At 53.0% G+C, this 248,039-nt stretch overlaps 14 protein-coding genes, 1 long non-coding RNA gene and 1 other non-coding gene across 41 annotated transcripts; 5 read left to right on the top strand and 11 right to left on the bottom strand.

Annotated features, from left to right (window-relative positions):
- The first annotated feature begins 1,858 nt into the window (after nucleotides 1-1,858).
- Nucleotides 1,859-31,739, top strand: ITGB4 (integrin subunit beta 4). 3 transcript variants are annotated; one of them, XM_061176515.1, is made up of 41 exons: nucleotides 1,859-2,021; nucleotides 5,284-5,372; nucleotides 6,404-6,486; nucleotides 6,709-6,810; nucleotides 6,962-7,166; nucleotides 7,853-7,949; nucleotides 8,135-8,306; nucleotides 9,450-9,713; nucleotides 10,034-10,123; nucleotides 10,410-10,532; nucleotides 10,947-11,111; nucleotides 11,286-11,362; nucleotides 12,082-12,284; nucleotides 14,256-14,359; nucleotides 14,480-14,578; nucleotides 14,753-14,882; nucleotides 15,631-15,753; nucleotides 15,853-15,959; nucleotides 16,362-16,395; nucleotides 16,572-16,763; nucleotides 17,026-17,129; nucleotides 17,445-17,503; nucleotides 17,635-17,658; nucleotides 18,655-18,803; nucleotides 18,898-19,077; nucleotides 19,909-20,057; nucleotides 22,533-22,737; nucleotides 23,540-23,697; nucleotides 24,042-24,222; nucleotides 24,368-24,505; nucleotides 26,372-26,554; nucleotides 26,642-26,773; nucleotides 27,916-28,113; nucleotides 28,653-28,889; nucleotides 29,040-29,198; nucleotides 29,626-29,775; nucleotides 30,337-30,525; nucleotides 30,620-30,775; nucleotides 30,858-31,022; nucleotides 31,116-31,223; nucleotides 31,331-31,739. In XM_061176515.1, exons 2-41 carry the CDS (start codon nucleotides 5,294-5,296, stop codon nucleotides 31,468-31,470), a joined length of 5,613 nt encoding a protein of 1,870 aa, XP_061032498.1. In that variant the 5' UTR covers nucleotides 1,859-2,021; nucleotides 5,284-5,293; the 3' UTR covers nucleotides 31,471-31,739. The 3 variants fall into 3 exon arrangements, with proteins under 3 accessions (XP_061032498.1, XP_061032496.1, XP_061032497.1); XM_061176513.1 differs by lacking the exons at nucleotides 27,916-28,113; nucleotides 29,040-29,198 and having other exon boundaries at nucleotides 1,861-2,021; XM_061176514.1 differs by lacking the exons at nucleotides 5,284-5,372; nucleotides 6,404-6,486; nucleotides 6,709-6,810; ... (1 more) ...; nucleotides 27,916-28,113; nucleotides 29,040-29,198 and having other exon boundaries at nucleotides 1,862-2,021.
- A 115-nt stretch (nucleotides 31,740-31,854) lies between these two features.
- Nucleotides 31,855-39,363, bottom strand: GALK1 (galactokinase 1). The gene is made up of 8 exons (XM_061176516.1): nucleotides 38,899-39,363; nucleotides 38,020-38,209; nucleotides 37,461-37,580; nucleotides 37,122-37,257; nucleotides 36,831-37,012; nucleotides 32,362-32,512; nucleotides 32,097-32,259; nucleotides 31,855-32,004 (listed from the first exon to the last, which is right to left on the bottom strand). The coding sequence occupies exons 1-8, from the start codon at nucleotides 39,361-39,363 to the stop codon at nucleotides 31,933-31,935; spliced, it is 1,479 nt and encodes a 492-aa protein (XP_061032499.1). The 3' UTR covers nucleotides 31,855-31,932.
- Nucleotides 39,364-46,394: 7,031 nt separating this feature from the next.
- LOC133080470 (histone H3.3A) lies at nucleotides 46,395-49,978 on the bottom strand. Its single transcript, XM_061176378.1, has 4 exons — nucleotides 49,847-49,978; nucleotides 49,235-49,372; nucleotides 48,962-49,115; nucleotides 46,395-48,865 (listed from the first exon to the last, which is right to left on the bottom strand). The coding sequence occupies exons 2-4, from the start codon at nucleotides 49,360-49,362 to the stop codon at nucleotides 48,737-48,739; spliced, it is 411 nt and encodes a 136-aa protein (XP_061032361.1). The 5' UTR covers nucleotides 49,363-49,372; nucleotides 49,847-49,978; the 3' UTR covers nucleotides 46,395-48,736.
- Nucleotides 49,979-53,732: 3,754 nt separating this feature from the next.
- UNK (unk zinc finger) lies at nucleotides 53,733-87,135 on the top strand. 5 transcript variants are annotated; one of them, XM_061175284.1, is made up of 19 exons: nucleotides 53,771-53,858; nucleotides 57,856-58,112; nucleotides 58,402-58,567; nucleotides 58,693-58,795; nucleotides 72,869-73,078; nucleotides 74,108-74,284; nucleotides 74,425-74,555; nucleotides 75,129-75,264; nucleotides 75,815-75,932; nucleotides 76,924-77,008; nucleotides 78,197-78,339; nucleotides 78,750-78,950; nucleotides 79,526-79,591; nucleotides 80,059-80,233; nucleotides 81,134-81,235; nucleotides 81,387-81,575; nucleotides 83,737-83,918; nucleotides 84,540-84,797; nucleotides 85,655-87,135. In XM_061175284.1, the coding sequence occupies exons 4-19, from the start codon at nucleotides 58,737-58,739 to the stop codon at nucleotides 85,808-85,810; spliced, it is 2,388 nt and encodes a 795-aa protein (XP_061031267.1). In that variant the 5' UTR covers nucleotides 53,771-53,858; nucleotides 57,856-58,112; nucleotides 58,402-58,567; nucleotides 58,693-58,736; the 3' UTR covers nucleotides 85,811-87,135. The 5 variants fall into 5 exon arrangements, with proteins under 5 accessions (XP_061031266.1, XP_061031269.1, XP_061031265.1 ...); XM_061175285.1 differs by lacking the exon at nucleotides 58,693-58,795; XM_061175283.1 differs by lacking the exons at nucleotides 57,856-58,112; nucleotides 58,402-58,567; nucleotides 58,693-58,795 and having other exon boundaries at nucleotides 53,733-53,858; nucleotides 72,869-73,039.
- Nucleotides 87,136-88,193: 1,058 nt separating this feature from the next.
- Nucleotides 88,194-103,428, bottom strand: UNC13D (unc-13 homolog D). Of its 4 annotated transcripts, XM_061175370.1 has the most exons (33): nucleotides 103,357-103,426; nucleotides 103,089-103,239; nucleotides 102,300-102,335; nucleotides 101,955-102,062; nucleotides 101,801-101,860; nucleotides 101,646-101,712; nucleotides 101,239-101,419; nucleotides 100,777-100,821; nucleotides 100,576-100,644; nucleotides 100,323-100,392; nucleotides 100,030-100,134; nucleotides 99,854-99,946; nucleotides 99,676-99,779; nucleotides 98,334-98,451; nucleotides 98,103-98,227; nucleotides 97,873-97,963; nucleotides 97,743-97,799; nucleotides 97,559-97,656; nucleotides 97,402-97,453; nucleotides 97,174-97,304; nucleotides 96,966-97,086; nucleotides 96,464-96,607; nucleotides 96,193-96,291; nucleotides 95,878-96,084; nucleotides 95,629-95,697; nucleotides 94,513-94,592; nucleotides 91,577-91,682; nucleotides 91,428-91,499; nucleotides 90,791-90,874; nucleotides 90,575-90,695; nucleotides 90,256-90,379; nucleotides 89,599-89,795; nucleotides 88,194-88,896 (listed from the first exon to the last, which is right to left on the bottom strand). In XM_061175370.1, exons 2-33 carry the CDS (start codon nucleotides 103,203-103,205, stop codon nucleotides 88,787-88,789), a joined length of 3,261 nt encoding a protein of 1,086 aa, XP_061031353.1. In that variant the 5' UTR covers nucleotides 103,206-103,239; nucleotides 103,357-103,426; the 3' UTR covers nucleotides 88,194-88,786. The 4 variants fall into 4 exon arrangements, 2 of the variants coding, with proteins under 2 accessions (XP_061031353.1, XP_061031354.1); XR_009698285.1 differs by lacking the exon at nucleotides 90,256-90,379 and having other exon boundaries at nucleotides 88,809-88,896; nucleotides 103,357-103,427; XM_061175371.1 differs by lacking the exons at nucleotides 88,194-88,896; nucleotides 89,599-89,795 and having other exon boundaries at nucleotides 90,262-90,462; nucleotides 103,357-103,428.
- A 1,077-nt stretch (nucleotides 103,429-104,505) lies between these two features.
- Nucleotides 104,506-112,330, bottom strand: WBP2 (WW domain binding protein 2). Of its 2 annotated transcripts, XM_061175317.1 has the most exons (9): nucleotides 112,221-112,305; nucleotides 110,453-110,555; nucleotides 109,804-109,912; nucleotides 108,438-108,573; nucleotides 107,479-107,571; nucleotides 106,696-106,830; nucleotides 106,363-106,485; nucleotides 105,834-105,910; nucleotides 104,506-105,699 (listed from the first exon to the last, which is right to left on the bottom strand). In XM_061175317.1, exons 3-9 carry the CDS (start codon nucleotides 109,903-109,905, stop codon nucleotides 105,646-105,648), a joined length of 720 nt encoding a protein of 239 aa, XP_061031300.1. In that variant the 5' UTR covers nucleotides 109,906-109,912; nucleotides 110,453-110,555; nucleotides 112,221-112,305; the 3' UTR covers nucleotides 104,506-105,645. The 2 variants fall into 2 exon arrangements, with proteins under 2 accessions (XP_061031300.1, XP_061031299.1); XM_061175316.1 differs by lacking the exon at nucleotides 110,453-110,555 and having other exon boundaries at nucleotides 112,221-112,330.
- A 13,949-nt stretch (nucleotides 112,331-126,279) lies between these two features.
- TRIM47 (tripartite motif containing 47) lies at nucleotides 126,280-131,089 on the bottom strand. 2 transcript variants are annotated; one of them, XM_061174741.1, is made up of 6 exons: nucleotides 130,375-131,089; nucleotides 129,242-129,337; nucleotides 128,433-128,663; nucleotides 128,059-128,257; nucleotides 127,527-127,601; nucleotides 126,280-127,248 (listed from the first exon to the last, which is right to left on the bottom strand). In XM_061174741.1, exons 1-6 carry the CDS (start codon nucleotides 131,041-131,043, stop codon nucleotides 126,608-126,610), a joined length of 1,911 nt encoding a protein of 636 aa, XP_061030724.1. In that variant the 5' UTR covers nucleotides 131,044-131,089; the 3' UTR covers nucleotides 126,280-126,607. The 2 variants fall into 2 exon arrangements, with proteins under 2 accessions (XP_061030724.1, XP_061030725.1); XM_061174742.1 differs by having other exon boundaries at nucleotides 127,527-127,598.
- On the top strand, nucleotides 130,039-140,316 carry LOC133079371 (uncharacterized). Its single transcript, XR_009698173.1, has 2 exons — nucleotides 130,039-130,273; nucleotides 139,898-140,316. It is a non-coding gene; the product is annotated as an uncharacterized LOC133079371 (long non-coding RNA).
- A 260-nt stretch (nucleotides 140,317-140,576) lies between these two features.
- Nucleotides 140,577-145,105, bottom strand: TRIM65 (tripartite motif containing 65). 4 transcript variants are annotated; one of them, XM_061174746.1, is made up of 6 exons: nucleotides 144,558-145,105; nucleotides 143,202-143,297; nucleotides 142,722-142,955; nucleotides 142,462-142,636; nucleotides 142,259-142,324; nucleotides 140,577-141,705 (listed from the first exon to the last, which is right to left on the bottom strand). In XM_061174746.1, exons 1-6 carry the CDS (start codon nucleotides 144,951-144,953, stop codon nucleotides 141,131-141,133), a joined length of 1,542 nt encoding a protein of 513 aa, XP_061030729.1. In that variant the 5' UTR covers nucleotides 144,954-145,105; the 3' UTR covers nucleotides 140,577-141,130. The 4 variants fall into 4 exon arrangements, with proteins under 4 accessions (XP_061030729.1, XP_061030726.1, XP_061030727.1 ...); XM_061174743.1 differs by having other exon boundaries at nucleotides 142,259-142,321; nucleotides 144,558-145,025; XM_061174744.1 differs by having other exon boundaries at nucleotides 142,722-142,916; nucleotides 144,558-145,025.
- Nucleotides 145,106-146,515: 1,410 nt separating this feature from the next.
- Nucleotides 146,516-151,516, bottom strand: MRPL38 (mitochondrial ribosomal protein L38). Its single transcript, XM_061175037.1, has 9 exons — nucleotides 151,377-151,516; nucleotides 151,077-151,256; nucleotides 149,603-149,737; nucleotides 149,315-149,523; nucleotides 148,697-148,769; nucleotides 148,481-148,526; nucleotides 147,420-147,578; nucleotides 147,098-147,234; nucleotides 146,516-146,875 (listed from the first exon to the last, which is right to left on the bottom strand). The coding sequence occupies exons 1-9, from the start codon at nucleotides 151,441-151,443 to the stop codon at nucleotides 146,739-146,741; spliced, it is 1,143 nt and encodes a 380-aa protein (XP_061031020.1). The 5' UTR covers nucleotides 151,444-151,516; the 3' UTR covers nucleotides 146,516-146,738.
- Nucleotides 151,517-155,908: 4,392 nt separating this feature from the next.
- FBF1 (Fas binding factor 1) lies at nucleotides 155,909-178,345 on the bottom strand. 8 transcript variants are annotated; one of them, XM_061175046.1, is made up of 30 exons: nucleotides 178,181-178,202; nucleotides 176,584-176,667; nucleotides 175,849-175,876; nucleotides 175,007-175,048; nucleotides 172,876-172,969; nucleotides 172,178-172,238; nucleotides 171,218-171,268; nucleotides 169,204-169,345; nucleotides 168,597-168,674; nucleotides 167,936-168,055; nucleotides 167,456-167,594; nucleotides 167,199-167,332; nucleotides 166,495-166,594; nucleotides 165,801-166,226; nucleotides 164,385-164,483; nucleotides 163,941-164,029; nucleotides 163,715-163,773; nucleotides 162,744-162,899; nucleotides 162,487-162,587; nucleotides 162,154-162,360; nucleotides 161,342-161,449; nucleotides 161,121-161,260; nucleotides 160,918-161,036; nucleotides 159,466-159,588; nucleotides 159,195-159,380; nucleotides 158,571-158,747; nucleotides 158,353-158,490; nucleotides 158,134-158,251; nucleotides 157,641-157,750; nucleotides 155,909-157,054 (listed from the first exon to the last, which is right to left on the bottom strand). In XM_061175046.1, exons 2-30 carry the CDS (start codon nucleotides 176,584-176,586, stop codon nucleotides 156,971-156,973), a joined length of 3,432 nt encoding a protein of 1,143 aa, XP_061031029.1. In that variant the 5' UTR covers nucleotides 176,587-176,667; nucleotides 178,181-178,202; the 3' UTR covers nucleotides 155,909-156,970. The 8 variants fall into 8 exon arrangements, 7 of the variants coding, with proteins under 7 accessions (XP_061031029.1, XP_061031028.1, XP_061031032.1 ...); XM_061175045.1 differs by lacking the exon at nucleotides 178,181-178,202 and adding an exon at nucleotides 177,730-177,794; XM_061175049.1 differs by lacking the exon at nucleotides 178,181-178,202 and adding an exon at nucleotides 177,730-177,794 and having other exon boundaries at nucleotides 158,589-158,747.
- LOC133081044 (U6 spliceosomal RNA) lies at nucleotides 160,487-160,590 on the bottom strand. Its single transcript, XR_009698714.1, has one exon. It is a non-coding gene; the product is annotated as a U6 spliceosomal RNA (small nuclear RNA).
- A 631-nt stretch (nucleotides 178,346-178,976) lies between the features above and the next one.
- ACOX1 (acyl-CoA oxidase 1) lies at nucleotides 178,977-203,894 on the bottom strand. 3 transcript variants are annotated; one of them, XM_061176011.1, is made up of 14 exons: nucleotides 203,393-203,894; nucleotides 202,958-203,117; nucleotides 198,357-198,517; nucleotides 189,704-189,811; nucleotides 188,387-188,506; nucleotides 188,131-188,246; nucleotides 187,544-187,713; nucleotides 186,450-186,612; nucleotides 185,666-185,856; nucleotides 185,224-185,403; nucleotides 184,980-185,085; nucleotides 184,703-184,846; nucleotides 184,338-184,544; nucleotides 178,977-183,297 (listed from the first exon to the last, which is right to left on the bottom strand). In XM_061176011.1, exons 1-14 carry the CDS (start codon nucleotides 203,499-203,501, stop codon nucleotides 183,247-183,249), a joined length of 1,986 nt encoding a protein of 661 aa, XP_061031994.1. In that variant the 5' UTR covers nucleotides 203,502-203,894; the 3' UTR covers nucleotides 178,977-183,246. The 3 variants fall into 3 exon arrangements, with proteins under 3 accessions (XP_061031994.1, XP_061031993.1, XP_061031995.1); XM_061176010.1 differs by lacking the exon at nucleotides 198,357-198,517 and adding an exon at nucleotides 192,373-192,533; XM_061176012.1 differs by lacking the exon at nucleotides 203,393-203,894 and adding an exon at nucleotides 200,470-200,596 and having other exon boundaries at nucleotides 202,958-203,049.
- On the top strand, nucleotides 203,636-222,728 carry TEN1 (TEN1 subunit of CST complex). 2 transcript variants are annotated; one of them, XM_061176016.1, is made up of 4 exons: nucleotides 203,636-203,898; nucleotides 212,383-212,479; nucleotides 216,286-216,443; nucleotides 222,353-222,728. In XM_061176016.1, the coding sequence occupies exons 2-4, from the start codon at nucleotides 212,388-212,390 to the stop codon at nucleotides 222,472-222,474; spliced, it is 372 nt and encodes a 123-aa protein (XP_061031999.1). In that variant the 5' UTR covers nucleotides 203,636-203,898; nucleotides 212,383-212,387; the 3' UTR covers nucleotides 222,475-222,728. The 2 variants fall into 2 exon arrangements, with proteins under 2 accessions (XP_061031999.1, XP_061031998.1); XM_061176015.1 differs by lacking the exon at nucleotides 203,636-203,898 and adding an exon at nucleotides 203,949-204,178.
- Nucleotides 222,729-222,745: 17 nt separating this feature from the next.
- CDK3 (cyclin dependent kinase 3) lies at nucleotides 222,746-227,069 on the top strand. 2 transcript variants are annotated; one of them, XM_061176014.1, is made up of 8 exons: nucleotides 222,746-222,825; nucleotides 223,522-223,652; nucleotides 224,006-224,083; nucleotides 224,163-224,283; nucleotides 224,376-224,546; nucleotides 224,629-224,730; nucleotides 225,000-225,203; nucleotides 226,357-227,069. In XM_061176014.1, the coding sequence occupies exons 2-8, from the start codon at nucleotides 223,537-223,539 to the stop codon at nucleotides 226,480-226,482; spliced, it is 918 nt and encodes a 305-aa protein (XP_061031997.1). In that variant the 5' UTR covers nucleotides 222,746-222,825; nucleotides 223,522-223,536; the 3' UTR covers nucleotides 226,483-227,069. The 2 variants fall into 2 exon arrangements, with proteins under 2 accessions (XP_061031997.1, XP_061031996.1); XM_061176013.1 differs by lacking the exon at nucleotides 222,746-222,825 and having other exon boundaries at nucleotides 223,464-223,652.
- A 339-nt stretch (nucleotides 227,070-227,408) lies between these two features.
- On the bottom strand, nucleotides 227,409-243,943 carry EVPL (envoplakin). Its single transcript, XM_061175360.1, has 22 exons — nucleotides 243,764-243,943; nucleotides 241,371-241,470; nucleotides 240,863-241,017; nucleotides 240,626-240,752; nucleotides 239,740-239,865; nucleotides 239,494-239,532; nucleotides 239,221-239,382; nucleotides 239,033-239,140; nucleotides 238,741-238,836; nucleotides 237,643-237,765; nucleotides 237,045-237,191; nucleotides 236,572-236,726; nucleotides 236,312-236,409; nucleotides 235,843-236,015; nucleotides 234,332-234,510; nucleotides 234,106-234,244; nucleotides 233,781-233,974; nucleotides 233,080-233,230; nucleotides 232,263-232,346; nucleotides 232,025-232,135; nucleotides 231,827-231,919; nucleotides 227,409-231,098 (listed from the first exon to the last, which is right to left on the bottom strand). Exons 1-22 carry the CDS (start codon nucleotides 243,859-243,861, stop codon nucleotides 227,646-227,648), a joined length of 6,111 nt encoding a protein of 2,036 aa, XP_061031343.1. The 5' UTR covers nucleotides 243,862-243,943; the 3' UTR covers nucleotides 227,409-227,645.
- Between the last annotated feature and the right edge of the window lie 4,096 nt (nucleotides 243,944-248,039).

The following is a 248,039-nucleotide window of genomic DNA, read 5'->3' as shown; positions in this document are numbered from 1 at the left end:
ATAAAACAATCAGATGCATTGGGGGTTGATACAAGGTCTCTAGACGGGTCACCAAACTGTTCTAGTCACACATCCACTGTCTATTTATCATTTAAGTTGTTTATTTATAGAAATAGGTACCATTCTGCCAACAAGTGATGTACATTGTCAAGCAAAAAACAGTGGATCATGTGGCATATCCCTGGAGAATATGCAGCCCGCTTTGGAGGTCCATGGTTTAAACTGAGCTCCGTGAAGCAAGCAGGTGGTGCGTATCATTCCTCTGGGGATCCCCAGCACCTGGCATGAGTTCATTAAATGCTTGTTAAATGAATAAACGATTGAACTAATGAGGGAGCAAGTCTGGCCTGCCAGAGGCCACAGGATGAGTGCAGGCAGGTAGGAGCTGCAGTCTGAGGTTCTTGGGCTTCTCCATCCTGTTCCAGGGACCTCAGCTATTTGGCAAAGCCTGCAGAAGGAAACTCCACTACATACCGGGCTCACTCTGGCCCTAAGGCTGCAGAATGAGACACTGGGACACTTGGTGTCCACAGCTCGTCCACATCTAGTCCCAGCTGCTCCCATGGTCACTCAGAGTTTGGTGGTGTACGCGTCTGTTTACAGATGAGAATGCTGAGGCTCAGGGAGGCGATGTGGCAATCCCATTTGGGTCACACACATTTATTGAGCACCTGCTATGTGCTAGGCACTGAGGTAGGTGCTGGGGATCAAAAGATGTGCTAGACTATGTCCGTCCTTGGGGTTCACAGTCCAACGGGGAAGAGACCCCTAAACAGATTATTTCAAATCAATGTGGCAAATAACGTGAAAAAAACATGCCCCAGGGGCACGCATAACGTAATCCAGCATGCTAGGAGGTCAAGGAGGCTCCCTGGAGCATGCGACATCAGCACAATGCCTTCAAGGATAAGGAGGATAAACCAGGCTGGGGTGGGGGTGGGAGGAACCCAAGCAAAGGGACCAGCCTGGTGCAAAACAGCCCCGGGTTGCAAGAGCATGCTGGCTTGAAGCTGCTTGGTGGCTGGGGTGGGGGGGCTGCCAGCAATCGGGTTTTGTCCAGCATTGTTGGCAGGTGGGGCCAGAGAAATACACCCAGTTGAGGTCAGGGAGCAACTTGAGAGGGTCCAGCTCGAACACACTTAACCAGCAGCACTTGAAAGAGGATTGGAGGGGTCAGATTTGTGAACCAGCTTGTCAAGAGCAGCTGTAACGATTCGAGTGCCTACTCCACGTCAGGTGGGTGCTGCCTCTTGATGGGTATTATTGACACTTTAAGAAGGTTCAATTAGCTTGCCTGAAGACACTCAGGGAACCAGTCCTTGCTCAGATCTCCCTCTGGGCACACGTGTGTGCGTTGGAGAGTTGGGGGAAGGCTGCGAAGACCCGGTGAATGGCTGACCTGGCTTGGGGCAGCCCCGGGGCCCATCCTTCGCGCTGGCGCAGGGGGGAGCGAAGCGGTGCGCGCACTCGATCGCCGCCGGGCTGTGTGTCTGCGGCTCTATCTAGATGGCTCCCAAGGGCAGTGGGGATGGTTCACAGTCTGGAGGAGAGAGGGCGGCAGTCCGAGAAGGGTGCTAAGAGGCCACCCCCAGCCCGGGGCAGCCCGGCACCCGAGTCTGGAGCCTGGGGTGGGGAGGGGAGGCGCCGCTCCCGGCGCCGGATCGGAGAGAGGGGGTTGGCTCCTCCCCGCCCCCGCCGTTCTGGGTCGGGGCGCGGGACCGGGCTGCGCGGGAGCCGCAGCCTTTTCCGGGGGGCGGGTCCGGAGGCGGCAGCGCCCGGCTCCTGCCCCGACAGGTGCGCGCCGCGCGCAGGAATGCGGTCTGCCTGACTCATCAGCTCCTCCTTCCTACCTGCCTCCCAGCCCATAAAGCGGTCGCCTCCCAGCCCATAAAGCGGTCCCCTCCCCGCCGCCGCCCGCCCTCCCTGCAGCCCGCCCTCCGGACAGTCCCGGCTCGCCCGCGCGCCGCATCCGGAGCCGCCGAGCGGAGCCCAGCGCGGGGAGGGCGCGAGTCAGCCCCAAGGTAGGTCCATCCTCGGACCGCGGCAGGCGGCCGGGGCACAGGCGCGGGGCGGGAAGGCAGTCCCTCCGCACGCCGCACGCCCCTCCAGTGCCTCGGGCCGCCGGGGCTGGGCGCCCATTCAGGGACCTCCGAGGGGTGAAGAAGAAAGTGAGTGCGCACCCCAACTGGGCAGGCCCGCGGGGAGCTGATTGGTGGGCCGAGTGGCTTTTGTTTCCCCGGCTCTTCCCTTCCTAAAGGCTGGCCGCCCGGCCCTTGGGTGAATATGAGGGAGAAGTGGGCAGGGGCCAGGCAGTGGCTGGCAGGCCTACTGGGCTGGGCCCCTCTGGGGTTCAAAAAGAAGCAGCCACCTAGAGGCAGAGGCCCTCCCGGCTTGGCTGTGTGGTGCCACAGTCTGTCTGGGATCTGGGGAGTCCCTGACTCTCCTCTTCTCTTGGCCCTCCTCCCAAAGTCAGCTCAGGACACCCTTCCTCCAGGAAGCTCTCCTGACCTCATCCAACACCCCTGGAGGCTGTGCCCACCACTGTAACCTCCTCCAGAGCCAGCCCCCTTTCCCACCCCCTTAGCCCCGGGTGGGCCTCTGGTTGTAGGTGGGGGGCCTCTAGATGGCTCCCAGAGGGCAGCGGCTGGGCTCCTCCTTCTCCCCCATGGCCTTGCCACACCCTGAGCCCAAGGGTGGGCATGGTTGGTGCTGCCTCGGAAGGAGCTGGAAGTGAAGACCGAGGGGCTCCATCCTGGGGGCTGAGTGGGGAGAGGAGAGTGGGAGGGACAGCAGGGAAGGAGAGCCTATCTCCTTGGCCTTGATTTCTGTGGGCAATAGAGCAGCAGAAGGTCCAGGAAAGCAGGAAGGGAGAGAACCATGGAGGGCAGGTGCAGACACGCAACAGGGGTCCCATGGGTGGGAGGGAGGGCGGGTGTGGGGAGAGCGCCGAGCCTATGTTCATGTGGGTCACAGTGTGTGTCCAAGAATATGCATGTCCCTGTGCCTGCAAGGCCTGGGTGTGCCACTATGTGATAACACTGGGTGACAATCACATACTTCCAGGACCCAGGTGGTACATAAAAAGGCCCTGCAGCCTGGGGACCCAGAGTAGCCTGGGGACCCAGAGTAGCCTGGAGAGTATGTTTCCCGAGGGCTCTGCCCAGCCTGCCACGGCCAGCCACCTCTTCCAATAAGCCCACAATCCTAACTTCTTTGTGAAACCTTATTATTTTTAACACCAACAACTACTTTTAAAACTTTTTAGGGATTTTCCTTGGTGGTCCAGTGGTTAGGACTCGGCGCTTTCACTGCCAGGGTCCGGGTCCAGTCCCTGGTCGGGGAACTAAGATCCCACAAGCTGTGCAGGGAGGCCAAAAAAAAAAAAACCAAAAAACTTTTTAAACACAAGTTGAGTCAAACACAACACTCCTTAGTGCATAACTAGCCCCCAGCTGCCATTTTAGAGCCTCCGAGTATAAAGTGAAGGTTAAACGGGGGGTGTGTGCTGCCCGGGTCTCACCCGGGATATGGGGACAATGCGATCATCCCCACTGGTTCCTGTACAGATTAAATGGCAATTATGTACATGAAGTGCTGGGCACTTGCCCACTGTGTGCCCAGCCTGGGGGCACAGGAGGGTGAGTAAGAGCTGGGCTGGGCCCTCCAGTGTCTGTACCTGCGTGTGTAATGGTGCCCCCGGGAGGCCTGGGTAAGCAGCCTATATTGTGTAGTGTGTGGGTGTGGTGCCTATGCCCCAAGGTTGCAGGAAAGTCATTTCCCCCAAGAAGTGCCCGCTTGGCTGGCTCAGGGCTCCCTTACCCCAAGCCCCTCTTAGAGGGTGGCTTCTTCCCAGCAGGCTCTGCCTGCGATATGTTGGAGCTGCTAGTGCCTCCTGGAAGCCACCTGCCTTGGAGCAACGGAGGCAATGCCTTCCTGCAACGCCCCCCCACCCCGGCTCTCCCCAGCCATATGGGGGCCTCAGTCTCCCAGAGCCTGGGGCTGCCCCTGCCCCACAAGCCAAGGACTGAGCAAAGATCCAAGGAGGGAGGGCCAGTAGGCATGGCATAGTCTTGGGCTGCTGGGTGACTGGCTGTAGAGAAAGAGGAGGGGGTCCTAACGTCAACTCTGCAGGCCTGGTGGCTATGGCCAGCCCCTTCTCTTCAGCAGGCTACCCATCTTTTATTTATTTGTTTGCTTTTTATTAATTCTTATTGCAGTATAGTTGCTTTATAATGTTGTATTAGTTTCTTGCTGTACATACCCATCTCTTTTTTTTTTTTTTTTTTAATATTTATTTAGTTACACCCGGTCTTAGTTGCCACACGTGGGCTCCTTAGTTGAGGCATGCATGTGGGATCTAGTTCCCTGACCAGAGCTCGAACCCGGGCCCCCTGCCTTGGGAGCGCAGAGTCTTATCCACTGTGCCACCAGGGAAGTCCCCATACCCATCTTTTAAAAGGCCTCAGGGATGCCAGTGCCTGCCCCGAAGGTCACTAATGAGTTGAGATGGTTTAATGGTGAATCAAAGGCAGATGGGTCTCCTGGGGTGGCTGGCAATGTGTGTGTGTGTGAGTGGGCAGGAGGGGCTTGTAATCCAGCTCCAGGCTAATTTTTGAAAGGGTGATCTGCTCAGGGGCCGCCAAAACTCAACTCTGGGGCAGGCAGAGGTGGGGAGTAGGGTGGGGACCCCTCCTCTGATGGGACAGACAGCCATTGTAGAACTTAGCTGAGTGCAACAAGCCTCCTCCTTCCTTCCCCAGGCCCCAGATATTGGGAGGGGCCCCCTCCTCCCGGCTGCACCCTCTCACCAAGAGGCAAGTGGGCCAGGACAGAGAAGGGACAGGAAGGTGGAGCCAGGACCCTCTAGGGTGGCCCTGTCCCTGCCAAGCCTGACCCAGGCCACTGGGGTCTGAAAGGCAAAGGCGGAATAAGCCCTGTTCTGCCCTCAGGGAGATCAGCACAAGAGACCTGACATTGGGACAGGCTCAGAGCCCAGAGTCCTCAGTGGTGAGAGGGTGGGGGCCTCCCTATACAGGGCATAGGCCTGCAGGGCATCTGGCCACTCCAGAGACGACAAGGAAGGGGGCAGTGGAAAAGAGGAGTCAGGGACCCTGAGTCCTGCCACTTGCAGGCCAGGTGGCCTTGGAACATCACTAAAGTTCTGTAGAGCCTCAGTTTCTACATCTGTGCAATGGGAATGATGGAGCTTAGACAGGGACCCAGTGAGCTGACACATGGACCAGGGCTGTCAGGCATCGTATGTCGATTGTTGCTGTTACACAGGAGGAAGAGGATGGCAGGGCCGCACCCCAGCTGGTGGACCAGGCTGCTGCTGGCAGCCCTGCTGAGCGTCAGCTTCCCCGGGGACATGGGTGAGTCGGACACGCCCCTGCAACACCCCTCTCTGTGACGGGGGGCTCAACTTCCAAGGCACTGCCCTTAAGTGGGGGGGGGGGCCTTCTCATCGAGTGTCTTACCCTGACACTCACTTGGCCATTCAACAAACAACCACCACCCACTTTGAAGGCTGGGGAGCCATGAGCCTGAGCCGTATGGCCCAAGAACACCCAGGGGAGGAAGGAGACTTTGTCTAGAGGAGGGAGAAGACGTCCACTCAGAGAATGGAGGCGCTCGCAGGATGTACTGAGGCTTGGAAAGCTGAGTCGAAAAGTTGTAGAGGAATTTGGAGGAGGGAAAGGTGATCGTCACCTGCTCTGTGAGTGTCTGCAGTCGGCAAAGGGCTGGAGCCAGCTCCTACTGAGGAAATTTTGCCTGTCAGTGGAGGTCATGCTGATAGTTTGAAACAGACCACGGTGGGAACATTTACACCCTGGAAATTGGCGAATGCTGCAAGTCAGGGCTTCCCCGCCCTCACCCGAGCCCTTGCTAAACATTGACAGTGCACCGTTGCCTGGAGCCCAGGAGACCACCCACTAGTGCACATAATAGGTCCTTACTGTGATTTTAACTGAACAAAACCAAAGGGAATCCCAACCTTTGGAGAAACTGGAGTTTTACCTCATTCATTTACTAACAACTCACTGTGTGCGGGGCTTGGGCTAGGCACTGGGGACACAGTGATAAACAAGACAGAATCCCTTTAACCCTGGAGGAGCAGGTGAAGGGGGTGGTTAGGGTGTCCCCGCCAGCAAATGGGCCAGCGCCTCGGTCTCAGCCCCCACCATCCTTGCCTCCAGACTTGAGTGGAGAGTCCAGGTTTGAGACCTGGCTCTGCGGGTTTCTAGCTGTGCTGCCTGGGACTGACCACGTACCTGCTGGCCTCCACTTCCCCCTCTGTAAATCGGGGGAGAATCCCCACCTCTTTCGAATGAGGATGCACAAGGGAAGGGCTTGGCAGTGGGTGAGGCGCATCTCAGTGGGCACGCGCATCTCTGCTCCCCAGCGAACCGCTGCAAGAAGGCCCAGGTGAAGAGCTGCACCGAGTGCATCCGCGTGGCCAAGCACTGCGCCTACTGCACGGACGAGGTGCGAGGCCACCTTCCCCGCCTGCGTGCCCCCCCCCCGCTACGCCCCACCCCTGGGCTCTGGCCCACACTTGCCCCGCCCTCGGCCCAGCCTCAGGCCAGGCGGTCGTGGGAGAACAGGCAAGGGTCAGGAAAATCGGGGTGGTGGCGGGGAGGATAAATCCAGGGTTAGGACAGCCAGGGGAAGGGCACTGCCCTCCTGACTCCGTCTCCTTCCGGTCAGATGTTCAAGGAATGGCGCTGCAACACCCAGGCAGAGCTGCTGGCTGCGGGCTGCCGGCAGGAGAGCATGGTGGTCATGGAGAGCAGCTTCGAGATCACAGAGGTGCCCAGAGTGGGGGTCAAGGGGGCTGGGCCCTCCAAGCTCAAGGCTGGCTGTCTGTGGGAGGCTATCGTGTCCCCTGGCTGAGCTGAGAGGTATCTCCATCAGATCTGGAGAGACCCTCCAGCCAGGTGTCCCCCTCCCCTGGACACAGGAAACGGAGATCGACACCACCCTGCACCGCAGCCAGGTGTCCCCCCAGGGGCTGCGGGTGCGGCTGCGGCCGGGAGAGGAGTGGCACTTTGAGCTGCAGGTGTTTGAGCCCCTGGAGAGCCCCATGGACCTGTATATCCTCATGGACTTCTCCAACTCCATGTCTGACGATCTGGACAACCTCAAGAAGATGGGGCAGGATCTGGGTATGGCGCGGAAGACAGCAGGGCAGGGCATGGAGAGAGTGGCCTCCCCCAGCTGGCTGGGCACCTGCTCAGGAGGCCAGGGCTCAGGCTAGCTGCACCCACTCCTCAAGGAAGGACAGGACATCTGAGCACCCCAAGAACTCCTTCCCCCCATTCTCAGAGGCGGGTCCTGTCCAGACCCCAATAACCACTCGGGAGTGCAGAGAAGGCCCCAGCCGGGTGGGAACCAGAACCCTCTGGTCCTTTTTGTTTTTTTGAATGTGCTGTGCCTCGTGGCTTGCGGGATCTTAGTTCCCCGACCAGGGATTGAACCCGCGCCCCCTGCAGTGGAAGCTCAGAGTCCTAACTACTGGACTGCCAAGGAAGTCCCTCCTCTGGTGCTGACAAGGAGGGCACCAGCTGCCATGAGGCTGAGGTTAATTCCCAGCTCTGCAGACGGCTGGTCCAGCTCCCCGGCCGCACCCTCCAACTAGCTGCTTGCACGACTCTGGGTCCCCCGAGTCCCATTTCCCTCATCCGTAAATAAGGACAAGGGCTGTCATGTGTGTGAGCTGACGCCCAACATGCAAAGTGTTGACAATAAGTTATTCTTCCTCTTCCTCCTTCCCAAGCCAGCCCCCGGCCCCTGTGTTGATGTGGGGTTCTTGGGGCCCAGCTGCCCCCTCTTTTTTTTTGTTGATGCCCAGCCCAGGTCCTGAGGCAGCTCACCAGCGACTACACGATTGGATTTGGCAAGTTCGTGGACAAAGTCAGCGTCCCTCAGACAGACATGAGGCCCGAGAAGTGAGTGACCGAGTGGGCAGGGGTCCTGGCCAGGTGGCCCACGCCCTCTCCACCCAAGCACTTGGAAGTCTTCAGGTTGAAATGAGCCGAGGGGGCGGTCCCTAGAGAGGGTGGGCAGGGGGTTGGGGGCGTCTCCTCCCCTGACTTTCTCCCTCCCTGACTCTCTCCTTCCCACCTCCGCCCAGGCTGAAGGAGCCCTGGCCCAACAGTGACGCCCCCTTCTCCTTCAAAAATGTCATCAGCCTGACGGAAGACGTGGAGGAGTTCCGGAACAAGCTAAAGGGAGAGCGGATCTCAGGCAACCTGGACGCCCCCGAAGGAGGTTTCGATGCCATCCTGCAGACGGCCGTGTGCACCGTGAGTGCCGGGGCGGGTCCTGCCGGCCTAGACCCGGCTGTGCTTTTCAACAAGGACGTGAGCTGCCCACTGGCCTGCTCTGGTACCAGGCTGGGACCCCCATCCCCTAAGACAAGCTCAGACCCACTGGGGGGCCCTCAATTCCAATCCGAGTCTAGAGGTATCGGGGCCTGAGCAGTCACAGCCTGGTTTTGTATTGGCCAGTGAGGCGGACGTGAGTCTTGGGGTTCTGGAATCTTCAGTGCCCTGAGGCCAGCCTCCCACCCAATCTCCCTGTTAATACCCGTCTCCAACTGTGCTGGAAGAGGGCACTTCTTTTTATGTGCACATCAGTTTTTTCATTTAAAAAATAATGTATTCACAGACAAAAAAGAAAATTCCCTGGCAGTCCAGTGGTTAAGGATTCAGCACTTGCACTGCCGGGGTTCCATCCCTGGTCGGGGAACTAAGATCTCTCAAGCCACATGGCGTGGCCAAAAACTAAAACAAAATTAAAAAATAAGAAATAAAAATGAAAATAATGTATCCATATTACAGACAATTTGGAAAACAAAAAACAGAAATTGCCCATAATTTCACCACCATCAGACAGACAGCCACTGATACCCCACCAGCGTATTTTGTTCCCTTTTCCTTATTTTATATAGTTGGAATCAGTGTACGTATAGTTCTGAAACTTGCTTTTTTTTTTTCACCTAATGCTATCATAAACATTTTCTCTTGTAATACATGGTTTTCAAAATCATCCCATGTATTTCTCAAACAAATTGCTCCCTGCTGCTTGCTGTACCTATTTTAACTCTTCCATTGAATGCTGCACGGTGTTCATTTTTCTGTGCAGTTGAGATATTCTCGCAGAGTGGTTAAGACCTTGTGGGGACAGCTGGATGAACCTGGTTCACATCTTGCGTGGTGCCCACTGTGGGCACAGCCCCTGCTTCTGTTTCCCACTTCCCATCGCTGGTTTCTGTTTTTCCCCGTCATCACTCATGTGCTGTCTGTCACGTGCGTCATTCATGGGGGCATCAGGCTGTTAATCCTGTGTCCTCGCTGAGCCCCGTGTTGGGACGTGCTTTCTCTGTCACTGTGCACGACGCTGTGAGTGTCCCCTGCTCCACGGGCACCCCTCCTCGCTCTCCCCAGAGGGACATCGGCTGGCGCCCCGACAGCACCCACTTGCTGGTGTTCTCTACCGAGTCGGCCTTCCACTACGAGGCGGACGGTGCCAACGTGCTGGCTGGCATCATGAGGCGCAACGACGAGGAGTGCCACCTGGACACCACGGGCACCTACACCCAGTACAGGACACAGGACTACCCGTCGGTGCCCACCTTGGTGCGCCTGCTCGGCCAGCACAATATCATCCCCATCTTCGCAGTCACCAACTACTCCTATGGTTACTACGAGGTGCGGGGGCTGGGGCCTCACTGGGCAGGATGGGGGTGGGCGGGAGGGTCCGTGGAACTTCTCAGACACCCCCATCTGCCTTCCTCCCTTCCTTCCCAAAACTTGGGATGGGCCCCGGTGGGAAGAGGAGTCCACGTGCGCATTCCCCAGCCCCCCTCCCAAGCAGGTGGGGGCTGAGAGCACAGGCTCCGGAACGCACAGCAGGCGCCAGGCCTTAGCTTCCCCATCTGCAAAGTGAGTGAACCCCAAAGCTGTGGTCTAGATTCAAAGAGTTGACACTTGTCGGAGGCTGAGCCCCGGCCTGGCATTTTCTCCTGCAGAAGCTGTCCTCGTATTTTCCTGTCTCTGCGCTGGGGGTGCTACAGGAGGATTCTTCCAACATCGTGGATCTGCTGCAGGGTGCCTTCAACGTGAGGGCTCTGGAGGCTGAGCCTTTCTGGGGCGGGGCTGGAGAGAAGGCTGAAGGGCGGAGGACTGGGAAATAGGATAGGAGGGAGGCAGGGTCGTCTGCAGTCCTTGAGGAGCGCCCCCTGGGCCTGGCCCCAGGTTCCCGCAGGCTCTTCTCCCTTGACCCCCCCACCCCGCCTCGCCAGCACCCCAGGCCTCCGTGTAAGTGGGAGTGCAGCACAGACAGGCCAGGCCAGGGTGGGTGAGCCCGGGGTACCCCCAGGCCATTGATCGCCTGCTCTCTTTTAGCGCATCCGCTCCAACCTGGACATCCGGGCCCTGGAAAGCCCTCGAGGCCTGCGGACAGAGGTCACCTCCAGGATGTTCCAGAAGACGAACACTGGGTCCTTTCTCATCCGGCGGGGGGAAGTGGTACGCCTCCGTGGGGGTCCTGGGGCAGGGGAGGACGGGCACAGCGCCCTGCGGGGCGGGGGCTACCTGAACAGAGGTCCAGAGCATGGCCTCCGGAGTCAGATCTGGGTTTGAAACCCTCTGGATCAGCCCCTTGGCCTGTCCTCATCTGTAAAGTGGAGACCAATCAGCTCGGAGCTCAGGGCTGCTCAGATGAGTGAATGGGCCAAAAGCAACCCTGGTTACTGTTGGTGCTATTGTTACCGTGACTGTGCCTGGAAGAAGCAAGTTTGCAGCCCTGAGGAAGGGCGGGCAGGGAGCTGGGTGTCAGGGGCCAGACACATCCCTGGAGCTTGAGGGCCTAGAGACTTCAGGCACAACTGCCCCCTGGTGGTCTGTCCAGGCCTGCCTTGTCTGACAGTGGGGTCCCTGCAGGGCACATACCAAGTGCAGCTGCGGGCTATCGAGGACTTGGACGGGACTCACGTGTGCCAGTTGCCAGAAGCGGACCAGAAGGGCAACATCCATCTGAAGCCCTCCTTCTCCAATGGCCTCAAGATGGACGTGGACATCGTCTGTGACGTGTGCGCCTGTGAGCTGGTATGTTGCGGCCCCGGCAGGTCGCGGAGGGAGGGAGAGGCTAAGCCGACCACCCCAGGGCCCTGAGTAACACAGCAGAGCATCCTGTGGCCACAACTCCCTTTCGGGGTGCCCTAAGGGGCAGCGTCCAGCGTCCCTCACCCCCCCAGCCACCCCACCATGATTTCATTCCAGCAAAAAGAGGAACGGTCGCCTCACTGCAGCTTCAACGGGGATTTCATGTGCGGACACTGTGTGTGCAATGAGGGCTGGTGAGTGTGGGAGGGTGAAGCCAGCACCCAGGATGCCAGCAGCTCCCAGAGAAGGGGCTGGGCACACCATGTAGGCTGCTGAGGGTGGGTTGGCAGCTGGGCATAGAAAGGGCTAGGAAAGGGGTATGTCTAGTTGGCAGGTGGATTCAGTTCAAAGCACTTTGAAATTCATGTATATGGGAATTCCCTGGTAGTCCAGTGGTTAGGACTCAGCGGTCTCACTGCCGGGGCTCCGGGTTCGATCCCTGGTCGGGGAACTAAGATCCCGCAAGCTGCATGGCGTGGCCAAAATAAAAAAAGAAATATATGGATATATAGGATTACCTCTGGAAAGACATGTAAGAATCAGGGCAGTGGTGGCCATTAGGGTGTTGTGGGTTGGACACAGGAGGGAGACGTACTTTACCCTCCATCCCTTTTGGGCCTTTAGTATCTGAGCCATGGGCACCTATTACCTGAGCAGAAGGGAGTCATAAGAGAATGTTAGTAAGAGTAAGGGCTTTTCAAGCTTCAAGACATTGAATAAGTTTGTCATGACTTGAGGAAGGGACAGGGGGAGGGTCTCAGGGGACTGAGGTTTGAGTCTCAGCTCAGCCCCTGCTGTCTACGTAACTCAGACCCACAGGGGCCCACTTAAAGCCTCAGTTTCCTCATCTGTAAAATGGGATGGTGAAAGCCTTCCTGCTGCGCCGTGCGGAAGTGACTGGCTTCTCCCGCAGGAGCGGCAAGACCTGTAACTGCTCCACTGGCTCCCTGAGCGACCTGGCGCCCTGCCGGCGAGAGGGTGAGGACAAGCTGTGCTCGGGGCAGGGCGAGTGCCAGTGCGGCCACTGCGTGTGCTATGGTGAAGGCCGCTATGAGGGTCAATTCTGCGAATACGACAACTTCCAGTGCCCCCGCGCCTCCGGGTTCCTCTGCAACGGTGAGCTACTGGCCCAGGTGGGGTGGAGCCGAGAGGGTGGCCTGGGTGTCCAGCCCCTGCCCCCACCTCTGGCTCTGCCATCAGAACCCATGTTGAGAGAGCCTCTCTGGGAGTCGGGACCCCCATGTTCAGGCCCAGCCCTCCTCCAGATTCCCTGAGTGCCCCTCCCAAGTCCAGCCCCAACCTGGACCTCTCTCCTCCTCCACAAACTTGATGCCCAAGGCCCCTGCCAACATGAAATCCCCATTGTGGAATGTCCCCCTGAGGTCCTCCGGCCCGTGCCCACCCCCTTCTCCACTCTCCCGTCCCACTAGAGTGGGTACCACCCAGCTCAACCTCAGTGATCAGTGGTATATGGCATGGCGATCTTTCCTCTCTCGGAAGATGCTACATCTCTAGCAGACAGGGCCTGGAGTAATGCATCCTCTGTAGCCCCACAGGGCCTAACACGGTGTGGGCCCAGGCCATGGGCACATAGGCTGGCCAGGGCTTCCGGAGCTGGGCAGGGGTCACAGAACCCACAGGGGCCACATGGAAGTACTGAATGGGTAAATGGAGGAGAATGAATGAAAATCCACTCACCAAATACTTATTAAGCCCCAACTGTATACTTGCCACGGGGGGTCAAGACCCTGCTTTTCTACCCTTTCCTCCGTTCTTGCTTTTGTCTGCCATTTCTTCTCTTCACCTGCCCACCCCAGGGTGTGCTCAGAGAAATGAAGGGAGAACCCAGGACGTCTGGAGAAAGGCAGACATTTGGCACAGGCCAAGCTGAGATAGGAGGGGAGGGAGATGCAGCCAGGAAGGAGGCAGGGCCAGAGTGCGAGGGGCTTGTGTTCCAGTCCAGGATGGGTCCAGTTTTAGGCTAGTCCAAACTTTTTCTTAAAAGGCTATACATTAAATATTTTCAGCTTTGTAAGCTATGTGGTCTCCGTCACAACTACCCAGCTCTGCCGTTGTAGCAGAAAGCAGCTTATAGGCAATACAAAGGCAAATGAGTGTGGCTCTGTTCCAATGACACTTTTGCAAAAGCAGGTGGTGAGCTGAATTTGGCCCACAGGCTGTAGTTAATCAACGCCTATTCTAGTAAGGATATTGGACTTTACCCTTTGGGCAAAAGGGAGTCACCGGTGTGTTTCTTTTTTTTTAATAAATTTATTTATTTTTTATTTATTTTTGGCTGCATTGGGACTTCATTGCTGTGCGCGAGCTTTCTCTAGTTGCGGTGAGCGGGAACTACTCTTCATTGTGGTGCACCGGCTTATTGCAGTGGCTTCTCTTGTTGCGGAGCACGGGCTCTAGGCACGCGGGCTTCAGTAGTTGTGGCATGCAGGCTCAGTAGTTGTGGCTCGTGGGCTCTAGAGCGCAGGCTCAGTAGTTGTGGCTCACGGGCTTAGTTGCTCTGCAGCATGTGGGATCTTCCTGGACCAGGGCTCAAACCCGTGTCCCCTGCATTGGCAGGCGGATTCTTAACCACTGCGCCACCTGGGAAGTCCTCACTGGTGCTTTTAATTTCATTTTCTAACTCTTTATTTGTTAACCTTGTATCCAGCCACCTTGCTAAACTCACTTATAAAATCTAATAACTTATTTATAGATTCTTCTTGCTATTTTGTGACATGTTTCTGATACTTGCAAATGATGACAGTTTTTCATCTCTTACTTTCCAAAACTTATGTTTTATTTCTTTTTCTTACCTTATTGCATTGGCCAGGACTCATTAGAGGTTCTTAAACAGGGGAGACACATGATTGGGTTTGTGTTTTGGGGTGATCACCCCAGCTGCAGAGTGGAAGGTAGAAGGGCACAATAGAGCAGGAGAAATGGAGAGAAGGGAGTTCCAAGAAAGCGACGAAGAGATGGCTCTGCCCCTGGCTGGAGACAGCCTAGCTCCCAAGGCAGCTCCAGCCAGTGGGCAGCCTGGACTGCGGGTGCAAGTGTGCCTCTCCTCTCCCCTCCCCTTCTCTGCAGACCGGGGACGCTGCTCCATGGGCCAGTGTGTGTGTGAGCCTGGCTGGACAGGCTTGAGCTGTGACTGTCCTCTCAGCAATGCCACCTGCATCGACAGCAACGGGGTAGGCCTGGGCATGAGGCAGACAGTGGGGGGTGGCGGAGGGGGCCCCAATCAGGACCACCCTCCCTCTCAGGCAGGGATGGGGGCACAGCTGGCTCACTGGTGCCTCCTCTTGACTCAGGGTATCTGTAATGGGCGTGGCTACTGCGAGTGTGGCCGCTGCCACTGCAACGAACAGTCGCTCTACACAGACACCATCTGTGAAATCAACTACTCAGCGGTGAGGCCAGATTCACTGGGTATGGGCATGGGGACCCCAGGCACAGGGCAAGATGGACAAGAGGGGCTGAGCCTGGTGCCAGAGGAGCTGCCCAAGGGTGTGACGTGGTGGGAGCAGGCCTGGCAGGGGCCGCCGCCCAACACGGTGCCCATCTGGCCCTCTTCGCCCACCCAGATCCACCTGGGCCTCTGTGAGGACCTGCGCTCCTGTGTGCAGTGCCAGGCGTGGGGCACCGGTGAAAAGAAGGGGCACATGTGTAAGGAGTGCAGCTTCAAGGTCAAGATGGTGGATGAACTTAAGAAAGGTATGGGGCAGGGAAAGAGGACTAGGCAGGGGGGCTTCCGATGGGGTAGGTGGTGTCTCTCATCTGGGCAGGGCTGTAGAGCTGGGTAGGGGGCTCATAATCCAAACTGAGGAGATGCAGTCCAGAAAGAGGGGTTCCAGACCTGAGAGTGGTCACAGAACCCAGACAGGTCACACAGACCCAGGTAGGGGACACACAGTCTGGCCAGGGCACCCAGACCTGGGGAGATGGCTTCTGGCTTGGGCAGGGGGCAAAGAGCTGGGTAGGGCCATGAACACGGCAAAGGCACATAATTGGGCCGTGGGGGCACACAGCCTCCTTTCCTCTAGGTCAGAGAAATGTTCTAGAAGGGACTTCCCTGGCGGGCCAGTGGTTAAGACTACGCACTCCCGCTGCAGGGGGCATGGGTTCGATCCCTGGTCGGGGAACTATGATCCCACATGTGGCCAAAAAAAAAAAAAAAAAGAAAAGAAAAAAGAAAAATGTTGTAGAAGCCCAGCTCCTGAGTGATGCCCAGGACGGGCACAGATTTGCAGCCTTTGACGCTCCTGGAGGGCAGCCCCCGCCTTGCCCCATCTGTATGCACAGTTTGCCGGGAACTTGCATTCTTCCCCAGGGAGGTGCCTCCCACCCTGTGATGGGCGGGGTGGGCCCCAGAGTAGGGCCGTGGTGAGGAGCGGCCACCTCACCAGGCCCTAAGATGCTCCGGGGTGGGGTTGGGTGCCCTGCTGACCATCTGTGGGTGCAGCGGAGGAGGTGGTGGAGTACTGCTCCTTCCGGGACGAGGATGACGACTGTACGTACAGTTACACCGTGGAGGGGGATGGCGCCCCCGGGCCCAACAGCACCGTCCTGGTGCAGAGGAGCAAGGGTGAGCTGGAGGGCCGGCCGGGGGGATGTGGGTGGCCTGTCAGACCCCGGTGGGGGAAATGGCACCGACTCCCTCCTCTTCCTCCTCCTTCCTCCCTAGACTGCCCTCCCGGCACCTTCTGGTGGCTCATCCCGCTGCTCATCTTCCTCCTGTTGTTCCCGGCACTGCTGGGGCTGCTCTGCTGGAAGTACTGTGCCTGCTGCAAGGTGGGGGCTCCCCCAGGGTCTCCACCCGCCACCAGGGTCCCTGTGGGTGGCAGAGGCCAAGCGAACCCACATGTTCTGCCCAGCTCTGGTGCCCTCCCCACCCCAGCCTCTCACCTCTGCCAACCATCAGTGGTGATCACAGAACCTTTACTTTCCAGTGTATACAGCAGGACCAGGGTCCCCTGGCACAAATTTGGGGAACCCTCTGCCCCCATCACCCTCTGTACCCACCTTGTGTGCCACACACCTAGACCCCTGCAGCTGCCTGGATATCCTGGTGTCTGGGGAAGGCACCTTTGCCCCCTCTGGACCGTTGGCGTGGGTGGGAGGTGGTGGCAGAAGGGGCTTACCTAGGCTGGGGTGGCTGTCTCAGCTCTCATCCTCACCCACCTTGTCTCCTAGGCCTGCCTGGCCCTTCTCCCGTGCTGCAACCGAGGTACAGGCCAGCATCAGCAGGGGTGGTGGGTTTCTGCCCGCTCTTTCTTCCAGCTGGGGTGGAAGGGAAGTGGGGGCCGAGTCTGGAACAGAGGCGGGAGGCCCCGGGGTCCCACCTGCAGGGGTGTGGTGGGGAAGGTCTAGGGAGTGGCCCAGTGTGAGGATCCTGTCCCGCAGGTCACATGGTGGGCTTCAAGGAAGACCACTACATGCTGCGGGAGAACCTGATGGCCTCGGATCACCTGGACACGCCCATGCTGCGCAGCGGGAACCTCAAGGGGCGTGACATGGTCCGCTGGAAGATCACCAACAACGTGCAGCGGCCTGGCTTTGCCTCGCATGCTGCCGGCATCAACCCCGCGGAGCTGGGTGAGGGCCAGGGCTGGGCACCGCAGGTCTCGGGGCTGCCCTTGGGGCCCGGGGCATGGTCACCGCTGCTCCCGGGTCCGGGATCACACCATTCCTATTTTCTCTGGGTATTGGGTGCAGGCACAGGCCTGGCTGCCTTCTATCCTTCCTGATGGTGCTATAAGCCTCAGGTGCTCCCCTATCCAAGCATGGCTCCTGGACGGGGCTTCTTTGGTGCCCACTGTGCAGGGGACTGACGACACCCCTCCCTGCCTGCCCCTAGCGCCCTACGGGCTGTCCCTGCGCCTTGCCCGCCTTTGCACCGAGAACTTACTGAAGCCTGGCACCCGAGAATGTGACCAGCTGCGCCAGGAAGTGGAGGAGAACGTAAGGGCCAAAGAAGCCGATCCCAGGCAGCTGGCATCTCTGGGCTGGGTGTGAGCCAGGCGGTGGGAGAGCAGAGGGAAGCAGCTGGGGAACCTGGAGTTTTCCAGGCAGGAAAGAAGGGCTTCCTTGGGCATGTGCCTGGCCTGGGATCATCCTGGGATCTATTCCCTGTAAATGCTTCCAGAAGGGTAGAGGCAATGTGCGTGCCCATGGCGACGCCCCCAGCCAACCCCGAGAGGTCCTCTGGGCCGGGATGGCTCTGGGTGGAGAGGCTCCCCCAGGGCCCGAGCCTCACAGCCCTCCCTTTCCTGGCAGCTGAACGAGGTGTACAGGCATATCACAGGCGCGCAGAAGCTCCAGCAGACCAAGTTCCGGTGGGTCCTGGGTGCCCGGGGTTGGGTGAGGGTGCTGCCCGTATAGCCAACGCCAGGGGATTTCCCCCAGGCAGAGCGTGCCTCCACCCCAGGGACCACCTGGCTCACGTTCCCCACTTTGTCCTCCACAGGCAGCAGCCCAATGCCGGGAAAAAGTGAGTCGAAGACACACAGGTGGGGTAGTACCAGCCCCAAGTACCTGCCCCCTCCGCCCCCTCCCCCACCCCAATCTCCATCTCCATCTCCATCCCACTGGAAAGGAGGGCTGTCTGCGTCTGTCCTTGGGTAGGACCTTCATTGAACAAATACCAGTATGAAGCCCTCACCAAAAGCCAGCCCCGGTACTAGAACAGGAAAACCACAGGGAACCAAGCAAACCCAGTCCTTGCCCTCGTGCCGGCAATAGCCCCCTACCCAGTACCCGGGATAGCCCGGTGCCCAGCTGCAGCCCTCCTCCGACACCAAAGGCCTTGATCCTGGAGGCACCGCTGGCTGCCAAGAAGATGGTCCAGTGGGTGACACACCTCCTTCCCAGTTCCTACCCCGAGTCCCAGCCCCCGCAGGGGAAGAGTGGGGGTGGGAACAGCGTGCAGAGAGGACAGAACTGCGCAATAACAGAATACAGCGCTCACTGAGCACATCACCTTCAGTAAGAACCATTGAGACCAGCATTTGGAGCGCTTACAACGGGCCAGGCCTTGTTCTAAGCGCTTCATGTGTGTGGTTATCTTATCCAAGTAGGTACCATTGCTATTCCCATTTTATAGTTGAGGAAACCGAGAATCAGAGAGCTTAAGTAACTTGCCCAAGGTTACCTAGCTGTTAAGATATAGAGCCAGGATTTGAACCCAGGCAGTCTGGCTTCAGGGCCAATACCCTTCACATCTTTGCTGTCCTGACTCTACTTTTGCTTCACCAGCCGTTCTTGGTGAGGTGGGTGGGAGTAGTAGCCTCATTTCACAGATGAGGATGCCGAGGCTGCAGGGTGAGGTGGTGGGACCAGCGTGGGCCTCTAGGACTGTCTGTTTCTGATGACTGCTCTTTGCTGCCTGGAATCTTGTCCCCTGATGGAGAGAGGACAGGTAGGGGGGGCGGGACAAGTGCCAGCCTCCTGGCCAGCCTGACACCTCCCCACCCAACCCCGCCCCCAGGCAGGACCACACCATTGTGGACACGGTGCTGATGGCGCCCCGCTCGGCCAAGCAGGCCCTGCTGAAGCTGACGGAGAAGCACGTGGAGCAGGGGGCCTTCCATGAGCTCAAGGTGGCCCCTGGCTACTACACCCTCACTGCAGACCAGGGTAGGTGGGCAGGCTCTCTGTGCCCCTCCCTCTCACCTCCCACCCCTGTGCGGCCCCCTGACCCCCATCTGACGGCTCCCCACCGCCCGCCCAGATGCCCGGGGCATGGTGGAGTTCCAGGAAGGCGTGGAGCTGGTGGACGTGCGGGTGCCTCTCTTCATCCGGCCTGAAGACGATGACGAGAAGCAGCTGCTGGTGGAGGCCATCGACGTGCCCGTGGGCACTGCCACCCTCGGCCGCCGTCTGGTCAACATCACCATCATCAAGGAGCAAGGTCGGTCAGGGTGGGGGGAACAGGGGGGCCAGAAGGGAGGCTCTGGGGTCCCTTGTTCCTCCTTGAATCCAAGTGGAAGTGGGGCCTGGCCATGTGGCCTAGGCAAGTGACTTAACCTCTGAGCCTTGGTTTCTCCATCTGTAAAATGGGTATCAGGCTCTTGTGAGGAGTGTGTGGCTGTACATCTCTGCACAGTGCCTGGTAGTAAGCACTCAGTGTGGGAGCTTCTCTTATAATCACCAGAGGGTGCTACGTCCTCCTGGAGCCATTGCACATCCCTCTCCTTGTTCTTCCCCATGACCTTTGAACTTGGGAGACTGAATGGGGCCCCCCTAGGATGACAGGGCATCAGAGCAGGAAGGGGACTGGGGCCTCCCTCTGCCCAAGCCTATCTAGAGGGGTGAGCAAGGTGTCACACCACTGTCACCCACGGTGCTTTCCCTGCTAGTTCCTCGGGGAACCTGGACTTGTTGATAACCATCTTTCCGGTGCCCGGAGGGTCTGTTCTGGTCCCTGACCCCTCCTCCCCACCTGCTCCAGGACCCCACGACTTAGGCCTACTCTGCCCCAGCTCTCAGTCTCAGCTCTCATGTCTGGTCTTGCCCCTGCCCGGCCTCCTTTCTCTGCCCTGACCCTTCCAAGATGTTAGTTGGACACTGTTCCAGCCTTGTCAACTTCTCCTGGCAGACTTTTCCAGCCCCTTCCTCTGCCCTCCCCAGAGAGGGGTGACAAGCAGACTCCTGGAGTCTGGGCCGGGCTGGGCCAGAGGGAGGGCGGGGGCTGAGAAGGGACTGTGGCCAAGACCCCTGACCGGTGCCTGGCTCCTTGCAGCCAGCGGGATCGTGTCCTTTGAGCAGCCCGAGTACTTGGTCAGCCGTGGGGAGCACGTGGCCCGCATCCCCATCATCCGGCGTATCCTGGACAACGGCAAGTCCCAGGTCTCCTACTGCACGCAGGACAACACAGCGCAGGGCAACCAGGTGAGTCTCCACCACGAGGTCAAGGGCACATCCCAAGGGCCCAGTGGGAGCAGGACATGGCAGCTGCCGGAGTCTCCGGATGCTGGTGGTGCCGCTGGCTGGCCTCCCAAGGACATGTCCACCTGCCCGGCCACCCTGCAGCAGGGGTGTCTTGTGCACCAAAAGTGCCAGTGACGCCCTGAGTAAGGTCTCATCATGTCCAGACCATCCGTGTCCCGCTCCCAACATCCCAGGATCCACCAGGACAGCCAAACTCTCCACAGAGAAATAGACACCTCCGTCTGCCCCTGTGCAGGGACTCTGGGCTTCTTGACGTGGGATCACAGACCCCATGTCCCTGGGCTGTCATTGCCAGGCAGGCCCTCTCTGGGCCGTGCCACAGGAGCAGCCCTCAGGGCAGGGAGGGCCGTGTGGTAGGGCAGTGTCCCCTTTATCACTGGGCCCCAGTCTCAGGGAACTGCCAGATCCAGGTGGTGGATGTGCTTGGTTTGGCTTACAGGTCTGTTTGTTTTTCTAAATTTATTACCAACATTTTTTGTTTTGTTTTGTTTTGTTTTTGGCCACGCCGCATGGCTCGTGGGATCTTAGTTCCCCAACCCAGGGATCGAACCCGAACCCGGGCCCATGGCAGTGAAAGTTCAGAGTCCTAACCACTGGACTGTCAGAGAATTCCCTATTACCAACGGTTTTTTAAACTAATTTTTATTGGAGTATAGTTGATTTACAATGCTGTGTCAGTTTCTGCTGTACAGCAAAGTGAATCAGTTATACATATACATATATCCACTCTTTTTTAGATTCTATTCCCATATAGGTCATTACAGAGTAGTGAGTAGAGTTCCCTGTGCTATACCGTAGGTTCTTATTAGTTATCCAGTTTATACCTATTACCAACATTTTAAAACTAAAAATATTCACATCAAAACTTCACTCAAAAAGTAATAAAGTCTAGTCTCACTGGCCCACAGGCCCACTTGGCAATCCTGGGAGCAGGCGTGCACTCAGAAGATCCCGACACACACCCTATTCTTCTTTTTATCGGTAGGAACAGTTCTCATTACTGCTCCAGGGCTCCCCATAAAAATGCCAAAGAGGAATTTGTATGCCCATAACTTTTCACTGAATATGCCATATTATAGAGATTCTGGCTGTCCTGTTATGCTTTTATAAAGATCCTTTGGTATTGAACTATTTTAAAAAACATTTTATTTCTCAACTTTTTGTTTTGAAAAGCTTCAACCTACAGGAAAATGGAAAGACTAACAAAATTAGCACCCATTTACTCTTTATGTAGATTCACCTTGCTTTCTTTCTCTTCTTCTATATAGATGTATACATGCATGTGTGTGTGTGCATATATATATATATATATATATGTATCTATAGCTCTATAACTGTAGAGAGAAAGGGAGAGAGAGTGTGTTTGGTTTACTTTTGTTGGCTGAACTATTCAAGGTAAGTTGTAGACATCATATAGACCCTAAACCCTTCTGCAGGCGCCTGCTAAGAACAAGGTCACTCTACATAACTATGACAGAATTACCTAAGTTAAGAAATGTCACATTGTCCTCATAACTAATAATTAGTCCATATTCGGATCCCCCCATGTTCACATGTCCCAGTAATGTCCTCTATAACTTTTTCCCCCCAATCCAGGAACCAATCAAGGGTATGGCATTGCATTTTGTTGTCATGTGTCTTTAGTCTCCTTTAATCTAGAATAATTCCCCGGCTTTGTCTTTTGTCACCTGGACATTTTTGAAGCATCCCCCTCAGGTCAGTTGTCTTGCAGGCGACTCCTGCTTTTCTTTCTGGGTTTTTGTAGTGTTTGAGTTTGTCCCTCTCTGCACAGCGGGGCTGGCTAGCAGTGCCTGGAATTGAATGTTAGTTTGCAGTGCCACCTAGTGGCGTCATGTGACAGGCGCTCAGGAAAGCTCTGGGGCATTGGGGGGGAAAAAAAAAAAAAAAAAAAAGCTGGAGATGTTGGAAGCACCCCACCCAGGAGGCAGGGCCTAGGGGCTGGTGGGATCCAGACTTCAGAGCCCCAGTGCGGGGAACAGTTTCTCCCTCCCTGTCTGGGGCCTCCAAATCTCAGCTCCCCCGGCTGAGTGCCTGCCTGTATGGGACCCTCCATATCTGCATCCCTGTCTCTGTGCCTTGGTTCAAATCCTGGTTCCACCACAACTACCTGTGTGAACTTGGGCAAGTTTCTTCACCTCTGTGTGCCTCACTTTCCTCATCTGTAAAATGGGGACAATATCATCTCTACCTCACACTGCCCTGAGGAGTAAACGAGCTAATATTTGTAAAGTGCTTGATGCACAAGAGGTGTTGTAGAAACATGAGCCATTCCGTGTCCACGTGGGACAGTCTGTGTGTGAGGGTCTCTGCATTATCTGTGAGGTTGGGGTGGGGTGTGGGGCCGTTACTCATTCTCCCAGGCCTGGTCTGACCCTGACCCCTTCCCACTCCCAGGACTACATCCCCACAGAGGGCGAACTGCTATTCCAACCTGGGGAGACCTGGAAGGAGCTGCAGGTGAAGCTCCTGGAGCTGCAGGAGATGGACTCCCTCCTGCGGGGCTGCCAGACCCGCCGCTTCTACATCCAACTCAGCAACCCCAAGTTTGGGGCCCGCCTGGGCCAGCCCCAGTCTGCCACTGTCATCATTGGGGACCGAGGTAGGCAGAGTCTGGAGTCAGCTTAAGCAGGGCTGGGGGCTTCTTGACAGTCTTAGCAAGTAAAAATACAGGGCGCTCAGTTAAATTTGAATCTCAGATAAGTAACAACCACATTTGTAGTATAAGTATGTCCCATGCACTATTTGGGATGTACTTATCCTAAAAAAGTGTTTGTTGTTTATCTAAAATTCCAATTTAACTAGGTATCCTGCCTTTATCTGGCAACCCTCCTCTCAGAGAGGCTGGGGTCACGCGGCCACCGGCCTGCTGCTGGCTGTGAATCCCACCACTAAGGGCCTTAGCCCTTTGACTTCAGCCTTAATTCCAGCTAAAATGCAGGTGTTCCCAGAAGGGGTGAAACAGTTCTTATGGGTCCTGAGAACTGTATAGTGGGGTCTGTGAGCCCACCCGGAGAGGAGGCTTGCCGAGAAGATGGGGGAGGAGGAGGAATCTTGGGGTACGGAGTGATGGAGGGCGTTGGGAGGCGCCAAATGTTCACGTGGGACACACCCTTGGCTGCCAAAGGGAGAGAGAGAGTAAACTCCTTCCTCCTTCTCATCCCTCCAGAGACCCTCCTGGGCCCCCCCAAGTTTGGCAGGATGCCCTGTGCTTTACTAATGGGGGCACCAGCCCTCTAGAGACTCCCTTTGGCAGGTCTCAGTTGAGGGAGGGGGTGCAGGGAAGGAGCGTTGGTGTTTAACTGGGCTTCTGGCGCCCCCTGGTGGCGACGGTGGGTTCCTGTCCCCCTCAAAGCAGCAGGGGGTCTCAGCTGGCTGCCCTGACCTGGCTTGACCCACTACAGATGAACTGGACGGGAGCTTAATGGCCCAGACCCTGTCATCACCCCCACGCCCCCGGGGTGACCTGGGTGCCCCACAGAACCCCAATGCCAAGGCCGCCGGATCCCGGAAGATCCACTTCAACTGGCTGCCCCCTCCTGGCAAGCCAACAGGGTACCGGGTAAGGTTGGGGGGCGATGAGGGTGGTGGATGGGAAGGCTGGGCACATGGTGGGGAGGTGGGCCACCTGGGGGCAGAGGGCCCTTGAGGGAGAGGAGAGGGCATGCTTGGCCTCAGTGGACAGGGGAACCCCCATCTGTGCCCTGGGGGAGAGGCAAGTTCCTGGACGGTGGCCCCACCAGCCCAGAAACACCTCTGCTCTGCCCCAGCCCTGCTGTGTGAACCTGGCAGGTCACTCGGTCCCTCCGTGTCTGTGCGCAAAGCGGGTAACAAGGGCAGGGCTCAGTGGAGGGACGATCAGCTTTGCCAGCTGCTCCCCACTGACCAGCCCCGCCCCGGGAGCAGGTGAAGTACTGGATCCAGGGTGACTCTGAGTCCGACGCCCACCTCCTCGACAGCAAGGTGCCCTCGGTGGAGCTCACCAACCTGTACCCGTATTGCGACTATGAGATGAAGGTGTGCGCCTACGGGGCGCAGGGCGAGGGCCCCTACAGCTCCCTGGTGTCCTGTCGCACTCACCCGGAAGGTGAGGCCTCGCCTTTCCGTCCATCCACCTGTCTGCCCCCCAGCTACCCTGATGCCAGCGTGCCCAGCCCTGTCCCCCGACCCCCTAGAACTCTGCCCCCTCTCTGCGGCTGACAGCTCTCTTCCTGCATCCCCTCCCCCTCCAGTACCCAGCGAGCCGGGGCGTCTGGCCTTCAATGTCGTCTCCTCCACCGTGACCCAGCTGAGCTGGGCTGAGCCGGCCGAGACCAATGGCGAGATCACAGCCTATGAGGTCTGCTACGGCCTGGTCAACGAGGACAACCGTAAGGATGTGGACCTCTCCTTCTGCCCCCAGGGAGGGGGCAGAGAGTGGGAGGAGGTCACAGCGTCCTGGTCAGTGGATGAGCCCACATGTCTGATTGCCTGGGGCATCGTTAGCTTTGTGGTCAGGTTTGGGCTGAGTTGCATTCCAAAGCCAAGCCCAGAAGCTCCCGGGGCAGGTAGGGATGGAAGGCCTGAGATTATATATGTGCAGTGGGGTCACAGGTGTCCAGGGCTGCCTGCCCATGCAGGTAACTAGAATGGCTCAATTCTACACGGTTCTCTTAGGGCCAGAGTAGACAGATTTAGCAAATAAAAGCAGAGGACACCCTGAACTTCAAATAGACAATTTTTCTAGTACATTTCATGCAATATTTTATCTGGCAGCCCTAGGCCAAAGCACCTGGCAGAACTGTTATTTTTCTCCCAGTCCTGGGAAGGGGAGGGACGACCCCTGCCAGTTGTCAGGATGAGAAACTATTTGAGGGAACTTGGTCCCGCCTCTCTCCTGGTGCAGGGCCCTCCTCCTTGCGCTCTCACCTCTGTTTGGTCCATCTCAGGGATGGAGAGCTGACCACCCCCAAATAGGACCTGCGGACCCTAAAGTGAGTCAGGCTTAGCACCCCCAGGGTGGCCCAACAGGGCAGAGGGCAGCAGGATTGCTCTGGGTCTCAGGCTCCTTGCTGTTCACTAGCCTGGCTGACCAAGCACAAGCTTCTCAGCAGCTGCATCACATCCTTGGCGCAAGCTGAGTTTACAACACCTGGTCCACCCATGGACCACTGTCAGGAAGTGCCTTCTGACCCAGCCTTTAATCCCAGGAATGACTGATGGCTTCAGCCCACGGCCTTAGCCTGCTGAGGCCTCCGCTGTGTCACGAATGTGTGAGGCAGACCTCCTGGCCCAAGGGCATCAGCAACTTTGGGGTGGCCCCCTTCCCTTCTCCCCCTGGTGGACAGAGATGAGAGGGGGCAGTTAGAGACCTCCCCCGGCTGACAGCCCAACATCAGCCAATTCTTGGAGCACAGCTGTTTACTTATCAAACAGCATCAAGGGACTTCCCTGGTGGTCCAGTGGTTAAGAATCCATGCTTCCACTGCAGGGGGCATGAGTTCGATCCCTGGTTGGGGAATTAAGATCCCGCGTGCCACGTGGTGGGGCAAACAAACAGCATCAAGCTTAGCAGGTGGTGTTTTCCAGAGCCCTCCCTTGGACCCCTTGGAAACTGGGACATTTTCTGGTCTCCCAGACGTCTTCCAACATAGAGGGCCCCATCTTGTCACACGGGGGCCTAGGCACCGTAACTTGCTCAGAGCAGCCTGGGGTCTCTTCCTCCTCTCTCCCAGGGCTTGCGTCCACCCTTCTAGGTGTGGCGGAGGAGAGCTGCTTCCCCTCTGCTCTCGCCCTTAGCCCTCACAAGCCTCAGCCTGTCCTCAGGTGCAGGTTCAGGCCTGCCTCTCTCCTCCCGTCCTTGCCCAGGTGACCAGGGCAGCCATGCATTTGGGGTTTGGTTGTGGGCAGTGAGGCACAGGTGGTGAGGGCGCCCAAGCCTCGGGAGCCAGCGTCACACAGACGCACATGGACGCAGGACCCTTTACCAATTGGTAGAGGTGACAGTGGGGCCGACTTGAGTCCGGTCTGTCTCTGCCACTTAACTTAGCGATGAGCCGCATGGACCTTCTCTAAGCCAGTCACACCCAGGTTCTCAGGGCTTGGCATGCAGCTGGGGTTCAACAGTTGCTTGCTCCCTGACTCGTTCCCCAAACTCCTGGATGCACTTCAGGGGCTGTGCAACAGTCCTGGTGCGTCAGAGGCAGGGACCAGGCCAGAAGCTGGATGACCCCTCTGAAGCATTCTCCCTGTCCCAGGACCCATCGGGCCCATGAAGAAGGTGCTGGTGGACAGCCCCAAGAAGCGGACGCTGCTCATTGAGAACCTGCGGGAGTCCCAGCCGTACCGCTACACGGTCAAGGCTCGCAACGGGGCAGGCTGGGGGCCTGAGCGGGAGGCCATCATCAACCTGGCCACCCAGCCCAAGCGGCCCATGTCCAGTGAGTGGTGGGTGGGAGGCACAGGGCAGACAGGGGCGGGCAGGAGGCCGAGGCTGGGGCCCCGGCTCACCCGCTCCCACCCTGCAGTCCCCATCATCCCGGACATCCCCATCGTGGACGCCCAGAGTGGGGAAGACTACGAAAGCTTCCTCATGTACAGCGATGACGTGCTCCGCTCCCCGACTGGCAGCCAGAGGCCCAGCATCTCTGATGACACTGGTGAGTGGGCCTGGGATGCCTGCGAGGAAGGTGGGGGTCCTGGGTAGAGGGTGGGGCCGTCACTGGTGTCCAGAGAGAGCCAAGGGGCCTGTGAGCACTGGGCATGAAGGTCACGCCAGAAGTCCCCTCTCAGCCCCAGACGAGTATCTACAAAGCCGACGGTTTGGCAGGCACCACACTGGCTCTGGATACAGAGGGGACAAAGCCGACGTGGCCCAAGTGAATCGTGTGCACGTCTGTGTGTGAGGACAGGCAGACAGACCTGTGCTTGGGGCACATGCACACAGGCTCGTGCACCTGGGACTGGAAACACAGTTTTGAGACTGGAAGGCCCACCAGCAGTGCCATGGACTCAGGCCACCTCCCAGGGACAGGGCTATGTGGGAGGAGGCAGGCCTGGCTCTGGGGCCCACAAAGCAGTGTCCCCTCCCCACACTGGCCCTGTTCCTCCTCCTTCCTTGATTCCTGTACAGTGTGATGCAGAGAGCCCTCGACTGGGACCCTTGGGGACTCAGTTTTAGCTCTGGCTCCACTGCAGGAATTCAGATGAATCACCCTCTCTGTGCCTGTTTCCTGATCTGTGAAATGCGATGCCAATCACACACTACCATTAGTGGGAATCCTCCAGGATTTGTATTTTCTTCCATCCTTGCCTATGCCAGGCCTCCGTGGTGTCAAGCTTGGGTTTAAGGAACCCAAGCCCAAGGGTCTTGAGAGTTTTGAGGGTCTGAAGTAAAGAGCAGCTGGTACGAATCAGGTGCCCCAGCTCAGCTGCACTACTTGGCTGCCTGTGGCGCACTCTGGCTGCTGGAAGTGCCCCTGGGAGGCCGGCAGGGGAGAGCTCACTCCCTCCGTTATCCAGACGGGAAACTGAGGCTCAGAGCAGGGAGTCCTCACAGCTGGCGACAGAGCCCAGGCTCTGGTCCAGGGGTCTTCCCTCGCCAGCTGCAGCCCGGGCCACCCTCTTCCACCTCTCGGGCCAGGGCCTCGCCGGCCACCGGGCTCCCCGGCACACACACCCGGATCCCAGAGAGCCAGAAGATGGGCTCACGTCACAGCGCCGCCCGCCTCCTCCCCCAGCCCCTCCGCGCAGCCGCCCGCGCCCCCCGGCGGTGCCAACGCGGCCCTTCGTTGTTCCCAAGGCGGCAGCGGCTGGAAGTTCGAGCCCCTGCTGGGGGAGGAGCTGGACCTGCGGCGCGTCACGTGGCGGCTGCCCCCGGAGCTCATCCCGCGCCCGTCGGCCAGCAGCCGGCGCTCCTCCGACTCCGCCGAGCCGCCCCGCGGGCCCCTGGACGACGGCGCCGCCGATGGGGGCGCGCGGGGCACCGGCGGGGAGGGAGGTGACCGGCCTGCCCTGACCCGCACCCACCTAGGCTCGCTGGTCTGCTGCCTCTGGGCTCCAGCCAGAGCCCACCGCGGCCAGGCTGCCCGGGCTGCCACCCCAGAGCCAAGGGACCCCAGGGCAGGTGCTGGGGCTCTCCCCAAAGCTGGACTGCCCCCAAACTTCCAAGTCTGTTGTGTCCAGGGGGCAGGCCCTGGTGCCCAAGGAGACCCCTCAGAGGCCTCAGGGGACCCAAGGGCAGGCGTTTGGGCTCTCCCCAGGGCAGGGCCAACTGCAGGGGCAGTGAGTCCCCGGCTGAGGTCAGCGGCCGTCCATAGGGGCGTCCTGCCAGGCCACAGGACCTGAGTTGCAGACGCCTAGGGGGCCCTTGGACTCCTCCAAGGACCTCTGTCCCTGGCGGGCCAAGGGAAGCAGGTTGTTTTTATGCCAACGGCCCCCAGAGGGTAGGTAATCCAGGGAATTCCCAGGGCCGCAGCCTGCCCCGAGGGGCTCCAGGTCTGGTGCGGGCCGGTCCGGTGACCCTGCTCTACCCCACAGAGCACCTGGTGAACGGGCGGATGGACTTTGCCTTCCCGGGCAGTGCCAACTCCCTGCACAGGATGACTGTGAGCAACGCCGCCTACGGCACCCACCTGAGCCCACACCTGCCCCACCGCGTGCTGAGCACGTCCTCCACCCTCTCGCGGGACTACCACTCGCTGACCCGCACGGGACACTCGCACTCGGCCACGCTGCCCAGGGACTACTCAACCCTCACCTCCCTCTCCTCCCAGAGTGAGTGCCCGCCACCTCCCCTGCTCTCCCCCTAATCCTTCCTCTCTTCCAGCTCCTGGAGGCTCGGGCTGCTGGCCTGCCGTCGCCCTCCTGCCCATCCTCTGACATGCACACTTCCTGCCCTCTCACTCTTGTTTTGTCCTGCCCTAGGCCTCCCTCCCATCTGGGAACACGGGAGGAGCAGGCTTCCGCTGTCCTGGGCCCTGGGGTCCTGGAGTCGGGCTCAGATGAAGGGGGTCCCCCACTCCGGGGACTCAAGAGACTCTATAATCCTGGCTGGGCAGCCAGCAGCACCCTCTTGGGGCCCAGGTAGTACAGGGGTGGCCATCCTGTGCCTCCACAGCTGTCCTGCTCCATCTCTCACCCACCCACCCACCGCCGCCGCCGCCGCCGCCCGTGCCACCTTACCCTCCATTCCATCCACATCAGCGCTGGTGCCGAACGCGGCTTCTGTCCTCCGGGGGTGCTGGGCTGGGGCAGGAGAGGGGCCAGGCCAGCTGAGGAGGGTGGGGGCCGGCTGACTCACGGGCTCACCCCCTCTCGGCACAGGCAGGGCCCGCACCCACTCTGAGGATGTTCAGGAGGTGCTGGGTAGCCTGGATAGGGTGTTGCAGGGTGAGTGGGCCACCTGGCCAGCGGTCAGTGCAGGTGCCACAGCTGAGGGCGGGCAGGGCTAGAACTAGGACTCCTGCCCAGACACCCCCGACACCGGCTGACTGTGGCCTCCTGTCTCCAGGCTCCCGCTTGGCTGCAGGTGTGCCCAACACACCCACCCGCCTGGTGTTCTCAGCCCTGGGACCCACGTCTCTGAAAGTAAGCTGGCAGGAGCCACAGTGTGAGCGGGCGCTGCAGGGCTACAGCGTGGAGTACCAGCTGCTAAATGGCGGTGAGACACGGCTGCTGTCGGGCTGACACACGGGGACACCCGACTGTCAGGAATCCACCCAAGTCCCTTGAACACTAATGCTCCCCCCACCATCCCACCTTTCTGAGAGTCTCTCTCTTCCAAGACCCCCACTGCCCTTCACTGCCTCTTCTGATGAGTCCTCATCCATCTCCCTGGGCGTCTCTCCAGATCATTCCCACTGCTAGGTTTTGCCTAACAAGGCCTCACCGACCCAGGGCCTCTGCTGGCCTATGAGATGTCTTTTCAGGCGTCGGGAAGTGGCACTTCCGTGGGCAGACACACTCGTGGCAGCATGACCTGGGCCCATAAACAGCCAACATACGCAGATGGGATTTCAGGTTCCACTCATCCCTTGTATAACGTACGACCTGAACAACCAACCATACTATACAAGGCTGACCCCACCTGTACCCAAGCCACAACTAATGCTGGGTGGGTGGTGGCTAGGTCTTGACAGTAGCCTAGGGAAGGGCTGGGATCAGGCCGGGGATAGGTATAAGGAATAATGCTGCTCTGCTACCTGCCTCCATCCCCACCCAGGTGAGCTGCATCAGCTTAACATCCCCAACCCCAGCCAGACTTCGGTGGTGCTGGAAGACCTCCTGCCCAACCACTCCTACGTGTTCCGTGTGCGGGCCCAGAGCCAGGAAGGCTGGGGCCCAGAGCGCGAGGGTGTCATCACCATCGAGTCACAGGTGCACCCACAGAGCCCACTCTGCCCCCTGCCGGGTGAGTTGCCCCCCCACCCTGACAGTTGCCCCCCCATCTTGCACCCACAAACCCACCCACCCACCCACCGACACCCTTCCTCTGCTGTCCCCAGGCTCTGCCTTCACTCTGAGCACGCCCAGCGCCCCGGGCCCACTGGTGTTCACCGCCCTGAGCCCAGACTCGCTGCAGTTGAGCTGGGAGCGGCCGCGCAGGCCTGATGGCGACATCCTCGGCTACCTGGTGACTTGTGAGATGGCCCACGGAGGAGGTGCTGCCCGCCCCAGGGTCAGGGGGACCAGGGGAGGGGTGGAGAGGGAGCCACCGAGGCTAAAGGCATCTTCCCTGCCCAGAGCCAGCCACCACGTTCCTGGTGGATGGCGACAGCCCCGAGAGCCGGCTGACCGTGCCAGGCCTCAGCGAGAACGTGCCCTACAAGTTCAAGGTGCAGGCCAAGACCACCCAAGGTTTCGGGCCGGAGCGTGAGGGTATCATCACCATCGAGTCCCAGGATGGAGGTAGGCTGCTTCACCCCTTCTTCACCCGCATCCCTTCTCTGGACACGCCTTCTCCTGGCACCACCCTCTGACTGGCCCCTCTGCCCACTCCAGGCCCCTTCCCACAGCTGGGCAGCCACTCGGGGCTCTTCCAGCACCCAATGCCAGGAGAGTACAGCATCACCACCACCCACTCCAGCACCACTGAGCCCGTCCTACTGGGTGAGTTGCCCGGCGGGGGCTCCTGGCTCTCCCGGGGGAGCACAGCGCTAACAGAGGAGAGGGGGTTGGGGACCCAGGTAGACCCTTCAACACCTCTTCCCCTGCAGACGGATTGACCCTGGGGTCCCAGCACTTGGAAGCCCACGGCTCCCTCACCCGGCACGTGACCCAGGAGTTTGTGAGCCGGACGCTGACCACCAGTGGAACCCTCAGCACCCACGTGGACCAACAGTTCTTTCAGACCTGAGCCCCCGACCCCCACCTCCTCTCCCTGGCGCTGCCTCAGCTACTCCATCCTTGGACCCCTGGCAGCCAGCCCACCCGCATGCTGATCACAGGGCCGGTGCCTCTGGCCACAGAGCAGGGGGTAGGTGTCCTCTGGGAGGCATGAAGTGGTCCCGGAAGGCCCTTCGGCTGCCCTCCTACCCTGGGCCCAAGCCCATTTGTAACCAAAGAGCTAGGACCAGCATGACAAGGTCCCAGCTTTGTTCTGCACTCAATAAAAGATTTTGCTACTGCTTGGCTCTGCCCTGTCCATGTTTCTGGGGCCTGCCCAGGGCAGGGGAGCAGTTCTTATACCCACCTTTCTCTGATGCCCAAGCACACATCCACCTCTGGAGACAGGCAGGTGTCAGAGCCGGAGGTAATACAAGTTTATTGTGCACCCAGGCTGGAGGGCAGGCCTGCCGTGAGCCGGCCTGGGAGGGCCTCACAAGCGCAGCACCTGGGCGCCGTCGGCTGCCTGGGAGAGGTAGAAGGTGGCGGTCCCGCTGTACTGCCCCTGTAGGAGGGACGGGTGGGGTGGGGTCTGAGCACAGCACGGCCCTGGGAACCCATCTCTCCCGCTCCCCCCGGTCTCTGGCACCTGCCCACCTGGATGTGCTGCATCACTAGGGAAGCGGCGGAGGCCTCCAGCAGGGTCACCGTGCAGCCACCAAAGCCACCGCCTGTCATGCGGCTGCCATAAACCCCGGGCGCGGAGAGCGCGGCCTCCACCAGCTGATCCAGCTCGGGGCAGCTCACCTCGTAGTCATCCCTGCAGAGAGGACATGGGGGGAGGAGGGAGGCCGTGAACCAGCCCCATCCGGCACAGGGGACAGCCTGTGACCAGGAGGTGCTGGGCACCCGGGGATCTCACCTGAGCGAGTGGTGACTTTCCACCATGAGGCGGCCGAAGGCTCTGTAGTCGCCGCGGCTCAGGGCGGCTGCTGCCTGGGCCGTGCGCTGGATCTCGCCCACCACGTGCCGCGCCCGCCGGAAGGCCTCCCCGCTCATCAGCTCCCTGCCAGCTGGGGCGGAAAAGGAGTCAGCAGACCCACCATCCACCGCCTCTGGGCCCCTGTGGACGTGGAGGAGGGGCACGATGGCTCCAGGGCGCTGGCTGGGGGGGGGTGGGGGCATCTCCAGTCTGAGACCTGGTTCTGACCGAGCTGTGGGTAGAACCTCGGGTTGGTGACCAAGGTTTCAGAGCCTCCCCTCCTCGACTATAAAAGGGGACACCGCCTCATTTGGCGCGCAGGGAAGACTGAGTGAGCAGACACATGGAGTGGTCCCAGCAGGGTGCCTGGCACACAGTGGGTGCTCGATAAACAGCAGTTTGAGCCCCAGACTCTTGGTGCTTCCATGGTGAGTGGGACACAATGCTGCCTTCAAGAGGCCAAGACAGAACAGGAAGGAAAAGTCCTGCTGGTGTTTTTGCTGGAGTTAACAGCGAAGCCTCCGAGGGCCAGGGCTCCAGAGTTGGGGTACAGACCAGGTCTGCCCGGGGCACCCCGGGGAACCAGCAAGCTGTCCCACTGGCTAACGCTGAAGCGGACAGAGCAAGCTGAGTCGCTAATGGCAGCCCTGAGCACTTAGGACTTTACAACTTAATTCTGGGTGCCAGAGAGGTTTTTGGAGCAGGGGAGGGATGGAGCTGAGCTCTAGTTGACGAAAGTGACTGCCTTGCGCAGGGGGCCCTGCTGGGAGAAGCCAGCGCCAGGAGATGACAGCTGTTAAAACAGTCAGAGAGCAAGAGAGGCCGGGTGTGGGGAGGAAGGAAAGGAGGGCAGGGAGGACTCAGAGGTGGCTCTGAAGTTTCAGACAGCAGTGACAAGGGCGAGGAAATAACAGAAAAGGGGAAGTCAAAAGGAGAGGCGTCCAGGGCTTCCCTGGTGGCGCAGTGGTTGAGAATCTGCCTGCCAATGCAGGGGACACGGGTTCCAGCCCTGGTCTGGGAAGATCCCACATGCCGCGGAGCAACTGGGCCCGTGAGCCACAATTACGGAGCCTGCGCGTCTGGAGCCTGTGCTCCGCAACAAGAGAGGCCGCAATAGTGAGAGGCCCGCGCACCGCGATGAAGAGCGGCCCCCGCTTGCCACAACTAGAAGAAAGCCCTCGCACAGAAACGAAGACCCAACACAGCCATAAACAAATAAATAAATAAATAAAAATTAAAAAAAAAAAAAAGGAGAGGCGTCCAGGGGAAGGAGGAGGCGTTCTGTCAGGGTCAGGCGAAGGCTGCAGGACCCCAGTGGGGGGCTGCAGGCTCCCATCTGAGACCTCCGTGGAGCAGCCGTGGCTGGCGCTCTGTGCTGGGGACAAAGCCTGGGGCAGGCCTGGGCAGAGACACGGGGCTGTGGCCAAGCAGATCTGGCACTGAGAGGGCAGGGAGGGCAACCCCCAGGTTTCTGTGGGGAACCCCTGGGAGAGCTGTCATGGCGGGTGGCTTGGGAGACGGGCGGGCATATTCAGAGGATTTAGAAATGAAGAGAGAGGAGAAAACGGGGGCCGTGAGCAATGGGTACTCTTCCCAGAGGACTGGCATGGGAAGGAGACTATTTTAGGAGGTCAGAAAACTGGGCATGTTTCAAAGCAGAAGGGGAGGAGCCAGGAAGAGGGCAGAAAGGCAGGCAGAGGGGAGCACTGTTCCTGAGGTAGAGGGAGACCCCCGGGGGAGGCAGCGGATGGAAGGGCTGAGGTGGAGGGAAGAAATGGCAAAAGCACTCAAGTGTGAAAAGCTCGGCCACAGTCACCTGCAGAGAGCAGGTGGGGCAGGTCTGAAGGTGACAGTTCACCAAGGACAAGATGGTCTCTGAGATGGGCACCCCGACACTGCGAGGGAGGGCACAGCTCCCAACGCCAGCAGCCTGGCCCCTCAGTCAGGAGGATGGAGCTGATCAGCCTGGGTTCAAGTCTCAGCACTGCCACTTACTGTACATTCCCCAATCAAAAAAAAAAAAAGAGAGAGAATAATAACAATATCTGCTCTACAGAGTTGTGAGAGAATTAAATGAGTTAATGTTTATATGACCTTTAAACTGTTCAATAGACCTTCCTGGCCATGTGTATCAGGAAACTTAAAAATACACGTTATGGGAATTCCCCGGCGGTCCAGTGGTTAGGACTCCACGCTTTCACTGCCGAAGGCCCGGGTTCAATCCCTGGTTGGGGAACTAAGATCCCACAGGCGGGGCTTCCCTGGTGGCACAGTGGTTAAGAATCCGCCTGCCAATGCAGGGGACACAGGTTCGAGCCCTGGTCCTGGAAGATCCCACATGCTGCGGAGCAACTAAGCCCATGCGCCACAACTACCGAGCCTGCGCTCTAGAGCTTGTGAGCCACAACGACTGAGGCCCGCACTCCTAGAGACCGTGTTCCACAACAAGAGAAGCCACCGCAATGAGAGGCCAGCGCACCGCAACGAAGAGTAGCCCTTGCTCGCCACAACTAGAGAAAACCCGCACACAGCAACGGAGACCTAATGCAGCCAAAAATAAATTAAATTAAATTAAATTAAAAAAAAGATCCCACAAGCCATGCAGCATGGCCAAAAAAAAAAAAGAGTTATGTTTTGACTTTGTGATCCTACTCCTAATAATCTAATCCTAAGAAAACAGGAAGAAAATGCAGAGAAAGAATTATGTATAAAAATACCTATCCAAAAAAAAAAAAAAATACCCATCAAGGGGGCTTCCCTGGTGGCGCAGTGGTTAAGAATCCACCTGCCAATGCAGGGGACAAGGGTTTGAGCCCTGTTCCGGGAAGATCCCACATGCCATGGAGCAACTAAGCCCATGCGCCACAACTACTGAGCCTGCGCTCTAGAGCCCGCGAGCCACAACTACTGAGCCTGCACGCCACAACTACTGAAGCCCACGCACCTGGAGCCCGTGCTCCACAACAAGAGAAGCCACCGCAATGAGAAGTACGTGCACCGCAACAAAGAGTGGCCCCCGCTCGCCACAACTAGAGAAAGCCTGTGTGCAGCAACGAAGACCCAACGCAGCCAAAAATAAATAAATTTATATAAAAACAAAAATCCATCACGGTGTTAGGTATGATTACCAGAAAATGGTTAAGTAAATTACAGTGCACCTAGATGCTGAAATGCTATGTAGCTTTAAAAAGCCATGTTGATGACAGGCCTTTCATGACATAGAGAAGGGGTCTGAGATAATGTTATGTAAAAAAAAAAGGGCATGTGGCAACACTGCGTATACTCAACCTTGAAAATACAGATGTTGAAACTAACATAACATTGTAAGTCAAGGATATTTCAATTAAAAAATTTAAAATTGGGACTTCCCTGGTGGTACAGTGGTTAAGAATCCGCCTGCCAATGCAAGGGACACGGGTTCAAGCCCTGGTCCGGGAAGATCCCACATGCCGAGGAGCAACTAAGTCCGTGCGCCACAACTACTGAGCCTGCGCTCTAGAGCCTGCGAGCCACAACTACTGAAGTCCACGTGCCACAACTACTGAAGCCTGTGCACCTAGAGCCCACGCTCCGCAACAAGATAAGCCACCGCAATGAGAAGTACGCACACCACAACAAAGAGTAGCTCCCGCTCGCCACAACTACTGAAGCCCATGCACAGCAACGAAGACCCAACGCAGCCAAAAAGAAAAAAAAAATTAATTAATTTAAAAAAAGAAAATACAGATGTAGAAAAACACTGGAAGGAAATATACTAAAATGCTAATAGTGGCTATCTCTGGGTAGTGATCTTATAGCTTGTTATTTTCTTCTTTGTACTTTTTTTTTTTTTTTGGCTGTGTTGGGTCTTCGTTGCTGCGCACGGGCTTTCTCTAGTTGCGGCGAGCAGGGGCTACTCTTTGTTGTGGCGTACGGGCTTATTGTGGTGGCTTCTCTTGTTGCGGAGCACAGGCTCTGGGCACTCAGGCTTCAGTAGTTGCGGCTCGCGGGCTCTAGAGCACAGGCTCAGTAGTTGTGGCTCACAGGCTCTAGAGAGCAGGCTCAGTAGTTGTGGCGCATGGGCTTAGCTGCTCTGCGGCATGTGGGATCTTCCCGGACCGGGGCTCTAACCCGTGTCCCCTGCATTGGCAGGCGGATTCTTAACCACTGCGCCACCAGGGAAGTCCTCTTCTTTGTACTTTTCTGTATTTTCCACGGTGGATACTTAATCCTCACGTTAGACAAAACAATATGGAGATTTCAAGCAGTCCAAAGTCAGCAGTGTTGGGGGAGTGGGCAGAGCTTGGCAGAGGTCCCTGGAGGTGAGGGGATGTACATCCGGGTCAAAGCCACAGCGAGACCCCGGCAGCCCCCCTCACCCCAGGGTGCCCAGCCATCTCCAGGACACAGTACACCCAGCCAGCTCTCACCCTCCAGCTCCTCCAGCTGCACCTCACGAAGGCTCTCCTTGCCCAGCGCCCGGGCCACTTCTTCACACTGGCGCCGCCGCAGGGGATACTCGCTGGAGCCCAGTGAGTGGCGGACGTTGGAGTTGGTGATGAGCACAGCCACCTTGGGATCCAACAACGGCACCAGGCTTGTCTCCAGGGACCTGGCATGGAGATGGAGCCAGGAAGATGACAAGGCCAAGCGTCTGTTTGCCACGCATGTTTCATCCAGGAGGTCCTACAAGGTGGGAGGGGACAAGGGGAGCCCCTGACCTGCAGTCAATGAGCAGCGCGTGGCCTTTCTGCCCCAGCAGTGCGATGAGCTGGTCCATGATGCCACAGGGCACCCCTGCGAAGCTGTGCTCAGCCCGCTGACACACCTGGGCCCGGGCGGCTATTGTCCCCGAGTCTGCAGCACAGGGCAAGGTGGGAAGGCTGGGGCCCAGGAGGGGGCACTAGGGGTGGGAGGGTGGGAGCAGCCCCCAATGTGTCCAATGATACTCCAGGGAGATTCCCCACCCACTCCCCCAAAGCCACAATTGGGGTAGGAAGCTCTGATCACAGGACCTCAGGGAAGGAGGGCTGTGTTGGGAGCTGGGGTCTAGGAGGTACCTGGGCAGAGCTGCTGCAGGAAGGTATACGTGGCCACTTCCAGGGATGCTGAGCTGGACAGCCCACCCCCCAGGGGCACTGAGCTGACCACCACTGCACTGAAGCCAGGGAGGGGGGCAGCTGCAGGAGAAAGAATGGATGATGGTAAGACGGGCCATCTGGAAGGATGAGCACAAAAAGGGCATTTATTCTGGTACAAAGGAGGCAACTGCCTGGCAGCTGCTTCCAGGGAAATGTGTCTCAATTGTCAGAGGCCACCAACCTGTTCAGCCAAGGGGTCCGCCGCCCTCCATCCTCTTACCCTGAGGTTCCTAGGACACAGTCTCCTAGTTCTCCTGGTTTAGGGCTCTGGAGACCAACGGGCTGGGGTTTGAACCCTGGCTCCTCCAATCATGTCATGGGCAACCCAGGGCAAGTTCTAGAACCTCTCGGGGCATCAGTCTCCTCACCTGTACAATGGGGATGCTCCACCCTGCATGCCTACCCCACAGTGAATTAGATGAGCTAATGAGCTTTGTGGCTGAGAGACAGGAATTTGACCCAGGCCTGGGACCCATACCTGGGTAGTGCTGAATCACTCCCTTGACGTAGTTGGCCCAGTGGGGGGCCCCAGGCTCCAGTGGCCGCTGGGTTGTGGGCAGGGGAAACTGCAGCCGCCGGGGCTCGTCGGCATCCTCAGAGGTGGTAAGGAGGGAGATAAGCCCATCTGCCCGGGGGCTGCCCACCAGCACAGTCCCAAGCTCCAGCGCCTGGCAGAAGAAACAAATAGTGTGCAAAACTTCCAATACCAAGGGGCCAGGGACAGACAAGGAGGTGACCTCCAGGCTCAACATGAAGGGAATAGGGAGTGTCTCAGGGAAGAGCCTGCATGTTCATCTGGCCTTGGGGGGCTTGGGTCCCATCCCATAGGTCTTCAGGGGCAGGGCCAGTGCAGCGGGAGTGCAGACCTGTACTCTGCCCTAAGCGTGGGCTCCTGGCTGTGGGTCAATAGGAAAACAGAATCAGACGAGCTCTTTCTGACGCCTTCCCATTTTGGAAGATGCACAGTGGGATGGACATAGCCCCAGGCTAAGGCAGCTCCACCTCAGCTGTGTGACCCTGAGCAGATCACTAGCCTTCTCTGTGCCTCCATTCCCTCCTCTGCGAACTGAACGGGCTGGACCAGGAGGCTTAGGGCTACTTCGCCTCGGTTTACAGTTGGGCCCCCTTCCGCATTCCCCGACAATCTGAGGTGGCTCCCAAGGAGATGGCGAGGATCAGCGGTCCATAGCCTACTTCCTCGCGGATTCCCCGTTTCCTCCCTTCCAACGTGTGAAATGCCCCGTCCTAGGGTCTCTCCCACGTGCTCGTCCCCGACACTCGGCTGGAGTAAAAGTTCGGAGCTGCCCGCCCAACAGCGCGCGCGCGGGGAGATGGCGCCTCCCGCGCAGCCCCTCACCATGGGCAGCACCAGGCCCTCGTTGTAGTCCGTGTGCTCCCCGATGAGGTTGACGCGGCCCGGGGCCGACACGGCCAGCTCGGGCTCGGCCCCGAACTCCTCCAGGAAGGCTCTCCGGGCCTTGGCCAGCAGCTCCCCGGGCTGGCGCTGTTCGGAAGCGGCCATGACACTCACCCTGCGGCTCTGCCGGGCGCAGTCGGGTCGGCTCGGGATGCTCGGGGCGGAGCCGCGCGGCGTCGGCTCACATAGCTGCACGCACCGCCCCAAATCGGGCCGCGCTGGCCCCGCCCCGCCCGCGGTTCCGGCCCAATCCACCAGCTGGGCGCGCGGGGCGGGCCGCCGGCGGCCTTTCCAAAGGAGTGCTGGGCGCCCAGCGGAGCGGGTATTGGCCGGCCCGGGAGATCTGAGCTGCTCTTTCCTGGCCCTGGTGCCCCTCTCTGTGTCCACACCCATCCACCCAGCCATCTACCCCAGCCGGAGCAATAGAGCTGGCTTCCAACACCTGGGTTTCCCAAAAGGATCTCCTAGGTCCTAAAGTCCTGCAACTGTGAGAGGTCACCAGCCTCTGATCATAAATCTGTAAGAGGGCAGCCGGACAATCAGTGTAAATAGAAATAAGGAAAGCCAAGTTTGGTGGAGTCACTTTCTACAGGCTTCTCTTCCAGAGTGGACCTGCTGTCCCAGCTCCTAGCAATGGAGGAGTAGGGAGGGTGGAGATGGACAGCAGTGGGCCCAGCCCCTCCTGGAAGGACCCACCCAGCTGCCAAGGTAGGTTGGGCTGTTGGCCCCAGCAGGTGCTTTCTCAGCCTGGAACCTTGGTCCCAGGGTCTGGTGCCCAGAGTCTGACACTAGCCACCTCCTCTCTCACCAGCCTGCATCCTAAACCTTCAAGCTGTCCCCAGCTCCTGACTGGATGCCTGTCCACCGTTGGCCACCACATATGAAACCTTGGAGGGGAAAGGCTGAAATGTAAGCAGACTCTTCGGGATTAGAGTGGGGGTTTTGTGGAGGGTTGCAGCCAGGGTAGCTTGGGGTCTGCTCATGGGGTTGCCCCAAGAACATTCAAAAGTCAGCTCTGAAAACTCCTAGAAGTAAACATAAGGTTAAACCTTTGGGACCTTGGCTTAGTCAATGGTTTTTTAGATATGACACCAAAAGCACAAGCAACAAAAGAAAAATATGTAAATTGTACTTCATCAAAATAAAATACTTTTGTGCATCTAAGGACCACCCCATCAAGAAAGTGAAAAGACAACCCACAGAATGGAAGAAAATATTTGCAAATCATATTTAAGGGACTTGTATCAAGAATATATAAAGAGGGCTTCCCTGGTGGCGCAGTGGTTAAGAATCTGCCTGCCAATGCAGGGGACACGGGTTCGAGCCCTGGCCCGGGAAGATCCCACACGCCGCGGAGCAACTAAGCCCATGTGCCACAGCTGCTGAGCCTGTGCTCTAGAGCCCACGAGCCACAACTGCTGAGCCCACGTGCCACAACTACTGAAACCCACGCGCCTGGAGCCTGTGCTCCACAGCAAGAGAAGCCACTGCAATGAGAAGCCCATGCACCACAACGAAGAGTAGCCCCTGCTCGCTGCAACTAGAGAAAAGCAACGAAGCAGCAACAAAGACCCGACGCAGCCAGAAACAATAAATAAATTTTTTTAAAAAAGAATGTATAAAGAGGGACTTCCCTGGTGGTGCAGTGGTTAAGAATCCGCCCGCCAGTGCAGGGGACACGGGTTCGAGCCCTGGTCTGGGAAGATCCCACACGCCGCGGAGCAACTAAGCCCATGTGCCACAGCTGCTGAGCCTGTGCTCTAGAGCCCACGAGCCACAACTGCTGAGCCCACGTGCCACAACTACTGAAACCCACGCGCCTGGAGCCTGTGCTCCACAGCAAGAGAAGCCACTGCAATGAGAAGCCCATGAACCACAACGAAGAGTAGCCCCTGCTCGCCACAACTAGAGAAAGCCCGCGCGCAGCAAAGAAGACCCAACGCAGCCAAAAAAAATAATTAAATAAATAAATTTTTAAAAAAAGAAAGAAGAATGTATAAAGAGTTCTTACAACTCAACGGTAAAAAAGACAATTTAAAAATGGGCAAAAAGATTAAATATAAGGCTTGGGGATCAATAAAGAAAAGGTTTAAAAGCTTAAAAAAAATGGGCAAAAGATTTGAACATTTTTCCAGAGAAGATATGAAAAGATGCTCAACACCATTAGTCATTAGGAGAATGCGAATCAAAACCACAATGAGGGGACTTCCTGGTGGTACAGTGGTTAAGAATCCACCTGCCAATGCGGGGGACACAGGTTCGAGCCCTGGTCCAGGAAGATCCCACATGCCGCAGAGAAACTAAGCCTGTGCGCCACAACTACTGAGCCCATGTGCCACAACTACTGAAGCCCGTGTGCCTAGAGCCTGTGCTCCACAACAAGAGAAGCCACCACAATAAGCCCGCTCACTGCAACTAGAGAAAGCCGGCCAACGAAGACCCAACGCAGCCAAAAAATAAACAAATAAAAAAAAAAAAAAACCCACAATGAGATAGTACTTCACATCCATTAGGATGGCTTAAGTTAAAAAAAAAAAAAGACAGAAAATAGCAAGTGTTGGTGAGAATGTGGTGAAATCAAAACGCTCATACACTGCTGCTGGGGATGTAAAACAATTAAGCAGTTCCACAAAATGTTAACCATAGAGTTATCGTATGACTCAGCAATTCCACTCCTAAATGTACACTCAAGAGAAAAAAATATATCCACACAAAACCTTGTACATTAATGTTCATAGCAGCACTATTCACATTAGCCCAAAGGTGGAAGCAATCCAAAAGGGAAAATGAATAAACAAAATGTGGCCTATACAAGGGAATATTATTCAGCCATAAAAAGAACGAAGTTCTGATACCTGCTACAACACGGATGAGCCTTGAAAACATAGTAAATGAAGGAAGCCAGTCACAAAAGACTACAAATTGTATGATCCTATCCAGACGAAATGTCCAGAATAGGCAAATCTATAAAGACAGAAAGTACATTAGTGGTTGCTTGGGGCTGAGGGGAATGGGAGAATAAGAGGGTGTTAGGAAAGAGTACCAAGTTCCCTCTGTGGTGATGAAAATGTTCTAAAATTGACAGTGGTGATGGTTATCCATATCTGTGAATATACTGAAACCATTGAATTATACACTTTAAATGGGCCTTTTGAGCACTCCCCAGTAAAGCATTTTTTGGCATAGGCAAAATAAAACAAGACAAAACGGTGAATGGCCCTTGGGGCTGGTTGAAATGGAATTAAACTCACAAACCATGCCTCCCCACGAGGCAATGACTGGAGAAGCCTCCCCGACTCTGCGCATCATTTACCCACCTCAGCTTTGATGTCCAACAGCTCTGAGCCCAAATCTTTGCCCTTACTATTGTGTGATCTTGGTCAGATGACTTAACCCCTCTGAGCCTCAGTTTCTCATCTGTAAAGTGGGGCTAGTGTGTTTCCTTCCCAACAGACTGTTTCAAAAGGAAGTGAATGAGGTCATCTTCATAGAGTGCCCAGCCCAGCCCCTGGCACTTGGTAAGCACAGAATGTTTGCTATTATTATCAATCATCCATTAATACAACAGACATTGTTGGACTCTCCAGCAGGCAGTGGGCCAGATAAAAGCCTTGGTCTGATAGGGAGGCAGTCTCAAGCTGACCCTCGCCCCACCCTGACTGAGATAAATGCTCTGACAAAGGAATAAAGAGCTTTCTGGGAATTCTGATCACTAGGCAGCCCACACCTCTGTTTATTTCCATTGTTTCATTTTGATTGAAAACACTCCCTTTGACCCATCTTCATCCTTTATATGTTTCAGTTGTTCTTGGAAAACCTGATTTGACCCAAGGGCAGGTGCTCCTGATGGCTCACTCTGGACTCTGAAACACTGATTTCATTTGGGAGACCTGTTTACTCTCAGTGTTTGAATCCCATCTAGCATGTTACATAAAATTTGTTCAGAAGAAAGTCTGCCTCTGACCTTTAACCCTCCCTCCCATTTCCTGGCCAGATGTCACAAGAATGGGGGGAAGGTGGCACCTTAAAGGGGACACTGCCACCCAAAGTCTGTCCTCTGCTCTGCTGGCCAAAAAAACTTACTTGTATCAGAGCAACCAGAGCCAACTGTCACACAGGACTGAGGTGTCATGATAGAATTTTCAGTAATAGCCCCCATGGGGACAAATTATCCAGTGGTGGGAATACCACCCGTGCCAGCTGAGTACCCAGTGGCCTAGGCAAGCTGTCCAGCTCATGGCGAGACCGGGCCCACCCCTGAGGACAGGTGTTCCAGAGGCGGCTCTTCTCTCCCAGAGTCCGTGTTTGTCCCTGCGCTCAATTCTTAGCCCTTGGGCCCTCCCTGCTGGACCCAGTCTTTCTTCATGCAATGAAGGTCTGTGTGCTGCATGCAGCTCTGGCCTCTCCGCTGCAGTTAAAGACTGGTTTCCTGATGGGACTTGGATCCATATCTCCCAAGCTAATATCTACAGTCTCTGAAAATGTTTGCTCTCCGCAGATGGCTCACCCTTTCACCCATTCTGGGAGGTTCTTTTTGTTGTTCCCAGGGGGTTAACCTATCTCCTGATTTGGGCCCCCTTTGCCCTTCTGCTACATTAATGATAACAGCTTCTGTAATATTGATAATACTAATATCAAGCTTGCGGTAAACCCTGGTATCAGGGCTGAGATGCAGCCTGCAGGGCAGCACTGGTTGTTCACTACCAGTGCCTGTTCTGATTGGTCAGTGCTCTGGACTTCTGTTTTAAAGGCACCAGACTTTGCACACATTGTTTCATTAAATCCTTACAAGCCTATTGGGTAGACAGTGGTTTTATTCCCATTTTACAGATGAGGAAAAGAAGCACAAATGGGTTAAGGAACTCATCCGAGTAGGACAGCTGGGCCTTGAACCTGGGTCTGTCTGATACTGAGATTGTTCTCTCAGCAACCACCCTGTCTCCAGGAGCACTCTGACCTGCTGCAGCCTCTGCTCTGCCAGCCTCTGCTTACTGGAGTATTAAAATCCAAAGCTCAGCCTCATAGTAAGGAACAGGAGGGGCAGCTGCTCTCCTGGACCCCTGGAGCCCCAGTTCCTACATGGAACACTCCCAATTTGGAAGCCAGGCCAGTGACCAAAGCTCTTGGGAACCTGACTGATTCTTTGCCACCCATGCCAGAAGCAGATCCAGCCAGATGCGCTGTGGGGCTGCCAGGGCCTTGGGTCGGCCGGCAAACACGCCTGGAGTCTGTGCTGTGTGCCAGGCACGACTCCAGAGGCAGACAAGACTCAGGTCTTGCCTTCGGACCACCGGGAGCTTCTTGTCCGTCCCCGGCCTCAGGTGCCCCGCTAAGAGGCGCCAGCTGCAGGCCTCGTCTTTATTTGGTACCCCCACTGTGTCCCTGAAGTTCCTGCCCTCTAGGCTGACGACCACCCTGCTGATGGCCAGGCAGGGAGCAAATCCAGACTCACAGGATGCAGCTGCGGCTGTCTCTCCCTGCACCTCGCCCTACGCACAGCAGCTGGCTGGTCTCCAGGCCACTGTGGGTGGGCAGGAAGACTGAGACTGGTCAAAGGCAGGGCACTGAGGAGGGAGAGGCCCTCGGACTGTTGCAGGACCCTCAGGTTCATGAAGGCTGGGCCTTGGACCCAACCCCATGCTGATGCTCTTGGCTCAGTGCCAGGCAGTGAGGCGCTTATGGGAAAGGTCCTGGGGCCTAGTGTGTCTGACAGAGAGGGTGGGAAGGGAGTAGAGGTTAACGGAGCCCGGGCACCATCTCCCTGGGGACGTGTGCAGTCCCTCACACACCCCTCAGCCAAAGGCGGCCAGCCCGAAGCCTGCAGCCCACCAGCCTCCCTTCCCCAGAGCCCTTCTTGTCACTGGTACTGGTGAATTGGAGATGGCCTTCTCCCTTTCAGCCCACTCTCCCTTCCGCTGTGTATATTCCCAGAACTGCAGCTTCCTGAAGGGGGGCTGGTAGCTGCCAGAGAGAAGACCCCAGACCCTGACTGCCCAACCACGCCCCTCTGTGCCCCTTTCCAGATCACATGTGGCCTTTTAGCTCCTCCAAGAGTCACAGCCTCACTGAAGAGCCGCCCCGCCGCCCCCCCGCCTTGCTTCCCTAGGTGGGGTGGAGGGGGGGTGTCTGCAGAACCTCTTAGCTTCTTTCTCAGGAAGGGCAATGGGGTAGGTGGAATGGGGGTGGAGGGTCCCTGGCTGGACACTGGACACAGGGCTCAGGTGAGGACACCAGGACAGGCTGGGGACACATCACACCCAAGTCCCATGACTCTGCTTGGAACAACGGTGATTGTCGGGGTGGGATCCCTCACTGCCAGGGGCAGCTGGGCAGCAGGCAGGACCACAGGGAGCAGGCACCTCTCCACCCACCCCAGGAGGGAGGACAACAGCCTCTGGTCCCTGCTCACAGCACAGCCTCTGTGAATATACTCCAAGCTGTCCCAGCTGCACCCACCCACCTCGGCCCACAGCCTTGCTCACTCCCCAGACCTGCTGACAAAGGGGTCAGGGAGCCACAAGGCCGGCCACCTGGCCCAAGGACACTAGCCTTCTGAGCAGGCTGCAGGGATTTGGGTTAGCAACCTGGGCAAGGGTCAGTTCCTCCTTCCTGCCTTCCTCCAGCCTTGCCTTCAGGAAGGTAGGTGGAAGGCTGGCTGCTTGTGCTGGAGCTGCTGGCCAGAAGCCAGGCCCAGCTTGACGGAAGGGTCTGGGCTGGTGACATCCCCGAGGAACGCCTACAGAGGCAGGTGCGACGGCCAATGGGCTGAGGGAAGGAAGAGGCTGTGGAGCTCAGCTGTGTTCTCGTATCAGTGCCCGAGGTGGGGCCCAGGGAAACGCGCTGTGACTGCCGTGGTGAGGTGACTGTTCACGGATGGGGAGGTGGGGGTGAGGGCGGGATGCCCAGGGCGGAGGCTCAAGGCTCTTGGGCCTAGCGGGCCACGCTACCCACAGTGAGACGACCGCTACAGAAGGGTGGGCTGAAAACTAGCCCTCGTCCTTCTCCGTGGCAGGGCAGGTTGGCCACAGGCCTGAGGCACTGATCCCTGACCTTGTGCTGGTGCGTCCACAGGCAGGCTGGCCCTCGCCTGCAGAAACTTAAGGGCCAGCCCTGGAGTTTCCTGCTGGTCCAACGGCACACAGGTGACTAGACTGTGTTCACCCTCTGCTGCCCTACCTGAAAGTGTTCCAGAAGGGGCCTGCTTTCCTACTGAGGCAGACCCCCCCAGCCCCAACACCTGACACCAGGCAAGAAACAGTGCTTGCAAGGAACCAGGTAGGGGGTGCCCCAGGACACGACCATCGGGGAGAGCTGAGGAATGCACTCCCCCACCCGCCACCAGCTGAGTCAGAAGGCAAGGCTTTCTGGACATTTCCCCCACAAAACTTTGTGAAAGAAAAACATTATCATCCAAATGAAGACCATTAACAAGATGAGAAAGTCTAAACTTTAAAAACTTTATTTTTGTCTCATCCATCAACAGCACAGGATGCCTTCATCAGCTCCAATTTTTGCTTGCTTTTCTCTTCAGACTTTTCTACCACTTTAACCCATGGGTATTATAACATGTGGGCAGTTTCCTAGAACCAGAAAATATTTCTGCCTGTCGGCTTAAAAACTAAAAGTATGGAAGTGTAAGTTGCACTATTTTAGCAGATTCCAAACTGCCCCGTAAAATCCTACCTTGGGATGCAGACTTGGTGAAAGTTTGTCGCCTACTCTAGCTCGAGTGGTAACTCAAGGAGACGCATCACCATAGCTGTTTCTATACTTGTGTTTGGAACTGCCAGACACTCCACACCACATTCCACTGGCTAGGATTTCAACGTCCTTCACAAGAACAATGCAAGTAAATTGTCAGAATTGGTTCCAGAACTCGTTGATGCACCTTCTAGGAAACCAGTTCATTATACTGTATCAGATTTTGACACCTCATAAAAAGCTCACTAAATTACCAAGATTCCCAATCCTAATCTGACTTGCCTCTTTCCAATCCTAAACCCCTTAAACCCTAAATTTGAAACTAGCCCAAACTTAAAAAACAAACCCACCGAACTGTTTTATCAGAGCATAGAGACTTCCTACAGCTACTGACTTCAAGTTATACAGAATTCTTTTGTCTGATTGGTGTGGTTCTTGTGCCCATGTCTTGCTGACATACTATGCTTCACTGGTGGCCATCATTGGTCAAGAACACTAGTCTCATACTGAAAAGGCGGCTCAGACTAACTTAAGATTCTATACCTGTGGGCTTGTGTTAAAATAACTCGCTATATGAAGAGATCTATAAATGTGCTTCACAAACAGGTTCAGGAACAGACCCCAAATTTGAGTCCTGGAATTTCAAAGAAATTTACTTTCCTTCACAACAGAGGCATTTACTTTCCTTCACAACAGAGGAGCAGGGGGGAGAAGCATATTAATACAGTCTTAAGCCCACACTGCATATACAGCTGTCACGGCACTTTATAGAGCAGAGAGCTGTTTACATGCTTTGTAGAAATATTTCTGTAAATAAATATGCTTCCTTTGTCTACCAAGCAAAACCTGAAATAAACTTAAAGGACCTAAATAAAGGATGTATTAAGCTTTCAACATTCAATTTAGGTTTTTGACACTTAGTTGGATAAACAAGTTTATTTGTAAATTTAGTCAACATACATAATTGACCTAAAAACTTCAATAGAAGGATAAATTTTAAAACCACTTAGAAAGCCATCTCTATGAAGTGATTTTTCCCAGGACCTTATACCAGATGACACCATTTTAACTGGCAGAGGTTCCATGAGCTGAAGCTGTGTGTCCCTCCCCCACAGCAAGTTTAGCCTAAGGGTTATTATAATACAAACTCCACAAGAAAAAGAAGTTTGGTATTGTTCCCTCTTGGCAGAGAAAAACTCAACCTAGTTATGAGACCAACCACAACACAAAGAAAAGCTGCACTAACTACTATATTAGTAACAGATGATGCTGGTGTGAATAACTTGTATTATATTCTAGAGCCCTTATAAATAAATCCCCCCGTTAGTGTCTGCATTATCAGCTAGAGGGTTAGTTAACATGTGGTAGAATGAGGACTTATGCAAGGTATAATGCGCAAAGCATTTTACTACGTATGAAAAACAAGTGCAGTCTAGTTAGGAGAAAACCAACCGGACTCTATATTACACACACCTTAATGACAAGACTCCCCACCACATGTGAATGTAAAACATTTAATTTAAAAATGTTGACACTACAATATATAAAATAGCTATTATAAATGCACATAGTGTATTCTATAGCTGCCAGGTTTACTTTTTTTTTTTTAATAAGGAAACTGTAAGTTACACTGTGGTTAAGACTTGTATCTTCACCCTTGAAAAAGCCCACATTCTATCACAGTGATGTATGGTCAGACTTAACAGCCCCAATTGTTAAACACTTGGATCAAGTCATAACCAGTTTTATTGCAAAAGGACCCTGTACACATTTATCAATTCTAGTACCTTAATAGCTACCCAACAAGTCATTAACATACAGAAACATGCATCATGAGAAGCAAGAAATATCACCCATCCCTTCTGCATATTAGCAACTTGTCACTCCTGAGCAACAGTGCTCACATCGCTGAGGTCTGTGAACAGTCAGTCACTTTTCGCATTCATCCTGAGTGAAAGATGGAATGACTTAAGTACAAATGCAACATATTATAAACAATTTCTTACAAAAAAAGTCACAAATTAAACCAAAGTATTTTACAGAATTTACTACAAAACACCATAAAAACTGCCTTCACTTAAGCTCTCTCTCCCCGTATCCGGCGAGCCAACTGGATGTCTTTGGGCATGATGGTGACTCTCTTAGCGTGGATGGCACACAGATTAGTATCTTCAAATAAACCCACCAGGTACGCTTCACTAGCCTCCTGTTGAGGACAAGAGCCACACTATTAACGCTCTCCGAGGAGGAGAACCGCACACAAGCCCTCCGCCCCTGCTACACGCAGCCTCGGCCACCTCACCTGAAGCGCACCAATGGCGGCACTCTGGAACCTCAAGTCGGTTTTGAAATCCTGGGCGATCTCCCTCACCAACCTCTGGAAAGGCAGCTTCCGGATCAGAAGCTCGGTGGATTTCTGGTAACGACGGATTTCTCGAAGCGCAACGGTCCCGGGCCTGAAGCGAAGAGGAGGGCGTAAAGGGACACCGGTTAACCGAGAGCGCAGATCAAGCAGCAGGAAGCGTCCCGCTCGCGGCGCGCCGCCGAGTCATTGTTTTCCTGCCGCGCTGCCTACCTGTAGCGATGAGGTTTTTTCACCCCGCCGGTAGAGGGGGCGCTTTTCCTGGCCGCTTTAGTGGCCAGCTGTTTGCGGGGCGCTTTGCCACCCGTGGACTTACGAGCAGTCTGCTTGGTTCGGGCCATTTTCTTTCACCTGCGGAACAAATCCCTGACTCCGGGGCCGCGACGCTCGCCTCCCGGGATGCGGCGGCGGGAGTGCAGGGGGCGGGACGCCCGGCGCCCCTGCCCTCCCGCCTCCTCGCGCCCCAAGGCGGGCGGCAGATGGCCGAGGGCTGCCGCCTCCTCCCCCTCCCCTAATGACTCAGGCTGCAAGTAGCAACAGCCTCCCCCGGGAGGGGGGGCGCGGGGAGGAGTCACTTCCCCTCCTCGACGGGCGGAGGCCCGGCTGCCCGGAACCCGGCGTCGGGACCTCTGAATCACCAGCGGGAAAGAGGCGGAGACATGGTTCCGGAACGAAGCCCCAAGGGAAAACCAACCGTCCCCACGTCGGCACCAGCAAGCAGCCTGGGCAGCCCGCAGCAGCCGGCACTCGGCTCTCAACGGCCGCGGCCCGCGACACCAACGGCTGACAGGGCCTCATATCACGCGTAAACCCAAGAACACTTACCCAATGCCGAAATTTTACGCCGCTTCTCCGACAGCCGCGCCGATCCTGCTGCCCAATGAAGAGCCGCAGTCGCCGAACTAATAGAAGAAACTCCTCCGACTAACGACCAAACCGCTCTGCGTTCCAGGCCCCCCCTATGCCTCCGTTTTTATACCCACGCTTCACGCTGCGTCTCTGCGTCATAGGACCCTAATTTGCATACACCAACGACTTTTTCTATTGGCTGACGCTTTCGCCGACGCGCTGACATCCCCCGACACAAAGGCCGTGCTTCGGACCCGTTCGCTGATTGGCGGACATCTAGACCACTGATTGGCTGTTAAAGTGGCCTAATGATTGGATGAATGGAAAGCAGAATGGACGAATCAGAGTTTAGCACTAAGCGGCTCTTCTGATTGGATAAAATGGAGCTATGTTTGGATCCTTCCCTTGGTTCCAAAGCTCTACAATAGAAAGTCAATGCAAATGAATTGCACTGGTCCCTATCAGGACTTAAGAGTCGGGACGGGAAGGAGCCTAACCTTATTTGCATCAAGCTAATACGATGCAGGAGGAGGAGAGGTTTCTTTAACGAAAATTTTGTAAATATTTTCCAATATAAAAAAAAAATGTATTCCCTGTGATTACTTTTCATTAACATTTTGATAGGTACGTAGTGTAAATGAGAATTAGAATTCAGTAAATCATGTTATCTAACCAAGTATTTTATGTATCAGGCATATACATTTTAATCAAAAGGGAGTTCTTTTGTTTGGTGGGGTGGGGAGGGGTAAATAACAGATACAAAAAAACAAATGTCAATAAATTATTTTAGAAGTACAGTTTTGTATGTTCTTAGACCATCACAAAATACTTTGTGATTTCAAAATGCTTAAACAAGAAGTAACCCACTAAGCAACATATTTTTAAAATTATGTAATTCAACTGAACGAAATGACTACAGCCAGAATGGGAACAGTCAGTTCTAAAACAGTATTTGCATGTCCATAAAGAGTAAACAAAAGAAAACTAAATTAAATACGTTCACTTGTATTTAATGGTATATCCTGGAATGTGTTACTTCTGAAGAAACAGGACAAATGTATAAAAATGGTAATCCCTACCTTTGCCTAAATGTCTTGAGTTGATTTTAATGTTTAGTTTTTCAGGTGACTCAGTTATATAAAATATCAAAGCAGGCTTAAGGTTAAGACCCGCCGAACAAAGCTCAGAAAATTGAAACAGAGCCTTGGGCATTCTACTCCGCAGTTCTTACTCTGGGTTCACCGAACTTATTTATTTATTTGTTGGCCGTGCCGTGCGGCATGTGGGATCTCAGGCTCCCGGTCAGGGATGGAACCCGCGCCCCCTGCAGTGGAAGCGCGGAGCCCTAACCACTGGAGAGCCCGGGAAGTTCCTCACCGAATATTTTAATTAAAATAAAAAAGCAGCAAAACCAGGCACCTATAGATTTCAACTCAGAGAATTATTATACATAAATACAAATATCTCAAAAATTTACTCCTGACGCCAGAGTTCCCCCTCTCACCATCAATAGTGAGAGAAAAAAAATGCAGTTTGAAAAAGCAGCTATGGCAAAAAACACCTTTGACCCAACTTCTATTTCCAAATTCCTCTTGTTATTTCAGCCCTCTCAATCATAACACGCACAGTATGTATTTAATTACTATATATCTAAACTTTTATGTGATAATTCAATCAACTTTAGTTTTCTGCCTTCTGCTCAAAGTGTAGGGTAGGGGAAAAATTAAGCTGTTTCATTCATGCCAGACTGACAAGACAAACCAAGATGCCCTGTTCTCAGAACCTGGGTAAAGCCGAGAAACAGGGCACTGGTTACATCTCACATAAGAGGCTGTCAAATGTCCTGGGATGTAACCAGAAAAATACCCTGTCATCTCTTTTTGACTGCTCAGATGGCCTGGAGAAGGAATGGGCTCCTGAATTATCACCCATTTTGTGTTCCAAGGCTTTTCTAGGAGATCCAGAACCCTGTCTGTCCCACGCTTTCTACAGGAGAAATAGTCTAGTTATCCGCCGCGCCCCCCCATCCCCGTCCCCAGTTTTGCTAATTACTACAGAGGAACTAAAACTGCTCCAGGAGAAACTAGGTATGAATTTACATGCATCCATTTAAGGATGATTAGTGGAAACAGTTTGTCCCTCTTACTTGGCCGTCTTATCGCTATGTTTTTCTTTTTCCTAAGTGGATGCAGGGGAGGAAAAGCAACACAGGAAATAGGGAACAACTGAAAATGTTAATACACTCAAAACAATGCAAAACATGATGCAGCATGTAGGCTACTGTCCTAGTTCCTGTTCTGTCAGACTTGCTGAGTAACTTCGCACAGGTTACTTAACCTCTCTGAGTTGTGGTTTCCTCTTCTGTAAATTAAGCAGTTTGGATGATATCATCTCCCAGTTCTACCAGTACACTTATTCTGAAGCTCATGGTATACCCTTAATTAAAATCTAGCACTCTTAACTACATTTCTTCATTCAAATCACACTTGGGTATTTTGGGGATAACAAATATGCCAATTATTTGGATTTAATAATAGGAGTAAAGCAATACACAACTTTTTTGTCCTTTCGGAATTTTTCATCTTCAAATGTCCCTAGTGGTTAAACAACTGATTTGACATGTTTAAGAAATACCAGTTTCTCAACTTTGTAGGCTGACAATTTGGCTTCTGATGTGAAGTTACTCGTAACAAAATAAAATAGATATGTATCAGTCTTAAAACATTAACAATTCTCCATTCACCCCACCCTGTTTCACCCGTAAGGTTATTCGTTATTCGGAATGTGTTTCTTTAATGAGATTAACATTAGTTAACGTTATCTAATAAAATGTAAATTAGTCTGTAAAACAATGGTTTTAAATAGATTCAATATGGAAAACAAAGTTAAATAACAAATGTTAAAATATCTATGAAGAACTTCGCCCAACTGGCGGGAAGCGGGTAGGAGACATTTTCACCAGTAGAAACGCTGGCATCCGCAGCAGGAAACTGGAGGGGATTATAAATCGCACTCCCTACTCAAACCCAGGTCCTTCCTCTGTACACTGTGATGCTTCTCGACGCCCCTGCAACTTGCCAGTGTACCTGAGACTATGCTAGATGGAGATTAAATTCGTCCTTGGCCCTTAATGTACTGGAAACAAGTTGGTCAAGCCAGGTGTCGAGTTGAGAAGGGACCCAAGTCGTGGAGTTCCAGGTTTCAGGGCTGGTAAAGGTTTACGGAGCGCCTCAGCAAAGGCGCAGGAACAGAGTATTGTGTAGTGTAGCTCTTCGTTAGCAAAGGTTTCTTAAGCTGACTTCCAACGGGCAGACTTTCCTTCACGCCTCTCAGCTTGGTCCCACTGCAGGAATGAGGATGTTGGCGGACCCCAGGTGCCTGAAGCTCAAAGGCCCACTGCTCAGGGCCGGCATCAGAACCGAGCCCAGGGTGTGCTAAGTATGGAGGCGAGGTAATTGTTACACTGTTGGCAGTGCAATTACACTTGGAACCGTTTCCCAGCAGTCGTTAGGCCCTCCCTAGCTGTGGGCCTCTTATACTCCAGGGACTCCAATTTCAGGGAAAGGCTCCCCTACGAACCTGGAAACCCGCAGTTAAGAAGAAACGCAGCCGGACTGCAATCCCCAGAAACCGTCGCGGGCCCTCAGCATCCGGGACACCGTCTGCAAGGATCCCTGGGTATTGTGGTCCGTTCCTTCGGCAGCAACCCTCTGCTGACGGTAAAATTCCAGCCGAACCTGGGACCACAACTCCCAGCAACCCTTGCTGCCGTGCGGGGGGTCTTCACGTTCTCGTGGCGCGGCGCAGGCGCACTGGGGCCTCGGCGCGGACCGCGCAGACTGAATAATAAAAGGGGAGCGGCGAAGAGGCAGGAAGACAGGACCATGTCGAAGGGCCCAGGGCCCGGCGGCTCCGCAGCTTCGTCGGCGCCCCCGGCCGCTACCGCTCAGGTGCTGCAGGCACAGCCCGAGAAACCGCAGCACTACACGTACGTAGAGCCCCCCCCCCCCCGCCGCGCGCGCACGCCTGACGTCAGCGACCAGCGTGAGTCACGCGCGCAGGGAGAGCGCGAGGCGGCCTCTCCCTCCCCCCTTCTTCCTCCGGCCCGGCCCAGACCGGTTCCAACCTGCTGGGGCCGGTCCCAACTGCCTCCAACTGCCACCAACCTTTGGTCGGCCGAGGGGCGGGAAACCCGGTCCCCGCCGCCGAGTGGGGAAGGCGGGAGCTTGGGATGCGGAGTGCACACATCTTAGGCCGGGCCTTCGAGGCCTAACTGTTCCTCAGACCATAAAACCACAATCCCAGGCACTTCTGGGGCGATAAGAAGTCTAAGATGCGACCAGAATGAGTTCCTAAGGGGCCAGCCCTAGACCCGCTTATAAATGACTGTTAGCGTGAAGTCTTGTCAGGCGACCCATGTAGTGTGCATAGGAGGCCTTTTGTGTCCGTGAGGCCCGTGTGTTGTCCACAGAGGTCACTCTTGCTTGAATTCACTTAAACAGTTGACCCAGCCCTAGTCAGGGATCCCGAGGGTGATGGGGTCCGAATGTGTCCTCAGGCCCAAGCCAAATGTGGCATCAGAGGGAGCCCCGAATGCTGATGCTACGAGAGTCCAGTAAGATGGGAAGCCTCTTCCTGGGAATCTGCTTGTGTCTAAATGTAGGTCCCTGTCGTCTTTTTATAATATTGCCTCTCAAGGCACTTTAAGCAACTACCTAGTGCTAGATGCTTTGGGAGAAAGAAAGAGAAAAAGAGGCAGGCCCTCCTGTTAAGCACAATGTTGGTTTCCATTTTCCCTGATGCTCTTTGAGTGCCCCACATCCCCTTCGTCTCCCAAGTTGTGTGCAAGTTTAGAAGGATCCCCAAGTGTACCTCAGTCTTGCTGGAGATTTTGGAAGCTGGGGTTGAACAGCCCGTAAGGGGAACACAGTAATGTTGTCTGGTGAACCAAGAGCAAAAAACATGTGTTGGAGTAGAAAGAAGTAGACAACAGGAGCGCTTGTTTGTCACTGATGGAAGTGAGACCCATTGGGAGACTCTTCTGGGATTAGGGAACATCGATTTTAGGAAGTGTATTGGTTTCTTCATGAGATTCTCTGTTATTGGTTGAAATCATTTGAAACTTTTTGTGGACTTAAGTCTGACTCATGTTAACTATAACTTTTCTAATATGGCCATTTGCATTGCTTTCTTACTGGAGTTCTTTCTGCAGTCCTGCCGCTGGCTTTGGTGAGCTGGTCTTATCTCAGAGAATTCAGTGATGAGATGAATGGTGTGGTCAAGCAACAGTAGGGTCTTGATTTGGAAATCTGCAAACTTCACCTTATTGGAACTTATTTATAATCACTGGTTGCTCAGATCACGTTTTTTCAGAAAAATACCGATAACATTTTGAGTTATGTGAATCTTGGTTTCAGCAACCTCTGTTTCTGTGTTGTGTTGTCATTGAGTATACTGTGGAGTTTATATTAGAAAGGTTTTCTAATCATTTTGGAATTGAGAGATGAAACAAGTCAACAGCTGTGTAAATGTTAATATGAGTCTTTGTCCTCTTGATGCTCATTTGTTTAAAATCTGTCTTTCCATTCCTTGTGGGTAAGTACAGAGTACTCAGTCTGGGCTCTTAAAGTGGCTTAGCAGCAGATGAAAAGCCCAGGCCTGATTGGGTGGTTGGAGGTTGGAGGTGTTCCCATCTCTTTATTTTCTGTTATCTGTTCCTGTGTGTGTGTGTGTGTGTGTGTTTGTGTGTGTGTGTGTGTGTGTGTCCAAAAATCAGAGATAGAAGTCAGTTGTCTTTCGTGGTAGATTTATGGGCATTCAGAAACCTTGATGATTTGGAAAGCTTCATTCAGGTCTGAGGAGCAGGGAGCATGAGGACACTGATGATGGCACGAGTACACTTGTTGGCTCTGAATTTATTTATTTAAGGTGAACCCATTTGTTTTCCTTGGGGGTTAGGAGACAAGAACATTTTAATTTTGATTTCAGTATTTGCTATAAAATTTTGAGCTGCCGAGCATTTTTTTCATTCTCTTTTGTAGCATGAATTTCCAGAATTTGTTCCAACCTGAATATGACCTTATCTATTGCATTGATCCCATTGTTGAATACAGATATAGACTCCTTGTTTTTTTTTGAGTGTTTGTATTTTTTTACCTGTCAAATTTTTTTTACATTTTAAAACTTTCTTATACGTTAATTTTGTGTATTTTTTTGTACCTGATGTTATTTGAGATTATGTGACATGCATTAATTTTGCAATAATCTAGAAGAGATTTGCATTAAAATTGAATCCCACTCATCATAATGTCAGTCTTGGCAAACACAGTTGAATCCAGCAAAATCAAAAATTGTGTTCCTGTTGGCTTGCTTCTTGCCCTTTATTCTTATACCACAACTAAAGTCCTAGAGTTTGAGCCCTCCTTTTCCCAAACCAAGAGGATTATTCGTAACATAGTTTGAAGGATAATTATTTTGTTTGTTTTCTTTTTTTTAAGCTGTTGAATATTCTTACTTTAAGGGAAACTTAGAATTAATCCTTTCAGAAAATTGGTGTAGCGGGCACTTGTGCTAGACTTGAGGAATTCATCCCTTTTAGATAACGGTTATATCAGAATTTCCTCTGTTGTACAGTTCCAAGTATTTAATTAGCACTAAGTAAAATGATAATATTTATGTATTAGTACTTTTCAACACAAGAACCACGTGACCTCTTGCTAGGTAATTTGTCTATTTTTTTTTGACAAAGACTGAATTTAATGCAGCTTTATTTAGAACAAGTCCATCTTATATTTTAGAAGAGTTTTATAAAAACAGACTGAAGAATGGGAAATTTTGGAGCAATTTACATTCTGAAATGTATCTACAAATTTAGCTAACTTTGGGCTTTTTTACTACATAACAATTATATTGTTAAAAGTGTATAGCTGAAAGGTCACCAAAAAACCTGCCATCTTTAATAAAACATCCCAGTTTTGGGACTTCCCTGGCCGTCCAGTGGTTAAGATTCTGCGCTTCCACTGCAGGGGGCACGGGTCCAACCCCCAGTGGGAACTAAGATCCCGCGTGCTGCGTGGTGTGGTCAAAAAAATCCCAGTTTTGGGAATTTTCTGGCAGTCCAGTGGTTAAGACTTGGTGCTTTCACTGCCGTGGCCCAGGTTCAAGCCCTGGTCCGGGAACTGAGATTGCGCAAGCCGCGCAGCACGGCAAAAAATAAATAAATAAGTTTTTGACCTCATTATTTTGACCCTATAAGAGAATATAAACCTCAAAGACGTTAAATCATTTTTGGATTCTTTTACCTGCAGTTGATTCTCAGACTTCTTAATTCTCTTGTATTAAAGGAAAATGAAATTCTAGTTTATTGACGGTTACTTGGAGGTTTCTGGCCACTGGGTGATTTCTTATAGGTAGACAGAGGATAAGTGCTTTATACCCTCATCTAGCCAGGTGTCATTTTAATTTAGGACTGTTTCCTGGGCATCTTTAAAGAAGAATAATGTAGCAGTACTTCCATAGATAAGCTACTTTGAGGGAAATTTGTTAGTTTATACATTATGTAAATGTCATGAGCTTCACTTGATTGCATCTGATTGTGTTTTGGAAAATCCAGGCAATGAACAGTATTTAAATCATTATTGCAGATTGCAGTAACTTTGTAAATACATTACTAGAGCACAACTTGTTGCACAATGGAAGTCATTGGAAGCATTGCTTAGCAGCCTCAGCAAGAATGAGTTAAATTACCAATAAACATTTCTGGATCTTGTTTACTTGTTTATCAAGGAGAACTAATTTCTTGCAGGACAGAAATTGAGAGCTCTCTGTGGCCTTCAGGCAAGTCCACAAAATCCCCATTAATAAGTGTTACGTGCCCATGCTAAGGGTAGACTCAATTTTAGCACCTAGTTGATATTTGCTATAATCTAAATTAATGATTAAAGTGAAGATTTGCTTAATGGTTAAGTTTTTTTGTTTTAATCCAGCTATGTTAGATACTAAAGAAGGCTTCCCCACAATCCATATGCATCTGCTTTGACTGGTGGTTTCTATCAACCTACAAAGACTGTGGCTTATTGGTGAGGGCAGCTGGACAACTCTGAGAGCAACTTAGAGAAATCCATCTTGGGCACACTCTATAAAGGAGCTCCTTCTCTGCAAATAGCACCCCAGATAAGTGCACAAAAGCAAGACACCCTCGTGGACCTACTTCCTCCCGCTTTCAACACCCTGATGCCTGAAGGTGAGGTCTCCTTCCTGTGTGTCTTAGAAGCCGTGAGCTCACTTAGGTAATGAGAGGCCTGCAACAGCCTGAGCACCGCACATCTGCAGGCTTTCCTACCAGACCTTTGCCTAAAGGTTATTTTTCTCATTAGGAGAGACTCTAGGTTAGAAGACTGATAAAAGTAAGGTTGCATTTAAAGCTACATTACTTTAAATAGAGAACTGATCTAGGGATTATTTTCCCAAGTGGGGACAATATTTGCTTAATCATAAAGTTTTTCATTTTGTTTTTTGTTTTTTTGATCCAGCTGTGCTTGATACTAAAGGAGGTTTTCCCACATATGCATCTTCTATATTTTGAAATTACAACTATGGACAGTTATGGCTAATCATAGTAGATTGTCTTCCCTTCTTTTAACACCTTGGATGAATTTTGGGGCACACTAATGTGTTATGTGAAGATGGATGTTGAATGTAAGTTTCTCTGCCATTCTTAGCCAATATATAAAAATTACATTAGCCTAATTGCTAAAAATGCCAAGGATTTGCGTTCAGTATCCTTCTGGACAATGTAGTTTTCTTGTTTTCTTACCATATAGATACTCTATAGATTCACCCCAGCCAGCCATCTTAAAATACCTGCATGGGCAACAGAGAGATCTACGGAGAAAGTTTGGGTAAAATCATTGCATATGAAAATAGGTATGGGGTTTATTTTGGGGGGATGGAAATGTTCTGGAATCAGACCATGATGATGGTTACACAACATGATGAATATACTAAAAACTAATGAAATGTACACTTTAAAATGGTGAATTTTTATGTTGTATAAGTTACATCTCAATTTTTTTGGAAAAAAGGGTGGTTATAATCAGTGTATATGAGTCCCTCCTACCAGAGAGGCCTTAGACACATGGCCTGTCAGGGCTTGGCAGCATCATTCAGCATGGGAAAGCCTGCAGTTTGTGAAGAGCTCTTGGCACCCTTTCCCCAGCCTTCTCAATGGCTTCGTCTCCGTGTATCCGTTCTAGGCGAACGCCTCCATGGTGTAAGTCTGAGGAGATTCTTTGAAGAAGTGAATACTCAGCAAGTGTGAGACTCCTAGTTGTTGGTAGTTGTATTTTAAATTGTCTCTGAACTGATAACCATTATAAAGAACAAGCACACTTTTCCCAATACCTTCATAAAATGAATTGTGTTTACTTCCTAGGGTGGGTGGGAGGTAGAAGAGGTTGCTGTTCTGCTAAAATGAATTGTTTCTGTTCATGAGGTATTGTGATGATTGTTCTAATGTTCACATGGGCATTTCTGTAAGAATAGGCCATTTAGGCATTTAAAGTGATATCAATGGCTATAATATTTTCGTTCAAATAATCACAACAAACTTTTAATATTTTCTCTATAAAATCCCTCAACTTTCACCCCTTTTTTCTTTGCCAGTGTGTAGCATTTGACAGCAGTATCAAGAGCTGATGAGGAGGAGAAGATGGAAAGGAGTCTAGCAACTTAAAAATCTCATAGCGTTCTCTGTGAGGTGACCTTTTTCCTGTTGGTGGCTCAATTTATTTAGGAGACAAAGAAGATACTAAGGCCTGTGATAGTATTGTCATGTCATATCTGAGCTTATTTTCCTCCCTTTCCTTATTCTTTACATCACAGTTTGCTTTTTGTGTTCATAAGTTGACTCATTTGTTTCCTATTAGTATTTGAAACAACATATGGCCACCATAAGTCCTAACAAAGTGACTTCTAATGAGGAGGGGAAGACCCACGTTCCCACCTTCCTATGAAATTTTGGCCTGTTCACAAAACTACCCCATTGAAGAGAGATAGTTATGCTTAGGAAGGAAGAGGTTGATGAAAACATTTGGCATGGTGTTTTATGACTTAAAAATTTTAAGTAGTAGTTTTTATATCTAAGCTTTTATTAATTTTGGTAAGAACATTACTATATCTTTTTTATTTCACTTTTACTGCTAAGAGGTGCCAGGCATCTGGTAGCCTGCCAGTTTAGGATTTGTGTAAGTCAAACAACATAAATTAGAAACTTGTACTTATATTTTCTTATTTAAAACCAAACAGAACAGATTTTACTATTGAACTTTTATAATGAATATATAAAATGAATATTAAATATTCAGTAGAGTACATTGAAGTTAACATTTCTGTTTTTGTTTTTAGTAACTTATTTTATGGTATTGTAATTATGGCCTGTCAAAAACTCCTGGACATACTTTCAACAGCTTCTAGAGAGCCACTTATGCTTATTTGTTACTACTCTTGTTTTTCCTGTAGCTCATTTAAGAAAAGCGTAGTTAACAGCATGGTGTTTAAGACTAGTGACTCTAGGACCAGACTGTCTGGGTTTGAAGCCCAGCTCTGCTGCTTACTAGCTGTGGGACCTTGGGCAAGTGACTTCCCTCTTTGTGTGTCAGTTTCCTGATGATACCAATAATACCTGTGCCAAGGGGTAGTTATGAGGATTAAGCGAGTTAATGTATGTAAAGTGCTTAAAACCGTGCCTGGCACTTAGCACAGTGTAAGTACTATTCTTATCAGTATCTGAACAGTGCTCAGGTTACTGCTTTCAGTTGCACTGCTGCCTCCTTCAACAGCCTGTGGGTCCGTGTTGTCCTCAGAGCACACGCCTCTCTTCCGTATCCATTCGAATTTCACTTCATTCGCAGTTCTTATAGCCTCCATCAGCCGGGTTATATATCTCAGACAATGAATTTGTGTTCTCAACAAACTACTCTTTCAGGGATAAAGACTGTTGTACAGAAAACAGTGTTCAAAATAACACATCAGTTAAAACCTTTATACTAAAATGTTTGTCAAATTGGAAGCTTTTGAGGCCAGCTGTTTACAGGAAAACTTTGAATCAAAACAAGGTGTTATCTAATTTAGGGAATGAACCAGGGTTTTCAGCATCCCTCACATATTCTCCAAGATCAGTGATGTTGAGTCATTGATTACATGAACTTTCTTCAATTTTACCAGTTCCAGGATCCTTAGGGCAAGGAGAAAATTATAGACAGAAGGAACCAGGAACACCAGCGTTGTACCGTTCATGGTTCTTGTTAGTTCTTGGGGCCGGGACATGTCACAGGTATCAGCTCTTTCCCAGTGAGAATGGGCTGAGATCATTTGCCTGTGAGTGACTCCACCCCACCTTAAAGTGTTTGCTGGCTTAAGTGCCTGTGGCGCTTGTGCTGTGGGTTCCTGTGTATGTAACTGTGTGTTAAGATAGTTTCATTGTATCTAGGAGGTTGGTACTGGCCCCAAGGTCTTTGGCTAAAACCCAGTTATAGGATTAAAGCCTGTCTTAAAGATTTAGACACATGCAGAAATTCACTAGATGCTTATTTTGTTTGCCTGAATCATACTATCTGGCCTTGCTTTTTCTGCCGGAGTGTTCTAAACCAGGATCACTTCAGGAGATAGCACGTTATCTTATCTTAAATAAAGATTTGGACAAATAATTGTCCAAATATTTACCAATAACCAATTTTAGCTTTATTTGGCATTGTTTTTTCAAAAAGCCATTTTTTTTTGGTAACTCCTACTGGTATGGTTATTGTCATAAAGTTGTATGGTTTCTGGGTTATGTTTGGTGTCAAAACAGAATGTGTATGTATATCCTTACAAACATTGAATCCAGAACTAATAGTTTACCTAAAGCTCTTCAAAAATGAGGAAAGATTTTTCAGCAAATTGTAAGAAATATTTATTTTTACACACACACACACACACACACACACACACACACTTGGATAAGTAATTTAGGATTCTTAATCTACTGCTTATCTGCTCTTACAATATTCTCCTTGAAGTTAAAAAAGATTTTATTCTCAAACTTAAAAATGAAGAATCTTTGGTAAGTCATGAACTATGAGCTCTGTGACTAAATTTCTTTATAGGAGTTATGTATGGGGAAAAAAAAGTAGCCAGTAGGGTTAATATAAATAGGGAAAACAGTAGATTATAGATAAGTGTCATTTGAGCCTTTGGACACCACAATGTTGTCTTCGACAGTGACTGGAATTTTTTGGGTTTTTTTGTTTGTTTTGTTTTTTCTTTCCTTTGCTAGTTTCAGAATCCTATCACATTGTGGCTAGATTTCAATAAGGAATATTTAAGAACAGGACCGTTTCTCGCATTTTAAGATTCTGTTTCCATGATAAAGCTTGATTATTGCTTGAAATAGATGAAATTTGGATTTAATAAGACTAGCTGTAATAAAGATGAACAGCGGTGGCTTATTAGGGATATGGGTACATCTGTCACGTTGCCAGATCTCTGCTACCCCTGTGTGAGTCTCATGAGCGGTGACCACTGACTAGCCAGGAGAGCAGCTGGCTCCTCGGGAGCAGAGCCATGACCTTCAGTCTGCAGGGTGTCAGGGGTGGGTTTCTACTGTCAGCTCTGTCTGTTGCCCCCTTTTTGTTGGGCTCACAGATCAAGTCCCGAGCACATACCATCTCTTCCTGTTGCTTCTCCAGAGGCCATCATTGTCTTGCCTATGTGCCTTTTTACTCACATCTGACCATTTTACATATGTATCCAATCAGACTTTACAAATCATAAGCAGGATGAGAGTCTAATAGTCATTTGTTTTACAAAAAGATTTACCACAGTTCACTTTTAACTTAAAAGAACTCTTCTGACTTATTAGCATCGTACATCTTTCATTTAATTTTGGAAAAGCCATGATAACCACTAAAATCAATAATGATGTAGTTTTCCAGTTTTTCTTTCTGCATATAGTTTACCTAATTGTCCAGTTATATATAAATATATATATATTTTTTTTTTCTTTCACTTAATATATCTCTAGTTTGTACCCAGCTTTTGCCAAATAGTCATCATAATACCTTTTAGTTGTTTGAGGAAACAGAAAAAGGAATTTAATACATCTCTGTTTATCTCTGCACATTCTCAGCAGCAGTTACAGGGTGAGCCATCCCACTGGTTGCTTTTCTAGTCTGCATGTGAAGCTGAAGATCTTAAATTTAGTGTTGAGGGTGAGGAACAAGGCTGTGCAGACTTTGTGGGCAAGGTAGCTAGAGAAGTTACTGATTTCTTAATTGCCAGGAGAAGCATCTAAGTTGCTTGTCTGTGTTTTGCTGGGTTAGTACATAGCTGCTGTGGACCAGGCTTGTACCACTTGGGATGCTTTAACACTTTTGCTTTTTCTTGGACAAACATGTCCTGAACACCTGCTACAAGCTGGCTTTGTGCAGGGGTACAAAGATGAATAGACCTGGCTGTATACAAAGCAGTTGAAATCAACTGTGGTGGGGCCATACCTGCTGTATTCATACAGTGTGGTGGAAACATGGAAGAGAGGGCAATTAATACCACTGGGCAGGGCAAGAAACTCTTATGCAGAGAGAAGCCAGAAGGGTGATCCAGACACAGGAGCAACATGATTGAAAGTATGGAGGTCAAAAATGAGGGGAGGCTATGGTGTGTTGAGCAGAGATCAATAAACTATGGCTCGTATGACAAATCTAGCCTGCTACCTGCTTTTGTATGGCCCGTGTACTAAGAATAGTTTTTACATTTTTAATGGTTGAAAAAGAATATTTCATGGCACATGAAAATTATATGAAATTTAATTTTCGGGACTTCCCTGGCAGTCCGGTGGTTAAGGCTCTGTGCTTCAAATGCAGGAACTGTGGGTTCGATCCCTGGTTGGGGAACTAAGATATCCCACATGCTGTGTGGCCAAAAAAATAAATAAATAAATTTAATTTTCAGCATCCATAAATACAGCTTTATTGGAAGCCACGGTCATTGGTTTAGATATTGTCTATGGCTGCTTTTGCAGTTTAACCACAGAGTTCAGTAGTTCTGATGGAGACCAGACTGTTGCTCTGCATTGCTCGTCAGTGCGCTACAAATCATGGTGACACAGTTACAACTTGACAGTCTTTCCAGCGCCATGTGTGTCAGCATACCACAATGTTTTATTTATTCTTTATTACCAGTGCCTAAGTATCCCGTCAAAACGAGAAGAGAAGAATGGACTTGGAAAGTCGTGTTTTTAGGGCACAGGGGAGTGTGGATTTTCTTGTCACTGAATTAGTTGGCAAAGCTATCTGTAATTAAAAAGCTGTGCTGAAAGAATCCGTTAACATTACCAGACTACGTAGTTGTCACAATATTCCCAACTCATAGAAAGGCAACGTTCAGAAAAATTAGAAAATTCTAAAGAGACTGTTTCATTACAGCAGAATTTCTTCACAAAAATGAAAACGAGGCTACAACTGAAGTAAGTTTCTGAGTGGCTCATGTGTTAGCCAGGCAAGGAAAGCCATTTACGGATAGCAAATTAATTAAATTATGTTTGAGGGAAGAAGCTGAAAAAACATGTCCAGAGAAAACAAACTTGTTTAAGAGCATCAGCCTTTCAGCAAGAACAATTTCTCAAAATGTTGAGGTCAATGGGAAAAACATCAGTAGTCAATTAGAAAACAAGGCAAATGATTTTGTGTGGTTTTTCTTGGCTCTTGATGTGTCAACAGAAGCTACTGTTTAGTTTTATTCATGAAGTCAATGCCGCGTTTGAAGTGACTGAAGAAGTAGCTTCTATGAATAGTCTACTTAAAACAACTACAGCTGAGGATATTTTCTTTTCAAAAACATTAAGAAAACACTAATTCACTACGGCCTGAAGTATAATCTGCTAATATCTGTTACAACTGATGATGGTAGGAATATGTGTGGAGCAGAAAAAGATTTAATTGGACAAATTTACAAAGCTTATGAAAACATAAGGTGTTTAAAGCCTGTGGTTATTCATTGTATTATTCATCAGCAGGGACTCTGTGGAAAATACTCGAATCTGTCATGAGATCTTGAACTGCTAGGATCAGTGATGAGCTTCACTCTCTCTTGTGGACTTAACAATCCTCAATTCCATGAATTTTTATCAAAAATAGAAGCTGAATATTCTGGCATGCCCTACTACACAACTAGATAGCTTAGCAGTGGTGAAGTTTTCTTGTAATTTTTTGAGTTCAGGGCTGAGATTGAAATTTTTCTGAAAAAAGAATCATTCTCAACCACCATTACTGAGTGCTGAATGGCTTTGGAAATTAGCTTTTGCTGCAGGCTTGATAATGTTTCTTAATGAATTCACCCTAAAATTATAAGGCAAAACATCACTTATATGCAAACCTTATGTTGCAGTAAAGTCATTTTGACAACTAACGTTTGAAACATAAGTCATGTCAAACTGCCTTACACACTTCCTCTGCTGCCAGAAGTTAAAACAAAGGTGAGATCTCTATCCCTACACAAATTTACCATGGATATGGTTTCATTGATTGATTGATTGATGCGTCGGGTCTTAGTTGTGGCGCGCAGGCTCAGTGCCACACAGCATGTGGGATCTTAGTTCCCCGACCAGGGATCGAACCTGCGTACCCGCATTGGAAGGCAGATTCTTAACCACTGGACCACCAGGGAAGTCCCTACCATGGATATGATTTCTGAACACAAATTATAGTTTGAGCAGTGATTTTGCATCTTGATAGGAATACAAAGGAAATTTCCATATTTCAAAATCCATGTACCTTTGCAAATGAGTTTATGCCAAACCTTCAATCGGAAGTAGTTAAAAGAAAAGCATCATATGGGGGGATATATGTATACTTACAGCTGATTCACTTTGTTATACAACAGAAACTAACACAACATTGTAAAGCAATTATACTCCAATAAAGATATTAAAAAAAAAAGTATCAAGACACTAATAGAATTCTATAAATGTCTTCTAAGACCAATATGCTCAATTAAAATCGTGCTTGTAGAATGATAACAGCGTTTGTCAGTACCTATCTATGTGAAAAGACATTTTCAAAGGTGAAATAAGTAAAAGCTTATTACAGAATCAGCATTAACAGATGAACATTCGTAACCAATTTTGGTGAAAGGGAACCCCAACTTTGCAAATGTTATTCCTGCCACCCTAAATCCATTCTTATTAGTAGACCTGTGTTACCAGAAATTGTAGCCAATTATTATATTTTCACCAATAAAAAATTTGTGGAAATTTGTTTTTTCTCTTGTTATGTAAGTACGTACGTAATATCCTCAGTTTGGCCTTTTAACCCTCAAAGTCTGAAATACTTACTATATGGTCCTTTACAGAAAAAGGTTTGCTGACCCTGCTGTAGAGTTTAGCTTGCTGTTGGCGAGAGGAGCAGGTCAGTGGCAGCAGGGGAGGTAGAGTCAGAGTGAGGCCATGCTAAGCACGATTCTAGAAGCAAGGGGGAACTAGATAGGTACGGATTAAAACGTCAGCTACGTCCTCCTCATTGTCTCTAAATTTACGTGGTTTTGGGACTTCCCTGGTGGTCCAGTGGTTAAGACTTCGCCTTCCAACGCAGGGGGTGTGGGTTCAATCCCTGGCCAGGGAGCTAAGATCCCACATGCCTTGCAGCCAAAAAACCGAAACAGAAAACAGAAGCAATACTGTAACAAATTCAATAAAGACTTTTAAATTGGTCCATGTCAAAAAAAAAAATCTTGGAAAAAAATAAAAAGGAAAAATAGGACTTCCCTGGTGGCGCAGTGGTTAAGAATCTGCCTGCCAGTGCGGGGGACCCCGGTTCGATCCCTGGTCTGGGAAGATCCCACATGCTGAGGAGCAACTAAGCCCGTGTACCACAACTACTGAGCCTATGCGCCACAACTACTGAAGCCCGTGCACCTAGAGCCCGTGCTCCGCGATGAAGAGTAGCCCCGGCTCGCCGCAACTAGAGAAAGCCCGCGTGCAGCAACAAAGACCCAATGCAGCCAAAAATAAATAAAAATAATTAATTAAAAAAAATAAAAATAAATTTATGTAGTTTTTCTAAGTCATCTCTAATACTTTTCTGTTTGTTCAGTTTATTCAAATTCTTCTCACCCTCCTACCCAGAGGAGAGTGAAACACCCAAACAGATAAGCCATTAAGTGAGACAATTTAGAATAGGATTTAAAGTTTAGCTGGAGGGAATTCCCTGTGGTTAGGACTCTGTGCTTTCACTGCCAAGGGCGCCGGTTCGATCCCTGGTCCTCAGAGGACTAAGATCCTGCAAGCTGAGCGGTACAGCACAAAAAATAAAGTTTAGCTGGAAATTGAGCTGGTAGCAGTTAGCACTTGATTTAACACCTTAAGAGTGATGTAGGGACTTCTCTGATGGTCCAGTGGTTGAGACTTCACCTTCCAATGCAAGGGGTGTGGGTTCGATCCCTGGTCAATCCCTGGTTAGGGAGCTAAGATCCCACATGCCTCTTGCAGCCAAAAAACTAAAACATAGAACAGAAGCAACATTGTAACAAATTCAATAAAGACTTTAAATATGGTCCACATCACAAAAATCTTAAAAAAAGAGTGATGTAATTTACTGAATATATTGTTAATCCCTTATGTTATCACTGTTGGTTTAATGGGGCAAGTGATTGAATTTTGATTTCAAGTAGCCTGATTATTGCTGTTTTAGAATTTTGGAAAGTAAAGATAATCCAGTAAATATTGAAAGTATTTGATTTTTTTAAAAAAATGTTTGCATGTATTTGATTTTAAAAGTTTTTAGGGAAAGGTATTAGTTTTATAAAGCAGTTCAGTAATATGATACCTTATGATTATATTTGTAAAAATACTGGGAGAAAATTTACCAAAAGTCTAGCATTATTCGTGGTGGGATTAAGGGTGATTTTGCCCTTTTTTTAAAACATGTTTTTTTTAAAATTTATTTTTATTTGGCTGCATTGGGTCTTTATTGCTGCGCGCGGGCTTTCTCTAGTTGCGGTGAGCGGGGGCTACTCTTCGTCCCGGTGCGCGGGCTTCTCATTGCGGTGGCTTCTCTTGTTGAGGAGCACGGGCTCTAGGCGCGTGGGCTTCAGTAGTTGTGGCTCGTGGGCTCTAGAGCACAGGCTCAGTAGTTGTGGCTCACGGGCTTAGTTGCTCCGCGGCATGTGGGATCTTCCCGGACCAAGGCTTGAACCCGTGTCCCCTGCATTGACAGGCGGATTCTTAACCACTGCGCCACCAGGGAAGTCCCGCCTTTTCTACATTTAAAAGTTTTTTTGTAAGTGGGCCTGTTACTTGCACAATGATCCTTTACATTTACAAATAGACCATTAATAGGATAATTAATATGATGTCCAAAAAAGGAGTGAAAGATAGCTTTGATTGAAAGTCAGCCCCTGTTGGGACAAACATGCGGGCGCTGCTCCTTAGTCAAGGTGAGGCTCTGAGCAGCCTCAGTGTTCCTCCAACCTTCGTTGATCCTTCTGCTGGGAAGGACGAAGGTGTGGCTTTTTCCATCAGCTCTTACTGATTCAGGGCCTGCGTGGTTTCTTGACTCATCCTGGCCACAGTAGGTCACTGAGGCCTTGCAGTTTGAAGCTAGTCCACGTTTATTGTCTTTTATCCTTGAGTGCGGGTATTCCTGGGAGATGGAAATGTGAAGAATTGAGCTCTGTGGCCCTGTGCTCCCCCCAGATCTTGGAGTGGGGCAGGGGTGGTTGGTGAGTCTTCTCTCCTAACCAGGGATTCCAGGACTTCTTGGTTTTCCTGAGAGCTGGTTGAATTGAAACGAGTAAGTCTCAGCCTATTTTCTTAGATCTTATGCTTTCAAACCTTTAAAATGGAAAGATCGGTTGGAGCTTAATGGAGACAGTTGTTCATTTCCACTGAAAATTTGTTTCATTTCAATCCATGAAAGTGGAAAAGAGTGATTTCTAAGTGCGTTTCTCCTTGCTGTCTGGACAGTGCATTGCTGGTTAGCACAAGGTTGGAGGGGTACAGGGAGAGTGGGAAGTTCTGACTAAACATTTTGGTTCCCAGGTGGAGGATGGCACAGTTCTGTTAATGGCTTAAGCAGAAGGTTAGACATTTCTCTCATTGATTATTGTTGGTTGAAAGTGGGTATTCTGCCTGCCTAGATGCAGTCATTTGGCCCCTTCTCTCATGAGAGGCTTTTCTGCAGGACAGTCCGCCCTATCTGCAGAGTTACAAATTTCCTGCACTGTAGTGCTTTTCACAAGGGAATAGGATTAAGCTTCCAGCTCTCAATGTCTGCCTGTGGGCGACATCATAAAATTGTTGATATTGCTTTGTAGACTTTGCCTCTTGTGCGACTTCTTGTTACATTCATTCAGCAAACCTTGTCACTGTACTGGGTTATTACATGCTTGCTATCAAGGACTTTATAATCTAGTAATAGAGGAAAATGTACACATTATTAATATGCAGTGCAGGATAAGGACTATACGAAATGTCTAGAGAAAGTGCTGTAGAAGCTTAGAGATGATAACTTAGCTGGGGACAAGGGCAGGAGGGGGAGGATAGGTAGAGGTCAAGGAAAACTTCATGGAAGTGATGGCATCGGAAGATTAATTACCATTGAATTCAGCCTTGAAAGATTTCTACAGGTGAGGAAGGGGACATGAGCAAAGGCAGGGAAGTTAAAGATCTCTTTGCAAGACACCAAGGACTCCAGTGTTACTGGATTCAAGAGAAATGAGGCTGGAAGAGTACATTGGACCAGACGTGTAGGGCTTGAAATGCCATGCCGAATAGTTGGTCTTTATCAGTGGCTACTGGTGGAAGCTAAAGGCTTTTAAGAAAGTGAAAATTAAATTTGGGTTCTGGGAAGAATGACGAGTACTGTGCAACATAAACTAGACAGGGGAGAGGCCAGATACAAGGAGACCGGTTTATTAAAAGGTACCAAGTGCCTGACCCATGGCGGTGGGCATGGAGATGAAGAGGCTTAGAATGAGGTAATTTGTTGCCTCCATGTCTTTCCTCTGTGACACCTCTGCCAGCTGGAGCCCTTTGGAGTTGTAGCATCTGTAGGTAACACTGTGGACATGGCTGCCCCAGGGAAGCAGGCTCGCCAGGAACTCTCTTTCTCCGAGAGGACAGACTGTGCCCACAGTCACTTCTCTGGACTGCCTCCCTGGGTTTTCACTGAGGCACTGATACTAAGCAGGCAGACGCCACTCTTAGGGTTGCTAGATTTAGCAAACAAAAATACAGGATGCCAGGGACTTCCCTGGCGGTCCAGTGGTTAAGACTCTGCGCTCTCATTGCAGGGGGCCTGGGTTCAATTCCTGGTCAGGGAACTAGATCCCACACGCATGCCTCAACTAAAGATCCTGCACGTGGCAATGAAGATCCTGCACGGGGCAATGAAGATCCCGTGTGCCGCAACTAAGACCCAGCGCAGCCAAATAAATAAAAGAAGAAAAGAAACCCAAGCTACGCTTAAAAAAAAAAAACGAAAACAGGATGCCAGTTAGATTGAAATTTCAGATAATGGATAATTTTTTAGTATAAGCATGTCCCACAAAATATTTGATTTATCTGAAATTCCAGTTTAACTGGGTGTCCTGTATTTAATCTGTCAGTCCTAACTATCAATACTTTTCATTCTTCCCTGGCCTTGGGATCAGCTTCCTCTGCTCCCATTTCCCACCTGTTACCTCCTGAATTAGTCTCCTGTGGGTCAGGAGTCAGGTAGAGTATGTGCTGCGCAGGAGAGATCAGTCTAGCAGTTGGGGGGGTTGGTGTCCCAACTCAGTGCCAGGGTTTGATACTGCCCCATACTGTACCTGTGTACAGTATGCAGGGCAGATTTCTGTCTATAACCAGACAGAGAGGGAGACAGGAAGAAAGACCTTACGTTCCAATGTCAAAGGGGCTGTGAGAGGCTCTACAGAGCCTTCCAGGTTTCAACCCAGTGTCTCAGAATGTATCTGCAGCCTGGAGATGATATCCCTGAAATTTGGCTCCTCCCACACCTCACCTCATCCTCATTTCCCTTTTCCAGTTCTTCTCCTACCCCACTCACATTCCACAAAGGCGCTTGGAGCTCTTTGACTTACGCATACTGTTTCTAAGCTCATACAGTTGTTCCCTTTGCCTAAAACACCCTTCCCACATTCTTCACCCACAAGTACCTCTCCTTCCCTTCCCCCTTCCTCTGTGCCAGCCTGGGTCAAGGATCCTTCCTCTGGGTTCCCAAAGAGCCCTCTGCAAACCTTCTTCATAACCTTTTCCACAGTTGATTGATTCCACCTGCTACTGTTGTGTCTCCCATGAAAATATGGGCTTCCTAAGGATAAGGACCTGCTACGTCAGTGTCCTCAGTGCTCACCACCATGCCTGCACCTAGTAGGTGCTCAGTAAATAGGTGCTGAATGAATAGGATGCTGTTTGGAAGCTTCACTGCCCCTTAAACCCCCTATCTGTGTTCTTTAGGGAGCACCCAGCTCCAGCTTCCCCCTGCCCAGTACACATGCCTGGACACTTCTCCACACTTCAGGGCTGGGAGGATTTGGGTTTTTTTGGGCACGCCATATGGCTTGCAGGATCTTAGTTTCCCTGACCAGGGATTGAACCCGGGCCCTTGGCAATGAAAGCATGGAGTCCTAACCACTGGGCCACCAGGCAATTCCCCTTGGCTGGGAGGATTTTACAGCACTCTCGTTAGCGTTCAAGAAAACCTGTCTGGAAAGTCTCAGCCCTGGACCTACCTGTCCCCACACCTTCCATATGCCCAGACTGATAAGGCCCTGCATATCCTGGCATGAGCCAAAGACATGGGCTGGACCCTCTCACCTGTTTCCCAGGCATTCCGGCTCCAGGTGGCTGCTCCCTCCACACTCCCTTCTGCACACAACCTTCTGTGCCTTCTTGAACCATCCTCACTGGCATCAAATGCCTTCTATCAAGCCATTTGTTGCCTTCATTGCTAGGGCTTGAAGGAATGAATAAAGAGAACTGGGCTGCCTGCTTTTGCCCACTGTGTGTGTGTGTGTGTGCGTGTGTCGGGGGGGGGCAGTGGTGGTAAATCTAAGAAACCCTCCACCTGGACACAAAGTGAATGAAAACACGGATGGTATGGTTCTGTAAGGGGGTAAGTGGGTCAGGCCCTCCACTGGGTGGTGTGGGGGGAGGAGCTTCGGGTTGTCTTGGTTTTTAGATGCAGAGTAAAGGAGAGAGATGCAGGTAGGGAGGAGGCTGGGAGGACAGACAGAGCCCCCCAACCCCAGGTTAGTCAGGATGGAAATAGAATACCTCAGCTGCTGCAGGTACTCATTTGCAAGACTGTTGTGGGAGGCAAGGCTGAGAGGGAGTCTCTTCAGATGCTTCCAACATGAGCTTCACAAACATACTTGGGTAATGCTAGGAAATGTCTCTGGAAGGAGGTCAGCGGACAGGACAGTGATGACCTGTGTCAGTGGTCCAGAAGGACACCTTGTGACCTGGGCTCTCAGCTCTAAAGCAGCAGCTGTCCTGGCCCTCGGCCTGGTCCCCCAGCCCTGCTCCTGAGACAAGTGAGGCCCCCAGGAATTGGCAGGCAGATCTGGGCAGCAGAGACCCTTGCAGGAAGTTTAGGAGAGGCTCCTTGGGCTCTGGTTTGCAGCCTTTTCCCTGTGATCAGTGGTTTGGCCTGGGAAACCTCGGGGAGCGCTCAGAGAACAAGCCACTGATTAAGCCCTCCTCTGGTCACCATGGCAGGCAGCTGACCACTGAGGGCCCTTGTGGTCTATGGTTCCTGCCCTTCAGGCTGGCTGGGGACCTGCGTGTTAGGAAGGATCCTGATGCTGAGGGCCTGCCTTAGCTCTGGGTCTTTTCTGGTGTCTCAGTTGAACTAGTCCCCCAGAGTAGGGCCCTTGGGGGACTTGGTGGCCAACTTCTTGCTGGGAAACAAGGGACTTAACTCTCCGCTCCTGGCCCACCTTACTCGGGGGCTCTCCCTGCAGGTACCTGAAGGAATTCCGCACTGAGCAGTGCCCGCTCTTTGTGCAACACAAATGTACTCAGCATCGGCCCTACACCTGCTTCCACTGGCATTTCGTGAACCAGCGACGCCGCCGGTCCATCCGCCGTCGGGACGGCACCTTCAACTACAGCCCCGACGTCTATTGCACCAAGTACGACGAGGCCACAGGCCTCTGCCCGGAGGGCGACGAGTGAGTGCTACCCAGCCTGCCCTCAGAGGAGCCCCCTGTCTCCTGGATCAGATGCCCTCAGAATAGTCCAGGCAGAGTCCAAGAAGCCAGCCAGAGCCTGCCTTTGGGGACCTGCTGCAGCCTGGTCCACCTTCCTATGGTTTGAACCTGGGTTCAGACCCCGCCATCCTCTGGGGGAGACCCCTTCTCCTTTCCCCACTTTTGGGAAGCCCTACACCGGCCTTTCTTCTGCTAAGCCTAAGGGCCACATCTGAACCAAAGTGGCTTCCTGGGCCTTCTTTCCTGGTCCCGTGCAGGTCACAAGGACCCTCTCCCCAGCCCATACTACCCACTCCATCCCATGCAGTTCCCACCAAGGCTGGCTGTTTAGAGACATAGAGCCTCTCTAGTTCCCCTTTTTGCTGACCCTAAATACTTTGCCACAAAGCTCTGTGAAGAGACAGGGCATAACAAATGACAAACATGAGGTGGCAAACCTGGGAACGTCACTGAGAGGGAGCACTTCCTGACCCTGCCTAACAAGGGTTTCAGCCGTGCAGCGGTAGTGATGGAGGCACTGTGGGGGTTCTGTGGGCGCGCCTCACTGAACCATCCCACACCAGCTCTTCCATTTCTCCCAGGGGTCAAAGGCTTGCTCACCCCTCCTCCCAGCTTAATGAAGCACCCAGAGCCCGAGGGCGTTGGCTTCTCTGAAGACCCCTGACCTAGGCTGTGTTTGTTCTCCCAAGAGTGCCCCCCTCTGGAGCTTCTCTTCAGGACAGCCCAGGGCCCTGGCTGAGCAGTCTTTGAGAAGCTGAAGTAGGAATGCCAGGCCTTTCAGGCCTCACTTTGGGCTACAGCACCCACCGGCAGTGGGAGGGTGGCTCTGTTACCTCAGCAGGACTCGTCACTTGCTTGCCTCCTTGGCCCACCATCAGTACACCCGCCGGGTCATGAGAAAGCCTTCAACGGGCAGGGAAGGGCACGGCTGGTAGCCCAGGCTGCAGGGGGTGAAGGTGAGTGACCCCCACCCCCGCTGTTGTGTTTCAGGTGCCCATTCCTGCACAGGACCACAGGGGACACTGAGCGCAGGTACCACCTGCGCTACTATAAGACTGGAATCTGCATCCACGAGACAGACTCAAAAGGCAACTGCACCAAAAACGGCCTGCACTGCGCTTTTGCTCATGGGCCCCATGACCTCCGCTCCCCTGTCTACGACATCAGGTGGGCTGATGGCTGAGGGCCGGGGTGGGGGCCTGGCTGCGGACACGGTGAGTACCGCCGATGGAGTGCAGGGCTGGCACTCTGGTTCCTTCCTCCTCATGCCCCCTCCCCGCTCTCTCTGTCCTCTCCTCTCTTCCCAGGGAGCTCCAGGCAATGGAGGCCTTGCAGAACGGCCAGACCACAGTAGAGGGCAGCATAGAGGGCCAGTCGGCTGGGGCCGCAAGCCACGCCATGATAGAAAAAATCCTCAGTGAGGAGCCACGGTGGCAAGGTAAAGGTGGCCACGCAAATGGCCATGCCCCCTCCCACCAGCTGTCTGTCCTCCCCCCTCTCCTCCCCATGGCTGCTCTGAGGACATGGCTCACCACCACCTACTGCCTTCTCCGGCCCAAGCCACCACTTCTGCTGGGAGGCACTTGCCCCCTCATCCCACCTCACATCCCACCAACTGCAGCCCCGGCATCCGGGGGCACTTCTGGGGGAGTCTCCCCAGACACACGTTGCCCTGCTCCCGTCACCCCAGGTGCTCCCTAAATTCCGTCAGGGGGCTTTCACACATACACGGTCGTACACGTATATGAGTACACATAGGTGTATTCTCAATCCTCCTGCGGACGCCCTTTTAACTCTGTGAGCTGTGAGTATCTCCAGTGAGGGACGGCGGCATCCTCCTTACCTCTCTCCCGGGTCTCAGTCTTGGCATTGGCCCATGAGGAGGTGGCCCTGCTCATACCTCTCAAAAAAGCCTCGGCTCCTAGACTCCTTCCTAGTGGCTTCTCCTTCCCTTCCCCGCGCCCCGCCCCTGCCTCACCCACCTGACCCCTGCCTCTGGCCCCCTGTGCAGAGACCGCTTATGTGCTGGGGAACTATAAGACGGAGCCGTGCAAGAAGCCCCCACGGCTGTGCCGCCAGGGTTATGCCTGTCCCTACTACCACAACAGCAAGGACCGGCGGCGGAGTCCCCGGAAACACAAATACAGGTCCTTTGGCCCAAGCAGGCCAGCCGTGGGAGGGAGGGTGGCAGGGAAGGGATCACGGCAGGGGCTGCTTGCACTGTGCTCTCAGGGAGGCCAGCCCTGGGGATCACAGAATCACAGGACCCAGGTATGAGGGGAGAGAATGGTCAGGATAGCTGAACGATAGGGGGCCTTCCTGGATCCTCCTTTGGCATGAAATGAGGATCTTGGGTTAGAAGCTCCTCTAGTTCTGATCCTGAGGGGCGTCTGCCAGGGCCCAGCTGTGGTGTGGTTGTAGCCTGGCTCTCCTTGGGCTGCACAGTGCTCGGGGGGAGGACTTGGCTGAAGGGAGCAAAACAGTGTCCTTCTTGGTGATGCAGCCAGGTTGGGCCAGAGAAGCAAAGCCTGGCTTCTGGCCCCAGTAAGGCCCTCACTCTGCAGCTGATGTTTCCTACTTCTGAGCCTGGCTTTGCAAAGCCGGGAGACCAGAGAGGGGCCCTGAACAGCAGCGATCTCATTGGCATCCCCCAGATCCTCTCTGTGTCCACCTGACCCCACCCTCTTATTTAACCAGGTCATCTCCATGTCCGAACGTAAAACACGGGGACGAATGGGGTGACCCTGGCAAGTGTGAGAACGGAGACTCCTGCCAATACTGCCACACCCGCACGGAGCAGCAGTTCCACCCGGAGGTGGGCCTTGGAGCTGCGGCCCTTCGAGGGCTGGGGGCGGCGTGACATATCCTCTTTGGAAAGCAAGGAGAAAGGAAAGGAGGGTCTGGGCCGATGCTGGCAGAATCCATCCTGACACCATCCTGGGAGAGGGATTTGTAGCCACAGGCTCCCCCCCGGGCAGTACCTAAAGGAGCCCCACACCCTAATTTGGCAGCTTTCCTTGTCTGAGCCCACACTCACCAAGCAGCCCTTGGCTCCCGGTTTTGTTTCCCCGAGCCCCCTTGGTAGGGAGAGCATGCACTGGGCATGGTGACTTGGCCGTTCTGGGCTTTGCACCACTTGTGGTACTTAACGTGGCATCAGGATTTAAAAAATAAGAAATCCCCTTACCGTTGTCCTGTACCATATGAGGGCCTAGGGTACCAGCAACTTCCCTGATGCAGCCTCTAGCCCCACGGTGTGGCCTGGGCTCTGTCAGTGTGCCACGATCTCATGTATGGTATGTAGAGGCATGTGCTGTCGCTTCCCTTGGTTCCGTGGAGGTCAGGACACCCTGAGATGGGCACGTGGACAGAAACTGTGTGATGTGGGCTACGGACAGCAGGGTGGAAGGTTAGGCCCAGCGTAGATCCCAACCCAGAGTGCTCCAGGGTGGACGGGTGTTGCCTGTGAACTTGGCTCCCTTAATGCCCAGAGGCACATTGGAAGGTCACAGCCCTGGCCAAGATCATGAGTGAGAGTAGCATGGAGAAGATCCCTTTGTGAGAGCTGGGTCAGGGCTGGTTGGGCCTGTGACCGCAGGAGGGGGTGGTCCCTGGCGTGCGGGCGGCAGTGTCTGCTCGCTCTGGCTTGAGTAAGCAGTCGGCAGGGAGAGACTTAGGGAAGCGGCATCGGGTGGGGAGGAGAAAGGAGAGATTTCTAAGCTAACCCAGCCACGCTGAAGGCACCCCTGGCTGCCTTTCTCTCTCTGCCCAAGCCTGACCTGCCTCTGTTCTGCTCTGCCCTCCAGATCTATAAATCTACCAAGTGCAACGACATGCAGCAGTCGGGCAGCTGTCCCCGAGGACCCTTCTGCGCCTTCGCCCACGTAGACCGTATGCTGTTCCCATTGCCCTGGGGCAGTGCCCTCTCCACCCTCCCCTCCCGTCCCCCCTCCCCCTAAGTTCAGTGTCAGCCAGCAGTGGGCCCCTGTCCCCACTGGAAGTTCCATCCCCCCACCCCCCTGCCCCATCTCTCTGGAACTGGTCTCAAAACCCTGGAGCTTCCAAGGTCGCGAGACAGCAGGGACTGTGCCCCTGGTTGCGCACTCACAGCCCCAGGCAGGGTAAGGCACCCTCCCCGAGCCAACTAGGCAGATCCCAGCAGCCACCCCGTGCCACAGCCATGGCAGACATCACTAACTGAACACGGCACTCTGCCCTGCTGAGGGCAGAGCTGTCCAATCAAAATTTAATGCACCCCCCCCTTAGGTCATTTTAGACTTTTTAGTAACCACATCTAAAAAGAAGAAAAAGAAATAGGTCAATTTTTAATAATATATTTTTATTTAACCCAACATAAAATAATATCATTTAAAGTATAATCAATATAAAATCAAGATATTTTCCTTTTTTTTTTCAAACCAAGTCTTTGAAAGCTGGTGTGTACTTGAATAGCTGCAGCACATTCCGATCCAGACCAGCCACGTTCCGGGTGCTCAGCGGCTACGGTACCGCTCGGTGCAGGCCCAGACCACCACCGCCAGTCTCAGAGACGGGCTTGAGTTACAACCTGTGTCTACCCCAGGCCACTGCTCTGTTTGTCCTTAACCTCTTTCTAGCCTTAGGCCTTATCTCTGGGATTAGAGTGAAAAATAAACTGAGGGCCCAGGGAGGGGGAAGCACACCCGTGGCTCAGAGGTGGGCCCAGCCGAGGCAGCACAGAGAAGCAATGAATGGCCCAAGCTTTGGAGTCGTGTGGATTGGGGTTCAAATCCCAGCTCTTCAGAAGTTTCCTAGCTCAGCCCCCTTGGGAGATACACCTTACCTCTCTGAGCCTCAGTTTCCTTATCTGTAAAATGGAGACCATGGTATTACTTCTATCTTCCAGTCATTGTGAAGATTTACGATTAATACAAATTGCCTGGCACATAGTAAGTGCACAGCACGTGATATTAATAGAAACAGAAGCCTTCCCTTTATACACAGGGGGATGCATGCTCTCCTTTAAAAGAGACCCAGAGGCATTTTTGGAGGGACAGCTGGCTCAGGAGCCTGCTGACACCCTGCCCCTGTCTCTTGCAGAGCCACCCCTCAGTGACGACCTGCAACCTTCCTCAGCTGTGTCCAGCCCCACCCAGCCAGGTCCTGTCTTGTACATGCCATCTGCTGCCGGAGACTCGGTGCCCGTGAGCCCTTCCAGCCCGCATGCCCCTGACCTCAGCGCAGTACGTGCCTGTCCAGGGGATGGGTTGGGCACCTTGCCTGCCCAGAGCCAACACCTGCCTCTCGTGCCCTGTGCTTGGGGAGGAGGCCTCCGCCCAAGGGTTCTGCCCTTTCTGCCCCAGGGTTCTTCTCTCTGTCAAAAGCTGATAGTGGCTGTAGTGGTGTCCCCAGAGCCCTGCGATCAGCCTGGGTAGAGCTGATCACAGGTAGTACAAGGGACAAAGCCTGTCCGCCCCCCAACACACAGCTTCCTCATGAGGTTCTGGGTCCTGGGTGGTGGTTGCTGCCCCCTGGCCAATTAAAAAGGAACTGGGCCTCTTGATGAAGGATCTCCCTTCCACGCGGGGACGGAGAATGGGCCATGCCCCAGCCTGCATTTTGCCCACCAGCCTACTCTCTTCCTTCTCTGCAGCTCCTCTGTAGAAACAGCAGCCTCGGCAGCCCATCTAACCTCTGTGGCTCCCCACCGGGCTCCATCAGGAAGCCCCCGAATCTGGAAGGCATTGTCTTTCCTGGGGAGTCTGGCCTCGCCCCTGGCAGTTATAAGAAGGCTCCTGGCTTCGAGAGGGAAGACCAGGTGGGAGCTGAGTACCTGAAAACTTTGAAATGCCAGGTAAGGGATGAGGGGGCAGCCCAGTGAGGTTAGCATGGGCTAACCTGCATGCGGCAAGAGAAGCCCTGGAGGGTTGTCCTGGCCCAGCTATGGGGAATGTGACTGGGAGCTAGGAAGCCCCTGTTCCCAGCCTCTTCGAGACTGAGTAGAGTGGGTGAGGCTGTCCCATTTTACAGATGAAGACAGGCAGGTTAGAGGCTGAGCACCTCACCCAGTGTCAGAGCCAGTTAATAGAGGGGAAGGGGTTACTACCTCAGTCTTCTGACCCCACGTCTGGACTTTTCCCTGCCCTGTGCTGCCTTGATGGGACAGCAGGGCCTTGGGGAGCAGGACAAGAGGGGTCTGGAACTGGCTTATCTGTGACCTGGAGTCACAGGGAGGAGAGGAGCAGCTCCCCGGGTTCCCAGGGTAGGGAGGGAGGGTGCATGTGTGTGAAGGGGGACTGTACAACAGGTGTCTGATGCCTCCTTGCCCCCCTCAGTGAGCCATGGCAAGTTGATGCTTAGGAGGACTCATGGGCTCAGGGTCCCTCCCTAGCACCACATTCATCTCCTGCTCCCTGATTTTTCTCTCAGGCCAAGTTAAAACCCCACTCACTAGAGCCCAGGAGTCAAGAGCAGCCTCTGCTTCAACCCAAACAGGTATAGAGCCCTCAGCCCCCTTTCTCCCCTTCTGGCACCTGCTGTGGACAGGACAGGCCCAGAACCCCAGGAGGCTTCTTCGGGGAGCACGGGGCACCGCTTTCTCTACAAACTGAGGACAGGATTAAGGTGGGGCCTCAGCCCCAAATTCAGAGAGGGTGGGAGTCAGGCCCTTGAGCCCCTCACCTCCAGACTCACTCATTAGCCAGTCAAAAAAAATATTTATTAAACATCTGTCCTTGCACTGAACTTGCTTCTCCATTCCCCTACTGCAGAACTTTAGGGGTGAGTAGGCCCTGCAGCCTCCAAGCCACACCTGTCCAACTCCAGCCTCCCAACAAGGTGTTGAGGGCAACCAGGCGAGAGCTGGGATGCACCCTTCCCTTCTGCCCTAGCCAGCCCCCGCCTCCAGCCCCCATCCGTGGGCAGCCATCCCACTATGTCTCTTCTTCACTCTCTCGTTGCAGGACATGCTGGGCATCCTCCCTGTGGGCAGCCCTTTGACCTCAAGCATCTCTTCTAGTATCACCTCCAGCCTAGCAGCTACTCCCCCTAGCCCCGCCGGCACCAGCAGCGTTCCTGGCATGAATGCAAATGCTCTACCCTTCTACCCCACCAGCGACACAGTAGAGTCGGTCATAGGTAATTGGGCCATTTCTGTTGCTAAGTCTATCATTTAAAATAGGAGCAGGTCTGGAGTCAGAGATACTAGGTCTCTGGAGTGAGACTCAAACCAGCATACTGGTCACTTTAGACATCTGTCTTGGGAGAGTCAGAGGGTGGGCACTCTGAGCCCTTTGACCTAAATGGAACATGAGCCCAAGGTGTAGGGCCAAGACTAGCCTTTAAAGCAAATTAGCCCTCCAATTTGCTCTTTTGTGCAGATTAGAAAGAGATGCCTCTTCCCATGGGTATGTGCGGTCTCATTCCACGACATATGTCACGCAACCCCAACCAGGTGTCCTTGTGAACAACCTGCACAGCTGTCCTTAGGGTTCCTGGTCATGAGAAGCCACTGCCCTTCTCTTTCAGCAGTCATTTGTGGGTGCCACTTTGTGCTAGGTCCTATTGCAGGCCCTGGGGTGACAGAGATGAAGACATGCTGTTCTGCCCTCCCAGTCCAGTTCCTCAGAGCGCAGTGGACATTTGTTGGGCAACTACTGTGCACTAGCCACTGAGGGTCCAGAGACCTGCCTGCCCTCAGTGAGCTCAGGGGTGAGACATACAAGCTGTAACATCAGGGGACAAGACCTCTGTCAGCTGGATTAGAACTCATTTCCCCCGGGGGTATCGAAGAAGGCTTCCGAAAGGAGAGCCATTTGAGCGGGACTTGGCTAGGGGTCGGTGTTGGCAGAGGGGCAGCCCAGGCACAAGCAGAGGCTTCAGCGAGCACAGCTCCAGTGGGACTGAGCTCGAAGATGAGGCAGGGGCAGGAGTAGAGGCAGTAAAGGGCAGGTGGGTCCAGGAGGTGAGGCCTGGAACCTCGGGACTGTGGCCCCTCGGGAGGCTGGGAGGCTCATACTCCAATCACTCTGTCTCTAGAGTCTGCCCTGGATGACCTGGACCTGAACGAGTTTGGGGTAGCTGCCCTAGAGAAGACTTTCGATAACAGCACGGTGCCCCACCCAGGCAGCATCACAATCGGTACTGGGCATGGGTGGGCAGGATGGCTTGGGAGGGCCCCTGGGGTCCAGCCTGGCCCAGGGGGTGGGCAGACGAGCCATGCCCTGCTCAGTGTGGCCCCGCATGGCTTGCCCAGCCCTCACTCGGCCACGCTCCTGGGCCTCTCTTGCAGGCGGCAGTTTGCTGCAGAGCTCCGCACCCGTGAACATCCCTGGCTCCTTGAGCAGCTCTGCTTCCTTCCACTCAGCATCCCCATCCCCTCCTGTCAGCCTCTCCTCGCATTTCCTGCAGCAGCCCCAGGGCCACCTGAGCCAGTCAGAAAACACATTTTTGGGGACCTCAGCATCACATGGATCTTTGGGTAAGAGGGGGTATGGCTCTCTAAGGCCTGGGGCAGGAATCTGGGCTTTTGGAAAGTGCCTTTGGCCGTTTTGTCCACGGCTAGAGGTAGTGCAGAGTGGAGGTTAGAGTAGGGGCTCTGGGCACGGAGGCGAGTCAGGCCCCGGTTCCACGATTCTCTGAGCTGTGTGAACCTGGACAAGTGACTTAGCCTCTCTGCCTTAGTTTCCTCTGTGAAATGGGTATAATATAACGGCAGCACCCACCTCGTGTGGTGGTTGTGAGGCTTAAATGAAATAACATGAGTGAAGTGCTAGGCCCCGGGCCAGTGCACAGTGAGAAGCGTGGCCTCAGAGTGGCCAGGGCCTAGGTCTGCTCTCCGTGCCAGTGTGGCGGCTCTGCCTCGTCGCCCAGAGCTGCTGGGGGCCAAGGGAGAGGTCCTAACAGGCTCGGCCCTGGCGCAGGGCGGCCTCCCTGTCCAGCAGAAGCACCAGGCGGACCCAGCTGTAGCCCCAAAGGCCGTTTGCTGAACGCAGCGTTAGAACCGTGTGGGCCAGCGGCTCTGGGGGGCACGTCAGCGCAGAGGGTCCAGAAGCGCGGGTGGAGACCTGCGTGTGTGCGCGGGGCCAGTGCGAACGTCTGCTGAGGTAACAGACGTAAAGCAGCAGACGCCCAACCTGCTGCCTCTCATTCAGCAGCAGCTGCTACTCTCCCTTCCCCCTCCCCCAGCAGCTGTTCAAGGAGATCAGAAACACCCTCCCTGAGGGTGCTGGGCATCCTGGTCACACTGAGCCTGAGCCTCTGAGCTGCCCTTTGACATTCTGACTAGGTTTGGGTCCTTCCCTAATCTCTCTGAAGATCAGGGCAGCACCTTCACGGTTGATGTTGATGCTGTCAGCTTCAGACGCTTAGTGTCACGTTTGTCTGGCTTGCCCATGTTCTGGAGGCATCTTGACTGCAGCCCTACTTACTGGCCACGCATTCCTTCCTTCCGCACATAGTTACGGATACAAGGTGAGCTCAGCAGTCCCTGCTGGCATGGAGCCATGGTCTCTTGGGAGAGGCAGAGGCGCCCAGGCATTACATCATACTTAGAGACCATCACTGTCGTGTGGAGGCAACAGGCTGGGCGCTGCGATTCAGAATAATAGAGGGACCTGACCTGGGTGGGGCTCCCCGAGGAAGTGGCTCCTCTCCACGAGAGGAAATGCCACCCGAGCGGGAGGAGAAGCGCAGGTGGAGCTTGCTGCTGGCCAGGGTTGCCTCAGCAGGGATCCCGAGTTCTCGCCTCCAGGACAGGGCAGAGAGCCTCGTATCTCCACACAGGACGACGTTGGTCATGTAGGTGCACTTGTGTTGCTTGGGAGATAGACTCTCTTAAATCCGTTTGGTTCTAGAACATCTTGGCTGGATTAGTGGGAAAGGGAGCAAGAAAGAAGTCATTAGAATGATATGTGTGGGCAGAACGAGGCCAGAAGCGGATAGGGGTCTCCCTCAGAAGACAGGGGCCGTCCTGGGGGCCACAGAGCAGGGGCACGTGGTGTTAGTTAAACATCTGCTGAATGAGTGGGTGAGGGGGGCGGTGGATGAGCACACAGCTTAGCTGTTTGCAAAGAGTAGGCCTTTGGAGCCAGACGCCCTGGCTGTGTCCTGGCTCTACCCCTTAACTGTTTTTGTGATTCCTGGCAACATGTTTTATCTCAGTTTCCTCATTATAAAACAAGGGGGGTGGACCAAGGGCTCCCTGTGCTCTTCCCGCTCCAGCTCTGCCATCATCTGAGGCTCTTGACCCGTGTCTTTTTTCCTGAATCTCCTCCTGGGTCTCACATCAGGGTGCAAGAAGGCTCCCCTTTCTCTAGCCTGAAAGTGAAGTTGGGCTCACAAATTGCCACATTCACAGACTGCTCTCCCTACAGCACTTCCCAAGTCCCCTGAATCACCTCATGAGGCAAGTGATGGGAACCCCACTTTACAGATGGGGATGCTGAGACTCGGAAGTTAAATAGCAGCTGATGAGTAACAGGTGGCGCCTACACATCCCTGTGAAACTCCCCAACCTAACATTGCTGGAGCCTTGCACAGCCAGGCCCTGGAGGCACCCAGGCAGGGCTGGACAGGGCCGGGGCCCAGGCCCAAGCCCAAAGCTCTTCAGAGCTCTGATGTTCCTCCCCTTCCTGGGGCAGGTCTGAATGGGATGAATAGCAGCATCTGGGAGCATTTTGCCTCTGGAAGCTTCTCCCCGGGCACTTCCCCTGCCTTCCTGTCAGGGCCCGGGGCTGCTGAGCTGGCCCGGCTTCGGCAAGAGCTAGATGAAGCCAACGGCACCATCAAGCAGTGGGAGGAGTCCTGGAAGCAGGCAAAACAGGTACTGGGCCCCCACGCCCACCTGCCTTTCCCAGGGCCTGGTGGCATCTAGCCCAAGCCCATCTTACACAGTGGGTACAGGGGCTGGGGGAGGTCAGGGGTCCTGGGGAACAGAGCAGAAACTCCGTTTGGCTTATTCTCTCCCGCTGTGGAAAAACTTGCCTTGCCGGTCAGGACCCTGGGGTGGCTGGTATCCCAGGCCTGGAATTCCCTCTGTGAGCTGCTTATTTGGTCTGGGCCCATAGCACTGCTTGCTTCTACCCAGAAGCCCTGACTCTCCAGGGCTCTAGGTCCAGGGTTCTAGGTTCTGAGATGGGCCTTATGTCCAGCCACAGCATGGCTGCCCCTAGAGGTGCTGGCCAGCTCTGCCTAGTGCTCCCCTGCTATGCTGGCCTCAGCCCCTTTCCCTGCCCACAGAGGGTCTCTTGCAGGTCCTGAAACCTCTCCTCTCTGCAGGCAGCATCAGCCCTCCTCCCTGCCCCACTTCCCAGACACCTGAGCCAGCTCCCCAGCAGGCCCCGCAGCCACAGTGGCCCACACGGGCTCCCAGAGATGCACTCTCGGGGTGGGGGGCAAGGGCAGGGGGGCCATCATGACAAGGTGCTGCGTGTTGGGCCCATAGGCTTGTGATGCCTGGAAGAAGGAGGCAGAGGAGGCCGGGGAGCGGGCCAGCGCGGCAGGCGCTGAGTGCGAGCTGGCCCGGGGGCAGCGGGATGCACTGGAGGTGCAGGTGAAGAAACTACAGGAGGAGCTGGAGCGGCTGCACTCGGGCCCCGACCCGCAGGCCCTGCCCGCCTTCCCCGACCTGGAAGCCCTCTCACTCTCCACCCTCTACTCTCTCCAGAAGCAGCTGCGGGCTCACTTGGAGCAAGTGGACAAGGTCAGCTTAGGAGGCTGGGGAGCACAGGCTGGGGAGGTACAGTGGGCTCAGCCAGTGCCTGGACTTGGATGGGTCCTTGCTGCTGCAGGGATGGCCACCCTCCTAAGAGCCTCTGTCCCCGCTGAGCTCACACAAAATGCCAGCCCGCTGGAGAGGAGCTCGGGATAGAACGTCACTCACTGGGGAGGTGGGAAACCTGGAGGTAGATGGGCACCAGGGCCCACCCCTGGCACTTTTGAGGGCAGGCGCTGAGCTGAGCTGCATTAGTACGCCTGGGCCCTAAGTTTCCTCCTGACCACTTCTCTTCCTGTGAGCTCTGCACACACCAGCAGACATTCCAGAATGGTTAGGTCCCCAGGACTACTGTCTGCATTCCTCGGTGCCCTTCTGGGTCCCCAGGGGAGTGCGGCACAGTGGGAAGAGCATTCTTCCCTTCGTTGGGCATTTGGCAGCCAGGCCCCACGTGTAGCCGTGTCACCTCGGGCCCGTCACTACCCTCTCCAGACCCCACAGTTCTCATTGGGGACCTAGGGTCATTATAAGATCAAACGAGACAAGAGGCAGAAGCCTTTGTGCGAGAGAAAGCCCGTCCGGCTAGGCGCTGCAGAGCAGCCCTGGCCCTCCCCGCTCCCCCCGCACAGCTCCGACTCAGCCCCACTCGGCCTTGCAGCTGAAAGCAGAAATGAGGCGCCTTGAGGTGATCAGCCTGCCCCCTGACCCTGCCCTCTCCCTTATCAGCTGGGGCCTGTAAGCACACTGTCGAGTTTCCTCATCCCAAGGGGCTACAGTGAGAGTTGGGGGAGCTCTTTGTCCGACATGGGGCTGCGCCAGTGACCGTGATGTCCCTTTCCCCGCAGGCCGTGTTCCACATGCAGTCGGTGAAATGCCTTAAGTGTCAGGAGCAGAACCGAGCGGTGCTGCCGTGCCAACACGCTGTGCTGTGTGAGCTCTGTGCCGAGGGCAGTGAGTGCCCCGTCTGCCAGCCAGGCCGGGCCCATGCCCTCCAGTCGTGACCCTGCAGGCCTGGCCCCGGCCTGGCTCAGATCTTCTCCCCTAGGACTTTTTAAAGTATATATATATGTATGTATGTATGTATGTATGTATGTATGTATATGTATATGATTATGTATATGTATACATTTCTGTATGTGTGTAGGTGTGCGTGGGCGGCCAGTGTGTGAACAGTGTCTGTGTGTATATCTATACATAGATATAGACACACACTTTAAAACAGACTTACCAAGCACTTTTTAAAAGAAAAAACTATTTTGCAGTCCTTCCCCTGCCCGCTCCCTACCTTTCCCACTGCAGAGACAAAGTCCCCTCTTCTCCCACCAGCCTTTTGGCAGGGAATCTGTTTCAGCCTCTTTTTTATGTAGGAACTAACTATTTTTAACTTCTTCCTGGGGCCTGAGCAGGGAAGGGTGGAAAGCTAGAAGGGGCCGAGGGGAGGGGACAAGCCTTCAGGGCAGGCCCTGTTCACCCCACTTCCCCAGGCCAGGGCGAGAGCCAGGGGTGTGGAGGACCTCGGCCCAGACCTGGTTCCCAGCTGTGAGGCTTGAGAGCAGGGGATCCAAGCCCGCCTAGCTCTAGGGTTACCAAGCGTGTGTTTAGTCCAGGCTGGCGCGCCAAAGCCGTGGGGCCAGCCCCACTCCCAACCCTGGGCCCTTGCATCTCCTCGAGGGGCAAAGCCCAGGCCTTTTACCCCTCAGGTACCTGAGGCCGGGGGTCTACCCCAGTCCTCCCCCCACCCCCGGACTCCTAGAGCAGCCTCCCTGGCTCCAGGGCGACCTACCAGGCTGGCACTGCCCTCTCCATCACCCCCCAGCTGCCCTCAGCTGTCTCCCCTCGTGCACAGCCCTCCGTGCTGTCCATCCCTCCCTCTGGCAGCTAGCAGGGCAACAGGTGGGGAGGAGCTGCGGACTGTGAGGACCAAGGTGGGGCCCAGGCCCCGCCCTCCTCCCCAGGAGGGGCTCCGTATGCATTCCTTGGTGCTCTCTGAGTGCAGCTGACGTCCTGCCCGTTTGGAGCAGACGCCTGTGTGCATGTGTGTGCGTGCCTGTCCAATGTATATTGTGTCTTAGCTTCCATTTTTAAAATCGTCCTGTACAGAGAGATGCAGCAGGGGGTGGGAGGGCAGAGTGGGCAGAGGGAAGCCACCCCACTCCCAGCACTGGGGGTCTGGGGTGGGAGCAAGAGGGCTGCAAAGGGTCTGGCCCGGCCCGGGTGCCCCCTTGGGCTCAGCACGAAAGGGCTTTCAACGAATTAAGTGAAAACTTTTTTACAAAAACGCAAAAATCAAAGCTCCAAACGTATTGGAAATAAAATATGAACTTGCGGTGGTAGCTTGTTTATGTCGGGGTGAGGGAGAGTTGGGCCCCAAATGAGGGCCTCTGGCCCAGCTCAGCCAGCCCAGCCCAGCCCAGGTTTCAGCCATGGAAAAGGCTCGTGCCTGACCCCTGAGGTGTGGCTAGGTAGCTGAAGAGGCCTTGAGGCACCCTGGGCCCATCCAGGCCCAAAGCCTGCTCCAGGCTCCTAGACAGAGCTTGAGTGTTCTGACGCAGGCCTGCTGGGGTTGATGGGATGGGGACCTTTAGCCCTGGACCCAGAGACCTCCCAGGCCCTAGGGCTCTTCAGAGCTCTATCGTCAGATGCAATTGGTATACTTACTGTTTTCCAAAAGACAACAAGGCCCCTAGTAGCTTCTCAGAGGAACAGACAGTGCCTGCTCATGAAAGCATCGAAAGAAAGGTGGGCCTGCCCCCTGAGGGAGCCTTTGAGCCACCTCCCTCCCCCTGCTCTTAGCTGGCCTGTTAGGTGGGTGGGAAAACACATACCTTGTGGGCTTTCTGTATGGGTCTCAGAGGAGCAGAGCTGAAAGAAGCCTTGGACGTGGTCTTATCTGACCTCCCCCCATCCATCATACCTGTGCAGACTCGGAGAGGTTAGGTGACTCAACCACGGTCACACGAGAATGAGAAGTGAGCCTCAGGCTCTGACTCCCAGCATATGGGCCACTCCCCCAGGCAGGTCTGGGGCCCCATTCCTCTAAGCCCTCTGTTCAGAGCAGACCCTCGGCCTCAACCTGCACCCCTGGGAGGCCCCCCACTCATGGTGCCCCCATGAGTGCCAGGCTCCTGTGTTAGGCAGTGGCGACAGAACCCGATACGTCTGGTGGTGTTTTGTTCGAGGCCTTTGCTGCTGCGTCAGTTACCTCCACACCTACCCCGCTGCTCTGTAACATGGGGGAGTGAGCGGTGGGCCGGGGCCCGGGGTCGGGGGCAGCCCAGGCTCTCCTGAGGGCTGAGAAGGGGTTTGCAATGGCTTGGCTGTAACCTAGGCCCCGCTGCAGGCCAACAGTATGTTTAGTAAGAGGACGATGTATTGTTAATTTTTTTATTTTTGCTAAGAAAATTTCTAGGTACTGTCCCAAGGAGGAGCGGTCCTCAGCAGACACAGCTAGCCAAACTGTGCCAGCCCCACTGCCCACCAGTTCTCACCCCTTCAGAGCCAGAAGGTCCCTGGCTCTAGGCTCCTTAGCCTGGGTGCTAGCAGCTCCCTCAGGAGAGGACCCAGGCTCCCTTCATTATGGCTGCTTAAGAATAGGCCCAAGGCACCTGGCCCCCCACCTCAGTGGCTGGAACAGGCCTGCCAGGAGAGGAAGGGCTGAGCCCCTCCTCTGCCAGAGCAGCTTTGCCCTAAGAGGGGAGCAGGGGTAAGGGGTGCAGACAGCTGTCTCCGCTCCCCCAGGGGCTGGATTTGGCAGAGAATGCTGAGGCTGGGGCTGAGGGGAGGAAGGAGGGGGTATAAATACTGCGAATGGGGCCCCCATCACTGTGGGCCCCGGCTCTGGCAGCGGGAACCCCGCACACTGGGGCTCCCCTGACCTGCAGGGCCCTCCTGGAGTGTTAGGCCAGGCGGGAGGGCTGCGCTGTGGTGGGGAGAACTCAGGCCTCCCAGGGACCCAAGCCCCGCTGCTGCTGCCCTGGTCATGGGGCGTGCTGGGAGGCCTGCTTGGCTCGCTGCCGCCGCAGCCGCACGAACACCTGGGCCTCGCGGTCACCCTTCCGGCTCTCTAACAGCTGCAGGATTGGATCCCCTGCAAAGAGAGGCATTTGGGGGTCAGACTCGGGGAGTGGCAGGGCCTGCAGCACTGCCCCGTTCTCCAGAAACTAGCGATGGGCCCACACCAGCCAAGCTCGCAAGACAGCCTGACAGATGAGGCAGGAGACGCGTTTGCCACCCCTGGGCAGCGGGGTGCACCTGCGGTGCGAGAGGCTGAGGTGTGCCTCAGGTGGCGACTATTACCTTTTCATACAAGAACCTAGGGCCAGTCCACCAATTCGTGCCTCAGTTTACTCATTCGGAGAGTAGCGATAACACCTGCCTCACTGAGTGGTTGTAAGGACTGAGGGTTAACGTATGTCCAGTGCTTAGAACTGACCCATCGTGAGTGCTTAAACACAAGACCTACTCCTCTTACCAAGCTTGGGGACTGCTCTGCAAGAACGTGCCCCCTGGGCACAGAAATGGCCCTTCTCCCCAGGCAAACTTGTTGGTGACCTTATCGCACCAGAGAGAGTCGAACACACTTGGCCTAACTTAACCTTCACTGGTCCTTGATCAGGCGCGAGATCTCAGCAACACAAGCCACCACGCTGGCTCCACAGGCTTCCGCCTCCAAGGAGGCTTTCCTCTGACCCCAACTCGGCCTCTGGGGGCCCCTGAGCCTTTCACGGCTGCCCCTCCCCTGCATCCCCAGTGCTGGGCCAGGGCCCACACTCAGAGGGCTCAGGCCTACCGTTGGGTGCAGGGTAGGTGAGGGGCAGGCGGGTCTGAGGCACGTCGCCGGGCTCCTCAGTCCCCGTCAGGCCCGGCACCGAGCGCAGCGGCAGGAAGGCCTCCCCTTCAAGGTCGTCAGCCCCCAGCGTGTCGTGGTCCAGCACGGTGAGCAGGAGGCACGCCCCATCCCTCTGGCACGGCTCAGCAGGCACCAGGCTGGGCGGGGGACAGAGCCGGGCTCAGCCGCCTGCCCCACGTGCTGCCGCTGCCACCTCCCCCCTCCAAAGCGGGCTCGCCGGACGGGTGGGATTAGGGTTGAAAGCGCTCAGGCTGGTGTGCCTTGGGCCACACGCCATGATGCCTGCTCTGACTGTGGGCCGATGCTTTAAAGCAGGGGCCCCTGTGTACCCAGGCCCGCCTGACTTGGGGAACAGAGGACCTCAGGGGCAGCACCCTTCCCTGAAAGCAAGCCTCTGAGTCCAACACGTGGGAGGAGTCTCCCCAACAGCCCCACTCCACCTGCAGGGGAGCAGGTTTGAGGCCTGTGCCAGCAAACACTTGTCCCAAGTGCTCCCTCCCTGGGACTCAAACCCAGTCCTCTGAGGGGAGCCCCTCGGCCCGCCTCGGCTGGGAGGAGCAGGCCTGAGGCGGGTCCAGGGCTAGTGGGACCACTCACAATTCAAAGGTCTCATCGAACAGTGGGTGAAGGTCCTTCTTGTGCTTTTGGGTCTCTCGGGGGGCCAGCTCAGGGAACTCGTGCCTGGGCTCCAAGGTCAGCTGGACAAAGGGGTCGCTGGAGCCTGGCAAGTGGCCGGGGAGGGGACGTTGGCCGAGGATAGCCCAGCCCCGCTTCCGGTGCCCCGCTCGGCAGCACTGCCCCCTCCTGGTAATCCAGCAGAAATGCACCCAGTGACCCGGCTGGACGAGCAGAGCGCCCGGAGACTCGGGGGACCAGAGTGGGGACACGGAGAGTGGCTGGGGCAGCCTCCGCTCACCGTTGGCATCCAGGGGCAGCAGGCTGGAGGCGCTGAGCAGCTCCACGTGCAGCTTCTGTTCGGAGGCGCGGTAGGAGGCCTTGACCGTGACGGCCCCGAGCTCCTCGGAGGTGGTCTCTGCCTGGGGGCGGGGCGCAGAGGCAGCGTCAGCAGGGGCTGAGCGGGCGAGGCGGGGCTCCAGGTGCGCAGCGAGCGCGGCGGAGGAGGGAGACTCACCTGCTGCTGGATGCGGCTGCAAAAGTACTTCTGGATGAGCTCCCGGCTGGAGGCCGCCTGCAGCTCCAGGTCCCTCTGCAGAGCCTGGGGAGGGGGCACAGGTGAGGAGTCCCTTGAACTGTCACACTCAGCCGCAGCCCAGTGCTGCCGTTCAGAAGCTTGCAGCCAACGGGGAGACGACAACGTGGAGTGGAAAGCACTGGGCGCTGGGGGACCACAGGCAGGGTTGCCCCGGCGACAGCCAGAGGCACCCGACAGGGTGGGCTCCACAGGTGTGTCTCACAGCCGCCCCCGCCCCAACCGTGTTTAGAAGAACTTCACACGTGGAGGGGTTTTTTGTTGGTTTGGGGGGGGGGCGTTTGTTTGTTTGGTTTTGGTTTTGGTTTTGGTTTTTGCTGTGCCACGAAGCATGTAGGATCTTAGTTCCCGGACCAGGGATGGAACCTGCTCCCCCTGCATTGGAAGCGCCGAGTCTTAACCACTGGACTGTCAGGGAAGTCCCCTCAATTTTTTTTTTTTAAAGGGGCCCACATTTTCATTTTGTGCTGGGCCCTGTAAATCACATAGCTGGTCCTGGACACAGGTGAGCACAGGAAGGCAGGTTCCCCACGCCACCAGCTAACCAAAAGGCCCCTACCTGGAAGGTGGCCGTGTGCAGGGCCTCGGGCGGCAGGCCACAGCCCTCTGCATAGAAGCAGATCTCCAGGTTCTAGGGGGCGAGACATCAGAGGTGACCCCCAGGCACTCTCCCACCAGGGTTTCTATTGTTGTCACTGGTATTATTACCTGTAGTGCGATCTTCAGCCTGCTAGAAGCCAGAGGGCAGCTCCGCTGGGAAGCGGCCACCTCTGCCAGCACTGTGAGCGTGTGGGTCCAGAGCAGGGTCAGAAGGCTGGGGTGACGTGCAGAGGGATGCCGGACACAGGACAGGAGGACAGAGGAGGAGGAAGCGGAGATGCTCTTGAGAAAGAAGAGGCCTCGTGGGACCCAGGCCCACCCCCGTTCCCCAGTGCCTCCCCACCCCCACCCTCCACCTGCCTCACTGGTGGGACTGGGGCCCAGGCTGCAGGCAGGGGAGGGAGGGAGGGCTGGTCTGCGGAGGGAAGGAGGGCAGGGGGCGGGGCAGACAGGCCCAGTCCTATCCAGCATGTCTCGGAAGCTAGTGAAGGATCCTTCTCACTACGATTAGCAAACCCCAACAAAAAAGGGAGCAGGAGGGCGGCCCCCAATGACAGAATCATGAGTCAAGATGGGAGTGACCAAGATGAATAGGATCTCAGCACACAGCATGGATAAGCATGTACTACCTGTGGCGAGAAAAAAATAGCAACCAAGCCACAGTCCCTCCTAATAACAACCTGAAATAACTGAAATTTCACTTGTCAAAGTAGAGTCAGGCAGATAAGCACAAAAATGTATAATTAAGAATGGGGGGGGGGGCTTCCACGGTGGCGCAGTGGTTAAGAATCCGCCTGCCAATGCAGGACGTGGGTTCGAGCCCCGGTCCGGGAAGATCCCACATGCCACGGAGCAACTAAGCCTGTGTGCCACAACTACTGAGCCTGTGCTCTAGAGCCCGTGAGCCACAACTACTGAGCCCTCGTGCTGCAACTACTGAAGCCCATGCGCCTAGAGCCTGTGCTCCTCAACAAGAGAAACCACCACAATGAGAAGCCCGCGCACCACAACGAAGAGTAGCCCCCGCTGGCCGCAACTAGAGAAAGCCCGCGCACAGCAACGAATACCCAACACAACCATAAATAAATTAAAAAAAAAAAAAAAAAAAGAATGGGGGTGCGGGAGACTTCCCTGGTGGTGCAGTGGTTAAGAATCTGCCTGCCAATGCAGGGGACACGGGTTTGATCCCTGGTCCGGGAAGATACCACATGCCACGGAGCAACTAAGCCCGTGCATCACAACTACCGAGCCCACACGCCACAACTACTGAAGTCCGCATGCCTAGAGCCCATGCTCCGCAACAAGAGAAGCCACCGCAATGAGAAACCCACACACTGCAATGAAGAGTAGCCCCCGCTCGCCGCAACTAGAGAAAGCCTGTGCGCAGCAACGGAGACCCAACGCAGCCAAAAATAAATTAAAAAAAAAAAAAAATCAATGGGGGGATGGGACTTCCCTGGTGGTCCAGGTCCAGTGGGTAAGACTCCATGCTCCCAATGCAGGGGGCCCGGGTTCGATCCCTGGTGGGGGAACTAGATCCCTCACGCATGCTGCATCCAAGAGTCCGCATGCCACAACTAAGAAGTTCACATACCGCAACTAAGAAGCCCGCATGCTTCATGAAGACCCGGCACAGCCAAGATAAATAAATAAATAAATTAATTAATTAATAATAAATAAAAATAAATATTAAAAAAAAGAAAGAATGTGGGAGGTCTAGGGACTTCCCTGGTGGTCCAGTGGTTAAGACTCCACGCTTCCACTGCAAGGGGGTGTGGGTTCGATCCCTGGTTGGGGAACCAAGATCCTGTAAGCTGCGCGGCATGGCCAAAAAAAAAAGAATGGGGGAGGTCTAAAAATTTTTTAAAGTTTAGAAAAAAATTGGGCGGTCCATACTAAAAGTAGTTAATTTGGGGACTTCCCTGGTGACGCAGTGCTTAAGAATCCGCCTGCCAATGCAGGGGACATGGGTTCGAGCCCTGGTCCGGGAAGATCCCACATGCCACGGAGCAACTAAGCCCTTGTGCCACAACTACTGAGCCCGCATGCCACAACTACTGAAGCCCGGCGCCTAGAGCCCGTGCTCCGCAACAAGAGAAGCCACCGCAATGAGAAGCACGTGCACCGCAATGAAGAGCAGCCTCCCGCTCGCCTCAACTAGAGAAAGCCTCCGCGCAGCAACGAAGATCCAACGCAGCCAGAAATAAATAAAATAAATTAATTTAAAAAAATAAAATAAAATAAAAGTAGTTAATTTAGTCCCCATACTTAAGTGCTCATTATGCGCAGACACTGTTCTAAATGTTCTGAGGCAGTGAGTGGTAAGTCAAGCTCCTGTCTTAGTAGAGATTAAACTCTATTTTGTGTGAAGATCAGAGCTGAACAAATGGCATCCTCTGGCCTAGGAAATAAAGAAGGTGGGCTCCCGAGGCCCCGCTGCCCCACCGGGAGCAGAACTCTGGGGGCCAGCAGCCCCATGTGGAGGACCTGTCGCCGTCACCGTCACCGTCACCGTCGTCACAGCACCTCAGGCATCGACCACTTCCTTTGTTGCACGCGCTGCTCTCAGCACTTCACATGACTCGTTTAGTCCTCGGTAGAGGCCAGAACTATGATCATCTGCACAGAAAACTTGAGTAATCTGCTCAAGGCCACCCACCAAGCAGCAGTGAAGCTGGAGTATGAATCCAGGTCGTCCAGAGCCCATGCCCTTGACCTCTACCCACTGCTGCCCAGTGTGCTGGGCCCTGTTTTGAGAGAGACCCTAACGAGAAGTTCCCCTGGAATACCAGCTGCCTGTAATGTTAGGGAGGGCAGAGCTGCAGCCTCCCGAAGACGCAGCCCAGGGCTAAGGGAGAAAGGACAGGCAGGTTTCAGCTCAGCCTAAGGTGAAATGGACAGCCTTGTGCGGCCATGAGCGCCCTGACCCTTGGAGCAAGCATTTAAGAGAGGCTGGCTGCATCCTCCCCTGAGGATGGATGCTGAGGCCGGGAAGGAGGGGCGGGTGGGAGGAGAGGCGGAGGTGATGCGGCACTGCTGCAGACCTGCTGAAGTTCTCCTGCACCAGGTTGGTGTTCATGTAGCAGAGCTTCACCTCCAGGAACTTCATCAGGGGCAGAATGGCCTGGGGAGGGGCAGCAGCACGTCTGGTTCTGGCCCATTCTGGTCCCACCCCCCATTCCTTTGCCCTGACCCGGAGAGGAAACAGGGCTAGGAGCTTTCCTGCGCATCTGTGGAATGTGTGCAGAGCCAGCCCCTGACCACAGTCGGCTCCAGCCACACTGGAGACAGTATAGCCTTTGCTATAGCCCTGAACCTGCCAGACCTGGTCCTGCCTCAGGGCCTTTGCCCATGCTGTTCTCTCCCGTAGAAATCCTCGTGGCTCCTTCTCTTCCTTCCTTTAGGTCTTGACTCAGCTGTCACCCTCCAAGTAAGGCCTTCTCTGGCCACTATCTAAAAATACAGTCCTCTGACCCTTTCCACTCCCTTGTGTGCTTTATTTTTCTCTTGAGTGGTTATCATTAACTAACATATGATATGTGTGTGTATACATATATATATGTTTACACACACACACACATATATGTATAGTTCTAATAATAGCTATAGTTATAGTTATATACTTAGCTCTTTTTTCACCTCCTCTACTAGAATGAAAACTCTAGGAAGGCAGGGATTTTTGTCACACTGTTCATTGATATATATCCCCAGTGCCTAAACCAATACCTGGGACAAAGTGGGTGCTTAAATGGTTGATGAATTAATGAGTAGCACGCTCCCGAGCAATCACAGGTGTAACTATTATCCCCGCTGACAGAGGAGGAGCCTGAGGTCAGCTGACCTATATAACTAGGACAGCTACGCTAGTAGGCAGCTAAGAAGGAGGCATGCCCAGGGCTGTTTGGCTGCAAAGTCTAAAGCCTCCCCCACTGCAGCTCCCACATTGACTGTCAGTGCTGGGAGAGCCCACGGAATGACCCAACCCCACCCTCTTAGCATCTAAGGGGGAAACCGAGGCCAGGAGGGAACATTCCTTGCCCAAGTCTGGGGGACTTATCTCTGACACCCCATGGCCTTCAGCCCCCTGCCCACCCTAAGCCCCTTTGCAATCCCTGACCCACATTGCTGGCAAAGGTCAGCAAGCAGGGAGGGCCACTCACATCCTCAGGCGGGACGGATTCCTTGATGCCCACGAGTTTCTGGATGTGCTTGGCAATGCCCACCTCCAGCTGGAGACACAAAACGGTAGGAGGGAGGCCAGGGTGTGAGTCGGGGGTCAGGAGAGGTTGCTTGGGGCCTGAGTTTAGGTTCAGGAAGGGAAGGGGGCCGGACACTGGCCCAAGTCCTGCTGGAGGGTACTTCAGGCTGAGGATGGGTGGGGTGGGGTCACTGTGGGTCAAACAAATTACCTGCTCGGCCAAGGTGCGGACGCCAGTGCGGATCTCATGGCCCAGCCCAGCCAGGGCGCCCTGCAGCTGGGCATGCAGCGTGTTCTGCAGCTGCCCCTGCTCCAGCACAGCCCCTACCCGCTGCTCCAGTGCCTCCCATGCCAGCTGGGTGGGCAGCCTGCCGATCACCAGCCGCAGCTGCTCCATGTCATTCACCACCACACATAGCTGCAGGCAGGCATGGGCACAGGGATGCCGAGCTTCCTGAATAGTGCCAGGACCGGCAGGCTCCACCCCTACCCCGTCCCAGCCTCAGCTCCCAGCTCTGGCCCTTACCCTGTTGGCTGCCTGGCCTTGGTCCTTCTGGCCAGCAGAGAGCTCACGGGCCCGGGCCTTTATAAGGCTGCAGTACACCAGGGCCAGCCGACAGGTGTCCTGGGGTGAGGAGGGGATGATCCATGGGGGTGGGGAATGCCGAGGAGAGGCAGACGGGGGGCGGGGGGGAGGCACAGGAATTTCAGTGACTTGGGGGATTTAGGACATAGGCTTTTGGAGGCTGCTAGGATGAGAACTTGGGAGAAATCGTGGGGTGGGAAGGAGGCTGCACCTCCACGAACTTGACGGTGATCATGAAGGCCTCCTCTGGGTCAGGCCAGTCCAGCTGCTGGGCAGTGTGGCTGATCTGGGCAAAGCAGGTGGACAGATCCACAGCCGACGTGCTGTGCTTGGTCAGTTCACCCAGGGGCACCAGCTAGGAGATGGGGGAGTGTGTAGAAAGGAGGGCTCAAGGCTTGCCAAATCCATGCTCTCCCTCCCCACTTCCATTTGCAAGCGTCCAGAGCTCATACAGCCAGCAAGCACAGAGCTGGGCAGGGGGCGGCAAGGTGAACAAGCAGGGCTCTGCCCAGACCCCCCAGGCTGCAGGGATCAGCGTGTAAATGAAGCCCGGCCCCCCCAGTATAACAGGAGGCAGCATTTTGCACTCAGCTGGCCTCGAGAGCACCGCGCAAAGCTGGTTAACTGCTTCTGCACGTGCCACACGGTTGGCAGAGCTGCGCGCCACACCCCGAAATGTGGGACTCTGCCCCTAGCCCCGGCCCCAACCCCACCTCGTCCATCTGCACAGCACGCTGCACCCGCGCCAGGGCCACGCTGTACGTCTTCTGCAGCCAGGAGGGGATGGCCGGCTGGAACCACTGGTGGAAGCCTTCCAGGGCCAGGACGCCATCCCTGGGGAGAGCCAGGGTCAGCCTGGGGAAAGCCGGGGCCATTGCGGGCTTCGGGCCCTCCTCTCCCTGCAGCCAGCCTGCTGCCCACCTCTCCGAGGGGACCGGGCCCAGCTGGTAGAGCTCCTTGAGGCTGACGTAGAGCTGGAACAGACTTTCGCCCATCTCCGGGGTCACGGCACCGCTCGCCACCGCAACGTGGTCCTGCACCCTCTTGGCCACCTGTGAAGGGAAGGCGTGGTGAGCGGAGCTCCAGAGCCAGGGCAGAGGGCGTGGCCTTGGGACGCGGTGGGGTGAGGTGCGGGGGCGGGGCGCTCACCAGCCATTGCAGCTCCAGGAAAGCCATGGAGAAGAGGTCGATCTTGAGGACACTGGAGGAAAGGCAGCAGGTGTGACCTGGTGGCACACAGCGGGGTCCCTCTGGTCCCCATTCTGAACCCCTGCTGCACTGCCTCCCGACCCAGCCGCCTGCTCACTTATGGAAGATCTTGTTCCACGTGCGCTGGCACTGGTGCAGGTCGCCAATGATGTCTTGTACCAGGCTCAGTAAGGCCTTGCCCGCCTCCAGCATGCCCTGGCAGGGATAGAGGTGAGCCAGGCAGGGCTCTGAGGGGCAAGCATCCCGTCCCACCACCCACCGCCTCACCTGAGCCCCCTCACCTGCACCATGGGCTGATGGTGCTGCTGCTTCAGGTGGAACCATTCGGTGGTGCCAGTCTGTGGGCAGAGAGACAGTGAGCAGGGAGGGCTGCTGGGCCCAGGCACCGCACCTACAGGGTGGGCACCATACCCGCAGTGCCTGGGTCACCAGGCGGGGCAGGGGGCCGCTTTCGGGGCACAGTTCTCCAAAGGCCTTCATCTTGCACATCTGTACCAGGACCCTGTGGGGAGAGAGAGCCGTGTGCAAGATGCCTGTTGCCCCGTAGCCCCCACTCATTCCTCCGGCAGGCTTCCCCACCCCAGAGGTGCCCCAGCTGTTCCCCGTCTCCGACTCCACTGAAGCGGGGGGTAACCACTGACCTGAGAAGAGACTGCAGCCGGGCTGGGGAGTCGGAGACGGAGAGGGGGAAGACAGACCGGAACCTCCGGATGAGGGAGAGGCCATAGGCCAGCAGGGAGCTGAATGAGGCGGCCAACTCCTCCAGCTGCAGGGCCAGGAAAGTGCTGTGAGGCGGGGGCTGGTTTATGGGGCCCAGGGAGCCGCTCCCTGAGCCCTGCCTGCCCAACACCCCTCACCCCGCCCCAGCCCACCTGCTCTGCCTTGAGCCGGCCCTGGATCCACTGGTACTCGATGCTGGTGATGGGGTACAGGAGGCAGCTGCTGGGGAACTCTAGGCTCTGGTAGAGACGGCTGTAGGCCAGCCACTGCCTGCGGCAGACAGGAAGCCCTCAGCCTGGCCAAGTGGGGCACCTTCCTTCCCACAGCTCACCTGGCCTGGCCTGGCGGCGGGGGGGGAGGGGGCGTTATCCGCCCCCCAAAGCCTCCTGGGGATCCCCATCGACCCGCAGAGGCTGAAAACCAGTGGCTGAAGGTAACCCACAGGATTGTTTTTGCTCCCATAAGTACTTTTCAAACATGTAAATTAACTGTCCATCTCTTAAATTAGAATATTTGTGGTTTTAAAATTCAGGACTTCTTGCTTCTTTTGAGAAATCAGATTTGGAGACTCGGGCCTTCAAGTACATGCAAAACATCAGCTAGAGCATCCCTTTAGAGAGTCAAGAGGAGACTTCACAGAGATGACCGAACTGAGACAAGAGGGAGGGCGAAGGAGGCTGGGGGAGAAGAGCAGCCCAGGGATAGGCCTCCGCCACTGCCACTCGGGGACACAGCGGCCAACCGCACTCCCTGCTGAGGCCCTGCAGGCAAATGAGGCTCTCACCCTCCCTCGGTGCCTGCTCCAGTCTCCAGCCTCACCTGCATTCCCCACAGCCATCCAGGAATCCCCACCTGCCCATGGTCCTAGAAGCTGCCCTTCTCCGCCAGCCTCCTTCTGACCCCCTACTGAATGCCAAGTGTCAGCTCCCACTCTCACTCCTCCTCCTGGCAGCACCCGGGCTGTGCCCCTACTCCTCTCGTGCATGGAAAGATCTACAAACTCCTGTGTGCCCTTCCTGGCATTCCCATAATCTAACAAGGCTCAGGGGAGGTGACGGGCCCTCAACACGGATTCAGGAGCATCAGCGCACAGATTTGTTCAATGGCCCTGGGGTCTGGGCCTGGGGTGGCAAACTCAACTGCCCAGAAGGACTCAGGTAATGTCAGGGGACGAAGCGGCCAGATGGCAACTGTGATGGATGGGGGAGGGCACGCTACTCTGCCCTGACCACCTGCAGCCCAGCAAAGCGACAGCCCTGCAATTCCAGCACGAAGCTTTCACGGGAAACTGGTGATGTGAATCTGCACAGCAAATCTCCAGAGTTTTAAGAGTTGGCAACTGACTCAAAACTTAAAATACACAGTTTGGGCCCCAAACAGAAACCTCCTGAGGGTTAGACTTCGGGCTGTCAGCTTGTAGGAGGGCAGGCAGGGAGGGAGAGGGTGGTGCGGCGCAGACGGCCCTCGGGCACTCGGGCTTGGCTGGGCACTCACGCCATGGACCGGTGGAAGTCGGACAGGTCCTTCTGCGTGGAGTGGAGGAAGAGGACGGTGGCGGCCTGGGGGCTCAGCAACCCATCCCAGGAGGTGCTGCCCGCCTGAGGCGACAGGTGGAGGGTGTCAGCACCTGACAGGCAGACCCTGGCCCTGCCCAGCCCCAGGAGGGCAGTACCTGGTGCTGGGTGACCTCGTGGGACACGAGCTGCTGCAGCAGGCGGAGGTGCACCGTGTAGCTGGGCTGCGAGCGGCTGGCCGCGGTGGCTCTCTGCAGGGGGGGCCGGCGCAGCCGTGAGCAGAGGACCCCACGCCCGGTGCAGCCCCTCCTCCCCACCCAGCCGGGCCACCTACCCGCTTGTGAATGAACTGGAACTGGAGGTGACACTGACCACGGTCTGGGTAGGTCTCCGTGCAAGGCTCCAGAGGGTACCACTGATCCTCCCGGCAGCGCAGGTCCTGGCAGGCCGGGCAGGCAGGGGATGCCCACACCTGTGAGCCGCAGGCGCCTCACCCGGTCGGGGGCAGGGGCGGCGATGGGAGGCAGACCCCAGGCTCCGCTTGGTGCAGACCTGGAACCCCTCCCTTGATCCCCTCGTCACCCCCTCTCTGCCTCTCTCCCGGGAACCTTTCCCCACTCCACTCACCTGTAGTCTCAGAACCACGTTCCCCAGAAAGTCATCCTGGCCTTTGTCCTTCCGGGCATCCTTAAAGATCCTGTTCCAGGCAGGGTCCCGTGAGGGAGAGGGGCCAGGAGCCTGACCGGGTCAGGCTGGAATCTGCTCCCTACCTGCAGCCACCTGGGCCCAGGTGAGAGCCTGCAGCCCAACAACCAGTGTGCATGTGGAGGCAGGGCAGAAGGAGCCCCGACTCCTTCCCCGGGAAACCCACGGCCCTCACCTTCGCAGCCCGTGCAGATCTGTGAGCTCCCCGAGCTTCTGTCTGACGGACTCCACGGTGTCCATGTCCCTGGTGGGGCAGAGGTTTGAGCAGGAGGCGGAGAGGGTGTCCTGGGAGCCCCCAACCCCTTTCTGCCACCCTCACCCCCAGGCCCCCTTATCTTCCCAACCCCTACAGGTGGGGGGGGGACATGCCCCTCACCACATGTCCAGATGAAAGCTGGCATTGCTTATGTCCTCAAACTCCCTGTAGTGAGAAAAGAGCAAGGCTGAGGGTCTTGGAGGGATAGACCCCTGACCAGGCCACAGGCTACCTCAGCCCCGAGCCTGCCCCCCCAAACTGCCATCCCAGTATCACCCACTGTCAAGTCTTAGTCCCTCTCTGCAAATTCTCCTCCCCTCCCAACTGCATCTCTCTCTCCTTTAAAGTAAGGCTTCAGGCTACCCCCCAGATCAACCCAGATGGGCCTGACCCTCCGCCCCCCACCAGCACGTGGCATTTATGCCATTGCTGTGTCCTGTTTGGCCTCCTGTCAGTCTCCCCTGCCTCGGGATCAGGCTCCTCCTCCAGTCAAACCAAGCTCCCTCCCCCGAGCCAGGAAGTGCTGCTGATCTCATCGACGAGTAGGCCCAGAGCGGGTAGGAGCTGGGGCCGGCCACGTACAGGATGAAGGTCTCGTCCCAGACGGGGTTGAGTGTCTGGGTGATGACCTGGGTGCGGTGGATCTGCTCCTCTGGGATGGTGTGCCTCACCACGGCCTTCTGCCGTCGCAGGAGCCCAGGGCTGCCCCCCGGCACACCCACCCCCTGCTCGATGCCCAGCAGGCAGTAGGGGTCACTGAACCCTGGGGAGGAAGGGGAGGGGTGTTGGCTAGGCTCCCAGGGAGAGCCCTTATCACCCCCTACCCCTCTCCATCCCAGGCTCCAAGGACAAGGGGCCAGCAGCACCAAAGTGAGCCCCAGGGGATGTTTGGGAGATGGGAACTCCCATCACAAGCTCTGGGACAGGCTGTGATGGGGAGAGGAAGGAGCCAGGAAGAAGGCCCTCAGGGCCCCCCATCGCCTACTCACCACTGACATCCTTGCCGAGAATGCCCTTGGCTTGTTTCACCGTGGCCTTCAGACAGAATATTGGTTTCTGGAGCGACAGGAGGTGGGGCCTGAGTCCCAGAGGGAGCTGGGCTTCCCCGCCCCCATGCTCGCTCAGGACAGCCCAGCAGGCTTACCTCGAGCTCCTGGACCTGCCGCAGTAGCTGCTGGTGCTCCTCGGGCTCCATGCGGAAGGCCTGGCGGGGTAGGAGTGTGGGAAGCTTGGGGCACGGGGGCGGGGGGGACACGGCCAGGCTGCAGGGAGGCAGGTGGAGTGGGGGCTGGCCTTACCTCCTGCAGGTATTGAAGCAGCTCAGAGGACTCCCCGACATGGGCGGGCTCGGGCTGACCCAGGCGGTACAGGACCGTGTAGAGAGCTTCCTCGTAGAGCAGGGCCCGCTGAGACACAGCAGGGTCACCTTGGGAACCTCCGTCCACCCACCACAAGGTCTGAGCCCCACCAGCCACCCCTGGCACTCACGGCACATGCCCAAGGCGGGGACCAGGCGTCCACACGCGCAGGGGAGGGGAGGGGGTTGAGACCCAGCCTTGGCCAGCAGCCTAGGGGGGTGTTTGGGAGGATGCAGGGCTGCTTCCCAGCACCCCTCTGCGCCCCGGAAACGCTCCGATTCTTACCTCCTCAGGGGACAAGTGGTGGGATGGAGGCTCGATCTGGGGAGCGAGGTGGAAAGACAAGGTGTCCCCGAGGCCTGGACCAGGGCTCGCACGCGGGAGCGGCTCCTCACAGAGCAGGCCCAGCCCGAGGGCTGAGGGGGCCCCAGCACTTGGCCTCCAGCCCCACCAGTGCCGCACACCTGTTCCCACAGCAGGGCTCCCGGGGCTCCGGCACCCGGGCCACTTCCCTCATCCCCTGGCCCGCCGCCATGGCTCGGGTCCATTGGCGCTCAGCTGCGCCGGCTCAGCTGCACCAGCAGACGCCCGTGGCCTCAACCTCCCCCAACCTCCCTTCCTTCCCCAGAGGAAACAGCGCTGCTTATCGGGCGGCTCCGCTCCGCACCCCGGCGGCGGAAGTGAGGCCCAGCAGCAGAGGTGGGAGACCGGGGGGTCACGCCAAGCAGGCCTGGGGGCTGCTCAGCTGGGCCGCGAAGGCCCAGCCCCCAGCAGGGACACTCCCTGCCTCGTGGAGCTGGTGTCTTTGGGACTGGAGAAGCAGAGGATGGCTGGGGACGGAGTGCGAGAGGCAGGGGGCTCCGAAAGGCTCAGACCCCAGACCTGAGCCCCAGGGTGGCCCAGAGAACACACGGAAGACCCTCTTCTGCAGACCCCGAAGGCTCTGCCACGGGCTAGGGTGGGCAGGGGAGGGACACACATCCTCAGCCGCAGCCCACAAGAGTAGGGCACCGCACGCAGAGAGGGCAGAGCCCCACCCAGGCCTGCTCTTCTCCCCACTGAGGTCCCTCCTACCTCCTGAGCCCTGTGGGGCAGGGGATCCTGCAGATCTCTGACCCTGCGGCGCCTTATCTTGATGGCCTGGCGCAAAAGGGGAGGGCGCCGCCGGGGCTGGGAGAAGAGCGTCGCCATGGTGGCCAGCCCTGCCCTTCCCCTCTGCCGCTGCCTTGGGTGAAGATAGGGAAGCCACAGACTTACGCAAAGAGCCCAGGGCTGCCACCCGGTGCCAGGGGAAGGGGAAGGAAGGGCGGGTCAGGGGACGGTCAGGCCAGGGTTTCACCACCTTTGGGTTGGGGGGCTCCGGCTCCCAGGCCCCTGCACCTTCCTTCCTCCCTCCCCGCTGGCTGGGATCCTGGGAGGAACTTGGCTGGGCTGGAGGCAGAAGTAGACCAGGTGGGCGGGTCCGCCCCACTCCACCTTCCCACAGGGGCCCTGGGGAGGATCCAGTGCCACGGGCAGGGGGCATGAGGGCAGGGGGGCAGCGGGCCTGCCGCATCCAGGTGACTGGGGGACTCTGCCCTGGCCGGTGGGGTTCTCACCCTCAGGTCTCCCTGAACCGGCCGCAGACCCGGGGTAGGCGTGGGCAGGGCACAGGGTGGAAGCCCCGGAGAGGCCACTGCGCAACCTGCTCTGCTCCCCAGGTCACATTCCACCGAGGTGACAGGGCCAGGCTGCGCCGGGCAGGGACGGCCCCACGGCCCCTGCCCCCATAAGAATGGTCGGGCGGGTGCTCCCTTCAAACGTCCTTGTAGGGGGCTCAGTCAACGCCAGGAGCTGCTGGGCGGGGCTGCAGAGGGAACAGGCTGGGGAGGCTACTGCCTAGCCTCTCCTGACAGGGCGACTTGGCCCAGAAGGGACAGGAAAATGGACACTTCGGTGCTGGGCTGAGCTCCACCACAGGGTCCCAGGGCCTCCCTCCAGGCCAGGGTCCGGGGGGTGCAGGCCTGGGCATGGACGGTGGCCGTTTCCCACCCACCCCTGGCCCCAGGGTTCACAAGGAGGGTGGCACCAGAGCCTGCACTGCAGGGGGCCAGTCTTGAATGGCTGGCCTTCACTGACGTGCCCTCTCACTCCCACGAGGCAAGGCGGTGAGCACAGCAGCCAGGGACGCGGGAACTCACGTCCAGCCTGGCCCCTCCTGCCAACGCCTCCCACCCAGGGCAGCTGCTGGGCTGCGCCAGGCCCCAGGGGACTCGGTGGGTGGGCACAGTTGCTGAGCAACTGCCATGGAACAGACACAGGAGAGGCCTCAGCATCCTGGGCCCAAATAGGCCAGGAGAACAAGGGACTCTCACACGGGAGGGAACACGGCCTCTGCCGGCCCCTAGCAGCCCGACAGCCCTCCTTCCCAAGAGTTTGCCTCGTCACCACATGCAGAGCCAGACAGGGTCGAGTCACTCATTTTTACTAGCTCACATTTTCAGCAGACAAATCAAGGTGCAAACAGGGTTTATTTCACATTAATATATTAACTGAATTTTTTTGTCAAATAAATAGGAAATTCTCTTTAAATAACCATCTCCTCTCTTCACAGCCAATCCAGGAGCAAATGGGAGCAAATTTTAGTGCATCCAGGGGGCATATCACCAACCAGGCAAGAAGCTTAAAGGGAAGAGGGCAGGCTAAGGGGCTGGTGAGAGGTCATGGTCAGTGCCCACGCTAGGCCCCAGGGGTCAGGTCCCTGGCTGGACCTCTCGCCAGCCCCAAGTGCCCAGGCCAGGCCCCAGGGGCTGGCGAGAGGTCATGGTCAGTGCCCAGGCCAGGCCCCAGGGGTCTGTTCCCAGCCCTCCCGGCAGCCCCCAAGTGGACATGCATTCTCCAACTCCAGTCCAAGAAGCCCCTTCTAGAGGGAAAAAGAGAGAAGGCAAAGGGAAACAAGTGCCAGAAAAACTAGCAGGGAAGCAAAGGGGCTCCTTCCCCAGATGCAGCAGCCTGGCCCTGATGCCACCCACCCCCTGGTGGCTCGTGGGAAAGCTCCAAAAGTCAAAAGCAGTGGCAACAGGATGACCAAGGACAGGGAAGGGAAGGCGAGCATGACGGGGGCTGAGGCTGACTGGGAATGGAATGTAGGCTGACAGTCCGGCAGACAGGTGGCCTTCCACAGCCAGGCACAGACCAGAGTGGATGGAATGTGAGTAGGGCCTGGCAGGGGTCCCTGGGGAGGGCAAAGCTCATGAGGATAAAGTGGCTACAAAACGAGAGAGCTGGACTGCGGCGGAGGTGGCCAGAGAGTCCCTCCGTGGGTAGAAGCTATGAGAGCAGGACAGGAACGAGGGGGACGCCCCCCGGGGATGGTGAGAGGGAAGCGCTGTGGGCTCTGGGCTCACGTGGGAAGCTGGGAGGCACCGCTCCCGAGTCAAGGGGCCCTCCCCGCACCCCTCAAGGCTAGTTCCTGGCGACTGCTTTATAATCATCCAAGTCAAGGGGTCCTCCCCCCCCAGGCTAGTTCCTGGTGACTGCTTTATAATCAGACCTGGAGAAAGGACGAGGCCCGCCCCCCACCCCAGACTCAGCCCCAAGGGGAGGGGAGGAAAGAACAAAGAGAGGCGGGAGGAGGGGGGGTGTGAGCGGTCTACTGGGTCTTCTTATCTTCTGGGGGGTAGTAAGGAGGTGGCGGAGGCTGATTCTGAGGAAGAAAGGAAAGATCACGTTAGAAGGGTCAGAATAAGACGAGATCTCTCCTGCCCCTAAATCCCAGCAAACTGGGGCTACGGGGGTCCCGCCGGTGCCATGGCCACCCCGCTCACCAGCCCCGCTCACCGTGGGCATGTAGACATTGTGTGGATTGCCTGGGTTGTAATAGGCGCTGGCAGCTGCTTCCGCGGCCTTGGCTTCAGCTGTGAGAACACACAAACTGGGGAAGAGCCCCCGGGACAAGCCCTCCCCGCCTCCTCCAGCTGCCCCCATGGCCCCGGCCCCCTGGTGCTCGGGGCGGCTGGTGCTGAGGACCCAGTTCCATCAATAAAACAGTGGTGAACCTTTCCTGAGCACTTACTGCATGCCACACTGTCCCATCTGGTGCCTCTACACCTCCTGCCCCACCTGACCTTCACCACAAACCCCCCAGGTGGTGCCGTTGGCACGTTTTGTGGATGAGAAGACTGCGGTGCAGAGGGGGACCTTCCTGGGCCCAGGGCACACGGCCAGCTAAAGGACAGCGTGGGGGCTGGAATCTACCCCTTCGCCACCAGGCCACCGCGCTGCCGGTCCCCTGGGATCGTCCCTAGGCCAGTGATCATGCATTATTTGGGGCTTCCGTGCAACCATGGGGAGCAGCCAGGGCCCTCACCTGCAGGAGTGGAGGGGACATCGGGGCCACTGACTGGAGGCTCCATGGGCCCAGGGTAGGGCGGCGGCGGGGGCTGCACGTACCCCATTGCCCCGTCCATCATGGGAGGTCCCGGATAGAACTCTGCTCGGCAAGAGGGTGACGGGGACCCAGTGAGCAGCCCAGCCCCGGCTCCCGTAGCTGGCACCCTCCCAGGCCCCTCCAGCTGCTCTGTCAGTCCTGAAGCAGGCCAAAGAACAAGTCTCCCCTCTACAACCCCCTGGCCTGGGTGAGGGTGGTCAGTGCGGGGGAAGGTGGGGGGGGTGAGGCGTGGGCAGCAAAGGACACACTCACCAGCTGGGGGCAGTGGACAGGGGTAGCCAGGAGGGCAGGGGTACATTCCATTGGCGACTGGTGGGGGGAAGACATAGGCCCCGCTGGGCATGTAAGAGTAACCATAGGCTCCGTTGGGGGCTTCACCTCGGGAGGCTACAGCACAAGGGGAGAGAGAAATGAGTGTCGCTGGCCTCGCGTACTGGGGAGAGGGCGGCCCGACCACCTGCCGAGGGGAGCCGCAGGGTCCCAGGAGTGCGCACAGCAGACACGCCTCACCCCTCCCCACTGGAGTCCGCCTCGGTCAGGGACGAGGCGAGGGGTCTGGATGGGGAGAGAGGTCAGAGCTGGGGTGGAGGAGGTCCAGGACAGGGGTGGAGGGATGGATGGAGGGAAGGAGGAGGCTAGAGGTGGGGTAGAGAATGGAGCTGGGTGAGGCTGGGGATGAGGTGAGGAGGTCTGCTGAACACAGCCCTTGGGGACTTAAAATGGTTGCCTGAGGGTAGCTTAATGGTTGAGTTTTTGTTTGTTTCTATGAGGCCACAGTAAAATGTCCTGGAGTCCAAACAGCTTTGTTAAAATGTCCTATACCTGCTCCAGGCAGGGGAAACCCAGCCTCTGAGGTACAGGAGGGTGATGTTTATTATAGGCTTCCTTCCCAACTCCCAGCCCTGGGCAGCCTGGGGCCCAGAAACTCATCTCCTGACTGCTTAAAAAACAAAACAAAAAGTAAACAAACCCAAATGAGCAAATAGCACACACATTCAATGCGTTCTTGGCCCCTAATTTTTAGAGCCTTGATACCTTGAGATGCCACCTGTAGCATCCGCTGTCCAAATTCGATGGCGCCCCCTGCCATAAAGGCCAACTTGTACGACGCAGAGCCTTCCCAGCCACCTGAGAAGGGAACAGTGCATCAACAGCTCCGGAAAAGAACTTAAGTTACGTCTGAAGAGACGGCTGTTTGTCCTCTCCAGGCCCCATCCAATGGCCACGCGGCTTGCGGGGAAAGGGCTGCTCTGGCTTACCACCCACATCGCACGCCAGCACTGCAGACCGGCCACCTCCTGCCCGCTTACTGCGCAGCCCCGTAAGCACATCTGCACTCAGGCCTCCCACCCCCGGTGAAGCGGCTTCTCAGGAACAAGCACGCTCAGCAAAAAATGACATTCAAGTTCAGAGCAGATCTCTCATGCCGAGGGGGCCTGAGGACGAACCCCAGGCCCCTCCAGCCTGGCTTCTGTCCAGAGGGAAACTGTGAGCTCAACAGCAAGGCTCAGGCCAGGCTGAACGTGAGCGGGAAGGCGAGTTCGACGCAGGGGTCTCTGGGGTCCGCAAACAGCCTGTCACCAAGCAGGGCCTCTCCGGGCGTTACAGAGGGGCAGCGGGCTCTGCCTGGCTCTAGGGGGAAGACCGTTCCCAAGAACCTGAGACAGCTCCCTCCCATACCTAACATCTGAACACTCCCCAGGTCACAATAAGCATTTTCACTTGGTTTACAGTCATTTTGCTAACTTCCCTCTCTGAAAAGGTGATCTGAGCTGTCACCTTTAATGTCAGCACTTTCCAGCTCTTGGCAACGTCACCCCTGCTGAACAGCTGGCAGCCCAAGTGTTGGTCTTGGAAGCTAATCCACAGCCAGGAAGAAGACAAGGCTAGGGGGATAGGGTCCAAAGAGGACATCTCCAGAGCAGCAGTCAGAGATGCCCCAGAGCACCTCTCTGGAAGCCCCGTCAGTGTCCCCAAGCCCCCGTGTCACCCACCTCCTGCTTCAGCCTTCACTGCTCCCTTGATGTAGTTTGCTCCAAACACAGGCTGCTTGATCTCACAGTCCTTCATCAGATAAAACGGCATCATGAAGGACTGCATGGCATCCTTCCCCTTGGACAGAAAGATGACCTGCGGGGACAGAGGACAAGGGCCATCACCACCCGAACCATGGCCTGCCCGGCCATCACCTCCTATGTGTGGGAGGCCATCACCTCCCAGGGCCAGGGCGGGCGGCCCGAGCCAGCACCTAGCAGCCCCAGGGCGCTCTCTGCACCAGCCAGCGCCGGAGAGCGCTTTTTAGAGTAAAAGGCCTCAGATGCAGCCGGGCTGGAGAGGCCAGACGTGTGAATTCACAAGAAAAATGTGTGGCTCAGACAGCACGTGTGAGCAGGGCAGACTGCCCTGCCACTGAGACGTGGTGGTGAGGAGATGGCGGACGTGGAGCCTAAGTGAAGGGCCTGCAAGGCCGGGGCAGAGAGGCAGGGCCGAGGCAGGGCCGAGGCAGGGCCGGGCTCCTGAAGGGAGAGTTCAGCCTGAGCTTCACAGAACTGAGAAGAGGGAACGGCAGCGGGTGGCAGATCCCGGGAGAAGGGACGATCCTAACCTTTCTGCAGACTCTGCCCGAACAGCCAGTGTCTCCCGCCCTGCACGCGGAGAACATTCTGCTTTACCCCCACGACTTCAACCTGTGACTGAAGACGCCAGCTTGAACCCCCCGAGATAGGGTTTTGAGACCCCCACCCCACCCTGGTCTCCGCTAAGGCCTGTGCTCCTCTTCCTCTAACCATCCTTAAGTCTAACTCTGGGATAGCTGCACGCAGCAATCCTCTTCCAAGAATATCCATCTGTGTTTCTCTGGAAGTCTCTCAGAGTCTGCCTGGGGAACTCTCAGGCAAGGCCCATTCTGCAGTCTGGCATTTCTCGCTTTGCAGGGTTTTGCCGGTCTCTCTGCCTACTCCTGAGGCTGTGGCCATGCTACTGTATCCTGTTGACCACATTTATCACGCTGGATGTGCACAAAGGCCTCACGGGCTACTCCTACAGAAATCAAAGTAATAACAGTCTCTCCCCTCCAGGCCCAGGTCATCCCAGCAGCTGCATCCACCTACAGAGAGATTTTGCAGCAGCAGCTCTGGAACTTACACGGATTCACTGCCTAGCCATCAGTTCTGCTGTGCGAAGAGGCTGGTGGTTCTAGAACCAGGAGCATGTGACAGAAACATGCTAACATTCACCAGGGTTCAGCGGCCACCAGACTCACAAGGCTGAGGCTGACCCAAGACTCCCATCAGCCTCCAGGAGCCATGAGTCTCCAAACCAACTGACTCGCCAAACCAACCGTCTCGCTGTACAACGTACCCGGTATGGGGTAAGGTAGACGGTGCCTTTCTTGGTCCCTTTGAAGGCCTCTGGCACATTCCTCATGTCACTGAACGTAAGTTCTACATGGTCATAGGACATCAGGATGCTGTGATGAGAAGAGAGAAAATGCCCTGATGAGACAGTTGGAGTCACAATCTGTCACCCCCAGGGACTGGACCCTCCTGGGTAGCAGTTGCTTATTAGTAGTTGCCAGCACGTCATCTGCTTCAACACTGCTGTGAGAAAACTACTAACACAGCCATGGAAGAGATGAGCAAGCTCGGGTTCCATAGAATTTCCCCCAAACCCCACACACACAGCCCGTAAGTGACCAGTGCAGGGACTTCCCTGGCAGTCCAGTGGTTAGGACTCCATGCTCTCACTGCTGAGGGCCGGGGTTCAATCGCTGGTCAGGGAACAAAAATCCCACAAGCCAAGAGGCACAGCCAAAAAAAAAAAAAAAGTGACCAGTGCTGTAGAAGAGCTACAGGGCTCTGGAGACACCATAATCCCTCAAATCAGGTTAGATTACCTGGGTTAACTCTTCTACTCTCTTCTAGGTCCTTATGACAGGTGTTCTGTTTTTGTTGGTTTATTTTTTTAAGCCTGATATACAAACATTTTAAGACATGACTCTACACATTACCAAAGGGCTCACTTCAGGGTTCCTTTAAACCTGGGGTTCTGAAGCTGGGTCTGCAGGGGCATCAGTCCACTAGCCCTTGAGATGATCATGTACGTGCTTTTTCCTGGGAGAGACCATAGTTTTCATCACTCTCAAAGGGATTCATGATTTGAAGAGTAAGGTTCACTATTTTACACATCAAGTTTTAAATGCTGAATGTGGACTTCTATTACTGTTTACACAATTTTTTCAGAAATGAGGCTGAAGCAGTTTCTGAAACAAGGCACATCATTATTTAGCAGCAATGAGTCCTAAACCGGGTAGGAGGCCCAGCAGGATAGATACATTCTTGTCCCAGAAAAAGTCTCACTGAGAGACAAAGAAATAGTCCCAGGAGATGTTACCAAATGGCATCAAAAGGGTTTGTCCAGGTCCAGGACTGGCTTGCACACAGAGCAGCTACACACTAAGGGCAATGTGAACTTTCTCTGATTACAAGACAACAAGGTCCAAGTTCATATGGTTCCATTTGTCTTCTTTCACCTCCCAGATATCACAACTTCCTTCACTGGGGAGGGGTAAGTGGAAAAGAGGACCAGTACCAGAAAATAAAAATACAGCTCAGAGAAAAGAGGTCATTACCAGGAACAGGCTGGGACTGCCAGTCGCTAAGCAGGTAAGATGGAGGAAGAGTCAGTATTCTGAGGTCTGGGCTCCCTGGGTGTTCTCCTCTGACTCATCAACCGTTCCCGGATGACAGCCCTGGGCTGGGTGCTGGCCTTAACCAGCTACCAGGCTTTGATCCCACCAAGTCTCCCGTAGGGACTCAGGTTCCTCCTATGCTCCTTCAAGAGGTGCTTTCAGGTCAGCATAGCTCAACCAGGGCTGGCTGGTCTGCTTCTCAGTGCCCAAGGAGCAAGAGAAGAGAAGTCATCCAAGGAGCCCAGAGGTGGAGAAGAGACAGAACTGACAGGGGGGTGGGTAGGAAGAACCTTGAAGCTGGGAGACCTCTGCTCTGGGAACTGACCTAAGCCAACAGGAATTCAAGGGAAAGAGGCAAAGACAGACCTTTACACCTTTACAGGAAACGTGTCAAACATGTGACAAACGTTAGCTATGTAATTTCACCTCTGGGCCTCAGTTTTTCATCTGGAAACTGAGCAGTTCTGGAATATACTGTAAGGCTACATACTGGGAGTTAAGGCTACTGACTTTGGAATCAGGACTCCTTTCCTGTTACAGCTCTGTGATCTCAGGCAAGATACTTACCTCTGTGCCGCAGTTTCCCTACGTGTAAAATGTGGATAGTAATAGTATCTGCCGCACAAAATTTACATATTGAAAAAAGCAAAAGAGGTGTAGTCCCTGACACATAGTAAACGCCCAATAAATGGCAATTATTTTTGTCTAAAGCTCTTCCCAATTCTTAAAGTCACCTACTCTGGGACAGGGGCTCAAGAACTACCCACAGGCTCCGCCTGTCTCTCCAAACCCCCACCCGTCTCTCCAAACCCCCACCCGTCTCTCCAAACCCCCACCCGTCTCTCCAAACCCCTACCCTATCCAGCCGCCCCACCCCCATCCCACAGCTGATCGCAACATCCCGCCCCTCCCTCACGCCCCACCACCTTCCTTCAGCCCCGCCCCCAGCCGTTACCCCACTCCCCACCCCCCATCAGTTTCCCCTCTTCACGGGTTTATTCCCCACCGCCCACTCACCCACCACCCACTACCCACACCCTCGACGCCCGCCCTTCCGTTCTCCAGGATCCTTCCGTAGTGTTTTCACCTCTCGGTATTGTTGACGATCACTCCGCCGCCCTCCGAGTGATTCTTGTTGAGCGCCATAGTGTCTCGGAAAAGGGTCCCGAGACTCGGGACGCAGTGCGCTTGCGCCCTTCTTCGGCCCACCCCTAGTGGCGTCGTTCGTATTAGAGTCAGCCAATCAGCTCTTGCGCGGGGGCTGGCCCTACCACCTGATCCCTGGCGTCACGTGCTAATAGTTTACTCCCTCTCCCCCTCCCCACTAGTTTCGCTCGCATCACAAACAAACTCAAGACTATAGTTCCCAGAAGGCAATGCTCCCTCAACCTCGACCTCTCACTACGCTAACGGAAGGCTGCATTCTGGAACTTGTAGTCTCCGAGACCATAGGCCCGGATTGACTCCGCTCGTTGCATAACTAATCCTCACCCTCCTCCACCCGATCCTCCGAGGGACCGGCGTAAATAATTGGGCGCGTCACAGGGAAATTCGTCGTAAAGGCCCTGGACGCAAAAGTTCATACGCACGGAATGGGGATTATAAGCTACACCTGCTGTGGGAGCGCTGAACACTTACTGGGGTATCTTCATTCAGTCCGCAAGCGTATGGGGAGCACTTCCTATATGACTTCGCTCCCCCGCCACACACTTGGGTAATCACTGAGCCAGAGAGATGCGTCCAAGAATCAGTCTCTGTTCTGGGAGAGAAGAGTCAAGAAAAACTGCCATCCCTCCCTCGAAATCAAACCCACACCCTCCGAAGTGGGCGGTGAGAATCTGCTCTCTGGGGAGGAGAACCTTGGCCCAGCGCGGGCACCTGACCGCCGCCTCCACCACAGCTGGCCTCGCGGTGGCGCTGCTCGCTCTAGAACGCTCTGGCTCTGCAGTCCCGCCCTCCCAGCATTTAATAGGCTGGAAGATTTAAACCGGACTCTGAGGAGCCGAATGGAACTGGGCACAATTGTGACACCCGGAGCTTGCAGAATGGGGCTGACTCATTGTGACGCAGCACTTGGGCGGCCCCCACTCGGCCGCTGTAGTTATGTAAACTCCCGCACCTCCGAGGTGGAGCTTTACCCGCAATTGTGGGGGTGAGGGGGGCGGGTCTCACTCCCCACGGGGCGGCGCAGGTGCATCATTAATCTTAAGGGATCAGAGTTTGATTTTTAAGCAAACAGCTGATTTCCTGACCCGTGGTGGCCAACTTTGGGATCCACCTGCTTGACTTTCCTTTTGAGTGAGATTTCCTAGGTGAAGGATCAAAAACTAGAAAATATTATGAAACAGGTAACAGCCTTCTGTGAGGTCTTGCGCAAAACCACCTGGAAGTTGCAGGAGAAGTGCAGTGAAGTAGTGCGTGCGTCATGGACATGATGAAGTCTGCCCTAAAGGGTTAGGGTAAATTCCACACGTACAATCTATGTAGCGGTTGAAAAGAATGAAGTCATATTCTATGTGCTGATGTGGAAAGATCGCTAAGGTTTGTCTGTACAACTGGTGTATAAATATACTTCCGTTTGTATAAAAAATAGGATAGGATCTAGATCTAGATATTTTCTTGAAAGATCCACCAGACACTGTTTTTGGCATTCTCCCTTTGAAGCTCAGCTCTGGGAACTGGGGTTGGCAGGTGACTTACTGTGCATTGTGTGCTCTTTTGTACTGTTCGTTTACTGTGTGCATTTTAAATATTAATAATACATTTCAAAAAGAAAGAGAAAACCCACCCAGTAATGGGTGTGCAAGAATGGCTGCTACAAGGACCATAAGAGGGAAGGTGGGACAACAGCGCAGTCCTGCCCTGACCCCTTTGCGACCCCGGTTGGTGGCAGAGGCAGAGGCGGGTTTTGTGCGGCCTGAAGCCTCTCCAGCGTTGGAGGCCCTGTTTTAGAACTAAGATACACGATTATGAACACACAGTGCTGTGGCCACACTGAGGCCTCCTAGCATGAGGGGAAACGTGATGAAGAGGAAGTCTGAGTGGAGCGAGATAGCAGGCTTAACCAATTCTGGCTTAAGTGTCCAAATTTTGCAAATTTTATAAAACCATGTGATCATGTGAATGCCTTGTGAGGGCCGCTCCCAGGCGGTGGAGAGGGCAGGTGCTTTCCAGGACCCACACTGAGGGGCTCAAGGGCAGTTCATTGCTGAACCAGGTCGGTGGCAAAAGGTCCTGTTTGGGCCCAGGTCTCAGAACTCAGATCACTCCTGCCTTTTAGTCCACACGGGCTCTGGCTGTTTCCAGAAATGATGGCTTTTTGCTGAGCTGTAATTGCTCCTATTCTGCAGACTGGAGCTCCTCGAGTGCTTCGGGCTCGCCTGGGACATTGTGCCCATCACCACAGGACAGCCAGGCAGGGTCCAGGGTGACCCTGTTCCAGTCACCTCTTAAGCTCCAAGAAGCTTCATTTATTTGCCCCAGTGAGTTGGACAAGTATCATTTGTGCTGAACAAATAATCATTTTCTATGTGTGTCCTGATGTTTAAAAGACTAGGGAGCAGTTTCTCCCTAGTGGCTTTCCTTTTTTTTTTTTAATGTTGACCCAGAGTAAGAAGTACATTTTATATCAAGACCCAATAAGGGAATTCCCTGGCAGTCCAGTGGTCGGGACTCTGCGCTTTCACTGCCGAGGGCACGGGTTCAATCCCTGGTTGGGGAACTAAGATCCTGAAAGCCGCACGGTGACTCAAAAAAATAAATAAATAAAGGACCCAATAAGCCCAGAAATAAACCCACACACCTACAGTCACTTAATCTTTGACAAAGAAGGCAAGAATATACAATGGAAAAAAGACAGGCTCTTCAGCAAGTGGTGTTGGGAAAGCTGTACAGCCATATGTAAATGAAGTTAGAACACACCCTCACACCATATACAAAAATAAAATGGCTTAAAGACTTAACTATAAGACATGACACCATAAAACTCCTAGTAGAGAACATATACAAAACATTCTCTGACATAAATCATACCAATATTTTCTTAGGTCAGTCTCCCAAGGCAATAGAAATAAAAGCAAAAATAAACAAATGGTGGGACCTAGTCAACTTACAATCTTCTGTACAGCAAAGGAAACCATAAACAAAACGAAAAGACAACCTACAGACTCGGAGAAAATATTTGCAAATGATGTGGCCGACAAGGGCTTAATTTTGGAAATATACAAACAGCTCATACAACATCAAAAAATCAAACAACCCAATTGAAAAATGGGCAGAAGACCTAAATAGACATTTCTCCAAAGAAGACATACAGATGGCCAACAGGCACATGAAAAGATGCTCAACATCACTAATTATTAGAGAAGTGCAAATCAAAACTACAATGAGGTACCACCTCACACCAGTCAGAATGGCCATGATTAAAAGGCTACAAATGACAAATGCTGGAAAGGGTGTGGAGAATAGGGAACCCTCCTACACTGTTGGTGGGAATGTAAGTTGGTGCAGCCACTATTGAAATCAGTATGGAGGTTCCTCAAAAAAGTAAAAATAGAGTTACCATCTGATCCAGCAATCCCGCTCCTGGGCATATATCTGGAGAAAACTGTAATTCAAAAGGATACATGCACCTATATGTTCATAGCAGCACTATTCACAATAGCCAAGACATGGAAACAATCTAAATGTCCATCGACAGCTGAATGGATAAAGAAGATGTGGTATATATATACAATGGAGTACTACACAGCTATAAAAAAGAATGAAATAATCCCATTTGCAGCAACATGGATGGACCTAGAGATTGTCATACCTAAGTGAAGTAAGTCAGAAAAACAAAGACAAATACCATATGATATCACTTATACGTGGAATCTAAAATACAACACAAATGAACTTACCTACAAAATAGAAACAGACTCACAGACAGAGACACGGACAAAGCCTGCAGCAGAGCCAGCAGGAAACCTGACTTCTCCCAGGGTCAGCAGCAGTCATAAGAGGGAACGACACCCCTCTCTCTCAGCAACTGCTGCTTTCTTACCAATGATACCCCTAGATAAGCTTTGCAATTCCCAACTATTGGCGGGGGTGCCCCAATACTAAACCACTCACCTCGTGATGGCCCCCAGTCCCTAGTTAATCCCCGGTGCTTCTAATCCCCACTCAGAAACAGCACCCACTCCAGAACTGGTCCTTGCTTCCCATAGACTCTCCTCAGGATCTTTTAGAAGACAAACCTGAAAAACAGCTTCCCTCTTCCCGCTCATGGATAGCTGGGCATCTTGGGGCAACCCTGGAGGCTGTGCCCGCTGGTGGCTGGCTGCAGAGGCTTTACCAAAACAACTTTCCTGAAACGACATCTACCCTACTACATGTTGCTGAAGAACACTATTAGTTATAAGTGCACAGAAAAAATCTTATTGCAACATTGCACGCAGAGGAAAAGCTCCCTTGAGGGTCAATTCGGAGGTTCCCTCTTAGAAGGGACAATTTATAGAAGGAGTATGGTCAGAGAGCCACTGCTTGGCCAGAGGTCACTGGGTTTCTGATTGAAGACAACCAGGTAGGTGGGAGAGGTAACTAAGTTCCCAGAACAAATCCTTTTTTTTTTTTTAAGATTTATTTATTATTTATTTAATTTTTGGCCACGTCGGGTCTTAGTTGCGGCACGCGGGATCTTCATTGTGGTGCACGGGCTGCTCTCTAGTTGTGGCGTGTGGGTTTTCTCTTCTCTAGTTGTGGCATGCAGGCTCCAAGGGCGCGTGGACTCTGTAGTTTGCTGCACATGGGCTCTAGCTGAGGCGCTCAAGCTCAGTAGTTGTGACATGTGGGCTTAGTTGCCCCACAGCATGTGGGATCTTAGTTCCCTGACCAGGGATCGAGCCCGCGTCCCTTGCATTGCAAGGTGGATTCTTTACCACTGGACCACCAGGGAAGTCCCCCAGAATAAATCTTAATGCCATTAAAGTTTATCTAAAAATTGCTTAATGGTGGGGGAGGGAGATAAATTAGGAGTTTGGGATTAACATATACTATATATACTACTATATATAAAATAGGTAGACAACAAGGACCTACTGTATAGCACAGGGAACTATACTCAATATTTTGTAATAACCTATAATGGAAAAGAATCTGAAAAAGAATATATATATATATATATGTATGTATAACTGAATCACTTTGTTGTACACTTGAAACTAACACAACATTATAAATTAACTAGGGACTTCCCTGGTGGCACAGTGGTTAAGAATCCACCTGCCAATGCAGGGGACACGGGTTCAAGCCCTGCTCCGGGAAGATCCCACATGCCGCGGAGCAACGATGCCCGTGAGCCACAACTACTGAGCCTGCGCTCTAGAGCCCACGAGCCACAACTACTGAAGCCCGCACACCTAGAGCCCGTGCTCCGCAACAAGAGAAGCCACCGCAATGAGAAGCCCGCGCACCGGGATGAAGAGTAGGCCCCGCTCTCCACAACTAGAGAAAGCCCGCATGCAGCAACGAAGACCCAATGCAGCCAAAAATAAATAAAATAAAATTTTTTAAAAATAATAAAATAAATTAACTATGCCTCAATAAAAGAAATAAAAATTGCTTAAGCATTTTATCATAAATGCTATTTTTTTTTTCCCCAGAAAGAGACTGTGAATTGTATCACCTAAAAAAAAAAAAAAAAAAAAAGAATTGCCCCAGACCAGGTTTGGGACAATTTTTATTTTGTATTGTGATGTCCTCTGAGATTTTCTATGATATTTTGTCATTTAAAAACTGCTAATTGTTATGCCGTAAATTGATTTTGCAATCCTCAGCTTGAAAACCCCCGTTCCAGAAGAAAGGATGGGGGCAGAGGGGGATGGGGAGGAGAGGAGAGGAGGAGAATCCTGGAGTTCCCCCACCCCCGCCAGAGACGGGACCTGCATCCACCCACCTCCTGGAGCTGAAACTGTCCCGTATGTATGGTTCCCAAATCAGTTTACTAAAGGGTTGTGTCAGTGAGATTTAGGTCATTCTCAACCTTTTGGTGGGGAGGAGAGTTTTTTTAAGATATCACATCTTTGCTTCACTCTTCGTGGGCTAGGAGACTCAAAATACTGAGGGGCATGTTTCTATCCCTCGACCAAGAGGGCAGGCAAGACTTCTTGTTCCCTAACAGGGAACCCTAACAGAGTTATGGGTCCCTTAACAGTTGTTTTCAGCTCTGGCTGAACACGGAATGTGCCAGATACTTTGAAGGTACAAAGCCCCAGGCTTTTGTCTGCAGCCTATTGCGTGTGTCTGGGGCTGTAGGAGCTGGAGGGCAGAGAGGGCAGAATGGCTGGACCTAGAGAGGGAAGGGGTGCCTTCCAGAGCCCCAGGACCGAAGCAGAGTTTGCGGGATTCTCCAGCGGTAGCCCTTCCACCTGCCACCCGTCCTGCTCCCACAGGGCAATTCCAAGAGGTGGGGTGTGGTCAATGGGAGGCCTGAACTGTGATTTGGGGGTTTGTGTGAAAGGGTCCAGCTATCTGAACAGAGAGAACTTACTATAAAGAATTAACACAGATATAAAGCTAGCCATGTCGCTTAGGTCGCTAGGTAACTGAAAAGGTGAAAAAAAATAATTCTAAGGTGCCCCAGAGGTGCCTGAACCTAGGACTGGGGGACCAAAAGGCAAAGTCGGAATAATTAAAACACAGAAGCTTGAAGGAAAAGCCCCTGGGAACTAAAACCCAACTCTCCGAAGGGGGCACATGCTTGCTGGTGCTGGTGCCTCTGAAGGGGGCTCCAGGCAGCTGGTTCTGCAAGGGTCGGAAAAACTACAAAGTGCATTTAGTTGCCGCTAAGGAACTGCAGCTGCCCCAGTGAAGAAGCCTTCCAGTGATGATGGAACCGCCAGCAGCTGGGAAGCAGCCAGCCCCTTCTCCTTCAGCCCTGAAAGCCCTCTAGCGCCCCCTGATGGCAGAGCCCAGCAGGGAGAAGCAGGTAGTGGACAAATGCAGAGTCCCAGCCCCTGTATCAGGGAGCCCAGCTTAGAGGGTGGATTTTATGGGTTGAATTTTGTCCCCCGTCTAAATTCATGTGTCAAAATCCTAACCCCTAGTTCCTCAAATTGTGACCTTATTTGGAAGCAGGGCTGTGGCAGATATAATTAAAGATGAGGTCATTAGTGTGTGCCCTAATCCAATATGATTGGTGTCCTTTTAAAAAGGGGAAATTTGGGGCTTCCCTGGTGGTGCAGTGGTTGAGAATCTGCCTGCCAATGCAGGGGACACGGGTTGAGCCCTGGTTGGGGAAGATCCCACATGCCGCAGAGCAACTGGGCCCGTGAGCCAAAAATAAATTAATTAATTAACTTAAAAAAAAAAAGGGGGAAATTTGGATACAGATACACCCACAGGGAGAACTCCATGTGAAGACAAAGGCAGAGTGCTAGAAGGATTGCCAGATATTGTCAGCAAATCACCAGAAGCTAGGGGAGAGGCCTGGAACAGATCCTTCTTCGCAGCCTCAGAGGGACCAACCCTGTCAACACCTTGATCTCTGACTCTGGCCTCCCTAGAGCTGGAAGACAATGCATTTCTGTTGTTTAAGCCACCTAGTTTGTGGTACTTTGTTACGAGAGCCCTAACAGACTAACTAACACAAAGGGGCTGGAGCAGAAAGACAACAGCTGCTCACAATCTCCAAACCTTGTTTGACCCAAGGGAGAGGAGGCTCACCATACAAGGACCACTTGGGCTCAGACAACGGGCGTCTCAGCAGCTGCCCCAGTGGACAGAAGACCCCAACCCCCCAAAACATGCCTGAGGTTGAATTCCTTTCCCTCTTGGCAAAGGGCAGCTCATAATCAAATTTTATGATTTAGGAAAAATACCAAAATTGACATTTCTTGTACCTGAGTGTTATGGAGCCAATTCATGCTTGATACACCGTATTTTTTTTTTTTCACTCAGCCAGTCGTCATCTTCCAATAAGCCAGCAAGAGAAAGAAAACTCTTGGTAACCCTCAACTTTCTGCCATTTGCTGTTGGTTGTTTGGGCTTCAAAGACAGAGTGGGAGATGCCACGTGGGGCGCTGGTGATGGGAAAGTGAGCTATTTCAGGGCGTGTCGTTTTGGCCACGGGTATTTCAGTAACACAAGTTCCTTGCTCCTCCATCAGTAAGCCCAGCCAGGGCTCGTCTGGGGCTGTTTCTGGTTGCTACGGAGATGAGCCCCACCCAGTGGCTCCCAGTCCAGACCTCCCTGCTCTGTGGAGTTCAGTATCCCCAGGCACAGCTGCAAGGCCTGTTCTGAGTGATTCCTGCTGTAGGAGTGTTTACACAACGCCCCTGCTGTCCATTTCCCCTCCGTGCCTCCAAAATCCCAAAAAGCCAGAAAGACACAGGCATCACCTTTGAAGTTGTCCCCACCCCAGCACCGAGGAGCCACGCCTGGAGGGACCCTTCTGCAGGAGGGAGCTCAGGGAGGGGCTAGGAGGGGCTCTAGTGGGTCTGGGCCCTTCCCTGTTATTTCTGGGTCCTCCTTCCAACAGTCTGGGGCGGCGAGTGGGGGGGATCAACTCCATCTCCCTGGAAAGATGCAAGGTCTCTCTCATCCTCTTTTTTCCCTCCTTAAACCCATTTCTCACTTAAATTACAGAGTGATTTTTTTTTTTTTTTTTTTGGCCGCACTGTGTGCGGCATGCGGGATCTTAGTTCCCCAACCGAGGATCGAACCCGCGCCCCCTGCAGTGGACGCGTGGAGCCCTAACCACTGGACCACCAGGGAAGTCCCTATAGAGTGATTTTAAACTTTCAAATCTGATTGTATTGTTTACCCATGTGAAACCCTGCCTTGGCTTCCCATTCCTCCTAAGTCAAGTCCAGAATCCTTACCAGGCTCTGCACTGCCACGTCATGTCACTTGCCTTCCTTAAAACACTTTGGTCCCCTGGAGTGCTTGGCCCCTTCCGGAGCGCAAACCCATCCTCTTTGTCTTGCTAACTCCTTGTCCTTCCAGGTCCTCCCTGGAAATGAGCCTCCCCCACGCCTAATACGGCCCCTTCTCGTGACCGCTGTCTTTTTCCTTCTTTCTTTTTTTTTTTTTAATTTCTGTTCCTGGGAAATTTGTGTTTTGTTCTGTAAAATAGCAGAGGCAAAACTTTTCTTCCCCTCAGTAGTAAAATACACTGGATACATCACATAAAATTTACCATTGTAAGTGTACAGTTCGGTGGCATTAAGTACAATCACATTGTTGTGAGACCATCACCACGATCCATCTGCAGAACTTCTTCATCATCTCAAACTGAAATTCTGACCCCATTAAACATGAGCTCCTCAATCGCCCCTCCCCCAGCCGCTGGGAACCCCCCTCCTACTTTCTGTCTCTATGAATTTGTCTATTCTAGGTGCCTCATATAAGTGGAAACATACAAGATTTGTCCTTTTGCATTTGGCTTATTTCACTTAGCATAATGTCTTCAAAGTTTATTCATGTGATAGCATGTGTCAGAATTTCATTCCTTTTTAAGGCCATTGTATATTCAGACCACATTTTGTTTATCCATTCGTCCACTGATGGACACTTGGGTTGCTTCCACCCTTTGGCTGTTGTGAATAGTGCTGCTGTGAACGTGGGTGTACAAGCATCTGTCTGAGTGCCTGCTTTCAGTTATTTGGGGTGTATCCGCAGGGGTGGAGTTGCTGCCCTTTTCTTGTACAGTACTTACTACAGCCACAATTATCAGACGGCCGGCTGTGTGGCACAGGCATCTCTGTTTGGGTCACTCACCACTGTATCCGCAGCCCGGGGAACAGTACACCACACTGAATAAATATTGTTGAATGAGTGAGTGAAAGTGTCCAGTCTTAGTGGGTGGGGCAAAATGTAAGCCTCCTGACAAATTTAGGTCTGGGTTAATCTTAGCACCCAAAGAACAAATCCATGGATCCCCCAAGGATTGACGAAACTTCCAAGAATATCAATTTTACTCATCGTTAAGAGAAGAAGGATACCAATAACACTTATTGAAAGCTCACTCTGTGCCAGACTTGTGACAAGCACTTTGCCTAAATTACCTCATTTAATCCTCAAAATAACACAGACTTCCCTGGTGGCGCAATGGTTAAGAATCCGCCTGCCAATGCAGGGGACACAGTTTCGAGCCCTGGTCTGTCTGGGAAGATCCCACATGCCACAGAGCAACTAAGCCCGTGTGCCACAACTACTGAGCCTGCACTCTAGAGCTTGCGAGCCACAACTACTGAGCCCGCGTGCCACAACTACTGAAGCCCGTGTGCCTAGAGTCCGTGCTCCACAACAAGAGAAGCCACCGAAATGAGAAGCCCGCGCACCGGGACGAAGAGTAGCCCCCGCTCGCCGCAACTAGAGAAAGCCACGCACAGCAACAAAGACCCAACGCAGCCAAAAATAAATAAATAAAATTAAAAAAACAAAAAATAAAAAAACTATATTCCATAATTTTATTTTATTTAAAAAAAATAAAAAATAACGCTAGGCAGTTTACTCTGTATCTCCCTCACGTGTTTCTTGCCTCCCCCAACCCACTCCCCTCTGGCATCCACCTGTTTGTTCTCTGTCTCTGTGTTTGCAGTTCTATTATTATCCCTATTTTACAAGTGAGGAAACCGAGGCACGGAGGTGGCTAAGCACGCTGCCTAAAGCCATGCAGCTGGGAAATGGCTAAAGTGGAATTTTTAGCCAAGACTTTCTGATTCCAGAACTCACACACAAAAACCATTCTCCACTGCTGGGGCAGAGAAGTGTTGTTCTTTATATTAAAGCAAAATCAGAGATATTATCGAGTAAAATTCAAAAATTGAATGTCATTTAAAGACGAAGTACACAAGGCATCAAAGAATGTGTCCTACCTGCCTCAGTGCTCGGGGTGTGAACTCCTTCCCTGGCCCCTTCTCTGAGGATGCTGGGAAGGAGGAGGTCGAGGCTTCTATCCAGGTGGAGACCATGAGGACCACCCACGGCCTCCTGCAGTTCTTAGGCATCTTCTGGAGGATGTGATGGTGCAGAAAGGGAGTGACCTCGTGTTCCAGATTTTGAACGTTGGCATCAAATGGGAATGTGTGTGTTGGGTGTGGGGCTGACTGGGTCACAGACCCTGCAGCTAAATGCTATTTTCTTCCCAGGGGAGAAAACCCAGCACCAGTAGAGCCGTCTGCAAACCTCTGCCCCTCCCAGTTTAGCCCCGTCTTCCTGGCCAGGCCCTCCTTTTTAGCCACAGTCTCAGTCCAGCCTCACCCTGTTCCTGGGAGGAGGGGAGGTGAAGAAAGGCACTTTTGTGAGTTCCCTGAGTGGGTCGGAGGAGGAGGAGGAGAGGGAGGGAAAAGGATGCGTCTGTCCCTTTCCTCCTGGAGTTGGGGGTTGGGGGGGGATGGTGGGAGGGGTGAGGGGTACGGGACCCAGCCGTCCGTAGTTGCCAAGAGGGGAGTGATGCTTAAGTCCATTGATCAGTCTGTCGTTTGGAATTCCGGAGCTCATTTTCCCACAAAGCTCAAGCGGCGGTTGGCTCCCCGCCTGGCCAAAGGAGCCAGACTCAGCTAATAGCAGCACAGCCTCGGAAGACCCTTAACATTCTTCACACGCTGCCATCGTCTGTGACTGGCGGGGCTCCGACGGGAGTGTCGGAGATCACAGATCCTCAGGCAGCTCTGGAAGGAAGGGCTCTGGTGGCCGTGGAAACTGGGCCAAGGGCAGCTCTCACATAGGCTTAGCTTTGGGAAGCAGCGCGCGCGCGTGTGTACATGTGAGTTTAGACATTTTTAAGCACATACCTCAATTTCTTCATCTGGAAACGGTAGTGGTAAAAGAAGATTTGGACTAGATCTATGGTTTTCTAACCTTTCGTCTTTAACAGCTTCTCTTTTTGCAAGTCATCTTGGGTAAAATCTGCTCTGATTAAAGTGTTGTTAGGGGCAGTGAGGGGTTCGACCCCTGGTTTCCCCTCCCACCCCTCCAGCCTGCCCTGCCTCATTATACCTCCTCAGAACTCCAGGTGTCCTCAGAGCATGTTTGAAGTCACTGGGCTGGATCCACACACACAAATACACAGACATACACCCAGGCAGACATGAAGACCTATACACTAATGCACACACAACATACAAGCACAGACACACACACACAGGCACATAGACACACAAACACACACATAGGCAAAGAGATACACCCCAAAACACACAGACTCTCACATACACCCCATCTCTCCGGCTCTAGTGTTTTCCTAGAGTCACAGAGGAAGTGCAGGGTTGCAGCTAACACTCCACTCTGGGGATAACACTGAAACCTGGGGGCGGGCTCAGCCAGCCCCTTGCGAGCTGTGCAGCCCTGGGTGAGCCAGTCCCCTGCTTTGAGCTGTAAATCTGTTAACACTGAGAAGTGAGATTAAGATGCACAAGGTTCGGGACTTCCCTGGTGGCGCAGTGGTTAAGAATCTGCCTGCCAATGCAGGGGACACAGGTTCGAGCCCTGGTCCGGGAAGATCCCACATGCCTCAGAGCAACTAAGCCCGTGTGCCACAATTACTGAGCCTGTGTTCTAGAGCCTGTGAGCCACAACTACTGAGCCCACGTGCCACAACTACTGAAGCCCACGTGCCTAGAGCCCGTGCTTCTCAACAAGAGAAGCCACCGCAATGAGAAGCCCGCACACTGCAAGGAAGAGTAGCCCCCGCTCGCCGCAACTAGAGAAAGCCCGCGTGAAGCAACGAAGACCCAACGCAGCCAAAAATAAAAAAAAAAAAAAGATGCACAAGGTTCCATGAGTCTTTGGAAGCTGGCAGTCACTCTGCAAGTGGCAGGGACTTTGTGGCTGCAGAGTTGACTAGTCAGGCCTGAATTCCAACCAGGAAGCGCCAGTCCTGTGCAGGGGCCTCGTCCATCTAACTCACGTTCTGTGACATGCCAGGACCCTGCAGGATCAGGGACCCGAGGGTTCTCTGTAAGGGGAGCGTGTGGGGTGGGGTGGGGCGTGCCAGGGTGGGCGGTGGGAGGGGCTCTGGGAAAGGTGGGAGGCTCCCATTGGTCCACGTTGTGACAGCGACAGGAGCAGCCTCCCCCATCCGCCCCAGGCCCGGGGAGGTGGGGCCCTTGGCTGTCAAGGAAACCATGTTGAGAACACAGAGCCCCAGGAGCCAGCAAGCCCCGCCCGGAAAAACAACATCCTGGCTTCTGGGGCACCAGCAGGCTCTGTAGGAGGGGCTATTTTTAGCTGGTGAGGCAGCCAGGGCAGGACTTGTATGGCCTTGCTGTCTGGCTGCATAACTCACCCATTGTCCCTCCCGACCTTGGGCTCTCTGCCTGCCTCTGCTCTCCAGGCATGGCCCTCCCTGGGGTGCACCTGAGTCACAGACGACCCCAGGAGGAGGGGGCTGGCCTGGGAACACACTCACCTCGTAGCCTCAGGGAGCAAGCCTTCCCCTTGAAAGCAGAACGCGGGCATCCCAAGCTAGGATGGGGGTTCTGGAGCAGCAGGGGCACTGGGCCTTCTTGGGAGAGAGATGGAGGTTCTGCTGGGGCCCAGGGCCCAGGGTCTCCCCCGCGTGGAGGCGAAGCATCGTTCCAGCCACACAGCTGGTGCGGAGATGGGAGGCAGCTTCCAAAGGAGGACACAGGTCATTTTAGTGTAGCTGTTCTCCGCTCCAGCCGCACCCGGGGGTCAGTTCAACCACACCTCTCATGGGCTGAGAAAGTATGTGTATGAAAGAAGCTCTAGGTCTCAAACTTTCTTGCCCATGCCCAGGAGTCATGCCCTGCTCTTGGGGGCTGTGATGTCTGTATTTAATCCTGGGCACAAACACCATTAGGCAGGTCCAGAACTAGGCTGTGGCGTCAAGGATGAAAATAGCGGATGGGAACCAGGCTGTCCAAAGCAAACACTCGGGCAGCCAGAATGACTGTGGGGCTGGACCCCTCCAGGAGAAGCCACCTCTACCTCTCCCTGTCCAGAACCAGGGAGCAGGTGTGCCCCAAAGGGTAGGCACCCCATTTCAGCCTCCTCTTCCTGGGCCAGGGTTCTCCCTCCCAATAGGAATCTGGGACTAGGGGCTTGTTCCCTTGTCCTGCCTTTCAAGACCTGCTCTTGAAAGATGAGAAGTATTGGGAATTCTTGGTGGGTGGAGAGAAGGGTAGAAAAGGGAGTCATTCATTCGACAAATGTTTATTGAGCACCTACTATGTGCCAGGCACTGTCCCAAGAACCTGGGAGAGGAAAGGTCGGGGTAACCCTGGAGCTGTCCAAGCTGCAGTGCCTTCTCCCAGAAACAAGGCCTGCAGGGGGACAGGGTCTCAGCCTCCTCCCTGAGAGGTGGAAGGCCCTGTATATGGAAGGTGGAGGCCTCTAGAAATGAGAAGCCTGGAGAATGTGTGGGACTCCAAGGCTGGTGTCTTCCCTGGGGCAAAGCAGGGGTGCAGAGAAGCAAGCTTCCCAGGAGCTGGGACAGCAGCCGGAGGAGGCCCCGTGCCCCCTGCATCACCTCCTCTTCAGCACGGATATGCAGGACTTCTTGAGGGGCCCGATCTGCAGATGGGCATCCACGCTCTCCAGGAAGAAGGCGGGCTTGAGCCTGTGTGTGAAGAGCCCCGCAAAGTGGCTGTCCAGGCGGCTCTGGAAGGGGTCAACCGGGGAGGCTGGGGTGCCACACCGGCGGGCCCGGGAGGACTTCAGCCTCCGCAGAAGGCTCATCTTGCCATCCCGCACGGCGTAGAAGGCCAGGGCTCGGTCAGCATATTCCAGGCAGATCCCGACGGTGGGCGAGAAGGGGTGGGGCAGGAGCACCTCCAGCCCGTGGAACCAGACGGAGAAGCTGCGTCCGTTCCACTGCAGGCAGCAGGAGTGAGCATTGCGTCCAAGCCGGCCCCGGTCGTAGGGCTCTTGTGGGGAGAAGTCTTCGGCCATAACTCCCACGCTGACCCAGCCCTCAATGATCTCCACCTCCCAGTAGTAGGTGCCCCGGTCCAGGGCGCCCTCGCCCAGCACCTGCTCGCAGTGAGTGAAGCGGGTGGGCGACTCGGGGTAGTTGATGGGACACAGCACCCTCTTCACACCCTTGGTTCCAAACAGCTGCAGGAACTTGTCTGCCGTGTCGCTGTCCAGGTCCACAATGTAGGCAACTGCTCCCACGGAACAGACAGAGATGCAGGGCTCAGGTCCAAGGTCAGCTGGGACAGCCCCTCCCCTAGGGGCCCACCGCCCCAAACACAGCCTCTCCCCTCCTCTGCAACTGGCCCTCCGCAACCAGGCCACCCTGGGGAGCACCGCATGAGCTGACCTAGTTCACCAGCATGAATGAGGAGGGACGGGAACCCAAGCCCTCATGCGCCAGGGCCCAGCCCAGCAGCCTTGGGAGGGCCCAGTATGAGCAGCGGGGCGAGCCCAGGTGTCGACTTACACTTGAGGAAGTAATCCCTGGGAGCCTCACTCTCCAGGCTGTTGGTGCTTTCGGGGTCCTGGGACTCAGCATCTGCTGCAGAAGAGGAGACAGTGCAGAGGGGGTCTCCCCGGCTGCCCGTGGCTGGGCCGCTGTGCAAGGTGATCCCCCCCCCCGAACATGTGACTGAACTTCCCCTCCTCCCCCTTCCTCCCAGCACCCCAGGCCACCTGGGGACAGGCACACGCCCAAATATGGTACACTGTGTTCACACACATGCCTGGTCCTCGGGCTCTGCCCCCGCTCCACTTCCTCCCTGGGCCTCAGCCCTTCTGAAGCTAGAGGGTGGTCTAGGAGAGGCCTGCTCTGCCCCCTGGGCTGTGGCCAAAGGAGCTGACTCGTGCTTACAGGGTGGTGGCTCCAGCCATTGGCAGGATTTTGGGTCCCACCCTGAGCCTGGCAGTTTCCATCCTCCACTCCTGAACGGGCACCAGGCCTGGGGGCCTGTGCGGGGAGTCTGGGGAAGGATGAGTCACTTGCGGGGGGCACCCACCTTCCGTGCCTGGCTTCTGCAGCCCGTCCTCGTCGCTGCCCAGCCCCTGCAGCTGCTCCCACTGGCTGGTGCAGGCTGAAGCCAGGCCGTCTCGTACCACCTGCACGGCCTGGGATGACTTGGTGAAGCTGAGCTCCCTTGGGGGCCCGGGCCCAGGGCCGCATCCCTCCTCCAGGGCCAGCCTGAGCGCCAGGAGCTCCTGTGCCAGACAAACGCCCATTAAGGCCCTGCTGGCCACAGCTCCTCCTGGCTGGAGTGAGACGGCTCCGCCAGGAGGCTGGCACAGTCCTGAAGCCCAGGCACCCGCTGCCTTCTCCCTCCGCCTCCCGCCTACCCCCTTCCGTGTCCTCTCTGGCCTGCAGAGCTGCCCTCACCTGCAGGAAGCTGACCGAGTCGGCTTCAGGGACCTGACTGAGGTTGCGGCGGGCCCGGCTGAGCCGGCTGCGCTGTTCCTCCTGCCGCCGCAGGTCGCCCTGGGAGCGGCCCAGCAGGGTCGCCTCCCCCTCGTCGATGAAGGCCAGCACCTCTGTCTGAAACCCCTGCAGGACGGCCGCAGCCTCAGCAAACAGCCGGCTCACCCTTTCCCGCTCTGCCACGGCTGCACTCTGCACAGGAGGACAGAGGTGGCGGTGATGAGGGCAAAGAACGTCACTTCCCAGACCCCACTTTCCCACCCTGCCCTCTCGGGGGGACAGAAGCACCAGCCCCAGCTGCCCTGGATCTATGTCAGGTTATGGGAGACACTTGTGCTCACTGGAGCCGGACAATGCCTTGAGCGTGGGCTTCTTTTTTAAATTTTATTTATTTATTTATTTATTTTTGGGTGTGTTGGGTCTTCGTTTCTGTGCGAGGGCTTTCTCTAGTTGCGGCAAGCGGGAGCCGCTCTTCATCGCGGTGCGCGGGCCTCTCACTATCGCCGCCTCTCTTGTTGCGGAGCACAGGCTCCAGACGCGCAGGCTCAGTAATTGTGGCTCACGGGCCCAGTTGCTCCGTGGCATGTGGGATCTTCCCAGACCAGGGCTGGAACCCGTGTCCCCTGCATTGGCAGGCAGATTCTCAACCACTGCACCACCAGGAAAGCCCAAGCGTGGGCTTTAGAGTGGACGGTACCATGCTGAAAGCTCACACTGCCAGGAGCCTACCGCAGGAGTGAACGGGGGCGGGGGTTAGGACGGGATCTGACCTTGATGAGGGCCACCGTGCGCCGGGACTGTGCGATGCCCGCTCCCAGCTCGTCCATGCGGTCCTCCACAGCACTCAGGACTTTGGGCTGCTCGGCCTGTGAACGACACCCTTGAGCACGGGGTCTGGCAGAGGTCACAACCCTGCACTGGTGTCCCAGGCCTCACCAAGGGGGAAGGAGAGGGGTGACCTGGGAGGGAGTGGTATCTGGGTATAGGTGGGACTGGGAGTGGCCATGATATGCCAGAGGTGCCTCAAGCCCAGGCTGGTGCCATTCCCGAATGCCCAGGGAGAGGGCAGGCTGGCCAGCTGTGGGTTGTCTGCCTCCCCTCTTTGACTGGTGAGCAAGTAGAGGGCCATCTATGGTCCTCAGTGTTGCTCACATTCATTTGAGAACTTCCTTCAGTGGGGAAGGGGCAGAGAAAGAGAGTGAGGAGGGGGCCCTGCACAAGATGGCATTCAGCTGTCCCGGGGATCATTGTCCCCAAAGAGTCTGTGCCCCCAGCCCAGGCCTGAAAAATAGGGATTCCGGGCAAATCCCCTGGGTCTTATGAGTCACCACTCCAGGCAGGAGAGACGGAAAATCCCAAGGCAGAGGCGCCAAGACCGGGCTGGGGGCCAAAGGAAACTGCGGGCGGAGGTAACCGGCCGGACAGCGTGCACAAGCTCCCACCACGGGCCCCCGGAACAGCTGGACAGAGCGGTCTGTGTGCTCGGCCCACCCTCTGCAGCACTCCTTTCGCCTGCCACACCCATCCAAACCCTCAGCCCAGGCAAATCTGAGCGGGGATCTGCAGGAGCTCGGCCGGCGCAGCAGCTGCGCGGCGGAAATCAGCCGCCTGGGATCACGTGGGCCTAACCCGGCTCCCTGCTGCTTTAAACCCCAAGGCCCCTGCTCCAGCCTCAGGCCCCCGGCCCGCCCATCTTTTTCGAGTTCTCACTGGGTCCCTCCAACCCCCATTCTCGTCCCGAGCGGAATGTCCCACAGCGAGCGGAGACCGTCAGGGCTGGAAGGGACCGCAAAAATCCTCAGGTTAGAGGAGGGAATTAAGGATGGGGGAGAGGGGTCCCCGGCCCTCGGCCGCCACGCGAGGCCCGTCGCCCGCCCGCCCGCCCGCCGCGCCCGCGCCCCACCTCCTGGAGCGCGCGCTCCTGCTCCAGCGGCACGAGCTCGTGGCCCCGGTGCTCCTGGGCGGCACAGGCCTCACACAGGCACACTCGCTCCGCGCGGCAGTAGCGCTCGAGCGGCCGCAGGTGGCGCGGACACAGGCTCTCCTCCAGCCGGCGCAGCGGCGGCACCAGGCGGTGTCCGCGCAGCGCGGGGCTGCGCTCGTGCGGGCCTAGATGCGCGGGGCAGAAGGAGGCGAAGCAGGAGAGGCAGGAGAGCGCGGCGGGTAGGGCGGCGCCCTCGGGGCACGCGTCGCAGCGCACCGGCTCTTCGCCCGCCGGCCACGGCTCCGGCGCGCAGGGAGCCGACGGCTCCGGGGCGCTGGGCGGCGCACTGGGCGCCACCGGCTCGGGGGCCCGGGCCGGGCCGGGGCCGGGCCCCGGGCCCGAGCCCTGGCGGAGCTGCAGCAGCTCGGACAGCGTGTGGTTCTTGCGGAGCTGCAGGCCGTCGGGGAAGGGCTCCTGGCACAGCGGGCAGCGGGCCGTGCCTCCCGGCCCGCCGGCGCCACCCGCGCCGCGGTGCGGCCAGAGCGCGCCCAGGCAGGCGAGGCAGAAGTTGTGGCCGCAGGGCAGCGTCACTGGCTCCCGGAGCGGCTCCAGGCAGATGGGGCAGCTGAAGGGGCCGCTGCCGTCCATGGCTCCGCGGTCGCGGGGCACCGCCTGTGCTGCTCCCGTCTGGGAGGGACCCGGACTGTTCGCGATGCGGCTCCGCCCCTGGGACCGAGGCCAAGGATCCGGCCCCCGCCCGCCCCCCGGCTCGGACCGCCCCCCAGCGCCACAGGCCCGCCCGCCGGCCCTGACACCCAGCCCCAGCCCCCCGGACAGCGCGGGGTGGCCTCTGGGCCCCGTCTGACCCCTAAGGGCTCCTGGACGAAAGGGCTGTGAGAGAGAGAGGGCAGAGGGCAGAGAAGGCAATGCGGGGGACACGCTGAAAGCAGGGAAGGAGTTCACTCCTCCATGACCCCCCATAAACTCACCCACCCCATGGCCAGCCAGGGGCTCCGGAGGGGCTGGGTGACCCCACTTTGTTCCGCAGGCACCTTTGCGCTCCAGACCCCTCCGCAGCACCTTTAAGCGAAGTTGCTGAGCTGCTGAAGGCGGGGAAAAATAACTGCTGATATGCGCATGTTTTTGCCCCTATTTAACCCGGGTGGGAAACTTGGGCTTCTCTAAACTTGAAATGGGAAGTTGATGTCATCCTCCAGGTCCATCGTCCTGGGAATTCAGTTCTGGTCCACCGACACTCCTGTGGTGTGCCTGGGGCTAGGGATGTGGGTTCCCCAAGTGGAGGCGTTTGCTGAGACTCGTTCAACTATGCACTCAAAATGGTGCATTTTATTATATGTAAACTATACCTCGATAATGTTAAATTTAAAAAAATAGAATGGCAACAGAATAACAAAAGTAGCATTGAGTTGTAACCCAAAGTATAAAATAAACATCCATGAGTTCATGCTGGTGTACATAAATGACTGGATAAATAAATAAATGAGGGAGAATAGACAAATTTCCCATTCAGAGGAATTCCAAACAGTTTTGGTAAATACTCCAAGGTGGAGAATGGCTTCCCACTCCTTAAGTGTAGACGGTGCATAGTGACTTTCTTCCAAAGGGAGCAGAAGAGTAACTTTACAAGGGAGAAACCTGCTGAAAACCACCTCAGCCAGGTGATCAAGGTCAACATCAACAGTGATAAGTCATGTCGGCAGTAAGTACCCTTGATATGATGTGGTCTTCCTACCCAAAAGCCCATAACCCCACTCTAATTATGATTAAAACTTTAGACAAATTCCTATAAGACACAGACTACACAGCACCTGACCAGAACCCCTTGAAACTGTCAAGGTCATCAAACAAAAGCAGGGAAAGTCTGAAAAATTGTCACATCCAAGAGAAGCCCAAGGAGACATGATAACTAAATGTAATGTGTATTCTGGACATGTTCCTGAGAGAGAAAAAGGATGTTAAGGGGAAACTAAGGCAATTCGAATAAATTATAGAATATAGTTAATAAGAATGTATCAATATTGGCTCTTTCAATGTGACAAATGTACCATAGTCACCATGTGAACAGAAGGGGAAATTGGGAGGGAGGTATATGGGAATTCTGAATGATCTTTGTAACTTTTCTGTAACTTTGTAACTATTCTAAAATTAAAAGTTCATTAAAAAAAAAAACTAAAATAATTGGGGCAATGCTTCCTACCCCCAGGCCTGCAGACCTCCTGCTGATGAGAGGCCAAAGTGGAAGGAATAAAGTGGTGGAGAGGATTGATCCACCTAGAGGTGGGGATTAGCCTTTCTTGCTCTGCCGGGGGCCCTCTTGAAGCCTGGTGTAGTCTCAGAAGCCTTTCCAGAATAATGCTTTTAAATGCACAAAATAAAATGCAGAAGATTCCATGGCAACCAATTACATTGAAATACAGGCTCAAAATATAAAGAAAACAAATTTGCGATAAAGTTATATATGTGTTTCTTTAACACAAGAACAAATAACAAGATCTGCGGGAGGCCTGAGAATTACTGTATTTTTGAAATAGTGATGAATGTAAACATATTTCAAGTTCTCTGTCACCTCTGTAATGTGCTATGAAAAATCTGTAACTTTTTTTTTTGAAGTTTTGAATTTTATTTATTTTTTATACAGAAGGTTCTTATTAGTTATCTATTTTACACATATTAGTGTACGCATGTCAATCCCAATCTTCCAATTCATCCCACCACCACCCCCCTCGCCACTTACCCCCTTGGTGTCCATACGTTTGTTCTCTACATCTGTGTCTCAACTTCTGCCCTGCAAACCAGTTCATTTGTACCATTTTTCTAGGTTCCACATATATGCGCTAACATACGATATTTGTTTTTCTCTTTCTGACTTACTTCACTCTGTATGACAGTCTCTAGGTCCATCCACGTCTCAACAAATGACTCAATTTCGTTCCTTTTTATGGCTGAGTAATATTCCATTGTATGTATGTACCACATCTTCTTTATCCATTCGTCTGTCGATGGGCATTTAGGTTGCTTCCATGACCTGGCTATTGTAAATAGTGCTGCAATGAACATTGGGGGGCATGTGTCTTTTTGAATTATGGTTTTCTCTGGGTATATGCCCAGTAGTGGGATTGCTGGATCATATGGTAATTCTATTTTTAGTTTTTTAAGGAACCTCCATACTGTTCTCCATAGTGGCTGTATCAATTTACATTCCCACCAACAATGCAAGAGGGTTCCCTTTTCTCCACACCCTCTCCAACATTTGTTGTTTGTAGATTTTCTGATGATGCCCATTCTAACTGGTGTGAGGTGACACCTCGTTGTAGTTTAGATTTGCATTTCTCTAATAATTAGTGATGTTGAGCAGCTTTTCATGTGCTTCTTGGCCATCTGTATGTCTTCTTTGGAGAAATGTCTATTTAGGTCTTCTGCCCATGTTTGGATTGGGTTGTTTGTTTCTTTAATATTGAGCTGCATGAGCTGTTTATATATTTTGGAGATTAATCCTTTGTCCATTGATTCGTTTGCAAATATTTTCTCCCATTCTGAGGGTTGTCTTTTCATCTTGTTTATGGTTTCCTTTACTGTGCAAAAGCTTTTAAGTTTCATTAGGTCCCATTTGTTTATTTTTGTTTTTATTTCCATTACTCTAGGAGGTGGATCAAAAAAGATCTTGCTGTGATTTATGTCAAAGAGTGTTCTTCCTATGTTTTCCTCTAAGAGTTTCATAGTGTCTGGTCTTACATTTAGGTCTCGAATCCATTTTGAGTTTATTTTTATGTATGGTGTTAGGGAGTGTTCTAATTTCATTCTTTTACATGTAGCTGTCCAGTTTTCCCAGCACCACTTATTGAAGAGACTGTCTTTTCTCCATTGTATATCCTTGCCTCCTTTGTCATAGATGAGTTGACCATAGGTGTGTGGGTTTATATCTGGGCTTTCTATCCTGTTCCATTGATCTATATTTCTGTTTTTGTGCCAGTACCATATTGTCTTGATTACTGTAATTTTGTAGTATAGTCTGAAGTCAGGGAGTCTGATTCCTCCACCTCCGTTATTTTCCCTCAAGACTGCTTTGGCTATTCGGGGTCTTTTGTGTCTCCATACAAATTCTAAGATTTTTTGTTCTAGTTCCGTAAAAAATGCCATTGGTAATTTGATAGGGATTGCATTGAATCTGTAGATTGCTTTGGGTAGTATAGTCATTTTCACAATATTGATTCTTCCAATCCAAGAGCATGGTATATCTCTCCTTCTGTTGGTATCATCTTTAATTTCTTTCATCAGTGTCTTATAGTTTTCTGCATACAGGTCTTTTGTCTCCCTAGGTAGGTTTATTCCTAGGTATTTTATTCTTTTTGTTGCAATGGGAGTGTTTCCTTAATTTCTCTTTCAGATTTTTCATCATTAGTGTATAGGAATGCAAGAGATTTCTGTGCATTAATTTTATGTCCTGCAACTTTACCAAATTCATTGATTAGCTCTAGTAGTTTTCTGGTGGCATTTTTAGGATTCTCTATGTATAGTATCATGTCATCGGCAAACAGTGACTGTTTTACTTCTTTTCCAATTTGTATTCCTTTTATTTCTTTTTCTTCTCTGATTGCTGTGGCTAGGACTTCCAAAACTATGTTGAATAATAGTGGTGAGAGTGGACATCCTTGTCGTGTTCCTGATCTTAGGGGAAATGCTTTCAGTTTTTCACCATTGAGAATGATGTTTGCTGTGGGTTTGTCGTATATGGCCTTTATTATGTTGCGGTAGGTTCCCTCTATGCCCTCTTTCTGGAGAGTTTTTATCATAAATGGGCGTTGAATTTTGTCAAAAGCTTTTTCTGCATCTATTGAGATGATCATATGGTTTTTCTTCTTCAGTTTGTGAATATGGTGTATCACATTGATTGATTTGCGTATATTGAAGAATCCTTGCATCCCTGGGATAAATCCCACTTTATCGTGGTGTATGATCCTTTTAATGTGTTGTTGGATTCTGTTTGCTAGTATTTTGTTGAGGATTTTTGCATCTATATTCATCAAAGATATTGGTCTGTAATTTTCTTTTTTTGTAGTGTCTTTGTCTGGTTTTGGTATCAGGGTGATGGTGGCCTCATAGAATGAGTTTGGGAGTGTTCCTTCCTCTGCAATTTTTTGGAAGAGTTTGAGAAGGATGGGAGTTAGCTCTTCTCTAAATGTTTGATAGATTTCACCTGTGAAGCCATCTGGTCCTGGACTTTTGTTTGTTGGAAGATTTTTAATCACAGTTTCAATTTCATTACTTGTGATTGGTCTGTTCATATTTTCTATTTCTTCCTGGTTCAGTCTTGGAAGGTTATACCTTTCTAAGAATTTGTTCATTTCTTCCAGCTTGTCCATTTTATTGGCATAGAGTTGCTTGTAGTAGTCTCTTATGATGCTTTGTATTTCTGCAGTGTCTGTTGTAACTTCTCCTTTTTCATTTCTAATTTTATTGATTTGAGTCCCCTCCCTCTTTTTCTTGATGAGTCTGGCTAATGGTTTATCAATTTTGTTTATCTTCTCAAGGAACCAGCTTTTAGGTTTATTGATCTTTGCTATTGTTTTCTTTGTTTCTATTTCATTTATTTCTGCTCTGATCTTTATGATTTCTTTCCTTCTGCTAACTTTGGGTTTTGTTTGTTCTTCTTTCTCTAGTTCCTTTAGGTGTAAGTTTAGATTGTTTATTTGAGATTTTTCTTGTTTCTTGAGGTAGGCTTGTATTGCTATAAAGTTCCCTCTTAGAACTGCTTTTGCTGCATCCCATAGGTTTTGGATCGTGTTTTCATTGTAATTTGTCTCTAGGTATTTTTTGAAAAAAATCTGTAATTTCTATTGGTGACAAGTCACAGCTGTTGCTAACATCACTGCAGTGTGTTTTCTCCATTTGTAATAGAAATGCTAAATTTCCGTTAGAGGACCGTGAAAATAAAGAGAATTTCCCCCCTAAGACCCCGGGTTAAAAATGTCTAATTTAGGGAGAATTCCCTGGCAGTCCAGTGGTTAGGACTTGGCAGTTTCATTGCCATGGCCTGGGTTCAATCCCTGGTTGGGGAGCTAAGATCCTGCAGCACAGCCCCCCCCCCCAAAAAAAAGTCTAATTTAGAAAGATGCTATGCAGAGCCTCCTGGAAAGAGAGAAGAAAACTAAGATCTATTACATATTAAGAGAGGTGGGATCCACTCCTGGGGGTTTTGTGGGAAGTGGGGGGAGGGCAGGAAACCATGGAGGCCTGCATGGAGGAAGTAGCATTTGAGTTGGGCTTTCACAGACTGCTAGGGCTCAGGCATGCAGAAACTAGGGTGGGAAAAGATCTTCTGGGCAGAGCAGCAGAGGGAACCAGGCTGGGTGTGCCTAGTTTGGCAGGAAGGCGGGTAATGAGTTCCATAAGTTGGTTTCCACAAGGAGCACTTGATCTTGACTGTCCCTTGTTTGCCAAGACCCAGCAACGGTTCAGAGGCTCAGGCATCAGCGACACCCTGCTCGGCAGCTTGGCAGCCGGGATGCCTGGGCTTGCTGAGACCACAGACCCGCCTGGTTCTGGAGGGGAAAGAAGAGTGCCACTCAGGTTTGGGGGTGCTCAGGGATGAGTCCCAGCCGGCCCTCTGCTCCCCACCCCACAGCCTGTTCAGGAAGATGTGCTCCCTCAGGAAAGCTTGGAGATGTGATTTGCCAGGGTGGCGGCATTTTGATACTTCATTTCCATTACGGTAGCTTTAAGTTGCCCAATATATTCATTATTCTTGAAATGAATTGGCTCTTAAGGGGAAAGGGTAACTGACACTCTGCTGACGCCTGCATCTCACTCTGCCCTTGCCAGGACTGTCATGAAGGAGGGGAAATAGAATTCCAATAGGTTACATATCTTGCCAGAGGTCACATAACTAGTCCTGTGGAGGAGGTGGAATTTAAACCCAGAAGGTGCAACCTGAAAGTAATCCTAAACCTCATATCATAAATGACCTTGTCTGGCTGCAGTACTGCTTACAAAAAAAAAACAAAACAAAAAAAGTCAAACAGAAACAAAAACAAGCAAAAGCAGTTGAGCAAATGATAGTACTTAGCAAGCCATGCCTAGCTTTGCTTGCATCTCTGAAAAAAAATGGAAATGGGATCCAAGCCATGTCCCACAGTAGCACTTCTTTATGCTATTGACGTGCTTTAAAACACTTGTGTTTATTTCAAAGTACTATATTTAGAGTATCTAAAAACTAAACAATTTAATGAGGCTTATAACAAAAGCTGGCAGTCCCATGTCCCACCTCCTCCAGATTCTTGCTCCCATGGACAACCAGGTTCAACTTTTTTTTTTTTTTTTTAATAAATTTATTTATTTATTTATTTTTGGCTGTGTTGGGTCTTCGTTTCCGTGCGAGGGCTTTCTCCAGTTGCGGCGAGCGGGGGCCACGCTTCATCGCGGTGCACGGGCCTCTCACTGTCGCGGCCTCTCTTGTTGCGGAGCACAGGCTCCAGACGCGCAGGCTCAGTAGTTGTGGCTCACGGGCTTAGTTGCTCCGTGGCATGTGGGATCTTCCCAGACCAGGGCTCGAACCCGTGTCCCCTGCATTGGCAGGCAGATTCTTAACCACTGCGCCACCAGGGAAGCCCCCAGGTTCAACTCTTAACCATCTCTTCCAGCACTTACCTCTTCGTCTCTAAAGCACGTGCTTATAAGCCTTGAATATGTGAATGTCTGTGCTTGTATTTCTGGAAATTTTGATTCTTTATCGCTTCTCCTTTGTGTTGAGCTCCCCGTTGCTTGGATCCCAGGTCTCCCTTTCCCTTCATTGATTTCTTTATTTCTGAAAAGTGGGTGCTCTGGGGGCTTCCTGGGAACGGATGCGGAAGTGTCTGCAAATGTCTTGGTTCAGGCTTTGCCCATGATTGACAGTTTGGCTGGGTATGGAATTCTAATATTTATTTATTTATTTATGGCTGCGTCGGGTCTTTCTTGTGGCATGTGGGATCTTTGGTTGTGGTGCGCGGGCTCCAGAGCATGTGGGCTCAGCAGTTGTGGTGCGCGGGCTTAATTGCCCCGTAGCATGTGGGATCTTAGTTCCCCGACGAGGGATTGAACCCGTGTCCCCTGCATTGGAAGGCGGATTCTCAACCACTGGACCACCAGGGAAGTCCCGTGTATGGAATTCGAAATGGAAATCTTTCCCCCTCAGAGTCTCAAAGGCCTGGCTCCATTGTCTTCTAGCTTCCAGCCCCGTGTTACTTGAAGCCACATTTCCTATTGTCACCACGCTGCTCCCTTCCATCCCTTCCTGCCTGGGCAAGAGCAGCCTCTTATTCTCTTTACCCCTCCCCTCTCTGGCCTCCAATCCAACTCCCTCCAACTCCACTGGCCCAGAGGCCCCTGTCTTTTAAAATCTCTCCCGCCCTCCCCTGTTCTTTTTCTGTCCCTGTGCCCGCCTTGCTGATTCTGCCTCACAGACGCCCAGAAACTGTGAGGAGTGGGGCAGAGGTGCTGGAAACACCCCTAGGCTCATCAAATGTGTCCTCTTTATAAAAGTTACACCCCAAAGCCCATGCTTCTTTCTCCCTCTACACCAAGGCATTTTTCCTGGAGAGGAGGCGGAGAGTCCTGTTAGAATCAGGAGGACCCAGCGAATTTAATCTGAAGTAGCTGTCCAGGAGATTTGTCAATGCTTGCCTCCAGACCTACTTGGGAAGCACTTCTCCATAGCACTCTATAAAAATAGGGACTTCCCTGGTGGTCCAGTGGTTAGGACTCAGCGCTTGCACTGTGGGGGCCCAGGTTTGATCCCCGGTCGCGGAACTAAGATCACACAAGCATCACGGCAAAAAAAAAAAAAAAAAAAAAAGAAAAATGGCAGTAGTGTCACATGTAAACAAAGGTTAATGATCACAATATAGAACCTTCCCACAGGACAACATGGAAAGGACTAACAACCCAATAAAAAAGTAAATCCACAGAATAAATGACCCAAGACACTTCCCACCACGGAAGCAGAAAAGGGGCTGTTCTTCCTTTCTCTGCCCCTTTCAGAACGTGGGCTCGGCTAGCTGGACACTTGTGTCGGGTGTCGGGGCTCTGGGATCAAGAGGGACAGTTAGAATCTGTATGCCGGGACAGCCAGCGATGATGGCTACCTGGCCAGCCCAGTCCTGCATCCTGCCCTGCCAGGCCTTTCAGCTCCTGCTGTTAACCCAGCTGTCACACTGTCGGGCTGGCTGCCCAGTGTCACAACCTCCTTCCCGTGTTTGGGGACCTCCCCACCTTAGGAATCTTACTGGAAGCTCCTTGCCCAGGCTGCACCAATCAGAGGCCTGGCCCTGCCCTTGAACAGAGAGCCACACGGCTGAGGAGTGAGGCCACAAGATGGAGTTTGCAACCGTGGCAGCGGCCGGGGCCAGGTTACCATGTGGGGAGGGAGGTACACTTTATATAAATATAAAAATATTTTGTAATTTTTGGAGTATGTGTTATCCTTTAATAAAACTTTTCTTGTCAGATACTTACACATGAGTGTATAAAACGTGTGTGTGCAGTGGGAAAAGTTATACAGCAAACACCCTCGGAACCACCACCCAGATCAAGAAGTGGAACATTTCAAGTACAAAACTACTGCTCCCCTATGGCCCAGCACCCTCACTTCCAGAAACACAAGCAAAAACATGTACAAGGATCTTCGCGGAAACACGTTCTGAAGAGCAAAAACCAAAATAAAAGGAGTCGGCAGTGTGCTGGCACCTACACGAATGACTGTGCTTAATCCCCACGCCCCGGCTGCGGATGAGGTGGGGAAGACGGCGGCTGAGGCTCTGCCACAACAGCTTGCCTGGTGGGATGGGGGGCAGGGGCCCTAGCTGGCCTGACTCAAGGTTTCTTTATTTTGGTCCTTTGTATAAAAATAAAAAATCTTCAAGTGTTCACTGTTTCTCTGTTCAGCAGTTCCTCTTTAGGAAATGTAGCCTATGTACGTAACAATAAATATGGCCAAAGCTTCCTGTTCAAAAATAGTCATCACGGCCATATTTTTACAGCCCTCAAATAAAACGTTTTGAATGTCCAATAATGGGTAAACAAATTCTGATTAGAATTTGTCTTCGTCATTAGAATGACTGTCTATACTGTAGTCATTCAGAGAAAAGTTTTTAACAATGTGAAAAATGCTTGTTAAATAAAACACGCAGAAAACACAATTGTTTATAGAATACGATCACAAGGATGTACAAAGTAGAGGAGAAAAAGACCAAAATATACCAAATGTTAAGGAAAATAACAAAAGAAAAGAGAGAAAGATGAGGCGGGAAAAGGTAAATATCAATTTTCCCAAGATTTCCTCTAGGAATCGTTTGTTCCTCGGTCTACACTGGGGCTGTTGCATGTATGATTTTGTCTGTCCCACTCTGTGGTGTGTCCCGCACCACACTCGCTCTCCTAAAGGACCAGGAGCCCTGGGCACTGCACTAGCCTCTGAGGTCCAGGCAGTGCCTAGAACTGGGCTCCCATTTTACTTCCTTTAGCCCCTGTCCCCTTCAGAGAGGCTGGAAAGGTAAACTCCAGTTTGGAGGCTCCACCCACCTCTCTCTCCAAGTGCCTGGTCCTGACTCGGTCTTCCGGCCAACAACTGGTCCCGTGAGAGCTGTGGCCTCAGGCCCCCAGGCCAGGGGCTGGGGCAGTTCTTGGGCCCACAGGCCTGGTGGCACCTGGTCCTGACCCCGAGCTCCATCCCGTGCCTTCCTCAGCTGAGCCCTGAGGCCTCTTCCTGGAGCCCTGGAGGGAGCTTGGCCTCGGGCTGATGGCACAGGGTCAGGGTCCTACCCTCGAGGAGCCAGAATACGGGGTAGAGGGGCCGGGTGAAGATGGCATGGAAGGTATACAAGGGTTGGGTCTCGGGCTCCAGGCTGTAGAAGGTGAGGCAGCCAGAGGTCAGGTCCAAATCCATGCCCAGGAGCCGCCCTGATACCCCTGGGAGGCGCCGGGCCTCCCCGTTGTGCCAGGCCTGGGCACTGTCCTCCTGAATGCAGAGCCCCCAGGAGCTGGGCCCGCGGCCGATGTTGTCCATGTGGGGCCCCAGCTTGCGCCTCGTCAGTTCCGAGTAGGCGACGCCCAGCGTCACCGAGTGGTTGGATGCGCGCACCTCCCAGTAGTGCCGCCCGGCCTGGAAGCTCTGGGCACACTGCACCTGCCAGAGCTCGAAGCTGCCCGGCCCATCTGGGCCCTGGGGCTTGCGACAGTGCTTTACCCGCTGGTCCTGCTGAGACAGGCAGAAGTGACGGTTGGCGCTGACGGGGTCGAAGGTCAGGTTGCGATAATCTGTTGGGCGGAGATGGACGGAAGGTGAGCGGGCAAGGGTGCCTGTGCCTGGCCACCATCCTGTCCCCAGAGGGGAGAGACAGCAACTGAAGCTCCACGGGCAGATCGCTAGACATCTGCCGGGGCGACTGCAAGCTGAGCTAACGTGGACATCGTCTCAGCGTCCGACCCGCCATGCAACCCCTGAGGTGGAACCTTCCATCAGCCTCGTTTCACAGATGAGAAAACGGAGGTTCAGAAAGGTCACCTAACTTCGTAGTAAGTGGAAGTACTGTGATCGATCCCAGATTTGTGTGCCCAGAATCTCCTTAGACACTATGCTGGCTGCACATGTTAGAGGTGTGCATCCTGCAACAGGTGTGCAGGGGGGCGAGGCTAACCCCAGGGAGGGGAGTGAAACAGACTTCCTGTACAGAACAGTCTCAGCACGTGCCCCGCACACACACGTGCGCACAGTGCACACGTGTACACACACAGACCCACGTGTACGCACAATGCACTCACACGCACACGCTCACACAGGTGCACACACACATTCGATGGGCCTTCTTACTCTGCCGGAGTTTCCTCCTCAGTGGACAAACGAGGCTCAGGACTGGTGCCAGGGGACCTGGGGCTGCTAGGGGGCAAAGCAGTGTTTTAGGGGAGTGATCTGGAGGGGAGCTCATGGGGGGCTGGGCCTTGACTCCATTACCACCCCAGTGGGAAGAACAGCTGGGCCCAGAGGGGTAGAGAGAGATCTGGGGTCAGCCTTACCCATGGAGCCCAAGTCAGCAGCCTCGGCTGGTGCTCCGGGGTGGCCCCCCTCTTCCAGGAGGAGGGCACACAGCTGGCTCAGTGACTCCTTCAGGCCACCAAGCTGCTGATCTTCGTCCCAATGTGGAAGAGTCAGTGGCCCTAGAGGGCCTGGGGGCGCCAGGAGCTGTGATTCCTGAGCCCCGGGGACAGCTGCAGTAAGCCGGGGCACGAGGGGCAGGCACACTGGTCCCCCACCCTGCCGCCCCAAGGCCCGGTACCTGGAGGAAGGTCCGGTCATCCAATTGCTCCAGGAGGTTGCGAATCCTGTGGTCACAGCAAGACAAAGCCTCCAGGTGGCCCTGCAGTCGCTGTTTCTCGTCCCGGGCCTGTTCCAGCGCCTGTGTCTTGGCCACCTCGATGTCCCTCAGAGCCAAGTCCCGCTGCATCTCCAGGGCCTGCAGCAGGTGGCTGAACTTGCCAGAGATCACGGAGGTCAGGGTGCAGGCTGAGCTCTGGGTGGGCACAGGAGTCGTCGAGGGTAGCCAGGGCCCTGGGCTGCCCGCTGGCCTGAGGGGTGGGGATGTGGGGAGCCATGGTCCCTGGAATCTCTCCCCCCATTCAGCCCTTCCTTTCCTGCTGCCAGGAGGCATTTTCAAGGCAGCTTATACCTACTGCCCAGTGTCCCAGGGACCAGCCGGTGGCTGCTTGAAGGACACAGCATGAGGACATGGGGGGCGTGGAACAGACAGGTCTTATACCTGGATCTGGCTGCTTCGCTGCTGCAGCTCCTGTAGCTGGCTCTCAGCCTGGGTGGCCTGCTGCTGGGTGACCTCCAGTGTGGCTCTCAGCTGGGCCTGTGGTGCCCACCGGGGGACAAGTGACAAGAGGGAGCCAGGATTGGCTGTGAAGTTCCCCCCTCAGCCAGTCAAAACACCTGCAGATGCTGGGCATCCCCTCCTCATGCCACCCCAGGTGAGGCCAGCATGCAGAGCATCAGCCTTGGTGTAAGCCCCGGGAGAATTGGGTCAGAGTCCCAGGGAGGCCTGGACAAAGCCCCTTCCCCACCGGGAGCAGGGTGGTGCACGGGTGGCGCAGAGGCCTTGGGCTGAAGACGAGCAACCTGGGGCGGAGCAGCCCCCCACTACCCCAAGTCAATAAATGGGAGCTTAGGCAGCCTTGCGGGGAAGGGGCGACGACCCAAAGCACCAAAGCTTTTTGACAGGTGGGCAGTGCAGCGCAGGTATAAGGTGGGTTCTTCCAAATGCCTGGCCAGTCCTCAGGCCCAGCTTTGGACATGAGGGGGAAGGGGGCACCCCTATTTGGTTGTGACCTGTCTGGTCTCCTCGAGGATCAAAATGCTGTACTCTCGTAGTTCAGGACTGCGCATCTGCTAGGATTTGGTTCCCTGTACCAGGTCAAGAGCCTATCTTGATTCTTCTCGTCCCAGCAACACTTTGACGGAAGGACTGATATTATCCCCGATTCACAGATGAGGAAACGGGTCAGAGAAGCTGCCAACTTGGCCAAAGTAATCAGGTCTTCCTAAGTGCAACGCTTGTGCCTCTGTTCAGGCCTCACCGCCTCCAGCACGGTAAAACATGCTGAAGGTAGGAGGGAGCAGGGCAGATTTTTCTGGTTCACCCTGACTCTCCCCCAAGGGCACACATCCAGCCCCTCACACCCCAGCGTCACTTCCCCTCTCTCTAGCCAAATTCTAGCTCCTGCAGTGCATCTGGCCGGCTGTACCACCAGTTCCTCCCTCTCTCCTTGTTGCTGCCCTCCGCTGGCCTCCACTGCAAACTTCGATGCTTAGTGCAAGATCTTAGGCCCCACGAGCAGTAACATCCTGTCCTTACTCTGTGCCTTCAGCAGCCACAGGGATTATCCTCCAACATTCTGGCTCTGGGCTCCTTGACCTCCTCATTCCATCTCAGCCACTCACCCCTGTAACTTCACCCTGGACCCGTCACCAGCTCTAACATCTCTATTCCAAGCATCTGTTTTCTGACCACCACCTCCTTTCAACCCGTAATAAAAACAGGGCCAAGCGAAGCTGCTGAAGCTGCCAGCCCCGCCCGGGTGCAGAGAGCAGGGCGGCGTCCCCCGAGGGTCACCTCGCGCTCCCGGCGCTCCGCGTCCAGCAGCGTCCGCTCGTGGAGGCGACACTCGCGCACGGTGCACACGCTGCACACGCAGAGGCCCTCGGTGCGGCAGAAAAGCTCGAGCGGCCTCCCGTGCCGGGGGCAGCGCGCGCCGGGGCCGGGGCCGGGGTCGGGCGCCGGGCGGGCGCGCAGCTCCTCCAGCACGCCGCTCAGAGCCACGTTGCGGCGCAGCTCGGCGTTGTCGGGGAAGGGCGCCCGGCACTCGGGGCACACCTTCTCGCAGCGGCCCCACCAGTCCCGGATACAGGCCCAGCAGAAGTTGTGGCCGCAGAGCAGCGTCACCGGGTCCTGGTAGAGCCCCAGGCAGATGGCACAGGTCAGCCTGTCCTCCAGACTCTGCGAGGCCATGGCGGCGGCGGGCGGCCCTAGGCGCGCGGGCGGAAGGCCGGGGCCTCTTAAAGGGACCGCCGGCGCCCGGGTGTGGGTGCGGCGGGCGGAGCCATGACCCGCCTGGAAAGACGAACTTGACAGCCCTTCTTCCGCCCCGACCAGCCGCCACTCCCAGCGCGCCCGCTCCACCCTGCGCCGACGGCTGCGGGCTTGGCTTCCTATTCCGGTGCTCGGCCCCTGTCAACTCCGAGCCACCCCTGCCTGCCTTTTACCACCCCTGCCTGCCTTTTACCACCCCAAGCTGGGAGCTGGGGTCCAGCAACTCTCTGGGACCTCCATCCTGCTTCCCTAGATCCTCAGTCCAGCAGCTCCCGTGCAGGGAATCTGGACACAAGAGGCTTGGGAAACCCGTCGGGCCTCCAGGCCTCCTCCTGGCTGAGGGCCACCACAGGAACCTCTTCTGAGCCCCTCATCTGAAAATCTCATGCAAATACTAACAACAACAACAACAAGGGTTGTTGTTATCTACCTCCCAGGGGTTTTGGCGATTAAATGGAACAGGACCGCACATGGTAGTGCCTGGCAATGAGCATGGGGCACACAGCTAGTGCTCATTAAATGCTCTCTCCTGACCCGAGGGGCCCTGCTGCACTTTTTCCTTGAGCTGAGTTTCAGGCACTTGCCGGATTAGGGTGTCTCCCTTCTCTAGGTTATGCCTAATTTTGGTTCTTTTAAGGTAAACAGTGAGGTGGAAATTTCTGGTTACCAAGAGACAGAGACCAAAAAACAGTGGTCCCTTCCTACCCCCTTCAATGGAAACTCAAAGCAAGCTTCAACTGCACTTGGAATCCCCTCTTGGTGTCAGCCCTCTGCTGGGGAGAGTTCCTTGTTTGCAGGTCCCAACTGTTCTGGAACCTCACTTTTTAGAGGTGGTTCCCCTGCAGCTGAGCACAGAAGGATCCTGACTGCTAACCCACCTGCCCTGGGGCAGTGTGTGCTGGGCCAGCGTGAGTTGGAGGAGGGTTAAACTCTTTCTTTCCAAAGGAGCTGCCCTAATTTTGAGGCGGGGCGTCCTCTCCCTTCGATGCAGCAAGCATATTATGTCTTCTGTGTGGTAATATGTGAAGTTTCTCTTGCTGGAAAAGGTGCATTGATCTCTTGACTGGCTACTGGGCAGTCTTTGCCTTTAGATAGGAGAAATACCCTAACCATCCAAGCAAGCACTCAGGAGCTTTCTGGGTCCTGAGCAGGGGGCGTGCCCAGAGATCTCTGAGACCTGCCTTTGCCCCCACCTGACAAGGCTTCTTATTCAAAGCATCTGGAGGCCAGGAGCCTGTGAACAGCCGGCAAGGGGCCAATGCCCAGGGCTGGCAAATTTCTTTCAAGAGGCCTGTGGGGGCAGCCAGGGCCCACTGCCTGCTTTTCTTCTGCACCCATCTTCAGCCAGTGGATCGCAGGGCCTCTGACACCCTCAGGAAGCAGAGGTGAGGGGTGTGGGAAGCAGCCTTCTTCCCACCCATAAAGCAAGAGTCCCACCAGGGGGCACTCTGGCTGCTCCCAGAACACAGACCCAGACCAGCTACAGCAAAAATCAATATATTCATACCCGCAACCCCCCAGCCTTCTTCACTCCCAAGCCCTGGGCCTGCTGGGAGGACAGCAGAGGGGCTGCCTCAGGCAGGCCGGAGAACCCCAATGCTTGGCCCCCTTGGCACTGTGTCTCTATTGCTCCCGCCTGCAGAGCCTGACAGGGTGGCCTGAGAGGCCCAGTCCACTCTCTGAGGGGGGTGGCACTCCAGCCACTCAGTAGATGCCATAGGTGGGTTCGTGACTGTCTCTGTACCGGTCCAGGTAGCGCAGGGGCTGCCGGTGGGGGAAGCGCTTCTGCTTAGGGTGATAAGGGGGCGGCCGCACAAACTCAAACACAGGCTCTCGCATGTCTGCAAGAAGAGTGAAGGGGCGTGTGTGTGGACTGCTGCTGGCCTGAGCCCCTCTCTCGTCTGCCAGGTGGGACTGCCCAGGCTGGCACCACCCAGCCAGCCCACCCCAGGAGTGGCACGCCTGCTGGTGGCCCTCTCCTGACAGGTGCTCCTCCTGGCAAGTCAGGAGAGGTCTGTGAGCTCAGGCCAGCCGCCCCCTCCCCCAGCCCACTCTGCCCTTACCCAGGAGCTGGTGGAAGATGTGGGTGACCGAGTCATCCCAGCGGCACTGGAAGAAGGCCAGGCCAGCTGGAGTCATGGCATCTTGGTGTTTCTTGTAGAAATCAAAAGTGTGGAAGGTCCGCTGGGCAAGCTGGTAGCTGTAGGAAGAGAGAAGCATTAGAGTGGGGAGGGGGGCACCAGAGCCCCACAGGCAATGCTGAGAAGCCCCTTAGGGTCTGCCTAGCACAGCTCAAGTTACGAGAGAGGAGAACTGAGAAAGACTGACCACTGGGAAGCTGGCCTGAGGCTGGGGGTAGCTGTGGGGGGGAGGGGCACAGATTACCAGGGTGAGGGCCGGGTGTCCCCAGAGAAGTCGATTGGCTTGTCCTGCTTGAAGAGCAGAAAGGCAAAGCGGTGGAAGCCGGAGCCTCGGGCAGGGAAGGGGGGCAGGTAGGGACACGTCTCCTGTCCTTCAGCCACCCTGTTGCCCGGGATGTTGGTTCTGGTGGGACGAAAAGCATCTGTTAATTGCCACTCGCGGGAGATGGCAGCAGGAACATCCCCACCCGTGTGCTCCCTAGAGGTTGATATACCTCCCCGGGAAGAGAGACCCTAAAATGATCTCTGTTGTACAATCAAGTAGGAAGTAGAGCTCTGTAAACCCTCGGATGGACTGCAAACTTGTGGAGGGAACAGTAGGGGCTCAGAGGCCGACAAGGGCCCCAGGAACTGTCAAGATGAGAGCTAGGTCAAGCAGCCCGTTTACTGGCCCTGGGGAGCTGTGGGATGCCACAGCCGTGCAGGCGGGAGAGCCATGCGACCTTGGGCTGTTTCTCTCCCCGTTTCCCAAAGCCTCTAGGTTTGTCAGGGAGTGTTTGCCCAGCCTGGCACTGGGATGGCCGCTGTACCTGCCCCAGGTACAACTCCCCAGAGGGTCCTGTTGCACAGGCTGGTAACTGCAGTTGAATAAAAATGCCTGCCCTCCTCCCCTTGGCCTGGTGCTCAGAACCAAAGGCCACCGAGGAAACAAGAGGCAGCCCACAGGTACCAGAGGCCTCTCATGGACTTCTTTCCCATCTGATTGTCACAGAGCCCCTCAGGGTGGCTAAGGCATGTGGTGGCATCATCCTAGTTTTACAGGTGAGGAAATGAGTTCAGGGAGACCAGGAGGCCTGTGGGAGAGGCCAAGGCCCACTGCCTGCTTTCCTTCTGCACCCGTCTTCAGCCACTGGATCACAGGGCCCCTGACACCCTCAGGAAGCAGAGGTGACGAACCACCTCCAGGGATGGGAGGTGGTGGTTAATTCATGGTGGAGCCAAGACTGAAATTCAGGTGCAGCTCTTTCCAGGATGCCAGGACCTCCTGGAATGCTTCTGACCCACTCCCCTACCCCAGGTACTCACACCAGCCAGTGCAAATACTCGGCATCCGGTTCCAGCAGGTGTCCATCTGCACACAAACACACCCCACTGACTGCGGGAACTGCCGCCCCTTCCCACCTCCTCCCTTGGAAGGACCTGGGCCTGGAGCTTTCCATCTGGCCCCTCCCCCAGCTCCCCACGGCCCTGGCTCACGGGAGGTGAAGGAGGCAGGAGTCCCAGTGAGCCCCAGACACCTACCCAAGTTGGTGAGCAGCAGTGTCCACATGGAGCCCTCGTCTGCCTCATAGGTGACCTCCGGGGCCTGGGCAGCCTGGTGGGGAAACAACGATGGAGCTGTCACCCCCGTCAGGGATGGACAAGCTGTTCTAAACAGACCTTTGTTCCGGAGGTCAGGAGCCTGAGGAACCTTGGAGGAAGGAGAGCCCATTCTGAACCAAATGCCCATGACAGCCCCTTGAGAGGCAGGTGGGTGAAGAGAGACTTGTAGAAAGAACCCTACAGAGTTGACTATCCAGAGATCTGAACCACAAGAAGGCCAATGACCAGGGGCTAGGAGGACACTCTGAAGACAGAGGATCAGTCACAGGAGTATGCCAAGATGGAGCTGCTTTTCCTTTCATTTTACATTCTCTTCTTTGTAATCACTGTATCATGGCGTTGTTTATCAGGACATCAAAAAGAGGAGACAGAGAACAAGAAAACCCCAGATCAGCCTACACAGATGCCATGCTTGTGTCCTTCACCACCATAAAAACCGCCTCTATAAATGCTTTCAAAAAGGAGTTGTTGTCTGTGGCCCCATGGTGGGATGTGTCTGTGTACACAGGGCGGGGAGGGGCACAGGCCAGCAGTTACCTCGGTTGGAGTGACCTCATTGCCGTAGTACACAGGCAGCAAGTCGTCCTCGCCTACAGCGTAGGCCACATGCAGGGGGACTCGGGGCACGAAGGTGGCCCCGTGGAACAGGTCTCGATAGAGGCCGTAGTGTTCGGCCAGACGCTGCTTGTGGTAGGGGCCACAGGTCCTCTCCCACTCAGCCCTCACTGCCTCCAGCGGGATGCGTGCTGGGAAGGAATGATGCCAGCTGGGATGCAGGGTCAGGGCAGGGACACACCCAGGACCCTCTCCCCTGGGAAGGCTTACCTGTGCGGAGGCGAGCGGCCCGCTCCTCCTCCACGTTGGCCCGCAGCGCCCGGAGGACCCGTTTCCGCTCCAACAGCTGTTGGGTCCGGCAGACCTTAGGTGGAGGCAACCCAATGTCAATCTTGTCTTTGGGATCTGGGGAGGGAAGGTGTGTTGGAGAAAGTGGAATCAGGTCTTGGTTAAGCTGCCTGTCCAAACCTTTCCTTTCACTGGGCAAGCTCTGCTGCTAAAGCTTACCCTTTAATTCACAAAACTAAAATATACTGTGTAGTCAGCTTCACAGACCTGAACAGGGTCCAGTTGCTAAGCAAACTGGATACAACTTGAGACTGATCCCTAAACCAGGTTACATCATCTGTCTCGGTCATGGGAAATCGAGGGCGGATGGTCACCCCAATTGTAGTTGGGATCACCTTCGAGCCTGTTCACAGCTGGCCATGGACTCGCAGCTGTGTACCTGGCAGAATTCAGAGTGGAAGCTAGAAGGAAAGAAGCACTTCTCACACTTTAATGCACAAAACCACACAAGTCACCTGGGAAACTTGTTCAAATTCAGATTCTGAATCAGCAGGTTGGCGTGGGGCCTGAGACTGCATTCCTAACAAGCTCCTAGGTAATGGCCATGCTGCTGTTCCCAGAACACACTCTGAGGAGCAAGACCCTAGAAAACTTTCAATCCAACACCCTTTCCCACTTACATTAGACTATGACAATAAAAAACAGACACTGAGCCCACATCAGGAGTGACATTAGTCTAAGAATTCCGATTAACTGTATCCTTTAATCCTAACAACGATCTTGTGACACAGACACAATCTTTTTATTTTATAGTTGAGGAAACTGAACCTCAGGAAAGTCACTCCCAAGAGATTGACTTGGGTTTAAATAAGATTCCACGTGTGTGCCCTTAACCATCATTAAAATGCCTTCATAAATGCTTTCCAAAGAACAAACTCCTTAAGCGTAGTTAAGTCTCTCAGGAGCAGGGTCCCTGAGTCACCTTGCCCAGGGCTTTCAATTTAATTCAGCAAAGTATTGCACACCTATGTGCCAAGCACTGTGCGGGGGTGCAAGGATCCAATGGTGGTCAAGACAGGCAGGATCCCCATCCTTAGGGAGCTCATAAACTGGGAGGGAGGCAGCGAAAAGAGTCAGGATACGGCGTGGCCAAGGCTACATGAACAGTATTATAGGAGCAGAGAGGGGCGTTCTAACCCGGAATTGGGCCGTGGGGAGCTGCTCTGCAAAGGGCTTTAGGTGTAGAAATATCTAAGGTGGAACTCTAATAATGAGAGAAGGGAATGTTCCAAGTAGGGGGACCGAAAGGGGTGAAAAATCCTGGTGGGACTAAACCGCCACCGGTGCGCACGGGAACGCTGGCAGGCCCCCTCCCCCAAGCTCGGGGAGGACGCCGGCGGGGCCCCCCGGAGTCCCAAGGCGGCGGGGTCACCGCCCAGCTCCGGTCGCCCCGCACCTGACTCCTCCCCGAAATGCTCCCGGTAGGTCCGCCACCAGTGCGGGTCCCGCGCCTCCTGCTCCGCCCGGCGCCGGTACCGGTCGAAGCTGCGGTACTTCTTCAGCCGCTCCAGGTTGCTCACGTCGATGACCTCGTTGGGCATCGGCCCCAGAGGAGCGGTCCGGCGGCTCAGGGCGGCTGCGGGCAGAGACGGGACGGGACGTCAGGCCGGCCCCGGTCCGGCCCCACGGAGGTCGGGGGCGGGAGCTGGCTCGATCCCCAGGGTTCGGCTATACGGAGACCTCCAAGAGCCCTCACCTGAGGTGCTGAAGCCCCGCCACCTCCGACTTCCGTACAGCGCGACTCGCCACCAGGTCGCCGCCATCTTCCCTCAGGCCGGCGCGGCCGCCACCGTCGCCACTGCCGCTCCTAAGACCCGGAAGAGGCGGCCGCAGCAGCGCCTGAGCGCACGGCGGAGGCCCCGCCCCCAGGCCCCGCCCCAGCGTCATAGGAGCCACGCCCCCTCCTAGGCCCAGGAGTCTTACTTCCTGGGATCCCCGAGCTCCTCCCTCCGGGAGGTGGCTGCGGACCTCGGGCGCCCCGGCTCCGGAAGTGACCGGTGAACGGCGAGGCGGAGCTGCGAGCGGTCCGGACCCCTTCCCGCGTCCAGCCACCAGGGGGCGGCACAGACTGGGGACGGTCGGCCGGGCCCGCAGCCGCCTCGGCTCAACGAGGTAGGCGCTTTGCGGGGTTCTGGGAGCTGCTCTCTCACCCCCGGCAGCACGGGCAGGGGAGGGGGTTGCGAGCAGGGATTCAGGAGTCCTCCTACTTGGGTTCAGATTCCAGATTGTGACCTTGCTGTCGCCCTTGCAGTTTCCTCATTTGGAAGAAAAAAGCACGTAGTAATAGTGCTTACCTCATAGGATTGTTAGAAGGATTAAATGTGAACTAACATGTGTAAAGAACTTAACTGTGGGATATGTGTTAACTTTTGATCACCTCCAAGTTTTTGCCTTTGCCTAAACCTTTTCAGGGTTGTGTTGTTCTTGGGATTCAGTTCTAACAAGATGAAACTTGGTACCCCAGGTGATCTGGACCCGCTTCTGCTCTGGTCCCTCTGTTCTGGAATTCAAGCTTCCATGACACCAACCGTTTGTAACCCAGCAAAGGGCTCTTGTGCCTGTGATGCAGAAAGCCAGACTCTTGACACTGGATTTGCAGCAGAGTAGATTTATTGCAGGGCACCAAGCAAGGGAGTGGGAGACAAACCTCAGATCCACCCCAACTTGGTCTTTGAGTTTTGTTTTGTGTTTTTTTTTTTTAGGGGAGGAAAAAGGAAGCTGGGGTTAATCATTGTTTTTTGACCTTTTTTTTTAAGATTTTTTTTTTAATATGGACCACTTTTAAAGTCTTTATTGAATTTGTTACAATATTGCTTCTGTTTTATGTTTTGGTTTTTGACTGCAAGGCATTTGGGGTCTTAGCTCCCTGACCAGGGATGGAACCCGCACCCCCTGCATTGGAAGGCGAAGTCTTAACCACTGGACCACCAGGGAAGTCCCTACATTTTTTTTTTTTTTAAAACTTTGGGTTTTTATTTTATTTATTTATTTATTTATTTATGGCTGCGTTGGGTCTTCGTTTCTGTGCGAGGGCTTTCTCTAGTTGCGGCAAGTGGTGGCCACTCTTCATCGCGGTGCGCGGGCCTCTCATTATGGCGGCCTCTCTTGTTGCGGAGCACAGGCTCCAGACGCGCAGGCTCAGTAATTGTGGCTCACGGGCCTAGTTGCTCCGCGGCATGTGGGATCTTCCCAGACCAGGGCTCGAACCCGTGTCCCCTGCATTGGCAGGCAGATTCTCAACCACTGTGCCACCAGGGAAGCCCCCTACATTTCTTAATCGAAGTTTTGGGAATCAGGATGTTTCTGGTTTACAACTCTCTGGCCAGGTGGTCCATGGCTTGGGGGTCTGTTAGCTCATCTTGCCCTGGAGAAACGGCCTGAGTTTGCACATTAACGGCGCTATCTATAATAATAGCAATATTAGTACATTAACGATGTTATCAACAGCAGCAGGTTTAGTCATCTGACTCTGGTTGATTACTGTTCAGTTAGCACAGGATTGAGATCAGAGGAGACAAGAAAGGGAATAAAGTTTTGGATAGAGAGATTAATCATAAACTCGGTAAGGGAACACGGTTTTACAGGGACTCGGTTTCACATTTTTCACTTACTCAGCACTTTTCTCCCCCTGGCTCCGGACCTTTGCACATGCTGTTACTTCTGTCTTGCACTCCTTACCTTTCCCCCTGTTGCTTGGCTACCTCCTAGACCCTGTGAAGGGGTCCCTCCAGGAAGCCTTCCCTGATGTCTCAGCCAGGGCTGCTGACCCATTCAGTCGCTCTGGTACTAGCAGAAGCTTGACCCTCACATTCACACTGAAATGGCATGAGGGGTCTCTTAATCCAGCAGGAAGTGGCCACACCTTGAATTTGGCTTTCATAAACAGCAGCCAAACAGCTAAACTCACTGTCACTGCCAATTCACCCATCAATGCACAGCTACTATATGTTAAGGCCCATAGGACCCAGTCCTGCCCTTACGGAGTCATTGCTTATTTTTATTATTTTTTATATTTTCATTTTTATTCAGATGTTACTTATTTTATTTTTTTGGTCGCGCCGCATGGCATGTGGGATCTTAGTTCCCCGACCAGGGATCTAACTCGCACCCCCTGCGGTGGAAGCGCGGAGTCTTAACCACTGAACCGCCAGGGAAGTTCCTGGAGGCACTGCTTATTAATTTGTGAAATTCTGCTGATCGAAGAGCAGAGCTGAAGGTTGTGGGCAGACCAGGACTGTGCCTCAGGCCGGGAGGGGCACAGGGGTTCCTATATTCTTAATGTCCTGCGTGTGTTTAAATCTGGCCTCCTTTGCTATTTTATCTTCTCCTTTTGTTTCTGAATCCTCTTCTACATGCCTCTAATCCCACCCCCACCCCAGCCTGCCCCTCTAGAAATGAAGACTCACGGGACCTCTGGGGCAGAGGCATAGGGCTTGCTGGTCAATCAGATGGCTGTTATTTCTCCATTATTCCTTACTTTTGTAAAACATTCCTGTTCTCTCGCTGTCCTAGAACCCTCTAAGAATGGGGCTTGCTGGGATTTTAACTGTTTGAAAGGCCTAGCAGGGATTCCCACTTGTATCAACTTGAGGCAAATAATAAACATGAATAACTCTTGAAACTGGAAGTATTAGCCCAGCCAGTGTCTTTGATCATCATTACTTTCCACCAGTATTTCTCTTTCTACAGGGAACATCTGGGTTATGACCTTGAGGAGTTGTTTATAATTTTGAAGGGAAAAGGAAAGATCAGCAGATACAGAACACTCAGGCCTGTGTGCAGCTGTCTCCCGCCTGTGGCGTGGGAGAACGTTAATGGAAAGGGGGTGTGTAAGCCACCTGCCACACCTTAACGCCAGTGACAGGGATCCAGAGCAGTTACAGGCACTGGGTAACGTGTCACCGTAACTAAGTGCCTGTGGAACGTGTCTACTTGGCTGTTCCATGGGCACCCAGTTGCCCAAGACAGCAACCTGGGGGTCCGCCTCGACACGTCTTCCTTCCTGACCCTGCCTGCATGTCAGGCACCAGGTCCTTCAGTGCCACGCCCGGTGCAGTGCTGTCCCGTCTCCCCAATACCACGGCAGACAGCCTTCTGCCCGCTTCCCTGTCCCCACTCTTGCCCCCTCCGGTCGGTCTGTTCTCCACCCAAAGCCACAGTAGTTTTTCTAAAACACAAAGATGGTTCCACCCTGTTTAAAACCCTTCAATGAACACCCATTTGCCCTGAAGATAAAAATTCAAATTTTAACAAGGTATACAGAGCCTCGTCGACCTGCCCCCTAATTCTAAACTCATTCCAGTTGGGTCTCCCTGCACCCTCCCCCAACATGTGCCTGTGATCACCCACATATCTGTCAGGTGACTGCTTAAATGCCAGCTGCTCCCAAGCTGTGCCCAACCTTAGACCCACCTCCGGCCCCTCACACAGGAGGGAATTCGTTAAGTGTGTGTTGAGAGGATTGAATTCCAAGCTTCAACAAAGCTTCTAATGGGACACGAATGCGTCCCTCCTGTGTGTGGGCACCACCCCAAGCAGCGGCTTGGGGATCTTCTACTTCACAGAAGCCCCGTGTGCAGCACGCTTTTCTAGAAGGAGCCAGCAGTGATGTGGCTGAGCGCCTGGGGCTTTGGAATCTGTCCAAGCAGAACTCAAATCCAGTTTCTGCTATTTGCTGCGTCACCGTTGGCAGATTATTTAACCTCTGAGTCTCAGTCCTTTCATCTGCGAAGTAGGGGTGATAATCACACCCTTCTCCTGCCTGCGGTCCAGCCAGGGGAGTATGGGGCTGGAGAGTCCCAGCCCTGGCCAGTTTTACAGCAAATAACAGCCCTACAGAGCAAACGTTTCCAAGACATAGGTTCAAACTCTGATGAGCCATGGCAAATTCTAAGAATCCAATCATTAAGAATATTGCAATTTAGGGAATTCCCTGGCGGTCCAGCGGTTAGGACTCTGCGCTTTCACTGCTGAGGGCCCGGGTTCAATCCCTGGTCGGGGAACTAAGATCCCACAAGCCTCACGGCCAAAAAAAAAAAAAGAAGAATATAGCAATTTAGTGGGTCCAAGAGGCTGTATATAAATGAGCTCCCTCTGAAAGCTTTTCTAAAAGAGCAGAGATGCACCTGTGCCCGCTCACACCCCACTCGGCACTGCCCTCTCCTCCACCACCTTCCTGCTTCCCAGACGGTCCCCTCTGATGGGAGGTGAGAGAAGCCGCTCTAGAGGTTAATTGTGATTTTATTAGTTGAGTCCTTGGGTCTGCAGGAGACAACTACCAATCCTCCCACCCCTGTCCTGGCACCCCTCTGGCCGGCCTTGGCCCTCTGCCCACACGTGGAGAAGGGCGGAGCCCCCCACCCGGGACAGCGGCCGGGGTGCGGCCCCTCATGGTCCTCGGCGCTCTGTATCCTCCCAGGCAGGGGCTCTCGCTGTCATCTTCGTTCCCACTGGCCGGGGTTTTGTGGCAAGTGAACAGCATGGAGAAAAGCCTTCTGTCCCTCCCCACACCCCACTGTCGCCCGCAGCCCCCTTTGCCTCTGGGGAGCGCATTAGAAGAAGCCGATGAGGCCAGCATCTGTGCTAGCGAGTCCGCTGCCCCGGCAGCTGGGAACGAGGCGGGGGCTTTGTGCACCAGCCTGGGAGCAGGGAGGGCTGGCTGAGTCCCAAGGGCAGGTCAGTCTGTGAGGTAAAAGCCGCCGGGCACGGCGCCCTCCCTGCCCCTGCAGCACCTCCCACCCCCTCCGCCAGGAGGCTAGAAGGCTCTTGAAAATTTGCGGCCTGACTCTACGTCCCCATCAGGGAGGAGACCCGGCGCTCCCTCTGCTGGCCTCTCAGGCAGGGAGGGCAGCAGGCTCCTTGTGGCAAGGGAGTCGAGAAGACCCCCCGCCTCAGAAGAGGCCCAGGCGAAAAGATCCCCAAACCATCGATGGGCTGAGGGGCCGAGGGGTCCACAGAGCCCAGTCAGACGCTGGGCCCTGAGCCGGACGTCTGCGGGGCAGGAGCACCGATGCTGTCGCTGACGGTGTCGTGGGGCTGAGATGTCCTCAGCCTCATGTCTCCCCAGAGGCTGCTGCCTCCTGGGGAGTCTGAGAGGCACGGGGGCACCTGCCTGCCTCCGCGCGGGCCGGAGCGTCGGAAAGAACGCGCTGGCACCCCGTCCACAGGAAGAGCTGTAATCAGGCCCTGGGCGTTGCAGGGCTCTCCCCGGCGCCCCTGCTCGGCGCTGGCGGCCAGTGGGCAGTGGGACGGTTCTAGAGTCAGGCCTCTGCTGAGGAGGCAGTGGGGCCTTCAGGCTGAATGCGACGTCATGTTGTAGGAGGCTTTCTTCAGGGTCTCCAGGAAGAACTGTTCGTTCTCCAGGAAGTCACGGTCCTGAAAGGCAGAGCCGAGTGAGCAGCCACCCTCTGGTTCCCTCCTGCCCCCGCTTCTGCGCACAGGGACGCTGGGTTGCTGGACTGAGAGTGAGGTGGACCCTGGGTGCCAGCCGAGCAGCCCTCCCTCGGGGACCCTCTCGCCTACATCCCGGCTCAGCCTGGCTCTGGGAGTCAGTGGGGGTGGGGCAGGGAGCGAGCACGCGCACTGGAGTGAGACACCAGCTCTCACTCCCGGTGGGGCCACTTGTTCGCACGGACTTCATCCCTCTAAGCCTGTCTGTAAACTGGAGAAAATAACATTACCTGCCATGTAGGGCTGTGGGAGGGTAAAAGCTTATCAGGCACGGCACAGAGCCTGGCATGTAGGAAATGCTCCATCAGTGACACGGTGAGCATCTCTGAGACGTGTCCTCTAAGCAATCTGCACTGCTGCTCTCCTCCAGGGGGTGGGCTCAGCCCTCCCGGGGCCAGGCTGTGCTCCCTCCTGCCTCTGCCAGAGATGCTTGTCCCCAGTGTGAACACGAGGAGCCCTAAGTCCAGGGGGAGTGGGTGGGCCTGGGCCGCCTCTGCTCTGGGAAGCTCACCTGCTCAGCTGTGTGTTTCAGCAGCACCAGCTTGGCGTGGAGGTGCGAGGGGCCCAGGCCGGCTGGCAGCTGGCTGCACTGAGGAGTGGGGGGGGCCGGAGCCACGATGGCTGTAAAGGCCGAGGAGGACGGAGTCAGGGACTGCAGCGCTCTAGAGCCCCTGAGCCACAACTTCTGAGCCCGCATGCCACAACTACTGAAGCCTGCGCGCCTAGAGCCCATGCTCCGCAACAAGAGAAGCCACCGCAATGAGGAGCCCGCGCACCGCAACAAAGAGTAGCCCCCGCCTGCCGCAACTAGAGAAGCCCGCGCCCAGCAACGAAAACCCAACACAGCCATAAATAAATAAATAAACCAAAAAAACCCCAAGATGACTTTAAAACCCAGCTGCCCCCTAACTTGAGCACACAGGAGGCGTGGGCAGGGTGTTGCTGGCCCTGCCCTGCCCAGTGGGCCGGCCGAGCCAATGTCCCACCCTCCTGGAGCCACTTACCACTCAGGCCAGAGGCTGCCGGGCCCTGGGCCCTGGAGAGCAGCCCCACGGGCCCGGAGGGCAGGTCCTGTCGGATACGATCCAGCTGCAGCCGCTGCTGGGCCAGACTCAGATGCTCCTGTCCCCGTCCCCCCAGAGAGGACACAGCTGTGAGGGCAGAAGGCTGGGGGCAGGGATGCCCTGGGAGGCGGGGGGAGCGGGAGCCAGGAAGAGCCTTGCCTGGTGCACGTGCCGCTCCTGCTGCCGCAGCCGCTCCTGCTGCTGCTGCACCAGCTGCAGCCGGGCCTGCTGCTCCGACTGCACCTGCCGGGCCTCGCGCAGTGCCCGCTCCCCCTCCTCGTACTTCTGCGAGGCCACCTGCGGGGAGGCCGCCTGGGTCAGCTGGGCTGGCTGGGGTGGGCACACTGCCCACGCCCAGGGGCTGAGCCGCTGGGCACCTGGCTCATGCGCTCCACCTCCTCAGCGCGCAGCCTGATGCGCTGGGCGGCGGCGCCGACCCTCTCCTTCTCCAGCCGCAGCTCCTGGCGCTCCTGTTCCAGAGCCTCCCTCTCGGCCGCCAGCTGGTCCTCTTTGGCCCGGAGCTCGCTTGCCCTGATCTTCAGCTCTGCCTGTTCCTGGAGACAGCAAAGCCTCTCTGCAGTCTCCTCCCCGGAGTTGAACTGGGCTCTGCTCAGGGTTCCGAGGACCCGCTGGCCGCCCTGCCTCATTGCTGAGGCTCGGCTCCGCCCTGACTCTGGGAGGAGGTGGTGGGAGACCTGGGGCCAAGCCCCGCTGCAGCCCCTCGCCCCTGCGCTCAACTTCTCGGAATCCGATTTCTAGAATATCTAAGTCATGGGAACGTGATGAGGAGTAAATGAGCAAATGTGTCGAAAGTACCTGCGACGATACAATAAAAGGAAGTAGTTATTATGATTACTGTTGTTTGAATTCCTATACTCTTGTTACCGCTGCGCTCTTTGCTGAGCTGACGCACCCTGACGGAGGAGCAGTGAGGCCCCGGGGTGGGGAGAGGCGCAGGGCTGCCTGGGCTTCCCGCTGTCCGGGGAGGCTCTGGGTCTTACCTTGGCCAGGCTGACGAGGGTGCCCTCCCGCTGGGTGTCCACCTGCAGCGCCCGCTCCGCCTCACGCTCGGCCCGCTCCTTACTCAGCTTCTGCTGGGCAAAGAACTCGGCCCACTCGGCCGCCAGGCGCCGCCGCTCCTCTCCACACTTGCGCATGACGGACTTCTGCTCCTCCAGCAAGGCACTCTGGGGCGAGGGCGTGAGGGCACAGGGTGAGCATCCCTGGGCGCGGTGGCGGGGACAGAGCTGACCGTGGTGTGGCTGGACTCACCTTGGCCCTCTCCAGCTCCTCCCGCTCCATGGCTGTCTGCTGGACCATGACCTTCCTCTGCTCCTCCAGAGCACGCTGCGCGGACTCGGCCTTGGACTGCTCGGCGTTCACCCGCCAGCGTTCCTGCGGGCCGGGCAGGGTCAGGGCTGAGAGCTCGCGCCCCTGGAGGCTCCGCCTGCCCCCAGTCAGGCCTGAACGTGCCCTGGGGAGCTGTGCAAACCGCCCTCATCTGGCTTCTCCCACAAACACATCCTTTCCTGAGCGGTGAAAATGGGAAGGAGCCTGAGGCCTGCCAGGGCCCAGCCGCTGGGATCAACCGTGCTGAGGCTAATGGCTCGGGAACCGCTGCTGAGAGAGGCACCTTGCGGCTCCAAAGGGCCAAAGAACAGCAATATCCCTGCTCCCTGAATCGCCAACTACAGCACTGCCTGCCTGTCTCTCGTCATCCAACAGGGAAAGAGCACCAGGGTGGGCATGACACCATATGCCAGGGGACTCGGGGCACACACAAGCCTGGCCCGAGGCAGGCGCTGAATAAAGCACCGAATGAAGGGCTGAATAAATATGGTTCACGATGTAAAAACATCGATGTCTACATACTGATACGTCTACAGGATATATGTGATGTCATCAATGGCTATCTCTGGCTAGTGGGTAATTTTTATTTTCTTTATTGTTGCCTGTTATTTTAGTTTTTTCAGTGAGATGTATCATAACCTTGTACAAAAAAGGAAAAGGTATTATTATTTCTGAATTCATCCAATATTTATTGGATCAATTCCATCAGGGATTGCTTTTTTGTTTGGCATAAGGTAGGGGTCACTTTGAGTCTTTTCATAAGTACAGCCAATTGTTTTATTTTTTAATTTTAATTTTTTTTTGCCGTGCTGCCCAGCTTGTGGGATCTTAGTTTTCTGACCAGGGATCGAACCCGGGCCCCCTGCAGTGAAAGCATGGAGTCCTAACCTCTGGACTGCCAGGGAATTCCCCATAGTACAGCCAATTGTTTAAGCACACTTATTAAAATATGGAACACCTCACGAATTTGCGTCATCCTTGCGCAGGGCCATGCTAACCTTCTCTGTGTTGTGCCAGTTTTAGTATATGTGCTGCTGAAAAGAGCACGAAAAGCCATGATTTTCTAAAGAATGAAGCTCGCTCTTATACATGGAAGATATGTAGGGAGTTTAAATACGTTATCCGTTACAGCTCAGAAGGCAAGAGCACTTCTCCTAAAGTCACAGGCATCCCTGATGAGCAGGTAGGAGCTGGATGGGGTGGGCCTGGGGCGCTTCTGGAGGTGGGGAGGTGGGAGCCCCTGCAGAGGCAGGAGAGGGCAGGAGAGACATTCCAGAGGAAAGTCCCGAGGCCGAGGAGGCGAGGTCAGAGTACAGCTGCCATCCCCTGGGTGCCCGGGGGAGACAGGCCCTGCGGCAGGAGGACGTGCCCCACCTGCTCCAGCAGCCGGCTCTGCTCGCTCAGGCGCGCCTCCATCTTCCCGGTGACCTCCTGGAGCCGGCTCCGCTCCTCCTCCATGTCCCGCTGCTGCCGGCTCAGCCTCTCCTGCAGCGCTGGGGGCGGCCCACAGGGCACTCACTGCCCGCCCCACTTCCCACCACGGGGGACAGGAGAGAGGGACATGTGGCCTGCAGTACCTCGGAGCTGCTCATCTCGCTGCCGGATGCCCAGCTCCCGCTCCTGGGCAGTGCTGAGGTGCGAGGCCTCCACGCGGGAGGACAGCTCTTGCAGGCTGCTGGAGAACTTCTCCATCTGCTCGATGATGCCATGCAGGGACCTGCGGGGGGCTCAGGTCATGAAGGCCTGTGGACCCCAACACTGCCGCGCCAGGTGGGCAGGGCCTGGATGGCGCACCTACCGCGTATGGGAGGTGGCGCTGGTGACGGCGTCAATCTCCCGGTCCTTCAGCAGCTTCAGCCGCTGCAGCTGCTCCTCGTGGTCCTTGCGCATCTCCAGGATGGAGGCCCTGGGGGACAGTGGGGAGGGCGGGGCAGTGAACACCGGGGGCAGCTCTGCGTGGCAGGGGCGTGCCTCCTGGTGGTCCATGCTCCGTGGGCCTCTCCTCCCCATCTCCGGGCACTGCCTCACTTTCCCCGGCTCCTCTGCCTTATCTGTCTTGGTGCCTCAATGCCACATCCACTCTCTGGGGGCAGATTCCTTGTTTTTCAGCAAAGGACACTCGACAGGTGTGCCGACAACCCTCTCGTGTCTGGCCAATCTGAGCCGTGTGAAAAGGCCTGCTCTGCCCCCGTTGGCCAACTCCCTCACGTGCTTTTTCTGAGTTTTGCTCTCATCTAGAAAGGTAACCAGATCAACACGCCAGGCACGACCTTTTCCAGGACCAATCTAGTTACCAGACTCAAGAAGTCCGGCCAGTGAGTGGGTTAACCAGTGCTGAGTTAGCCCTTGGGTTGCTTGCTGCTGCCAGGCCCTGCCCGAACAGCTAGTGACCTTGGGCCCTGCTGGTATGCCCTCCCCCCTCTGTAGGAGTGGTGGGTCCCCACTTGTGGGGTGATGGGGCAGTGAGCTCGGCCTAGGTCCTTACCCAGAAGGGAAGGGGTCAAGCCTCGGTTCAGAGGCTGCTGAGCCCATGGCTTGGGGTCTCACAGCAATTGGCTTCCTCTGGCCACCCTTGAAGGCAGCCCCCCTGCCCCCGGGCCTCCCCCTCACCGCTGCAGCTCCCGGAGCCGCTCCATCTCCTGGTCCTTCTCCTGCGCGGTGGCTGCCAAGCGCCGCTGGTGCTGGGCTGTGAGCTCGGTGTGGGCCTGCTCGGCCTCCTGGCAGCGCGACAGGTACTGGGCAGACAGCTCCTCGTTCTCTCTCCGCAGCCGCTCTTCCCGTTGCTGGTACGATGTTTCTAGCACCTTGACTCGGCTCCTGGCAACAGCACACCCAATCGCGGGGCTCAGGAGGTGACGGCGGCCACCCGAAGGGCCTCTCAGAGCACGGGAGCTGGGGCCAGCCGTGTGCCACTGGAAGTCCGGGCCGGAGGAGCAGGGGTACCTGTGGGCGCTGTCGATGAGCTCCAGGTCTGCCTGGTGCCTCTGCTGCAAACTTTCCAGCAGCAGCTGGTGCTGTGTCCGCTCCAGCTCGAGTTTCCGCACCTGGGAGACGGCGGGAGGGACGGTGTGTGTGTGTGTGTGTGGGGGGGGGGGGTGTGGCGGGGTCCCTCAGACCGCCTGGGGAAGCCGTCCAGCCCTCACGTGGCCCGCTCCCACTTCAGCCCTGCCCCCGGAGCCGGCTGCCCCTCTGCCCCGCACCTGGGCCTCGAGCTCTGCCAGCCGGGCCTGACTCTGCAGGAGGTCGGCCTGGAGCTCGGCAGTGCCCCTCTGATGCTGAGCCTGTGCCGCCAGGAGCTGCTGCTGGTATTCGGAGCCGGGCAGCAGGCTCCAGGCCAGGGACTCTGGGAGCAGGCACTGGAGGAGAAGGGGAGGGATGGTCCCCGTTAGGCAGGGGACAGGGTCTCAGCTGAGCTCACCTACCTCTGGCCCTCACTCACTGGACCTCCCAGGCCCTGTGTCTGATCTGTGGCTGTAGACGGGGACAAGGTCGTGACACCGAGAGGCCAAGGATGAGGCCCGGGAGAGTCAAATGGTCACCGCCCCTCCCCTCGCAGGTCTCGTTCGGGAAGATGAGTCTCCCTTCCGCCCTCAGAACAACATCCTCCCAGCAAGGGTTCCAGATCCCTAGATGAACAGCCGAGTCCCAGCAGAGCCTTAGCTACAACAAAAGGTTATGACCCTGGCCCTTTCTCTCAGGCCTGAAGTCCCAATGTAGACAGCTGCTCTGGTTCCTGCAGGCTGCCCACCACCCACCATCTCAAAGGCACTTCCGGGTTACCCGGGAGGTGCCCCCGTGGGGCTAGGCCTCCTCAGGCCCGGGGGGTCAGAGGCGCCGCTGCACCTGGGAAACAGAGGCGGTGCAGTGGGAGGATGGCAAGGATGGAGGAGGCTTTCTAGACAGAGCATCAGGACACCTGCAGCCCTGCTCTCTGATTATAGAGCATTCCCAGCTGCCCCCACCTGGGTGCCACCTCACTTCCCTACTGGTGCTGGCAAATTCGCACCCAAACCTGCCCGGGAGTGGCACGGAAAGTGCTGGTGGGGAGTGCCGGGGGAGCTAGCTGATAGCACGATGCATGCCTCCCAGCAGTTTGTCAGGTGGTGCCCCTGAGCACATGAGAATCGTTCCATGGGCCCGAAACCTACGCCCGCTGGTTCACCCTCCCTACCTGGACAGGCACAGAGAGCGCTGGGGGTTCCTGGGAGCCTGGGCAACCAACTGCAGGCTCTGAAAAATCAACAGCAGAGAAACGAGCAGGAGGTGCAGGGAGGCCCCGCGGGCTGGGTGTGTGCTCGGGAGAGCCCAGCTTCTCTCGTCTGCCAGGGCCCCCGAAGGAAGCTCTCAGCGTCTCTCCTCTACCCAGTTACACCCCTCGAACAAAGCAGAACACAAACCAGTGCCGGAGCGATCTCCAGGGGCTGTTCCCCTCTTTGGGTCACCCGCATGGAGGGCCGAGGCGGCGGGGTTCCAAGCCACGGGGGACCTGAGGACACAGGAATGGGGGTGGCAAGCTGAAGAGCCTTCTGCGTAGGACGCCGGGAGGAGGGGAGGTTTGGCCCAGCAGGAAAGGAAAATGTCAGGTTCAAGCCATTGACTGGAAAGGCCTGGAGGCGGGCAGTTTACGAAGAGGGAGGTCTCAGTTGGGACAAGGGGACGGGGACCCAGCTTCGGGCCCCTTACTCCGTGGGCCTGCTACGTGGTCTGGGGTACCACACGCCACACTGACCACGTGGAGCCCAGCACAGCCGTCCGCCGCTCTAGGGAAGGGGGCCCGGGCCGCCCCGCCGCACCTCACCTACCCGCAGCCCCCCCCCCCCCCCGCCCCGCCATGAACGTACCCTGAGGCGGCAGGCCGGGCAGGCGGCCTCTGTGCTGCCGTGCCTGGGGTCCCCCCGGTGGCTGCCGGCTCGAGCCCTTGGGTGCCGGCAGCAGGCTGGCTGAGGAAGTAAATGTTAAAGGGAAGGAGGCAGAAGGTCCGGGTTAGGCTGGACCAAGACGGGCTGGGACAAAGCCCACGAGTGAAGCTGTGTGGCCGCCCCTCTTCCCGCCTCCCCTCAGCCTTCCTCCTGTTCCTACCATCCCGTCTTGGTAATTCTCCTCCCAAGTCTGAGCGCCTGGCCTTCCGTACCCCGTCCTGGCCTCCGTGCTCACTGGGACCACCTGATGATGTCCAAGGAGCGACCGTGGGCCTGTTACGGGCAGCAAGGCCGTGCTCTGGTCCACGCAGCTCGCTCAGCTTCGACTGAGGGCCTGCTCAGCCTCCCGCCGGCTCCAGCACCCTTTGGGCTCCTCTCTTCTCCTGTCTGTTGTTCCCCCTTGCTTCTCGGCTCTCGGGGTTACCTCGGTTTCAGGTCCAGGTCCAAACCGCCCTCCTCATTCACCCCAACCCCAGGGCTGGGTGACATCCCTGGCCTGTCACACAACCGCCCCCCTCACCTCCCCCTTCGCTCCAGCCGCATAGCATCCTGCTGCTTCCTTTGGACAGTCCGGGCCTCGCCCGCCCCCTCGGGGCCGCTTGCTATCCCCCCCCCACATTCTGCGGCCTCCCCTAGGAGCCGCCTCACAGCCACGGTCTTCTCGAACACTCCCCAAGAGCACGAGTGAGTCCCAACCCGCGCATGCATTGCCTGCTTTAGCTTGGTCAGCAGAGCAATTGGACACCGGGTGTCCCGCCAGCCCGAGGGCGCTGTGGACAGAGCCCCTGCTCAGAGGCACCGGGATGGCCGTGTGTTTGCCATAAGGGTGCCCTCGGTCTCCTGCCCGATCAGGTCAGCACCTGTCCCCACAGCAGTCAGGGAGTGAGCGTCAGCAGCCCCCCAGCTCCCTCGTGTTTTCATCTGAGCAAAGGCAGGGAGCTAGACACTCTCCCCAGCACCTAAAGAAGGGGAGAAGCACGGCGAAGAGGTGGTGCCCTGCTCTGAGGCACACTGTGGGCACTCCCGACTGAGGCACCGAGGCGGCAAGGTCCTCCTTCCACTAGAGACAGCAGCCCTGGGACTTTGTTGGTGGCACAGTGGCTAAGACTCCGCGCTCCCAGTGCAGGGGGACTGGGTTTGATTCCTGGTCAGAGAACTAGATCCGACATGCCGCAACTTAGAGTTCGCATGCTGCAACTAAAAAAGATCCTGCATGCCTCAACGAAGATCCCGCACGTGGCAACAAAGATCCGGCGTGCTGCAGCTGATATCCGGCACAGCCAAATAAATAAATATTAAAAAAAAGAAAAGAAAAGGGACAGCAGCCCAAGCCCCTACCTGTCGGAAGGCAGCGCCCCTACCGAGTGCTGGCCCTTACAGGCTGCGTCGTGCTCCTCTCTGGCCAGACCTTGGGACTTCTTCCGAGACAGGGCGTGGCTCAGCCAGTCCCCCTCCTCCTTCTCAGACGCTCCTGGCTGGGAAGGCTGGCTGCCTTTGGCGGGAGAACCGGTACCCTCGGTTGGTGGCTTTGCCCCCAAGGGGGGCAGCCCGGCCGGGGCAGAGTGGCGGCTGGGAGCAGAATGCTGGCTGGCGGGAGGCCGAGCCTCCCTGGTCGGGGAGGGAGGGAGCAGGTCCAAGCCTTCATCCTTGAGGCCCAGCCAGTCGGCACCTCCCCTCCTGGGCTGGGTGGGGCTGGATGCTGCTGGGGTGCTCTGTCTGGAGCCTGGTTCTCCCTTGGGGTCTGTGCCGCCTTCAAAGAACCTACTTCAAGACAGAGAAGTGGGGGTCTAAGGCGGGGCAAGCAGCCTGTCCCAAGAGCCCCCTGACGGGCCTTTCCCTCCACTGCTGGGGGTGACTATGGGGCCCATGCTAAGAAGTCACGATGCCTGGGGCCCTGCACAGCCAGAGCCGCGGCAAGCTGAGTGATGTCCATAGAACACCATGAACACCCACGAAAGACATCTTGGATTCCGCCCATTTTCCCAGCGGGCAACCTGCCCCCAAGGCCGAGCTCCTCGCAGGCCCCGCTTACCTGACGGACTGCCGGCGGGACTGCCGGCCCTCGGAGGAGCCCACGGTGGGCTGATAGGCCCCAAAGGTGAAGTCGTCGTCACCTCCGGTGTCTTCTTTGTCTGTGAATGAAGGACCCTGTGATCTAGAGCAGGGCGACTCAAACTCTTCTTCCGTAGCTGCAGAATTCTTTGTTTAAGAAAAGCTGAGCCGGCAGCTTGATGGGCAAGACAAGCGATAGGGAAGCTGCTGTGGGGAAAGCAGGGTGAGCGGCTGGGCGTCTGCCAGCACCTGAGGCTCCAGCCTACAAAACATCACCCAGGAGCTGCGAAAAGTGTACCGGCGGGCCTGCCCCGGACCCCCTGCAGGTGAGGCCCGGTGAGCCGTGCGTGTCACGAGGGAGATTCTCAACAGATGGCCCGCGGGCCGACGCTCTGAACGGAGGGACACTGGTCCAGGGCAGTGTTTTTCAAACTGTGAGCTGCCACCTATTAGCAGGTGGAAATACTAATTTAACGAGTCACAACCAATGTATTTATTAGTCAAGAGCACATAAATAAGTATTGAACGTGGTGATTATTATTTCCTGACATTTTTGGTCTCAGCTATAAACGTGAATAATTAAATGTGTGTCATGATGTAAAGCTTATTTCTTATTATGGCTTGTGGTAAAACCCTGTTCTGGGGGTCCACTCCCCACCGCCCCTGCCCCACACGCTTCCTCACCCTGTGGCCGCTGATACTTCTTGTCTAGCTTGAATTCCCTGTGCTCCCCAGTGCCCGGACGGGCCAGGAGTTTGGCGGCAGTGCCCCGACCGAGCAGCTCATCCAGCTTGGAGCGGGCAGGGAGGGGCCCCTCCCTGCAGGATGGGACATAGGGCAGGTACCTGTGAACACGAGGGGCTCCTGGGGGGCCCACACTGTACCCTCCCTCTCGCTTTTCCCTGGCCGGAGAGGGACTCTCCGCTCACAGGGACCCTTACTGGTCTCCCGTGTGCCTCCTCTCTGCTTTGGGGCTGTCTGCAAAACCCAGGGTGGCCATGATGTCGTCCCCATCGTCAAAGAGCAACTCTTCTTTCTTTCGGACCGGAGTGTTCCCAGGAGTTAGAGGGATAGAGGGCCCTAAGGGACAGAACACAGGGCACAATGCCCACAGTCTTCTGGCCTGCAACGGTGATGTTTGAATGGGTCGAGGGGGGCGTTTCCCTGCAACCCTGGCCTTTGGGTGGAAGAGCGGGCATGGCAGTGTCTGGTCTGCCCACAGCACCCAGCTTCCCCGGCCCCACTCCCACAGCCCCACTCCCGGGCTCGTGCATCCCCCCTCCCCGTTCCCAGAGACTGATAACCTCTTGGTCCAGGATCTGAGACCTGTGGTCCCTGCCTGGTGGGGTGTCTGGCTCTGCACCGGAAAGTTCAGTTAGCCAACTGCGCCTGCCCCAGGATGGGTAACACGCCCACCCCACCTTGATCTCTGGCCGGGGCTGGGCTCTTTACGGAAGCTGTTTTACTCTCCGTCCCCGGCAGCTTCTTGGCGATTCCTTCCTCATCATCAGAGAGAAGTCCTGCCAATGGGTCTTCCAAGTCTCACGGCCAGAAGGGGAAGCAAAGGGAAGACTGCACACTTCGTTCAGGAAAACAAGCGCTGTGCTGTGCTAGGGGAGTTATCGCTCTACTGGAGATTCCTAGCCGCTCTGATACCTATACAAGCCGCTTGGCATCTGGGGGCCTGGGTTAGCGGGGCTCGGACAGAGACCAGGCTGGGCCAGGGGAGAGGAAGCAGGGAGGGCGGCCCGGGCTTCAGGGCCTGCACTGAGGCATGAGAAGAGAAGTAAAACATCCACGCATTCATGAAGGAAAAGGAACTTTTCCCCACACGTTATAAAGTCTTCAGTTTGACACCTGGCTTCAAAGTCCTTGCAAATAAGTGCCCCAGATATGCCAGCCAGTAGAACATAATTAGTCCCTCCCTGAATTCATGAGGAACAAAACCAGTGGCACCAGCTATCTGCTCCTCATCTGACATACACAGTGGCCTGGCCTCGAGCAAGCAAGCAAGCATCGCCCAGCCTACTGCACTCTCAAAACTGAAGCACCCCAGAGGTGTGACTGCAGGGCCTGTGGTACCTTCGAAGGAGAACTTCCTGTACTGATGCCCAAGGCTGCTGGGAGAGGGAGATAGCTTCTTGGTGGGAATGGCATCTCCTGCAGGGAGCAAAGAGAAGGCAAGGTCACAGGCCTGGATCTCTCCTGGTCTATGTTCTGCCAGACCAAGACTGGGACCACTGGGCTGGCGCGCACTTCTACCTGGAGGCTGAGGGCTTGTGGCCGTGGACACAGCCATGGGGTGGGTCTACACCTCTCCAGTTCTCAAACAGGCTTCTGGCTGGGAAATGTGGTCTGGAAGCTACCTCTGGCCCCCTATTCACATGTTGCTCCAACAGGGACATAGGTTTGGGAGATGCACAGGCTACCATAAAATTCTCCAGTTTAACTCAAATGGCTTCTCCAGGAGCTGCCATGTTGGACTTAGAGGGACTGGAAAAGCCATAGGAAGGAGGAAAGCTCAGCCTGTCTCCCTCCCCCACTATAAACACGCTAACACACTCGCACACAATGAGCTCCTGGCCTCTCCATCCCAGGCAGAGAAAACCCACGGGGCTGAGCGCTACCCTCTGGGCATCTCCCACATCCCCAAAATGCCCCTTGATTCGAGGACCTATCTCTCACTCACGCTTCTCATTGGCTGTTAACACACCAGCAGGTTTAAGAGGACTAGGCTGCTCTTCTTTCCCAGAACCCTTTGCAGACCTTTTGCTTGAGGCTAGATTAGACTTCTTCAGACCCAAGAGATCAGCATCCATTTCATCCAGATCCTGGAAAAGCAGGAAGGAGGGAGGAATCCCCACAGGTGCTCAGCCAGTGGGTGCTAAACACCCTCATGCTCTGAGCAGCCTGGTGAGGATGTTGCCTCCAGCTTCCATATGGAACAAATGGGGACTTGGGGTGGGGGACTGACCCCAACAGGGTCACAGAACAAGGACAGAGGCAGGGCCAAAGCCCAAAGACTCCACATGGTCGATCTCAGATAAGCTGAAAGGTCTCAGGTTGGTACTCCTATCAGCCCCAATGGCAGCTCCTGCCTTGATGCTAGAATGAGAGGGTGCCTAAAACCTGCTTTCAGCAGCTTCTCACAAAGGCTTAGCAAATGTCAAAGCTATTTGCAGTAGACACGAAACAGCAGGATCCTGGGGTTTAAGACTCCCCAAGGGACTACCACTGGGCAGTGAGAAGGGACCTGAGGCAAGAAGATAACCCTTTGTCCAAAGTCAAGAAAAATTTGATCTCAGGAATTCCCTGGTGGTCCAGTGGTTAGGACTCCGCGCTTCCACTGCAGGGGGCCCAGGTTCGATGGCTCCCTGGTCAGAGAACCAAGATACCGCAAGCCGAGCAGCTCGGCCGGGGGAAAAAAAAAAAAGGCATGAAGAAGCCTGCAAAATACAAAGCCTTTAAAAAAAATTTTTTTTTGATCTGGATTCCTTAGCCTGCCTGGGTCGGGGGAAGCAAACTGACAACAGAGGCAGAGGTATGATAAGAATGCTATTCTGGGTCAATGATGTTCTATGGTAAGGGCATTAAAAACCACCATAAGCAAGCTGGGAGAGGAAGACGGCCGGGGACTCCCTGGTCGCCACAAGCCCTTGGTACAGACTGGGAGCATGACGATTTTGATAAGGGCGGCTGGCGCTCCAGGGGCAGAAATGTGAGGAAACAAAAGAATGAGAAAACTATTCAGAAAAAAGGTGAGTTGGGAAAGATAACAGAACCAAAGGTAAGCAGAGTGGGTGGAGGGTTCAGCTCGTGGTTCTGGAGTGAGAGACTCAGAACCACCACTCTCGACTAGTTAGAGGACTCGAGGGTCACGCCCAGGGGGCCCAGCTGCCTGGTCTTGGGGAGGAGCAATTTCAAACTGAGGTTAAAGAAGCTGATTCCGGAGCCAAGAAGGAAACAGACCCCAACCCTTCAGGGCCCCACAGGGTTGAAAGCAAGCGCTCAGCCCTGGCCTGTGGCAGCATGGGTTAACCAGAAGGGACGTGAAGCAGAGGTCAGGCAGGAGGATGCTGCTAGACAGAAGGGGAGGGAGAAAACAGGACCACTCAATGTTTTAGACCCCAGCCAGGCCACCTGAGCCCCATGAGATGGTGCTTATGTTCAGAATTTATGTCTTAAAATTCCATTGCAAAGATCAGCTTGGGGCTTGATCTGACGAGAGGACAGCTGTACTAAAGGGGACTTGGCAGGGGATGTGAAGAGAAATCTGGAGAAAGATTAAGAACAAGATTTAGGGGGGAATTCCCTGGTGGCCCAGTGGTTAGGATTCTGGGCTTTCACTGCCATGGCCCGGGTTCAATCCCTGGTGAGGGCAGCGTGGCCAAAAAAAAAAAGAACAAGATTTAGGGGAAACGGTCTCCCCCTTTCCTCATGGGGGGAGGCAGCCCCATTTCACCAGAGGCCTGTGACGTGACTGTGTCTCTGGGTGGGTGAATTTCCATAAACCAGGAAAACTGATCTATACCCAGAGGGGCAGGGAGGGCAAGAGCTCATGGATGAATGCCATTCTTGCATGAGGTAGGGCTCAGAAATACAAATTGTAAAAGAAAAAATGAGAGGGAGAATGAAGGCTTGGCACAAAATAGTATCCCACCCCGTGTCCCTGGCTCCCCGAATTGTGCAAGCTGTTTCCTTACCTTCATGGCCTGGAGCAGAGCCTGCGGGTCTGCATCGGAGATGTCTGAAACCTACAAGACGGGAGGGTAATGAGGCGTGTTAGTCAAGGCCCAACAAAGCTCAGGGCTCTTGTCGCCTTGCTTCTGTTAGGGAAGGAGCAGAGCTGGGTCAGGGGGCATAAATTGGAGGGTCCTGCCCTCACTTGGGGCTCAGGTATTGTATGAAGTCAAGCCTGCCCAGTTGTGGACACCCAGAAAGCGCTGCCACTTTCTGGTCCTCTCAGCAGTAAGTCCACAGCCATCATAGGACTCAAATTAGGCTACTTTCCATCCACGTGATTGGACAGCGTGGAGTTTATTATGGGAAGCGCAGTAAGAAGGGACAGCATCGAGCCTAAAGCAGTTGCTTGGAGCTCTACTCTCTAGCTCATCTCACTGGTAGAAAGGAAAAGGATGTTGCTTTGGGTCCACTCAGCAGCCCTATCTATCTATCTATCTATCTATCTATTTATTTATTTATTTATGGCTGTGTTGGGTCTTCGTTGCTGTGCACAGGCTTTCTCTAGTTGCAGTGAGCGGGGGCTACTCTTCGTTGCAGTACGCGGTCTCCTCATTGCGGTGGTTTCTCTTGTTGCAGAGCATGGGCTCTAGGCACGTGGGCTTCAGTAATTGTGGCACATGGGCTCAGTAGTTGTGGCTCACAGGCTCTAGAGCGCAGGCTCAGTAGTTGTGGCGCACAGGCTTAGTTGCTGCGCGGCATGGGGGATCTTCCCGGACCAGGGCTCGAACCCGTGTCCCCTGCATTGGCAGGCGGATTCTTAACCACTGTGCCACCAGGGAAGCCCCAGCAGCCCTTTTAAGAACAAACTGGCTTTGCAGGGACTTCTAAACCTCTGTGGGCAGCCCCTCGGCACAACACCCATCTCACTGTCTCTGGGGATAAGTAGGGTTGGTGAGGAGCAGGGAATGGGCCAGGCTTACCTCAGCATCAGCTCCTGCCAGGCCTGCCCTGGTGCTGAAGGCATCATCTTCCAAAAGGGACCTGCAAAGGGGCAGAGTCAGCACCCACCCACGAATGGTCCCCAGGGCACTAGATGATTCTAAGGAAGGAGAAGTGGCTTAGAGTCCAAGTGAACCTGGATAGACTCTTCTCTGGAAGAACAGAGTTGCTGAAAGGAATTTCACAGGTCACCTAATGCAGTGATTTTTAAACTTTTTTAGAACAGTAGAGCCCCTTTAAAAACAACAGGTAAGAGAGAAAAACAACTGCTTGGGCTAAAATGAAGGTGGAGGGCAGAGAGCTCACAAAGTGTCTCCCTCTCTCGCAACTCTCAGGAGACGCTCAGGAGGACAAACACAATCTGGGAGGCACCCAACTAGGCCTATCCTCTTATTCTGAGGGTAAGAAAATTGAGGCTCAGAGAGGTTCAGGAATTGCCCAAGGTCACACAGTAAATAACCGATGTAGGACTAGAAGCCAGAACCTCCGACCTCCAGTTCAGTTCTCTTCGCACTCCTCCAGGCTCCTTCACTGCCCAGGAGCTGACGGGAGGACCGGGAGGTGGTGACACTACAAGCAGGGCCCACAGTGAGTGGGAAGTGGCGGGTGGGTAGGGGAGGGGCAGGAGCATTGGGCCTGAAATGGGGCTTGGATGCCCAGGCCAGCCCCGTGTGCTCACTTTGTTCTAGCCCTTGAGGGAGGGAGCGCCTGAGCTGCACCTGTGGCATCTCTGGCACGTGAAGCTAGTTTAACAGGCTTCTCAGGCGGTGTTGCTGGAAAAAAAGAAAACAAAAGATGTGATTCGGTCACAGAGAACTGGAGTCAAGGGGAAAAGGACTGCAAGTTCCCCACCAAGCTGTCTCCCACACCTTCCTACTGAAAGAGGGGCCTTTTTGGAGGAAGGAAACTGGCCCTGTAGGCAGGTCCCTTAAAAACCTGAATGGGGGAGGGAGCGGTATATTTCCAAGCAGGAAGCCAACCCAACTGGTGCCAAATGAAGAGGCTACTCCCATGCCACCGCAGCCCCATGGAAATGCAGGAACAACAAGGCACTGCCATCGTCCATGGGCTTGTGCTTTGTGGGTTCTTATGGGCCAGGTCGGGGGAACCTCGGCCTTGTTGTCCCTGGTGAGCTTTGCATGACCCCGAAGCCCTGCTTCTCAGTGCAGCAGACACGGACACACAGGGTAAGGGACTAATGTCCAGAATATAGAAGGAACTCGTACAACTCAACAATAAAAAGATAAATAACCCAATTTAAAAACTGGGCAGGGCTTCCCTGGTAGCGCAGTGGTTAAGAATCCGCCTGCCAATTCAGGGGACACGGGTTCGAGCCCTGGTCCAGGAAGATCCCACATGCCGTGGAGCAACTAAGCCCGCGTGCCGCAACTACTGAAGCCCATGCACCTAGAGCCCGTGCTCCGCAACAAAGAGAAGCCACCGCAATGAGAAGCCCGCGCACTGCAATGAAGAGTAGCCCCCGCTCACCGCAACCAGAGAAAAGCCTGCGCACAGCAACGAAGACCCAACATAGCCAAAAATAAACAAAATAAAATAAATTTATAAAAATTTAAAAAAAAGAAAACTGGGCAAAGATCTGAATAGACCTTTCTCCAAAGATATAAACGGCCAGGAAACACATGAAAACATGTTTAGCATCATTAGTCATTAGGGAAATGCCCATGGAAATCACGAGATGCAACTTTCCACCCACTAACATGGCTATAATCAAAATGAAAATAACAAGTATTGGCAAGGATGTGGAGAAACTGGAATCCTCTTACACTGCTGGTGGGAATGTAAAATGGTACAGTTGCTGTGGAAAATAGTTTGGCGGGTCCTCAAAAAGTTAAACATAGAGTTACCATATACCCCAGTAATTCAACTCCTAAATTTACACCCAAAAGAACTGAACACATATGCCCACACAAAAACTTGTACATGGAGGTTCATAACAGCATTATTCATAACAGCCTAGTCAAAATGTGGAAGCCACCCAAATGTCCATCAACTGATGAATGACCAAACAGAACGAGATATATCATACAATGGAATATTATTGTCCAGCCACGGAAAGGAATGAAGAGAGGAATGCTACAATGTGGACAGACCTCGAAAACATTACGGAAAGTGAAAGAAGCCAAATGCAAAAGCCTCATACTGTATGATTCCATTTTATGTAAAATGTCCAGACTAGGCAAATCCATAGAGAAAGAAAGTTAAATAAGTGGTTGCCTAGGGGCGGGGGAGGGGAGAATGAGGAGTGACACTAATGGTATGGAGTTTCTTCATGGGGTGATGAAAAAGTTCTGGAATTTGACTGTGGTGATGGTTGCACAACTCTGAATATACTAAATGTCACCAAATTGTACACTTTAAAAGAGTGAACTTTGGACTTCCCTGGTGGCGCAGTGGTTAAGAATCCGCCTGCCAATGCAGGGGACAAGGGTTCGAGCCCTGCTCCGGGAAGATCCCACATGCCGCGGAGCAACAAAGCCCGTGCGCCACAACTACTGAGCCTGCGCTCTAGAGCCTGCGAGCCACAACTACTGAGCCCGTGTGCCACAACTACTGAAGCCCGCACACCTAGAGCCCGTGCTCCACAACAAGCCACCGCAATGAGAAGCACGTGCACTGCAACGAAGAGTAGTCCCCACTCGCCTCAAATAGAGAAAGCCCGCGCCCAGCAACGAAGACCAAAGGCAGCCAAAAAAAAAAAAAAAAAAAGAGTGACCTTTATGTGGATTTTATCTCAATTAAAAAAAAAAGAGCAAGCCTAAATCAGGGGATTCCGGCAAAGGGGCACTTACTCTCATCTCCCAGGAGGTCACCAAGGACATCATCGATGGAGCCTGGAACAGAAAAGGGGCCACTGTGACTTCAGGAGGAAAGAATGGTCCTTAGGGCCTCATGTCTTGAGACCTCATCCGGGACCTCAGAGCCCTCAGAGGTTGGGACTTAGGCTTGGCTCTCTCTTCACTGGCCACGAGATGTTTTCTAACTCCTGGCAACAAGTCACAATGCTTTGTTGAAAGACCCCAGGGTGGAAATTGAAAATAACTTTCTCAAAGGATGATGGTGAAGATTTTTCAGTAGAACCTACATTCTACGTGACACACTGGCCAACAAGCCAGTCTTCCAGACTCTGAACAAAGCCCAGATGCTTCTTTGGGAAGTGTTCAGGATTTCTAGGCACATATACAAGCTTCTTTCATACCAACAGTCTCCTTGTCCCCTTCCAGCTGAGCGCCTGCCCCCACCCCGCCCCTGCCAAGCTGGTTTGAAGACACACCTCCTTGGCCACTTTCCGATGCAGCATGTAGGGGAAACCCAGGTGTGAGTACTGAATTAGTTCTCAAATCAAGCTTAAGTGCCTTTACCACCCTTAACCCCAACGGTATACTTCTAGATACAAATACTTCAACAAGAAGGATTTTTTTTTCCCAAGTCCCATCTGTTGTTTATTTCTAAATTACTCCAAGGGCCAATGAGGCAGCAGAAGGAATTCCCTAGGAAAACCAAAGCTGCCTATGGGATTATGGGGAAATCAGCAAGACTCACACCGAGAACATTCAGACATGTCTAAGTTATGTGTGGCCCCAAAGTGGGGGAATTATTTTTGGCCTAAGGGTGGTGTTCCATCTCCACTCACCTTTCAATCCCTTCTTGGTTTTTGGTGCCTAAAATGGGAAAAACAAATCACATTAACAAGATGAGACAGTGAACGTGTACTGAAACCAACAATGCAGAATGAACTGTTTTGCCTTTTGCCAAGTCACCAGAGGAAAAGGAGCACCAATGGCATTTATAGACAGACGCCCTTTATGGTTTTCTGAGTTTCTGAGAATAGACTCATTCAGAGCTTGAAAAGGGCCCCCACTAACCAGCAGTGGACACCACTGTGGGTGCCATCCGGTGGGCAGAAGTCTCTCCTTTTCCCTCAGATTTCCAGACGCCACACGCAAACCCTCCCAGCCAGCCAGGATGTAAAGTTTCCCTCTATTCCATGTCCCTGACTCTTCAGTATCAGTGACAGACATGTAAGGATGCTTTCAGATGAACATTCAGAGGCTCAAAAGAGATGCTTGCTTACTGTTTAATAAGAAGTTTTTTTTTTTTTTTTTCTGGCCATGCCACATGACACGCAGGATCTTAGTTCCCTGGATCAGGGATCAAACCCGCGCCCCCTGCATTGGAAGCGTGGAGTCTTAACCACTGGACCGCCAGGGAAGTCCCATTAATAAGTCTGATATCAATGCTCCTAACTATCACTCTTCTTTGGGGCCACCCAGCCCCCAAAGTACTTCATGCAGTCAAGATCTTGGAGGCGGGAGTAGGGGTGAGGGCAGGCTCCCATTTCCACACACCTACTCTGCATTCTGCCTACCATCTCAAGGCTCTGGGGGCTGCCTGCAGCTCCTTCACAGCGCTGTCCAGCTCATTTGAATTCTGCCCATCAGGCTCATCCTCCCTAATGAAGAAAATTAAAGTGGTTGCTTAAAAATGATTTGGCTTTAACAGTGATTGAGTCCAAGGTTGATCAAGCGTTCTCTCACTTTACTCATTCAAGAGGTCAAAACATTTCCATCAATTAAAAATTCCTTGTAGGGCTTCCCTGGTGGCGCAGTGGTTAAGAATCCACCTGCCAATGCAGGGGACACGGGTTCGAGCCCTGGTCCGGGAAGATCCCCCATGCCGCGGAGCAACTAAGCCTGTGCGCCACAACTACCGAGCCTGCGCTCTAGAGCCTCCGAGCCACAACTACTGAGCCCGCGCACCACAACTACTGAAGCCCATGCACTAGAGCCCGTGCTCCACAACAAGAGAAGGCACCGCAATGAGAAGCCTGCGCACTGCAAGGAAGGGTAGCCCCCGCTCGCCACAACTAGAGAAAGCCCGCGCGCAGCAATGAAGACCCAACGCAGCCATAAATAAATTAAAAAAAAAAAAATTCCTTGTAGGGTGAGCAATTCAGATGAGAAGCGAAGTGTTCTGGGTAACTTTCCTTTCTTTTCTTTTCTTTTTTTAAATATTTATTTATCTGGCTGGACCGGATCTTAGTTGCAGCATGCGGGAACTCTTAGTTGCGGTATGTGGGATCTAGTTCCCTGACCAGGGATCGAACCCAGGCCCCCTGCATCGGGAGTGCGGAGCCTTAGCCTCTGGACCACCACGGAAGTCCCCTGGGTAACTTTTCGAGGCCCGGAGATTATTCGAAAAAAGTGCAGTGGTCCTCATCCCTTACCCTGAAAGAGAATGTGGAAAATGGCAGGTACCCATCTCAGAAAGGAGGTGGGTGCCTAGCACTATGGCCAATACACCTTCCCAAGCAACACCCATGACTACTTTCTTGGCAGCGTTCAGGGCAAAGAGAGGCTGCGAATGCTGGTTACTCCTTGATAGTATTTTCACTGTCGGTGGAAAAATTTCCCTTCACACTAACTGTAAGTCCGACTCACTCCATTAATAGAGAACTGTTTTCCCCAGAATTATCATTCTCTCCCACCCCCTCCTCAACGTTGCCAAAACTGACCTTTGGCACAGGTTGGAAGAAAGGAGTGGGAGGTGGGCCTCTCTAGTTCTCTGGTGTCGGCCTGTCCTGTTATTAGAATGCAAAGTTTATGTGAGGTTACTGTATAGGGGCCACTCTGAATGGTTGTGTTTCTCTTTCTCTGTAATGCAATGTTCACGGCCTACAAGTCTCAACACGTTTTGTCTCTTATCACATCCAAGGGCGTCTGCCATCTCCTAGCGATCCTCTTCCAGCCTCCCAGACCGTGGGAATTTCTAAGGGAGGCTTGCAAAGGCCTCAGGGCCACAAAGACCATCGCGTCATTGCATCTGCTCAGCCAACTTCGTGCCATGCGTTTTAAGATCCCCAGGCCGCCCCTCAGTTAGGGCCCTCCCGGAATCACCCCCTCGGTCCCGAGACTCCGCGCCCCTCCATGCGCCACCCCCTCCGCGCGCCCAGCCCGTCTCGATACCGAGCGCAACCTACGATCCTTCCAGCCCCTGAAATCCCCCCCGTTACGCGCCATTGCCCTTGGAGGCGCAGCCGCTTGGACGTATCCCAGACTTGGCCGCTGCTCCAGGCTCCACTCGAGCCCAGCTCAATCAGGCCTCCCGCTTCGGAGCCTCTAGATCGCCAATCTCTCAGTCGCCCGGCCTCCGGAAGCAAGGCGAGGCGCGAAGCATTCTGGGGGTTGTAGTCCTAGGCCCGCTCACATGCCGGAGCCAAGGGAACCTGGGGCGCCGAGATGAACTACATTTCCCAGGGTGGCTCGCCGCGGCCGTTAGTTGGCGCCCGGCCTCTGTTTGCGGCTTGGCACGTTGCTAGGAGCTGCCTGAACGCTCCTTTGCGAAGAGGTCGCTACCGGGATCCAAGGCCGGTGAGCTTCTTCCTCCCGGTTTCCCTGGGGGAACTGCCGGGGGCCTGGGCTCCACGACCGAACACTTCCAGGGACTTCCCTGGGGGTCCAGTGGTTAGGACTCTGCGCTTCCACTGCAGGGGGCATGGGTTCGATCCCTGGTCGGGGAACTAGGATCCCCCTTGCGCGCGGAAATCAATTTTTTCCAGCTCTCTTGGGACGGCTGACTTGCGGAGAGGTGGAGGGCGTGAGAAATGTGTCAAGAGTGGAAGACTGACGTGGTGAAACTATAAATATGCATTTATTCCACACCCCAAAGCTTCGGAAAGTAGCTGTGACCTTCCTGTTCAATTATGAAAATCAAAGCTGGGAAGCCAGAATGAAACCCAACACCATCACCTAATAAAGACACTTTTTGTGTTGATTACAGATTTTATTAGGGGTTTTTCAGTTTTACAGAAGAAGAAGAGGTTAGTGGTTTGGCTTATTCGCAGGCCCAGCAAAGCTGGTGGGTCACCACCGTCCAACCATGATTCTCACGCTTTGGACCCCCCGCGCCTCCTTGGTACTCCCACCCTCACTGACACGTCCTGCCAGGGATGGGTAACAATACATGCTAAATGCATCTCGTCAGGTAGGAACCAAACTCAAACCACAACAGTTAAAGGGGAAAAAGGTAGCAAAGTAATTACACACTCCAAAAGATACAAGTCATTTCCTTGAATCCATAGCAATTGGGAATAAAATGGTGTTTACAAAGTAGCAATCATCAGTTGGAATATTATGTGGAAGATCACATATTTGTTACCTAATCTGTGAAACAGTTGACAGTAATGTGGCAAAACAATTTATTTTGGTTCAGAATTCTTTTTTTATACATTAAAAAAATTTATTATTTTTTTAAAGTTATTTATTTTTGGCTGTGTTGGGTCTTTGTTGCTGCACGCTGGCGTTCTCTAGTTGCGGCAAGCGGGGGCTACTCTTCGTTGCGGTGCGTGGGCTTCTCATTGTGGTGGCTTCTCTTGTTGCGGAGCACAGGCTCTAGGCGTGCGGGCTTCAGTAGTTGTGGCTCGCGGGCTCTAGAGCGCAGGCTCAGTAGTTGTGGCGCACGGGCTTAGTTGCTCCGCGGCGTGTGGTATCTTCCAGGACCAGGGCTCGAACCCATGTCCCCTGCACTGGCAGGCGGATTCTTAACCACTGTGCCACCAGGGAAGTCCCTGGTTTGGAATTCTTAAAATCACTCCCAATTTTCCGTGATCTTCCAGAGATAATCAGTGGCTCACTTAAATTTAAGGCAAAATCAAAATCAAACAAAAATCCCTTCGAATCCAGGAATTTGCAGGTCTGCAACAGCTAACATCCAGTAACTCTAAAATTTCCTTATGTTTCTAAGTTTACTATCATGGACCACAGGAATAGGTACTGAAAATTTTAGTTTGGACAACTATAAGCAAAACTCCACCAATATTTTAAAATGAAAATACATTTTCATCATTTACAATGACTTGGTCTAATCCTCCAGGAATGGATCAGTAAATATTCAATTAGCTGAGATGATCTCTGTGTTATTCCATGAAAATGATCAAAACCTTTATCTGAGGAGACTCAAAACAACTCTTCATCTCAAGCAGAATCGTCACTCTCCTGGCACTGGTCCTCTCTCCAGCTGCAGCAGAGCTACTGCTTGCAGAAGAGCTATAATCCCTTCCACATGTATAAAAAGATTAGTGGGTGTTACAGGCCATCTGCATCTAATCCTCTCCCTTTCTACTAGGATGGATGGAAAAAACTCAGAAAGGGGTAGGAGGAACTTTGACCAACAGTTAATCGTCTAAGGAATTTTTGTTCCCCGGAGGACTCGAGGATGATGAATCTGAATATATTTCCCCGACCACGCCCCGCACTGACGAGAATCCAAGAATTGAGATCTAACATGTCAACTTTAGGAACTGTTAAACGCCTCTAGGTATATGGTATCTGAAATTACAAGCAGTGAGTTCTCAGAAAGTATCTGAACGTGGTTAATGTTGCAATTAAGTGAATGTTCTGAAGATAAGCTGCTACTTAGCAGTACTATGTTCTGAAGACAAGAACATGAAGGCCCCCAAAGCCTTTGGGGCCAACTGTGCTTTGAGGTCACTCATGTCCAAACACTTAAGTACACCTCGGTATCTACTGAGTAGAGCATGAAGTAGAACTCCAAATACGTGAGGAAGTATCAACCTTCATCCATTACAAATAGCAAAAACCTCTATGAAACTTCAAAGGCTTATATCAGTATCATCTAACAGAAAAATCTCATTAATTCTATTGAGATTTATTATCATTTTGGAGATTAGGGTGAAATTTATCTGTACTCTTTGTGAAAACGGCTCATAAAAGAACCCAAGAGAACCAAACTCATCTGTGGCAAAGTCTGGCTTCTAAGGGACAGCAGGCTGGGCCTGCTGCTTCCTTACGAGCAGCCAAGAAACCTGTATTCCTGCATGGACAGAGCACTCAGATGCTCTGCAATGACAGCATCACGGCCCATTCAGCCTTATCTGCTTAGGCAGTTCTCCTTCCTTTTTTTGTTTAGTGTTACCTACACCTGTGTCTTAAAATTCTTCATAATTTAAACTTATGTTTAATTATGTGGCATGTTCTTTCCATCTTGATAGTAACAAAGTGAGGTTTTATGATCTTTATTCTTTAATTACAGAGAACAAAGTTCAAGACAAAACATTCCAATGTTAATAAAAATACTGTCAATATCAGATTGTTTTTAAATAAAACTCAAGGTGCTGGACTGAAGGTGGCTCTACAGAGTCCACCACCTGTTCCAACCTGCTTAGATCCCAGATCTATGCAGCTGGATTGGGTGGGTGTCATTTCAAACACCCTTAGATCCTGACCACGGATATCCCTCTGTGAATAAGACTTTTAACCCCTAATTGGAAACAATTCTACATTTAACAGGTCAATATTAAGGAATTTGAATTTACTCTCTGTTATTTCCCAGAATCTGATCTAGTCAAAGATATACCCAAATGAGATTAACAGAGTGCTTTTTTACTTCAGTCTTAACACAATTATCAATCAGTTCTCCTGGTGGAAAGATAAAGGCTTGTGTCAACTGACAGTATTTCTTCTGCTGGACCTTATCTCCTATTACCCGTTCCACTGGGATAGATTTTATGGCAGGTCCCAAGACAGGAATTACATTTCCACTGAATTACATACTACATTCTCAAGACTGATGCTAGAACAACTGGTTTCATGAGGCAGATGTCACAAAGAGTTAACAAAAACAAAAAATCAAGTGACTTGTTTTACACTGATTTTAAGAAAAAATTCATTAAGAGATACATGTTTAGCCTTTAAATATAGAATGATTGTATAAATTAGATTTCAGCTGAAAGAACAATTTAGCAAGTCAGAAAAAGCTCCTAGAAACATACTGAAAATAATGCCAGATATACAATAAGAAACGGATTTTCTATGGAACTTCCATTTATCCTTTAGCCACAGTTTCAATGATTATATTTTCTGATCCAAAAATCAGAACACATGGTTTGTCAAAGGATCTTTCTGTGCGACTCCTGGGTGTAAGAGGCGGCGAGTGATGCTTTTCTTTTTGTAAGGCCAGACACTGTAACCACCGAGCATTTTCACAGCTTACACCAAAGTGACAGAATAGAGGGAATCTGGATTGTTCCAGAAAATTTCGTTAATATGGTCACCAAAGTTACAGTAACCATAACTGATAGCTCTTCCTGCCCTTATTCTACTAAGAAGGAAATGTGACTCTCTTTTTCTCCTTTTTTTTGCATCTCTCTCAGGAGAGGGAGAGGGAGGGAGAGAGAGAGAGGGAGATCAAAACCACTGATTTTGGAGGTCCCATCAGTTGCCAAAAGTTATATGTAGAGATAACTTTGCTGTCTACCCCTTCCCAAGAAGTTGGGGCGAAGGGAGTTGTATTGCTACGAGAGCAACAATTTAGGGAAACCCTCCAATGGAAGATTAGTTCCTAATCGCATGGGGCAGTGACCCTGCAGTAGCCTGTGCTGAAGAAATCCTCTTGTTAGAAAAATGCTACTGTGAACAGGTAGACAGGAACAATACACCAGCAAAGGAGGGCAAGCAGGCAGGAAACATGTCAATGTATCAAACACACACACACACCCCCCCCACCAAGTTTCCTGATTAGTTTCTTTCCCCAGGCCCTCTTCTTCACTCCTGCTTTCTAGCCAGGGCCCATGGCAGGAAAGCTTGGAAGGGTTCTACCCCCACTTAAAAAACACCTTTGCTTAAAAACACTTGCATATCCAGTGATTACCAATTAAGATGTGAAAATAATTAACTACTTAGTAGTTAAATTCTACTAATTATCAAAAGTCCTGGCCTCCTGGGACCAGCAGCGTTACAGATGGAAGTCACACTGCATTTCTTAAAGCTTTTTCTGAATGCTTAACAGGTCTCTTTCAGCGTTAATTGCACTTGTAAAACACATCTGGTTTTTTCCTTTAATCTCAAATCTGTTCTTTTTTTTTTTCATTTATAAAAAGAGAAAAGGGTCAATTTATCATTTGCTCTAGCTTTTCTAAATTTGATAAAGATTCCACACAAATTTGTGTGACAGGTATAAGGGGAGTAGAGTACAGTTACTTTTGGGAGCAGATTGAACTTGTCCTCAAGACACTTCAGAGCTTGGACTGCAGTGACTTTAGGTGCTTGTGGTAAGATTCATGGACCTGCAGGGAAGGGAGAGAAAAAATTACTGATACGGAGTTTGCAATTTAAAATAGTATACTTGGACTTCCCTGGTGGCACACTGGTTAAGAATCCGCCTGCCAATGCAGGGGACACGGGTTCGAGCCCTGGTCTGGGAAGGTCCCACATGCCATGGAGCAGCTAAGCCCGAGCGCCATGACTACTGAGCCTGTGCTCTAGAGCTACTGAGCCCGCGTGCCACAACTACTGAAGCCTGCGCGCCTAGAGCCCGTGGTCCGTAACAAGAGAAGCCACCGCAATGAGAAGCTCGTGCACCACAATGAAGAGTAGCCCCCGCTCGCCACAACTAGAGAAAGCCCGCACGCAGCAGCAAAGACCCAACACAGCCAAAAATAAATAAATAAATATATTAATAAAATAAAATAAAATAGCATACTTTTAATCAAGAAATTATCTGAAAAAAAAAAAGAAATTACCTGAACCTTCTTTGGATCCTGATTCAAAAAATCCGAAGTGGGGAGAAAAAAAGAATTGAGCTAACTGGGGAAATCTGGACACTGGCTGGGTAGTAGTTCATGATATTAAAGAATTCTTGTTAATTTGTTTAGGTGTGAGAATGGCATTGTGTTTATGTTTTTTAAGAAGAGTCCTTATCTTTTAGAGATACATACTGAAATATCTATGAATCAAATTATCTGATATCTTGGATTTGCTTCAAAATAATTCTTAGCTGGGAGGTTCAGATGAAACGCAACTGGCCATGAGCAGACAGTTGCTGAAACATGACAAAGGGTACGGGGGAGATGCACTGGAGTATTCTATTTGTGTATACATTTGAAATTTTTCAATTGTTGCTAAATAGTTGGGGAAAACTGAAAACCTGCACACTGCAGGAATGACCTTGTTCCCTTCAGAACCTGTTGCTCAAAGAAAGAGACTGTCCGAAGTGGCCATGAGAGCTTTCAAAGCTTTCACAGATGATCACTCAAGAGGTCTTTCCTGCCTTAATATTTAAATGAACAATTTCAAAAGGTGAAAAGACTTTTTTTTTTTTTTTTACCTCTGTTTTGTTCAGTGGGGATTTCTTGGCCCATTCAAACAAGTTTTCGTACACATTCCCATCATAGCGGCCAAGCACTGAGCCCAGTGTCACATCCTGAAAATCAAATGCATCAACCAGAGCAACAGCGTCAGGGCGAATCACAGTCAGTAACTCCTTTATGCGCTCGTTCACTTGGGTGATTTGAGACTCTGTCATGATGCTCCCCTGAAAGAAACAAGCAAGCAAACAGAGATATTACATAGGTATGTATAAATATATTTATATATGTATATATACACATACAACCACAAAGTAAACCACAATTATTTTTCTATAAAAAATTAAGAAATACATAAATAAAAGGACTTAAACTTAGAAAATACCTGAAGAAAATCCCCTGCGTTCCGACTGATTCCATACAGAGAATACAAGAGACACAAATTCCTTAAGACGGCTTGGATGGATTTCTCTTGAATTTGGAGGAGTTTTTCTGAAAAGAGCTTAACTGCCACATAGTGGCAATGTGCCTAGATAAAAAGAAAACACCAGAGTGCAAGAACCTTTGAAAAAGACTCAACAGTGATACGGTTTCTGCACTAAGAAAATGAGGGGGTTGGTGAAGGACGGAGAAGGGGAGGGGGAGAGAGGACCATCGCTGACCTCACTTGCTTGAACGAGGTCAACGGAAGTTAGGTTCCATGCTACCTCCTTGCTTTTTCTGTGAATCACTTCAGTTTGAAGGTTTTTTGCAGCAATTTCTACTAATCTGTTAAAAAAAGAAAAGAACTGGAAAAATGGAGCTCAAGGAAGTGATCGCTAGTACTTGTGCCTTCCGCCTCTCCCGTCAAGCCCCTGGCCACAGAGGCCCCCATGGCCCTGTCCCAGCTCTTGAGGGTGTGCTCACCTGGCCGCACGAAGCTTGTACGCTTCTGTCAGGCTGTCAGGGCTGTTGATATCCACCACGGTTGGCCAGACGGCCACCTGCTGTGGCTGGATGTGCTGGCTGGGCAGGTCATTCAGGTAGGACACCATGCCACACACCAACTTGCCTGAGTGCACCTGGTCATAACTTTTCATCAGGAACCTGAAAGTCACCAGGACACATGCTTTCAGCAACTATGCTTCTCGTGAAACAGAAATAAAACGAACTGAAATGACTTTAAGCTGTGTGACAGCTGTTTCATACTAGCCTGACCCCAAGAAAAAACCGTGGGTCAGGATGGAAGGCAAAAATGACATCTTTCTGGAACAAATATAATGAGAAGAGAAAACGGGAATAAGAACCAACGGAAAGGACTCGAACATTCTTGAGAACACATATGAGAAATCATAAATTAGTTTCTCACCTGGCCGTCTGTAGCATCATGACAGTGTTTTCTCCCTCAAAGGTGCAGGTTGGGGTAAAATTGACGTAAATATTTGGAAGTCCACTGCAGTGAGAATAGCCATGCCCGCCACAAGCCATCCGACACGCTTCAATACCAGTGTTAGTCGTCCAGGACGTGAAAGCCTTCAGCCCGGCAGCGAGGGCGTGAAGCTGAAGGGAGAAGCACAGGCCATCAGAACATCTGCGGTGCTGACAGCCCACATTCCAATGAGACACACTTAGCCTCACTTAACAGCACTCGTCACTTTCAAAATCACTTGGCAGGGACGTCCCTGGCGGTCCAGTGGTTAGGACTCCACGCTTTCACTGCCAGGGACCCGGGTTCCTGGTCAGGGAACTAAGATCCCACAAGCCACGTGGCGTAGCCAAAAAAAAACAAAACCAAACAAAAACCAAACAAAATCACTTGCTATGCCATGTAAACTGAAAAGCATGCTCATCTGATTGGCCTGAACTAGTAACATTCCCACATTCCCTTCTCAACTGTTTTACTTGGCAAAAAAGGCACCACTTAAGTTCCTTTGATTAATAAATGACCAACATGGTACAGTAATTCTGAAACTTAAAAACAAATCCACGCATCTTCACATCTGATACACTCTCAATTAGAAAATTTTCTCTATCTTTTGAGAATATATGGATTCTTTTCAAGATATCCCAATGTTTAATTTTCTCTGGACATGATCCAACAGGCAAATATGAACCAGAAGGGTGACCACAAGGGAACGAGACATGACGCAGACCTCAGGCAGCTCACTCAGGTCCCCTTGGCTGATGTCTTCATTAATCCGATGATAGGTCTCTTTCATGTATGCGCCTACAAACTGGAAGGCATAGGCAGTGGCCAGGAGGGGAAACAGTTTATACTGCTGGGTTTGATAATCCAAAATCTGTGGTTCTGGTTCACTAAAGCATATAAAAAAAGGGGGAAAAAAAATTAAATGCCTATACAGAGCTTACTATGTGCCAGGTTCTGGTCTAAGCACTTTGAAAGACTAATTTATCGAATCCTTATAAAGATCCTGTGAGGTTAACTTTTATTACCCCCATTTTACAGATGGAGAAAATGAGAGGTTAAGAACCTACCCAGGGTAGAGAGCTAATAAGTGGCAGATCCTTGATTTAAATCTAGGGTATCTGGCTACAGAAGACCATGTGCTTAACCACCTTGATGAGCTGCCTTAGGTGGACAGGATTTTCTAGTTGACTTTCATATTTTTCTTAGTCTTTCCAGTCTAAGAAAATTGTATCTCATGGCAACTTCCGGAACCAAAGTTCATTAACTTCACAGGAGGAAGACAACGTTAAAGGGGTCTAGATGGCTGAATAAACTATATTCTGACCACAATTTGAGGAGACCCAATGCACTGAGTTAAATATTTGAAGTCTACGCAGGTCTGCTCTTATCAATTTCTTTATTCCTTCTTTAAGAGTAAAAAGTTTATCAAAGAGTCATGCCCAAGTAATAGGCAGTAGCAAGAATAAACCATGTCCATGAACACAACAGAGAATCAAGTTTAATGTCACTTTCACTATACCCAATTTGTAATTGTTAGTAGCAACTAGAATCTTCACACCACCTTCAGTGTTTTCAACATTTCATTTATAAAGCTCAAGTAATATTACTGTTTTTCTTAGAAGGTTAAAAGTAATAATTAGGTGGTTATTCTCATCTTTCCACTTAAGGGAAGTCTAGGTTCTCAGACCCAGTACACTGCCATCCTAGCTAATTTTACAGCAAATGCACTTTCTTCACAACACATTTGGGAATTTTGATATTTGGATGGGGTCCAAGCCAGGTCTTCAGTACCAAGCTCATCTCAGACTCCACCCTTACCCTGGCGTGATTTCAGACTGATGCCTCACGGCACTGTATCGGATGGCAATGGTGCATGCCTTAGACAGACACCGAGCGGATTCTCCCACAAGGAAGGACCTGATAAACACCATGGTCCCGTAGGTCAGCTTGTTACTCAGGGGTTTCACGTATGTGCCATCAGGCTTCACCTGGAAAAAGAACATGAGATGGATGCTTCCTTCTGTTAAAACCAAGTGGCAGTTTAGGCAAGTCGTTCTCAAAGTGTGGTCCCCAGAAAGGCAGCATCAGCATCACCTGATGCTCAGTCCCCACCCTGACCTCCTAAATCAGAAACTCTGGGGGCCAAGCACTATAGGGTTTTTAGCCAGCCCTCCAGGTGATTCTAATGCACGCAGAAGTTAGAGCCCCACTGGTTTAGCAAAACAAAACATGCTCTTCATACCTGCCAACTGCTTTTGATTTCATGGTCATAATAAAAGCAGCTTCAGAAGTAAAAACCTGTTAGTACCTTCTAAAAGAAGAGATCCTTCTAACCCCGTGATTATCAACAGCCACTGAAACCCCCGTGTTTGACACCTCTCCTCCTATTTTCTGTCTAAATATACCTGAGCGTGCTTCATCAGCATGTTTTCCCTGGGAATGCGATAATTGTCCATCTTCAGGTAGCCGTTATCCATCTCATCATAGCCAAATTTGGGGCCAATGTCTCCAACAGTAATACCTACCGCAGATGAAAGTCACAAGGTGTTTATGCTCTGGAATTCCTGGCTTCCCTCCTCTTCTTTAGTTATGTATTATACTTTTTGCAGAAGAAAGTGATTGGTTTAATTTTCACCTCAACATCAGATGAACAATTCTAACCTGGTAAAGGCTTATGGGTCCCAAGTTCACGAATAGGTACAATGAAGGCATGTAATCCATAGCATTTCCCCTGAGTGATGAGTTGGGCGAGTACTATTGCATGATTTGAAGTCTTTCCAACTGCAACATCAAAGAGAACAAGAGAGGGAAGTGAGCAAACATTTTTACATTTGCATAGAAACAAAAGAGGGGGGAAAAAAAGCATATGTTAAATATAACACTAGATTCCATCAATAAAGCGTGCCCAGAGAGCTTTTCTTATGACAGTGCCACACCTAGTTTTCAGAAGGAAATCCAGTTAAGCTGATAGTTATTAAAATTCATTGAATTTTGGCAAAGCAATCCTTCATTTTTTTAAATATATAAACACATTTTTAATTGAGATATAATTGACATATAACATTGTCTAAGTTTAAGGTGTACAGCATGTTAATTTGATAGCATTTTTAAAAAGTAGGCTTTCTTTTCTACTTATTTTTCATTCATTTACATGAAGAAATTTTTAGGATAATCCTAGAACATTACTTTAAATTACATCCTTTTTCTCTCTTAAGGCAGGGCTTTCCAAAACAGTAGCCACTAGCCACACGTGGCTGTTTACATTTAAATGAATTATAATTAAATAAAATAAAAGATTCAGTCTCTCAGTCAGCTACCTACATTTCAAGTGCTCAAAAGCTGAAAGTGGCTAGTAGCTACCATACTGAACAGCAAAGACAGAGAATATTCCATCACTGCAGAAAGTACTATGGGATACAGCTGCTTTAAGAGATTTTTGGTTAGCGCATCCAGAAATATTTCTTTTTTTGCATGCTAGTTTTTTTCCTATCAAAATGTAACATCACATATTAAAATATATAACATGAATAACAAAATCCTTCAACAACTAATCTCATCTGAAATATATATCCTAAAACAATAACTCAGAATGGAAGACGATATTAAATAAATTTCATGTCAAAGCTATTTATAATAAATATTTGAAAACAACTCAAATGCTTTCCAGTATGGAAATGACTAACCAAACAGGGAAAACTAAATTACTTTAAATGATGACTATGGAAACTATGCTAACACACGAGAATATTTAAATGAGAAACCATGAAAAGCAGAGTAAGATAGCTGTCCTTTCTGCACTTTGCAAAATGTATAAATATCTGTAACATGCAACATAAGAGAATGTGAAATAGCTCAGAATAGTTTAAGTTCTAAGAGCTTTTTCTATATTTCAAAATTATATTCTCATATAAGCTCTACACTCTAAACACGTTGTAATAAATCTTAAAACATCCAATAACTGTTAAAAAATTCACTTACGCCCACCAGGCCACCACTTGATGGAGGTCACAGTAGGACTATTGAGAATGAACTCCTGGGTTTCAGGGTCATAAGTGGCTGTGGTTTCCAAGCCTCGAAGATGAGTTCCTAAGAAAATGAATTACACCTACTTCAGATAGAATATGGGAAAAAATAGGTACAGGGTAAAATCTCCTGCCCAGTCCTTTAAAGCTCTAGCATCTCAGAGAGTAACAAAATCTAACAACAACAAAACATCTGTAGATGAACTACAAATGGTTGATAACCAAGATACGTAATTTCCTATGCTTAATTACTTAGTACGTAATTTCCTGATTTGTTCCTATTAAGCTGAAAATATAAATGTCAAGCATATTCCATTTCTGTATTTGATTTAGTGCACTTCTGTGGCAGTGGATATAGAACATTTATTTAGATCAACCAAAAGAAAATGTAAAATAAAGGCAGATTAGAATCATAGTTTCGTTAAGGTCACAGGATACGAATTTAACAGGGAAGTTAACTGACGTTTTAAAGGCATATCTAAGTTGTTAGTGTGCCAATTTCAACTCATTTGTATTGTGTCTACCACACCAATGCAATGTTCTGGAATTCTGTATTATAACAAAGAATGAGAACACGTGACAGGAAGAGACTCCGACTAAAGTTCTTGTAAACTGAGAATTTATTTCAGAATGAATGCTAGAAAGGAAAACAAGAACTTAAAAAGTTATAACCAGGACTTCCCTGGCGGTCCAGGGGTTAAGACTCTGCGCTTCCAATGCAGGGGGCGCGGGTTCGATCCCTGGTTGGGGAACTGAGATCCCACATGCCTCGCGGTGCGGCAAAAAAAAAAAAGTTATAATCATTATGTGGAAAAGACCTGGAACAGCGACTTTTTTTAATTTCTAAAAGTCCAATAATAAGGTCCAAGTTCACCCTGCAGACTCAATGCTAAGTCTTAACTTATTCCTGGCTGGTTCACTAGTGTGACCAGGAAGAGTTTCCATTTTTATTTATAATGGAGGTGTTTAAATCCTAATACAAACGTGCCAAAATTATTTGAAAAATGTTACAGAAAAATGTTCTAAGTGACACCCTCCCTAGTAATACTATCCTGTAGCCAATGCTGAGAACCTTTTACCAAACTGCTTTGATAATGCCAGACCTCATTAAACACTTAAACTGTGAAACACTTAGAAACTCCCAAGTTAAATAACAGAAATGGACAGTTTATGTGTGATCCACAACCTTCCCCTGTGTGGGAATCAAGGAATCAGACACTAAACTCCTTTCACCAAAGAAGAAACTTTTATAGAAAACGAGGTAGCATATTAAACAGAACAGGTAATGACAAAACGTTTTCAAATGCACAACTGAATCAAATAGTATTCCACTTCGAGTCTTAGGAAAATCCTCTAAAATACTATTTACCACAGAAGCTGAAAGCCAAATTAGCAATCAAATGAAGATGAAGTTGTACAGGAATAAGGAGCAAGTGGCAAATATACACTAGACCAGCTGTTCTGAAACGTCTGAGTAGGAAAAGAGAAGCCAGAAGTAAATGAATGGCAAACACAGATACCAATGTGGAACGGATGCTACCTGGCACAGCCACCACCTCCAGCCCCATCCAGTTCACAGGAAAAGACAGGTGAGGGATGGAAAGCAAAAAGAAAGGTGGTACAGGGACTTCCCTGGTGGCGCACTGGTTAAGAATCCGCCTGCCAATGCAGGGGACACGGATTCCACCCCTGGTCCGGGAAGATCCCACATGCCACGGAGCAACTAAGTCCGTGGGCCACAACTACTGAGCCTGCGCTCTAGAGCCCGCGAGCCACAACTACTGAGCCCACGTGCCACAACTACTGAAGCCCGCGCACCTAGAGCCCGTGCTCCACAATAAGAGAAGCCACGCAATGAGAAGCCCACGCACCACAATGAAGGGTAGCCCAACTCTCCGCAACTAGAGAAAGCCCACGCACAGCAACGAAGACCCAACGCAGCCAAAAATAAATAAATAAATAAATTTATTTAAAAAAAAAAAAAAGAAGAAAGAAAGGCGGTACATACAGAGTGTGAAATCAACTGCCCGGAAGTACAACTTATCTTATTTTTTCTAAACTTTGGCCAAAGCCACTTTCAGAACTTTACTGAATTTACTGAATCAAGGCACAAATAATGTCAAGGTACAAAATGCTGCATGTTTTGGTTATATAAGCCACTCATTTCCCTTCAGCAAGTCAAAGAGCACACATTCTATTAATCTGTATTTCTTCTGCAATCTGTGCAAGTTCATTAAGGTATCAGTAGCAAAGATAATCAGATAGTAATGAAGAAAAAGAGATGGGTTCAGACTCTATATACACACAAATTCCATACAACTTCAGTAAACTTGAAAAATCACTTATTAAATAAGGCCTGACTCGTAATTCTTGACCTTCTGAAGGGGAACCATGAATAATCAATCAGCATGTCTGTGATAATATAAGCTTTAATTTCCACCGACCAAAGCATTGTCTATGCCAAGACTTACATGTGTGAAAACCCTGGCCGCTGCAGAAAGATTGCATTTAAACAGATCTTACACAGCACATGGACATGCCACTGCTGACACGTGGTGGACACTCCATGCATGCTAAGCTCGAAGAGCCCCGCCCAACCCAGAAGGTAGACTGAATGCACCGTACCATGACCCATCTCTGTCTGGGCATAAGTGCCAATGATCTCCAAGTTCCAGGCGGGCATGAAGAAGCGTTCCTGCTGTTCCTCGGTTGCCTGGTGAAGCAAGGTGGGCAGGAACATGCCCAAGTGAAGATCCAGAGGCCCAGACTGCCCTCGGTGCACAAAGCTTCAAAGAAATACCAAGGATGGGCATTTGAGAGAGGAGTCAACAGGTGTGAGAGAATCAGCAATTTGAACAAACAGAGCAAGGGAAGGAGAAAAAAAACCCTTCTGTTAAGTATGGATTAATGGGTGGACTTTATCATGGATGGGAGCACTGCCCCGTCTGTATTACTTTATAACTTTTAGCAATTTCCATTTTTCTTACGTTGGCGAGAAGTATTTTCGAATGCTACTCATCTCTAAAATTAATTAATCTCAGTAGGGATTGGCTACCGATGCCAAAGCCTGTGCAGCACAAGACCATGTGAGCAAGGCAGAGGATTCCAGCCTTGCAATTAAAGTAAATAAAAACCCTGAAAAGGCTGGATGGAATGGAGAATTTAAGTTGTACAATGACTTATTTATTCTAATGAAAAGTTGAGACAGGAGAACATAGTGGTTCTCTTGGACAAAAGTTTTTCCAGGATCTAATTCCAATAATGCTTCTAGGCTAGAATCTTTTCTGTTTGTCCATAAAACATCCAGCATTAATCCACATTCCTCACATAATTCCGGTCATTTCATTTGGATCCATCACAAATATCCAGCCACATGCTACTGAAACAATGTAATACAAAAGTTGACAGTGCTCTTCATCCCAATAATTAATTTCAGAAATAAAAAGACATGCGATTTTTAGTGAAGACTGTAACATTTACAAATAACAGATTCATGCATAACAAGCTCCCATTACAATTATATGGCAATTATCACAAATGATAATAAACATGTTAGTTGTCATTTTAAATCCACTTTCTAAAGTCATTCTTTTCCATTTAAAATTTGCAGGTGCCTTAGACTTTTATGTGAATTTATTTCTGATAGGAAATAGTTCTATATGGCTTTGTAATGTTGCATGCTACTGGCATTTTATTTAACTTCCAGCTCAAAATTAATCAATTCTATATTACTCTTACTATGCTCACTATCTTAGAAATGAGCCTAAACATTTCAGTTTCAAAATTTCTCCGATTGTTCCACTTGAGGAGGAAAATAATCAGGACAGGGTGCTCTAGGCAGGGGCTGACGTGTGATGTCTTCCAATGAGGGTGGGGGTGGGCTGAGCTTTCAGCTAACCAATCACATAAAGATTGAAGAATGCATGAATAACTTCCTCATTTTACAGAGAAATTAAAGCTGAGATGAATCATGTGTCTTCAGGTCAAAAAGATAATGGCAAAACAAGGACAAGAATCTCATCTCCTAATCACGTCTTCTAGTGTAACCTGGGCTGAGGACAACGGTGGGGACACTAGAAGGACTTGCCAAAATCAGAGCTAGACTTGGAAGCATCAAAGTGGAAATCCTGTAAGATGTCACCACTGGTGCAAACTGGGTGAAAGGTTCATGGGACGTCTCCGTACTATTTTTGCAACTTCCTATGAATCTGTAATCATTTCAAAATAAAAAGTTAAAGAAAAGAAAAAAAGTGGAAATCCCTGGAAAAACACATTCCAGGGATGACAGAGTACCTTTCACGCACAAACAGGAATGTCAACTGTGCTGTTTTTAAAAGAATGATGTGTAGGAAGAAAAATTAATGTGCGCCTAGGAGCTAAAAGAAGAAAACTCTGAAGTAGGACTGAAAGCTGTGGCCTGGGGCCAACCACTCACAGTGCTGAGAGGCTACTTTCCATGACTAGAAACCAGAGCGATTCCTGGTGAAGGAGAGGCCGCTCAGAGGCGCCCATCAGACTCGTCATGGGTGGGCGTGTATTCGGGAATAATGAGGGGCACCAAGGGTTACCACAGAGTACACTCAGGAGGGCAGGGGTAAAACTACTTATAATCAGAAACTGTCTTGAAGCAGAAAAATGTTTTCCGGAGAAAAATGTCTCTTGTGGCTAGGATAAGGATTATTCAGAGGTGGATGAAATGCAGAAATGTTACAAGGAGAAAGTGACCTGGATAGTTTTTGATTTAAATCAAGTATTTGCTATACTCTTTATGCATGATAAAGATCATATATTATTTTTAATTAATTTATTTTAAAATTGCAAAGCACCAACATTTTGCTTGGTAAAGAGCTGGAGTCGATTCTTTCAAAACCGTTAACACCAGAAGGCCTTCCCAGGCTCTCCTACATGATACAGGGCTGGGAAGGCTAGCAGTCAATACTGAGGACAAAATGATTAGATGAATAATATATGAGAAAGGAAGAAATCAAAATAGCATCTCCACGGACAGTATGATTATAATCCTGGGAAATAAACAAAAACAAAACACCATCAATAATAAATGAATTTAGAAAAACCAGGATTAAAAAAAAAAAAAATCACTCATTCTTATCCATTAGAGCCATTCAAATAGAAAACCCTGGTAAAGAGAAAGGTGATTTATAACAGCAACAAAATATTTTAAAAATCTGTTAAGTAATTTAGCTCAGAATATTACAGATTTAATTAAGAGAAAATATAAATACCTAATAGGATGAATAAAAGATATGAAAATGAACAATAGGAAAGAAATTGCTAATTCTTGGCTGAGAGGACTAAGTAAAATTAATACTTCCCAAGAAAATACAGGGATTTAAGGTAATGAGTTTTAAATTCCTACAGAATATGTTTTCGAACTTGGCAAACTGAGATCAGAATTCGTCTAGAAGAATAAGTATGCAAGAACACCAAATACATATAAATTGAAATACAGCAATAGTAGGCTTATTCTATCAGATTTTTAAATATCTTAAAAAGCAACAATGAGCCAAAGCTTATGATGTTAGGAGAAAAATAAAGAAAAAAATTAATGTAATATATTTAAGGTTCCATAAATAAACTGAAACTATTACAAAACTCTAAGATGAACCAGAAAGAACATAACAAGGGGGAAGAGCTACTAGTTAATAAACATATAAATAGTATGGGGTTCACTCATCTCTGTATCATACACAAGTCAAAGCATTAAACACAAATCAAACAAACAAAAAAGGGAATAAAATAATTATCCAAGATACGGGAAGAAGAAAATTTATACCTACTCAGAGAAGGATGCATTGAATACATAAGGCCAAAATGTTTAATCAAACAGAGGCAACAGAAAGAAATATTGGAAGGATACAATAAAATCTTGTAAGATCAATATGCAGATTCTATTTATTCAATACTCAAAGGAGAAAAACCCAGTTTACAGTAAGCTAAACATGTAACATCCAGGCTCACTAGCACTGGAAGAATTAAAACTTTAACTCTTAGATATATATAAAAGTAGCAAGAAAACAAAGTAATCATGTTGATGGGACTATGGAGACACAAGCACACTAAGTACATCAAAACGTGTTCCACGTCTTGAGCAACAGAAGCTATAAAGTGTTCATTCCCTTCAAATGTAGTAATGCATTTCTGAGAAAGATATTCCAAAGGCATAACCCAAAGAACACAGTTTCTGTAAAGAAACTGATATTGTTATTACTAACAGTGGGGAAATTAGAATACCCAAGGAGCAAGTCTCATGGGAATTCCAACAGGTAAGAGAATCCCTCCCGGAAAAAGAAGACAGGAGACTCTCGGAGAGACAGAGCAGTGAGGTACAGGGAGAGAAAGATTAGTGACTTACAAAATCGAGTTTACTATTTATTTTTCAAGTTTCAAAGGAAGAGTATTTTCACATTTCAGTATTAGTGATGGGAATCTGCAAAGAATCTGCACCATCTTCAAGGATAAGTATGTACTACATAAGCTCTATTTTCCTTAATAATTAAAATAACAATAACAATAATAGAAAAGGCAAGAAGAATTCCTATTAAGTGGCCAGAACGTGAAATGATCAAATACCTGTGAAGACCAAACACACTACCTGCTTGGTGACCCAGAGAAACGTACAGTCAGGATAATACCCCTGGACCAAGTCCCAGACTGTCCCTTTAACACCAGAACCCCAGGAAGAGGGTGCCCTCCTTGGCCCAGGCCTCTGCCTTTGATTAAGGCTCGCGCACCCACAGACCAAATGTGTGTTGGGGCTTGTGTGCCTATACAGACAGGTGTGTATTTAGAGGAGGGAAGACACAATTCTAGAGGAAAGACAGAAAACTGGTGACCTAGACTTTCTGCAAGTGGTTGAATTTTAAGACTCTTGAGGATTCTGGAACAAGCCTGAGAAATTTTGAGTCTCTTCACTTCTCAGCGGCTACCTAGAGGTGAAAGAGTCCCAAACTCGAAGTTACAGCCAATTCTGTGAGAACACTTAGATAATCACTGTTGACCAATGTTCCAAAGTCTCAGAATTTAAATGGTCAAATCTTCATCCTGTACAAGCTGCTCTATTTCCAATCCCGTTGATGTTGAAGCACTTTTTATATATTCTACATAAGACTGTACTGTCACAGGATGCAAATTAGCCAACGAACTGACTGGTTTCTCTGGAAAAGAACAGCAGTCAGCGAAGCACAACTAATATGAACTGACAAAGTTCCAGCAAGAAACAAGACCTAATCTTAAAACTCTGTTCTCTAAATAAACCATAGAGATTGAGACAAAGTTGGTTCGAATACAAGAAAGCATTCGAAAACTAGAAGGAATAAGGGAAAGAAAACTCTAACAAATACAAACTCGCCCGGAGCAACACAGGACCTCAGTCCAACATTCCGGGCTCCTCAAACCAGTGAAGTTCAAGTCATCATTTCCTCCTCTCTTCCTTCAAATATACATTTGAAATGTACCTTATAAATAGAGGCAGAAGGATTAGACCAACAAGAGATACACAGATCAGACTCATTTAGCCTCACAATAGTTTACATCTTATGCCCCCTATTTCAAAGCTATCTCAAGATTACAAAACACCCGCGCACACTCCAAGAGAGGAACATTGTAGGAACGTGATATTCCTTCCGTTAGGACACCTTCCTTCAGGTCTGTCATCTCAGTGCTGACCATCCTGAAGATGGCCACGGGTGTTTGGCAGGGTGTTCATAAAACTGTACCATGACCAGAATCTGCAGTTCCCACAGGCATCATGGGAAAGAACATTTCCTTAAACCTATTTGCAAACCAAAAAGCACCAAATCAAACACAAAAATGAAGCCTTCCTGATATCTGCATCCTTTTCTCATTCTTTTTCTTTACTTTCCTTTATTTACATAAGGGAAGCATTATGACCCGGGCAGCTCAAATTCCAAGACACTCAAACCTGTCAGTGGCCTCATCTATGAAAACAAACCTGTTCCACAAGACTGAACACAAAACTTTTTGAAAGTAGCCAGGTTTTTAGGAACAATTTAACCAAGAATTACTGGTAATATAAAGTCCACAGACATGAATAGAAAAATGAATAAAAAGAAATGAAGAGCATCGTGGACTTTTTCCCAAACCATCTCACAACCTTCACCACTCTAACCCTCTGCCCCATTAAAATCCACATCTTTAACTTCATTAAAGCAGAGCATCTTCCAGATGTTGCTGAGGCATGAACCCTCTTAAGAATTTTCAACTAAGTCTTTAATCAGACACCAATACAATGGGGCGCTTTGCCATATTTTCAACCCCATCTTTCCAAACTGCTCAACACCCATTTTAATGGGTGTATGCAGCAATGGTAACGAGCTTTAAAAAAGAACAATGACAGATGCTTCAGGCCAGAGTCTTGGACCAGTTTAAGGGGAAAGAAACTATCAGAAAATAAGAGGCTGAATTTTATTTAAGATTTAACAATTTAAAAATAAAATCCCGAATGTGTAGCAGCAGAAAAAAGTCAAATGCCAGGAGTCATTTTTGCTTGTTTGTTTGTTTTGCCAGGAGTCATTTGTTAACTGAAGTCCTGAGGTGGGTTACCCGCTGAGCCTCAAACGTGGACTAACCGTGGCCCATTTCCGTCTGGGCGTAGGTGCCAATTATCTCGAGTCCTTTGGATGAAAGCAGCCATTTCTCTTGCTGAGCAGTGGTGCCCTGATTCAGCAAGGTAGGAATAAACATGGAGTAATTGAGGCCCACAGGTTCCACAAAATTGACCAAATGTAGTCTACGGGAGAGAAAAGAAAAGGATCTCAGCCTTACTCTGGAAACTGCATTCTGCTACCAATCCTGCCAGATAGCTGTGGCCCTGAGGATGAAGGTTAGAAAAATTTAAACCCCTTTCTTATGAAATTAAGACTAATATTTGTCATTTACTACCTAAAAAGCCAACAGCAGAATCTAGTGGAATCTCTTCTCCCCCTAGTCATTTCAGGGCCAGAATTCTGAATTTCATACTTAATCCAGGAAGCAAATTCTACCATGTTTTAGCCTCAACCCCCTTTTGTTTATTATTTTGTTGGTGTTATTTTTTTGGTTTGAGTTTTTGGAGGGTCTGCCTGTTTGTTTTTGTTTTATTTTCAGGTTTTACTTGTTTTGAAAATCAAAAGACATTCCACAGAACACTTATTTGTTGAGCTGTTAACAAAATGTCCCAAAGAAGAATAATTTAAATTGTCTTTCCCTAGTAACCGAAGCAAATGTCCAGGATAGTACATATACATTCTGAGGCCAAAGCACAAATCACTAAAGGTCTTCAGAGCTTAGAGACAGCTAAGTAGGTAATGTGAGAGTGTTAAAAATTTATCACAAACAGTTTTTGAAAATTATTCCAGATTAAGGGAACTCTAATCATAATGAAATTCAGTCTTCAACAATTTTCTCACAAAAGAGAATCTGTGAGATAGTCAAAATACGAGTTACGTACACTAGTCAGCCTCGGCTACATTGTGCTGTAGACTTTTTAGGGGTCTATTCTGTCAGATCTATCTATATAGAGAGCTTCAGGGGCTTCCCGGGTGGCACAGTGGTTAAGAATCCGCCTGCCAATGCAGGGGACACGGCTTGAAGCCCTGGTCCGGGACGATCCCACATGCAGCGGAGCCACTAAGCCCGTGTGCCACAACTACTGAGCCTGCGCTCTAGAGCCCCCGAGCCACAACTACTGAGCCCGCGAGCCACAACTACTGAAGCCCACGTGCCTAGAGCCCGTGCTCTGCAACAAGAGGAGCCACCGCAATGAGAAGCCCGTGCACCGCAATGAAGAGTAGCCCCCGCTCGCCGCAACAGAAAGCCCGCACGCAGCAACGAAGACCCAACACGGCCAAAGATAAAAATAAATTTATAAAAAAAAAGAAAAAAAAAGAGCTTAGGGTACAAAGTACGTACCACCTAACTGACCCTCATGACTTTTCAAGGGATGGATTGGAAGCAGTGTCACCGCCAGCCTATCCTGGCTTGTACAACAAGCAGAGCATGAATTAAGGGAAAGGGGGGTTAGGCTGCCGATTCACATCTGGGGAGGCCCTGAAACCATCCCACCACCTTTCAGGGGTGCTGGGGACAGATTCAAACATCCAAGGAACGCCTGGACTAGCCAACATCAGAAACGCTTTTTAACCCTGAGGTTCTATGATTTTCACACAAATATCAAATGTTAATTTAAACTGAGGGCTTCCCTGGTGGCACAGTGGTTAAGAATCCGCCTCCCAATGCAGGGGACACGGGTTCGAGCCCTGGTCCGGGAAGATCCCACATGCCGCGGAGCAACTAAGCCTGTGCGCCACAACTACTGAGCCTGTGCTCTAGAGCCCGCGAGCCACAACTACTGAGCCCACGTGCCGCAACTACTGAAGCCCGCGCGCCCTAGAGCCCGTGCTCTGCAACAAGAGAAGCCACCGCAATAAGAAGCCCGCGCACCGCAACGAAGAGTAGCCCCCGCTCGCCGCAACTAGAGAAAGCCTACGCACAGCAACAAAGACCCAACGCAGCCAAAAATAAATAAATTAAATAAATTAAAAAAAAAAAACCTTAAAAAAAAAAAACAAACTTAAACTGAAAGGAGAGAAAGAGGGGAAAGGAGGTGTAGGAACAGCAGAGGTGAGTTCCAAGTAACACCAATAAGCAGCAACTTCTTGCTGCTGTACTACAAAGAGAAGTAAGGCACTTTGCAAAACTTACCCGTCACTAAAGTGCAGATAAGTAACGAGGAGATAAATGTAGAAACTGGCCTCTGAACGGCAAGGGCACCACAGCACTCTCTCACAACCATGCTTTACTAAAAGAGGAAATGAACCTGCGAGAATTTCTGAGAAATAAAACCAGTAATTTAGGTGCTAAAAATGGTGGCAATATAAGACACTCCCAATCCCTGAGGGAACTGAGGAGGCTCTGGGTTGGTAAAATGATGACACTGACACGAAATACTTAACTCTAGGAAACTGAGAGGGAAAAATATGTGACACAAAATAAAGACTGTCAAATACTGATGTTTTCATAAACATACTGAGATTTTTTTTTTTGAGGCCACTTGAAAGTTAACTCAAGAACAAAATCTGAGTGCTTGTTTTTAAGTTATGTTTAATCCCTCCTGAAGATGCTTTTCAAGCAACTAGCTTTAAAAACCTAATAAGGATAACAGAAACCATGAATGATTCTCATCAGAATTTTAAATTACTTTTAAGAATATTTTACAGTTTTTGCATAGCAAACAGTATAGTTAAAAGACAAAATTACAGGAAAGGAGATTAGGAAAGTAACTCCTATTCCCCAAACAGCAAAGTCTTATTTTCTCAAGGAATGGAGAGATGAATTCTTTCACTGCTCAAGTTGAGAAATCTCAAAGTACTTTACTAATACTTTAGTCAATTTCAACATATTCTCATGAGTTTTATTTTGTGATAGAGAAATTGGATGTAAAAGAGACCAGTAAATGCCTAAAATCCCCAGAAAGAGAAATATTACTCTATTTCATTAATTATAGCATCCCTCTCCTCACAGCCAATTTTAGCATTTAAGAAATCTGATGCATCTCACAATTAATGGTACATCATAGTTAACTTTGTTAGTGATACATAAGACATGGGTGTGAGTGACAATCGATGGCGTTCAGTAATTGCCAAGACTAATTTTCAATCCCCTTCTCTAACATACATTGATCTCCCTGTTACATCCCAGAAATACTGGAAGGATGTCAAAGGGTATGCCACAGTTTGTACTTTCTATTTCCCAAATAGTGAGGTCTGTGTCATAAAAAATGATACGCAAAACAGTTGGCTGGTGTCCACTGATCTTTAACTCATATAAAGGGCTTTATTTCATTGTGACTTCACTGGAGTCTGGTTACACGTTATGCACCACCACAGATCATGAAATCTTCTAACCAACTCTGAAACACACGGCATCAGCCATTTTAAAGTAAAACAAAACAAACCTCCTCTTTTGTGTTGTTTTCAGGAAGAATAAAATCTTACTAATTTTTTAAAGTTCACAGACCGAACTCAGGAAAATTAGAAACATAATCTTCTAGGAGTTACTCCACCTCAATATCCTCACAGCCAAGAGTTACAAACTTTAAAAATAAAAAAAAAGCATTTGGAAGTTAGTAAGTACTCTGACTGGACTACCAAATTAACTGTATTTTTGTAACTAAAATGGAAAGGAGTTCTGAGTGTGGTCCTAAGGGCTGGAATAAATCATTTCCTCTTGACAATAATAACCAGGTCAAATTGAAAATAATTATATACCAAATGTATTTGCAGCAGTAGTATAAGGGAGGAATGCCTATTGCTACATAAAGGCAGAACTTGTAACATGTTTCATTTTTCTTGGCTCTTAAATATGTACCATTCACACCATTTATTCTTTATTGATGAAAATACCGGAGTTCTTCTAAAATGTAGAGGCCTAAAACAGGAAATGCCCAGGAATAAGCGAGAAGTGTAAGAGATGCTGAAAGTCAAAGAAATCTTGTACTAAGATTATCTAATTATAGTGTTTATTTACATAAAGGCAAAAAAAAAAGTATGTTTTATTTCTGATCTAAAAACACTACAAAAAGCAGATGGTTTGAAAAAAGGACATACTCTTTTCAGCAATAGGACCAAGGCATGTTTTTATGAGGTCTTGTATGCACAGGGGAGCCATTTAAATACCATCACCAGATTCAACAATGCTGGGTTCTTAGAATACTTTATACTCATTCTGAGGTTTGACTAAAGTTCTTCTTCATCCACCCATATTTTCCATTATTTTAAACTCAAGATCTACACGCATATGAAAATACAAACTGTTACTGCTCCAAAATATTTAATGTTTGGTTCTTGCAACTGAAAGCATCCTTCCAAATGCAGCTTCTAAATTTAGCAGGCCTCCTTCTTACAAAAAGCAAAGTCATTCTGTATTTAAATCACTCAAAATTGAGACATCTGGACCGAATTTGTATGCCTCTTCAGATAGAAAATTATAGCATTTCCATGATCAACTTTTTACAAATGCCATCCCTTTAAAAGGTTTAAATACAAAAGTAAACATTATTTTCGACACAAATAACTTTAAAATGGAGTGAAAATATGCCAATTCGAGTCTTCAAACGTCAAGCACGATGAAAATGGACACCGCAGATTGCGGATTTGGCTTAGGCACTTGATCTAAGCTAAGGCATACCTACTTTTTAAACCACATGATTTCAGCAGGGTCTGCGATGTTAAACTTCCTCATCTTCTCCACCATGGTAGCACTCTTCCTAACAGCCACCTCGTAACGCTGGCTACGACTGAGGAAATTCAAGTCCTCATGCTGGAAGTCTGGGTCTTTCAGAATCAGGTTCTCTGGTAGGGAGTTAAAGGGTATCAAGAGGAAGACAGAAATTCAGGGCTCCGTTAAAGCTCCCTGGGTCACAGCAGGTTTCAGACTCACGGGCACAGGTCCCCTCTCGTTATAGGCGATTCCCCCCGCCAGAGCCGCCCCTGGAAATGGGGGTCCCGGCTCCCCTAAAGCTGGGCCAGAGGCTGCGGCCTACGCCCTACAGCGTCCCCCGACTCCTCCCGGAGGGAGTCTCAAGCTTTGCTCGGGGAAGGAAGGAGGCCTGGCCCGCCGCCCTCACCGATCTCTCGACGGCGCCGGGTGTTCTCGGGGCTGCCGTCCAGGACGTGCGTGAGCAGCTCCGGGTTGAAGCTGGCGGCGGCCCGCTCCTTCTGCAGGTCCTGGTTCATGGTGACGGCCAGCAGAGGCAGCGGAGACCGAGGCGGCGGGCAGCAGCAACAGCGAGTGTCCGCACCTCCAGCGCGGGCCCAGCCCTAAGAGCCTCCCCAGGACACCGCGAGTTCCCGCCCCCGTTCGCCTCGTCCCGCCCCGGCCCGCCCTTTCTCCTTCACCGCGGCCTCTCCGCGCGTGACCGACCGCGGCCGAGGCGGAGGCGGCGCCGGGGCGGGCGGGTCCCCTGCTCTCGGCCAGGGGAGCCTCTAAGCGGCCCCAGGCAAGGAGACCCCGGAAGAAGGTCAAGAAATTGCCCTGTGGGGAAAGCGAAGCGCTCTCCGCAACTCACCCCTCCCTCGTCACGTGGTCACGCTGGGCGGAAAGAGGGAACCCAAGGCCAGGAAGCCCACAGAGGTTCGCGAGTGGTTGGGAAGGGGCGGGACAACGAGGCTGAGGACGACTGCGCCTGCGCCTCGGGACGCGGCCGCCCCGCCGCTTCCGGGTCCGCGCGCTAAGGCATCCCCGGGAATGACCCAAAACCTCCCAAGATTGGAGGAAAAAAGGACGGGAACGAGGGTCGCACCGGGGAGAGGCTCCAACTATCGTTTGTTAAGATAACGGCATCTTTGCTGCCAGAGGCGTGGGCCGCGGGGAGCTGAGTGTGGAATTGGGGGCGCTCCCCCCTGTTTATGGGGTGAGTTCGGACTTAGAGTGAGACGGAACTGGCAGTGTGCTTAGAGGTTTTGGAAAGGAGACATTTTGTTTTCACAATTATCGTCATCAAAGTAGTAAAAGCACACGTTGAAAAAAGCTAGTATAAGAGGATTTGTAATGAAAAGCAGAAATTCCCCATCCTCAGAGGTAGCCACTTTAACCATAATAAATTGTGTTTCTAGTTTTGTTTCCTAAAGAACATCGAAGTAAAATACTTCCAAGCTATTTCTTGATTTGCTCATTTTAGTTACCTTTTGACCTTATGCCATGGTAACGAAGGTGTGGCACGCTACCCATCTCCTTTATCTCTCATTTACCTTTGTAACTTTAAACAACATACTAATCCCGTTTTTTAAAACTATACACTTTTAATAGTGTTAATAGTTTAAAAAAACTTGTTTGTAAAACTGACGCATCAATTTTTAATAACACTACTGAGAATAGGGTAAGGTGAGTGAGGCCTTCCCCTCAGACACAGTAAAGGGAGCACCAAAAAACTAATCAAGATTAGTAGGTTTTTTTTTAAAAATAAATTTATTTATTTATTTTTGTCTGCGTTGGGTCTTCGTTGCTGCACGCGGGCTTTCTCTAGTTGCGGCAAGTGGGGGCTACTCTTCATTGTGGTGCGTGGGCTTCTCATTGCGGTGGGTTCTCTTGTTGTGGAGCACGGACTCCAGGCGCGCGGGCTTCAGTAGTTGTGGCATGTGGGCTCAGTAGTTATGGCTCACGGGCTCTAGAGCGCAGGCTCAGTAGTTGTGGCGCACGGGCTTGGTCGCTTGGCTTCATGTGGGATCTTCCCCAACCAGGGATCGAACCCGTGTCCCCTGCATTGGCAGGCGGATTCTTAACCACTGCGCCACCAGGGAAGTCCGTAGTATTTTTTATTTTAATATTTATTTATTTATTTGGCTCTGCCGGGTGTTAGTTTCTGCATGTGTGATCTTTACTTGCGGTATGCGAACTCTTAGTTGCGGTATGTGGGATCTAGTTCCTCGATCAGGGATTGAACCCGGGCGCCCTGCATTGGGAGCGCGGAGTCTTAGCCACTGGACTAAGGGAAGGCCCAGGATTAGTAGTGTTTTAATAAGACATTTTAAAAAATCAAAATGTAGGAAAATCCACAATGAGTAAAATATGAAAATCTTAAATAGAGACAAATCATTATTACTGATTGTTCCTTTTGTCTCAGGCTCCAATGTATCTGGGCAAGTCACAGATAACTGATGCTGTTTTTAATGCCCCCCGGGGGCATCAGACTATTTAGTTTGGCTACTGTGTATTCCTCTTGTTTAAAAGCTGCCTCTCCAAATATCACCAACACAACCTGTTGATAAGACAAATTTGAGTTGATTGCTTACTCGAGTAAGGGTGCCCACTACTTGGCAAAGCTTCAGCAGCGCCTGAGAGAGAGGGTAAGGCCAGAATTTACTGAGAATTGGAAGTTTGGTGTAAGACGAGTCTTTCAGTTCAGGGTCTTGATTGGGACTGGGTACACAGCGCTGCACAACAGTCAAAATTGGTGGAAAGAGCAAGGTGAGGGAATTCAAAAAATCTCAGTGGGCAAACTGGCTGTTGATATTCAAACCATTTGTCTGGACTGGACAGCCAGGAAGAGTAAAAGATGCTAATGAAGACACAGGACCACAACGTCAAGTTAATGTGGACAGTACGATGTGGTTTGGGTTCTCTGTGAACAGGCTGAGTGTGGAGGGTAGATGGTTTTGGTTTTCACTCTCTTCTTCCTGAGTGTATTCATCCATTCAATGAATATTTTAAAATGTTCCAGACACTGTCAGGCACAGGGAATACACTGAGGAACTATGCAGAATCCTGCCCCTCATGGAGCTGATAAGTTAGTGGGAGACAGAGACATTAACCAAGTAAACAAATCTCGCTATTTGAAATTCTGTTATTTAGTAAACTGCAGTGAGGATGGAGTGACTGGGGGTGGTTAGATGGGGTGAACAGGGAAGGCCTTGCTGAGGAGGTGGATGGCCTGAGAGCTAAAGAGGGGAGAGAACCAGCCATGTGAAAGTCTGGGGAAGACTGTTCAAGTCTGAGGCAAAGCACATGTGCAGTTCTGAGGTGAAGGAGAGCTAGAGGAAAGGTGATGGCAAACAAGGGCAGAAAGGTAGGCCAGGCGCCGACCCCACGTGGCATCATGGGCCAATGTAGACTTGGAATTTTACCAGTTATAGTAAGAAGCATTTAATAGATTTTCAATGGAGTTATGTGATCTGATTTACATTTTTAAACCTTTTATTATGGAAATTTTCAAACACGCAAAGGTAGGAGGAATAATACAAAGAACCCCATATACTCTTCACCCAGGTTCAACAGTTACCCACTGTGCCTCCACCCACTCCCCCACCACATTAATTTTAAGCAAATCCCATATCATATCATCCATAAAAGCTTTCAGTATGTATCTTAAACTATTTTTGACACAGTCGCAATACAATCACAATCCCAATTCCATCGTCACTCTTAGAAATAGTAATAAAAATTCCTTATTGTCATCCCAGTGATCTCGCAGAGATAGCAGCGAGTGGTCCTGAAGAGAGATCTTAGTTCCCTGCCTAGGAATTGAACCTGGGTAACCTGGATGAAAACCAGGAATCCCAGCTGCTAGACCGCCAGTGGCCCTGGTCTACCCCCACCCCTCCCCGTTTGAAAGCAAGAACGTTTCAAGGAGGTAAAAACTGTAAAAACAGGTACAAAGTTTATTATTAGAGACACAGCACAATGTATGGGAGAGCACACAGGGAAGCAGTTTATTGAAGTCAGAAGCTAGGCAGAAATACATACCCAGAGAGAAAGGGTATGGGCATCCTCTCTAATGAGGAAGAGCGCAATAAAGAAGTAATTTAGGAAATTCCTTGGCAGTCCAGTGGTTAGGATTGAGTGCTTCCACTGCAGGGGGCCTGGGTTCGATCCCTGCTCCGATCCCTGCTCGCTCGGGGAACTAAAATCCCACAAGCTGCGAGGCATGGCCGGGGCGGGGGGGGGGGGGGGGGGAAGTAATTTAAATCGCTTATATAGGACAGTTCTTCCTGGTCTTTGTTTACCTTTGGCCAATTATCTCGTTTCTTTTTTCACACCTGACCAGTCCACCCTCCCCGACATGCGTGCGCGTATTTTTGCTAAGGTGGATCCCACTGCAGAAGCCTGTGGGAGTATGTCCACACTTATTATGGGGTGGCATCCCCTCCCTTTTTGAATCCCAAGGAGCCTTCCTGCACATGTGCAGACAGGGAAGTTTTCCTTGACCTCAGGAGTGGTCATCTTATCTCTTTACTTCAGCAGAGCTCAGCTTCTGCCACTAGCTTTGTCCTTGGAGTGTCTGGGTGAGAGAACAAAGCTTCAGTTTTACTCCACTTGACAAACCCCAGCTGTCCGGCCCAGGGGCCCATCTATCTCCTACCTCAACAGATCCAATCAGTATTAAGATTTCTCTGATTGCTTTGTAAAAAATTGTCTGCAGTTGGTTCGTTCAAATCAGGGTCCAAACAAGGTCTACACATTGCAGTTGGTTGATAAGAATCTTAAGCTTCTTTTAATGTATAGGTTTCCACTAGACATTGATTTTTTTCTTCGATTTATTTATTGAAAAAGCTAGGTTGTTTTTCGTGTGACTTGCCCACAATTTCCCTCTCTGTGATATCTTTAACATGTTCCTCTATTTCTGTATTTTCTATAAGCTATTGCTTAGATCTAGAGGCTTTATGAGATTCAGGCTTGAGGCTTTAGCAAAAAATACTCCTGTGGCATGTTTTCTATTTTAAAATAGCACTCTGGGACTTCCCTGGTGGCACAGTGGTTAAGGATCCACCTGCCAATGCAGGGGACACAGGTTTGATCCCTGGTCCAGGAAGATCCCACATGCTTCGGAGCAACAAAGCCCGTTGCGCCACAACTACTGAGCCTGCGCTCTAGAGCCTGTGAGCCACAACTACTGAGCCCGCGCTCTAGAGCCTGTGAGCCACAACTACTGAGCCCGAGTGCCTAGAGCCCGTGCTCCACAACAAGAGAAGCCACCGTAATGAGAAGCCCGCACACCGCAACAAAGAGTAGCCCCTGCTCGCCACAACTAGAGAAAGCCTGCGTGCAGCAACAAAGACCCAACGCAGCCAAAACTAAATAAATAAATAAATAATAAATTTATTAAAAAAATACAATAAAATATCACCCTGGTTGTTATGAAGAGAATGGACTGTAGAAGGAAAAGAGTGGAAACAAAGAGACCAGTTATAAAGGTGGTGAAGGCCTGGATGGGGTGGTGACCATGGAGATGGAGGGAAGTGGATAGATTCAATATTTTGAGGTAGAACTGACAGACATTTGTGATGGATTGGATGCAACCATGAGAGAAAGGGACACATCAAGAATGACTCCTGGAAAAAAAAAAAGAATGACTCCTGGGCTTGAGCAGATCAGGGATGGAGAAGGGTGGCTTGGAGGTGGTATTAAAGCCATGGGACTTGGTTCTGGTTAAAACATCGTCCTCCTGTGCCTATATCCTCTCCCTCCCAAGGACCCACCTAAATGGACAAAGAGAACAGGAGAACAGCAGTTATCAAATTAAGGAAACTTAACATTGATACAATACTATTACCTAACCTACAGACCTTTCTGTGGATTTACAATTGTCCAATAAAGTCCTTTATCACAATTTTTCCTCCCAGCCAAGGTCCAATCCAGGATCATGAATTATATTTAGTTGTATTAGTTTGCTGGAACTACCATAACAAAGTACCACAGACCAGGTGGCTTAAACAACAGAAATGTATTGTCTCACAGTTCTGGAGGCCAGAAGTCCACGATCCAGGCATCAGCGGAGTTGGTTCCTTCTGAGGCTATGAGTGAGAATCTGCTCTATGCCTCTCTCTTAGCTTCTGATAGTTTGCTGGCAATCTTTGGCTTTCCTTGGCTTGTATACATATCACCCCAATCTCTGCCTTCATTTTCACCTGGCCTCCTCCCTTTGTGCATGTCTGTCTCTGTCCAAACTTTTCCCTTTTTATAAGGGCACTAGTCATATTGGATTAGGCCCTCCGTAATGACCTCATTTTAACTTGGTTACCTCTGTAAGACCCTCTTTCTAAATAAGGTCACATTCTGAGGTCCTTGGGGGTTAGGACTTCAACATCTCTTTTTGCGGGGACACAATTCCACCCATAACAGTTGTCCTATCGCTTTAGCCTCCTTTAACTGGAGCAATTTCTTTATCTTCTGTGATTTTTACACTTTTGGAGCATATAAACCAGTTGCTGTGTAGAATGTCTCTCAATTCAGACTTGTGTGATATTTCTTGGTGATTAGATTCAGATTATACATTTTTTTTTACAGGAATATCACAGAAACAATGTGTCCTTCTTAGTGCATCACATCCAGAAGGCACATGAAGGTTGTATTTGCTAATTTTCTTCACTGTGAAGTGGACCATTTTTCCCTTTGTAATTAATAAGTAATCTGTGGGGGAGATACTGTTGAGACCATGTAAATATGCCGGTTCTTCATCAAACTTTTACCCAGTACTTTTTGCATCCAGTGGTGATTCTTCCCTGAATTCATTTTTACTCTGGTGATTGCAAAACTTTTAAAGGCATAGTAAAATAATCATTTTATTTGGTTACTGTAAAATTCATTTAGTTGAGATTACACTTAAAATTGGAAATAATCCCCAGGTGATAGAATCTTTTGAGGCCATAGGTCAAATCAGGTGGCGTAACTCGAGTTTTTTTTTTTTTTTTTTTTTTTTTTTTTTTTTTTTAATTTATTTATTTATTTATGGCTGTGTTGGGTCTTCGTTTCTGTGCTAGGGCTTTCTCTAGTTGTGGCAAGCGGGGGCCACTCTTCATCGCGATGCGCAGGCCTCTCATTATCGCAGCCTCTCTTGTTGCGGAGCACAGGCTCCAGACGCGCAGGCTCAGTAGTTGTGGCTCACGGGCCCAGTTGCTCCGGTGCATGTGGGATCTTCCCGGACCAGGGCTCGAACCCGTGTCCCCTGCATTGGCAGGCAGATGCGTAACCACTGCGCCACCAGGGAAGCCCAACTCGAGTTTTAATGTTGGAGATTCATTGTGTAATATAGAGTAACAAAGACTTGTAACTTTAAACACATTGATGAATGGCTTCTGGGTTGGTGAACACAGGGAGGGGCTGGGAAAGTGGCAAAGCTCAGAGAGGGCATGGAAGCTCCACACCCCTCCCCGCCTACGGTGTTCTATGCACCTCTTCTCTCTGGCTGTTCCTGAATTATATCCTTTTATGATAAACCAGTAAGCTATTCTCATTGTGGGGTGGTAAACATATACAATCAAGTTTCTTGTCCCCAAGAAACAAACCCAAAGCCGATAAAAGCTATGATGAACTTAGTTATAAGTGTTACTTCTCTGACCTTCAGTCCCACTACAGAAATCTTGACAGTTGCTTCAGAAAAGATGAAAGAAGCAGTCAGATTGGTTCACCATCCTTCCTGTACAGTATTTTCAAACTTCCCAGTTGTTAAAAAAAAGCATATTTCTCTTCTTCATACCATGGATTTTTTTCTCCTAGAAGTGGATACTTTGCCTTGGGGAATGAAAAGGGCAAGGCTCGAAGTACAGGTTGTACCATTACTCAGACTTCTAGAGAGAGTATTTGAAATCCAGTTGACCCACAAGAGAAGCCTGTCCTGATACGTCTTCTCAGAAACTTTCTTGAATGTGTGATAATGTATGGATAATGATTTATGGAGCCAGCTGTGCTTATTTCACAGAAGTGTCTTAACAAACACATAGCAGCTTTTGTTTGAAGAAGAAATTGAGGTTAAAATTCACAAAAGAGTTATCTCCCCCAACCCTAACCCCACAAAGAGTCAATGCTACTGCATGGTAATTTTAAAAATAAAAATAAATTTAATGATATAGTTACTTATAGCTTAGCTTATACGTGGTGAGAGTAGAAAAATTACTTTAAAAAAGATTCTAGGACTTCCCTGGTGGTTCAGTGGTTAAGAATCTGCCTGCCAATGCAGGGGACATGGGTTCGAGCCCTGGTCCAGGAAGATCCCACATGCTGCGGAGCAACTAAGCCCGTGGGCCACAACTACTGAGCCTGCGTGCCGCAAATACTGAAGCCTGTGCGCCTAGAGCCCGTGCTCCGCAACAAGAGGAGCCACCGCAATGAGAAGCCCGCACACCGCAACGAAGAGAAGCCCCCGCTCGCCGCAACTAGAGAAAGCCCGCGTGCAGCAACGAAGACCCAACGCAGCCAAAAATAAGATAAACAAATAAAATTTATTTAAAAAAAAAGAAAATGTAATGTGGGATTCTGGAGGGGACTCTGGAACAGGAAACGGACAGTAGGGAAAAACCAATGAAATCCAAATAAAGTATGGAGTTGAGTTAATAGTACCATATTGATACGGGCTGATTGTGACAAATGTGTCATACTAATGTAAGATGTTAATTATAGGGAAAACTGGGTGTGATGTTTATAGGAATTCTCTGTACCATCTTTACAGGTTTCTTTAAAAAATAAATGAAAACCATTCTAAAATACAAAGTTTGTTTAAAAAATGTGAAGACTCCCTTTATATACAACTATGAAAGTGTCAAAATATATTAAGTGAAAAAAAAAAGAACAGTATGTATACTGTAGTATAGAAGGGAAATAAATATATACTCATATTTGTCCTTATTTGCATAATGAAAAGATAAATAAAAATTTATGGAAATGGTCCCCTCAGGGCAGGGGTTGGCAAACATCAGCATAGGCCAAGACAACTCATGACATGTTTTTGTAAATAAAATTTGAAGGAAATAAGGTACACTCATTCGTTATTTATTGTCTTTGAGAGTTTTCATACTGTAATGGCAGAGTTTGGTAGTTGTGACAGAGGTCATATATTACTATCTGCCTTTTTACCAATCCCAGGTTTAGGGGCTTGGGGAAGGAATGGGCTGCATGGGAATTAGAGTGGAAATAATACACTTTCCACATAGATCTTTTGTATATTGTTTTTTTTTAAAAAATATGTGAATGCATAAACCTATCAAAAAATCTCTTTAAGTTTTAAAACACCACCCCCTGGAACTACCTTTCCAGTTGTTGCTGGTCTCTTGTCTGTTAATCTCCATCTTGTGGTTGGCTTGGTTTGTCAGGAATCTTCAAAAATCCATCTCAACTATTTGGTTACAGGAGCAATGATGCTGCCCAAACCTGGGATCTATTACTTCCCCTGGGAGGTCAGTGCCGGCCAAGTTCCTGATGGGGACACACTGAGAACGTTCGGCAGGTGAGAATGGTTTTTTCACATGGTGGGGGGATGTTTAAAAAAAATTAAAATAGTCTTTTTTTAAAATTATAATATTCTAAAAATTATTTTAAAAGTATATATATATATTTTTTATAAATTTATTTTATTTATTTATTTATTTATTTTTGGCTGCATTGGGTCCTCGCCATTGTACGCGGGCTCCCCCCAGCCGCGTCGAGCCAGGGCCACTCCTTGCTGCGGTGCGCTGGCCCCTCACTGCGGTGGCCTCTCCCGTTCAGAGCACGGGCTCCAGGCACGTGGGCCCCAGCAGTTGTGGTGCGCAGGCTCAGCAGCTGTGGCCCGCGGGCTCCCAGGATCAGCAACCGTGGCGCACGGGCCCAGCCACTCTGCAGCATGTGGGATCCTTCCGGACCAGGGCTGGAACCCGTGTCCCCTGCACCGGCAGGCAGACTCCCAACCACTGCACCACCAGGGAAGTCCCCTAAAGTACATATTTTTAATTACTAAAAAATCACTTATTTTTACATTTTATTATTTATTATTATCTATTATATATTTTCAAAATTATTTTAAAAATTAAAATAGTCATAATTTTATCTAATTATTTTTATTTTTGTTTTTTAAAATATATTTATTTATTTATTGGGTCTTCGTTGCTGCGTGCGGGCTTTCTCTAGTTGCGGCGAGCGGGGGCTACTCTTCGTTGCGGTGCGTGGGCTTCTCATTGCAGTGGCTTCTCTTGTTGCGGAGCACGGGCTCTAGGCGCATGGGCTTCAGTAGTTGTGGCTCGCGGGCTTCAGTAGTTGTGGCTCGCGGGCTCTAGAGTACAGGCTCAGTAGTTGTGGTGCAGGGGCTTAGTTGCTCCGCGGCATGTGGGATCTTCCCGGACCGGGGATCAAACCTGTGTCCCTTGCATTGGCATGTAGATTCTTAACCATTGCGCCACCAGGGAAGTCTCTAATAATTTTTAAATGCTAAAAAATTAATACATATTCATTGTAAAAAATGTAGACAATCCGTAAGGGTGTAAAGAAAGCAAGTAAAAATCACCTGTAATTCCACTGTCTGGACAACCACCCACCGCTAACCTTTTGGTGATTACATGCTTTTTCATGTGTGTTTGTGTGTTTATGTGGGTGGGTGTGTATATACACAATATGTGTATATACATATATACTGTGTTAGTCACATATTGCTGTGTAACAAATCACCCCAAAATTAAGTGGCTTAAAATGACAATAAATGCTTATTTTTTCATACTTAGTGTCAGGAATGTGGGAGTGGCTTAGCTGGGTGGTTCTGTCTCAGATTGACTTTGAAGATTGCAGTCGAGATGTTAGCCAGGGCTGCCAGCATCTGAGGGCTGGCGTGGACCTGGAAGATCTGATTCTATGATGACTCTTTCACATGTTTGGCAATTTTGTGCTGCCTGTTGTCAAGAAGGCTCACTTCCTCAATACGGATTTTTCTATACGGCTGCTTGAGAGTCTTGATAACATGGCAGCTGGCTTTCCCCAGAAGGAGTGACTCAACAGAGAGGGCAAAGAGAAAGCTACAATGTCAATGACCTAACCTCAGAAATCACTCTAGGTCATCTCTGCAATGTTTATTGGTTACACAGGTCAGCGCTAGTCAGGGTGGTAAGGACTACACAGGGATGCGGATGCCAGGAGATAAGAATCATTGGGGACCATCTTGGAGACATATATATACATACATGTATAAATATTTTAAGCTAGATGAGATCCTATTATATTACTATATTGTACCATACTTAACTGTGTATGGTAGACCTAGTTCCATGCCAAATATGTAAATCTATATCATCACTTTAAATAGATCCATTTTATTTCATTGCATAGACATACCATAATTTATTTAACCACATCTATTTATTTAACCAAAATCAATTGATTTTCAACAAAGACATCAATTTAATTGAGTGGGGAAAGTATAGTCATTTCAACAAATGGTGCTGGAACTACTGGATATTTTTATGGGGGTAAAAAAACACCTTGAGCCCTACCCCACAGCATACCAAAAAAAAAAAAAAATCATTCTGACTGGATCATAAATGAACAAGCTAAAACTATAAAATCTTTAGAAGAAAACAGGAGAAAACCTTCATACACACCTTGAGATAGGCAAAGATTTCTTAGACTCAGAAAACAAAAACCATAGGGACTTCCCTGGTGGTTCAGTGGGTAAGACTCCGAGCTCCCAATGCAGGGGGCCCAGGTTCGACCCCTGGTCAGGGAACTAGATCCTGCAGGCCGCAACTAAGACCCGGTGCAGCCAAATAAATAAATAAATAAATATTCAAAACAAAACAAAACAAAAACCATAAAAGAAAAATAATGAATAAATTGGACTTCAACAAAATTAAAAGCTTCTCATCAAAAGCTACCATTAAGAAGATTAGGGCTTCCCCGGTGGCGCAGTGGTTGGGAGTCTGCCTGCCAATGCAGGGAACATGGGTTCGAGCCCTGGTCCGGGAGGATCCCACATGCCGCGGAGCAGCTAAGCCTGTTCGCCACAAATACTGAGCCCGCAAGCTGCAACTGCTGGGCCCGTGTGCCTGGAGCCCATGCTCCGCAACAAGGGAGGCCACCGCAGTGAGAGGCCCGCGCACCGCAACAAAGAGTGGCCTCCGCTCACTGAAACTAGAGAGAGCCCGCACGCAGCAATGAAGACCCAGCGCAGCCAAAAATAAGTAAATAAATACATAAATAAATAAAATTAAAAAAAAAAAAAAAAAAGAAGATTAAAAGGCAAGCCACGAACTGGTAGAAAATAAGTGAACATGTGTGTGTATATTATCTATATTCAACAAATGATTTGTACCTAGAATAAACAAAGAGCTCATATAACCCAATAAGAAGACAAAGAACTTAATTTTTAAATAGGTAAAAGATTTAAACAAGACACTGCCAAGGAAGATATACAGAGGGCAGATAAACACGTGAAAATTTGTTCAACACCATGTGTCATTAGGGAAATGCAAATTAAAACCACAATGGTACGGTATTTCATGCCCACTAGAGTGGCTAAAATTAAAAAGACTGACCGTAGCCTGTGCTGACAAGGATTTGGAATGACTAGAACCCTCATATGTTGCTGGGGGGAAAGTAAAGTGGCACAACCACTTTGAAAAACAATTTGGCAGTTTCCTTTAAACAGACAGATTGACCATATGACCCAGAAATCCCACCTGGGCATTTCCCCACGAGAAATGAAAACATATGTCAGCACAAGTCCGTAAGCAAACCAAATCAGCTGGTGAGGATATAATAATTTATTGATCCATTCAACTGAGTGCTACCAAGCAATAAAAAGGAACAAACTACTGATTTACCCAACAGCATAAATGGGTCTCCAAACCATTATGCTGAGTGCAAGAGGCTAGACACAGAAGAATTCATGCTGTTAGAATTCCATTTACATGAGGTGCTTGAGAAGGAAAACTCATCTGTGGAGACCAAGAGCAGATCAGTGGTTGCCTGGGGTGGGAGGTGGGGAGACTGAGTTCAGAGGGACACAAGGGGACTTTTGGGGGTGATGGAAATGTACCAAAGCTTGATTGGGGTGCTGGTTACACAGTGTATACTTTTGTCAACAGTCAATGAACAGGTCCCTTTTAATGCATGTAATTTATACCTCAGTTATGTAGACCTAATTAACCTTTTCTGTTGCTGCCACTTTAATTTCTCTGATCCGAGTGAGGCTGAACATTTTCCCATGGATGTATTGGCCTCCCAGAACCTTCTGAACTTTGGGTTGGTTCTGTCTATGGATGGAAATGATCACACTTACCTGACCTCCAGGTTGTACAGCTACGACATGACGAAGTCCCGAGTGACCCTGATGGCTCAGCACAGATCTGACCAGCACCCGATCCTCGTCTGTACCAAGTTGGTGGAACCGTTCCAAGCCCAGGTGGGCTCCCTCTACATGGTCCTTGGGGAGCTGGAGCACCAGAAGGGTAAGCCTTGGCTTCACACACCCTTTTTCACTCTGGGTCCTGAGTGGGGCAGTCTTTTGGGTGCCTGGGCTTGGCTTCTGACCCAGGAGGGGTCCCTCATTGGGGTTAACATTCCTTCCAAATCAGCCCACGAGTTATAGGGACTCATAGGAAAGAGACGTGATTGGGCTTGAGGTGGACCTGCCGTAGGGAAGTGAGAAAGAGGGGAGAGAAATCATTAATTTCTGAAGGCCTACAACATGTCAGGCCTGGTACTAGGAGGTTTGCTTAAATCTTTTTGAATCTGCTCACCAGCCCTTAATGAGTCATCTTATGGCTATTTCATAGATGAGAAAACTAAGGCTCAGAGAGGATGGGGCTGGAGTAACAGGCCAGGAAGTCAGGGTAAGAGAAATAAAACACAAGGGAAGGAACAGAAGCAACCTGGGAGAATCTCTATGGCATCAAGGGTTGAAGCTTGCCCTTTAAAACCTAGGTACTTGTGTTCTTTGCCTCCCTCTCTGGCTGTCCCTGTGCCATTTTCCTTCACATGCTTTATGTAACTATAACATGTTGTATCTGGTTATTTTAATTTAACATTATATCATAAGCATTCCCCCATGTCTTGAAAATTTTTTCTAGATATAGTATTTAATGGCTATATAATATTTTATAGATTAGATGTGTACACTAATTCACACAAGCATTAGACATTTGTATTGTTTCCATTTTTTGCTCTTATAAGTACACTGTACATTAATTGGTTAAAGAAACTATGAGATATTCAGCCAGGAGAATATTATACAGCCATCAAAAATGGTGTTGTAAATTTATATCAGTTGACATGAAAAGATGTTAGAAGTATTTTACTAAGAAAAAGCCGTTTACAAAACAGTATGTATCATATGATCTCATTTTTGTTAAATAGACATTTTTTATACACATAAAAGTTTGAAATATCATTTACCAAAACATTAATAGTAATTATTTCTGGGTGGTGGGGCTGTGGGATTCCTTATACTTTTATTAGCATTTGACAATGAAAATGTATTGCTTTATAGCCAGAGGGAAAAAACAGTTTAAACAATCTATCTAGATACATATTAAAAATGCTGTAGTTAATAGCCTTTAACTATTACCAATCTTTGTCCATTTTCTGATTATTTCTTTAGGGTAGTTTCCTAAAAGTGGAATTGCTACATTAAAGGATATGAACATTTATGTTTCTTGATTTACACTCCCAACTTACTTTCTAAAAGTTGCAGTGGTTTTTAACTCTGGATGAAATGCACTAGAAAAAAAGTAAATGGGGCTTACTTTGATTACGTTTGATTTAATAAAAGTTAATCTTTATTCAGGCTTAAGCCTTTGAGCTCAGAGTCACTGCCTTCATAATTGATTTGAGAGAAGTATCAGGAGGAGGGGTGGAAATGGGTACAAAGGGCCTTGAATAAATCATTTCCACTTTGACTGCAGCCCACATCACCTGAGACTCCCTCCTGCACTCCTGGCCCCTACAGGGAGTCCTGGGAGCTCTCAGGAGCCAACTGCCCAGTATCTGTAACTCAAAGGTCTGATTGCAGATACAGAGAGGGGTTGATACTAAGGTGGGACATCAGGCCAGGACCAGGCTGGGACCTGGAGAAGACATTTAGAATTATTTGTGGGAAGAAAAATGGAAAAAACTTTAAAGTACAAATTCAACCCATATAACTTTTTAAATTTAATGTTTTCAAATCAAACAAGCACAAAAGTAGAATGAGCCTCCATGTACCCGTCACCCAGATTCAGCAGTGATCCACATTCCACTCTTGTGTCATCATCGCCCACATTTACTTACTTATTTTGCTGGTGTATTTTAGAGCAAATCTGACATCATTTCATTTACCCATAAATACCTCAATGTCTATCTCTAACATCACGATCACGCCCAACAAAATGAGTAGCTGTTCCTTAATATACTCTAGTACATACCTTGTCTGTGATCATTTCCCTCCTCGGCCCCAAAACGGCTTTTTACAAAAAGTTAGTTTAAAAGCGGGAGGCAAACAAAGTCCATGCATTGCCTTTGGGTTACATATCCCAAGTCTCTATAACAGTTCTGTCTTCCTTTTTTCCTTTTTTCAGTGCCATTTATTGGAGAACTTGGGTCTGGAATTAGCTAATTGCTTCCACCTGGTTGCATTAAACCTGCTCTTCCTTCCCTTGAGTTTATCCTACCTTTTTCTGAAAGGAATATATTGCAGGGAAACCAAATGGCTGGAGGAGGGAACGTTCTTTACAGAAGAATCACAGTGAATAAATGCAGGAGAAACAATTAAATTCTAAAGTCACCATGTTAAAAGCCCCGAGGAAATAATAAATACAGGCAACGATCGTTATCACTGGCCGCTCAAATCATTAGGTGGAAGCTTGCCGGGAACACCGTAGCTCAGGTGATCAAACATTACAAAAATCGGACCGATCGATCGTGTGCCTCTGGTGTGATGCGCCAGGAGAGCACAGACAGTACTGCTCTGATGTGTTCTTGCCGAAAAACAAAAAAAATGGAACCTCAATAGTCAAGCCTCAGACCCAGCAGGATTCTTCCTAGGCTCTGGCTAGTTTACCACTTATCATTATTTTCATCACAATGTGTAGGGGTTTTTTTCCTTAAAAAAAATTTTTCCCCTCAGTTTCTAATTTCTGAGACTACATGCTCGTCATTCGAGACTGACACAAGGAAAGAAAGACGACGGTGAGGAGGGAGGGCAGAGTGTGGGCTGAGCTGGGCAGTGGTCACTGACCTCCAACCTGCGGAGGCCTGTCTGGCCCCCGGCCAGGTCTGAAGTCCTGTGGGGACACAAAGGTCAACCACACACGGTTGCCTGCCCCGTGGCAAGGTTGGCAGTTCTGAGGATGGACCAGAGGCCCCCTCAAGTCACCTTTCTGAAATGTTTGCACACGAAAGAGAAGAAATGCCAGCCATGTGCCAACACCAGCTGGCCGGGACACCCCGCAGGGCTGAGGGCGTCCAGTCCGGGGACTAAGATGGGAGGACACAGCCTCGGCCCCGCTCTGCTCCAGGGGCCCGCATGGAATACCAGGCTGGAGGTTACTCGCCTACAGCAAGAAGCTGCCCCAGAGCTCTCACCATAAATCCCACCTGTTCCGGTTTCCGTGCACCTGACTGCTTCCTGCCCTCACAGGCCTTCCTTGTGTCCTCTCAAACCTTCAAGCCCCCTTCTCTGGGACTTGCCTGAAACCTGGCTTTTCCCCCAGGGAGCAGTTCCCCTCCCGCCCTCCCACGTGGAGGCTCCCAGGCCCCGCACGCATCACAGAACCCAGAGGTGGGGCGGAAATCCTGGCAGCTCCTCCTTTGCAGCGACCAGTTCTGCCACCTCCGCCCCACTGCTGCCTGACGTACCCGGACCCGCCGGCCTCTGCCGCCTGAAACTAGGTTCCACCCTCAGTATCTTGCTGCCTCGTCACCCATTGGGACCACCTTCTCTCCCCTCCAGCTTGACCTCACTATCATTTCAACCACTTTCCTGGCAGAAGTTCCAACCCCTCGTCTTCCATCATTCCTCCCTGATTAAACCCCAATCCCCACCCTCTCAGGTCCCACCCAGCTGTTGATGGAGAAAGTTCACAAAGCTCCAGGGATTCCTAGCACAATGGTTTCAAGGTCTCTTACCTCTTCCGGGCCCTTCACGCTGCCTAGAATTCCTTCCATATGTCCTGGCTGGTCCCCCCTCCCCCTGACCCGCAACAGCTATTTCAGGCATTCACGCAGGACCCCCTTCATCATCACCTCCCTGTCCCTTCCAGCAAATTACCTCACCTCCTACATCCCAGGTAAAATTGAGGCCACAGCTGCAGCCTCTCCTAAAATTATATGCATCCACACCCATCAGTAGCCCCTTTCCTCCAGTCTGGGAGAGAGGAGGGTCCCTCCTGCCTGCGGTGCAGCCCCTGTGCTATGATGCATGCCTGCCTTCCTGCAGGGGCTTTGCTTTCTCAGCTGAATCCTTAACCTGTTACCACTGGTTCTTCCCTCCCAGCATATAAAGCACTCAAGCCTCTTCTGTATTAAAATAATAGCAACAATAATGTCAAGTTCAGCTCTATCCCTACCTAGCTGTGACCCTCCTCCCTCCACAGTCAAACTTCCTAAAAGAAGATCTGTTCTCCATATCACCCCTCCTTATCTCAGACTCACACCTCAACCCACTGCATTCTGGATTGAACCCACACCCTCGGCATTGAAAGCGCAGAGTCCTAACCACTGGACCACCAGGGAATTCCCTCAGCCCTTCTCCTTTGCAGCAGGTTCTTTTTCTTTGCAAGAAGAGATTCCCCTAAATGACTATTTCTCTGGGTTCATAAACTCCTTTCTCCTCCCCTGCAGCACTCTTCAAATGCCGTTCTTTTATTCCATTTACACAGACCTTTTGCAGATGGACTAACAATTGCCAAATTTGTCCCTGTGATAATCATACTTCTAAAGTTCACTTCCATTTTTAATAACTTTTCTTCACTCATGGGAAGAAACATGTTCCACTATCTGTATCTCGAAGAGAAGGTTTCCCCAGGCTGAGGGGAGGAAAGAGCTGACAGGCATTATTATTGTAAGGAAAGTTCTGTGAAATTAAGTCCAATACTAAGAAAATCTTCATACAGGAAGTTTGGAAACATTTGACCTATGCTTCTATTTTGAGATTTTTAACTGCGAATTAGAGCACTCTGATTTTGTCCTTGCTCTCCCTGTGTCATCCTGAACACATGCAGCTGCTCTGTGAAAACTACTTAGGGCCACATGTGTCACAAGAAAAGGTCTAGGCCTTTCAGTGCCAAATGAAGTTTAGGCAAATATCCTGTTTGATTGATCAGTATAGATGAGCCAGCTATTCCTGAAGAGGCCTGAGTGATGAGAATCAACAGTCTACACCCATCCACAGATCCACATACTGTCCCATGCCCCCCCCCAACCCCACTCTAGGCCATGCAGCCCCTGCAGTCCAGCGCTGGGGCCAACAGAAGCTGACGACACACAGGCAACCTCATGTTTCAAATGAGTTCATCATTCTGTGTTGAAGCCTGGAATCTACACAGTCCAACTCTCTGAATTCTGCCCCTGGGCTCTGTTAAATCAATAAAGTGACCTAGACTAGAGGAAAAGTTAGGCATAGACTTTAACCAGAGAGAGCCTCTATCTCAAAACGGCATCAAAAGACGACAGCATAATGTTCTAGAACATTGAATGTATTCACTGACGTGCCCAGAGAGCAGAGAGAACATAGTGCAAAAAAAAAAAAAACAACAACCAAAAACAACCTATTAGGGCAAACCCCAGATGTCCTTCCTATTTGGTGTCACCTGAACATTGACAAACCTTTCCATCAGCTCACCACAGCATCTGCTAGAAGCGCCCCCAGCCCCTTGTCCAGGGTGGGATGACTTGCCCCTGTAAGGCCAGACTCTCCCCTTGGATTGATTAAATATGGGGTTCTCTTTGCCCCAATTTCCAATGCCAGTGAGCCCTATGAAGCCAAGGGGCCCTTCCCTTGGTACAAATGGAGAACTAGGGTGGTGATTGAGACCCCTCCTCAACTCTGGGCACTTGGGAGCTACAGAGAAGCTGGTAGGAGTTAAGATGACAAAAGAGGGAAGTAGAGGCTACATCTCTCTGGGCCTCCTCCCTGGAGGAATGGAATTTTCAGGCTACCGCCTGAGTTTCAGCCATGTGCCTGTAGCGCATGGCGGGCCCGCAGTTCTGAGGCCCAAGTAGACAAATGGTCAGCATCCTGTAAACCATCCTTCTCACCTGTGCCCTGTCAGACTCTTCTGTCAAAACCCAGGACCGAGATCAAGTCGAGGGGAAACGGCTGGAACGCATCTGCAGGGTGTGTTGCTGACACTGCCTGTGCCTTGGTGTCTGTGTCTTTCAGATGGAGGCTGCGTGGTGAAGGCCCGGGTGCTGACTTGTGTGGAAGGAATGAATCTCCCCTTGTTAGAACAAGCCATCCGGGAGCAGAGGCTGTACCAGCGAGAGAGGGACAGCAGCCAGTAGAGAGCAAAACGGCAGCTCCTGGCAAACCCCCCCCGACCCCGCCCCCCGCCTCCCCCCATCCGCGCTAGAGCTGCTGCCGAGAAGATGCAGGAGCTTCCTGGAGAGAAGACGGGAGGGGTTGTTCATCGGGATTGCCCCAGAAATGGGAGCCTAGAGATCAGAGGCGGGGCTCTGGGGCCCTGGGAGCTGCGCCCCGTGTGGGTCCTGGAGGGTTGCAGAAGGTCCTCGTGAATAAAGCCATGTGGTGTGACGGAGCAGTGCGTGCACGTGGTGCAGCGCCGGGAGGGGCCAGCAGGGGGAGCCTCGGAGCAGGCAGCCGGCCAGCGAGGCTGCGGGAGCGCAGGGTTTCTGGTGAATTCTGGGCTGGGGGCCTGAGGGAAGGGAGCTGGGGGCACTCAGGACCTGGTGGGGGGCCCAGGACACAGTGGGGGCTGCTCCTGCCAAGGTTCTGCCCTCACAGGAGGCCGAGCGTCCCCAAACAGGCCAGGCCCAGCACCTCGTCCTGGCCATGCGGCCTAGGGCAGGACTGTGGCTTCAGAAGCCCTTCCTGACCCCTGACCTCTGCCCTGAGTTGACCCCGGCCCCCCTGGGCGGCCCCTCCGGGCAGCCTTCTGCCCCCGGGGTCCAGGCCTGGCTGGGCAGGGGCGGGGGCTGGGGCAGGAGAAGTTTGGGCCCTCCTGCGCTCCGTAGCCCGGCTCAGGGCAGCTGCTTCCTGGGGCCTGGGGCTTCCTGCCCGGCCTGGGCTGGGCGAGGGGCAGCCCTGCTCCACACCAGGTTCCCGGGGGTGGGCTGGGGCTGGGGCTTTGGCGGGCGGTGGGATCCAGGCCTGGGCCTGGGCGGCCTGGCAGGCAGAGCAGGGTGAGCCCTGGGGGCCACAGGCCTCAGGAGCCGGGGTTGGGGGGGGGGGAGGGGGAGGGCGGGGGGGGAGGGGAGGGCGGGGCGGGGCGGGGCCTGGGCAGGGGCCGGGCAGGCTGTGCCGTGGAGGCTGGAGGGGCAGCGGGGTTGCTGGGCATGGGGGCGAACGCCCCAGGCGCTTTCTGTTTCCAGGGCGGCTCTGCGGGCATGGATGTGTTTCAGAAGGTGGAGAAGATCGGAGAGGGCACCTATGGGGTGGTGTACAAGGCCAAGAACAAGGAGACCGGGCAGCTCGTGGCCCTCAAGAAGATTAGGCTGGATTTGTGAGTGCTGGGACGGCCTCTGAGACCCCCTGGTCCAGGGGTGACCCACAGCCCACCCATCCGTCCCTCCTCACAGGGTTTTGTGTTCCACTCCTTTTCCGAGCACTCCCCAGTTACACGGGGGCCACAGAGGTGCAGCCCTCACGCGTCCTCACTCCGACCAGGCTTTGCCCCCGGCCGCTGGGAGTGACGGGTGTGTGCCGAGGAGCACAGAGCCCCATCGCTGGGGAGGGGGGGGTGGGCATCCTTAGGGAATAAGGAACACAGGTGACACCCCCCGCCTGCCCCCCGCCCCCCCGGCAGAAGGGCCTGCTCAGCTCCTGCCTCCACTGCTGTACCACTCTTTTCTCCAGGGAGACCGAGGGGGTCCCAAGCACCGCCATCAGGGAGATCTCCCTGCTCAAAGAGCTCAAGCATCCCAACATCGTCAGGTGAGGCGGGAAGGAGCCGGGAAGTGGGCCTCTCCCAGCCCGGCTGGGAGCCGCATGCTGACTGGTGTCGCCCGGCCAGGCTGCTGGACGTGGTGCACAGCGAGAAGAAGCTTTACCTGGTGTTTGAGTTCCTCAGCCAGGACCTGAAGAAGTACATGGACTCCACCCCAGCCTCTGAGCTCCCCCTGCATTTAGTCAAGGTACCGGGGGAAGGACGGGGGCAACCAGCGAACGCCCGCTCAGCCAGCCCCGCCTCCGCTCAGCCAGCTCTTTCTCACGCTCGCTGTTCCAGAGCTACCTCTTCCAGCTGCTGCAGGGGGTGAACTTCTGCCACTCGCATCGGGTCATCCACCGAGACCTGAAGCCCCAGAATCTGCTCATCAATGAGTTGGGGGCCATCAAGCTGGCTGACTTTGGACTGGCTCGGGCCTTCGGGGTGCCCCTGCGCACCTACACCCATGAGGTACCTCAGGACAGAGGGGAGAGAAGGGATGTCACCCGTGCACCCAGCCACCCTGAATGATGCTGTTTCCTTGTCCCCACAGGTGGTGACACTCTGGTATCGTGCCCCCGAGATCCTCTTGGGAAGCAGGTTCTACTCGACAGCCGTGGATGTCTGGAGCATTGGTTGCATCTTCGCAGAGATGGTAGAGAGAGGGCCACACATGGCCACAGGGAGGCCACAGGCAGGGTCCTCTGGGGTGGGGGGTAGAAGGGGCTCTGATTCTCCTATTAGAAGTGGATTAAGGGGGTGTTTGGGACTGGCTAAGGTCTTTTTCCAGAAAAGGCCAGGATTTTTAGCACAGCCCTGGGAAAGATATCTTGGAGGTGCCTCCCTGGTCTGGCCTCTTTTCTGGTATTGGATTCTGCATGACAAGGGAGTAGACCCCACACCTTCTCCCCTTCCCCGTTCCAGGTGACCCGCAAAGCCCTGTTTCCTGGCGACTCTGAGATTGACCAACTCTTTCGTATCTTTCGGACCCTGGGGACACCCAGTGAAGCCATGTGGCCAGGAGTCACCCAGCTGCCTGACTATAAGGGCAGTTTCCCCAAGTGGACCAGGAAGGGGCTGGAGGAGATCGTGCCCCACCTGGAGCCAGAGGGCAGGGACCTGCTCATGGTAGGTACAGGTGGGCGGCAGGGAGGCTGAGAAAGACCTCCTCGCGCCAGCTGCTGCTCTTGCTAGAAGTGTCCCCTTTGTCATCCAGCCTCTTATGCAACCCTGGTTCCTTCTGAGTCCCAGCTCGTCTCTTTTCTGACCCCTATACAGAGGTGGCTTGTCCCCATGTGTATTGATTGCTCCACCTGGAAGCCTCTCCCATGATAGGTCCAATGTTCATCATCCCTTTTAAAACTTCTCTCTTCTAGTTAGCTTTGTTTTTATGCTGTGATATGTGCCCTATTTCTTAGTTGCCTTGTGTTTTGGTAATTTTTTCTCGTGGACGTTATTACCCCATCTAAGCTGTAAGCTTTCCCAGGCAGGGACCACACCGCCCACTGCCTCGGTACCCCCGCAGTGCCTTCCACAGCGGTTACTCTTCACACGAGGCTGTTCAGAGCAGGCTGCTCCCCGCTGCCTCGGCCCCTGCCCCGGTCCTCACTCACCCCTCCGGTTGTACCCTCTTGACCCCTTGGGCTGGCCCAGGCCAGGCTGCCCAGAGGGCCTCAGGCAGAGCTATCCATTCTTGCCCACAAAGACTCAGCACGTTTCTCTCTTTAGTCTGGTGTTGGGTCAGAGGAAGGCCGGGCAGGAAGTTCATCTTCAGGCTCTGTGTCCAGCTTTCCAGAGGGCTGTGTGCGTCTCCCAACCCAGTGCCAGGAGGATGGAGTGGACTTCCCACGGAGCCTCCTAGCCCTCCATCCTGGCTACTCTAAGGCAGGGGGGTCCTTCCACAGACTGGCCAAGTTTAGGGATTTTTGTGTTTCTGCCCCACCCTCAAGCATGCTCCCTGGACAGGTTTGGTTCCCTCATCCTGATACCTAGAGAAAAGTCTGTCTCAACTAGAACTAGGCTGGAGCCTGGAAAGCTCCCTAAGGAAGTGGGGAGACTGACTCAGCCTCAGTAACGTGAAGGAGACAGGGGGTGACTTAGCAGGGCTGGACTAGAACAAAGTCTTTGTCCCCAGATTCCGGAAGTGTCCAGAACTGGTTCTCAAGCTGGGAGGTACTGGCTTTGTGCCGTTCTGGGTTTGAAGGCAGCTCTGCTTTGGTGCTTGGGGCCCTGGCCACACCCGGGCCCACTCTCTCTCCTCCTCCTCCTCCTTCCTCCGCAGCAACTCCTGCAGTATGACCCCAGCCGGCGCATCTCAGCCAAGGCCGCCCTTGCGCATCCGTACTTCTCGTCCACCGAGACCTCCCCGGCCCCGCGCCAGTGTGTGCTGGAGGGTTTCTGCCGCTGAGAAGGTGTGAGGCCTCAAAGCCTCTCTCCAGCTGCTGCCCCCCTGCCTCCCCACTCACTTCCCAAGAAAGAGGACACATCTGGGGAGAGAGCAATTTGGCATCAGCCGTCAGAGGGCTGAGTTTGGGTTTGTCCTGCCAGCAGGTTAGCGAGTTCCTGTGTTGTTTGTTGGGTTTGCTGGTGCCGTTTCAAGATGGGGGCACAGAAGCCCCATGCCCGAGGGGGTCCGTTAGAGGCTGGGTCCCCTGGCACCAGAATGGCAGGTGCCGAGGAGAGTAGGAAGCCTGCCCGGGCCGCCAGCAAGGCCCTCCTAGCGCCCTTCAGCTGCCTGGCCCTCAGTTGCAGAGCCAGACCCCGGGGGAAAGGGTTTCTCCCGGCTGGTCTTCTGGATTTAAAATGTTTTGGGGAAGAGTTGAGTTCCAGTTAAGAGTCCCAAGTTAAACAGGAAGCGGGATGAGGGAGAGAGGACATTTTCCTGATCCTGGGGCAGGCCAGGTGTTCTAAGTAGCTGTCTCGTCACCTAGGATATGCTTAACGTTTGTTTGCTTCTGGCTTTAAGAACAGAAAATAAAACTGATGCATTCCTAAGTTTTCCAGTGTTTCTCTGCTCAGGGGGGGGACACCAGGGACTTGCTGACAAGGGGGAGGTTGACAGCGGGCTGAAGACAGTTCCTGGCCTGAACTGAGAGGCCCTGAGCCGGTGGGGAGTGGGGGGTTGGGGGATGGGGGGGAGGGCATCGTCCTCCGTGGCCTGCCCCTGTCGGGTCCTTCCTAGAGTCAGAGGAGCCACAGGCCTCCGAAATCACCCCATCCCCAGCAGGGCCAGTTGGGCGTGTCCACTCCCCAGGACCCAAGTAGTGCTGTCCCTCACGCTCATGCCCCAGACGAATCGACTCTTATGTTCCCAAATGTGAACAAGGCACCAGGAGAATTCGTTTATTGGACGCACTGGGTTGAGGGAAGAGGAACGAAAACAGAGCTGCTCATCTCCATCCAGGTCAGGGGATGCACTGGGCACCAAAGTCAGGGGAGGGAGCCCAACACCGGGAGTCAGTCAGACAGAGGGAAGACCCACCCCCTCGGGTTGGGCTGCTCTGGGGGCCAGGGGTGCATGCATCCTACCCTCCCCCCTCACGCGCGCTCCCGTGACCGCTTTGGCCCCCATCAGCGCAGGGAGCGCAGGACAGCGCGGGAGGCCGAGCGGTAGCAGTGGTACCCCTCCAGCGAGGCTGGGAGGAGCAGCAGGCCACTCAGGGGGTCCTTCCGGCAGCGCCCCATGGCCTCCTTGTAGCTCAGCCGTTCCTTGGACATGGGGTCTGTCAAATCCTTCTCGTAGCTGGCCTCGTCCTGCAGGAGCTGGGCCAGCTCTTCACTGATCATGCCGGAGAGCACGGCCTGCGCCATGGGGATGCGGCCCGTCCTCTTGGGGTCGATGAGCCCTCCGGTCAGGTGCTGCACCCGCAGGTGTGGGAGCGTGCTCTCCTGGGACATCCAGCGCTTCTGAATGGCCTCGCCCACCGACAGCCTCTTCTTGGTGACGGGGTCCTCGATGCCGGTGAAGCACTTCTGGGCGTTGAGCAGCTTCTTCACTGAGCTGTTTTCGATCAGCCCCCTCTCCACAGCCTTGTGTACGGAGTAGCGCTCCCGGCTGAGGAGGTCCACGATGCCCCCTGTGGCTGCCTGCGCCTCCAGCAGCTTCTGCCCAGTAATGGGGTCCAGCATGTTCTTGGCCACGGCCGTCTTGATGGTGACCTTGTTGTCCGTGGTTGTGTCGTAGACGCCGGCGATGGGGAAGCTGTCCTCGCTGAGCCTGAGAGAGAAGCCGAGAGAGGAGCCGGGAGAGAAGAATCTGGGGCTCTGGGGGGTCGGGGAGGCCAGCGGGGACCTGGAGATGATGGTGCCGATGGAGAGGGAGGAGCAGGGCTTGGTCTCCCCGGCCACGAGCAGGGCGAACTCGCTGATGGGGAGGTGGCCGTCCCTGTAGAGGTGGTACTCCTCCTTGGAGACGCGCCGGCGGCGCAGGGCGGCCTCGATGGAGTACTGCTTCCCGCTCTCGTGGTCCAGGAGCACAGATTCCTCCCCACTGGGACCCGAGGTGGTGACCTCCTCCCAGTCACACTCGAGCTCCTGCAGCTGGAGGTACTGGCCTCGGTCGATGATGCCCCTCTTGTAGGCCTCGTACGGGGACAGGCCCTTCCCCGTCTCGGGCTCCAAGATGGAGATCTTGGTGGAGAGGTTGGTCTCTCGCGTCTGGGTCTCCTGGTTGAGCTCCTCCCGGCTCACCTTGGCGTGGAGGTCCCAGAGGGTCCTCTCCTTCTCGTAGATCTGGTCCTTCTCGCGGAGGATGGCCGTCTCGAGCTGCGAGAGCTCCTGGCCCCGCTGGGCTGCCCCCTGCCGCTCGCTCTCTGTCTTGCGGCTGAGCAGCTCCGACTCCTCCTGCAGGTTCAGCACCTGCTGCTGCTTCTGCCTCTCCAGCTCCTGCAGCTCCTCCTGCAGCTGCCTGCACTCCTGGCTCCTCTGGTCCCGGGCCTTCTGGAGCTCGGCTTCCTCCCGCGACCAGGTCCTCCTCTGCCCCTCCGCCCGGTCTATCTGCTCCCGCAGGCGCCTCGCCGCCTCCTCCCGGCTCTGCCGGGTTGCGCGCTCCCTGTTGAGCATCTCCCACACCCGGGAACGCTCTCCCTCCAGGACCAGGTCCTTCTCCACCCTGATCACTTCCTTGTAGATGGTCTTCTCCTGCAGTTTGGTTTTCTGGAGCACGTCGATCTGCACCTGCAGGTTCTCGCACTCCCGACGCAACTCGGTCACCTGGGTCTTCTCCTGGTCCAGGTCCCGCCGCTGGCCTTCCGCCGACTTCTCCAGATCCGGGTCCTTCTCCAGCTGGACCACCTCCTCCACGATGACCTTCTCCTGCACCGCGGGAGGCCGCTTCTCCAGCTCCTGGACCCTCAGGGTCAGCTGCCGCAGCTCCCGCTCCACGGCCAGCTTCCTGCCGCGGTCCTCCGGGAAGCTGAGCAGGCCCTCGTCCTCCTGCACGGCGGCCCGCAGCTGCTGCACCTCCCGCTCCAGCTGCCGCCGCCGGCCCGCCTCCTCGTCCAGGCTCCGGCTCAGCCGGCCGTGCTCCTCGTGGAGCTTCGGGTCCCTCTGGGTGACCACCACCTCCTGCACCACCACCTTCTCCTCGGGCCGCCTCCTCTCCAGCAGCAGGTACTTGTTCTGCAGCTCGTAGACCACGTCCTCGGCCGCCCGTCGCTTCTGGGCCACCTCCCGCACCTCCCGGCGCAGCCGCTCAGCCTCCTGCTCCAGGACCGGGTCCTTCTCGTGGCGCACCACCTCCTTGTTCACCGTCTTGGTCTCCACCTTGGAGCGCTCCCGTCTCCACTCGTCGCGCTCCCCCTGCAGCCGGATGAGCTGCTCCTGGGCCCGCCCGCTGCCGTTGACCAGCTCGTTGAGCTGGGCCTTCAGGTGGTCCATCTCCCGCAGCACCTCCGGGCTCCTCTCGTGCCTCACCACCTCCTGCGTCACCTGCTTGTACTCCACCACGGGCTTCTGCGCCCGCAGGGCCGCCAGCTCGGGCAGCAGCCGCGCCGCCGCCTCCTCCACGCCGCTCCTCTTGCGGGCGGTCTCCTGCAGCTCGGCCCTGAGCCGCGCCATCTCCCGCTCCGTCTCCGGATCCACCTGGAAGATCTCGTGCACACGCTCCTGCAGGTCCACCCTGGGCTTCTGCTTCTCCTCCGCGCCGTGCTTGCCGCGCAGCTCCTTCAGCTCCCCGGCCAGCGCCTCGTTCTCCCGCCTCTCCGCCTCCAGGAGGCTCCTCAGCCTGGACGCCTCTCGGAGGAGGCCTGGGTCCTGCTCCACCCTCTTCACCTCCTTCACGATCACCTTCGGCTGCACGGCGCGGATCGCCTGCTCCAGCTCCGCGATGCGAGCCTGCAGCCCGGCCACGGCTGCCTCCGCCCCCTTCCTCTGCGCCGCGTCCTCCTGCGTCTGCAGCCTCAGGGCCTGGGCTGCCTTGACCATTTCCAGGTCCTTCTCCACCTTGACCACTTCCTTCACCACGACCTTCTCCTTCACGTTCGCCTCCTTCCGCTCAAGGGCCAGCAGCTCCGTCTTCAGCGCCTCCAGTTGGGCCAAGACGGCGGTGTTCTCCCCCCGCAGGAGCTGGATCTCGCTGCTGAGCTGGGCCGCCTGGCCGTCCAGGCCAGGGTCCCTCTCGATCTGGGTGACCTCCTTGGTCAGCAGGTGAGGCTGCGTGGCCTTCCTCTGGTTCTCTAGCTGCACGACCTTCTGGGCCGCCGCCTCCAGATCTGCCTGCAGGCCAGCCCGCTTCTTGCCCTCGTCCTCCACCTGGGACTTCGCCCTGGACAGGGTGCTCTCCAGCTGGGGGTCCCGGGAGAACTCCACCACTTCCTTCTCCTCCAGTTTCTCCGAGGGCCGCTGGGTCTTCAGCTGCAGCAGCTGGCTCCTCTGCTCCTCTAGCTCGCGCTGCACCTGGGCCACCCGCTTCCTCTCCTCCTCCAGCTGGGACTTCAGGGCCTCTGACTCCCTCCGGGCTCGGGCTGGGCTCTCGGACCCCTGCCGTGCGTCATGGGTCACCTGGATGTCCTCACCGAGCTTCTTCTGCAGGGTGAGAGGAAGAGGGGCGAGTCCTGGGGTGAGAGGAGGAAAGGGATAAGCCCACCACACCCTCCTGAGAGCAGGACCCTTCCCTGCTTCCTGAGACTTCCTAGTAGGTCCTGGGAGGTGGAACTGAAGACCTGGGATGCTTGGAGGCAGGAGTTTGAGAGGCTCCATCAATGCCCAGGATGTTAGGATTCAAGGCAGCGTTCAGGCCGCGTTTGCACTAGAACGTGCAAATAGGAAGGTCCTCCCTTCCAAAACGTTCCGCCTTCCACTTCCACCCAGGCTCCCAGAAATGGGCCCACACTCCTCTGGGGGACCCTGGAGTACGCCTCTGGGTGGGAAGAAGCTGGCCAGTCCTTTGGCCAGTCACCAAGAGTCATGGAGAGCACCCGGCTCCTGGTCTCTCGGGGATGGAGACCTAGGTGGCCTCTTGCCCACTGGGGCTGGATCCTAGGCTGAAGACTTTGTGGGGATTCTCTCCCGTCCCCACCGGAGCACTGCCCAGTGGCGAAGCTGTGACCGCACTGAATGACATCTCCTGGTACTAACTCTGAGCCGATCACCAGCCTGTGAGAGCTGCTGGGGGAGGAAGGGAGCAGCACCTCCCTCAGGCTGCTGAGCTGTCCCGGGGCTGCAGGCTGCAGTGGGGGGAGGAAGGGACGTCTGCCAGGTCAGCCACCGGGCCAGGCTGCCAGTGCGGGAGCGGATGGGCCTCACCCCCATACCTTCTCCAGGATCTTTCCGGCAAACTCCAGCTGGTACAGTTGCTGCTGGTGCGCGGCTGCAACCTCAGCGTAGGCCTTCAGCAGCTTCTTCTCCTGAAGAGGCCACAGGGAGGTGGGGGAGGGCGGTGTCAGCTCCTGCCTCAGAGGCTGCGGAGCCCGGCGGTGTTGAGGAATGAGGAATACAGAGCCGCGGCTCACCTGGGCCTGGATGCTCTCCTGCAGGGGAGCCACTCGGGGTCTCTTGGGGGCCGCCCCCGCCTGGGTGGGCTCCAGGGAGCAGCGGTAGGTGTCTGCCTGCAGCTCATAGTCCTGAGCAGGGGGGGAAGGGACAACAGGCTGGCCCTCAGTGGGGGAGGGGGGGAGGGGGAGGAGGGGACTGTCGGAGGGAGGGTGGGCGGGTGGGAGAGAAAAGGGACAAGCTGAAGTAACTGCTTACCTGGAGGGCCGCCTGCAGGTGCTGGGAGAGGCGGGATGCCATGGCCCTGTCCTGCTCTCGGCCCTGGATCTCCTGCAGCAGCCTCTGCCGGGGCAGAAGGGAAAGTCAGGAAACACCACTCGCCTGGACTCTCCTCCAGCCGGGCGCCTCCAGGGCCTCAGGCGGCCGGCCAGCACCGCCCAGAGGCGGGAAGGGCTCTGCGGGAAACTGCCTTTTCCCCACTGTGATCCACCGTGGCCTCTGCTCAGGACATTTCACCCCTCCACACGCACACCTGGCCACGCTATTTATTCCTCAGGCCTCAGCCTGGGTGTCAGTTCCTTCCAGACTGCTTGCCCCGACCCCCATGCACGTCCCGCAATGGGCTCCCCCAGCGCTCCGGCTTCTCCACCAAAGCACTTATCAGCATCATGGCCTGGGATGCACCGGCCTCCGCCTCGGACTGTGGGCTGCCTGAGGGCTGGGCTGTACCCCCGCCCCTGGTTCATTACCAGCATGTAATAGGGGCTTGGCAAGTATGAGGAAGAGGATGCAGTAGGAGTTGGAACCCTCAGGAGCATAAGGCCCGCTGTCCACCTCGGACCAGACGGAGAAGGGCTGGCTGTTTCTGTGGGCAGATTGGAGCATTTGGGGTGGGGGTGTGTGACACAAGGCCTCTGGGGTCTGAGCTTTGAGCTCATTAAAACACTGGCCACTAGAGGGCCACATGCACACAGGCAGCTCTCCCTGTTGGGCGGGTGGCCAGGGAAAGGGATGTGGCTTGAGGGCCCAGCTCTGGGTACCGGCCCCCAGGTTGCCTGCAGCCCCAGCTCCTCACCTTCTGCACCTGCAGCTTGTAGGCAATCTGGTTGGGCCCGTCTCTGGGCCGCACCTCGTTGTGGGGCAGGTGCTCCAGCCAGGAGTTCAGGCTGTCCCTGCAGTTCTTGAACTGCTGGTAGGTGAGGTCAGCGTCCTGCACCATCTTCTCCCTGCAGGAGGACGAAGCCCAGAGAAGAGGTGAGAGCTGCCCTCAGGGGACAGGTGAGGGGTGCACGGAGGAGGCTGGTGGGCGCCTCCCTCCCTGGGACAGGCCAGGAGGGCTGAGTGACCCACCATGCCGATCCCCTAACTCTGGCCCTGTGCTGGAGCTGGGCATTCAGAGATGGACCGGACACTCTCTGCCAGGTACCACCTGGGAGGTCGGTGCCGTTACTATCCCTTTTTTTTTTCCTTTTTTAATTTATATGGATGTGCCGGGTCTTAGTTGTGTCACATGGGATCTTCGTTGCCGTGTGCGGGATCTTTAGTTTCGGCAAGCGGGATCTAGTTCCCTGACCAGGGATCAAACCCGGGCCCCCTGCATTGGGAGCGCGGAGTCTTAACCACTGGACCGCCGGGGAAGTCCTCTATCCCATTTTAGAGGTCAGGAAACTGAACCTCAGAGAGGTGAAGTCGCCAGTCCAAGGTCACACAGCTCACCAGCCGTGGCCACCGTGCACCGTGGGGCTGTGCCATGAGCCGCGACGGCCCAGCACTCACCGCAGGTCCAGCTGGTCACCCACAGAGTGGTAGCGGTCCGTGAGGGCCCGCACCTGGCGCTGCTGGCGCGGCAGGTCTTGGCAGAACTCGTGGAAATTGCTGTGCAGCGCGCCGCACGTGTGCTCGGCGGCCTTCAGCTGGCGGTGCAGCCCCAGCACGCAGGCCTGCTGCTCCAGCAGCTCCCTCCGCCGGCGCTGGGGCAGGAGGGGACACAGCGTGATGCACCCTCATGGTTCGGTCGGACGCCATGTCCACCCTCCACCTGCCCTCAAATGCTTGGGCAGGCTGTGGCCCCCTTCTGCCAGGAGGCCACCCAGCCCCTCACCTGCAGCTCGCTGACCCTCTCCTGCAGCGTGCCTGGGCCTACAGGGATGGGGGCCTCCTGCACCAGGGTGGACTCGAAGCCTCGGACGACCCTGTCCGCATCCCGGATCTGCCGCTCCAGACCCAGGGCAGCCTTGGCTCTGCCACAGAGGAGGCCAAGGGTCAGACGCCCCGTTGGCCGCACCCGTGCGGCCTCGCCCAGCGGCCCCCATCCCCAGAGCACTCACTTCTCCCCGTAGAGTCTGCAGAGAACCTGCACGTCACTGTACTTGTTCTTGACGTTGCTGAGGGCCATGGGTAGGTGCAGGGCGGCGGGGCCCGCAGGCTGCCCCGACAGAAACGCCTCACACTCCTGCTGGGCTGCCGCCTTCTCTGCTCCCAGGCTCTGCAGCCGCTGGGCCATGCCCTGGGGTGGGGCGGGGCTCAGGATCTCTGCTCTGGGCAGGTGGCTTCCACCCAGCCCTCCTGCCGTGTCAACCTAACTCTGCCCACGAGGCCTGAGAGTGTGGTGCGGACGTGCTGGGGCTCAGTTCCCATGTAGATGACCGAGGGCAAGTCAACCTCTCTGACCCTCAGTCTCCTCATCTACGGAATGCTTGATGGGAGGATGAGATGAGACCCTGTGAGTCAGGAGCTCTTGCCCACCTTGGTCTTCATGTCACTATCCTGTTCGCAAAACCTTCAGTTCCCTGCCCCCTCGCTCCAGGTCAGGCAGCAAAGCCCTAGCTCCATCCACTTGGGGTTACTGCGTTGATTCTTTTATCAGTTATTCACTCATCTAGTCCATAAGCCACTGGTGCCGACTCCATGCCGTGCACTGCCTCCTTTCCAGGTTAACTGGACCCCCGACACCCCTGACGCTGTGACTTCAAAACCCAAGGACCTACTTGGAGACTGTCAGGTCCCAGGGCAGTGGCAACCAAGGCCCGGCGTGGGCAGAGGTATCGTTGAGGCCGTGTTACCGCACAGTATCTCCTTCTGCCACTCCTGCTTCCTCCCCCTGCCGCCCCAGGACCCCACCTGCAGCACCTTTCCCACCTCTGGAGCCCTCCCGCCCCCGGCCAGCGCTCTGAACCAGCTGAAACGCTACAGAACACTGCAGAGTGAAAATAACAAGTTGCACAATAACGTGAACAACGTGCTTCAAATTTTTAAAAACGATATCCAAACAATATATTTGAGTAGAAACCGGTTTGGAAGGATACAACCCAAACTGCTGCCCCCCCGGTGTGGGGGAGGGGCGGCTTTCACTGTTGGCACTTCTGAGTCCTTTCGTGATCATGTTTATACTCCTGCAACCTCTCCAGGGAGGCTCCCTGCCTGCCACCCGGGAGAAACCACCCCTAAGGTGCTCCAGGCTTCCTGCTGCTCTCAGGACTCTCGCCAGAACACCCCTCCAGCGTGGGGTACAGGGCCTTTACTCTGAGCCCTGCCCCTCTAGAACCTTCCTGGGCCTCGCTATACTTCATCCTCAGGACACCCAGACGAGCTGGGTATTATTGTGCCTTTTTTCAGGGATGAGGAAACCAAGGCCCAGAGAGGTTGAGTGAATTGCCCAAAGTCACAGAGCCAGTCAGTGGAGGAGCCAGGATGGGAACCAGCTTGCGTGAGTCCTGGACTGTCCACTCCCTTCTTCCACCTCGGGGCCCCATGGCTGCTCCCACACTTGCCTCGTCTTTACTTTGTGCATCCCCCAGGGCCGGACCACTTCTTATCCCAGCTGCCCTGGTTCACCCACCTTGTGGCTTTGGATGCGGCCCTCCAGGTCCTCCAGTGGGGTGGTGCGGCTCAGCGGGGCCCGGATCCAGGTCAGCACCTGCTTCTCTATCTGCCTCAGGTCCTCCTCCAGCCGGGTCATCTGTGTCAGGAGCTTCTGGGCCTGTGGGTCAGCTGGGGCTGAGCTGGTTGGAGCTGGGGGAAGAGAGTGCCTGTGAGGGTCCAGGGCCTACCTCACGTCTGCCTGGTGGGCCCCTCCCTGAGTGCCTGCGGAGGGTCCTGGGGGGGGTAGGGCGGGAGGGCCACGGGCAGGGCCTAACTGAGGGAGGGACATCCCCAGGGGCTTGCCAACCCAGGAGATGGAATCCCCAGAGCAGAAATCCTTAATTCAGGGTCACCCCCTGCCCGTGGCAGCCCTCACAGTGACCAGAGTCGAGTCTACTCCCTCTGTCCCAATAGTGCCTCCCCGTTCCCTGGCCAGCCCTCGGTACCCTTCTGGCTAGGCCGTAAGGGCTCCGCAGCACCGGCCTTCAGGCGGCTCTGCACTGTGGCCAGTTTCTGCTTCAGGGCCTGCAGCTCCGAGGCCAGCCTGGAACAAGGAGGAGATCAGAGAAGGACGTCCCTCCACTCTCTCCCCTCGGCCCCAGCAGGCACTGGTCCAGGCGAAGGCCAGGCAATGGCCTCAAACCACAGGGCCCGTTCTGGGCCCACAGCCTGCCTCCTGTCCCTGAGGATCCCCAGGCAGACCCACCTGGAGGCCCTGGCCACGGCTTCAGGGTCCGGAGCTGGGATGCAGAAGCAGGCGGCTGGGGCACGCTTGGTCTCGCCTGCCGGGCCCTGGACCACCCAGGTGTGCGAGTCAGTGTTGTCTATCAGCGTATACCGCTCACCCTGCAGCAGCTGCACCTAGGGGGCAGGTGGGGAGGGGCTCATGCAGGCTCAGGGGCCGGGCAGGAGAAGGGATCAAGGCCAAGATGGGTAGAGGCTGGGGACGGGGACAGGTAGAGGGACAGGGGCTGGGGCAGGGGCAGGGGCAGGGGTGCTGGGGTAGGGACAGGGACGGGCCAGAGGCGGGACAGGGCTTGGAGAGGGGTAGTGCTCGGGCAGGGGTGGGGCAGGGGGCGGGGGCAGTGGCAGGAGTGGGTAGGAGGGGGAGGGGAGGGACTGGAGGGGGCAGGGGTGGGGTGGGCGGGGCCGGAGGAGCTGGGCAGGCAGAGACTGTACTTCTCCCGTGTCCCAGTCGCAGATGCTGTTCACGTGCAGGGACTGCTGGGGTGGGTTCCTGCGCTGCGGCAGAGGGGCCACCTCCCAGCTCCGCAGCTGCAGGTCCCCAACAGTCTTTTCGGCCACAGCCAGCTGCTTCTCCTCTGCCTGCAGGGACCCAGACAATGGGGGCTCAGGCCAGCCTCATACGTGCCCCCCAGGAGGGCCGGGGAGGGGTCTGGCCCTCATGAAGACAGGGTCTCTTAGTCAGCAAAGTAAAAGGAGCCTCTCCCAGGGCACCCAGGATCCCAGGGCCTGCTGGTTGGGGTGGGGTAGGAGGCTGCCCAGCATCACCCAGGCCTGCAGAGTGGGAGCTGGAGGGGCCTCAGAGCTCTTCTGGGCAGCCCCTGTCACATTACTGATGAGGAAACTGAGGTCCGGAGGTGGGAAGGGCTTGCTGGTAACAGACCAGGCTCCTCCTGCTGCAGCAGACCTCCTTCTCCTGCTCCCAAGGCTGGGACTCCGGGCAGGACTAAGTACCGGGGAGGCCTGAGGCCCAGACACACAGGCAGGCCCCGTTCCCAGGAGTGGGTGCAGGGGCTGGGTGGGGCCATCTCACCTCCAGCTGCAGCAGCTCTGTTGGGGCGCCAGGTGGGCCCCCCGGGGCAGGGCTGTACTGGGTGTCCAGGCTGGAGTTGAGCTTTGCCAGGGTCTGGCTGACAGAGTCGGCCTCTTCCTGGAACTGAGGTCGGTGGGTGGTCAGGGGCAGAGCTGGGGCACCCGCTGCCCTAGGGCACCCCGCAAAGCAGCTAAATGCAAACCGGTTAAACCCAAACTGCCACTTGCCATCGGTCTTTCTACCCAGGCAGTGCAGTCTTTTTAACTAAACTGCTCTGCAAATCAGGCATTTTGAGGTCACTGAACTTAATTTCTTTTAGTGTTGTAAAACACTGGTTTTCGTCCTTCCTGCACAGATGAAGGGCAGTGCCCCTCCCGCCTCACTCTAGCACCTGGAGTACTGGCTGGGACCCCGGGTGCCCAGGGTGCCTCAGAGTAGAAGCCGGGAGTGTGCTTTAAAGAAACATCCTACAGTTGGGTGATATTACGGAATTCTCATCAGTGGGTGTGATAATGGTATTGTGGATATCTAGAAAAATGCCTTTTAAAAAAAAGAAAAGAGAAGGAAAAAATCCTTGACTTTTGTCTTTCTCAAAGTATAGAAACCATTTTAGTTGGAAATTATTAAAAAAAAGAAGTCCCTGTTGTATATATACATTTTTTTATTTTTAATTTTTTTCTTCTTTTTCTTTTTCTATCTGTAAGTCTATTATATCAATGTTTGTCAACCCTTGTTTCATTATTGTCCCTTCTAAGGAGTTTTTTAGACATTTTTTTCGTTACTTTCCCCATTGTCGCCATGAAATTTTAGTATTATAGATATGTTGTATATCCTTTACGTATGTCTATCTGTGATTTATGCATAAAAACAATATGATTTTTTTTTTTTTTTTGCCCATGAGAACCAACTTTCATCCCCCAGGAGTGATATCACCCTGTTGAGAATGTATGTGTGACATTATTTCCCCCCGGGAACTAGTCACAACAACACAGCTCTGTCTTTTTTATTCGGTGCCTTGACCCCCGAGATGCGAGCGTGTCCTGCGGCGTCCTCCAGACACACCCCCATGCCCCTGCCCGGCCCTGTCCGCAGGCTCACCCGGCAGTAATCCTCCACGTGTTGCAGTTGGCTCTCCTGGCAGATGCACAGGTTCAGGAAGTTCTGCCACTCCAACTTCAGGGCCTCCTGGTGGGCCTGCGGGCAGCAGCACGGAGTCCTCGGACCATGCCCCGACCTGGTCGATCCACCCGCCCACCCACTCTGCTGGTCCTGCCCACCGTCCCCGACCCGAGTGGTGTCTCCCTCTCCGTCTTCCCAGCCTCCCTGGGAAGCTCCCCGAGTGAGGGAGTTAGGGTCCCCGAGGCAGCAGGGCGTGTGTGGGCCTCCGCACCCGGATGGGCCCCACGGCCGGGTGCCCGAGCTCCACCAGGCGCTCCCCGTCACACTCCAGCTGGTTCACGCACTGCTCCTGGCTCAGCAGCTCGTGCTGCCTGAAGTGCTGGGAGAGAGGCGGGGAGCGGGCGGTGAGGACGAGGACGTCCTCGTTCCCCCACCTCGCCCCCACTTGCCCGCACTGACCTCGTACTCCCTCCGCACGCCCACGGGGTCTGCCATGAGGTCGCTCCAGTCCTGCTGCAGGATGCGCTGCTGCTGCTGGGCCAGGACGCTCAGCTGGCGCGTGCAGCCCTGCAGGTGCGTGTACAGGCTGCCTAGGCTCTGCCCTCGCCACGAGGCTGCCTTCTGTGCTCGGGCGAGAGGCAGGGAGAGAGAAGGGGTAGCAAGAGGCACCATCACGCTGTGCCCCACTCCCAGCCCGCCCAGCCCGCCAGTCTGTCCCTTCCCCCTGCTCACCAGGAGATCCTGGTATTGGCTCTGGATGGTGGCCGCGTCCTGCCTCGACCAAGGGAGAGAGAACGCGAGCGCAGTGAGAGATGGGGTGCAGGGGAGAACGTCCCCACGTCCTAGGCCTCCCGTGCCCCCCTCCTCCATCCCTAGCCCTAGGGGGCCAGCCAGGCCTCACTCGGGATCTGATGGGAGAAAGGGAACTGGGGCTGGGGCCGGGGCCAAGCAGGGATGTGCGTCCGACAGCTCACCCACCGGCCCGATGAGGCTCCGCAGCTGCTGCCCGTAGGCCTCGATCTCCTTCTTCAGGATGTTGTGCTCGGCGACCTGCTGCTCCAGCTCCACGATGCCCGGCCCGTACTGGCCCTCACAGACCTGCTTCTGCAGAAGGGCTGGCCGCTCAGCTCTGCTGCAGGGCCTGGGGTGGGAGCCCTCCTGCACCTACCCTCCCCCTGGCCCCTGGCATCCCCATCGGCAGAGGCGGAGCTGGTCACTGGGGCAGAGGGTGGACGGGTGGGCGCCTGGGTGAAGGGCTGCGGCTCACCCTGGGGAACGTGCTATTCTCCAGTGGCCCTGGCCGAGGCCTCAGCATCGCATGACTGAGGACCCTGAACCTCACTGGTCCCCAGGACTCCGGGCTCAGCCTCTGAAAAGTCTCCACGCTCTGCCCTGCCTCTGCCGGGACACCTCCAGCCTGGCTCCAGGAGCCTGTGCACACCCTGCCCTGTCCACGGCCCCCCCCGCCCCGTCCCCTCATTGTTATCACGGCACCCCTTCTGTCGTGACATCAAAGCACAATTCCTCACGTGATGCTCAGGGTGCCCGTGACCTGGTTCTGCCTACCTGCCCAGAAAACCCCACTTCCCATCGCACCCCAGGGTTCCTCCAGGCCTCTTCCTTTTCTCTGGAATGTCCTCTCCTCACCACTTCACCCCAACCCAACCGAGCCCTCCCACCTGCAGGAAGCCTTCCCTGACTGCACCGTCGCCTCTGCCCACTCCCTTCCCAGATGGCCAGCTGCCCCCAGGTCCAAGCACTCATCAGCCCCTGACGAAACGCAGCTCTGGGTTGCCCTCTGATTGCTGCTGGGAGTGACTTCCAGCTCCCTGAGGGGTCTCCGACTCTGGGGATGGCTCCTGACCTGCTTCTGCTCCAGCACCCGTGCCCAGTCAACCCTGGGCCCCACGTCAGGCGGCAGCACCATCCTCTCATACAGGGCGCGGTACTCGGAACACTCCTGGGTCACCCACTCGTGCAGCTGCTTGATGCTGCCAAGGAAGTGGCCAGCAGGTCGGAGCTGGGCCCGGGGCTCCCCCCGGACCCCCAGCGCCTCCATCCTTGAGCCCCAGCCCCCCGCCGCCGCCCCCACCCCACTCACTCCTTCTCGATCTCCTCGGCCTGCAGGTGCTTGAGCCGCCGGGCCTTGTCCACGTCCAGGAAGAGGTCCTTCAGCAGCTCCTCGGCCTCCTTCAGGCTACGGCCCGCCTCCTCCCGGTGCTGCAGGGCCTGGCCCTGTTCGCTGTGCTGCCGGTCCTGCGGCAGCAGATGGCATCCTCACCGCCCGCCGCTGCTGCCTGAGCCCCGCCCTGAGGGACTCTGGCCAACCTTTGTGCCCACACTGGCAGAGGACAGGGCATGGGCACCTGCGGGGCGGACTCAGGACACAGGGGAGGCCTGGGCCCCTCAAGCCCCTTTGACCCCCCAGGTTAGGAGCCCAACAGAGAAGGAGGGATAAGCCCTCTCTCCCACTGTGTTTGGAGAGTGGCCAGGGAAGGACTGGACTGTCTGTCCATCTTCACCACAACAAGTGGGCACAGGAGGGACCGCCAGGCATGGCAATGGGCCTCCCACATCCCCACGCCCTGTCATCTGCCCCCAGACCTCACCTGCTGCAGCTTCTTCTGGGTCTCCAGGATGTCCCTCTCCACCTGGTCGGCTTTGGCCTGCACGCGAGAGATGAGCAGGGCCAGCTCCTTGGTGGCATCTCTGATGGGTGGTGGGGACAGAGGGCAGCGTGGTTGGAAAAGTTCCCTGTTTCCCTTGGGCAGAGGTCTGCCCACCTGGGTGGTGTCCCTTCCTCCGCCTGCCCCGTCCTGCCCTACAGCCGGGCTCACTGCCCTGGAGGGAGGAGTCCAAGACCGGGGGAGCTCTGGCCTCTCTTGTGGGAATCCCTGTGAGATACCCAGTTCTGGGCGGGGAAGCGCTGCCTCCACAGGAGGGCTCAGAAAATGGGGGTCCCGGGTGTGCGCCACACCGCGGAGCCAACCGACCTCCCTGTCCTGGAAGTGTGTCCCCAGCCCCGCCTAGCTCCCTGCCGCTTCTGGCTGGAGGGCAGGCAGCCTGCAGGGGAGTGAGTGAATCACTGGCTCAGCCCCTAATACCTGAGACGGAATGGCTGGATCTTGGGGAGGGGCAGTTGGGCTGGCTGGGGACAGGGGAGCAGCAGCGTGTCCCCCAGCCCAACTTCCATTCACGCCAATCCTGTCTCCCCACCACTGCCCTGGGCTCTTCCTGTGCCCAGGCTAACAAGCTTCCAGAGGAGACACACAGCTCCGGGGCAGGGGGAGGCCACGAGATTGCCAGGGCACCCCAACCCTTTCCAGATTTAGGGGTTCAGAGCCCAAACTGGGACCTGACTTGCCGCAGGCCACACAGCCAGGAGCAGAGTATGAGCCTGAACTGGGTTGCCAGGGGCCTTTCCCAGACTCTGTAGGGTGCCTCCTGTGGAACTGAGCTCACTCTGGAGCCCAGAGGCTCGAGCAGACCTAATAAAAGGCAGAGTGGTCTAAGCCTCAGGAGCACAGCACCCTGTGAGGTCACAGTCCCGGGGAAGGTAAACCTTCATGAGCTGGGCCTTGAACCAGGGGGCAAAGGATAAGCCTCCTCCAAGCAGAGGGGCGGTGACGCAAAGACACAGTCTGAAAGAACTCTGACAGACAGCCTGGTTTTTGTCCTTCTCCACCACTACAGCTGTGTGGTCTTGGGCAAGTTACTTAATCTCTCTGTGCCTGAGGTTCCTCACCTGTAAAGTAAGGCTCTAGTAATATCTACCTCACCGTGTTATTGTGTTAAGAGAACTGATTCATCTGAAGTGTCCTGTGCAGAGTCAGCACCCAGTGTTAGTTTTTATTCCTCTAGAATGTAGGTCGAAGGCAGGGAGGGACCTGTCGATTCTGTTTACAACGGCATCCCCGGGGCCTAGAACAGTCTTGGCACACAGTAGGTGCTCAATAAATATGTGTTGAACAAGCGGATTGCACATAAGGGGAATGATGAGCCCTCTTGGGGCGGCTGCAGCCAGTACAGGGCCCTAGGGACCGAGCTGCCCGGCGGCCTCGCTGGGGACGGGAGCTCTGGGTCCTGAGCCTGGGAGCGCTGCTGGGAGGAGCACACTCCACCCTGGGCAGGGCCCAGGAGCCCCAGGGAGGACAGCTCACTCCAGTGAGTTTTAACTGCCATCTTTCCCGTCTGCCGAGAAGCCCAGCCTCTGAGTCGTCACCCTGAGCCCTACTGGGGTGATGGGCCTTTCATCTCCGCTCCCACCACCACACCCAGGACCCCGCGAGCCGCCACCTCCACCCTGCAGAGGGGACTGATGGCCAGTGAGTGGGAGAAGGCCGGCCAAGTCTGCAGACTGTGTGGCTCTGGAGAGCTGGGCTGGGCCCTGCCGGGAGCTGGGGGAACTGAGAGAGGCTCTGAGGATGTCCTGGGCCCACGGGCCCCTCCCCCTTCCCTCCAGCACCCCCTCCGCACACCCGTAGGGTGAAGGAATCATCTCAACTCTGTAATAAAACTCTCAAGGCCCGAGGCGTGAGCCGGGTGGGGAAAGCTGCAGCCTGGACGTGGGGGCAGCACAGACCTGCCTCCGGGCACCCCACCTGCCACCTCTCGGCTTCTCCAGCCTCAGTCCTTCTGCCCACCCTGTGCCGTGCCCAGGTCCCAAGGGTCATCACAATCCAAGCGGAGCCTTGAGGGCAGAGCTATGGACAGGGAGACAGTCCCCCAGCCTCCCAGCAGAGGAAGGCAGCTGCTCAGGCCCCCATCTAGCACATCTGCAGAGCAGCCTTAACCCGTGGCCCTCAGGCCCCCCGGGGAATGTGGGGAGCCCCAGGCCATCCCTGGTCTCCTGCCACGGCTGGAGCTCGGCCTGGGCCAGGGAGAGAGAGTCCACCCCCGGGCTCTTGGCCTCAGGACACCGAATGCCAGTACTGGGCCGGCCCCGGCTCTGGCCTGGTCCCGCGCCACCCCGGCCCCAGCCCCCTCCCCCAGCCCCGCTCACCGGCTGTGCTTGTTGGGGGACCCCTTGGGGGAGCCTTTGGCCAGGGAGGCCTTGGGGGACCCCTTCCCCTGGGAGCCTTTGCTCAGCCCCTTGAACATGGTCGTGAAGGCAGGTGCGGGCTCGGGCTGGGCTTGGCCGGCGATGGCAGGCGGGTGGCAGGCAGCAGGTGCGAGTCCTCTCGCTGGCTGCTCAGCTGGGCTCTGGCGAAGTGGGGAGGCCGGGCACTGGGCGGGCGGTTTTTGTGCGGCCCCTCCCTGCAGGTGAGGCGCACGCTTGCCCACACCCCACTCACGCCTGCTCCTGCACAACCAGTTTGGGAGGAAAGGGCACAGCCCAGAGGGCGGGGCGCCCGAGCCTGCCCGACTCTCAGAGGAGGTTTGGACTTGTTACACTCACACGCCCAGAGCCAGAGGGAGTCGGCAGAGATCACACCCAGATGCAGAAATAGCCGGGCCCAGGAGGGACAGGGCTCCAGACAGACGTGCGTGTGTATGCACGCACAGGCTCAGGGACCGAGGCCCGACCTTAGAGCTTGGGCTCAAGGTTAATAAACACCTCCAGCCAACACAGTGCTGTCAGGCACGCCCCCGCCCACGGCTCTCAGCCTGCCGGGGGCTGCTCCCTGCCAGCTCAGGGTGGGTGGGAGGCCCCGGGCTCTCTGCTCACCACCCGGGCGTCCAGGTCTCTGTTCCATGTCCTCCACCGACATGATGGGGCCGCCAGGGGGCATTCACCCCTGGCAACTGGCACGAGGTACATTTTAAAAGTGGACACCACCCAGCCGGCTCCCCAGAGCACCACCCCACAGTACTGCAGCCCGCTTTTCCTGGTGGGCTGGTTATCCCATCTGTCCATGGCTCTGGGGCCAGATGCAGTCAGATGCGCATTGCTGGGATCCTCAGAAGTTTCAGAACAGTGCCAGAGGGGCCCCTCCCCCAAAGGCCCCCAGCACTAGCCTTCAGGTGCTGCTGAGCCCAGGGTCTGGAGGAGCCTCCTGGGAACCCACTGTTACTTGGGTTTCCTACCTGCCTCTCCTCTCTCCCCAGAAGTGGCCCCTGGTGGCTTTTCTGGAGTCAGATGGAGTGTCTAACAGCAGTGCCAGTTTACTGGTCTTTTCCTCACATTGAGGGCCAGGGAGGTCATCTTGGTAGCTGCCTTCTCCTCTGGTGGCCCCCAGGATCTTCAAGAAAGGTGTGGGTTCCTCCATTTCCAGGCACTCATTTCACTGCCCCAGCTCAAGTCCCTTCTATAGATCTAGAGTTATTCCCTGGAACCATTACAGTTTCGGTGGAAGGAGGGTTTGAGGGGGAACAAAGGGGGAGGGATGCAGACAGGCTGGGTTTGGAGCACTGGGACATCCTGGCAGGCCCAGCTGAGGACAGAAAACATCCGGAGAAGAGATAAGGGTCCCAGCCCACTAGGGAGATCCGGGACAGAGGTCTGAGACTGGCCACATGCCCCCTGGGGCAGAAAAGGCCCAAGTCCCTTTTGGCTGCATCTCATGAACAACCCATTGAATTTGGCCCTGGAGAAGGGACACAGGAGTCACCATCTATCCTGGAAGGGGAGGGGCTAACAGTGGTAGTGGCGGTGGGGAGGGCAGCAGGAGGCCTTGACCCAACAAGTAGCAACAGGGAAGCAGTGGTTTCCAGCTGTTCTTCTCCCAGATGAGTGTGATAGTGAGATGGAGCCAGATAAGGAAGCCTGGCCCAGAGGCCACTCACCCTCTGCCCCAGCCCCTCTCTCCCTGTTACTCCTGGGTGACAATTTTCTTCTAACCACTAGCTGCATGCCTGCCATTTACTGTTCTCAGAAAGGGGCCCATTTGTTGAAATGACTACCGGATTCAGCAGCCAGCCCTGACGGCTGGCCTCTCATATCAAACCCGAGAGTCAGCTCATGTCCTTATCTTTGAGATTGGGCAAGTGATAGCAATATCCCAGGAGAGCCAAGACAGGAGACAGCAGCCCTCAGTCCGCTGTCCTGTCTCCCCGAGAACTCCAGGCCTTTCTTGGGAGGGGGTGGTCATCGGAGGCGGGGGTCCCAGGGGGGAAAATGTCCAGACTCCAGCCCCAGGAATGGGAGCAGCCAGGGGAGGCCCCACTGAGCTGTGGCCCCCAGGTGGAGGGCAGGCAGTGAGACTGAGATCTGGAACGTTTGAGCTTTGCCACCTGTCTGCAGAAGCCCCCCTGGAAATAAGTGAGTACCATAGGGGGCCCTCACCCGCCCCAGAGACAAACTGATTCACCGCAAGAAAAACAAGGGCTGAATTCCTGGCGTGACTGTCTAGTGCCAAATCAAATCAGACGCCAGCTCGCAGACAGGGCTGACGTGCCATAAGCAGGAACAGCCAGGTCTCTGAGGTGGCTGTCATTGCAGGATGCTCCTATTCAGATAGCAGTAACCCTGGCCCCCCAAGACTAAGGCGCAGGAGAAAGGATAGGGACAAAGAAAGATGTAGGGTTTTAAATATCCGAGGGAAAAAAAAAAAAGAGTCGTTCATTTAGATGGCCGGGATGGAATCACCAGCCTCTGTGGCCACCTGCACTGTCCCAGCCCCGTCACTCCTGAGCACTTGAAACGTGGCCGGTTTGAATTGAGATGTGCTCTAAGTATAAAATTCCCACCAGACTTCAAAGACTTAGCATGAAAGAAGGATGTAAAATACCTCAATAATGTTTTATACTGACTACATGTCAAAATGATCTTTTGGACGTATTGTGTTAAATGAAATGTATTTTAAGACACGAATTTCACCTATTGCTTTTTACGTTTTTTTGGCTCATAAACAGCAGCAGCTTATTGCTTACAGTTCTGAAGGCGGGAAGTCTGAGGTCTGAGCACCAGCATGGCCGGGTGAGGGTCCTCTTCAGGGTCAAGGATTCTCGTGCTTTCCTCACACGGTGGAACGGGTGTTGCTACTGTTATTTAATGTGGCTATTAGAAAATTTAAAATTACAGATAAGGCTTGTATTTTTGGCTCACATTGTAATTCTATCAGACAGCTCTGACCCAGAAGCCAGACTGGGTGACCCGTTTCAGCCTTCCCAGGCCTCCGCCTTTTGAACCAGAAAGGAGTCCCAGGACCTGGCTTCTTGTCCTGTCCATGAGGCCTTCCCCTCGCCTGGACTTGCTACCCACCCTGTGGATTGAGAGGTTTGAGATCAATGGATCCCCAACCTCCTTCCAGCGCTGTGACTTTGAGTGGCAGCTCATTCACATGCCCCAGCCTGGCGCTTCCAGGCACGTGATGTGGGCCACTCACAGCTCATGGGGCCCGAGCCCGGAGCAGAAAGGCTGATCAGAGCTGAAAGCAGTGTAGCTCCCGGCTCGGAGGCTGCCATGCATGCATGCAGCTAGGCAACAGCGTGGCAGCTTGGATAGTGTGCCAGGGCTTAAGTTACCCACTCTCTCCTCCAGCTCATGGGGTCCTGCAGGGAGGGGCATTCTCCTCCCTGCTGAAGCAGACGGCGGCAACTGCCTACTTTGCCCTGGGAGCTGTAAGCTGTCAGGCTTCCATACGCTCCCTGATCAGGACAAGCTTTGCCATCTCAGGAAATTGCCCTCTGTCTGTGCAAAAGCTCTGCTACCAGACGCTTGGAGCCGAGCTGGCTGGTAACCTCCCTTGCCTTACACTTCCTTGGCCGGCTGAGGAGCCAAGGTGCCTTCACCGGCTGGGCGGAGAGGACAAGGGCTGGGGGGGTGGGGACTTAGGGGATGGGCTGCCTTCTGTCCACAGGTGGTGGGGGAGGAAGTGGCTGCGGCCCCAGGAATCCACTGGGCAGTTTGGAGGAGGCTCTCTTGGCTGCCAAGTCTGCCCAGCAAGCCTGATAAAAATACTGAAGGTCGGCCTGGAGAGAAGCAGGTGACCGTGGCTTGCCCAACTAGAACAGAGCGGGCAGAAAATGGTGCTAGCTATTCCTTCTGGGCCTTGTATAGGGAGAGTCTAAAGGCAGCAACGCAAGCAAACCACCCACCCAGTCCTGCCCATGTCGTGAGAATAGGGTTCCCCACACTAGGTGGCAAGAGAGAGAACACAGAGGGGACCTCAGGAGTCCCCAGGTCCCGAGTTGGCTGGGAGGGCAAGGCCAAGGATGTCTTGGCTATCTGTCCCTCCCTAGGAGTGGCTCCCTTTCCCTACCCTTGGGCAACAGTGGCTGGCCCCAGTGCGCCTGTGGGACCAGTGCTGGTACAGCCCACACCTCTGGGCCATAGCAGCAGCCTGCTGGCACAAGCCATGCCTGCATTCCAGAAGTGTGCAGCCCGCCCACTCTCA

Source organism: Eubalaena glacialis, chromosome 19 (assembly GCF_028564815.1).
Source record: "Eubalaena glacialis isolate mEubGla1 chromosome 19, mEubGla1.1.hap2.+ XY, whole genome shotgun sequence".
Classification (NCBI taxonomy): Eukaryota; Metazoa; Chordata; class Mammalia; order Artiodactyla; family Balaenidae; genus Eubalaena; species Eubalaena glacialis.
This window is presented reverse-complemented; position numbering and strand designations above follow the sequence as displayed.

What these genes read in the sequence shown, in the direction of transcription:
- GALK1 (XM_061176516.1), bottom strand. Translation starts at nt 39,363, where the DNA reads ATGGCTGGGTGGATGGGTGTGGACACAGAGAGGGGCACCAGGGCCAGG. An exon ending in GCAGCTGGAGGAGCTGGAGG is followed by an intron (nt 32,513 to 36,830) that starts GTGAGAGCTGGC and finishes TTTCCGCCCCAG; the next exon opens with CTGGCAGGGAGCTGATGAGC. An exon ending in TAGTGATGCAGCACATCCAG is followed by an intron (nt 32,005 to 32,096) that starts GTGGGCAGGTGC and finishes TCCCTCCTACAG; the next exon opens with GGGCAGTACAGCGGGACCGC.
- LOC133080470 (XM_061176378.1), bottom strand. Translation starts at nt 49,362, where the DNA reads ATGGCCCGAACCAAGCAGACTGCTCGTAAGTCCACGGGTGGCAAAGCG. An exon ending in AAAAAACCTCATCGCTACAG is followed by an intron (nt 49,116 to 49,234) that starts GTAGGCAGCGCG and finishes TCTTCGCTTCAG; the next exon opens with GCCCGGGACCGTTGCGCTTC. An exon ending in CCGCCATTGGTGCGCTTCAG is followed by an intron (nt 48,866 to 48,961) that starts GTGAGGTGGCCG and finishes TGTCCTCAACAG; the next exon opens with GAGGCTAGTGAAGCGTACCT.
- TEN1 (XM_061176016.1), top strand. Translation starts at nt 212,388, where the DNA reads ATGATGCTGCCCAAACCTGGGATCTATTACTTCCCCTGGGAGGTCAGT. An exon ending in ACACTGAGAACGTTCGGCAG is followed by an intron (nt 212,480 to 216,285) that starts GTGAGAATGGTT and finishes CCTGACCTCCAG; the next exon opens with GTTGTACAGCTACGACATGA. An exon ending in GGAGCTGGAGCACCAGAAGG is followed by an intron (nt 216,444 to 222,352) that starts GTAAGCCTTGGC and finishes TGTGTCTTTCAG; the next exon opens with ATGGAGGCTGCGTGGTGAAG.
- WBP2 (XM_061175316.1), bottom strand. Translation starts at nt 112,279, where the DNA reads ATGGCGCTCAACAAGAATCACTCGGAGGGCGGCGGAGTGATCGTCAAC. An exon ending in TGTCCCCTCCACTCCTGCAG is followed by an intron (nt 105,911 to 106,362) that starts GTGAGGGCCCTG and finishes GTGTTCTCACAG; the next exon opens with CTGAAGCCAAGGCCGCGGAA. An exon ending in ACAATGTCTACATGCCCACG is followed by an intron (nt 105,700 to 105,833) that starts GTGAGCGGGGCT and finishes TTTCTTCCTCAG; the next exon opens with AATCAGCCTCCGCCACCTCC.
- TRIM65 (XM_061174746.1), bottom strand. Translation starts at nt 144,953, where the DNA reads ATGGCCTCGCAGAGTCTGGAGGACAGGCTGACCTGTGCCATCTGCCTG. An exon ending in CGGAGCGCCGGGAGCGCGAG is followed by an intron (nt 143,298 to 144,557) that starts GTGACCCTCGGG and finishes TGGGCACCACAG; the next exon opens with GCCCAGCTGAGAGCCACACT. An exon ending in TGCTGACTTGGGCTCCATGG is followed by an intron (nt 142,325 to 142,461) that starts GTAAGGCTGACC and finishes TTTGCCCCCTAG; the next exon opens with CAGCCCCAGGTCCCCTGGCA.
- ACOX1 (XM_061176011.1), bottom strand. Translation starts at nt 203,501, where the DNA reads ATGAACCAGGACCTGCAGAAGGAGCGGGCCGCCGCCAGCTTCAACCCG. An exon ending in TACAAGCTTCGTGCGGCCAG is followed by an intron (nt 185,086 to 185,223) that starts GTGAGCACACCC and finishes TTTTTTTAACAG; the next exon opens with ATTAGTAGAAATTGCTGCAA. An exon ending in ACGCAGGGGATTTTCTTCAG is followed by an intron (nt 184,545 to 184,702) that starts GTATTTTCTAAG and finishes TGTTTCTTTCAG; the next exon opens with GGGAGCATCATGACAGAGTC.
- CDK3 (XM_061176013.1), top strand. Translation starts at nt 223,486, where the DNA reads ATGGGGGCGAACGCCCCAGGCGCTTTCTGTTTCCAGGGCGGCTCTGCG. An exon ending in AAGAAGATTAGGCTGGATTT is followed by an intron (nt 223,653 to 224,005) that starts GTGAGTGCTGGG and finishes TCTTTTCTCCAG; the next exon opens with GGAGACCGAGGGGGTCCCAA. An exon ending in TCCCCCTGCATTTAGTCAAG is followed by an intron (nt 224,284 to 224,375) that starts GTACCGGGGGAA and finishes TCGCTGTTCCAG; the next exon opens with AGCTACCTCTTCCAGCTGCT.
- MRPL38 (XM_061175037.1), bottom strand. Translation starts at nt 151,443, where the DNA reads ATGGCGGCGACCTGGTGGCGAGTCGCGCTGTACGGAAGTCGGAGGTGG. An exon ending in ACTGCTGCTCACCAACTTGG is followed by an intron (nt 148,527 to 148,696) that starts GTAGGTGTCTGG and finishes GTTTGTGTGCAG; the next exon opens with ATGGACACCTGCTGGAACCG. An exon ending in GACACCCGGCCCTCACCCTG is followed by an intron (nt 147,235 to 147,419) that starts GTAATCTGTGCC and finishes CTCTTCCTACAG; the next exon opens with CTACCAGCTTGCCCAGCGGA.
- UNC13D (XM_061175370.1), bottom strand. Translation starts at nt 103,205, where the DNA reads ATGGCGACGCTCTTCTCCCAGCCCCGGCGGCGCCCTCCCCTTTTGCGC. An exon ending in GACTTCCACCGGTCCATGGC is followed by an intron (nt 98,452 to 99,675) that starts GTGAGTGCCCAG and finishes TGTCTGCCGCAG; the next exon opens with GCAGTGGCTGGCCTACAGCC. An exon ending in CACCTACCCTGCACCCAACG is followed by an intron (nt 88,897 to 89,598) that starts GTAGGCCTGAGC and finishes CTCTCTTTGCAG; the next exon opens with GGGATCCAATCCTGCAGCTG.
- TRIM47 (XM_061174741.1), bottom strand. Translation starts at nt 131,043, where the DNA reads ATGGACGGCAGCGGCCCCTTCAGCTGCCCCATCTGCCTGGAGCCGCTC. An exon ending in ACTCGGTCAGCTTCCTGCAG is followed by an intron (nt 128,258 to 128,432) that starts GTGAGGGCAGCT and finishes TGTCTGGCACAG; the next exon opens with GAGCTCCTGGCGCTCAGGCT. An exon ending in GCAGAAGCCAGGCACGGAAG is followed by an intron (nt 127,602 to 128,058) that starts GTGGGTGCCCCC and finishes CCTCTTCTGCAG; the next exon opens with CAGATGCTGAGTCCCAGGAC.
- FBF1 (XM_061175047.1), bottom strand. An exon ending in CAGGAAGTTCTCCTTCGAAG is followed by an intron (nt 168,056 to 168,596) that starts GTACCACAGGCC and finishes TCTGGCCGTGAG; the next exon opens with ACTTGGAAGACCCATTGGCA. An exon ending in TCCCGCCGGCAGTCCGTCAG is followed by an intron (nt 166,227 to 166,494) that starts GTAAGCGGGGCC and finishes TCTGTCTTGAAG; the next exon opens with TAGGTTCTTTGAAGGCGGCA.
- UNK (XM_061175282.1), top strand. Translation starts at nt 53,755, where the DNA reads ATGTCGAAGGGCCCAGGGCCCGGCGGCTCCGCAGCTTCGTCGGCGCCC. An exon ending in CCCCGGAAACACAAATACAG is followed by an intron (nt 75,265 to 75,814) that starts GTCCTTTGGCCC and finishes TTATTTAACCAG; the next exon opens with GTCATCTCCATGTCCGAACG. An exon ending in CACAGTAGAGTCGGTCATAG is followed by an intron (nt 80,234 to 81,133) that starts GTAATTGGGCCA and finishes CTCTGTCTCTAG; the next exon opens with AGTCTGCCCTGGATGACCTG.
- EVPL (XM_061175360.1), bottom strand. Translation starts at nt 243,861, where the DNA reads ATGTTCAAGGGGCTGAGCAAAGGCTCCCAGGGGAAGGGGTCCCCCAAG. An exon ending in TCCCCCAACAAGCACAGCCG is followed by an intron (nt 241,471 to 243,763) that starts GTGAGCGGGGCT and finishes ACCACCCATCAG; the next exon opens with AGATGCCACCAAGGAGCTGG. An exon ending in CCGGAAAGATCCTGGAGAAG is followed by an intron (nt 231,099 to 231,826) that starts GTATGGGGGTGA and finishes CTCACCCTGCAG; the next exon opens with AAGAAGCTCGGTGAGGACAT.
- ITGB4 (XM_061176515.1), top strand. Translation starts at nt 5,294, where the DNA reads ATGGCAGGGCCGCACCCCAGCTGGTGGACCAGGCTGCTGCTGGCAGCC. An exon ending in GAAGATGGGGCAGGATCTGG is followed by an intron (nt 7,167 to 7,852) that starts GTATGGCGCGGA and finishes GTTGATGCCCAG; the next exon opens with CCCAGGTCCTGAGGCAGCTC. An exon ending in CACCTCCCTCTCCTCCCAGA is followed by an intron (nt 28,890 to 29,039) that starts GTGAGTGCCCGC and finishes GTCCTGCCCTAG; the next exon opens with GCCTCCCTCCCATCTGGGAA.